Source organism: Mixophyes fleayi, chromosome 6 (genome assembly GCF_038048845.1).
Source record: "Mixophyes fleayi isolate aMixFle1 chromosome 6, aMixFle1.hap1, whole genome shotgun sequence".
Classification (NCBI taxonomy): domain Eukaryota; kingdom Metazoa; phylum Chordata; class Amphibia; order Anura; family Limnodynastidae; genus Mixophyes; species Mixophyes fleayi.
This window is the reverse complement of record NC_134407.1, coordinates 155,930,970-156,219,327: the sequence shown is the minus strand read 5'-3', so window position 1 is coordinate 156,219,327 and position 288,358 is coordinate 155,930,970. Positions and strand designations below refer to the sequence as shown.

The following is a 288,358-nucleotide window of genomic DNA, read 5'->3' as shown; positions in this document are numbered from 1 at the left end:
ATAATTGATATATGTTTTTCATATATACAGGCCTGGCTCTCAAGTTATTTATTCTGCAGTACATATTACTCACTCTTATAACTAATCACCATCTGTTTCTTTCTTATACCCAAGTTTGTATTTCCATCTTATTGATCACACTTGGCTTGTTACTAATATAGTGCATACTCAAACCTTCATCCCCTGGAGAACACCATTGATTCATTAATCTTTCACCTCCTCCTCCCAAAGAGTGAATCTCTCTCCCATCAGCCGTACTTTAGCTAACTCACAATTCTCACGTCCACAGTCCCCCGTGGCCCTATGTCTCTAGTCTCCCTGCATTTGTTGTCATGTTAAACACGCTTCCCGCTTGTTCTGCCATTTTCTGCTGTCACAATTCTATTTAATTTTTCCTTTCAAGTGAAACACTTTATTTCCTCCCAAGGTAAATGACTGTAAACTCCTGCAGAGCGGGGACAACGTGTGAACTAAATATGCTCATCCCATTAGTTACGGGGAAATCCAGAGATCATCTGTGCTCTTTATCCAAAATTCTGGAACATGAGCTAGGCTTGCCTGGGGCAACACAGCAATTATCCTCACTGAGTGTGATGATCTAAACCACACTATAACTTCTGTCAAACATTGCATACATAACCATAACATGACCATTGTTCACTACCAGATAATATTATACAGAAAGCCCCAAGTGGCGGACTTTGTTCAAAACTACATTTTAAAATACATATGGTAATACTTAAGAACATAATTAGGTTTTCTACACTGGGGTTTTTAGACTCTAGTATCAGTACAGTCAGGGCCAAGAAACTCTTTTGCAAATTAAAATAAACGTAATGCTGTTTATTGTATTAGTAGAAATTCTAAAAAATATCACTGGGTATGTAATATATTTCAAATTTATAGACATTATGTAGTAATGTCTAAACATTCATAAGCAAACATGGGGAATATGTATATACTTTGGGGATATAATGAGTATACATTTATTGGCAAAATGTTGTGTTAATAATCATATATAAGAATGAGAGGTTAATGATTAACCATTTCTCAACATTACTGAAGAAGTGGGTAATAGGCAAACATTTATAGCCATAAGTTGGCACTAGATAACTATTTGCATACATATTGGTACTGGCAACCCTCCATTGTACCGTGTGTCAATAGCGTTCACTTGGCAACGCTACCTAAGTATATTTGTGTGCTGTATCTTGTGTGAATTAATTCTGTGCATGCCTAGAAATGGACATTACGCTAATGAAAGCAATTGCATGCAACTCATGTCTGAAACTAACGACAGTCTATGAATTAAAGGGTGTAAGAGGGTGGGAAGGGCATAGGCAATGTACAGTGTGGGCATGTCGAGGGTATTCTGATGCAGATGTGGCCAGTTCAAGTCTTGGGTTTCCCTTAAGTACGCTTGTTTTGGCCATATCAATTACACCAGCTATAGGGCAGGTGTAAATGCTGACTGATAGTGATGAATGTCATGATATCATCTTTGCATTAAAAACTACACTATAAAAATATATTGTATATAGTGTATGTATTATGGACATCCTGATTCATGTATATAATGTACAAAAAATATTATTATTTTTAAATATTTTTAAATATTTTTATATTATTTTTTAACACATTTTTATTAATGATTAGATTATTATGAGCTGTTCCTTTGTTTTATAAAATATTTTGTATATTGTTCTGATGTGACTTTGCAGGATACCCACATGCATATGTGCAATGTACTCATATTTACTCCCAGATTCGAAACAAAACACATCTTGAGATCTGCTCTTATCTGAATATGGGCAGAGTTATGCTAAAGTTCCATACTGATTTTACAATAACAAGTTTCGAACTTGAATCAGGTTCTCTGTGTTTACAAATATTGATATGTTTGTTTACTTTTATCTTAAATTTGCACCTTCGTCTGTCCCGTGTATGCAATTTGTTTGTTATAGGATGGACCTATATCATGCAGTAAATACCAAAACACATTTTGATTTTCAAAGTATTTGCAGTACAGCTAGATTAACATCCATTACTGGGCTGGTGTAAATGGATAAAGATGACTGTAGTGGAACAGTCTTTGATTTAAAAAGTACACGTATGTGTGCCATTAGCTAGTATAAAACATCTGTATGCAAGTAAGATAAACTATAAAACTATAAAACTGCATTGTATTTACAGTACACATTGAAAGCATCTTAATGTAAATAATTTAAAAAGATATTTATTTATTTTTTTTAAATATTTATATTAATTATTATGCTGATAATAGTAGTTATTTTATTTAATGATCAAAAAATGTTTTTACGCGTTCTGATAAGTCCTTTTCTTGTACATACACTTGTGCGTATACTGCAATCTGTTCTTCTGCCTATGAAAGGGATGTACTGTTAAAGCAGATTGTACCCAGATTCCAATGGACATGTTTTAAAATGCAATTCATATGCGTTAAGTTTCATTCGGATTTGAATCAGGCCCTAAGGGATAGATTTATCAAGCTGCGAGTTTCTGGCGGTTTTGAAAAATGGAGATGTTGCCTATAGCAACCAATCAGATTCTAGCTGTTATTTTGCAGAATGTACTAAATTAATGATACATAGGGGGGTATTCAATTGTTTGTTTTAACGCGCTAAAACCAAAAAAAACGAGTGCTCTAAAAATATTACCGTTAATACGGTAATTACTCGCTAAATTTCATCTCGCAGCTCCCTGAGCAGCGAGCTGAAATTCAGCCCGCTGGCAGCGAGTAAGTACCGTATTAACTGTTTACGCGCGCAAAATTACCGTATAATATGAAGTTTTTTTAGAGCGCTCGTTTTTTTTGGTTTTAGCGCGTTAAAACAAACAATTGAATACCCCCCATAGAATCTGATTGGTTGCTATAGGCAACATCTCCACTTTTTCAAACCCGCAGTTTAGTAAATATATCCCCTTGTGTCACAAGAGGCTTCAGTGGCTTGTTAAGCCATACAAAACATCCTTAGATTCTAAGATACATCAAACTGACCTGTTCCTAACAAAGGTCTAAGATACCCTCCTCCTCACTCCACCTCTTGGCAACTATAAATATCTCATAATATGAGTTAGATATTTTACTCTTGACATTTATTACCTTCTGTACGTCCCACCATGCCCAGGGGAACTGAAGCAATCTTATCTTATACAATTACTTTAGAAAGGTCTAACGAGGAGAAGGTATGCACACACAATACCACATCATACTCTGATCTCAGTACTGTCATCTTACTACAGGCTCCCTTTTTGAGAAAGTTGAATGCAGCTGCTGGAAATGTGATGTTGTCACCCACATGACTTAATATATTACATTTAAAGTGGCTGAAAACAAAATAAGTCTGATGCGGAGTTGGCCGCAATTACGCCCCGTATGACAGCCATAAACTGCATTCTCTAAAAAAAGCTACAATTGCGAGCAAATACAAAGCTGCAAGATACTTTGCAGGTCTGCTCCAGTAGCATATTTTCCTGGTTTATGCCATGCATGCATATATTTACACCCATGTATACAATCATTTGTTTTGTTTGCAATATATGAATTCACCATAAACCATCAATAAGACTTCAAAAACCGACGTACACAAAAAAAATGCTTAAACTGCACACAAAAGCATAATATATGCATATGCAAAGAAGAAAGCATCTATCAGTCTCAGTGGAGCTCATGCTGGTGACCGTCATCATCATCGTCTGTTATTTGCACATGCCATTGACCACCCGCAAATAATATGGGTTGCTCAGGTGTGTATATGCCTGTGGTCTGATCTACATCTGTTCACAATTGCTCGAACACTCCTGTACAGCGCTAGCAGTGCAAACATTTGACTGACTTGTTGGAATCCTATCATCATCCAACCATTTATTTGTATAGCTCCATAAATTCTGCAGTGCTGTACAGAGAAAATTTGTTATTCACATCAGTCCCTGCCCCATTGCATTGGAGCTTACAGTCTAAATTCCCTAACACACATAGATAAACACACACACACACACCCTAACAAGAATTTTGTCAGCTGCCAATTAAACTACTAGTATATTTTTGGAGAAAACTGGAGCACACGGAGGAACCCATGCAAAGGCCCTGTCAGGAATTAAACTCAAGACCCCCGCGCTGTGAGGCAGAGGTACTAACCACTGAGCAACTGTGCTGCCCATAACAGTGGCATATTGGAGATCACTGAGTACTTCACTATAACCTATTCTACTGCTGATTTTTGACGGTATGCTGGATTTTATTCACCTGTTAACAATGAGTGTGACTGAAATAGCCAAACACACTAACAAGAAGGGGAGACCACATTTAAGCCTTGTAGTGTAACTTGCCAGAATTACGTACATCTGCATTGTGGCTCATGTGCACAACCATTATTGAGCACATGTGCAAAGCAATTTGACACTAGATAGGCTACACAAATTGGTTTCTTTCTCACTTTGCATCAGTCTCAATGTGATATCAGACAGAATAAACCGCCGAGTTTGTCCTTTTTCAACATGTCTCTCTATTTTATCCTCATATGGCTATCTTTAATTTGATTAATAGTGTGATAGCTTTACTAAATGTTTTTATTTTTCTTGCTTTCGTGCTTTACATGCTACAAACATGTAAGAGCAAACAGATTGTTCTATGAGGGACATCTGAATGTCATTTGAACAGGCCAAAAAAGTCTGCTGTCATTCAAGATCTGAGTATTTTCAAAAGTCTCTAGTGATTTGAATCTATCAGCCCAAATTCCATTGCATAATTGTTAGCAGCTAAGCATTTCAATGTTCCAACCTGTATGATTTTGGGCTTAAGCCATATTTATGCTCTTGCAACGAATGAAGTGTGACTAACTTTATTCATTCAATGAACATATAGACTAGCCATCATTTCAAGGCTGGCAATTTACTTTATCTGGCTGCATTGTAATGATGTTCAGAGGTCAAAGGAATAATCAGTAAAACTCACTGGGACTTCATCGTAGCAGACCTTGGAGTGGCTCTTTGGGTCATCAGTCAAGACTTATCTTATAGTCTTTCACATAATCCATTGTATATTATCTTCCTAGTCTCAGTACTCAAGTTATTGATGACAAACTTGACATAAAACTCTTGGGAGCAATTTTAAAAGTCTCCCGTAAATTGTTTATGCATAATTCAACCACCAATCCTGTACACATTACTATTTAACATTTCCTTATAGCAATCACATTTGTGAAGAATAATCTCATAAATGGCAGTACAGTGGAATTTTAGACTCTGACATAAATCTCTCTTCGTGTTCCCAACAGAATGTGTAAAAATAAATAAATGGTCAAAGGGAAACTTAGGAAATTTTATTTTCAAACACAGAGTACATAGAATACCTGTTATATGAATCATTATTTTTATTTTCTATATAGGTAAGAGCCACATACTGTGTTGTTGTCCATTTGATTGTACTCAAATAACAAACGTGAACCAGGGCAGAACCAATTGTACTTAAATAACACATGGTTCTGTTATATCACCATTTATTTTCTGGCTTGACTAAATACAGTTGCCAGGTTGCCATGGTGACTGGTCTACAGGGGGCACATGGCCATCCTGGTCCAGCTGCAGGCATTGCATGTATCCCAGGCCTGGTGCCTCACTTTGGAACTGGAGACACTGGTGAGACAGTCTGACAAACAGTCTGGCAGCAATTCAGAATAAATCAGTTGCGCTTTGAATAGCTGCTAGATTATCACTCACATACTCTACAGTGAGCTCTTAGTCTCATAAGAGAGACATGATTAAAGCATCATCTCCTGAGACTAAACTTAGTACAGCACAGCTAGTTAGCTTGTTCTGTTTAACGACAATCCTCCTCACTGCCACTACCTGGCCGACCCTGAAAGCAACATCAAGGCAGCTGCAGGTGGGTAATTTGTCTCTGTGAAAGTTTTATTTCTTAGAAATTGTTGGTTCATAAGTTTTGGCGACATTTGTTGAGTTCTGACCTATCTAAAATATTAAATGTATTTGTATTATTATTATTATTATTATTGATATGTAAATTGCAGATGCACAGTGCAGTGCAACACAATTGGGGTCAATATTGACTGATCATAAAAAATTCACACAGCCATAAAGAAGCGCATATTAGAAACAGGCTCCTTTTGAAAACGTCTCAATCACCGAAGGCCATTTATTCAAAACACAGGGCCCTTTCATACCTGAATCAATCTAAAGAAAAGGGATAAGGTTGATTTGAACCTACTGCCCTTCCTTGAGTTTGCAGGGATTAATAGAAAAATATCTTGATGTGTTTTTAGTGGAAACAGGTGTTGCTTTGAGGAACTTGACAACTTCAGCACCATGGACAGAGCTACTCTGAAGGAATGCAAAAGATGAAAAATAAAAATACAGTACTCTGAATCTACAGTATCTACTGAGAACTTACATTGAAGTAAAAGACAAGTCTACCTTTTAAAAAAAATTTGATATGATAGGGGTCTACTTTGTCAGTACAATTCTCTACCTTCTTTGCATCACTGGTAAGATGCACTGTTTAGCAAACTATATAAGCACTCTTTTTTCTTCTCTCTGTTAGAGCTAGTGGGTGTGGTTTAATTGCATAGTTGATACAGCTGGTTAGTGCAAGCTCTATTTAGGAGGTAGTAAGCGATTTCATTGAGCTTGTGATTTCACTGCTTTTTTGCTTAAAGTGTGGAGTTAGATCCAGTAAGGAGTTGAATCCAGGAAGGGGTTTAATCTGGTAAGTGGCTAGCAAAGGTTAGTACTCTCAAGTTCACTGTAGGCTATAAGAATTTAGGTTAGACATAATAAGATGAGTGGTAGCAGGCTTGATGATCTCACTCAATGCATATCTTGTCATATGTATGCACACTTGGAGCAAGAGTTCCAAGGTTTATACCTCTGTGAGAAATGTGAGCAATTGGACTCCTTGGAAGCCCAGGTAACTGATCTAAAGCAGACCATTGCAACATTGAGAGACATTGCCAACCTTGAGCAGAGTTTACAGCTCACTGTTGATGCATTAGCTGAGCAGGGTGGAGCAGAGACAGAGGAGGATGCACAGGTAGGCAGCTGGGTAACAGTTACTAGGGGTAACAGAGGGAGGAAGAGGCAGGCCAGTTCTGAGCTAAGCAATCCCAGCAGATTTGCCAGAATTGGTAGAGTTGGATAAGACTGCTTCCTCTAGCAACCAGGGGAATGGTCTCTTCAGCATAGAGGGGACCAAAGTTACTCAGGGACCCAGGCAGATTGTGGTGGTAGAGGATTCAATTATTAGGAAGGTAGATAGGGCAATCTGTTACCGGGACCGTGCATGCCGAACAGTGTGTTGTCTCCCGGGTGCTCGGGCTCGGTATATTGCGGATCAGGTGGACAGATTGTTGGGAGGGGCTGGGAATGACACAGCGGTTTTGGTGCATGTTGGCACCAATGACCGAGTTAGAGGAAGAAGGGGTGTCCTAAAGAATGATTTCTGGGACATAGGTTGCAAACTTAAGGCAAGAACATCTACGGTAGTATTTTCGGAAATACTACCTGTGCCACGCGCTAGTCCAGGGAGGCAGCGGTAGATTAGGGAGGTTAATGCGTGGCTAAAAGATTGGTGTAGGAAGGAGGGTTTTGGATTCTTAGAGCACTGGGCTGATTTCTCGGTCAGTTGCCATCTTTATTGTCATGATGGATTGCACCTGAATGAGGAAGGGGCTGCAGTGCTAGGGGAGAGGATGGTTAGAAGGTTGGAGGAGATTTTAAACTAGGCTCCGGGGGGAGGGGCAAGCAAGTATTTATGGGATAGACATTGAGAGTAGTAAGGAGGAATTTAACAAGAGTCAAGGGGGTGAAGAGGGGGGAAAAGGAAGCATAGCCGATAAGGAGAGGCCCTTTTTAAAGCAAAAAGAAATACCTAAGGGAGGCAATAGACTTAAGTGTATGCTTGCAAATGCAAGAAGCCTGACAGGTAAAATGGGGGAGTTAGAACTAGTAGCAATAAATGAGCAGTATGATATTATAGGTATTACGGAGACCTGGTGGGATGATACACATGACTAGGCAGTCAACTTGGAAGGCTATTCTCTCTTCAGGAGGGATAGGGTAAATAAAAGGGGAGGAGGAGTATGTCTTTATATTAAGCCAGAATTAAAACCAAGTATTCAGGAAGTTATATACGAGAATATTGGTGATAATATAGAGGCATTGTGGGTGGAAATATCCAGCGGAGGAAAAAGTTCAGAGAAGTTGCTGATACGGATATGCTATAAACCGCCAGATATTGAGATGAAAATGTGTGTATTTTCCCACTTTGTATTGTCCCTAATATGGCCACAAACTAAAAAATGTATTTGCAGGACTATGCTACAAGATGCCCTATCGGTCCAAAAAAAACAATAAAACATCTAACAACACATCCTAAAGATATGAAATTTAGTGAAGTAGAAAAGAAGTGGGAGTGGGGGGATTATTAAGGCATCCTTGGCTATGAAGGGGTCAAAGGTGATATTTAACTTTCCTGTAGATTCCACCCAGTGGTGTAGCAAAAGCACTGGAATGAGAAAAGTGGAAACAGCAGATATAGGGCCCAAGGCCAGCAGTGTTTTCTTTATGCTGCTGCTACTGAGGAATGCTTGTGACTGTGGAAGTACCATCACGGCCTGATTAGCAATAATGGGAGACTTTTTTAAGAAAGGAGGTACAGTTATTGTTTGGTGGATTTTATTCAGAATAGTGAAATCTTAGGGTGCCCTGTGATAATGCCCAGGGAGGTATGAATTTCCTTTTTCTCTACTGCTAGCTGATGTTCGCTCAGTATATTACTAAGTAGCACTTTGCTCCGCAAGATACTTATTTAGAAAAATAAGGGACCTGGTACCTAAGTTTGTGTCCATGATTCAGACGGAAGCCATGTAAAAATAACAACATTAATTATGACAGTAACTGCCTAACACACAATATTAAGCAAATGAAAGTCAGACTATGTGCATCAAGGGGCTCCTTTGTGACTAGTCAGTGGTATCAGGCACTTTTAATAAAGTCTACCTGAGGCCCCTTTTGTCAGTGGCACTTTCTTTGATGTTTCTTATATGTCACCATATGGCATTATTGTATTGTACATAGTGTTATATTGTAGAAATGTTGTAAGAAAGAGCCATAATTACCCTGAGAATGAAAAAGAGACACTGATTGCAACAGTGATAAATTCTGACTGATTCAACTCCAACAAACCAAAATTACTAAAAGGAGTTAAAACAGAGGTGAGAACACCATGTATCCTTATCAGCAAAGGATTAGGTCCTTTTGAATAATATGAATGCCTATTGTTTGTGCCCCTTATCTGTAGATGAGAAAAGGTGAGTTGTGTTCAGCAGTTCAGCAAGGAGTCCTAGAGGACATCAGACAGAGGAGTAGCCCTTAAAAAAAAAAAAACTAGGTAAGGGCCACCAATCTTTACAGTCAAGGAGATTTGTTTTAGCCAGACACCCAGCATTCAGCATTTTTGGAACTGACAGAGCCATGCGGGACTCCAATAGAAAAATAAAGGAAGGGGGGAAGAAGAGTCAGAAGCAGAGATGCTAAAAGAGCAGCCAGAGACGTAGGAGGCAAACAAGGAGAGAGCTGTTTTGCAGAAACCTAGGGAGTGATGGGTGGCAAAGAGAAGAGAATGATCAACGGTGTCAAAAGCAGCAGTGAGGGTGAGGAGTACAAGAAGGTTTCCTTTGGACTTAGCTGAGAATAAGTCGTTTGTTATCTTAGCAAGGGCAGTTTCAGTTGAGTGACTTTTGAGTATCAGAGTCTGCAAGGATAATTTTTACAAGACCAGGCATCACCTTCTTCCTGATTCCACAAACTGCTGGATTGCCTCCTTATTAACTAAGTGAAAAGCAGCTGAGGACTGTTCAAAAAAAAGAGTTATTCAGATATTTGCTGGGTGTGAAAATTCTCCAATGTTCACAGTCTAGGCAGGGCCGCCTTTCTCATTGGGCACACTGGGCAAGTACCTGGTGGCCCCAAGGGCATGGGGGCCCCAAAGGCAGAGCTCGTAAGTAGAAGTAATCCTGAAAAAAAAGCTAACTTTTTTTGCGGTCACACAGTGGTACAGCTCCCTCCCTCCCTGTTTCCCTCCTCCGTGCTGCGATTGCACTGAATGTCGGGCGTGACTTTATCACGCTCGACATTTTCAGTGAGGAGCTCAGCATTGAGGAGTCACGACGTGACGGAGAAGCAAGTGAGGATTCGTAGAAGAAAGAGAACATAAAAGAAGAAAGAAGAAGAGAAGAAGGGGGTGCAATCGGAGAAGAAGGCAATAGAAAGGTAATTCAAGGGGGGATTCGAATTCTTAGCTGTTGTACTTGCACTTCTCCAAAGAAGGGGTAGTTGATTAGGACCCTTAATACCCCACAAATATGCAATATGATTTTGATTGGTTATGTGGAAGGGCGCATAGGATTGGTAAGGGGTTGGGTAAGGGAAAATGTTCCTATTCTAAGCTATCTAGTTACTATGAAAATATTCTTGTTTTGTAAGTACACTAGAGTTGAGTAACAGATTTTATAGCCTATCCAAGGTGATGATTGCTTTGCAGTTGTAAATACCGATCAGATGGAAAAATGTATAAAATTTTACTAAAACTACTTTTGAGTGCACATATATGCTGAAAGGGGGAGCAATTGGAGAATAATAAAGGGCATATCATATCATAAGGGCACTTCATAAGGGCATATCTCAAATATAAGGGCAGATCTCATATAAGGGCATATCTCATATATAAGGGCATATCTCATATATAAGGGCATATCAAAAGGGCATATATAGGTGGAATAATCTCTGTAGTACAGCATTTTTTTTAATGTTTATAAACTGTTTTTGTTGCAGTTAACAATAAATATAAGCTTAATTGTATTGATAATTTTAATTTTTATTCTTGTGAGTAGTTGTGTAGGTAATAATGTTGTTAAGATGGCTCTAAGTCTAGGGATGGGTAATAGGTTTATAGTGTCCCATTAACCACTGACATGGTACAGGAGTAATTGCCAGTTAACTCCAGGTACATTTTCCACCAGTTGGTGCCTCAGTATTATGACAGTATCCTATTGATCCTCGGCTCCAGAGTTTCCTGACAAACAACAGTAACCAAGCCCAGGAGTCTTCCTGCTTTTTGGCAGGCTTACTCTGGTAAACTTAGTCTGTCTTAATACACTGCAATGTCTTTCTTAGCTCTTGCTATCTCTCGCTGGTCTGCCAGTAATCTGGATCCCCAGAATGCTGGCATATACCCAAAACTCCTGGAGTCAGACTTTTTAAATGGGGTCATTTTCCTATTCCACCTCTAGTGAATCTAGACTTATTGGGCTCTCTTATCACTAGGAAATAGCAATAGGTATCTTGTTCACCTTACCGCACCTGGGGCCCACTGCTGGCATTGGCTCAGCAAATTTTTAAACTTTTTGAACAAACGAGTGTAGAAACCGGGACAATGGAGCTATTAATGAGATAAAAGGGGCTGGACTGGGATAATCCCTTCTTTTAAACTTTTAGTGGAAACATAGCTCTCATCCTTAGTAATTAAATATTTTTTTCCTTTTGGGTGGGCTTAAGCAGGTGCATATTCAATTGTCCACGGTTTCCGCAGCGGAAAAACGATTACCAGTATTACGGTAATAGTAAGCTGAATTTCAGCTCGCAGCTCCCTGAGCCGCGAGCTGAAATCCAGCAAGAAAAGTACCGTAATACCGGTATTTACGCACATTATTACCATAATGACGGTAATAGTGCACACGCCGCTAGAATTTTGGCTATAACGCCAACAATTGAATATGCCCCTAAGATGGGGGTCTATCTCCTCCTTTCACTTCTAATGCAAATCGTGGTTCTCTGATTATTTAGTGCTTTGTCTGATAGCTTATCAGGCAAAACACCTCAGAGACAGTATATATTTCAAAGGCTTTCAAACACATAATGCTTTTGGAGGGGTTCACTGCACCTGAAGAAAAGGGAAGAGCTCCACAAAAATGTTGTGTTTCACAATGCTTATCTGGATCATAATAAACCAGGTCTAATGAGTCTTTTAAATAAATGCAGTTTTTAAGGTGCGTTGCCTAATAAGCTATCATATTTCATTATGAGGTTAAGCATTGACATGCATTGTACTGCTGAGGCATGGCATGATGTAAGCACTCTCCTATTAAGCAAGATACTCAAGCAACAACAGGGTGACTAAATTAAACATATGTACTTGAAGCTATTGATCTTTGTATGCTTTGTGTCTGGTGCCCAACTTTCACCATGACTCAAATTTTGCACCTGAGCCCAAAGACTTTTAACTACACTTGTAGATTGCCCAAAGTTGCATACTCTACAGCACTTCTAGGTCCTCTTGATAATACTGTTTATCAGTGTTTGTTTGTGCATGCTTTGCACACTCTCTATGTCATTGCATAGTTAAAGAAGCAGAGTGCACACAGCAAAGGGCATAAGCATGCTCTTCAAATTGACATATAGTCAGTCATGCAAAACTGACAACTGCTTATGTGTCAAGTACAAGGTTACATGATTAATGACAAAAAAATGACAAGTTATGATGCCAATATAGTAAATAGTTATCTGCATAAGAGAAACAGATTTTGGACTTTTTGCTTTTGTTTGGTGCTTTGCTGGGTTGGGTTAGGAGGGGAAGTTGTCCATAAGAAAATCTGAACATTTATGCTAAAAGCAAATGTATCTAATGGATCATGTTACCATTTTTTGTATTTTCTGGGAAACAAAAAATGCTAACTGGCTCTTTTTCTAATTACATATTTTCAAATCATTTTAGTTATGTGATTATAATTGAAACTACAAAATTGAATTTAAAAACAGTCAATACAATGGCATGTAGTAAACAGAGTCTTGTGACATTTGGTGGTTTGTATAGGTTAAAGGAGCCACTTCGTCATCATCATCATCACCATTTATTTATATAGTGTCACTGATTCCGCGGCGCTGTACAGAGAACTCATTCACACGCGTCCCGGTCCCATTGGGGCTTACAGTCTAAATTCACTAACATACACACACAGACAAACAGACAGACAGAGAGAGACTAGGGTCAATTTTTGATAGCAGCCAATTAACCTACTAGTATGTTTTTGGAGTGTGGGAGGAAACCGGAGCACCCGGAGAAAACTCACGCAAACACGGGTAGAACATACAAACTCCACACAGATAAGGCCATGGTCGGGAATTGAACTCATGACCCCAGTGCTGTGAGGCAGAAGTGCTAACCACTTAGCCACTATGCTGCCCACCTATGTCAGTGCAGCCATCTTTTACAGTGAAATTGTGACACTGTCCTGGAACAGAGATCACATATGCCGAGCCACCTTTCTGGTTTATTCTTGATATTATTGTAGCCTCTTCCTTGTAAGAAAACCGACACCACAGGTGACCATACAGTCTGTTTGCTGAATTTCCCTTGTATTGGCTCTTAAATTATAACATGTTTGTGGGGAACCGCGTGCTTCCTTGCATCTCCGGTATCTATCCTCATCTCACAACGTCCTACCCTTTCATTAAGCTTGGTACACACCTATACAATAATACCTCAGATGCAATGTCTCTAAGATTTCACCAACGATTGAAAGCCCAGATGAGTACACACCTACACAATTTGCCTTCAGATCTGTGATCTTCATCTCTCATAACCATCTGCTGAAATGATCGTGACTCTGTTCACTCTATAGATATCTGCCTGCACTGCTGGTCGTGAGTGCATACACACTTCCACATTTACCTGACTTCCATCGTTGATCGTGATTTTAAGGAAGTTTATAAAACCAAATCAACAGATGTGATTTGTTTTGGTATGATAAAACATGAACGTGGGAGAGTACACACTAATATTATCTGTAATATCTGATCAAACGGTCGTGAATCATGTGATCTGCATGATAATTGTATAGGTGTGTAATCAGCTTTACAGTCTTTGCAGACACTTCACTTCAGTCACAAAAGTGCAGCCATTTCTAGGGTAGGTAATCTCAAAGTTATCTGTATCACCTGTTTAAACTAGGAACACTTTAATAGACAACTTTTTTTCCCATTTCTGAGCTCCCATGTGATCCAGTTTTCAGTCCAAGATTGGCAATAAAATACTACAAAGCTGTTTATTGTTTTCCTAGATTTCTCATGTTCTGACCTTGAATATCACCTTTAGAACTGATTACCATTTAGATATATAATGTTATGATTAAATAATGAGCAGGATCCAGACATTTATGCAGCTACCCCCTGAGATGTACTGTGTTTCATATTTCCTGACTTCCATGTTATATATTTCACATTATCACATCTGCAGCATTTGGACTCATGATAAACAGAGATTCATTACAGCTCCCTGGCAACCTGCTTAGTTTTGCTAAAAATAAAGCGTTGGCCTGTGGATAAGAGGCTGTTCGCCTTTCATCTACTAATTAAAGAGGATGTAGTGGTGTGTATTACTCTGTTTATTTTATTGCGCAGATATTAGTATATTTGCTGTGACCACAACTAACTACCCTAAAAAGGAATAGACAAAGCACTCTGCCCTTATATGTACTTCTTCAGTAATATCATCAATATGGATCCATTTTAGCTCCTCACAACATAAATTACTATTAATGTCTTGTCATATATTAATGTATCCTAAACATATTACACCTATGGCTCCTTACCTCTTAAATTATTTCCCACTTTGGGTTAGTCATTAGACATACTCCATGGATGTAAGATCCCCATGTCTTCTGCGCTGCAATTTATGTATATCTATATTTTCACAATTAAGAAGGACACCGGGTAGCAACAACTTCTCAGTATCACTCTCTCAGTATCATGCACCAAACCACCATTTAAACCTACAAGAGAAAATATGCTGTGCCTCAATCTGACAAAAGGTAACATGCACTTACATGCCTATTTACATTTATGCAGGGTTAACGATAGAAAATCTTTTATCACCGCAATTTACTGAATTTTTTTGCCAGGGAACCTGAGCGATACTCAGATACCCAACAATACTGGTTGGCAGTAGGAAGTGGTGTATTACCGATTAGCCAGCCAGTCTGGTTGCATCTGCACAAACATGCCCCAGCTTTACAGTATACAATTGCGCAGTGGAACTGCATGACCTCACTTGGGCTTTCAGCTCCACTTGTAAGAAAATAAAAATTCAAAATAATTGGTATTTTGATAAAATTCCAAAATGAAAAAGTGCTTTAGTTAAAGAAATAAACATTTTTTCTGCAATGACCATCTGCTATCGCAATCCTAAGACATCATGGTGATAGCGAAAGGAGGACTGTGGCGGGCCTAATTCATCAAGGCACGTATTCTGAGCACAACCCGCATTTAGTATTATACGCACATATTTAGGCTTTGCGTACTCTTAAATTCATGAAGGCATGGATCTCAAGATACGTGTGCTTTTGCACAAAACGCTACAGTATATGTCCAATACCTATGTGAATTACAAATTCGCAAAAGAACGCACAGGAAAAAAACAAAATCTTCAATAAATGTCACTTGTTAGTAATAAAGGCATAAAACAGTTTTTAAAAAAGGTGTTTTTTATTTATTTTTTATGAAATACATTTAGGAGAATGTTGTTAATGTCTACTGAAAATAAAATAAATTTTTACAGTTTCTTGTGATTGCAAACACATGTTATAGCCAGGGCCGGATTAAGGGAATGCAGTCCCCCGGGCTAAGGGTACTGTGAGACCCCCCCCAGGCAAGCCCGGCACTCCCTTTAGGCAAGGTTAGGCACTTGCCTAGGGCGCCGGGCTCTGGAGGGCGCCACAGAATGGTAAATGACTTTAAAACTGTGCGGCGACCGCTGACCATACCTGTCACGGCCACCGCACAGCATTCAGATGCACGGGGAGGGGGGAAGAGGCTATTGCTCACCACCGCCGCCTCTCTGCTCCGTCTCCTCCCCTCCACTCACTAGTGTCAGTGAGTGGAGGGGAGGAGACGGAGCAGAGAGGCGGCGGTGGTGAGACAAGGTAAGGAAAGACGGGGTAAGGAGGGAGGAGGGCGACGATTTTTGCGGGGGGGGGGGGCGTGGCGACGATTTTTGCGGGGGGGCACCGATTTTGTAAAAATGCCTAGGGCGCCATGGACCCTAGCATCGGCCCTGCCCCCAGGACAACCCATAATTGTTTTGATGCAGACACTTGAAATGTTATTTGGAGCCTGTAGAATTTTTGCCAATAGCTGGTCAGCTTCTCCTGGGAACACTGTCTGGACAATAAGCACAAATGTATTAAATTACCTGTCCAGTTGGGTGGTCCTATACAACAAGACAGGTTCCTTTAGCTACACGCCTGGGAAGTACAGATATCAAGTATCCAAGTTATGGGATAAGTGAGCCATTAACACCCTAACAAATAGATATTGGAATTAAGAGAAAAAAATCTATCCAAGAAAAAAATCAGCATAGGAGTAATAACTGAAATCCCTACTGCTCAGGACTCAATGCAGCTGAAGGAAACCATTCGACTGGGCAGGTCATTTCACCCATGGGCCAGCATAGTAATAACATCCACATATATGAGTCAGTTATCTCATTAACAGCATATGCTACTCACAGAAAATAGATCTAATAAATTCTAGTTAGCTATTGACAAGATGAAAATACACAAAACAATCTGTTCATATGTATTCTTTTCATGTATAACCAGAAAACTCTACAGGTAGTGGATGTGAAAGAAAAGCACAACACAAAGACAACGAAAAGGACTCTCCTAGAAACTAAAGAAACAGTCACATACCCATAGTAATGACAATTTAAAAAAATCAACTTATGGCACTAATATTTAGGTAAATGAAAAAACCGAAGGCTTAACAGCCGAACCAGGAGGCTGTCAAACCTTCCTAAAAAGTGCAAACAATGTTTACAATATACACCTGTACACATAAAAGTAATGGACCAATATGAATACATACTGAGTTTCAATTATCAAGCCTAACTAAACCAATTTTCATAAGAGAGAACATAGTTGTAATTAAAAAGATACTTAACTGGGATCAACTGAGATTAGATCCCATACTTCCCAGTATATTAGAACTCCCAATACACCATAATGAAATTCAGCATAGCCAATTCCAAATAAGGGTTCTGACTATTTAAACCTACATGACCATAAAATGATATACAACAGAAAATATTACATCAGGTGAAGTTGAATTATGTTCCTATAGATGTCGCAATAGTCAGTTACTCTACTGCAGAAGATCTATCCATAATGTAGACTTAATCAGATATAATCAAAACCATCTAAGCTCCACCATAACCTTATAATTGTAATACAAAAAAGGGGATGTCAGTTTACTATTCACAATCAATCTGATCCTAAATATTGATCCTGAATAATATTGCTGAGATCTGTAACCATCTTAATCCATCTGGATGTAAAAATCCCAATTAATACATCCAGAAGGCTTGTCTACAAAGGTGTTGATGTTTCTCACCTCCCCATGTTACCCCTGTATCTACCCCATATCTACAATTCTTAAATCAGTAGGGTCACTGTTATGGCGTAATGCAAAATGTCACAGAACATTGCGGGTTTTGACTCTTTTTAAAAATATTCCATCTATATGTCAAAGGTCTGCTGGTTCCACCATTGTATTGTATATTACAATTACATTGTAATAGATATATGTGGAAACGTGCCTAAACATCTATGGAGTAAGACGTGCAATTCATAGCTCTCCTGCTACATCCGATCAATTATCCTGATATCCTACCTCTGTGGCCTCCGAATTCCAATATATTGTGAGCGAAGGTGTAGCGCTCAGCCTCTAGCTGTTTATTCCTGATATTGTCCACCATCTGGGGGGATGGATCTCCTCCCAAGTGGGGCAGCAAGGGAGAGACCTGCTCTGTATATGTGATCGATATATATAAGAGACCGGCGCCCTGTGTGTAACATCTCATTAACAGCTAAGTGTTCAGGCCCTGTATTTTGTCCCTCTGAGATTTTACAGAAGTAAATCAGTTGAGATTGAGGGAAGGGAAAAATTGAGACTGCATAATAACTGCCAATTGCAACCATTTTGAGTCCATACATATTTGTCTCCTACATCTGGCACAAGTTCTCCTGTAGACATCCCTATATGCCAACATCTACTCATTAACAGCTAAGTGTTGTTCACTTGAATTTTGTCCCTCTGAGACTTTACATCGTTAAATCATGTGAGATTGAGGGAAGAGAAAAGTGAGCCTGCATAATAACTGCCATGTGCCACCATTTTGAAGCCATACATATTTGTTTCCTTCATCTGGCACAAGTTCTTCTCAATGGTAGTCTATATCCCGACTGCAAACACACCAACAAAACACACCCCGACATAAACACAACGAATGCAATTCACTGACAGTGTTGAACTTCTGACAGTTTGAAAAACAGATCTTGAAGAACTGCGACCAATCAACATGCCATCTGTGAAGAATGATGTCACTGTCAAGTGCGGCGCTGTCATTCCACCTATGAAGGTGGTAATTTCAATAGGCGCCACTTGCACAGCGTATTTTTTACAAACCCTTGAACATTGTGCAGGCGGCGCCTATTGAAATTACTACCTTCATAGGCGGAGTGACAGCGCCGCACTTGACAGTGATGTCATTCTTCACAGACGGCATGTTGATTGTTTGCAGTTCTTCTAGATCTGTTTTTCAAGCTGTCAGAATTTTAACACTGTCGGTGAGTTTGCATTCGTTGTGTTTATGTCGGGGTGTATGTTGTCGCTCTTCTCTTCAGCGTACGAGTGTATAACACCTGTCCCTCTGTATACCTCTCTATATGACTCAACACCACAGTGACTTCCTCATCAACCTCTAAAATGATTAATCCCCTTTATTATTTGAATGCCTGTAACAGTGCTAAGTACTGTATTTGAGCTGTAGTGTTTACCTTATATATCTCCTGTGCATGTTAAAAATAGAGGTGACTCCACCTTGCAATTCTTTTACTACTGCACATCTATATTCAAAGGCACTCGATTACTCACACTTGTAACAAAATCATCTGTTCAAGACTATGGAGATACATCACTAACAATAAGGATACTTACTTGTTTCCTAGGATATACCTGATCTGCTGGAAGAAACATTTTCAGTTTACCAAATACGCATAAGTATCCCTTAATTGTGAAATACTATTGTATCAAGCACACAATACTAAATACAACACAGAGGCATGTAGCTTGGGACTCATTCTTGTGACAGGCCCAGGATATTATACATATAGAACAGGAGTCTATAAACTGGGATATACTCTGCTACCAAACACAATAATATATACTTATAGCACAGGGGTCTGTAAATTGGGACTTGTTCACAAATTTGTACCTACAGCACTGGGGTTTGTAGTCTGGGACTTATTGTTGTACACTGTTAGAGGAAGCCTGTAACACTGCAGTTGAGAATTAATAGGAAATGGTTTGGCACCACAGCGCAGCCTTGGTATTTGTAACATGGGCAAGCCAAACCACGCCACTGCAACAACAGCTACAATGGAGAAAAAGACTTGAAAACCAATTCAACTCAGAGCTCCAGGATAACTTCTTCACCACCCCTTGTCTCTCAGTCTTCCCCGCCTCCTGTGGAAGTAGATGCTGCAACGCAGACTGATTCTCCATTCCTCCAACAGGTCCTGTTCGCCATCACATCCTCAGAAAAGAGGGTTATGGACAAAATTGGTGAGGTCCAGGTCGACCTCTCATTAATACGTTATGACCTGCAAACGATGCGGGAGAGAGTGGGAGAGGTGGGACATAGACTCTCTAATCTTGAGGATTCTACTGCCACCCTTCTTGGGGAGATATCAGATCTGACTGCCCAGACTGGCCAATGCAGAATCAAGATGACAGATATGTGTCACGTCTGAGGATCTGTCTGTACCCGGGTTGGGTTGTGCCTCTGGAGCTGGACTGGTGACTACGTGGACAAAACTGGGTGGCCTGATAATGTTCCTCTGCATGTAGTGAAAGGACTGATGCTGATGGTGATTACACTAGCAGAGGAGAGCAAATAAGAACAGGATTACTGGACCGGACTGGAACCGGAATGCTGGACCGCACTGTAAACGGGATGCTGTAACCGGAATGCTGAAAGAGGATCGCTGTAACCGGACTAGACCCAGAATGCTGTAATCAGAATACTTTAACCGGAATGCTCGAAGTGTATATATGTAACCGGAATGCTGTAACCAGACTGAAACTGGAATGCAGTAACTGGAATGGAACCAGATGGATGGATGGAACCAGAGTGCTGGAATCGGAATGGAGCCAGAATGCGTACTGCACTGTCACTTTAAAGACCGAGATATGATCCTTTGGATTACCAGACAGCAAGCCCCCCAACGGTTTGGAAATCAAACGATAATGGTGTTTCCAGACTTTGCGGTGGAGTTTCAAAAAGCTCGCTCACAGTTCACCTCAATCAATAAAAAGCTGCGGGAACACAGCTTTCTTATGCTATGCTATTTCCTTCCAGGCTCAAGATTACAGCGGATGGCAAGTCCTAGTTCTTTACTACTCCGCAAGAGGCAGAGGACTGGCTTGAAAGACTTTTACCTGCCCGGCAAAAAGATCATTGAATTGTACCTAGTGATGGGTTTACATGTATATGGGATATTTATATATTTTGCTACTGAAGTGGGAGAAAATGTACTAGTGGAGTTAGGCTCTGTCTATTATTTATTTATAGTAGGGGTCTAGATTTTCTCTTGCTAGGATTTAGGAACATATTGATAGGATGTTTTGTTTTTTGAGGGGTTTTGAGGGATCTAAGTATGACTTAGTTAGAATGGGTATAGAGGGTGAGAAGGGAAAAGTTGTCATATTAGTTGTAGGTCGCTATATTGTGTGTTCTCCTCTACTTAATCAAGTTGAACTGTCTTTTTCTACATACTCCAGAATAATATGTTGCTGCTGTACTATACTGGTTGCTGCACAAGGCTGCTTGAAAGTGAATATCCCTGGTTCTGACTTTCCAGGGGTGTGGTCCTGCCATGCGTCCCATCCAGATGATAGACTTCTATGGCCACCCTAACTGTGGGTAAACCTGCCCAGGGCGGACTCTGTCTGCTCACCTGGATTGTTAGGGGGTTAAATGATAAAATTAAGCGTTCATTGGTGCTACGTCAGGTTAGGAAATCAAGTCCTGATGTGGTACGTCTCCTGGAAACCCACCTTACTGGTAACAAGGTTCTTTCCCTTAAGAGACCTTGGGGTAAATGTATGATCCTCCGGATTCTTCAACTCCGGCGAGTTCAGCGTCTTCAGCGCTTAAATTTAAAGCGGCGCTGCCTTGTAAAGGGAAGTTTCCCTTTACAAGGCAGCGCCGCTTTAAATTTAAGCGCTGAAGACGCTAAACTCGCTGGAGTTGAAGAATCCGGAGGATCATACATTTACCCCCTTGAGTGGGATGGGCCTATCATGCCACCCATTCTACCTACTCCAGAGGTGTTTCAGTGTTAATTAGAAAACAGCTTAATTTTGTATTAGACCAGATACAAATTGACCCAGAGGGCAGATATGTTTATCTTAGGGCCTCAATCAATTACACCCCATTGACTGTTTTGACTGTCTATATCCCCCCTTCATATAGTAATGACATTATGTGTAAGGGTGCCGCGTTTGTTGCCACAGCTCTGGAGATACCAGTGCTATATCTAGGAGACTTCAATAATGTAATAGATGTATCCAAAGATAGGTGGTGTGAAGACCCTCAGTCACTACCCAATGGGCCCACTGCCTTTGGTACACTTATTGATGATCTGGTGGATGTTTGGAGATTTAGAAACCCAAAGATTAGATATTTTTCTTGTCAATCCTGCATCCACCACTACTGAAGAATAGATATGGTCTTGACCTCACACACTCTGGTCCCCTTGGTATCTGGGGTAGACTACCTTCCTAGAGGCAGCTCTGACCACTGTCCTATCTTGGCTGTCTTTGATTTTAAGCCTGAACTAGGACTACAATTTTGGAAACTCAATCCGCATTGGTTATCCAGACTTTGTGGGGATACTGGCCTGACATGCTTCTAAGATTGGTAGTTTAAAGACAATGAGATAGGGGTCAACCAAGCTGCGCTATGGGACTCGTTTAAGGCCTTTATGAGGGCTACTTTTATAAGAGAGATAGCGAGTATTAAAAAACTTTACAAGCAAAAAGAGGAAGAGCTGGAGCAGAGATGCCAAGAACTTGAGGTCCTATACGTTAGGTCTTGTGCTGTTGAGGATAGACTGAACTGGCTTCAAGCACAGTCTAATTGGACTGAATTTCTATATGACAAACACAGTCAAAGGCTACTCTTCTCTAGACATAATCAATATTTCCAAGCTGACTTTGCAGGGAGCTACTTGGCTTGTCTAGCAAGAGATGAAATGTTCAATAGGTCAATCCCAGCTATCATAGAGAAATATAATGTTAAAAAACATACAGGGGCCAAAATCGCAGTAGTGTTCTATGAATACTATAGTAATCTATATTCTATATTCCACGCAAACTCGATACACGCCTACTCAACTTATAACCTACCTTAACGGTGTAAGACCCCCAAGGCTATTCCAAGAAGAGGTTGACATCTTAGATTCCTCCTTTACTGAGAAGGAAATTGCGGCAGCCATCTCTTCATTTCCCAACCATAAAGCTCCAGGCATTGATGGTATACCAATAGAAGTATACAAACAATACAAAGAATTCCTTGTCCCTAGGCTGTTAGAGACCTATAATCAATTGCTGGTGTATGGTTCACTTCCCCCTCTTTGTCTGAAGCCATAGTCATGTTTATATTGAAACCTGATCCAGGTTCATATCTCCCTGATTATCACAGGCTAAAATTCTATCCATAAGGCTTAATGGGCTCATTCACGAGATTGTCCACCCAGATCAGACAGGGTTTATGCCTGGCAAATCTACGCTTACTAATGTTAGAAGACTATTTACGCAGATTCAGAGGACCCAGTCCACTGGGGAGAGGGCAGTGGCTGTGTCCTTGGATGTGGCCAAGGCCTTTGACTTCGTTGAGTGGGACTGGCATCTCTGGCATGTGCTGGAGTGGTTTGGACCCAGGTTTATTAGTCTTGTTAGGCTACTATATTCTGCACCAGCAGCAAGAGTGAGTGTTATTGGATTCAGAACAGCCCCGTTTGGTCTGGGTCGGGGAACTCGACAGAGGTGCCCTCTATCCCCTGCCCTGTTTGCTTTAGCGATTGAGCCCCTGGTCTGTTTCATCCGCTCCCTTGAGCACATTAGAGGCATAAAAGTGGGAGGAGTCACTAACAGCATAGCACTTTACGTGGATAACATGTTGGTCTTCTTTGAGGAACCTGATACGTCTTTATCTCACCTTTTAAAGGTGGTTGAGGACTTTGGTTTATATTCAGGACTCAAGAATAACGGGGTGAAATCGGTTGTTTTTCCAATGGGGTGGCAACCTTTGCCAGGTGCTTTGTACTGTCAGTCACTTCTGTGGACCAACAGGTTTAAATATTTAGGTATCTGGATTACAGCCCATGCATCAGAATATGTTGTAAGCTTTCTCTCGCAGTCAATGGTAGGATCAACCTAATACAAATGGTGATCCAACCGAAGTACTTATACCCCTGCAGCACTCCCCGGTGTATCTACCATTGAAGGTTTTCCAAAACATTAATAAGCATCTAATTTCCTTGATCTGGAGTGGTAAGAGAGCTAGCGTTTGCTTTAACACATTATGTAGAACCAAAAATTCAGGAGGACTGGCCCTGCCCAATCTTAGAATTTAGTATCTTGCTACTCAGCTTACACATTTGGTCTCCTGGTTAAGCGATACAAAGAAAATCCCTCTCGGACACTTCTTGAGTGAGCTGACGGACTCCTCCCTTGGAGCTTTGCAGGTTTTGTTATCGAAGCACAGACCTAGTAAGGTGACCCCTATAATACGACAGGCATCAATTATTTAGGCAATATCATATGCTCTTATGGGAGGTGAAGGGTTAGACTCGGACATTCCCTTATGATTCAATACTGGTTTCAGGAAACTGGTTGAGTTGGAGGGTTCAGTGCTGCGGAAGGATGTGGGAATTCACACCATTGGTCAAATATATATAGACTGTTACGACTCTGCCTATTCTTTGTATCTAGCAGCAGTACCTCATACCACCAGAGGTGCTGCTGTTCTCTTCCTGAACTCTTCAACATGCCTGAAGGAGTTAATCTCCTTGCCTGAAGCCTAATTAGAACTGCACCTGTCGCACTGCTTCAAATACATGCCTCAAGCTGTGCTCTGTGCAGTTCATCCGTTTATTCCTGGCTGCTGCTGGTTTCCCCCTGTTCCTGTGTTTGCTTCATTGCTGCTTGATCTTCTGTTGTGACCCTCGGCTTGATTCCTGTACCCTGCTTGTTTGCCTGTTGCCTTGACCTTTGGCTTGACTTCTGGACTTTGCTTATTTGCTTGTAACCCTGATCTCTGCCTGGCTATTTGGATTATGTTAACCTGATCTCTGCTTGATCCCTGGACTCTGTCTGCTTCCCTGGACAGCCTCGTGCCTCCAGGACTGGGGTAATTTATACTACCTGTTCCTGCCGTTTAACTGTACAGTCACTATTTGGAATCTGTTCTTATCCGTGGATTTGAGTTATCCTTGTTTATGTATTTGCCTGAATAAAGACATTTTGCTTTATACTTCTGCTTGCTACTTGCTGCTTTGTGAATGCACTAGGATTCATAACAGACAATCAATTAGCTACAAATGAACAATTGAGAGAAACCTTCCCATTACCCAACAATTAGTTCTTCCGTTATCTGCAGCTGAGATGTGCACTGAATGCCCAGTTTCCTGACGGTTTGCTTCATATGGGAGTGCGCTCTCTTCAGAGTGCCCCAGCTGCAGTATCAATGAGGGCACTTTTTGGCATCTTTTATGGTCATTCACAGTTGTCCAGTCCTTCTGAAGCCAAATATGGGACTGCGTTTCCACCACACTACCTATGACCCCTTTGTTTTGCCCTAAGATCTGTCTGGCACTACACTAAAAGAAAATTTAAGTAACCCACTCTTCAAATATATATTTACCTTACCCTCCCTCCCTCCATAAAAATGGATGCAGAAAAAGGCAGAAAGAGTGCGAAGCGGGAGAGAGTTGTGGAGCAGAGGATGGCCGAAGCAGATGAAAGAATACAAGTACAAATAAGAGACAAGCGGAGGGGTGGAGAAAGAGAGATATATGGTTATACTGGTGCCTAGCTAGGGGATGTATGGCGACTGAACCACCTAGTGTACCTCACTGGATCAATCTAGTTACTGAAGTATGGAGGCATGAACGGTTCATGAATGAAAGTAGAAAAGCCATATATAAATACCATAAGATATGGCACCACTGGTATAAATCAAGTTATGTTATCCACCCTCATCAGGATGATATGATGGATTTGGGGAATCACCAGGTGGATTGTTAGCTCTCAGCCCTACTCAGCTTCAATAAATTTAGCCTGGAGTGCAATAAAAATACTATGATCGGCGTCATAGGTAGGGATAGATGTTTATTTAAATTTGATGTTAGATATGTTAATTATATGTTATAAATAAAAATCTAAATAAAAATACTTTATTGAAAGATATATGAGGAAACGTGTGTTGCCATTGATAAAACTATTAATCTTGCAGGTGCTCTTATAGGTAATCTCTGTGGTATTGCAGGTGATTTAAAATTTTATAGGTAATCTCTGTGATATTGCTCATGGCATATTTACAGGTGAGGCAAGATGTTTTGCCACATGTGTAAACCCCATGTGTCCTAACAAGAGTACAATGGGCTTCACCACTCTCTTCCTTCTGTATTTCACACAGCTTGTTCAGGTTTTTTTTAAAAAAAAAACTGGGGGCCATCATGTTTTTTAAATTAGTCCTCTTTTAAAAATCACTACCAGGACATCTAGATAACATGTTTCAAGAACTGCACCTTATTGTAGTTCATTTGGGGTGATAAGCTCGCGGAGAACCGATTCCTCTACATGAGATAGATTGATAACTTCTTTTTTGTGTGGAATGGGAATTATAATTTCACTTTTGTAGGTCACTCTAATACATCAACCATTGATTTTTTGGGAATATTACCCTTAACATTATTGATGAGCATATTAAAACTTCTACATTTCAAAAAAGAAGTTGATTCTAATAACTAATTCACTATCGCAGCAATCATCACAGGAGTTAGCTTAAAAATATTCCCTCAAGGGGTGCGGTGAACGGGGATCGTTCCTTCACATCTGGTGGTCCTGCCCAAAAATTGCTCTATTTTGGGCTGATGTGGCTGCTCTAATAAGTGAAGATACACAGATCCAAATTACCAAATGTCCCTGGTCCTTCCTTTTGAGCTCTCCACTAAAAGCTTTTGATAGATATGCAGAGAAACTATCCATACAAATTCTTAATGCAGCCAGATGCCTAGTGGCTAGGAACTGGAAAAAAAATCGTATCCCCCATCTAGACAACACCTCATCAATAAAATATGGTTCCTGGCATCAATGGAAAAAATTTCGGCATACCTAAATAATAAATCCCACAAATTCTCCCAAATCTAGTGCGATTGGTTTATATATAATAGTCCCTCCAGTTCGTATGACACCAGCGTTCTCCCTCAGGATACTTCAGCCCTCTTCTTATAGCCTGTCAAATTTGATGGTATATGTGGATTCTGTTTTCCTCAGATGGAGGAATGCTGGCCGCCGGGAGTCCCATGTCTTTTCTCAGTCAATCCCCCTCCTACGTCTCTCTCTCTCTCCCCCCCCTACAGAAAATAGACCACACACTCTGATATACCACTCAATGTTTTGGTATTTAATATTTTGATACAGTTCAGACCATACAATGGAACGTGTAATTTATCTGCCTTTTTTTGTTACCTATTTTGTATGTTCTTTTGTGTATGGACTGGGGCTGTCAAACCCTTCCCCCCCCCCCCCCCCAGCTGTATATACTGTTACCTATTTTGGCCTACTATGACTTCCTACATTGTATGTATGAGTTGTGTGTTGGTACCTTATAAATAAAGTTATTAAAAAAAATCCCTCGGGTCAACTAAAAAGATTACACAGAAACTTCTCTTATGACAATAAATTTAAGGAACAGGCTCTAACATTAAATAGAGGCTTTCAAAGAAGGGGAATATCCATTTCCATTATTAGCACATGCACTACAGAATTCATCATCTATAAAGAGAGAAGATTTATTGATTATAATAGAACCTAAGAAAATAAGGACTATGCCATTTGATCACTATCCATTATTTTTTTCCAGATTTAACAGAAGTTCCAATAAGATGAAAGACATCATTAATCGGAATCATGATTTTCTACATCTAGATTCACTACTGAGCTCTTCGTTAGATGTTCAAGCTAGAGTAGTTTTTAAAAAAAGCAAAAAATTTGGGCAATTTACATGCTCCAAGCCATTATTTAAAGCAGCATAAAATCTCTGATACTAATATCACTCCTGTTTGGTTACTGAATACTACAAAAATCTTAGGATGCTCTAAATGTGGAGCCAATAGAGTTATTACTTGTAATTTTATCAAAAAACTTCTTTGAACCTGCATCCACTAAAGAGAGATTTTGTATTAAATCGTATATCAATTTCAACACGGACTATGTTATATATATACTCTGCTGCCCATGTGGACAACAATATATTGGCCGTGCCTCTCGCAAATTAAAAATATAGTACTTGGAACATAGATGTAATATAGAAATACAACAGTATCCCTTGTCATTTCAGGGATTATCATAACGGCAACCCGATGGGCCTAAAATTGATTGGATTGGAACACAATCCTTCCAACTGCTAGAGGGGTTGACAGATTAAAACGTCTATGCTTGAGAGAAACTTTCTGGATTCACCAACACATTATGTCCTGCGAGACTTCATGAATGTACAGATTCAGACTTCAGTTGAATTTATGATCTTATTATAATTCAGTGTGTATTTATTAATATAATATTACAGTGATCTATAGCATTATTGTACTGTGGCTTTAGGTGAAATAATTTATAGGTTTAATTAAGAACAATATGATACAAAAATAAGTACTTGAACCATTTGGGGTTTGAGCTATGCACCTTTAGCACACTGAACCGTTACTCTACTATCTGAGATATGAAACAAGTAGATTTCAATAGCGATTTTCTTATATTCATAGCTGTTTTAGATATACGCTATTTAAACATTATACTAATGCATAAATTGACTAAATATATAATCTTTGAGTATATTTTTAGTCTGGTATATCTATATTTACTAAGAATGATATCATATGGACAATTAGAGATTGTAAAATGAGCCTCAGATTATTTTATGTTTTCTTTTGTTTTCAGAAGATGTTCGTTTACATACATATTTAATAAATATTTTAATTTCTTAGCGAGGTCCCTCAGATGCATTTTGTTATTACATTAATATTATAAACAAATAACTCATAAACAGTTAATGTCGCATTCCTGTTTTTTCTGATGTTAATTTGTATTTATACATAATTTGGGATTGCCATCTGTGTGTAGTTAATTACTATGTGCTGTGATTGGTCCCCCACCTGAATAAATAGAACGTGGGAGCTCACACTAAACTAATGTCCTTCTGACAAAAGTACTTCTACAGAAACGTGTTAAATCTTTTCACCTGTTTGATCTAACATTGGAATTGATATTATTACTGAATACCTAAGACAATATTGCTAGTCTCATATTTTGAAGCTGTGGAGGATCCTTCCTATATACTGAAATTATATTCATTGAGTCATGTGATCGGAACTCCTAACCATAAAGCTATATTGAAGTGATTTTTTTACTCCATAAAGAGGAACCGAGTGCAGGACACTGTATTAATCAAGCGTGGAGACATCTGTGAGTAGCAGATTATACAGTAATTCAAACAACGCTGTGCAGCATTCAAATCTACACTGCATTTATTTGGCTCTGGGAGTTTATCTCTACGGACTTTGACCTTTATAGTACCATTTTATTTAAAGGAGGATAAAGCTAGAAACTGCTTCAATTCTGACTACAGTATCTGACTATGATATATTGATTGCACGTTATTCCAGTGTTTCAATTAAGTATTTTGATTGAATGGTCTAATAATTTTGCTTTGCAGCATAAAAGTGTAGGCCTCAGAAAGTCTTGCTTTACTAAATGTGTCTTTGCCTAGGCCTAGGCAAAGTTTGCCAGTTGACAGGTGTCTGATATTATGGACCTTATAAGGGTCTGTTGTCAAGAAATCTCCAATATATATTGTCGCGTCACCATAGCCCCGCCCCCACTATAAAAAGCCGAAAATTCACGGCATTGAATGGAGGGTGGAACTTAATGATGCAATTAAGCCCCTACCCCTCCATTCGCTGCCGTGAATTTCAGCAAATGCGGGAGCTTTGCCTACTCTTCCGGGAGTCCGTGAGGACTCTCCAAAATTCGGGAGCCTTCCAGGAATTCCGGGAGAGTAAGCAAGTATGGGCTAATACTGTATTCAGAAGAAGATGAATCTTTGCACATAAAATGTGTTTGTTCTTTTTTTTCCCCACGGGTGGTGAACAAATACCACCCGTCCATCTGTTGATCCACAAAATCACAAAATCAACAAATATATATGTATAAAAAAAATGTTAAAATGTTGAAAAAAAATATTATTTTACGTCTGAGTAACAGTTACATTTTATTTTGTATTATATGTAATATAAATTTATTAGAAAATGTGTTTATAAAAAGTTATTTTTTTAAAAAAATGTGTGTGTATGCCTTTCACTTTTGTAAAGAAAATATCTTTGAGGTGTGCGGTATATACTTTTATCATATCATGCAATATCATACAAACAGCATACATACAGCTTCATACAAAGGTATGAGGTATGTTGTATATGCTTTTTTAATATCAAGCAATGTCAAACAAAGAGCATACATACAGCATTATACAAAGGTATGAGATATGTTGTATATGCTTTTTTCATATCAAGCAATATCATACAACCAGCATATATATAGCATCATACAAAGGGTTAATAAGCAGGGTTACTATGAAAATTATGTAATAAAGCATGAGTGTAAGTCGGCAATACAAATGCACATTGTACACAAATGTACGTCTGCCACTGAATTAGATAGATGAGCAAATAAAAATGCACTGCTATGTGCCCCAGCTTTTACGTCATGTAAGTGACTTAGTACAGTATTAATCAAGGAACATATTGCCTATATATACCCGACCCTGAATACAGATGTGCAAATGCCCAATGTAGGTGCGTTTTTGTTTTGTTTTTTAAAAAATGCACATTACATTTGTTTTGCGTTCCTTGATGAATCAAGCCCATAGTGATGTTATGTGAATTGTTTGTGAGATAACATACTGTATGTGGAGCAATATTGGAGTTTCTGATTGATAAATTGTACTTGGAGTAATGTTATGGAGACTGTGTTATTAGTGGTACTGTGCATTTGTAGTTGGAGTAGTTCGTGTACACAAGGAGTACTGTGGTGTTTGTGATGATACATATGCCTGCATAAGACTATTTGTCTTATACACAGAATGATGTTTGTGTTGCATGTATAGGGATGTATGTGTATATATGATGTTTGTGATGATGCATATATCATAATAAGGTGTTTAAATTTAGTGTGAGGATAGGAGAAGTATCACTGTGCGTCACAATGGACTTAGTTGTATACTGACAACAGTAATATTGTATTGAGCCAAGATATATTGGAGATCAGCAATATTGTATTGGGCTCAAATAGTGTAAGGAATCTACAATAGATCATTCTACTAGGATATTTCTGTAATATATATGAATGCTGAGCAAATGCTGTTAAATCTGACATACACACACACACGGGAACCAGCTTATATACATTTATAATTGTTACGAATCAATGTAGAAATACAGCTGAGGAGCCATGAATAAGGTGAAAAACATACAAGTTTATTGCTGAAGAGACTGAACAGATGATGTAATAATGGTCTTGTAGAAATTATCAGGTATACACAGTTGCAGGTAAACGGGAGGTGTGGAAAGATTCCAGGCAGCAAGTACAGGGAGATGCACAGGAAAGTACCAGGTTCACAGATGAAAACAGGTCAACAGAATGTATGTTGAGATCCCAATGCAGCATAATCACAGGAGCAAAGCAGGAGGAAGAAACCACAGGGTGTAACATCAATAACCAGCCCTGTGTGCTGGGAGTGACAGGTATATATAAGGGAAATGAGAACATACCCAGGTGCATGGGAAAATTGGAGAAAGTGTTAACCCCTAATGCAAACATGAAAGGCAAGATAGCAGCACCTCTGGTGATCAGAGGTACTGCTGCAAATACACACTGATAAAGTCAAAAGGCAGGAGCTGCCAGTCAAAGTAGCATGTAATGCATAACCTTGCAGGCAGATCCTGACAATAATATAGGCAAAGAATTCAGAGCAAAGGAAGCATGATGTATAATACTATCTGTCGTACACTGTTTTATATTTGTAAGGTTACTAATGATGATTCTTATGTTAACAAAAAAATATATAAAATCTCAAATGAATATACATCTGCATGCAATCTTTCCTGATATAAGTGGTCACCGTTGCATGTCTGATCTGTTACCAGTATTTCGTCTTATGAAGTGGCAGTGTATTGTATTAGTTTAGTTATGTGCAGGATGTCCACTGCTTCACTCTTAACTTGTTGACTAACAACAATAGTAGTGTCCTCTCATCCAACGCATTCGGCGCCTCATTGACTCATCTGGTTGCTATGTAAAGGGCAACCAGCATCTCTTCAGCTCTCAGTCTGGCAGCGTCAGCTGTGCAATCACTTGCTGCACTCATGCAGCTAATCATCCTGCAACATCCCATTGGTTGTGCTAGCTTTATAAACCCCTTCCTGTTACCATACCAAGACTGATGACAGTTCCTGTTTGATATAGAGTGTCTTGTATCCTGATCTGTTGTGTTCTCATTGTTTGACCCGGATTGTTTAAAGGATTCTTTATATTCTTCTGCTCCTGACCTTGGCTTGTTAAACGAATATTCATATATATTGCTACCTGCCTGACCCATAGTTTGTTAAAGGAACTTACTTGCTCCTGATCAACTACTACTACCCAAGTTTAAGTCCTGTGGGCAACTAAGAACTGTGAAACATATACAGTTCCTCGGAAAAGGAGGCTGCTAAAGGTGAACATCTCGCAAAGCAGTTCTAGTAGTTGAGGATAACATGCCATTTTGCACTTAACAGCAGGGCGGGTCTAGCCATTTCATTTACACCAGGGCAGATATAAGTGCCGACTGATAGTGATGACTGTCATGTCATTGTTTTTATTTTAAAAACTACACGTATGCATGCCATAAACAGAACAGGTCTATGCAAGTAAGAGAAGCAATAAAAACGGATTGTATGTACAGTACACATTAATAACATCCTGATTTATCTATTTAATGTAAAAATAACTTGATGCTTTTTTTTGCATTAACGATTATAGTATGATGAGTTGGTACTTCCTTTTAGAATTTTTTTGATGGGACTTGATATTGCACTTATGCATGTGCGTATCCGGCAGTCTGTTCTGTCTGTTAATATAAAAGTACTGTTTAGTAAGAGAATACTTATGCCCAGATTCAAATGGAAATGTATCTTGAGATCCTCTTGGATTTGAATATGAATGCCTGTAAGCTCAATTTCCATGCTCATTTTAAAAACACAACTTGCATGCAGGTTGGTTCATGATGAATCAGGCCCAGTGGGCCCCTAGCATTGCATTCCCCTTCATATCGCAGTCAGACACTGGTTACAGAACACACATCCTTGTGGATAAAGTTAAAACACATTGAAGAATGCACAGACCACAGTGTGGGTGCATATCTTAGAAACACATTTATGTGTACTTTGATATTTTAAACATGTGGGAGTAAGTGTTGCTACCGAAAAGTATAGCGACTAGGTAATATAAGTTTGAAAAAGATTTTCACTTTCTTATACATTTAATTCAAGAGTATTCTTTTTGTGAAAGCTTAATTTTACCATTTATTATTTTGAATATTTTTTCACTTTAACTCCTTATACTATATGATAGAATTACAGTGTTCTCAGAGATCCACTGACTGCTCTAATAGAAGCAGCGAAAAACTGTAAAGTGATGCAGAGAAATTCAGCTGCTGCACCCACTGAGTTCAACTGTCACTACTGTTTTGCCATCTCTGTTCCTCCTTTGGTGATCTCCACTGCCTAAATGGTAGCAGCAGCTGCCATTGAACATGCAGAACATAAATCCTGGCTCTGTTTCCAGTAGTGAGCATAATACTAAAGAAAAGCACCAAACTACACACAGTGTACAGAGAAAGTAGATTCAGCTGAGATCAATAGTGAAGAACAGTTATGGACAGTTATGGATGATAGCAACTGACTCTTAAGATTTCTACGGTGACAAGTTCATGTTTCGTGTTTCCACAGATAATAACAGCACACTATAGTATAGAACATTATCAGATGCTACCACAGTATTTATGTATTATAGCAGACAGGAGGGCTCATCAGGGCTGCAACCCTGAAATTCCGATAGAACAAAGTACTTCCTACATTTTGTAGGAAAACATCTGAGTTGTGGAAAATGATCATCTGGATAGATACTAAATTTCCCTATTTTTTAGGTACAGTCCCTGGAAATCTGAACATGTAACTGTTATATTTTACCAGTATAACTTCACATGTTCCAATATTTAAAAAAAAAAAAAATCAGCTGATGTTGTTATTCAGTTTGCTGTCTAAGCAAACATTAATTGAATAAGTATTTAAAACTGAACAAAAATGACGCATATTCAGTAGCCATGTTATTGTGAGGTGTGAGTACCAATATATTTGGATACACCATTTGCATAGTGCTTAAATGTACAACAAAGTGTTCTTGGAGATTGCAGAACTGAAGGTGAAGTGGGAGAAAAGACACAGATACAGGTATCAATCATTCTCCCAACCCCGAATACCCTGCTAGACATCAACCAGTGCTGACTGTCTATCATTATCCACCCACATACCGATATCCAAGGCATTTAATCGAACTTGAGATTCCTAGATGGATTATTGAATTAGGTCGTGGCTTTAAGAGTGGAACAAATCAAGAGATATATATATATATATATATATATATATATATATATATATATATATATATATATATATATATACAAAAACAGACATAGGTCCTCTGCACTCACCATGTACAGACTGGGGTGCAAGAGGGGGTTGCCCACATTGTATAGACAAGAAAACAGGGATACTCTGCACTCTCCAAACACATAATTAATGCTATATCAAGTACTATTCTATATTAAAAACAGGGAATGTTAGTTCCACATATTGCAATATATGTTTAAGCTGACCAACTGACGCCAAAGTCTTCCCATTCTGGTCACTGACCAGAATGGGAACCAGAATAATATGTTGTAGTTCTGAGAGAGGGACTTGCTCAATGTATTAGCTAGAAGCCAGTCGGCTAGGATTTTGTTTATATTTTGTTTTGTTTACAAGCTGGTGAATAAACTGGCTGTGGCTGTTATCCTGAAAACTTATATATATACACACACACACATACACACACATACATATATATGTGTGTGTATATATATATATATATATATATATATATATATATGCACACACACACATATGTTTTAACACTACCAATTCAAATCAGAGAAGTGAGTATATTAAGAGTGGGAGATAAGGGCTACTATAAGAAGCAAGAATCTTGAAGACAGTAAACTGAGTACTAATGTTGAAATTCAATACTTTACTGAAAGGGTAATGGGTCTATTGAATAAACGTCCAATATTATTAATGTTTAATAAAGTAAAACAATGCTTAGATTACATATTAGGCTTTATTAAAATTGATTACAATTTAAGTGTTATGTACATACACGCAAATAATTGGGTAGCTGGATCTGGTTTCGGATTTTATGCCATTCATTATCTTAAATTGTAAGAATATTTGGGCAGGGCCACCATTACCTTCTGTTTCATTACATGTATATTGTTTAACTTATGGTTCCCTTATTGTAGAGAGCTGAGTAATATGTTGGCATTTTAACAATAAAGGATAGTAATTCCTTTACTCTGAAATTCCAGCCCTCCCCAATAACCACTCACACCCGGTAAGTGTAACAGATTAAGCTGGATCTTAGTGCTTATCACGATTGACACTGGCTTACCAGAGGTGCGGAGTCTAACGAACTCCCAGTGTTCACCAAGAACCGCCACAAGGTGGGATGGGCTTAGCTGCCGGAACCCCTCAGGTCGTTGTCCACTGGTCTGCATCTAGATGTAGCACTAGCGGATGAGATGAGCAGGTAGGAACACGTAGTCAGACAACTGGAACTGGTACACTATCGGGCAGCACAGTAGAGAATGAGCAGGCAGCCTCAGCATGAGGGAAATTATAGGTTCGGTACACAGACAGCCGGCAGAGGTACAAGCAGGAGGCAGAAGCAACGTCAAACAAGCCGAGTCAGGAACACAGGATAACAGTAGTGTATAGTCAGCAAGCCGAGTCGGTACACAAACGCAGAGGAATCAGAATGGTCAAGCAGGCAGAACTGGTACACGGGAATCAGAGCAGGAACAGAGAAGTCACAGAGATCCACGAGGAATCAGGAGCCAGAAAGCATACAAGTTGCCGTGTGTCAGAGTGACGTTTAAATACCCAACAGTTCAAAATCCCCACCCCGAGCTTAGTGACCATGTGATCGCCGATATCCGGAAGTGACACTTCCGATTGCAGAGAGCGGACAGCGCTGGAGCGAGGACGGGTACGTTTATGACAGCAAGTCTGGCAAGTCATACTTCAATGATGGCAAGGGCTGATTGCATAACTAGACAAGAACTGCTTATGTTATTATGTCACAGCACACACACTTTTGGAAAACATATTACATTATTATATTATTTCAGGGATAATCATACCACTTTAAATCTATTCTTGAATTACTTACACTCTAGGATGAATTGATATGTTTTATGACAGAAGCCAAATGGGTTTAGAAGGACAGGACTTTCCATCAGCAACTTATGTTTGGAGCCATCAGCAACTTATTTAATGGAGAGAAAGCCATATGTGACACCAGTTTGACACATCTGTTACATGGAAGCAATGGACAGTGTGACCCTCAGGCACAAGTATTTTGTTTTAAGCTGCTTACACAGCTTTCAAGCAGCAAAAAAAGGAATCAAAATAAAGATATCTACAGTAAATATTCAGATATGGTTGTATTTGTCGTCTGAGAAACCCATAATATTGCATAGAGGACCTAGGAAGATTATGCATAGCCCTTATGTCTTCCGCAGCCTGGCTGCATATTGAGTCATACAAGAAAAAATGGAACTCTTAAGTCACTGAGATGAAAGCATTGTGCACGTATATTTCAGGGAGCTGCGTCAGACTGGTAAACATGTCATTAGTATGTTGTAGTGGGCTGGGAAATGTTTGAGATGAAGCAGATATCAGTATGTGGGTGGGTGGGAGAGCTTGAAGAGGCAGCAGACCTTTGAACATTTTGCTATCACCCAGCAAACATAATAATTAAAGACCATGAAACTTGAATCTACCAACCAAAAGAATCTGACCAAGTCAGATATGACAATAAATGAGCATTACAATAGTAGAGCGAAAATAAAAACAGCAGCTGTACCTATTCTCCCCTAGAAAGAATGGACCTCAAATGGATTCCCCTCACTCGGATTCTTCCCTTATCTATAGAGCACTGCACAGACAACAGAGCCTGGCAGAAATTGTCTAGCCTGGCACCCACATGTATGTGCGATGACAGGGAAAATGCCATAACACACTCTGTTGTGTTCTCAAAACAGCTCCAGCAATGTAGACACACTAATGCTCTTATACGCAGAAACATACAAAAAGACTGAATGGAATTTAAACACACAGACGTGCAACCCTGCACACAAAGATGCCAATGTGTCTGAACACACATGCTCCACACATTGATCAATGCATCCTCGGACATTCTCGCTTGAATACAAATAACTTCAACTATAGATAAATTACTATTTCTGTTGTAGTATTTTAAAGTAGGCACAAGCATAGCCACAGTACACATAGTGTAAACTTTAGAAAAATGCAAAGCCTATTTTATTGTTAATCACTGCAGTGGACTAATGAGCTGTCCAGCAATTAAACCATGATGTCACTAGTTCTTAGTTAATAGCAGTGCCTGAAGTGGAAATTTAGAAATGGTGGCATGAAAAATGTAATGGGAATGGAAGTTAATAGTTTTACAATGAAGGCAGTAGGAAAAGTGGCAGTATGACATACCACTGTATACACCCCTACTTTAACCATTGGCTAACAGTAATATGGCCACACAAAGGCAGATCCGGCCACTAGGCCTGAGCATAGAGTGACATGGTTACTGTCTAATAGAGGCACACAAATGGAATAAGCTGTTCTGCACGTGGGATGAAAAGATGGATCATTTTTGCTATGCATTGGGGCCTGCTAGTGTGGTTGGAAGATGATCACATGCACAAGGGGATAGAATGAAGCTAAATTCACAGGAAGGGTTAATGGCTGAAGTCTGTACTACAGCACGCAGAACAAACAGAACCCACAGCACTACCCATCATCAAATCATGTTTACCGATTTTGATTATAGTTGACTTTTTTGCATCTGCTAAATAAAAATTAACTTCTACTATGAAGCACATAGGCTAAGGATAAAATGTGAGAAATGATTAGTACATGCACAAAAGGGCATTTTATTGTGAAATTTTACTATACTATTTTATTCACTGTTGAAAATAAGGGATATTTCCAAAGGACTTGTCTTTGAAATCTGGGACTGCCCTTGGAACTTAGGGACAGTTGGTAACCAAACTTGAAGGTACCCCTTGCCTAAAAGCAACAAGCAAATAAAATCATCCAGTTTGCCCTTTGAAATAACCTTGAATGTTATAAATAGAAACATATTTAGTATCCCTCTACTCAGGAAAATTAAGTAATTACAATTTAGGCTAAATGCATGGGGTTGGTATTTTTGTGAAGGTATCCTTTATTTTACCTTTTAGCCTTTGTCTCTGTGTACACTGGCAATGAAAATATTTATTTCAATATGCTGTCAAAAGGACGTAAAATTTGTCCCTAATTATAATAAAAAGTAATCAGCTATTTCAGGTAAAAACCTGGAATACTTATTACTTTGGTACAGTGTTCCCTCTAAGCTGAGCAATCTGGAAAGGAAAGAGTTAAAAGGTCACTTAAATGAGGGCTCCACCCGAAAGGTTTGCATTCACAATCAGCAGGATGTTTCCTAGTAAGTTACACGTTTAACTCTATCATTTCCAGATTGCTCAGCTTAGAGGGAACACTGCTTTGGTATGTAAAAAGGTCTAAACCCTAACTGCTTGGCCGGCGCTAAATCTAGCGGGAGGTGACCACCCCTCTTCTTGCTTATCAACCATCAAGGATCTCTCCCACAAAAATGATCCAAAGTCACTTTACATCGAAAGGGGCAGTGCCTGAGGCCAATCAGCGATAGCGCGGTATTCATCAGCCGCTGTCTGCAGTGCCCTTCCTCCTCTGAGACGCAGAAAAAAGAGCATGGTTAAAACACATATACAACCTACCAAACCTTAATTTTAGTGCTAGTGGGTGGGATCTCGTGTCGATGACTGTACCCTCCCTACTTTCCGGGTGATATATATAAGGTGCCCCAGTCCTCCCACAACCCTTTTTATTGGTCAGTCTGGCCCTGAGGTATATTAACCCATTCAGGTAAAGTTGATGATAAGCACACAGGCCTGCTGCTTAAGTGCTTTCATCTTCAGGGACTCTCTTGTCATACTGGCTGGTCATTAAGGGGTCAAGGGTACAGGAAAAAGTAAAGGCCTTTAGTACTAGATACTAAACCATTTCCGTGATTTATTTTACTTTATTTTAAAATGACAATGTGTATACAACCATAATAAAAAAGAAAAACAAAATGTCCAAACACAATAACAATGTTTAATAGGCAAAAGTAAAAAGAACAATACCAGTATGCCATTTTGATCATTTATAAACTTAAATTGAGGGTTAGAAAAAGTAGGGGGAGGAAATGGAAAGGGGAAAACAGAGCTAGAAACACGTCTACAATGCTTACTTAATTGGCTTTTAGCTGCTGCATTATACAAAACCCTTTAACATAATTTGTGTGCAATGTAAAAACTGCTGATTCAGGGAGAAGATATAGAAAGGAGGAGGTGCCTAAAAGGCCAATTCCCAGAGGTGCTATATGAAAAAGTGAGGATAAATGTCAAGCAATTTCTATTCATAGAATATGGAGGGGGCACTCCTTTTCCTAATGCAGTGTGGTATGGAAAGAGATAGAATACAAAATTAATTGATAAAACTCAGTGAGCACAAACATATATGAAAAGCAACATATGTTAGAACTGAGGGATGGACTAAGCCCGAGGGAGATTTAAAGCTGAGGTTTTTGCACATACCTATTTTGCTCACTAAAGGTTAACAAAGCAAGGAAAGTGAGGTGATGTCTATGTAGGTGTCATAGAGGGGACAAGAGCAAGGGAACAGGTTATAAAAGAGCAGGGTGGAGTCATTCAGCTCTTTTGGTTCCAGAAAAGCATTCCCCCCTCCCATTCTCGACTCCTGGATCCGGTATTTGTTAGCTTGTTGCGGTGTATGACCTTCCTGCTGATGTGCCCTTTGGTGCGAGTGATACTTCCTGAGTCTTTGGATGGGTCACTTAGTGTGCATGCCGGGTTCTCTAGGTACGGTTAATGATACAGGCCAGGAGGTATGATGGGCCACTAGTTGCATGGGTTTGTGGGAGAGTACGGGTGTGCTGGTACAGTCCCAGTGATATGTTGGGCCACTTGGTGCGCAGGATATGAAATGGTATGGGTGTGCTGGTTCAGCCCCGAAGGTGTGATGTGCCACTTGGTGTACGGGCTCGATGCTGGACTTGGGTCCTGCGGCTGGTGCAGACGTTAGAGTTGCAAGTAAACACTGTACAGCAATAAGCAAGGTTGGTGAAGCGCACATTGATGGTAGTGAGGCATTTGGAACCCGTTCCCTTTAAAGAGTCGGCTTAGGTTTGGTGTAAGTACAATCCCTTTGGGCTGGCTTGTGGTGCGTTATGATTAGACCAAAAGGGTGGGTTCTGTAATGTCTGGGGATTATTGTCCCAACTTAAGAATAAACAACTATGGGTGCGCTTAGGTAATAGACAATGCTGAGTACAGTGTTGTCCCACAACCATATCAGTGAATGGATATTACAATTAAAGAACAGTTATTTGCCGATAAGTTGGTGTTGTGCCTTTTATTACACAGACTAATGTTAAGGTTAAGGCTAAAGATCTATGGTTATGTTATCAATCATTAAGAATTCTATTAGCTCAGAGAGCAGTCACATGATATGTTTATGCTGAACTTCCACTGAGAAATAGGATACAGGATACTGGTGCCTGATATTTATACTCTATCTATCGGGTCTATTTATTAATAGGAGATTATAGACTTATGCTTCTACCTATTTATCAAAGGCCAGACTGTTGACTTTTACTGACAGAAGCCTTCACTGGGGCCTCCTGCGAATCCTATTTACTATGTACAGCAGTGGTACATTGCCAGCCAGTATTGCCAGGGAGCTGAGCATCACTCAGCTATCCCTGGGGGCCTTTTAATGGTAAATTGGGCAATAGAATATTTTCTGTCTCTGCAATAAGCAGCAATAGAAAATCTTACATATTACCTATTAATGATAAATAGACCCCTATGTCTGTAGGATACATAGATTATCATTTCCTGCAATGTTGCTGACCCTTAATGCTGCAAAGCCACATTCTCAGGGTATTAGCAGTCAAATGCAGTAAGTATAGTGCCATTACTAGCAATGCACAATCACTTGCACTGGTGTAATTTGTAGATTTTGCCAGAGCAAATCTACAATGTTTGCTACACTCATATGGAGTCTGGATAAACAGCACATTGATGAATTCCCTAATTTCTGCACCTGGCATGAAGTGATGCCAATGTATGAATGAGTGTTGTTGAGGGCTTTGTAGGTGACTGAGTAATTTGAATTGGTTTCAGGGGGATATGGGAAGAGTGGATGGGGTACAAAATGAGGATGAGCAGAATTCCGACAAGAATTATAGCAACACTGAAATGGCGATCGCTACAATCCTGACATGTAGGAAATACAGACTTCCCAAAAAAGTGACAGACAACATAGGCCTGGTATAAATGCCGACAGATTCATATTTCAGGTAATAAGGGGGCAATGCGAGGGCCCGGCGGCTGTATAATGTAGAACCCTATGGTATTGGTGATGTGAGGCTTGCATGCAGCTGCTTGGCCATGGAAACCCATTTCATTACATTCCTGCTGCACAGTTTTTGTGCTTACATTAATGCCAGTAGAAGTACGTTACCTCTTCAGTTATGGAATCAGCAGAGAGTTAGCAACTTTTATGTATCATGCGCCTTAGCAGTCGCTAATCCTGCTCTGTGATTTTACGTGGTCTTTCGCCTTCATGGCTGAGTTGGTGTTACTCCTAAACGCTTCCACTTTCTAATACTATCACTTACAGTTGACTGTGTAATATCCAGCAGGGATGAAATTTCCCAAACCATCTTATTGCATCCTATCACAGTACTACGCTTGAAGTCACTAATCTCTTCAGAGCGACCCATTTAGAATCATACATTTTTGCAAATGGAGACTGCATGGCTAGGTGCTTGATTTTATACACCTCTGGCAACAGGTCTGATTGAAACACCTTAATTCAATAATTAACAGGCGTGTCCAATTACGTGTGTGTGTGTGTGTGTGTGTGTGTGTGTGTGTGTGTGTGTGTGTGTGTGTGTGTATATATATATATATATATATATATATATATATATATATATATATAGACATATACACAAATACACAAGCTATGTGTCCACAAGACTGTTGACTGTCTGCAAGATACATATACCTGCATACCTAAAGCAGTTGCAAGCCTGTATCCTGCATTATGGAAGTTACTTCACTGTATCCTGTTAAAATAAACCAACATTCCTAGATAAGTTACTAAGGTGTAGATTCACCTCCTTCTCACATTCCACTAACACCTATTACAGACTTCTGCCAATAAGAGGGTGTAAAAGAGAAAGGGAAAGGCTGACATGAAAAGTTATGCAGAGTGGACAGTGCTAAAAGCAGTGGCAGCGTCAGTTAGTAGTAGGAGAGAGACAGAGTTGAAAAAAACAGAGAGAGAGTAAAAAAGAGAAAAAGATAAAGGGCCTGATTCATCAAGGCAAGTATCTGCCGATTTTGAGCGTATCAAATGCAAAGTCAGTCTGCTCATGCCCAGAACCATCAGATACAGCCGTGAATGCAGACCTGTTCCGTGCGCTGGCGAGCTCAAGGGACACATACTACAGCCTAATAGATCGGGGAGTGACCTGAGTGGGGAAGTGGCATGTTGCCGTAGCCACGGTGGGATCCAGCTCTACAGCCATCAGAGTAACCTGTTTTTCTGCCATATCTCTTTCATCTGCTTTGGGGCTAGTCTAAGGACTGCAGATTCAGTCCTCCAAGAAGAGGAAGTTGCCCATCAGTGCTTTAATGGAACAGGGATACAGCCTCTATATTGATAAATAGGCTCCACCAGCAAGTTATCTCTGGTGGTTACCCTATTTATATATAGCACAAAGTGAAAACAAGCCTTTTGGTGGAAAAAAAACCTCCTGTTTTCTTCACTAAAAGGTATTTTTGCTGGTTTGATGAATCAGCCTGTTCTTTACTTAAAACCACCTTGTACAGAGGGACTGCTGTTTATGGGCCAGTGCAGTGTGCTTTCCCCCCAGGCTATAATTTGCCAGTCAGCCCCTGTTCTTTGATGAGAGTAAGATACTGTGCTTTACTCTTCCCAACATCCGTGTTGTAAGGTGACCAGGACAGCTGTTCAGGACATTCATATCAGCCTCACATAACATAATTAGCAGTGCTGGGACAGAAAGATGACTATTATGAGCTAAGATGAGATAAGCTATACAACATGGCCAATGTGGACTTGATTTTTCACTGCAAGCTCATAATAATTGAAATTCCATCCCAAGGCTGCCTGCATGCTATATGCTGGTTCTGTGCCATGCAAGGTGCTGGAGTGGCTGGTGGTGGTAAAGTTCCTTGCAGTATAACCCTAGGTAATGCCAGGACCTCTTCTAAGGCCAAACTCTTCAGTGCTATGTTGTTTGCCAATTCACCATATGGGAATGGCTAATGCAAGCTGGCAGCTACCATCACCCTGATCTGTCAGACAGGAAATAGTACAAATAGTTTCTTTGTCAACACTTAAATCAGCGCCAGTAGCTGCATACCAACCATGGCAGCTTTGTCCCAATTGGGATGGAAAGCTGGGAGGTTTGTCCAGTTGGCTGCTACTCTACTTTTCCCTTTTTTTCATTTGTTTGCTGCTTTGTCTCTACCCTATTTAGGGTACATAAGTTAACTGAATATTCACTTCCAATGGGCAGATTGCAAGGGCAGATTCAACTCTAAATACAGTTTGTTTTTTTTAAAAAACAGTAAAGAGGCATTAAGTCACAGAATAGCTCAAGTAAAAGCAATAGCAGACAGATAAAAGTATCATAGAGGCATAAGACAAGATTGATACAACAGCAAGTCTAACCTAAAAGCTTGTAAATAGTGTTGAAAAGATTAGTAAAGTTGCCAATTAATGGGGCAGATTGGTTTACAAGGGCAATTAATTTTACACGGGAGGAAATAGAAATAGTGAGATCAAGTTGCACCTAGCCTTTGCCTGGGTTGGCAATGGAATAGGCAGTTCACTCATCCCATTCACAAGTCAACTTTAACTCTTATATAAGTCTAATGTACAATAGAAAACATGAATATTGTAACTATCACCATAATTAGATCTACAATAAATGTAAAGTTAACCTTTTGAAGGAATAAAAACAATGTTTTTACTTTCCTACATTTTGCCTAATTATAGGCAATCCCCTGAGTGTAGGTGGTAAGAGAATAGAATTAAAGTGTGCGGTACAAATAGACAGGAGAAATTGGGATAGTATCAATGAAAGTTTCAATGCAGGTGGAGAAGAAGAGGAAAAGAAGAGCTCAGCAGAGCGAGGGATGTGCAGAATGAAGATGTACTGTATGTGTGATATATAATGTGTGTGGGAGAGAGAGGAAGAGGGAAATGGAATGCAGAAATAGGGGGGTGCTAGGTGAGGAGGGGAGAGAGATAAGAAGAGAGAAGCAATAGGTGCATTTATACAGCAAAGTGGAATTGAACGAACAGAAGAGCAGTTACAGGGAGGGGTGAGGAGAGTTGGACTGTATCCAGCAGGAATACGAGTGGGGGAAAGGAACTGCTCTGTTCATTTTGGAGGAGGTGAAGGGATTCCCTCATATGAGAAGTGGCCCCCCTTCGGGTTAGGAGAGCAAACAGCTGATGTCCTTGCCTTGCTGACTGTCACACTACTGCTTTCCCTCTGCAGTGCGGGGACGTTTGGCTGTGTAATCTCTGGAAGGGACGCCAGGGGCTATGAAGAAATTGTTGACAACCTGCAGATGAGCTGGGGGTAATTCACCCCGAAATACAGGACAAAACTGTCATCAAGAGGGTGAGATTTTAACACATTAAGGGGGGGAGCAATGCGCACATTCCAAATATCGGTCACTGTGCTCAAGACTGCTCTTTCTAAACACTGGGTATAAAAATAGGCAGCTATAAAACATGTCCAGTAACTCATTTTGTGTTATATACACAGTGTCTGTAAATGCTAGGTTTAAGGTAAACATGTCATTAATGCAGCATTATATTTGTCTTCATATGATTAAGAATTGAGCCCATAATCAGATTCCCACGAACCAAGCTCATCCCAACAATAACTTCTCTCTTTATATACGTAAAGATAAACTTGATTAAGGAAATGTTATCAAATGTATGGCAAGTTTCTACTATACGGACTTCAAATACAGACATGCTGTATATCAATAACTTGCATTAGCATGAAGAATGTCTGACGTAGGCAATCTTAGTCCAGTCAGGCACTCCTAGTCACAAATAATGTTTCTAACAACAAATCCTTAACACCAACACTTTTACGCAGATCAGAGGGGAGAAGTATCCAGTCTACTACAACCATTTTACTTCATTTTGATCTTCTCCACTAGTCAAGATTGGTCAATACATAGACAAGCATATGATGGACAGGCAGACAGACAAAAGGTTTTTACTGTCCTAGTCGGAGAAGCAGAAGTAACTGGAGAGAGACAGCTGGGCAGGCAATTAATTAGACAATAGCTATTACTGCTTGAAATCTAAGCTGTTAAACCCACATCCATTAAATCCAGCTGTTAGTCTAACAAGAGTCCAGGACAGGAATCACACTAAGCAATGGTCTTACCAGCAAGCTAAATGATTTGTCACAAGACCTTATGACACTGGGTGAAAGAGGAGCCAAGGACACAGCATATTTAAGAACACATACTACTACTCTGAATTCTAAAATTTTCCCCTTACCTTCCCAAATGGGACACACTGCAAGGCTCTCAAATGGAAACGGTAAAAGCCACAGAATGTGGTTACTTAGCCAAAATAATATTGCCTATAAAATTGAAGAGAGAGAGAGAAAAAAAAATCTTAACATTTGAACATCAATTGTTAATATTTTATTCTACTAATCTGTCTGTGGTAGCACAGGCAGTCAATTTTCATTTGAACCTAAACAATGCTGAGTCCAGTGTGGAATTATTTCAGTACAAGTTGTTTTTTTATTAATGGTTCTATTGCAGGAGAAGCCTACAATCTCTAGTGCACACATGCAGGCCACATGCGGTTTATATTCTCTTCTCAAGTGTCTTAAATTTGATCCAAACTCAATTAAGTTTCTTGGTAACTTATATAACAACATGACAGTCTCCCCACATTATTCTCCCCCTATCAGCTCTTGTGCTGCTAGATGTAAAATCAAAAGTTCAATGATTACCTGATATTATTAGGCGAACTTGACATTAGATAAGCAAAACTGTAACCATACATAGTTTGGTCTATTAAATACATACTCAATTGTGTATCCCCAATTGCATATACTTGGCATATTATACTAGTAAAAGTCCAAGGTGGCAACAAACACAAATGGTATAACATTTCTGGTCATATTGTGATACCTGCACTTAGAAAAGCAGGGTGGCCCCCCTAGCTTGCAGAAAGATTAAACAGGAATGTACTTATCTGCTAATAAATTAAAAAGCTATTAGAAGTTTTAGGAATGTATTTTTATTTCTAGGTTTTAATTTTGCACGGGATGAAGAGTTCTGCTCAAGCAGTGAATGAAGAGACGGCAAGAAGAGGGATGAACAGTGGGATCATACCTTGATAGAGAAGGAGGGAGGGAGAAGCAGGAAGAGAGGAGGGGGGAAAGGAAAGGAGTGCAGAGAGAAAGGCAGGGAAGGAAAAGGCAGAGGTAGAGAGATGCATGAAAGAAATGAGAAGAACAGATGAGGGAAGAGATACAGTAGATTCTAGTGAATGCAGCAGAGCAGTAGAAGCAAAAAAATAATAGAGCAGAGTAACGGTGGAAACAGAAAAGAGAGCAAAAGGGGAGGAATGGAAGAAAGGATTAAGGAGCACAGATAGAGCCTGAGAGAAAGCCAGGTAAAAAGAAAAAGGAATATTCAAAGACCAAATGTAGTTAATTGAGAGGAAGAAAAAGACAGAAGAGACACCTGTACTTTCAACAACTGACCTTCCAGCAATCAACTGTCCCCTTCTACTGCTTTTTCCACTTGCTTTCCAACTAGCCTTCTTCTTATATTGTGATCATTTCACCCTACTTCTTAAACCAGAATCCCTCCTCTGCCCCAGCCTCATCCACCTGCTTTCCTGCAGGCTCCTCTTATACTGTACAATCCTTTACTTGGGACTACACATCTTCCGTTCCTATGGGTGACAAGTACTTTCCTCTTACCTCTGTTTAACCCTTCCCATCGCAGCAGCCTGAATCTCACTGGCAGTGTTGATTGCACTTTTAACATTCAAAAAGGTTCCAGCATAGTGGAGGAGAACTTCCCTCATTTGACATTTGGGGTTACAGTTTGCTCAGCTGGCCATCCTCATTAATCTGTTAAAGACATGATGTTGCAAGCCAAAACGCCATCTCTCCTTTTGGTACAGGTAAGAATTATATTTACTTACATAATGTATTTATTTTAAAGCTATGCTTTTGTGTGAACTGGAGGGCAATATACATATGACAACACATTAATTCATAACTAAAGATAGTAAAAAGTGAAGACATTTGAGATTTAAGTGTTTACCAATAAAGACATACTGCTGTGTGCATTGTCTTCACAGACTGGATGTGGATATTTCTATACAGGTTAATCCCACAGGTCTAAGAACCCTAGCACTAAACTTTTGTGTTTTGCTTTTTGGGGACTAGTTTATATGAGATGTATTTGACATACAGTATATTGGTCAAATGGAAGTGTATGAATTAGCAACAAAAATAGGTAAAAAGAATGTGTATCTACACAGAACTAAGTTATTTATGTAATTATACATTGTGTTTCCTCCAACTCTATGAAATGTAAGCAAGACATGTAACTGTATTGATTACTCTCTATTATGTCTCCTTATAACCTCTCACCTTGTTGAGTCTCCCTATAACCTATTTGAATCTCCCTATAATGCTTCCTCCTGTTGCATCTCCCATATCCCTTCCTCTTGTTTCTTATTACATCTCCCTAAACCCTTCCTCCTCCCCATTTCCCTTCCTCCTGTTGTCTTCTTATAACCCTGCATCCTTTTACCTCTTTACATAAAACCCTCCTCCTGTCACTTCTCCCCATAACCCAACTTCCTGTCACTTTCCCCATAACCCAACGTCCTGTCACTTCTCCCCATAAGCCAACCGCCTGTCACTTCTCCCCATAAACCATCCTCCTGTCACTTCTCCCCATAACCCCACCTCCTGTCACTTCTCCCCATAACCCCACCTCCTGTCACTTCTCCCCATTAATCCCTCCTCTTGTCACTTCTCTCCATAACTGAACCTTCTGTCACTTCTCCCCAATAAGCCAACCTCATGTTACTGCTCCCCATAACCCAACCTCCTGTCACTTCTCTCCATAAAACCCTCCTCCTGTCACTTCTTCCCATAACCCAACATCCTGTTCCTTCTTCCCATAAACCATCCTCCTGTCACTTCTCCCCATAACTTAACCTTCTGTCACTTCTCCCCAATAAGCCAACCTCATGTTACTGCTCCCCATAACCCAACCTCCTGTCCCTTCTCCCCATAACCCAACCTCCTGTCCCTTCTCCCCATAAACCATCCTCCTGTCACTTCTTCCCATAAACCATCCTCCTTTCACTTCTTCCCATAAACCATCCTCCTTTCACTTCTTCCCATAAACCATCCTCCTGTCACTTCTCCCCATAGAGCCCTCCTCCTGTTAATTCTCCCTATAACACCACATGTTACTCTATAACTTTTGCCTACAAGTTCCCTTTAATTCTCATTACTCCACATAACTCCTTCTAATATTTAATACCTCTCTGACACTATGACAGCAGCACTCCACAACAGAGACTGGCAGTTGTGTTTTCCTGTTGATGGGACACGCTGCACAACAGAGAATTGTAGAGGTGTTTTCATGGTGATTGTTGTGCAGCGCTGCACAACAGAGACTGGTAGAGGTGTTTTCATGGTGATTGAGCAGCGCTGCACAACAGAGACTGGTAGAGGTGTTTTCATGGTGATTGAGGCTGCAGCGCTGCACAACAGAGACTGGCAGTGGTGTTTTCATGGTGATCGTGGAGTGTGAATAAAAATAAAAAATAAAAAAATATAAATGTTTACTTGTCCTCTAACCTGTCCCAAGCTACCTAATTGTCAAATAGCTGGTACTAAAACAGCTATTTTAAGGTTTTGTGAGGCAGAGTTATTTTAATAAAGGGACATTGAATACTTTCTGTGACTATATATTTTTACAGTATTGAATGTTTTGTATCCTTTAAGCTCTCTTCACTCAGCTAACTAGTTTATCTAACAGATCTGGGGGCATTGCCAGGTCACACATGTGCACTGCACTTAAAGCCCAGTCATGGTCTTCCAAGAGCAGAGATTTAAAGAAAACTAAAAAATTGTTTTTAAAAAATTGCAGTTATAAAACAACTTTAAAATGGAAAAACATGCTTTAGTTAATTAAATAAAGCTTGTTTTCCTCTATTGCTGCTGCTGTCCCATCCAGAGATGGTGACATCGATTGGTGGATTCAGTCGGTACAGGTACTGTCGCAATCCTTCTTAATAGGCTTCCCCATACTTTACACGGGAAAGCTATTGCAGGAGGTAGTTGGCAAAGGCAATCACCAGCAATACCCAGTTCCGGCTTCGGAGCTTGGTAAATGGAGAGAAGCCAAATCTCCAGCTAAACAACCCATGTAGTTCTCATTTCCACATGATAAGTTACATGACAGTTATACACCAAATGTAGTGATTATTGATAACATGGCTATGTATTGCTTGCCAGCACAGTTTAATTTATACTTGCCAACTCTCCCGGAATGTCCGGGAGACTCCCGAAATTCGGGTAGGTCTCCCGGGAGAGCAGGCAAATATCCCGCATCTGGCAACACGCTCCTCAAAATGACGCAATTCGCGGTGAATTGCGTCATTTTGGCCGCGCCCCCATCCCCCCCCCCCCCGCGGGAAAACGGCATTTTGTGGTGGGGGTGGAGCCAAAATGACGCGAATTGCCGCCCCCCGCCCTCCAACCACTCCCCCCTGCCTGGGATCTCCCGGAAATAGCTTGCCAAAGGTTGGCAAGTATGCTTTAATTGTGATGCTTAGGATTATAATATATTTACAAAAACTTAAGGGATCAACTCTTCTTTTAAGGCAATGTTTCCCACCACACAGTTTGTGCTTTTTCTCAAATATAAGACCCTGTTCTGCTCTGTGGCAAGATTTGCACTGGAATTTTAAACGTGGTGAGATTGGGTGCATGATGCTGTAGCAAGGGGAGGTCCAGTAGACTGTGCAGTCTATGGGAGGAGGTGATTTACCTAAGAAACAAGCACCAACATTTTACAGTTTAGGGGATCAAAAAGGAACTTTTGAGAAAATGCAGTTTAAAGAGGATCTCCACATTCAGACATCTTTATCTTCTAAGCAGGTTTGTTTATATTCAGATGTGAATATAAAACTGGTGTTTAAGTACATTATACCAACTTGAACTTATCTGTTGTCAAGTCCAGGGGTGACTAAAATATACAAAATATGCCTGTAAGATGGAATAATAATCTACCGCCATGATAATTGTTAAATAGGAAGACTATGCAAAGGAATCTTTGATGTATAAAGTGAAACAAACAAAAGCCCATCGCTATTGAAAACTCCCATTTTACCTGGCATTAGAGTTTTTCGTGAGTTGATATATCTGCCCCTCTGTCTTGTACTAAGGTGAAGAAAATAAACAACTTGGCCAAAGGACTTATGGAAAGATTCAATTGCCACTGATGTGGTATGCGGACATCACCGCCATGTCCGGATGTGCCAGCAATTACAGTAGGAATCTCCACTCATTTTTCCTCGCACCTCTATGGGAAAATGAGCAGAGATTCCAGCCATAACATCGGATCGCGGTGTCTCTGTGGAAGTTCCAAAGACACTTTGCGCCAATTTGAATCTCCCCTTTAAAGGAATAACTGAAAGGTAAATAAGTAAATTAGAAATAAACAACAAAGAATGTACTAAAAACATGCAAAAGAGTGTGTATAAGCAAACAAATTAAGGTCATGTAAAGGAAAACCCATTCAACCTCCCTCTAGATTACAGCAGTACTTATATTTACTAACCTTATCTAAATCTAAACCCTAAACCCCACCCCCTAGATAGTAAAAAGGCCAGAGTTTTAAATCTGCTGCAGTAGTCCAAAGAAATAGCACATTACGAACAAGAATAATTTTGTCTTGCTCATTGCTACGTGTCTACAGAATAGTGTTGCACCCCTAGAGCCTAAAATCAGAGCGAGCAGTCTGTAATCCCTTGCACGCATCAAGCCTGCCTCACTCCTCTCTGCATGAATAGAGTTAGTAGGTTATATTGACTATCTAATCCTTAGCTTATGTCTCCACATTAAGCACATGGAAACAGAGCATAGGCATAGAGCGTGCAAATGCATTAAAAATTTCCCAGCTGCTGGAAATTTTATACAAAACAACTCTCCATTAGGACCCCATACAGGTAACAAACATTCCAGACTTGTCATAAGAATTATGGAAAGCTGTTGGGAAGATATTTTGGCAGACAACATATTTCCAACTTTATTACAGAAAACACATGCTCCATGATGCTACTAACCCACAGTATACATAGCTTTGTAAGTTTCCTTTTCTTTAACACATCTACAAACAATTAGCACATACAATGAGGAGCCATAACATTAAAACCACTCACAAGCAAAAAGTGAATAACATTTATTATCTCATTACACTGACACCTGTCAAGGGCTGGAACTTTGACAAGGGCTAAATTGTGATGGCTTAGACGGTTGGGTCAGAGCATCTTCAAGACTGCAGATCTTGTAGGGTGTTCCCGGTGCCTACAACGGACATGTGAGCTCCAGAAACGGACCATGGATCAATGGATAATGGCAGCCTGGTCTGATGATTTACATTTTCTCTTACTTTATGTGGACGACTGGGTGTGTGTCCAAATTCCCCAGATGTCAATCTGATCGAGCATCTATAAGATGTGCTGGAGAAATAAATCCGAGCCATGGAGACCCCACCTCGCAACTTACGGGTCTTAAAGGATCTGCTGCCAACGCAGGGCACTTTCATAGGTCTTGTGATGTCCATGGCTCGATGGGTTAGAGCTGACTAGACGGCATGAGGTGGACATACACAATATTAGGCAGGTGGTTTTAAAGTTGTGGCTGATCAGTGTAGCATTGAAGTATTTAACAAAGAAACTTTATCCTATTTGAGGACCTTTTTCATCCAAGGTATTTGCCCCTCTTTTAGGAGCACAATCCGTTTTAACCTCAATATTACCTAATTTGCTCCCCAATTTTCAATCAGGCTTATAAAACACATTTGTGGTTTGTACATTTAAGATGGAGAGTAATTTACAAATATGCAAAAACATGAGCCTGTAGTGTAAATGCTGTTTTGTGATATTTCTGTAGAATTGACCCCTTCATGCAGGAAGCACACAGATAAGCTTGACAAAATGGAAAATGTGATGTAAATATTAGTGCTTTTGATGGATGGAACTGGTCAGATCAGGTCATTCTTTTTTCATTATGAGCACGAAGCAGGAATGTGCCTCACATTGTATCCACATAAAAACTATATAAGTTTTCAGAGTCTAGTTACTAATACATGTCAGTGTGGTTGGGTTTTATTCTAACGCCACCCAGTCGCCATGACTTATTTTTAAAATCTCGTTAAAGCAGATGAGCAATTTTGTACAGTAATACTGCCAAGGGGCGTAAGAGTTAACTTACCACTTCACTGGACCAATCTGGGGGAATCAGCGCATGAGTGACCTGGCTAGCAAAATGCATTTTATGAGGTATAACTTATTAAGACGTGCAGTTCTACCAATGGTATAAAAACAGTCCTAAGGTCCTCTTATTATCCAATGAGCGGTATTTTAGAATGCAAATTAATGGGGTGGACAAAAAGTGACACAAGGCAGGACTTTGAAGTGATGTTGACGCTGCTAGTAAATGACATTTACTGCTTGACTGCTATTACAAGTGAATTATTGTGAAATAAACTAATAATTTATATATGTAGTAGCATTAGCAAGGTCAGTTGAACTCTGGGAGGCACACATTCAATAAAATTGATTTCCTCACTTTGCCTGTATATCTACTATATAAATGCCTAGTGGTGTGTGTGAAAAAAAAAAAAACAAGCTGCAGCGCCACCTGCTGGGCAGAGTTATACACTGACCTATATATTTCTTGAAGGAGAAGTGACAGTTGGGAGTGGTTGGTGGTTGCCGGGGGTGACAGTGGGGAGTTTTTAACACCTTAAGTAGCTTGATGAAGGATGTGGCAATGAAGATGAAGGATGAGGTGATGGAGAAAAATGATGAGGTGGTGACATGTGGACAAAACCACGTTAAAAAAGGGCGCTTGCGTCGGGAAGTAACGCTCTTCCCCTGAGGAGGCCTGGGCTAGGCCCAAATGCATGACAAGAACCTTTTTAACACCTTAAGTAGCTTGATTTGACTAGAATGCATGAGTATCATGCATGGGTTAACTTGTATATATATATATATATATATATATATATATATATATATATATAAAATTACTTATCTGTCAAGTACAATAGTTTACGAAAATGGAATTTACAATGCATTTCTGCTCTTCCTCTTCAGTGCATGTCTGTGCGCTTTCACACACACATTTCCAGGGCAGATCGGTAACAACATTGTTACACAATGCTACTTTTAAAGCAGCAACTTGTGTGCTGATGTTTCAAAGATCTTAAAGCCCTACTGCTAGGGAAAACTAGTGTTATCTACAGTGATGGGGCTTTTTTCACTTCACCTTATGTACGATGGTCACAGTGAATAGTCACAGCCAGCAATAACGTCACTGGCGTTAGGTATCACCAGCTCACTCCTTTCTTGACAGCAAAGGGTCCCCTTTATTCCCCATGATTTTTGCATTGAAGACCCTTTTTATCAAGCATCACAGCATTAGCAGAGGGCAGACTGACAGTAAAAAAATAAATGATTGACTGTTAACATAACATATATCTACCGCTGTATATATAATCTTTTTCATAAAAGTAGATTTTCAGCTCAGTGCTAACTGTAATTTTAACAAATAGGCCCCTAAGCTAGTAGTACTGGATAGATCCCCCACTTGTCACCAGAACAGCCTGAATTATTCATGAATTCAGAAAGGTGCTAGAAAAAATATTTTATGTTCCTGGTCCATGTTGACAAAATAGCCTCACGCAGTTGCTGCATATGTGTTGGTTGCACAATGCAAATGTCCCATTCCATCGCATCCCAAAGGTTCTCTACTGGTGACTGTGGAGGCCAATGGAGTACACTGAACTCATTATCATGCTCCTGGAACCGGCTTGAGATGATGTGTGCTTTGTGACATGGCACATTATCCTGCTGGAAGTTGCTATTAGAAGATGGGTAGACTGTGGCCATAAAGGGTTGCACAATACCAAGGGAGGCTATGTCATTTAAACAATGCTTAATTGGTATTAAAGGACCTAATATGTGCATAGAAAACATTTGCCACACCACTACACCTCCACCACCAGCCTGCATCCTTGACAAAGACACAGGATGGATCAATGGATTTGTCAGACCAGGTGACATTTTTCCAATCTTCAACTGTGAAGTTTTGGCGAGCCTGTGCCCACCGTAGCCTCAATTTCCTATTCATCATGAACAGGAATGCAACCTGGTGTGGTCTTTTGTTGCTGTAGCCCATACACTATTCTCTGTAAACTCTAGAGACTGTTGTGGGTAAAAATCCCATGAGGTCAGCAGTTACTGAGGTACTCAAACCACCCCATCCGGCACCAACATTCATATCGCGATCAAAGTCACTTAGATCATATTTCTTACCCATTCTGATGTTTGGTCTGAACAACAACTGAACCTCTTGACATGTCTGCATGAATTTAGGCATTGAGTTTTTGCCACATAATTGGCTGATTAGATATTTGCAGTAACAAGCAGGTGTATCTAAAATAGTTTCCTCTGAATGTGTGTATATATATTTTAACAAAAGGAGCTGTTTGCCATAGGCTTCAAACGCATTTTGCTGGCCATCTGCAGAGAAAGGCTGCAAATAGAGATATACATTTGTACAGTAGTTAATTTAAAGAGATACAGGTGGAGGACATATGTGACAAAATAATAGTAAAGAGTCTGATATAACTTACATATTCTGAAGTTGTTTAAAAGGCATCCTTTTCACTAACAATCTGCAGGCTGATAGGGTGTGTCTGCAATTAAACAGAGCACCTGCAAAGAGCTCCCATTTAAAGGCAAGGTGGCAGTGTCATCAGGGCTTGCAAGAGGAATTCAGGGCCCCAGTACAACAACTTCATGGGGCCCCCCCTTATAGTTGAGCATGGTGAAAAAATTTGCGCGCCAAAGGGTGTGTGGTCATACTATTGTGGGCGTGGCTATGAATCATTGGAGCATGGCTAGCAGATGAAAAGCGCTGGGCCTTGAATTCGCCAGAGCGTGACCTATGTCCAAGACCTACTGACTTTCAGGACATCTAGCACCACAGTGTAGTAAATAAAGAGTTCACAGTCTTGGCCTGCACCTTACATTGGGCAGAACAGTCACAAAAAAATTGGGATTGTCCCACTAGAATCACAACATTTCACAGACTCTCCTGCTCTCTTCTACCTGTTCTTGTCACTTTCACCACCTGTAGCTGCAGGTTTCTTTAGTTGTAGCTTGTCTGGGTCCTGAAATGTTGGGGGCCCTATTTGGGGAAAAAAAACGGCTACATTTAGAAAACTACAACCAGCCCCGGCGTTAAATCAATAGCACCAACGATTAATAATTAGGCCTTCCTCCATCTTCAACATTAAAATAATAGTATTCCTATTTAATAAATAAACCTATTTCCCTCCCTCTAAACAGCCCCAGTAATAAATTAATAGTATTTACATCTCATAAATATACCTATTTCCAGCAACCATCACTGCCATTAAATAATTCATAGTCACATTTAATAAAGAGACCTAATTTTCCCCAAACTCACCCCCACATTCAATAGCCCCCAAACCACCCCATCTTAAATTAATAGTCACCACTATTACATTGCCCCACCATCACCCCAGAAACATAATAGCACCCATTAATTAGCCACCACCTACCTCATACACGCTACATTGCCAAAAGCTCCCTGTGCTATCACACACACATTACTGTGCCCCTTCATCATCACCATGCTGTGCCTCCTTATGATCACACTGCACCCTCCATGCTGCTTTGCCCCCCTTCACCTGGCCTCCCTTCATCACCCTGTGCATGTTGCTTTTCCCTCTCTTCACACTGTGTCATACTGCTTTTGCCCCTCTTCACACTCTGTGCCATGCAACTTTTTCCCCCCTTCACACTCTGTGCCATGCGGCTTTTGCCCCCCTTCACTCTGTGCCATGCTGCTCCTCTCTCTTCTTCATCACCCTGTGCCTTTCTCTCTCCCCCCTCTTCTTCATCACCCTATGCCTTTCTCCCCCCCTTCTTCATCACCATGTGCCGCTCTCCCCTCGCCGTCTTCTTCATCAGCATGTGCCTTTCTGCTTTCCTCCGTTCTTTTATTTACCATTGTATTGGCTTCTTTCATCTCTTTTTTTTTCTTCTCTCTTCTGTCTTCTCTATTGGTCCTCTCTGCGCCGCTCCTCACTGAATGTTGGGCCTGATGACATCACACCCGACATTCAGTGCAAACGGAGGAGGGAAGAGAGACACCAGACCCGCGATTATGTGAGTATTTGTATACTCACATGATCACGTGCAAAAGAAAAAAAGAAAGTAAAAAAAAAAAAGAAGAAAAACACCGTCGACAGTGAGGGCCCAGGCTCGGGTAATTAGTTTCCACTCGCCCCCCATCTCGGCGGCCCTGAGTGTCGTCTGTCCATCAAAATAAGGCTGCGGAAGAAGTGTAAGCTATTTAAACCTGTTTTTTATTCTATGCAATGTGACCAATGCTAGAGAGTGGCAAGTGTCTAGGGAGCTGATCTCTGTTATTTTAGCGCTTGGCTCACAAGAAAAGTGTGTTCAAACATTATATTATGCTATCCTGAGATTCTTAGTGTGTGTGGAAAAAAACATTCAGAAAGGGCTGAAATTTGGTATACTAAGATGTTTTTAATTTGTTCATTTAATTTGTTAATTGTTAAAAGTGTTTATAAAGATTTCAAAAAAATATATATATATTCCTTGAAGGAGAAGTGACAGTTGGGAGTGGTTTGTGGTTGCCGGGGGTGACAGTGGGGAGTGATTGGTGGTTGAGGCCTGGGCTATGGCCCAAATGCATGACAAGAACCTTTTTAACACCTTAAGTAGCTTGATTTGACCAGAATGCATGAGTATCATGCACGAGTTAACATATATATATATATATATATATATATATATATATATAAAAACATATATATAAACACACACACACACACACACACACACACACACATACATATATATATATATATATATATATATATATACACATATATATATATATATATATATATATATATATATATATATATATACACATATATATACACACACACATATATACAGGTTAACCCAAAACCCTTATTGCTCTAGATAGTTTTCAGCAAGTTATCACTTAGCATCCATGGCTAAAAATTAATGCAAAATCAAAGCAATAAGTATTTTTTTAATCAATAATAATAAGCGGCAATAAAATATTAGACTAATAACAGGAATAAGCCCCTCAGTGAGAAATATACCCAGAAGACACTGTAATTTTTCTACACTGTATAAAAGAAAATGGGGGTTTGTTTGTCTTTGGGTGGTTTCCTTCATCTAGGTAAATAAGAGAGGCTTTAGGTACTTGAAATTCTTGTCTGTGTATCTTTATTTTTTAACAGCAATGATTAAATATGCAAAAACATAATAATGTGAAGACTATGGGGTCTATGCATCAAGCTTATTTGCCACTTAAAAGATGCGGAAACAGCTTGCATCTTTTAAGTATGGTTGCTATGTATAACGTTCCTAACGGATGAGATATAGCAGAAATCTCCTCCCTTTAGGCAAATACCGTGCAGCATCGCAGTCCCCATAGATTAATATAGGGAATGCGATGTTCAGCAATTTATAAAGCTTTAATAAGCTTTGCACTGCGCAGACAGATAACACCATCTCAGGATGGCGTTATCAGTCTTTTCCTTTGGGATTCTGCTGAAGCCTCTCTGGCTTTGCAGAATCCAGTACATTGGAAATGCTGCGTACAGCACTTCCTCCATTCACCGGCAGCACTAAGCTGCTGGTAAGAAGGAAAAAAAGTTTGCAGCACAGGGCTCACTTCGCTCCCAGAGTAGCCCCGGCATGATGCATTCCAGCAGTGCATAAATATGTATCCCTGAGATTTGCAGCGATGCGTTTAGTTGCACCGCATCTTATTGATGCATAGATGCCTATAAATGGGGGGGAAGGTTGATTGTTATATCAGATCAAAGCATTTCAACTGCTATAGTGCATTTTGTCTGCACAGCAAATCACAAGCCATGTTAATATCCACACACTAACTGATACTATTAGCACTTAGCACTTGTGCCTTACAGCACTGGGGTCACAAGTTCAGTTCCCGACCATGGCCTTATCTGTGTGGAGTTTTCATATGTTTTCTCCGTGTTTGCGTGGGCTTCCTCTGAGTGGTCTGGTTTCCTCCCACACTCTAAAAACATACTGGTAATGTGTGTGTGTGTGTGTGTGTGTTAGGAACTTTAGACTGTAAGCTCCAATGGGGGTAGGGACTGATGTGAGCGAGTTCTTTGTACAGCGCTGCGGAATTAGTGATGCTATATAAAATAAATTTTGATGATGAAAGATACCAAAGCATTCCTTCTTTTAAGACTAAAATAGTTAAGAAATAGGAGCTGCAATACTTCAAAATGTTAAAAATAGAACTAGTTTTTTGCATGGTACCCATTGGTGTGTGGATTCCTTATTTTTTGTGCCTGCAAGAGTATAATCTTTAATATAATCAGATGTTGACATATAATTCGCTCATTTTAAGAGAGGTCGACATCATGGCCGTTCAAAGGCAGAAATAGGTTAACATTTTTAGGAATTATATAAATCAATTTTAAGCATCAGTCATGTTCAAAGTATTTTATTTTTTATATTTAAGTAGAAGGTAATAATACCTTTATATTAATATATGTTAAAGCTTGTAAATTAGTGAGCTAAATAATACACTTGAAGCTTCTTGTGTGGTTATGCTTTACAGAGTGCTTTACAGAGTGCTGTTTATGCTATCCATTGGAGAGAGCTGACCTTGCCTAGGAGGGTCATATTTTTCCTTCAGCCATGCAAAGTCAGTGCCTAAGAGGCTAGGAAGCTTTTGTGGTAATGGAAAAGGACTACCGGTACATACAAGGCCAAATAGGTGCAATTCCAGTGATGTCACAGCAAGCAGATATTATGCTTTGCCATTTCATCTTTTTATCTTCTGTTAGATCCACTTAAGAACGTGTCATAAATGTATGGATTATATCATTAGCTGTCAGGTAGGGTAGGGATTGCACAATTCAATTTTACAAAACACACGACAAAGAATAAAAGGCTTAAGAAGCAATCCTTCAAGGTGTATACCTCTTTAAATATGAAACTGAAGCCATATAATTTTTTTCTAAAGGGTCCTCCTATAACTCAGCATTCCCTTTACAAAAATCGATCTAAGGTGATTTATTTATATGGAGGCACTGGTTTCTACTTCAACATATGAGAGTAAAACCTGAGTGAGCGAGCTGTCAATTTAAGCAGCAAAAATATTATACTCATTCTTGTGTATAGGATCTTTCATGGAGCCAGGAAAGATGAAAATCCATTGATATCAACACAAATGGCTACCGCCGGCAGTAATTTTTTGCAGGCGCACTGACAACCTGACTCCTGGAACCTGTCCAGTCCTGTTCTAGGAGTATCAATTAACCACTATTATGGCCACTTGAACCAGCATATCAGCTCCATGTATCTTAAGGGACCATTTTTGTGACAAGGTCACTGCATTTTTGTAGCTACCATCAGGTTGCACATCTAGACTAGGCTTTAGTTTCTATGTAGAATGTTTCAGTGTATGCTGCAATTCTATAGGAAAGAATGCAGACAAGAAATGGGTTATCAGGATTGAGTTAAGAATTCTGTTATATATTTATACTTATAAAATGGAAACATGCTATAGGTTTAAGCAGGCTATGGCGTAGAAATAGAAGTATAGCATTAGTTTTAATCCTTGTCTCTGTACCAGCTTCAAACATCTTGAGTGTGACAAGCGCTGTCCAAGGTCTGAAGTGCTTTTATCAAGAACTACTGGACACTTTGTGCATAGATTTGCACAACATTACTTCAATCTATTGGTCCAGGCTAATAACAAAGCAGTCCCTCCCAGGGCATTCAATCACAGCAAGAACATACAGCTATCAGCAATATGCAAAAGGGTTACTCGACCAAGTGGAAGATGCAAGAGGATAACTTGGGGATGTTGGTAAAGAAAAATATATGCATATTTCTTGATAATGTATGTTTCTTCTACAGGATATTTTGCAATTCAGTGTTATTTTTAAAAAAGTTTGCTGCCATGCTATTTAGTACCACATGTGTTAAGTATTAATGTCCAAAGCACTCTAATCCAGGAGGGTGGTGGAACGAACAAAAAAAAAAAACTTTTTAGACATTTCCTCTGATCCTAAACTTTGCTAACCCAGCACTAGACATCCTGAAAACCATTCCGCATTATCCGAATCGCTGGAATGAAAGAAGTTTAAACCCTTATCATTCTTATTTATTAATAAAATAACTACTATCATATAGTGCAACTAGATGACCACTAGTGAGTGGTGCTCATATCCATTACTCTGCTTGCACTCATTTAAAAAAAATAAAAAGTACCAGTTTGAAAATAAAGAAAATGCAATGTAGAACATTTGATATATTTCTAGAATGAATTTGCAAAACTGGCATTGCTTGGTTTGGGACATATACTTCCCCCGGGTGTGGGAGAAATGTCATACCATGCCCATCTGCATCTCTGAACAAAACGGGGGAATGCTGACACTTTTTAATACATGTGGCATAGGGCTGTGCAATAAAAATTAGGGATGAGCGCGCTCGGATTTCTGAAATCCGAGCCCACCCGAACGTTGCGGATCCGAGTCGGATCCGAGACAGATCCGGGTATTGGCGCCAAATTCAAAAGTGAAACTGAGGCTCTGACTCATAATCCCGTTGTCGGATCTCGCGATACTCGGATCCTATAAATTCCCCGCTAGTCGCCGCCATCTTCACTCGGGCATTGATCAGGGTAGAGGGAGGGTGTGTTAGGTGGTCCTCTGTGCTGTTTAGTTCTGTGCTGTTTAGTTCTGTGCTGTTTAGTTCTGTGCTGTGCTGTGCTGTGCTGTGCTGTGCTGTGCTGTGTTCTGCAGTATCAGTCCAGTGGTGCTGTGTGCTGTGCTCTGTCCTTCTGAGGTCAGTGGTGCTGCTGGGTCCTGTGCTGTGTCCTGTTCAGTCCAGTGGTGCTGTGTCCTGTGCTCTGTGCTTCTAAGGGCATAGTTATTTCCCCAATATTCCCCTGTGTTTAAAAAAATAAAAAAAAGTTTTTTTAAAAAATACCAAAAACTACTTTAATATTTTTTAATTACCATAAAATTTTCACAACCAATCCTGCAGTATAAGCCCATTGGTACTGCAATATTACCAAGTTCACACATTCAGCAGTAAAAGTCCATTGGTACTGCAATATTACCAAGTTCACACATTCTGCAGTATCAGTCCAGTGGTGCTGTGTCCTGTGCTCTGTCCTGCTGAGTTCCGTAGTGCTGCTGGGTCCTGTGCCGTGTCCTGTTCAGTCCAATGGTGCTGTGTCCTGTGCTCTGTGCTTCTAAGGGCATAGTTATTTCCCCACTATTCCCAAGTTTTTTAAAAATAAAAAAAAAGTTAAAAAAAATAAAAAATTTAAAAAAAAAAAAATATATAATAATTATAACCAAATTTGCAAAACCAATCCAGCAGTATAAGTCCATTGGTACTGCAATATTACCAAGTTCACACATTCTGCAGTATCTTGTGCTACATATAATGGAGACCAAAAATTTGGAGGATAAAGTAGGGAAAGATCAAGACCCACTTCCTCCTAATGCTGAAGCTGCTGCCACTAGTCATGACATAGACGATGAAATGCCATCAACGTCGTCTTCCAAGCCCGATGCCCAATCTCGTAGTACCGGGCATGTAAAATCCAAAAAGCCCAAGTTAAGAAAAAGTAGCAAAAAGAGAAACTTAAAATCATCTGAGGAGAAACGTAAAGTTGCCAATATGCCATTTACGACACGGAGTGGCAAGGAACGGCTTAGGCCCTGGCCCGTGTTCATGACTAGTGGTTCAGCTTCACCCACGGATCTTAGCCCTCCTCCTCCTCCCCCCCCCTACAAAAAATTGAAGAGAGTTATGCTGTCAGCAACAAAACAGCAAACAACTCTGCCTTCTAAAGAGAAATTATCACAAATCCCCAAGGCGAGTCCAAGGGTGTTGGTGGTTGTCAAGCCTGACCTTCCCATCACTGTACGGGAAGAGGTGGCTCGGGAGGAGGCTATTGATGATGTAGCTGGCGCTGTGGAGGAACTTGATGATGAGGATGGTGATGTGGTTATTGTAAATGAGGCACCAGGGGGGGAAACAGCTGATGTCCATGGGATGAAAAAGCCCATCGTCATGCCTGGTCAGAAGACCAAAAAATGCACCTCTTCGGTCTGGAGTTATTTTTATCCAAATCCAGACAACCAATGTATGGCAATATGTAGCTTATGTAAAGCTCAAATAAGCAGGGGTAAGGATCTTGCCCACCTAGGAACATCCTCCCTTATACGTCACCTGAATAACCTTCATAGTTCAGTGGTTAGTTCAGGAACTGGGGCTAGGACCCTCATCGGTACAGGGACACCTAAATCCCGTGGTCCAGTTGGATACACACCAGCAACACCCTCCTCGTCAACTTCCTCCACAATCTCCATCAGATTCAGTCCTGCAGCCCAAGTCAGCAGCCAGACTGAGTCCTCCTCAATACGGGATTCATCCGAGGAATCCTGCAGCGGTACGCCTACTACTGCCACTGCTGCTGTTGCTGCTGTTAGTCGGTCATCTTCCCAGAGGGGAAGTCGTAAGACCGCTAAGTCTTTCACCAAACAATTGACCGTCCAACAGTCGTTTGCCATGACCACCAAATACGATAGTAGTCACCCTATTGCAAAGCGTATAACTGCGGCTGTAACTGCAATGTTGGTGTTAGACGTGCGCCCGGTGTCCGCCATCAGTGGAGTGGGATTTAGAGGGTTGATGGAGGTATTGTGTCCCCGGTACCAAATCCCCTCGAGATTCCACTTCACTAGGCAGGCGATACCAAAAATGTACAGAGAAGTACGATCAAGTGTCCTCAGTGCTCTTAAAAATGCGGTTGTACCCACTGTCCACTTAACCACGGACATGTGGACAAGTGGTTCTGGGCAAACGAAGGACTATATGACTGTGACAGCCCACTGGGTAGATGCATCCCCTTCCGCAGCAACAGCAACAGCTGCATCAGTAGCAGCATCTACAAAATGGCTGCTCATGCAAAGGCAGGCAACATTGTGCATTACAGGCTTTAATAAGAGGCACAACGCTGACAACATATTAGAGAAAATGAGGGAAATTATCTCCCAGTGGCTTACCCCACTTAGACTCTCATGGGGATTTGTGGTGTCAGACAATGCCAGTAACATTGTGCGGGCATTAAATATGGGCAATTTCCAGCACGTCCCATGTTTTGCCCACACCATTAATTTGGTGGTGCAGCATTACCTCAAGAGTGACAGGGGTGTGCAGGAGATGCTTGCGGTGGCCCGCAAAATTGCTGGACACTTTCGGCATTCAGCCAGTGCCTACCGCAGACTAGAGGCACATCAAAAAAGCTTGAACCTGCCCTGCCATCACCTCAAACAAGAGGTTGTGACGCGCTGGAACTCCACCCTCTATATGCTGCAGAGGATGGAGGAGCAGCAAAAGGCCATTCAGGCCTACACAGCCACCTACGACATAGGCAAAGGAGTGGGGATGCGCCTGAGTCAAGCGCAGTGGAGACTGATTTCCGTGTTGTGCAAGGTTCTGCAGCCATTTGAACTTGCCACACGAGAAGTCAGTTCCGACACTGCCAGCTTGAGTCAGGTCATTCCCCTGATCAGGCTGTTGCAGAAGCAGCTGGAGAAAGTGAGGGAGGAGCTGGTAAGCCATTGCGATTACACCAAGCATGTAGCTCTTGTGGATGTAGCCCTTCGTACGCTTTGCCAGGATCCGAGGGTGGTCACTCTTTTAAAGTCAGAGGAATACATTCTGGCCACCGTGCTCGATCCTCGGTTTAAAGCGTATGTTGTGTCTCTGTTTCCGGCGGACACAAATCTACAGCGGTGCAAAGACCTGCTGGTCAGGAGATTGTCCTCTGAAGAGGACCGTGACATGCCAACAGCTCCACCCTCATTTTCTTCCACATCTATGGCTGCGAGGAAAAAGCTCAGTTTTCCCAAAAGAGGCACTGGCGGGGATGCTGATAACATCTGGTCCGGACTGAAGGACCTGCCAACCATTGCAGACATGTCTACTCTCGCTGCATTGGATGCTGTGACAATAGAAAAAATTGTGGATGATTACTTTGCTGACACCATCCAAGTAGACATGTCAGACAGTCCATATTGTTACTGGCAGGAAAAAAAGGCAGTTTGGAAGCCCCTGTACAAACTGGCTCTATTTTACCTGAGTTGTCCCCCCTCCAGTGTGTACTCGGAAAGAGTTTTTAGTGCAGCGGGGAACCTGGTCAGTGAGCGGCGAAGGAGGTTGCTTCCTCACAACGTTGAAAAAATGATGTTTATAAAAATGAATAATCAATTCCTCAATGAAGTACAGCACTGCCCTCCAGATACTACAGAGGGACCTGTGGTTGTGGAGTCCAGCGGGGACGAATTGATAATGTGTGATGAGGAGGAAGTACACACTGTAGGGGGAGAGGAATCAGAGGTTGAGGATGAGGACGACATCTTGCCTCAGTAGAGCCTGTTTAGTCTGTACAGGGAGAGATGAATAGCTTTTTTGGTGTGGGGGCCCAAACAAACCAATCATTTCAGTCAAAGTTGTTTGGTAGGCCCTGTCGCTGAAATGATTGGTTTGTTAAAGTGTGCATGTCCTATTTCAACAACAGACCTCTCAACTGCAGCTCATCCCTCCTCTGCGGGGATAATGTCTCCTGTGCTCTGACACGTCACTCTGTGTACTCTCAGCCTTAGGATCTGACACTACAGCTACCATGCCTCTTGTAGCAGCCCTCACTCCAGGGCCTCTTCCATGTGCAGTGTCCCCCTCTCTCTTGGGTTCACTATAGTGGCATGGAGTTCTCCCCCTCATCCAGGGCACACATTCCTTGCCCTGGCTCAGTCACCACGCTCAGACTTCCAGGCAATGCTGGGGGAGCCTGGGAGTTTCCACCCCAGGTCCCCAGCTACAACTCTCCTCTCCTGTGTCTTCTCTCTCTTTCTGACACTTTAAAGATCGTGCCTTTAAATGAAAAAGTCAGTCTTCATTGCACGACTATGTGCAAGTGCAACAGGGACATTTTTTTGGGTTTACAAAGTCAAACAATAACACTACGACCCTGTCTGTCTGGGGTCTGTCAATGACGAATTGTCTGTAGCATGTTTGGAGGAGGTATTGTGGCCCCGGTATCAAATTGGGTACCGGGGCCACCCCACTATGCAGTCCAGATACTTGTTTGGTGGAATTCCGACACGTGGAGGGTTTTTAAATTATATTGTGGCCTCGGTACCAAATTGTGTACCGGGGCCACCACACTACGCAGTCAAGATACTTGTTTGGTGGAATTCAGACCAGTTGAGGGTTTTATTATTATATTGTGTGGACCACTCTATCTATACCACACTACAACTCTATACCACTCTATTTCCAACTTTAATTCTATTTAATTCTATTTCCTACTTTAATTCTATTACTAATTAATTACCATAAAGAGGAACAAAAAAAACCAATTTTACCAAAAGTATAATATGACTTAGACTTACAAACACTACACTTGAAAGATCGTGCCTTTAAATGAAAAAGTCAGTCTTCATTGCACGACTATGTGCAACAGGGACAGTTTTTTTGTTTACAAAGTCAACTAATAACACTTGGACCCTGTCTGTCTTTAACATACTTGATGGGATCTCAATGACGAATTGTCTGTAGCATGTTTGGAGGAGGTATTGTGGCCCCGGTATCAAATTGGGTACCGGGGCCACCCCACTACGCAGTCCAGATACTTGTTTGGTGGAATTCTGACACGTGGAGGGTGTATTTATTTTATTGTGGCCCCGGTATCAAATTGGGTACCGGGGCCACCCCACTACGCAGTCCAGATACTTGTTTGGTGGAATTCTGACACGTGGAGGGTGTATTTATTTTATTGTGGCCCCGGTATCAAATTGGGTACCGGGGCCACCCCACTACGCAGTCCAGATACTTGTTTGGTGGAATTCTGACACGTGGAGGGTGTATTTATTTTATTGTGGCCCCGGTATCAAATTGGGTACCGGGGCCTCCCCACTACGCAGTCCAGATACTTGTTTGGTGGAATTCTGACACGTGGAGGGTTTTTTAATTATATTGTGGCCTCGGTACCAAATTGTGTACCGGGGCCACCACACTACGCAGTCAAGATAGATAGATGCGTATCATAGATAAAGTACATTCAGTGGTGTGGGGCAAATTGAAAAATATTCAAAATGCACTGACATTATCAAAAACAAGAGGTTGTCACACGCTAAAACTCCAACATGTATATGATGGAGAGGATGGAGGAGCAGCCGTATGTGTAGTGTAACGCAGACCTGTTGAAGGTTTTTTATATATTTTATTGTGGTGCCCAGTGCCCACTCCTCTAGGCAGTCCAGGTACATTTATTGGTGCGATTCATAAAAGTTCAGGGTTTTTAATATATTGTGGTGACCCACTCCTCTACGCAGTCCAGGTACAATTATTGGTGCGAATCATAAAAGTTCAGGGTTTTTAATATATTGTGGTGACCCACTCCTCTACGCAGTCCAGGTACATTTATTGGTGCGATTCATAAAAGTTCAGGGTTTTTAATATATTGTGGTGACCCACTCCTCTACGCAGTCCAGGTACAATTATTGGTGCGAATCATAAAAGTTCAGGGTTTTTAAGATATTGTGGTGACCCACTCCTCTACGCAGTCCAGGTACAATTATTGGTGCGAATCATAAAAGTTCAGGGTTTTTAAGATATTGTGGTGACCCACTCCTCTACGCAGTCCAGGTACAATTATTGGTGCGAATCATAAAAGTTCAGGGTTTTTAAGATATTGTGGTGACCCACTCCTCTACGCAGTCCAGGTACAATTATTGGTGCGAATCATAAAAGTTCAGGGTTTTTAAGATATTGTGGTGACCCACTCCTCTACGCAGTCCAGGTACAATTATTGGTGCGAATCATAAAAGTTCAGGGTTTTTAATATATATTGTGGTGACCCACTCCTCTACGCAGTCCAGAAAGATACCTTTTTGCAACGTTTTGGACTAATAACTATATTGTGAGGTGTTCAGAATACACTGTAAATTAGTGGAAATGCTTGTTATTGAATGTTATTGAGGTTAATAATAGCCTAGGAGTGAAAATAAGCCCAAAAACTTGATTTTTAAACTTTTTATGTTTTTTTCAAAAAAAATCCGAATCCAATACCTTAAATCCGAACCGAGACCTTTCGTCAAGTGTTTTGCGAGACAAATCCGAACCTCAAAAATAACGAAAATCCGGATCCAAAACACAAAACACGAGACCTCAAAAGTCGCCGGTGCACATCCCTAATAAAAATACATATGCACAGTTAGCAGCTCCTTTCATAAAAATAGCACCGGAGTGGGGGCGATTTGTAAAAACTTATAATAGGGCTTTTTTTCTTTTTTTTTTTTTAACAAAAGTAAATGTTTTGGTTCCTATAGTATCCATTCCCAGTTACCTGTATATCAGTTTTCAGAAGTATCTCCTCTGCTGCCATTACCACTTTCACATTCTGCATTTTTCTATTATTTGAAATAGATGGAGTTCAGGTGAATACTTAAAAACTCACCTCTAAAAAGACATTTGCTTGTGGAAACTTCAATGAAATGTCTCAAAATGTGAAGGTATAACTAGATCCTTCAATGAGGTAGGATAGAGACAGTAATGGAGGAAACAATTTGTGGACACACTGCGGACATATATAGACAGGGACCTGCATGTAAGTCCTGCAAAGAGGTCCTATTGATGGACGTTGTCAGAGTGAGCTAGACTTAGACACACCTAGGTAAGAAGAGATCCTATTAACAGACACTACAAAATGTAGGCATTTCATATTGGCTCTTTAAACAGCAAGATGCATCACCTTTGTCATCTAGCAGAAGATGACATTCAGTCCAATAGCATTCGTACACAAGCAGGGTATAAAGTAGCTTCAATGGAGGAAGGGAGGAGGGGAGAAAGGGAGGAAGGAAAGCTCTATGCTGTATGGGGGATGCTGTAGGACTTTAATGAAATCAAATCTATTAATAGGAGGTGCAAAACACAGAGGATCTTATGTACTGCAAGCAAACAATATTAAATGCCCAGAAGAAATATGCTTTAATTACACTCAAATATAATACATCAGATTAAGACCTCACACTGTTCCTCCAAATAAGCACCATCTCAATGTCCATTTTATTTTATGACCCTACAAAAATTAGAATTCAGACCCATGTCTCACCCAGTCTGTCTTTTTCATCTTGGCTGGAAAATGAGTGAGCCTATTGCACCTGCATTCAGACTTCTTAACTGCATTTTATTTTCTAAGCGGAAATTTCTAAATCAAAGAAGAGGTTAAATGTACAACCAGGTATTTCTCAGCCCTCACTGCCTCCTCCCACCCTTGGCTTATCTATCCTGACTCAGAACCTCTAAGGAATATTCTACAGAGTGATGGATTTGCTGCCTAATAAAAAAGGAATGCCTTCCCCTAATTAGCTGCCCCGGTAAATGAGAAAACAGGGAGACAAGTCTTCTTCTCTATTTCTTGAGCATTTGGCCATGAAATCTCTGCTTCCCAGTCTTGCCAAAGAGGTATGTATAGTGATTACCTCCAAATTCCCAATAATTTTGTAATGGATATTGCCATACAGATAATATCTAGATTATGTCCAAAATCCTATATAAACCAGGCACTTAAATGCTGTGGAAAGGATTAGATTTATCATTACTTCTGCAGAAGAGTGTAACGGTGGACATATATAAAAAAAACAGGGCCTGTAAAATGATTTGGTAAAACAATTGCACAACAATGACAAAGAAGTGTGTGACATTTATAATTCAATACACTATTATTTTCTCATTGTCAGCTGTGTTCCTGATTTTAGTCGTAAACGTGGTTTAAACTTCATTTTGAAAATTGTAAAACATTTTCAAAAGCAATCTTACTGATGAGATTTTAAAAGGTACGCAATAAGAGCAGAAAATATCAGCAGCGAGGAGCAGCTGTTGGACAAATGTAGCATCCAAATACAGATTCATTTTTTCGGCACAGATCTGTTTGCACATTTACAATTACTTTTCAAAGCTTAGAACTGACTAAAGCATAACAGAACAGCAAAATAAGATCAACTGATAGTATTTTGATAGATATGTGCAAATTGGGGCACCTGCTCTTTAAGATTGTGGCTTAGTGATGCACAAACTTCTATAAGTCTCACATCATTATTGCTCACAGAAAGTAAATATATTTAGATATTTAGGGGTTCTTTCAAAAACATCCCACAAATACAGCAACCAAGGGTAGCACTGTTATGTGACGCAAAGCCGTACTTACCTGGGGCAGATTTTAATACTAGGACAATCACATATATAGCAGCCACAGACTGTCCATTGAAACTGCGCAGCACTCCTGCAGTCCTGCGGCACAAGAGGCGTGCTTTTTGAGTGATTTCATGTTCCCTGTTTATTTCCAATATCTCATTTTATAAGAATCTTTTATTCAGCTTGAAAGAAGAAAATTCAGTTATGTTTAGATAAATTCTTACTTTTTTATTAATCACAAAAGTCATTATTGGGGATAAGTGGTTAGCACTTCTGCCTTACAGCACTGGGGTCATGAGTTCAATTCCCAACCATGGCCTTATCTGTGAGGAGTTTGTATGTTCTCCCCGTGTTTGCGTGGGTTTCCTCCAGGTGCTCCGGTTTCCTCCCACACTCCAAAAACATACTGGTAGGTTAATTGGCTGCTAACAAATTGACCCTAGTCTGTGTGTCTGTCTGTCTCTGTCTGTCTGTGTGTGTATGTTAGGGAATTTAGACTGTAAGACCAAATGGGGCAGGGACTGATGTGAGTGAGTTCTCTGTACAGCGTGTCGAAGTCAGCAAATTGGATAAAGTCATTTCAATTAAAATCGAGCAAACTTGGTTGTCTTTGTTTGAAAAGATGCGTACAGTATGCAACGGCGTGAAAGGGCACACTACGGCGTGGAAGGGCGTACGCAGCTGCAACACGTGGTAACAACAGTATTTAGTCTTTTACATACATTCGCACAAACAGGCACACTTGTAAAATAGTACACATTAATGGTAGTTGCAACACAGTCATTTATGTCGAAATATAGTAGTATTAATATGTAATATTAAAGTTATAGGCATATCAGTAAAACATATGGTACACGTTGAAGGAATCTAGTCATGTGTGGTATCATAATAATCCTCTTCGCATTTGCAACTGTCCGGTTCACTCTGCGAAGGAATCGCATAGTGCATACGCAAGTTATTAATGTTAAGGAATTATGGACTATTATGATGAGTAATCTTGGCGGGAAGATCAGAGCTCATCCCCTGGAGAGATGACCCCCTCCTTTGGATTCCTGAGCTTAAACTAGCCTATGATCTGCAACCCCCTGGACCCTCCTGATGCCTGGACCAATAGAAGCAAGCCACACCTTTGCATTGTTTTACTGTATCTCTGTTTGCATATAAGCAGCAGCTCCTCATCCAGAGTTCAGTCATCTAGACCACAGACTTCAGGACTGAATGACTGTTCACTGGACCCAGAGCGCCTGCGATAAGTAATGGCTGTACTTATTATTATTTCGCTTAGATATATATACTGCTACTTTTTGAGAATAAATCTTTGTGCGTTGGAAACACAAATCGAGATTCGACAATCGTTTATTGGATAGCGACAAAACGCTCTTAACAATTGCTGCAGAATTAGTGGCACTATATAAATAGTAATAATAATAATAATTATTGGGGGGGCGGTAAGAATCATTATGTATCACAATTATGCATAAAGAAGTACTATCTACTGCTATTTACCATGCCAGAGACCCCCTTGCTGGGCAAAGACTTTTTCTTATTCCCCAGTAACCAAACATGTGAAAGGGCAGGGGCGAACGCAGGATTTAGAAGGGGGGGTTTCCGCCCCCCCGAAAAAATAAATAAATATTGGGAGCAGCTCCATTTCGGCACGTTTGAATTCTACAGCAGCCGTGGCACTGTCAAGCAGCATCTGCAGCAGTGCTGTATTATACTACAATACAGCACTGCCGCGGACGCTTCTTTGACAGCGCCGCGGCTGCTGTACAGTACCGTTGGTTTGCGGAGGGGAGGGGTTTCTGGAGAACCATAAACCCCCCCCTGCGTGCGCCACTGAAAGGGGGAACTGCTATAGCACTTTGACCAGCTAGGGATCCAGCGAAGATAGAGATGCTTCAGCTGGATCCTATATTAAATGCAAGTAACGCCATCCCGAGATGACTTTGCTTTTCGCAACTTCATAAATTGCCTGATACTGTAGATAAATAATAAATAGGTTGAGGCCAGAGTTAAATAATGAACAGCGCTGAAATAGCCCTTTGACTGCTTTTCCGTAGGCATTTGGCTCTTCACCACTTGTTAAATAGACCTCTTAGTTTGGTGTTGCGCTAAAATGGGAGTGTCTTAGGTATTATAAGTGGCTTAGCAAGTTTGTTGTCAGGGTTAAGATAGAGAGCATCATCTTCTACAATGAGATACGATATATAAATACATTCTATGTCCCTCCCATGGCCGTATGCACGGTTTTACCAGGGTGGTGAGTAGAGCTTCAAAAAAGGATCCTTATTACCTATGCAGAATGTTGGACTTTTTGAAGGTTAGTAGGATGAACCATGAACAGATAGAAATAGTGCAAGTAGTGCTAATGTTCTCATCATTAATTGTCCTGCATTACATTACAAGGGGTAAATTTATCAAGCTGCAAGTTTCCGGCGGGTTGGAAAAGTAGAGATATTGCCTATAGCAACCAATCAGATTCTAGTTATCATTTATTTAGTACATTCTACAAAATGATAGCTAGAATCCAATTGGTTGCTATATGCAACATCTCTACTTTTCAAACCCGCCGGCAGCTCACAGTTTGATAAATTTATCCCCAAGTGTCCAAAGATATATTATAGCAAAACACAGATAGTTCACAAGCCAAGGACCTGGAATTTGTTAAGTATACACTAGTAAAAATATACTGCTATTATGCGTAAATAAGCTATATAAAAGAAAGATCGGTAATTGAATAGTTTATATGCCAAAAGCTTCCTGTCCAGGGTAGTAAATTAGATACAGAAAATTTCTACATGTGGTAAATAAGAGGGTTGAAAATATGAATGAGATACACGAGGATGGGCAATCTTGTTGGCCTTATTGCTTAAGTTTAAATAGCACCACATCACCTCATAGCACATCATTTGCGATTGCTGCATTAAGCAAATTTCATACCAATCTCAATTCTAAGATGTAGCTGAGAGCAACCAGAGATAAGCAGTCTAGTCTAGTCAAGACTATTGAAACTTGACATGTGATTGGTTGTTATAGGTTAAATCACATTATTGCTCTTTTCTCCATGATATGAAATAAGATTATTTGTGTTCATTCTTCAGTCTGCCGCTTGACCTTATTGGAGCAGCAGCAACCTGTACCCACAGACTTGGGAGCAAACCTTATATTCCATAGAGATTTGATCAAACCACAAGTGATTTTTAACAGCCATCAGTCAGTCTGTTGGTTAGGGATATATTGTCTATTTATATAACACCTCTCCGCGCCTATTATCATCATCATCATTTATTTATATAGCGCCAACATATTCCGTAGCGCTTTACAATTGGGGACAAACGTAATAAACTAATAAACAAACTGGGTAAAACAGACAAAGAGGTGAGAAGGCCCTGCTCGCAAGCTTACAATCTATGGTCTTAAAATACAAAACAAAATTAGACTGAGATATTACATTTAGATATGTAAAATACAATAAGTTTAGGATAATTAAATTTTTTACATATGGTTTAAAAATCCTGCTAAAAGCAAAAGTTCTCACTTTGTAGTGAAATCAGACTGTTTGTCCTACCCACACAGATTGGCAAACCAAATCATATTAAGGCTTGTTACTCAAATCCATTGCATTTGCATCAAAAACCACATGGGAAACTGCATGTGAAAACGCTTATAATAAACTCAATGCAGTATATCCGTGGATATGTGCTGGGCTTGTTCACATGTGTCTGCTATGCTTCCACAATGGGTTTGTGCATGCACTACATGTATAAATGCTACTGAAATGACTGTGATAAGATCCTTATATTAGGCAGCATACCCAAACTCCACATTCCTCAACCAGCTCCAGCATTGGACAGGCCTGATTCATTAAGGAAATTTAAAAAAATGAGTAAGTTTGCCCCTGGACAAAACCACTGTTAGGCGCTGTCTCCGCACTGTCCATGCGTGCAATGGACGGACGTCTGCCTCCTGTGACGAGTCGCGTCCCGTTGCATAGCAACAGGATGCACTTCCGCACTTCCAATTTATAATTTTGCACATAAGGAAAATACTGGCTTTTTTTCAGGTAGCACACAAATACTTGATAGCTTTACTTTTACACTTACATTTGAAGTTGATCTAGGATATGTCCTACCCCAATTATAAATCTGTCCCCATATTTTAAATTTACCTCCCCCTCCAATGCAACATGGTTTTGCCCAGGTGAAAAGTTACTCCTTTTTTTTGCTTTACTTTCCTTAATGAATCAGGCCTTTCCTATTTAGTAGGGGCCCTTGGAACATTGAACTTGCTGCAAGACAACTTATTTATTCTACGTCCTCAAAGATGGTTTAAACCAAACATCAGCCTCTATACTTTCAATGACACGCTTTCTGCTAATACCAAGTGCACTTTATATATGAAAACACATTTCTAGGCACATTTCAACCAATGTAAAAAAAAGTTTCAGCACACAAGTGACACGTATGGTACAGACATTCTGAAAGTCTCATGATTAATCTAAGTCTAACTACGACTAAGCAAGCAATATTTTAGAAGAAAACTTAAAATGAATCAGTGGGTGAAGTGATAGACAGATAGGCTTTGAAGTGATGTTGTCAATGTTTGTACCCTGCTTATTTACAGTTGAATCTGCAATGTCATAAAAGTTGGAATAGGTTGATTTCCAGGGGGACGCTAACAAAACCAAAATTAGGGCGTGCACCTATAATTGCACTAGATGGACAAAAAACATCCTTTACGCAAATTGAAAAATGCTGAATGCCTGGATGTTTTGTTCACAATCCAAAACCTTTAAAACGTTCATACCAAAGTCTTCAAAAATAGGTTCTAAAAAGTGTTCTGGAATTATAGATGCTATATCAGTTATTTGTCTTGTCATTGAAGAACTAGTTTCAGTTCTGAAAATCCTTAATGATTTCTAAAGAAACCATTATGTTCTATATTGTCAATTTTGTTGGGTGGGAAAAAATCCATAGTCTTGGCAGAAGGGAATTGATTTCCATTAAGCACCAATACCTAATAGAACTAAAATTTAAAATAAATAAGTAAATAAATGACCATAAATAATGCTTTATCAGCAAGGGAAAATTAGTGTTTTCAGCATTGGAAAAAACAAATATGCATGTGACTAATTTACAGAAAAAGGTGGGCTCATTTTTAGAAAGGCCTGGAGCAACAGCTAAATATAACAAGCACCTCCAGCCATCTGCATAAAAAATGCATTAATCAATACTGTAGCTTATCCACAAATAAATATAAACTTAAAGTGCAAATCCAAGTTCAGAAATTGTTGAGCAGCAATGAAAAAATGTCCCAAAAATCCTGAATGTGAAACCCAGCAAATGTTATTGCCAGTGGGGGATGCCTTCAGTGATAAGAACATCATCACCAGTAGTAACCCCTCGGTAGATAGGATGAAGCTCCTTCAACAGCAAAATCACCCATTTCTGCCAGTATTAGGGCTTTTTGCCATTTCATAATTAGTCCTTTTAATATCTGATCTTATTTTGCATGAAAATGCAACTGCAAAATACCACTTCTCCTGTTGTGTAAGTTGGTATAATATAGATATGTTCAATATATTATATGTTCACTGACCCTGGATTTGGTTTTGGTTTGGGATCTGGATTAACTTCGTGTTTTTGTTTTGGTTTGGCAAAACCGCCCTCGTGCATTTTGGTTTTGGTTTCGGATCTGTATTTTTTAGAAAAATTTCTAGAATATGCTAAAATCACATAATTTTGCTTTTTTTGTTCCTACATTATTTTTATTTTTTTTATTTTTGCAAGGTCAGATAACATTATAACCAACATGCAAAGAAAACAAGCATATACATGAGTAGAGAGTATGAAATACGAACAGCGTATTATCATAGTTAATCAATGCAGAGGAGTCAAGTTACATATAGTGAGGTTCACCAAGATTTTTTTAAGAAGTGAGAGAGAGAGAAGAAAGCCATGATAGAGAGAAGTGAAACAGGGAGTAAAGAAGAGAAACTAGATCATAGTAGAGTAGGGAAGAAATTCCTACATTATTATTATTATCCTCAATAACACTAATTTCCAGTCATTTGCAGTCAAATTTGACCACCTCACAGGTCACAATATTATTTTCATATTTTCGGACAAATACTGCAGCGACCTGGCTGGATGCTAAGCGACAAAGCAAAGACTCAAACACACATCAGTTCTTAGCACATCTAGGAAACATTGGCACACAGCAGTGGCAGAAAAGAAAAGTGGTGTAAGATGGAATTGTCCTTGGATCATGAAATCAGTTATGGTTCATTTGATCGCTCCACCCGATTCTTGGATAACTGTGGTAATTCTACAGCTAATACATAGCAACGAGCACTGACCCCCCTTCCCCCGGGATGCGTGCTTTTATCAGACCCAGATCAATCCAGGGTGCCAGACAATGCACTACAAGTACATCACTGAGCTTCAAATCAGCCCCAATTCCCACAATATTATAATATAGTTAGGTACCTTTGATGTAAAGTGCAGATTACAAACACTTGATGAAACAGCAGCAAAGTGGAAGGTAATACATATACACGTCTATTTAGACATCCATGCTTACATTACTTCTACAAGCAACATTGTTCTTTGTTAATAAACCTGTTATTTTTATACCGTTAAAAAAAATTAAAAATAATCCTCGACCTTTCTTAATATGTTGATAGTTACAGGTCTTTTTTTCTTGAAGAAGGTAAAAGGTGTTTTTATACATTTTTGTTTCCCTGACTTAAAAACACTATGCACTTTAACATAGGCTTTAGCAGATGACATAGAGGGATTACTATCATCATGACTGGTGCCAGCAGCTGCTTGGGGCTCCTTGTCTTCTGTGTACTGCTGTGAATCCATTTTGATAACACAGTACAATGTGACTACAGATTAAGATCAACACTGCCATTATCTTTACTTCAGCAATGACAATTAGCAATGGAGCTCTCTTCTTTGTGTGCAACCTATATAACACAGTACAATTTGGCTACAAATCCAGAAGACCAAGCCTACCAGCCCTAGTATTTCTATTTAAGCAATAACATGTATCAATGGATCAATGGAGCTCTCTTCTTTGTGTGTTACTTATATAACATAGTACAATGTGACTGCAGATTTACACCAAGCCTGCCAGCTCTAGAATTTGTATTTCACCAATGACAATTAGCAATGGAGCAATGAAGCTCTCCTGAATGCCACTGTAGACTACCCCTCCTCCTTCTATTCTACCTATGACGCTGCCCAACTGCTCTACAGACTACCAAGAACTGTGCTAACCCTTCTGTGTCCCTCCGTGAAATGGCGCTCGATCGCCGTGGAGGGCGGTACTTATAGAATCCAAAAATTGTGAGATCCGAGATCCGACGACGTAACAATGACGTTTTGCCTCGTTTTCAGTTCCGAGGGCGCGCGAAAGTATCGAGTTGGCTTGGCCCGGTACTCGGATCTGCTAAGATCGGGTGTGTTCGGTTCTCGGGGAACAAAGCTTGAGCATCTCTAGTACAATAGCATACTAGCATATGTCCTTTATATGTAATCTGTATAAATTGAAATATAGATGCCAATTTAAAGTATCATAAAAAAGGGGATTTTCTGCTTTTGATTCTATTCACCATTTACTGCATCTAAAACCATCTACCCAATTTCACCTATTTGAAAAGGGATCTAAAGTATTTTCCGTGCCAATTAAAATAGTTTGCACACTTTTTTACTTCCTCAATAGTATTAAGCAGGGCTGGGGGACAAACACAAGCAAGTGGCCAAGGCTTTTCTACAAGCGTGACACAAAGGTAACATGGGTGCCAGAGTGCTATAAATTAAATATAACGCCTCTTTTTAATAAAGAACACATTCCCATGGCCACTAGTCAATATACAGTGCATACTTGTGACTACTAGTCAATACTAGCCCTGTTATGGAGACCACTATAAATGCTGACCCCAAAATCTCTGATTGGCTTTACAGTGCAAGCCATAAGCATATGGTAGCTTTACATTACAGACCCCCAAACTATTGTGATTTTATATTGCAGCCCCCTCTCAATCTCTGTTTGTGACAAAATGCAGGCAACAGGCCTACATTGTCTTTATTATAATATAGACCCCAGACCTATGGTGGATTTATAACACAGCCCCACACGGTGACCCAGATTTCTGGGTGCTTACAATGCTACTGAGGTCCCACCTTTTCTCTCAGCATGCTGGAGAAGTAGGACAGCTTCCCACAGTCTGGTGACTGTAACTATTCACCTATTGTGCATACCTCACGCCACTCTTATTGGTGAATGGGCAGTGACATCCACCAATCAGCATGGTAGAAGTCGTTAACTGGATATTGCAGAAACCTGTCCTACCCAGTACAGATACAACTACACTATGCGTAGCTGATCCTGCTGTCTAAGAGACAGGAAGAGGATGCTTCCCAGCTATGCCAAATGTGTCTAAAACACCATCAGTGAGACTAGGGAGCACTCTTTCCCTGGCAAAAAGCAGGGCCATTCACTGTGCAGCTGCAGGAAGTCCAGCATCAAAAGATCAAACTGTAATTGCAGATGGCCCCTGCTCTTGGACCAGTCCACCATTATTTTACAAAAAATGAAACCCCAGAAAAGAGCAATGATAAACGTGTTACATCTGATTGGAACCTTTTTCAGGGGGAGGGCCGGCTAAGTCACTTACATGGCAGGACAAACAGCACATCACTATTTATTAAATAGAACAATAAAAGATGAAGCAGATATGTAGACATGATAGGTCCATTAGTATCAGCATCCTGAATACTGATACCACTTCTGAAAGATTATTTTATTTGGTCAATAGTGTTTTTGAAATTAACAACACCAAAATTGTGTTTATACAAGTAAAGCTGGACCAATTGAGGTCCAGTGTTGCCATAATCCTGGGCATCACTCAGATGCCCTGGTGACATTTATTTTATATATTACAGTGAATGAATATTTTCTATTGCTGCGATAAGTAGCGATAGAAAATCTTCATAATGGTGGAGTCTTGATAAATAGACATCTTAGGGCTAGATTTACTAAATGGCGGGTTTGAAAAAGTGGAGATGTTGCCTATGGCAACCAATCAGATGCTAGCTTTTTATTTATTTACTGCATTCTACAAAATGACAGCTAGAATCTGATTGGTTGCCATAGGCAACATCTCCACTTTTTCAAAACCGCAGTTTAGTAAATAAACCCTTTAGTCTCTCTTCCATTTTCCAGTCAAGAAACGGTACTGTATGAAGATAAATAAAAACAAGCATATGAACAGGGCCTTAATTTGTAAAGCATCTCTTCAAATCATATTAATACTCACAAAGTATATAGAAAGGAATGGACTTCACTCAGATTTGTTGCCAGACTGTGTAATACAGAGGAGCCTAGTGTTGTGAGAGAGTTTAGGTATTATTGCCTGGGAGCCTAGGAAGACAAAGTGAACACCCTTGCAACCACCCCCAGCAGACTCCAGCTGGTGTGGAAATACAAGACCCAGCAAGACTAATATGCTGGGACTTGTAATTCCCCAGCACCTGGAGTCTGCTGTTGGGGTTGGTGAGTGTGGAGTTTTCATTTGAAACATGAAGATCTGCAAGTGTAAGGTTAAAAGGTGAAAGGGAATTCCACGGTAAAGGCATTTTAGCAGGACCATTAAAGGAGGGGGGGCACAAACATCTAATTTAGGATGCATTTCTCCCTCTTTCCTGCACTTTGACTCCTGATCGCTTCCACGCATGCCTACCTGTTGATTCCTGTGACACCTGTATCATCATCGTGATCCATGGCTGTATTGCTGGTACATCGCGTCTTACTATTGGTCTTGTTCCTAGGCTATAAGCCTCATGGGGATCTCAGTGCCTCTGTCCTGTGCAGTACATTGCCCTCCTGGTTCTAAACGGTGTCACCCGTTCCAAAATCAGATCAGTGGAATATCAGAATATCGCAGTGCCTCGTGCCCTACCATCGGTCCTGTCTATAGGCTATCCAGCCCGCAGGGATCTCAGTGATCATTCATCTTCTACTTATCGTGTTCTCGTTGCTCATACCTAATCTATTCAAGGCCAGTGATTATACTGCTGAGTATAATGTCTCATCATTGATCCTGCTTTGGGCTATTCTGCCCACAGTGATCTCAGCGCACAGTTCTCTACAGTTTATCACACTCACTACTGTTCCTGTGTCATCTGTTCCTCAGTACATGTTCATGTTAAGCCAAGCATTATATCGCACCTCATCATTGATCCTGAATCAGTCCTTCGTTACCCATCTGGAACCACAGTGCTCTTACCTGCTGTAGAGTGTTCCACAGTTTACCTGTAGGGTTACTTCAAGGAATTGGGCATCATCATAGATCCTGTCCTCGGTAACTGGCTCTTAAGGATCTCAGCTCTCTTGTATATTGCTGCCTAGCAAAGACACCGGAGAGAGTTGTGGATGGTCTGCTGACTATAGGTCACCTGCTTCTCTCAGCGTATAGTTCCTGTCGTATTCTCCTGACTCACCTGCCTCGCTCCAAGACCTGGATACTTACCCTCCTGCAGTTCGGCATAACTGCTCGTCTCCATTGTCTCCGGGTTCCTTCTTAGTCTGCTCTGCGCACCCTAGAAGACCGCGACCTGTGGTTAGAGAGTGTTAAGGCTCGTGCCTCAGGTATCAACTCCTAGAACCGCTTCAGAGGTCTTCGCCTTTAGCAGCCGCCTTTCCCGTAGAGCTAGATGCGCTCACAGGTACTCGGAGGCCCCCAGGTCTTGTTCTCTAGTAGTAGGAGCTGATAACCTGAGATCGTAGCGCAGGTGGTTACAAAGAGGAGGAATAAAGTATCCAGGCAAAGGTTTCAGGGTCACAGGCAAATCAGCGGAGTCAGTATTCAAGCAAGGGGTCAGGGTCACAGGCAAATCAGCAACGTCAGTATCCGAGCAAGGGGTCAGGGTCACAGGCAAATCAGCAACGTCAAAATTCAGGCCAGGGGTCAGCAACAGTAATACGGAAAAACCAGCAGGAACACAACAGCAGGAGAAGTTTGCTTGGAAGCAGGGACTAAAACTGGCAGGGAGGCTTGCCCCTTCCTGCCTAATATACAGGTAGCATCCAATCAAAATCGTTGAGGCACAGCAGGAATCATCAGCCACAGGGGGCTGATGATAATTAGTTATTTACGCACGCGCCCGGCTCCCGGGATGCAGCATTTCTAGCAAAAGAGCATCCGACCGTTGCCTTTGCAACGGCCGGAACAATCCAGAAGTGACGCCTCAGTCATCATGACGATGGCCGGGATGCTGGGCCAGAGGAGAGAGTGAGTAGCGGTAGTGACCAGAGCCGCCGTGGCTCGTGACAGAGAGTAGCCAAGTCCATATCTCCTTGTGGGGATCCCTGATGAATACCTCTACTTCCATTAGACTCCAGACCTCTTGGGGGGTAGGCATTGCATAGCAGGCTTTTAGGCCCATCCTGAACCTGAACAACTTGATAGTACGTGACATGGGGTCTATTTACCATCAAGTGACAATTGGAAACCTTTTGTCACCACTATTTACTTGAGATACTCGGTTTTCCAAAAACTAACATTGCCAAATCGAGTCTTGGTACTTTCCCGCTTCCTCGGATCTGATTTGAGGCAAAACATCATCATTGCATCGTCAGATCTCGCAGGTTTTGGATTCCATAAGTACCTCTCTCCCCAGCAGATCCAGCGCCAGGGGTACCAGTGTTTTTGTCACTCTCCATTCTCCAGTGACATTGCTCAGTGCCATTGCTCATACTCAAACAAGAAAGGTAGCAGTGTTCTTGTCACTTGACAAAAAGTTTATGGAAATGCCTTGAAATTGATGTTATTGCGGTCAATATTAATGTAGGAGCAAAAAAAAAGGCGAATTATGTGATTTTAGTATATTTTAGCAATTATTTTTTAAAAAAAAAAAAAAATACAGATCCAAAAGCAAAACCACAACCAAAACACGTGAAGGCGGTTTTACCAAAATCAAAACACAAAGTTAATGCAGATCCAAAACCAAAACGGGGGTCAGTCAACATCTCTACTATTTACTAAGAAAAGTTGCCAAGGCAGCTGAGAGATAATCCCCGGTGATACTGGCGGGCAGCGTAAAGAGAACTCTTACTACTTCGCCAGCCAGGCCGGGATGCCCCTGCACATGTGTAACGGACATTGACGGGTTCTTTGAGTTCCACTTTTGACAAAAAAAAAAAAAACATGTAAAAAAAAAAGAGAGAAAGAAAATAGGTAAAAAAATAGAGCAAAAATAATAATTTTAATGTTTTAATAAAAGGAAAAAATACCTTATTTAAATAATAAAGCATGTTTTACAGTGAGGACACTGCTTTTATCATCTTATCCCTGTTAAATAAGCTTTCATCAGAGACCCCAGCAAAAGCTATCCTGAGCCATAGTCTTCACCGAGCGAGGGGCTTTGTTAAATAGGGAGAAGCCATTTTCTCCCTTTTTCAAATAGACTCCTTAATTCAGCCCGAGACAGAAAACTTAAAGTACAAATGTTTTAAGGTTATTGTTCATCTTTTAGAAGCAACACATTAAAAGCCTAGTGCATACTTCTTAAGGCTCTGGAAGAAACAACAGTGCATTGAAGTTTCCTTTGATGCTATAATCACAAATTACGTTATGTAGGTTAAATAGATGTTACACAAACAGTTTCTGTCTAAAATCTTACACCTCTTAAGAAATTAAAATGTGATAGCTATGCTTGGACTTATATTCCATAGTAACGTTTGAAACATTAACTCTGCTCATGAGGTCGAGCAGTATACTTTAAACCTCTGCAGGTAGCAATTCAGGGCAATTAAATATGTGGAAATTAGAACCTCTGCCAAGGAGACAAAAAATGATTTAAAACCATTCAAAAAAGTACAAACATAAAAACAGCAGGCCTCTAAATATTACATTCCAGCTCACTATAACTCATATCTTCGCACAAACAAATATGAGCTGTAGGGAAAATAATATTGTTTATGTACAGCTTGCAAAACAATTTACAAAACACATTACAAAAATATACAATTAAACAGTACAAAGACATAAGTAGACTATGTATTCATAGACCACAACATGCAGGTATTTTGGCACTATGGTAGAAATGTTCTTTTGTTAATTAGGTGAAGCAGGTATAGTACCTTTGCTAATACAGATAATACTTTTTATTAACAATTGTATTACTAGCAAGAACAGTGCAGCTCTCCTTAATCAGCATAAGAAAATATTTACTTAAAGCAGCAAACCTATGAACAATTGGGGTGTGTTTAACATTAATCACTGTGACAGGTTAAAATAAGAAGATTGGTTTTATCATTTTTCCTACCATTTCAGCTGCTATTAATTTATAATTCTGCACAGTGTCATGGACTACCATGGCAACCACAGTCACGTGGTACATGATGTAGTGAGCAGAAAGCATTTGGGATGCCCCACTCAGCTCTGTCTGCTCAGTGTACTCTAACATCTCCCCTTCCTCCTCCTCATCTACCTTCACATGACATGTTGAGAATCTCTGTCTATGTAACTGGCAACCATATTTCCAATCTCCAGAGAGATTTTAAAACGTTGATAATTATTTGTGGAAGGACAGCTAGTAAAATTGACTATTGGATGCTGTGGCTAGATCACTTATAAATAGATTAGTTGTGGCTGGATCGTAGAAATAACTTATTGTAGATATTTATTTTAATTAGAAATATAATGCACCTCTCTATATCATTGCAAATGTACTTATATTTTTATATTGGTATGTGTGGAAATATATTGACTCCTGAGACAGTATGTCATGTTTGGGTTTTGCCACTGTCTAGAGACAGGTAATCTCATGTTAATTAGACTTTTCATCCCTGAGTGACCAAAACGTCTGTTGAGCCTGAAAGACAGGAGGAGGTAATTATACTTGCTGGTAGACTCCATATGCAAGTGATCACAGATGAATGTGAATTTTGCAAGTTAAATTGCATTCAAAGCTAGATTAGTGAAATATTATATCTTAATGGTAAACATTCAAAAGAAAACCTCAGATGTAGTGGGGCAGCTAGCAGCCATGTAAAAAGTTGTTAAACCCCTCCAGGCTGATTTATGGACAGACTGCATGGATAGGTTAGAAGGACATAAGGCTGGAATTCCTTCTGCCAGGGTATCTGTGTAAATCTGTATAAAAAGCACACTGTTTGACCATGTATCAGTATTATTCCATCTGTAATTTCTGGATATCACTAGTACCTCAAACTAGTGTGTAACTGTTCTTTTTAGGACTTACTCAGCTAATAAACATTACTGCTTAAGGAACCTGCTTTGACGCCTACTTACATGCTGTAATTCCCAATCTAATCCGTTATCTGGCTGTTCTAAGGTTGAGACCCAGTATTCCAGTACCAACACTCTGTCTGCTACCCTGCAGCTCTGGCCAGTGTGATAGGACAGGGGGAACCATCCACAGCATCCCAGATCTGAAGGCAAGAGGTCGGGTGTTCCAGCCCAGGTGTACCAGCAAGGGGTATACTAGCAGCGAGCGTTACCCCGAAGTACGCGGTTCTAAGTGCCGTTAATGAGCCTAGTGGTGGCACTGGCAAAAGCCCCTCCTACTGCGGTTAGAGGGCGCATTTGGGAGAAAGAAAGGGGATGGTGGCAAGGATAGCCCAGCCAGGATAGAAACTATGTCCGCATCTGGGCTGCCAGGCACATCTATGTAGTTTATGCTGGGATGCTCCTCTAGACCAACACCTGGGTGTGGCCTGATTTAGTGCGGTTGTAGTTTCATACTTCATCCACTTCTGTACAATGGACTGCACTGATGTTCAAGGCTTCATCATCATCATCATCATCATTATTTATTTATATAGTGCCAGCAGATTCAGTAGTGCTTTACAATTGGGAACAAACAGTAATAAAACAATACTGGGTAATGCAGACAGAGAGGTAAGAAGACCCTGCTCGAAAGCTTACAATCTATGGGACAAGTAGTCTTGAGATGTTCTAGATTTGGCTCTCACTATAATCAGATCTGGTTTGTTCTTTTTTAAAAGTCTCTACCATTTTGTAGAATTGATGGTTGCAGAAGAACTCCGAACAGATTACACTTATCTCTTGCACAAATGAGTCAAAGAGCAAATTATGTGACACATTGTATGAGGTAGACTACTGCACCTGCTCAAATTTCAGCTTGTAATTGCAAATGAGGTATGACAATTTTTTAAATTGGATCATTTTTGCTTTTTTCTTTCTAAAATCTGTGGAATGATTTTGGAATGTTTATTTTGATTTGTCTCAATACTTTATCACAACCAAAAAATCCCACTTCATTTATATTTTGAATTCAGTATCTGCGGTCACAAAATAAATACAAATGTGTTGCGGTCACTGTAGGTAAAAAATAGGATATATATCATATTACTTAGCGGCAAAACGCTAAGTTCATGTTTTATTGAATGAAGGCGAGATATATACTTGAAAGCTAATTAAGGATTGTATCCATAAAGACATTTGCATAATAAGCTAACAATAGGAAGATAGGGAATAAAAATAGCAACAGGAAATTTGGAGCTTAAGAAAGTTGGCTGGCAAGTCTGCAGCCATATAATAACAAATTATGCTTTAGTGATAAATTGATCAGAATGCCTGCGATCTGCTATGTCAACATTTCCAGTGCGCTTGGGTTCCCAGCAGACATATGGCATGAAATGTTCATGCTTCCTCTATATATTTCTCATTCCAAACTAGTACGGGTGCACAGATTCTCATTGGATGATGATTACATATTACACAAAAATGTTTATATAGGTTTCCTTTTAACATAATGTTCACCAAGCCAAGAATAAACACACTAAAAGGAAAGCTTCCAATAGTGCTATTTGTTCCACAGGAAATAACACAATCTACACTTCTGTCAATATACAGAGATAAGTATATCTTAAGTGTAAATATTTGATAATGAAGAGAAGATTTGTTAATGACGCATCTCATATCCATTGCTTCCTGCACTGACTAATTACCTTGAAGCTACTCACCAATATAATGCATCATGTTACGTCAACAACTTTAAAAACTAAAGTTATAAAGTGAAATATTCATACAATAAACAAAATATGGCGGTAAGTGCATGGCTGAAATCTCCTTTGGCTTTCTATCACAGCTCTCTTGGTATAGAGCTATATTTACCATTAACAATAACTATGACTTTCAATTGCCGCTTATTGGCGCTATAGAAAATCTTGTATCTCCGCTATCCATTTAGAAAATGACACCGGGGCAGCTGTTTGATACGCAACGGTGATACTGGCAGGCAGCTGTAAGAGGAGTCTTAGCGCTTAGCCAGCCAGTCCTGCATGCATGAGCACAAGCGTGACCCAGCTTTACTAGTTTAGACATGTGTAGTAGAAGTCCTGTCTTGTGCTTTCAGTTCCACTTTCAAGAACAACAAAAAAATATGTAAAAATGTTTAAGAACACTAAAAAAATGGTAAACTAATGCTGGGATTGTTTTATGAAAAAAAGCATTTTTTTCAGTCAATATCCTGTTCTAGCGCAGATTGTGGCAGTACATATTCCACCACAATCCTTCTTAAATTGGCTTCTCCATGCTTTGCTCTATGCTGTTCGCCAGAGGGGCCACCAGATGGTAACTCCTTGAAGCTCTATCTTAAGCAAAAACATCCATTTTTACTGGAGAAATGGGTTTTCTCCCTATAATAAAGAGACCTCATAGCGCTAGTGAATATCGGGGTTTCGTCCTCCCCATCACAGGAAAGCTTGCTTAATTCTGCTATTATTATTCACAGTCAGATTTGCCTCTAATCTCCCCATTCATATCTCTGTGTTGGATTCCAATAATCTTACTAGAAGACTTTAAAAGCCAATCAATTAAAATCAGTAGTTTAATCTTCTATGCAGCATGTGCTTATTTTTCCCTATTTCAGAGTGATGTAAGAGAGTATTTATCATACCTGCTTTCAGAAAACCTGTTTAACAGATTAAAATTCATAATTTGGTAACATTTTCCACAGTACCATACAATACAATGGCATCTCACAATTAATTAAATACAAACAAAATGGCAGAGAGAACTAAAATATACAGTTTACAAAGACAAATAAGACACAAATAGAATAAAAACTTTACTCTTACCTGGGCTTTCAGTTCCTCTAATTAAAAAAATAGCAAATAGATTAGAGTACTTAGTATTTAAAAAAAACTGTTTAAAATATATTTTTAAAAAATATAATCCATTGAAAAAATGCTTTACTTAAAATATTTATTTAATTCAAGGTCTACTGTTACCATTATCCTGAGATGACTATAACAGTAGAAGGTTTGCAGTGGAACCAGAAGAAACTTCCACTAGTGAGAACTGGCAAATCTTACCACCGGAGTGGGATGCAACTGGTAATAGTACTGTCGTAGCTGGAGGTGACCCCTTGATGTATAGGGCAAATCCCTATATCTCAGGGGTGGGCAAACCTGTCCACAAGGGCCATATCCAGTTCATGTTTTTAGGATTTCTGTCTGTAGAAACAGGTGGGATTATTACTGACCCAGCCAAATAGATTAACTCAGCTGTACATGATTAAAGAAATCCTAAAAACATGAACTGGATATGGCCCTTGAGGACAGGTTTGCCCACCCCTGCTATATCTGACTTTTTGTTTTATAGTAAAAAGACAGCTTAAACCAGGGTTTCCCAAACCCAGTCCTCAGGGCTCCCCAACATTGCAGGTTTACCATATCTCCTTGCTGGAGCACAGGTGTATTCATTACTGACTGACACATTGTTACAGATCCACAGGTGGTCCTAATTATGTCACATGTGATCCGGAAAACCTGCACTGTTAGGGAGCCCTGAGGACTGGGTTTGGGAAACGCTGGCTTAAACCAAAAGTACTGCTACTCAATCCTCAAGAGCTACCAACAGATCATGATTTCAGGATTACTTTAATCATGCACAGGTGAGTTAATCTATGTTTATTGGTCAGAAATTATCTCACCTGTTTCTACAGACAGAAATCCTGAAAACTCCTGTTTGTGGCTCTTGAAGACTGGGTTTGATCACTTCTGCCTTGGACTGCTAAGAATACAACCCCATCTCCATATGTCACTCCACTGAAAAGATTAACAAATCCAATGGTTTGCTTTAATACTCTCAGTGGCCAGTGATACCATATCTCCTGCTAGTACTTTCATGTTTCCTGTTAGATGGTGTATAATCACTGAACCAAGAGCACAGCACAGAAATAAGCTTTGGCCTTGTGACACTCACTATTGCTATCTGTTGTACATGAAAACCTCAATATCTCAGCAACACTCAATCCACAAAGATACCAAAGTATGTCTAGCGTGTAAATATTTGTTAGCAATGTAAATATTTGCTTGCCAGATTCTGCTTCAGCTTAATCTTCAGTATTCAGGGAACCTGATATAAATCCTGATTTCTTAGTCATTTTAATGAGCTGGACAGAGTGTATTCCAAAGCAAACAATAAAGATACAATTTGCAAATTATTTAACCCCTTCATGGCTAAGGCATTCTTTCACCCCTGTGCAAAGCCTATTTTGGTACTTTTGGGCTCATCACATTCGGATTTCAACATTGGTAATATTTCTCTGCAGTATGGACACATACCATACCTTCTTTTGTCTTAGCTTTTTTTTCATATGACTTTGCATTTTCAGAATATAGCATTGGTTTCTTTACAAACCAAGACTAAAATGCACAGTACTTTCTGGAAAGTGGCACAATAGTGAATATATTAAAATAGAAAATAATATATTATACTATAACATTATAATAAATATAATAATAATAAATTATTGCCCAAAGCATGATCACTACATATTGGGTCACATAGCACAAAATTGGAAGTCTCAGGCTCCCCCTACCACTGCTCGTATCATCTCAAAGATACAGTACAGCTTTGAGATGGAAACAACAGACACGCCCTATGCCTCATCTGCATCAGCTCCCATCATGAAGTGGTTTAGGTGGCATGTGTACATTACGGACGGCCCTGGGTCTCCTCAGGATATTTCTGGTTTCCCAGCAGCTCACTCTCCAGCGGCTCTTATAGAACCCCCCCTGCCAGTTGATCAGCCCGCATCCCCTGTTAGTCCATTTATGGTGGAAACGCCTCCAGAATGCTAAAATGTAGGCTGAGATGCCTTGCTACATTTTTCTATTTTAAAATGTATACTGTTAATACTGTGTGCCTCATTTTAATTTAGTGATTCTTCTCCCCCTGCGCGGGGATTCCCTATGTGTTTTTCCTTATGTCTGTATTTCCTTTCCCCTCCTTTATTTTTTCTGTACCCCATATACCTTTGGAAAAATTTAATAAAAATATTGATGCAAAAAAAAAAAAAAAAAAAAATTATTGCAAAAAAAAAGACTAGGGCAAATAGTTAAAAATTAGGGATTGGAAAGATTGTCATAGCTTCCTGAATAGCTGCAAGTCTCCAAAAAAGAATGGTATCCCAGTTGTCTAGGTTGATTTAGCCACAAACACACACTCAAAAAAAAAAAGGTAGGGAAGACTTACCATTTAGGAAACTAGACAACCTAACGCATCTTTATAACCCAAAACTGGAATGCATCTCCTGTTTTCCAGGAGTTTGCACAAAAGAAAATAGCCCTGAAGATGGTGCTGAAAAATTTGAAATGATAAATAGAGCTGCCACAATAAAGTACAGATATATACTTATCCACAACAAAAAAACAATATGGTCTTGACTATTGATGCAGTAAAAACTAAACTAATATACAAGGATAAACTCAGCAAAATATATATGAAGGGCAAGATCCCTTATAGCACGCAGAATGAATGCAAGTTGCAATTTTTTTTTCAAAACACACAGAAATATGCACATCCGTATCCAACAAGGAGCAGACCTGACAAAATGTCTCTTGTTGAATATGGGTCTAGGTACGCCCTACTCTGACAGACACAATAGACTACAGGATACGTCCAATACATATGTAGACTCTAAAACCCCAAAAGCACACAAAAAAAAATATTCAAGTAATGGGCAGATCAATTCTTAAATTATCCACACAAGGTGTCTCTGGAACGTCCGCCAGATATGTGGCGCAGATATTTTGCGCCCTATAGAGGTGCTAGCAAAAATGAGAGTTACTTTTTTTACCGTAATATCGGTTAAAAAATGCACATCTACGTTGTTCTTAGGAACATCGTGGACAATTGACCGTACCCCAATGTCACCTGTTAATAATATAGGGCCTGATTCATTAAGGATCTTAACTTGAGAAACTTCTTATTTCAGTCTCCTGGACAAAACCATGTTACGATGCAAGGGGTGCAAATTAGTATTCTGTTTTGCACATAAGTTAAATACTGTCTGTTTTTTCATGTAGCACACAAATATCAACTTTAAATTTCAGTGTACAAATAAGCTATTAAGTATTTGTGTGCTACATGTAACATGGGGCCTGATTCATTAAGGATCTTAACTTAAGAAACTTCTTATTTCAGTCTCCTGGACAAAACCATGTAACGATGCAAGGGGTGCAAATTAGTATTCTGTTTTGCACATAAGTTAAATACTGACTGTTTTTTCATGCAGCACACAAATATCAACTTTAAATTTCAGTGTACAAATAAGCTATCAAGTATTTGTGTGCTACATGAAAAAACAGTCAGTATTTAACTTATGTGCAAAACAGAATACTATTTTGCACCCCTTGCATTGTAACATAGTTTTGTCCAGGAGACTGAAATAAGAAGTTTCTCAAGTTAAGATCCTTAAAGAATCAGGCCCATAGTCATTAATGAGAAAACATTAAAAAAAAAAAAAGCATTTTGTTTTCTTCAACTCACCCATAAAATACATGTGTCATGATGTTATTAATGTCTGCTGTACATAAAATGCATTTTAACAGTTGCTCCTGATTGTAAACAAATGTTCTAGCATGAATACGTGACCGTTATCACTAGTAATCGGCACTTACACCAGACCTGTAGCTGGTGCAAATGATGCGACAGAAAAACACATACCTTTGAGATGCCCAAAGCTTGAATCGGACATTGTTGTGTGCGTTTTGAGCTTGGCACCCTCTTATTGTACATTGACTACGTGCATATGCCCAGTCCCCTCCACGTTCCTCCCATGAAATTGTAAGTTATCATAAGGGTCCTTATCCTAAGATGATTTGAATGTTGCTGTATTTACTAGCATATGGTTCGGTTCTGGGCATACACAGAGCGATTTTTAAATTTACCTCCCTTGTATTTACATAAAAATTGCATGATGTTGGGAAATCACTATTATTCACCAGATAGGAAACAAATAGGAGCCACTAGTTTGAAGGAGGAGATTAAACTAAAACTGTCCCCCCATTCAAAAATTTGAAAATGAGAGTGCTCCTGAAATATTACACCCCTCTCTTCCCCTATCTACTGTACATTGTGATATGCTTGTACACTTGATGCTGCAGTACTAAGGAAACCCAATGATCACGGTGGGCGGTGATCAGTGGACTTACTTGCAGGGAGAGCGAGACTTGAACTTCCCGATTTTGAGTTGCATCTAAAGGGCTGTTACATGTCCTTAACAGCCATGGGGTTAAATGTTTCCATATGCAAATTTGTGTTCTGCTTTGGCTCAGTCTGAAGATTCTTTTCTAAAAGGATTTGATATTCAAACAAATCCGAATATAGGAGTGTTCACTATGGGGCCTGGCGATGTACTGTTGTACATCACCAGGCCCTCCGGGCCTTGTCTTGTTTGCTCAGATTTGTGATAATTACATCTTGCACTGGTGATCAATGTCATTCTTGAGTACTTAGGTCTTTACTATTGTAGCAGAAGTCGTCAATACCAGTTGTCGAAGTTGAGAAATAGAAGTGGAGGTATGTAAAATGTAATGAAAATATAAGTGAATAGTATTTGATAGTTTTACAATCAAAATAGTAGGAGAAGTGGCATTGTGGCATATCACCGTATACCAGATAACTTCGACCACTTGTCAGTTCAGTTTGAATTGTAATTATTTTTAAATGAATCACCTGCCTTCCACCCGTAGTTTGATTACTCAGACTAGTCCTATGGAAAGGGATTCCTGACAATTAGTGATGAGTGCAAACAGCTGAAATCCAGCTCACTAAATATGCACTTTTAAAAGCTATTAAGCACAGTTTTCATAACAAAGGTTCCTTTGTGCAATTCTGTGTAAAATTAATATGACAGACTAATATAGCAAGATATAATTGGTAAGAAAAGTAGTATTTTCCTGTTGAAAAGTAGGTGGTGTGATATAGGATGGAACCATGCCTTGCATGGAATCACAGGCCAGTGTAGGGAAACTCATATTCATTAGAGCAAGCCTTACATTGCTTCACAAGTCTGTTTTTGATTTGTACCAGATTAACATGGCAAAAACCTAATTAAGTAAGCCTGAAAGTCATGCATGTGAAAGCAGCCTAATGGGCAGCAAAGGAATATGACATACCGAATACCATGTTCCATCTCTGCACAGGATGCTTCTACAATAGCTTTATTGAAAACACTACATTAAGAGGCACAATTAAAATGTTTTACAATACTGCCAACCCAATTAATTAAAGGCTTTAGCAACATTGTGCCACAGAGCTCCTTTCTGTCCCATGACCCTACACGTGATAACTAGATTTTATTACAGTCTACAAATATTCATCATTGTTCACTTTCTGGGAATAAATCCAGCCTAGACTCAGTACACAATGGTGACAACTAACCTATTTAGTGTAAAAGACAAAAGCCCTAGCTAAAATCTGCTCTTCCAGCTTCAGACAAGAACGGAACTGGCACACAATGCACAGGCTTTTCAACACATTTCATTTACAGAACTACATAAGAAGTAGATACATAGAAACATACACTGTACAAATATGTTTAAGTATGCTTTTCTTTTTCAATAAATAAGACTATGCCTACTGCTCATCCATAAGACCCAATTTTACTATATTTTCCTGTGAATGGCCAATAAAAATGTGAAATTGTCATGTAAGTAAGTACAAGATACTGCAGATATAAGTGCCACAGTAATGGTTTTAGGACCGTCAACATTGTAACCCCCTTTCTTGCCTGTCTTGATCCACCCCTTTCCTTGATATACTATCACCTTTTTCACTTTTGGTCTAATAATAGGTCAGTAAAAACTGCTGTCCGTCAGTTAATTTTTATAATATTGTCAGCAAAACGTATTAACAAAGGTTTGACAACCCTGCACCTTCTAAATTAATTAAGATTTTATCCATCCCTTGTATTATTATACTTTTACGCATTTGTGCTCGATTGTGTTTCTTAATTTCTGCAATGTCAACTGTCCCGGGTTCCCAGGCAAAGTCTCAGTTCTTTAATATTCTTACTTGGCATGTATTTATTTTTTAAATCTTTCTGTCTTTGGATAGACAATTATGCTCAGTATTTGCTCCTGTTCTGTATGCATGGATAATTGCTCAGTATCATTTCTATTTTTATATATTTTAAATGTATTTGAAAATGCATTTATCTATTTACTCTTAAGCTGCCCACACATAGAACCATTTTGATCGGTCACTTTGCTGGACCAGATTAATAAACTAATGTACCACATGTGGGCTTGCCATAACTATCAAAATCTGATCATATTGGATAGGATATGTTATGGTGAAATCCATTGCCTGTTTAGAAGAGAGAGATTGCTTGTTCGGTATTAACTCTTTAAAATCGAGAGTATAAAAGGTTAACTGTTTAGCTACCAGAGCAGCCTTTTAGGTGGCAGTTGGCGGGGAGGTGTGGAAGCGGGTGTCTGTGTTGGGAAAGGGATCAGTAAATCTGTAGCCTTAGTGAAAGAGGTGAGTGTGAGATTTGGGCTGGAATCCTGTGTGCAAACTTACTGTGTTACAGTAAACTTCCAAGTCACGAGTGCCCAGAGGGCGGTTTGTGACAGATAAAGTGGTTCAGGAGCTGTTTCCTGACAAAAAAGAGGTGATATATTGTTTGACTGTTGGAATATATTATAAGATATTAAATCAGGGAGTAGCTAGAGGGGCTTATCCCTGACAACAGCCATGAAATGTTATTGGATTATCTACAACAGCAAATTTGCCTCTACCGATTCACTTTCAATCACTGCTGACAGCGTTTTCACCTAGCGGATAAAATACTGCCATGAAATTGCAGCTATATTACAATCCATGGTATCTTGCACATAGTAACTGTGCTGTTAAGCAATGATTTTAGGTAGCTTTTTTTTACTTGCTGGACAAATATCAAAATCACCTGATAAACGCTCAATATTTAAAGTAGCCATTTGCTGCAGCAGAATGTCACTGCTGAAAATCACTATAAAAAACCATGGCTGAAAAATCGCCAGTGTACTGGCAATTTTTCTGTAGCAATTATTTCCGTAAAAATCTCATCTGAAAATCACTGCAAATCTCTTCCTATTTATCCATTAATTGTTATTGGAGAGGGTAACAATAGTGATTTTCCGTCAGTTACCCATTGCCAATAGCTGCTGTCAGTGCTTTGGGCCAGAGAATAAAAAGCAGGTTTATTTAGATCAATCAGAAAATTATTTGGGCCACAAAACCTATTCATGCTGTTAAATTCCGATTTTTAGAAGGTTTTCTTATTTTGAATGAAAAACCCCAAAAATCACCAGGGAAATGTTCGATATTTACAGTAGCAATTTTCAGCAGTCGTTGGGAGCAGCAGAAAATTGCTGCAGGGAAAAGAAATTCTTCTGCAATCACTAATATTGCAGATATTGCCAGTGTGACTAATTTCTCAATGTTTTACTGGTGGAATAATTGTCCCAATAGGGTAATGGCATCACAATGGAAATAAACACTGCATTTTTGGAGCATATTTGATGCTTCAGAAATGTTCCTAATATGCTCCTAAAATGTTTTTCCATTAATTTGCAAGATCTTTCATTTTGATTTTTTTTTTTTATAAAATCTCCTATCTGGACATGTCTATCACTATAAATTTTTATCAATGGTTTGTCACTTTTCACTGTGCTGCAAAACAATATTTTGACCATAACGTCGGTGGCCTGAGCCAAGGTAATTAGAAATATCGCCATGTGAGTGACTGATATCTTTGCTCATGCAAAGACACAGTGGATACACACAGCAATTAAAAATCAATAAGAGAGACAAATAATAAAACCATTAACTTGACATTTATTTTTTATCACTGGTTACAAGGCAACAGCCCCTATTTACATGGCAGCATATACCAGTTGGTTAAAGGGACAGGCCTCTTGCAAAGCTTTACAAGATAACATCTCTCTTTTTGCTCCCCCTGTTACATATTTTAGGAAGGTATGTGTTACTTACAAATACATATTAAACCTGCAGCCTGAAACCTAAACACGCCATTCAGCCTATTAATTAATAAAGATATATAAAAGTGCTCATGTTGCCGCTCTCAGTAGAACTTTATGTGGTGTAGAATAGGCTAAAACAATCTTTACACGTGGTGTTGCGAAAGAGACCAATGGATAAATTTATCAAGCTGCGGATTCGAAAAAGTGGAGATTTTGCCAATAGCAACCAGAGTATAGCTGTCATTTTGTAGAATGTACTAAATAAATGATAACTAGAATCTGATTAGTTGCTAAAGGCAACATCTTCACTTTTTCAAACCCAGAGTTTAGTAAATAGACCCCCAGGTAACCATTCACAAGGAATTGTTTCCTTGATGCACCGTCAGGATTTTGACACAGTATAGCCCTAATTTTCTTTGCTGTAACAAAAGAGATTCACATTTTGTGTACCATTTCTCTGAAAATATATACCATTAAATATCCAACTATATCAAACTTGTCCTTGTTCTGAAGCATAGAAAGTAAAGATTATAGTATAGCGTCCTAGCTACCATAAAACCGTAGAAATTATCTAGGAATAAATTACCTCTTGGTCTGGATAAGAAATCAGATAAGGTTCAGAAATTTAAAGAGCTCAGATCTCACACTCCTCCTGGATGTTAAACAAAATTAATTTTAAGGAAAAGTACAGTAGATTAAAAAAAATTACTCTGAAATGGTCCTAGCGTAATCATTTATCTCATGTGCTAGTAACCCTTATCTGATGTGCTTCACAAGAAGAATGGACAACTTCACAAGTAACTATTCTGCCCAAGTGACTTCAGTTAAGAACAAAGACTTGGCATAAAATGATTGGAAGAGTGAAACCACTGCTATTGTTATGGATGCAGATAGTGGACCGACAATTTATCAAATACTGGCTTAACTGGAACACAGACCTTTTGGGTGTCCGGTCTTTGCCAGGGACACCCACAAGTTGAAGGTCACTGTATGCAAGTTGAGCCCATTTAGCCCATAGAACAAGACTCAGATGTTGTCAGAGACAGGTCTAGTGTCTAAGGACGATCAACACTGGTTTGGGGATGGTATACAAGTCAAAGGTAGCATATCAAGCAAACTGGGGTGATCACAAACAGTAAAAGATGTTAGTTAGCAATTAGACGGCAGCCAAAGAGGAGGTCAGGAACAAAGCAAGTCAACAGGTATTCATATCAGCTTCAATAAAGTACTGCAGCAATGACAAAGAAACATTTTGCTTAAGCACAGTAAGTGCTTTTAAAATCAGAGCCTGCTGACGGCAGAAGACAAGAACCTAAATTATGGCCCTACTTCTGGTCAAGTATAAGCAGAAATAGGTAATACCCATTGAGGTAGAATGTTACAGTTAAATGCTGTTTGAATGAACTTTGTTCTTGGATTAGTGGATGAAAATAGCATCCTAATCCTGGAAAATAGTCATGAAAATCTGTCATAACTATTGTGTTATTTTGCCTGAAGCCTTCAAAGTCTAAATCATACATTGCAAAAACTCATTTTTACCTAGGTTTTCAACAATATAATAGGGGCTAAACAACAATCTGAGTATAATGCACTGGAGGGCTGGACAAGTACCAGTTACAAGGGTGACTCATAAAGGCTTTCTGGCAACCAGAACCGAGGTGAGGCGCAGATGTGCGTGCACTCCAATAAAAACACTGGTTCTGATACATGACCGGTAGCCACTCATATCTTGTCCCTACTCCCTAAGAAAGTCAGCACCAGCTAGTCATATAGAAAATGTTAGCACAACAATACTACAACATGCTGTGAAAAGGAGGAAAGGTGGAGCAAAACACTGTGAAGGGGACGACAACAGCAAGACATGGCCTGCTGCACTATGAAGTGGTGGAGCAACATACCTGTTGCTACACTGTTGGGGGTGGGTGGAGCAAGACACCAGCTACTACATCATAAAGACACTGTGAAGGATTGGAGTGGGAAACCAACTGCTAGGGGAGATGGAGGAAGTTACCAGCTGCTATATTGTTGGGAGGGTGGAGCAAGACATAGGTTGATGCACCATGAAGAGATGGGGGTACACCACACTAGCTGCTACAGTGCGAAGGCAAGTGGTGCACATTATTGGATGCTACAACCTGTAAAATTGGGGTGCACGACATTGGATGCTGTAGCATGAAGGGTATACAGTTAGCTACTCTATTGTGGGTGCAATAGTGCTAGCATGGATATACCATATAGACACATGGATACAATACACCAGAGATAAATCTAAGGAGCCCCCAAGTGCCAGGAATATGGTGGTGTGTACAATGCAGAAAAGAAAAATCAAATCAATGTCAAACCAAAAAATATTGTATTAGAACACCAGTCTCTATATTTTTCAGACTGATGTCCAACATGAACAATGTATTCAGACAGTGTAAGTGAATGAACTAATAAGTAATACCTCAAAGGCAATGCACCTATCAGAAATTAATGGTAAAAATGGCGAAATTAAATAGAAAAAATGTATCAAGTCCACAAAACACAAGTCCCTAGTGTCCCATAATATAGGTCTAACAGATCATGATGACCCAAATCCGCAACAGGTCAAAATAGGATAGAATATGTAACATAGTCCAGAATGTCTCCCATATGAAATGAAAAGAGTGATCAAAAATAGAAACAAAAACAAAAATGTTTATAAATCGCAGGGTCTCGATCTAATCCTGCTAAATACTTCATGCATGAAGAAAAAGAAAAAGCAATTAAATCAATGCGTCTCCACATACAAGTCCAAACTGATGAAAAGTCACTTACCTCGCTCCCGGGGATCCAGTTGTAAACCAAGGCTTCACACGCTGCTTCCTATACCACATCCGCCCTGCATCCAGATCAAAACAAACACTAGCAGTCTCTGTGTAGTGGCGCATGCGCCACCATGCAGAGACTAATACAACATTTTTTGGTTTGACATTGATTTTTCTTTTCTGCACCACCATATTTCTGGCGCCTGGGGGCTCCTTAGATTTATTTCTGGTGTATTGTATCTATTTCTCTGGAGGGTGGGACCCCCTCCTCACACATTTCCCCCTGTTTGGCAGCCATCATACATCCACTTGAGAAGCGCAGATACTCATACCCCATTTGTATATAGACACATGTATTTTACATAGCTACCTACTGTCACACTTCAGGTGGGTTAGTCCGAAGTCACTGTCGGGAGGTACTATAAATGGGTGTGTCACTATGCAGAACACAAAGGCATAAACTTTCAAGTGTAATTTAATATGGAAAATAAATATACAATTCTTTAGATGAAAAGCAATTAACAAAAATGACATACAATGTTAATTCTAAATAGTTTCTTAAAAAATAAAAGGGGGAAAACAACAGAACAATAATAAACTAATGAATGATGAGAATTCTGTCTGCTGGGAGAGAATGAAGACTGGAACACTTCTGAATATAAAAACTTACTCTCAAAAGTGAACAAAAATTCATAGATTTACAGGACATTTTAAACATGCTTCAGGTGCCCACATCCCCCTTCCACTAGAAAGTCTGTGTAAATGCAAATTACTTATTATGACATTCAAACACTTTTTAAATCAGGGCTTCTTTACACTGGCCTAACGTTTTACCACAATGTCCTACAAAGATGATATTACCTCCACACAACAGGTCATATGTTTTTCTTGATTTACATACCGTTCGATATTTGAGAAAATATGATGCTTTCCTGAGTCCTTATTATCCCAGCTGCTCAGCCTTCTTCCACCCAGTTTAGATGTTCTGAGTTATCACAGAACCACAAAATGTGATGGTTCTGTATTTGGATATTATTGAGAATGTAACCTTAAAGAGAGGTTCCAAGAGGTTTTAACTTTTTATGACCTGTGCCATAAATTGGTATTGGCCAGTTATATGTAGCTATACCTTTGGATATCCTATCTATAAATACCTCAAAAGTAGAGCAGAAGAGTTTAGAGACAATCAAAGAGATAGCAATGTAATTGTCAGGGCACGAATAAGTAGTAGGTGCCTACTTGCTGAGATGGACACTGCTGCACCTAGAGGTGCAGAGTCTAAAGCACCCCTGGTCTTCGCCAGGGACCCCCGCAAGGGAGTTTGGGTTTTTCCACAAGGGATGCGCAGGTCGCTGTTATCCAGGGCAGCTCCCAGTGAAGTAGAGGAAGCGTAGGTGATAAACAGTCCTAGATCAATTTGAGCCGGGCAGGAAAGTACCAAGGGAGTTCCAGAAGGAAAGTCAAATTAAGTTGAGATCAAAGCAAAACTAGACAGTGGAGTGCAAGGGAGGATCCAAAGGGAATTCAGGCTAAGCCAAGATCAGAGCCATAACAGAGGGATGTCTAGAAGATCAGTCAGAGAACCGGGTCCAAAAACCAAAAGGAACACCTGGAAATGCAGGAAGTGCTGGAGAACAGGGAGGACCAAATAGTATTGCACCCTAATGGTGCCAGAGTCCAGTTTATATAGAGGGAGGGCTGGAAAGATTGACCGTGATGTTGACATCACACGCCGCTGCAGAGTGAAAACTAGCATCACATTGTATAGCAGTGGAGGCTCGATTGAGCCCTGCTGCCATAAGCCCGACCGAAATTGATGCGTCTGGTTGCTCAGCAAGACATGCTTGTTTGCCAGACATGAGCCCCACAGCAACAACTTAGTTGACGGAACCCGAAGCCTAAGGTTACGAGTAGATAGCCAAACCTTAACTCCTACATGAACAGCAGGGAAGATCCTATGGCGACGATCAGCATATTGCTTGTAATAGATAGACGCCTCTGAAAGCTTAATCTTGGTCTGGGTCCAAATTTGGGCAAAAAGTCGCACAAGGGTGTCAGCCACAGGGACAGAAGAAATGGGGTTGGTAGAAAAATTGGGAAGGATGTGGTCTTTGCCAAAAACAATGAAAAAAGGGGAAGAGCCCATGGAGACATGTAAATGAATATTGTGAGAGAATTCCGCCCAAGGAAGAAAGTCGCTCGAGTTTGACTGATTTTCAGAGGAGTAACAATGGAGAAAGTCCTGATTCACTTGTTCCGTCTGACCGTTGGTTTGTGGATGGTAATCGGATGAGAATCTCAACTCGATGCCTAAATTCTTGCAAACGGCTCTCCAGAAGCAAGATATGAACTGGACTCCATGACCCGAAATAATATCCCAACAAAATATTTCTTTGATAAAGATGATCGCCAACTCAGAAGCGGAGGAGAAACTCTTCAAAGGAGTAAAATGAGCCATTTTCGAAAATTGATCTACCACTACCCAGATGACAGTGTATCCATGGCTAGAAGGAAGATCCGTAATAAAATCCATGGAAATGCTAGACCAAGGATGGTCTGTAACAGGCAGAGGAAGTAGTAGATCAGGAGGAGGCTGCAAGCGAAGACAAAACTGCGAACATCCTGGAGACGGATATTCCACCAAAATCAACGAAGGAGGAAGGTCGAGGTCTTCCTACCACCATTATGACCTGACAACTTGGAACTGTGGGCCCAGTGGAGAGCTTTAATGCACAGATGAGGTTCCCAGAAGGAACAGTAGACTGGAGGAGTTTTGGGAGAAATCTGGGTTAATGTTAAAATTTTGACAAAATCAAAATCGGGAAAGGAAGAATGACCACCTAGCCTGGTTAAGACACTGAGCAGATTTAATGGAAATTAGATTTTTCTGATCGGTATAAATAGTAATAGGATGCCAGGCTCCTTCCAATAGGTGATGCCATTCTTCTAAGGTGGCATTGATGACAAGAAGTTCGTTATCACCTATTCCGTAATTTCTCTCACAAGGAGAAAATTTTCTGGAGAAAAATCCAAAGGAATGACTCTCCCCAGAGGGAAATACTTTGGAAGGTAAGGCTCCAACTCCAATAGCAGAAGCATCGACTGGTTTGAGCTGATTAGGTTGCTTCAATACTGTGGCAGAAGAGAAACCCTGTTTCAGTAAGGAGAATGCAGTAACCAGCTCAGGTGACCAGGATCTAGAATCAGCAGACCTCCGAGTAAGATCAGTGATAGGAGCGATAAAGAGTACAACAATTCTTGATAAATTATCTAGTAATTAGCAAAGCCAATGAATCGTTGGATCGCCTTCAGGCCCTGTGGCTATGGCCAATTGATGATAGCATTAACTTTCTCAGGGTTCATCTGTAAACCCAAACCAGACACCAAATACCAGACAAATGATACCGGAATATAATCAAAGAATCTCCAGTTTACAATATAAGTGATGTTGCCGTTGGCATCCTAGGACCTTTTTAACATGAACATGATGAGAGACTAGATCCGGAGAGAATATCAGTATATCATCCAGATATACAACTACAAATTAGTAGAGAAAGTCACGGAAAATATAATTGACAAAGGCTTAGAATACAGCCGGGGCGTTGCATAAGCCAAAAGGCATTACAAGATACTCATAATGCCCATCACGGGTTATAAAGGCCATCTTCAATTGGTCACATTGCTGTATCTGAACGAGATGTTAGGCTCCTCGCAGGTCAAGCGAAGTGAACACCTTAGAACCATTGATTTGATCAAAAAGTTCAGTGATGAGTGGTAACTGGCAACCAATTTGTACTTGTTATGGTGTTCAATTGCCAGTAATCGATACATGGCCGTAAGGATCCATCCTTCTTTTTAGCGAAAAATTCAGCTCCAGCAGGGGAGAATGACTTCTGGTTACAGCCTCATTCAAGGTTTTCTGAGATATGAGCTCTGTCTCTGGGAGAGATAAGAAATAGTTCCTACCCCTTGGAATTTGCTTCCCAAATAAGAGATTTTTGGGACAATGCCAAGTGCTGTTCGAAGGAAGAGACTCTGAGGCAGCGTTTCTATAAACATCTTGAAAGGAGGCATAAATTTTGGGTAAGACAGGTTCAGTAGCCAAAATAATCAAGGAAAAAAGGTGACCGACATCAGGAAATCTAATGACCTAAAGGAACAGAGAGAAGAACCTGAAACTCCTATTGCAACCTCTCTGAAACCGCCTAGGAGGGAGTGTTTCCTGGCCTCTTGGGACAAGTGGTCAGTAAGTGTCCGGAGTCACCGCAGCACAAACAGAGATGGTTTCTGAACCTTCTTTCACGCTCCTCAGGAGAAAGGCATGAGTGACCAATCTGCATCGGTTCCTCAGGTACAGAGATTTGGTTCTGAAATCATCAGGTGAGAAGAAGCGCAAGTCTACCCAAATACACAAGGAGATGAGTCTGTCAAAGTCTGAAGACAGTTTTCTGGAGACCAATTCATCATTGATGCAGTCATTAAGAGCCTGCCAGAAGGAAGCAGCAAGAGCCTTGTTGTTTAATTTTAACTCGGAAGCAAACATATGAAATTGCACCACAAGTTGCTCAACTGGAATTGAATCCTGGCGAAGATTCAAGAGACTGGTTGAAGCAGAAATGACTTGCCCAGGATCATTGAAAATTTGACGAAAGGTGTCAATGAAGGTAGTGGAGTTGTACAATATGCTCCCACAGAAGGCAGGCCCAAGCAAGCGCCTGTCCAGAAATAAGCAAAATGATAAATTCCACCTTGGCTCTCTCTGAAGCAAAGTTCTCAGGATTCCATTCAAACTGAATGGCACAATCTTTGAGGAAACCTCTACATTTATTTGGGTCACCATTATATTTCTCAGGTGGAGGAATGCGAAGATTTCTGGACAGGGCTGGGGTTGAGAGAGAGGAAGAAGGAGAAGTCATAACAGGTGGTGTATGTGAGGTTGCCAGGGAGCTCTGTAGTGAATCCAGACACGATACCACAGACTGCACACATTGTAATAATCAAACGTGTTCAGTTACTTGTTGTTCAACCCGTCAGGCCAGATGTAGTAGTAAATCCTGGGTCAAAGTATTCCCTGCACCATCCCTAATGGTACCAGAGTCCAGTTTATATAGACTGGAAAGATTGGCCAGCAGCGGTGATGTCACACCCCGCCACCGAGTGAAAACTAGCTTCCCGTTGCCTAGTAACAGAGAAGCGATTGGGACCTGCAGCCGGAAGCAGGCATTGAATTGTGACATATCTTTTATTGTGACGTGATACATAATTGCAAAACAAAGCCAAACATTGTGAGGAATAATGTAAGTCCTATAAAAAAATTTAGCATAATACCCCTACGCAGTTGTCTGCACACTTTGCTTAGCTTAGAAATTTCTGGCTTCCAAATTTTCTCCCTCATTCGCTTTCACAGGAATGTTTCTAGGCCTACTGTACTGGTCCTGTAAAGTTTCTTCACTAGAACAAGTTTGCTTGGGGGACAAAGGAACATGTGGTAATTTGAGGGGACCAGGATTCAACAAGGAAGGATAATTGCAATATCTGCTTGATCTTCATTTATCTTATTGGCGCTCTTCCTACAGGAATATTAAAGGATGAAGCTCCAGCTTACAGAGACAATCATTGCTCACGCTTTAAATTCTGAAAACTTGAACAAAGAGTCCTGCCTGTTAACTTTTTAGTCATCAGGGCATATAGCTGAAATTCCAGCTACGTCCTGGAGATTGTGGGAGAACTCCTGATCCAGATAACACTCTATAATGAACTTTGATTCTGCTGAGCAACCAGCCATATGTTTCAGATGTCAGCAAATTAGGTTATCAATGTTTGAACTTCAAGCATTACACAATAATATATATATATATATATATATATATATATATATATATATATATATATATATATATATATATATATATATAGTTATGACAGTAGAGTGTTGTTCAAAATCCTCTGTTTGGAGATAAATCATCCATCCAAGTACAAAACTGCTAGGGAAATACTGCAGCACAGAGGTTACGACAAGAGAATTTCCTCACAATGTGTTCCATTGAAACTTGTTAGAAAAAAAAATATATATTAATGTTAATATTCCACAGAAAGGTCCTTAGGCATAAATACAGATGCTTCTGTTTGAAGTTTCAGAAAGTAATATATTCCATCAAACAAAAGGACAAGATTAGATGAACTTATGCTTCAGGGACACAGTTATAAGTATTTACTCAGAGCACCCTGCATAGTAAGGTAAAAAAATACACACTTAATATATGTAATGGGATGAAAAAGAATATACTTATTTTGATACAAAAGAATATTAGCATTCATCAAGCTAAAAAGGATAAACTACAGCATAAGTCACACCTGCCAACAATTCCAATTTTGCCTGAGATTCCGGAATTCCTATTTTGCAGCAGGCAAAAGGTAAGGGTCCTCATAAAAATGGGCATGGTATGGGCAGATTAATGTTTTGACAAACCAAGGTTATGGCATATTTTGTTGTATTACAATGAGAAATGATGGGAGGTATGATATAGTATAATAAATTATTTTATAACAAAAAAATAAATAATGTCCATAGCAGCCCAACTGTAGATTATATACATCCCAATATCTAACTCAAACCACCGTGTAGCCACTCAATGCCAACTGTCATTAAAGTCTAGATATGTCTAAGAAAGCTTTATTCAATTTTTCAGCATTTTTTGCATGCTGCTATTTTATCCATAAATTCAAATACTGAAAATAAGCACAAAAACACAATAATTAGGGCAGATTTCTATTAAAAAAAACCAAATATTAATGGTACATGCAAGGCTTCCATCAGAAATTGCTCATTAGCTAAAACATTGAATTTCTCAGTAATTGGTACCACTTACTGTGACTATTTAGCATATACCATATCAAATGTTTTGTGCTATGATGCTATAACAGCAATATTGGAAATAACAGGTTCCAAAATAAGCAATATTGGGGGTAATATAATTTTTTGACTGATGATACACAATGAAGCCTGATTCTGTGCCAATTTTTTTTCACATACTGTATTTAAATAACCAATTCACAATCACTGCTTACACTTATACATCTCTCGGCATATACTACTGGCAGCTTAGACTCACTTTTTTTTTTTAAAAGTTCTGGTCTTCTTACAGTCTTGTATCCAAAACTAGTGCCTCAGACACCTTTAATAATCCATAACTTCTAACAAGAGCGCACCGTTCGAAACTGAATCTACGGTATGCGTTCCACAGTGGAACGGACCCCAACTTCTTGGTTCACAGGATCTTCCAGTGTTGTGAGCATCTGATCCAACAACAGCATAAAGGTGGCGGGTCCCGGAGATGGGGCCAGCGACAGGAATCATACAACAGGGCCCTGAGCCAAAAGAAGGGGGAAGGTTCCAGGCAATGCATCCTGTGCAGCACAGACATTTTTATGAATAACTGACAGGTCCCGTACTAAGTCCGGGCCCCTTACAAATGTACCCCTGTACCCCCCTGATGGCGGCCCTGGGTACATACACTGCAATATGATATTGCCCCTCATGAGCATTGCTTCTCCATTTTCTGTGTGTAGAAACCACACAGAAAGCCAATGTGAAGGTGGGATAAGGTCCTCTAAATTCCTCTCACACTCCAAAAATACACTGGTAGGTTAATTGGCTTCTAACAAAACTTAACCCTAGTCTGTGCGTGTTGGTGTGATAGAGAATTTAGACTATAAACTCAGATGAGGCATTATACTCTAAATAATGGATAATAAATAATTGTGAAGTTTTTCTCTATTGTAGCAAACTATGTTTTATAGGATGTTTGGATAAAGGCAACCCTACCATGCCAATATTGCTTTTATACTTTGTGTAAAATTAAATGTTTATTTAGAACAAATGTGTCCTAGTGACATTTTTGTAGTGAAAAGGAAAATATGGTATAACCCATAGCATCCTGACTAGTTGCTATTATCATTATCCTATATTTATATAGAATCAACATTTTACAGCATTGTACATTAAGATCCTGATGCAAATGAATAATATACCAGAATATAAAACAGATGGTAAAGATGACCCCGCTGAAATGAGCTTACAGTCTATGAGGTGTGGAGAACACTTGAAACATAAGGTAGTGGAACAACAATTGTAGCTGTTGTTGGGCTGGGGGAGCAACCATAAGGCAGAAGAATCTGCATGTTTTATATTATGGCGACTGGCATCTATGTGCAACTACCGATGATGTTACACGGTTGTAATAAAGAAAGACAATGGATGGTGGAAACATGAGAAATTAACTAGTCATTGTAGAAATTTTCAGCCACTTGCTGGCAAACATATTGGTCCTTCACCATTTATCTACACTGAGCTCACCTCTTCCAGTTCTGGAGATGGCTCTTGCGCTGCATAGTTATTTGCCAGATCTCTGCAGCTGTGTGCAACCCAGTATATTTCCTTGGCACCATGTCTGCTGCTGGACACTCTTTCCCACTCATTTGTAGAAGCTATGGAAGCAGCTGCTGTCACCAAGAAATCCACAGAGATCACCAAAGGAACAGAAATGGCAACAGTAATGGCAGCTGATTTCAATAGGTCTAGCACCAAAGTCTTCTGGTGCACTGATTTTCATATATGCCCCAGCGTACATTTATTCTAAAGAAATAAACAATTAATGTGTTGTGCTGTCAGAGTCCTCTGCTGTGATATGTTGCTACATAGCGAAAGCCTGTTAGTCACTGACTACTATAGCTAACATGCACTCTGCACAATATAAAGCAGCACTGCTCAATGTATTATAAAAATATGCACTAGAACAATAGAAGCATAAAATAAAAATAATTATAAAATGTTATTTAAAATAAATCACAGTTTATAACATTAAATTATAAAACAAATTTAATTTTATCCACATAGAATAAAATAAAAAAAAATTCTGGTCCCTATAAATATTATTGTATTTATTTGTTGCACATTTCCCATTGGTCACAATTATGTATATTGGTATACTTCTCATGAACTAATTGTCTTCTTTTGTGCATGTATAATCCTCTCAATAATATAAAAAAAATTGCGTCAGTATACCGTATCTGGTAAACTAGCACATCTTTGGGGTTTATAAGACTGGAGCTTACTCTGATGGAAGTTCCTCAGGTCATTACCATGGCTGATGTGCTGAATTCACTTGTGTCAGATTATTAGAGTGTTTCTGCCGCCTGTTGATTTTGTGGCTTGTTTCAGTCACATCATCGGTTCTCACACATAACTGTAAAATTCACATGCCTAGTTTTCCCTGTTGTGGAACTACATTAAGCTCAGCATGCAGATTTTTATTTGTAACGTAGCTGGAGATTTTTGTTTTAATAGGCGTATTCTAAACTCTTCTGTATGGAACTGATATGCTTACTAATGGTAATTTGAATGGAAGCAGCCATTGTAAAATTTTGATTCATCTTGTATGTTTGTGTGTGTGACAATGTCAGCCTTTTATCATTTGCTGCATCAATTTCTAGTCACCTTATGCGCTATTTTTTTGTCCCAGAGGCATTTTAAAAGGATATTATTATTTTATATTTTTTATATCTACTAAAGTAAGTATGAGTACTGCAATAGGGCAGAGTATATGACCAAATCAACAACTGTTTTTTTTTAATACTATGACTAATATAAACTATATGCATGTTCACACATTTCTTGCCAAGCATTCTCTGTATGCATTAAGATATAGGTCTGGTTTATTAATGGGCATCAAATCCCAATTGCAGGCGAAATGTGAGTTTATCATCAGCTATGAGTCTTTTTTGTTTCTAATGCAACAAAAGGTTAGCATAGGCAATACCAGCGCCATAAATAGAGCATGGGACAAAATAGAACACGGCATACAGGGCAGTATGAAACAAAGTTTCAATAAATACAAACTGAATTGAGAACAGGTGCACAGGGCAAAAGGGTAAAAGTGAATTCCAGAAGAAAGAGAAAATGGAAAGGGATGGAGGGAGGTGGGGAGTGAACTAACGGAGGCAGACCCTGTGCGGAGCAGTGTGGGCACCACTAAGAGGATTAAAGCAGTGATGGACTAGCAAAGGCAAGGGAGAAGAGGAGAGAGAGGAATGGAGTGTCAAAGTTTAGAAAAGAGTGTCACAGTGTAGAAAAGAGGCTGGGGAGCCGAAGGCAAAGGTAAACAGGAGGAAAAGAACATGAGGATAAGAGGGCCCTGCTCAAGGGAGCTTACAATCTAGAAGGGAGGGGGAAACTGACAGCAGACACAGAGGGCCGAGATAGGGTGATGGGATTAGAACTCTAAAGATAGAGATAAACAAGAGTAAGTAGGAGCAGAGTAAAATTGAGGGTATGGTATAGTACGGTTAGTGAAGAAGGATCGTGAAGAGGGGAAGAGGAGGCCAGGAGAGATGTCAGACAGTGGAAGGTTAGGGTTTCCTGAACATATTGTTTTTAAGGGAGCATTTGACGATTTACAGGCTAGGGGATAGCTTTGTAGAACGAGGGAGATCAAGAAGGGGGTAGCACAGGAGAAATCCTGAATGCGGGAGTTAGACGTGGCAACCAGGTGGAAGGCGAGGCGGCAGTTTTTAGCTGGCCAGGAGGGCGAGACAGAGTATGAATAGAGATGAGGTTGGAGAGGTAAGGAGCAGTCGAGTTAGAGAGGGCATTATAAGGGAAATTGAGGCGTTTGAAGAGGATACTGTAACGGAGGTGGAGCCAGTTTAGAGCTTGACAGAGAGGGGTGGCAGATGAAGACCGACGAGAGAGGAACAATGAGTATGGACTGAAGAGGAGTGAGATGGTTGCACGAGAGGCCAGCAAGGTGGAGATTGCAGTAATCAAGGTGGGAGATGATCAGAGAGTGGATGAGAGTTGTGGTGGCATCAATGGAGAGGAAGGGTCTAATCCAGGTTATATTGTGGAGATGGAAGTGCATGATTGGTCAAGAGAAAGTATTGGGGGTGAAGGAGAGAGAGAAGGCATCGAACTTGGGAAGAAGAGGAGGTGTTTGTAGTACCAATAGTGATGGAGAGGGTGAGAGGGGAGGAGTCTCTTGAGGGAAGAAAGACTATAAATTTAAATTTGATGATATTGAGTTTGAGGAAATTTTGGGACATCCAGAAGGGAATGGCAGAGAGGCAACAGGATACCGCAGTGAGTATGGAAGGGGAGACGACTGGAGAAGAGAGGTAGATTTGGGTATCACCAGCATAGAGGTGGTACTGGAGGCTAAAGGAACTCATAAGATCACCCAGTGAAGAGGTATGCAAAGGAAAGAGAAGAGGGCCAAGGATGGTATACTGAGGGCAGGGCCGGCGCTTCCATTAGGCAAGCTTAGGCAGCTGCCTAGGGCGCTGTGCTCTGGAGGGCGCCACTGACTCAAGGCATAAATGTTAATAATGTCTGATAATGTTAGCGGCAACCGCTGGCATAATTAAGCTCATCGCCGCACATCTTTGAATTAACCAGTAGTTTAGCCAATCACAGCAGGGAAGCAAGGCGCCCTTCTGTCTCACTTCCGCACACCTATTCCCCACCCACGGAAGTGTTCATGAAGAAATAATGCCGCCTATAGCCTCACTATAGGATCATGGATAGACACTGTCACTCACCGGACTGTAAGTGCTACTTCTAAGGTAGCTAGGAACCGTGTCCGTCCATTATTATGAGGTACTGCGCATGTGCAGTCCCTTTTAACCTTCAGTTCTGTTCCTTTAACTTAATTGGCTGATCAGGCAACACTCCCTATATTAAGCACCTGTGGTCAATACCACGTTGCCTGATCTTGGAGTCTCATTCCTCATGAGTCTCTGAAGGTGTTCCAGTGCCTGCTCGTGTGTTCAGCTGATGCTGATTCCTGTTTGCCGTTTGTGGTTTCCAGACCACTTCTATTCCTCGTGTTCCTAGTGTCTTCAGCAGCTGATTCCTATCCGCTGCCTCCGTGTATCTACAGTTACAGATTACTGCAAACTCTCCTGTGTTTCATCGTGACTCCAGCAGCTGATTCCTATCCGCTGCCTCCGTGTATCTACAGCTACAGATTACTGCAAACTCTCCTGTGTTTCATCGTGACTCCAGCAGCTGATTCCTATCCGCTGCCTCCGTGTATCTACAGCTACAGATTACTGCAAACTCTCCTGTGTTTCATCGTGACTCCAGCAGCTGATTCCTATCCGCTGCCTCCGTGTATCTACAGTTACAGATTACTGCAAACTCTCCTGTGTTACATCGCTACTGTTCCAGCTGATTCCTGTTCGCTACTTCAGCGTGTCTACAGAGTCTGCTCGTCTCAGCGCTCCAGTCTGCATTCTACCTGCCGTCAGCTGACCCGCTGCCTACTGCTTCTACAGTGTGTCCATTTGTGTCTACTTGCCTGTTGCATCGAGTCTACGTTCCTCGGCTTCCAGCTTTGCTACATCGCTTCAACTCTCCCGTGGTCTCCTGCTGTTCTATTCAATATACTACTGCTTCCTGAGTATTTGTCATCCTTGCTGGCCTACCTACAGTGCGCTGCACCTACCTGCTGCTTCCATTCTGCAAGGACTTTGCATCTCGTCTGTTCCCGGCCGCTCAGGTATCCCTGCAGCTATCTCTAACAGCCTGCTCATCTGAACCACGGTATGCATACTTCTCATTGACTGTGCTGGTGTATTGCATATCCATCTGGACTGAGTTGTTCTCCTCCGGAGCTTCCATCCTCTGAGACTATTGCTATTATTGACTGTGTTTCCTTTTTCTGGACTATTTGAGTGACTTTGTTTATCTGTGCAGTGCTGTTCATTCATTATTATCATTGTGTGCAGTTCAACGTGGGATCAAGTTCAGTGTACCCGTGTAGACTCTGCATAGCATTTATCTCCTCGTGTCCTTCCTCACATATATATTCAGTGGTACAACTTGCTAGAGGCAGACCACTGATTCCTGTTTCCCTGTGTCACCAGTTGCATATATCCTCTCACATAAGCAGTGGTACAACTTGCTACTCGCAGACCACTGACTTCCCCGTTACCTTCACCTGGATTCCATTCCTTCACTACAGACAGCGGTACAACTTGCTATACGCAGACCGCTGACTTCCACCTCCTTATTACTCCTGGACATTCTTCTCACTATAGCAGTGGTACAACTTGCCGTGCGCAGACCACTGACTACCCTCACGTGTCCTTGTCCATCCAGATCCTCGTGTTCAGTTATCTATTGTTTACCAGTGCTGCTAGTCATAGACTTTCTGAGCATTCTCTAACCATCTGCTGTTTCCAGTTCCATTATCACCCTGCCATCAGAGTATCATATACCAACTCTACTGCTCTGATAAGACCATCAGCGGGTGATACTGGGTAAAGACTCCTAGTGCCCGTGACAGACACTCACAGTCAGGTGAATGTTCTCCTGGTGTCAGTGGCAGCGCGACTCCCCGTCTATTAATCTTTAATCTGTGAGAGTGGGGGAAGTTAGGGGGGGGGGAGATTCTGTAAAGTTGTAGGCATGTTTAGAAGCAGTTTCTGGAGGAAGCACGATTGTGTGTACATTCAAAGCACCTAATGAATTTCCGGAGTTGCTACATTCAGCTGCAGCCTGAAGGCAGCCCAGGAAGCTGAAGTCCGGCAGGGGAGGTGCTGTGGTAGCTGCACTGCTCAGAATTACTGTGAAAGAGGAGCAACTCTGTTCCTGCCCTTGGACCACAGAAATGGAGAAACTTGGAATCTAAGGTAAGGAGATTTTCATGCAGAATGACAACACCATGACACCCACAGGTGCCTGTCTTCCCCTGCCCATGTGTGCCTGTCCTCCCCCTGCTCATGTGTGCCTGTCCTCCCCCTGCCCATGTGTGCCTGTCCTCCCCATGTGTGCCTGTTCCCCCCCCTGCCCATGTGTGCCTGTCCTTCCCCTGCCCATATCTCCTCCTGCCCATGCGTGCCTGTCTCCTCCTGCCCATGTCTCCTCCTGCCCATGTCTCCTCCTGCCCATGCGTGCCTGTCTCCTCCTGCCAATGTCTCCTCCTGCCCATGTGTGCCTGCCCCCCCTGCCCATGTGTGCCTGTTCCCTCCTGCCCATTTGTGGCACCCCCCCCCCCCCCCTCTTTGAATGTATTCCACTCTTACTAGGCAATAGGAACCCCCCACCTGTCTGAGTGTGCTTTGGGCTCCCTAAAGACTTAAGTCAGCTCTGAAGATGCCTATGTAATGTAGCCCTTGAACAGCAGCAGTTGAGATATCAGCTTTGGGACAACCTCACAGGCAGTATACATCAATTTTTAGGTAATACACTGACTTTAGTCTTTAAATAAACAATCATAAACAAAAACCTATACTCATATACTATACTCATGTCCACTTATACTCAATGTACTCAGAAATGTAGAAATTATATAGAAGGATGTTCTACTCCCAATAAGTTCACACTTAAATAAATACCTTTATTATATTTGAAGCTTTCAGTTCTCTTTTTGATGAGTTTATGAATGTGGATCGAGGGTATTTGGGGGGGGCGGTAGGCTGAATCTTTGCCTAGAGTGTCCAGAAACCTACCACCGGCCCTGACTGAGGGACTCCTATGGGAAGTAGAGAAGATGGGGAGGAGGAGCCAGAGGTAGAGAAGGAACTTTTAGAGAGATCGGAGGTGAGCCAAGAGAGGACAGTGTCAGAAAGGCCCATGGAGCAAAGGGTGTGCAGCAGGAGAGGGTGATCGACTGTATTGAAGACTGCAGGTAGGTCCAAGAGGATGAGAAGGGAGTAGTGGCCTTTAGATTTGGCAGATAAAAGATTGGTAGTGACTTTAGCTAAGGAAGTTTCTGTGGAGTGGTGCGGGCAAAAAAACTGATTTGAGAGGCTCAGGGAGGGAGTTGTCAGAGAGGTGGTTAGTGAGATGACTGTAAACTAGCTGTTTGAGCAATTTAGAGACAAAAGGAGAAATTTAGAGCAATTTAAAAATGCTTTATTGAGTAAAGCATGTATAAAAGTGTAAAGTATTAAAAATATTTTTACAATTTTAAAAAATTATTTTTAATCTTTTTTTTTTATTTATATTTTTTATTACACATGCACAGTTCCACTGCACATATAAGAGCCGGCTACCCAGCTAACGCATGCACGTACCTTCAGAGACCAGTCCAGTGAAGCAGTAAGTTAACCCTTATCTCTGCAGGCCATTATTGTCAAGTATCACTCAGCTGCCGGGCGATACTTTTTGGTAAATTATGTCAAAAAAACACAGCCTTGACATGAACAAAGATATTATTGAAAAATAGGCCCATAGTTAGATAATTAACTAAATTAAACAAAAAAACAAAAACAAGCACAGATAGATCCTATCTAATAAATACCACCATAGATTTAAAATAATAATAATACAATGTATTTGTACAACCATTAATACATATATAAAGCAAAAAAATAAAAAGAAAAGAAAATATCAAAATATACTCCACCAAACCCTTAATCCAGACGAATTTTTGGTCTTAAATTTTGCTGAAATCACCTATAGTGCACATATAGGGAAAAAAAAGAAAAAAGGTCTCATAGACAACTATTCATTGCATAATTAGGAATTTTTGATAATAAGAAATCACTGGATTAGCTCACAGTACAAGACACGATTGTATCATATGAATGATCGTGACTGAAAAAGGAATTGTGATCCACATAATAGTGTGGTTCATATCATACCACAAATGTGCGGAATTTAATAGATACAATCATGTCTTGTACTATGGGCTAATCCAGTGATCTCTTATTATCAAAAATTCTGGATCCTAAAAAATCCATGCTGGGAACTGCAGTGTAAATAAAAGGCACAAATAAGTATAAAAATAATTTTATTTGAAATAAAAACACCTCAACACATCCCTCATTCACCCTCTTTGTTACTCACCTAGATCCAGACTTGTCATCTGTAATAAAGCCAGGGATTCCTGACTTGGCAAAATAAAAAACGATGCAATATTAGCTACTAAGAGCCCCTGTCGTAAATGTTTATTGTAAAAAAAATTTTTTACTGCAGCAAGGTCCGACTCTACATGAGGCCCATAGACTGCAAGACTAATGGTATTCTATGTTTCAAATTAGCTGGGACATTTCAGTTTCTAAAAGGAAGAGGCTGCATTATTTCTATTCACATCTTCACTTGGATACTGTGATATGATAATACCTCTGATCCAGGACAGATATACTCATTCCAGTTTATTTATTTTGTCTTGTTAATTCCGAAAAAAAGAAGAAATACTACAACAACATTTATTAATAATGTCCCATTCGTCACACAGTATAATTCTGAATATAGGAAGATAGAAAAGATTGTTAAAAAATACTATCTGGTGTGAACCAGAGACTTAAGCTTAAAAGGAATTATTTCAGATACCCGACAGTTCACATATAGAAGAGCGCCAAATATAAAGAACCTTTTGGTCTGAAGATATATTTCTAAACCTTTGATTAGGAACATCTTCATCCAAAGGCTTCTATAGATGCGGAGTCTGCATTATGTGCAGAGATATTAAAAGTACTGTCACCAAGTTTCAAGAGATTAAAGCCACCTAAACCAACTATGCATATTGAATAAATTATTTTATAATATTTAACTCTAAGAATTGTATTTATGTTATAGAATGTATCTGTAAAAAAACGTATATATAGGCAGGACTTCTATAAGTTTGTAGAGCAAACTGCTGCATCTGATAGGTGCGCAGGTGAATTTGGACACTTTTTTGTTTGCTACCTAAAAGGAAGAGACTGCTTTATCTGTATTCACGGTTGCTTGGATCCTGTAATCTGATAATACCCCTGATTGGGGACAGATAGACGCATTCCAGATTATTTATTGGTCTTTCCATTATAAAAGTAATATTTGATAGATGCTAGGTATAGATATTTATATTATATAATTGTTAAGAAAAAAAAAAATTTTTTTATTTCTGTGATCAATTTTGGATTATTTGCCATTTATATTCATGACTATTAATGATTCATATTTTGGGCCAACCCTAGCGCTACATCCTGTAATATTATTTTATAAAACCATATCTTGACCAGTCCTCTCTCCAACTACCGCTCGATTTCTGTCCTCGTCTTTGCTTCGAAATTACATAAGCGACATGTGTATAATCCACTTATCTCATTTTCTCCTCTCACTACATTCTTGAGCCTCTGCAATCAGGCTTCCTCCTCCAATATCCTACTGCAACTACACTCACCAAGGTGATTAATGATATACTTACAGCATAGTCTACATACTCCTGGACCCCTCTACTCCTTTCAGCACTGTTGATCAGCCTTTTCTCCTGCACACCTTTCACACCATTGGCATTCCTAATGCTCTTTTCTTGTTGATTTCTTTCCTATCTCTGGCACATAATCACCTCCACTTTCTCTTTCTATGTGGGTCCCTCAGGGATTTGTTCTTGGCCCTCTGCTTTTGGGGACTAATTTGCAGATTTGGCCTCCAGTACTACCTCTACATTGAAAACACCTAAATTTACATCTTCTCCCCTGACCTCTGCCCTTTTGTACTATCTTGTGTAACAAACTATCTCTCTGTTATCTCCATATGGATGTAGCAACATTACCTTAAGTTCAACATTTCAAAAACATAGCTTACTATCTTCCCTCCTCCTAGAGTCATTGTCTCCCCTCAAATCTCCCTCACATCGGTAACATCACAATTTCCTAAGTCTCCCAAGCCCGCTGCCTTGGTGTCTCATTTGTTTCCAGCCTTTCTAGTTCCTCATATCCATTCATTCTCCCAGTGCTCTAACATCCACCTTAGAAATATTGGCATAATACACTCTTTTCTTGGTCAAGATAGTACTAAGGGCTAGATTTACTAAGCTGCGGGTTTGAAAAAGTGGGGATGTTGCATATAGCAACCAATCAGATTCTAGCTTTCATTTATTTAGTACCTTCTACAAAATGATAGCTAGAATCTGATTGGTTGCTATAGGCAACATCCCCACTTTTTCAAACCCGCAGCTTAGTAAATCTAACCCTAAAACTCTTATCCACTCTCGCATCATCTCCAACCTTGACTACTGCAACCTCCTCCTATCTGGCATGTCCCTCACCCATCTATCTCCATTTCAATCCATTTAAAATGTTGCAGCAAGACTAATTTTCTTCTCTCAAAGCTCCACATATGCCTCACCACATTGCAAATCCCAGCACTGACTTCCAGTGTCCTCCAGAATCTTATTCAAATTACTCACCTTACCTACAAGAGCCTCAAAAACTTCCCCCTTAACCGCATCTCAAAATACTCTCCATCTCACCCTCTTTGATTGACTTCAACCTTGCTTCATCTCTGGTAACCACCTTTTACTCCCGGCTACATGAAAACACTCACGTGCCATTACCTATTTATGGAATTCCCTACCACTCTTCATCAGGTTCTCCCACAGCCTTCAAATCTTGAAACGCTCTCTGAAAACCCATCTATTTAATAGACCTTACCCTACTCTTAACTATACTACCCAACCTAAAGGGCCATGACAATTGTTGCAATCTTCACTCTGAGCCACACTCATTCATTGATTCAGTTGTGCTCTCTTCTAATTAAAATATAATTCATGAGTCATGAGCAGGACCCTAGCTACATTTCTTTACATGTCTGCATTTATTTTTTCTATGTTGTATGCCCCAGTTTACCCCTCTGTCGGAGCAGAGTTGTGACTTTATTAGTAATAAAAATAATATTTGTGTTTTCTCCTTTTTAGGGGCTGCAGACTCACGGAAGCAAGTTTTACCCAATAACATATTTTCTATTTTAATTTTATATTTTTATATTTATTATTATCACCAATTTGCTTGTTTAGTCCCTCTTGATTACAAGCCCATATGGCTTTTTTCAGAGCATGATGAGGTTTTTGTGGGATACATCTCCTGAACTGAGTTAGCATTTATGCTCTAGTGCAGGGGTCCTCAAACTTTTTAAACAGGGGGCCAGTTCACTGTCCCACAGACCGTTGGAGGGCCGGACTATAGTAAAAACAAAAACTATGAACAAATTCCTATGCACACTGCATATATCTTGTTTGGAAGTGAAGAAACAAAACGGGAACAAATACAATATTTAAAATGAAGTAAAATTAAATCAACAAATTTACCATGGGAACTATGGGCCTGCTTTTGGCTAATGAGATGGTCAATGTCTGGTTCCATATTTGTCACTGCTAGTCGTAACAAGTTATGCAAGTGTGCATCAATTAGTCTTGATCTGGTTGTAGATTTCAAATGTTTCATTCTAGAAAAAGTCTGTTCACAGACATAAGTGTTGCCAAAGATGGTTGCCATTTTGAGTGCATGGTTCCTGAGATGAGGATATGTCTCAGAGGGGAGAGATGCATAGAAATTATGAAGACTGCTTGACTTGAATGCGTCTTTCAGAGAGTCACAATTCTGCAGTTCAGCCAGTTCCATTTGGTAAATTGTATCCACATTTTTAATGTCAATAGAAAATGGGTTACGGAAAGCTGTATGTCCTGTTCATGGAGATGAAGCTCTTTAAATCTAAATTGGAACTCCTTTTGCAATTTTTCCAGTGAACCCACACATGTTTTGTTTGGGAATGCAATCAATGTTTTTTCCGCTAACAGATTTTGAGTTGTGGGGAGATGGCAGAAGTTTTCCTCCTTCACTTGTTTGATGAGGAGGCCTAATTTTACTTCAAATGCTTTGACATGTGATTAGATATCACAGATGAGCTTCCCCTTTCCTTGAAGTTGCATATTGAAATTGTTGAGTAGCTCTGTTACATCTGTCAGAAAGGCAAGGTGCCATTTCCATTCTACATCATTGAGCTCTGGTATTTCTTTGTTTTTTGAAAGCAGAAAAGTTGTAATCTGTGGAAGTAAGTCATAGAAACGTTTCAAAACTCTCCCTCGACTCAGCCAACGGACTTCTGTGTGATACAGAACATCTTCATAGTTAACATTTAGCTCAGACAGAAATTCCTGAAATTGTCTGTGGTTTAGTGCATGAGCTCTAATGAAGTTAACACAAGATACCACAATTTTCATAACAGAGTCCCACTTCAGTGATTCACTACACAGCGCTTGTTGGTGGATGAGGCAGTGTATGGCTATTGGATGAGAATGGTCCAGCGCTTCAGCCGGCCAGCCAATCGGCGGCGGCCACCGCCCCCTCTCCCTCTTCCACCAACGACCGTCCTTCTCATGTAAAAAAAATGACAGACAGGCAGCGGCGGCATAAACACCCGGCGGGCCATATAAATGTCCTCAGCGGGCCACATGTGGCCCGCGGGTCGTAGTTTGAGGACCCCTGCTCTAGAGCAACCTTTATGCGAGCATCACAAAATGTGTGATTTATAAGATGCTGCGTTTTATAATATTCCTTCATCACCGCATAAGTTCTTCCTTCCACCACTCTCGCTTATCCTTTACTTTCATATTTATGATCTTGGAGCACGTTCTTAATTGTTAGAATTAATATATAATTAAACATGATGCTTAACCTCCATGTCTATCTTCTTATTGCATATGTCTCACTTGCTGTGGCTGTCAATGAAGCCAGTAAATCCAGCAAAAGCATTCATGACACCAATCGGTTGTTTATTAATACTTGTACTAAAGTCATGATCATCAGCTCCTGTTGAACTACAACTCCCAGCATGCTCCTCAATTTTGTAAATTTTTTGTCCAGAGGGAACAGTACACAGTGGGCCTGATTCAAATCAGAACGCAACTTGCACGGAAATTGTGGTTAAAAAAAGAGCACAGAACTTGATTGAATCCGGCTGTAAGTACACTCTGCCTACAGAGTACTTGCCGTATGTTAACAGACAGAACAGAGTGCAGTATATGCACAAGCGCATGTGCACTATAAAGTAACATCAGAATGCAAACAGCAAAATTGTATTGTAAAATAAATGAACAACTCTAAACAGTATAATCATTAATAAAATTATTGTTGGTTTAAAAAAATAGATTTGTATCATTTATTATAAAAACAAATACATAAATCAAGATGTTCTTAAAGCAAAGTGTACAATCAATGCATTTTTATGGTCAATCTTACTTGCATACACATGTTCGGTGCTAGCTACTGGCACGCATACATATAGTTTTCTAAACAAAGACAATGCCGTGTCACTCATCACTATCATTCGGCGCTTACACCTGCCCTGTCGCTGGTGCAAATGATAAGTCTGAAAACAAGTGTACTTGAGAGAAAAATGTAGGACTTGAATTGGCCCCATCTGCGTCAGCACATTGCCTACGTCCGTACGCCCTTCCCAGCCCCATTCCACCCTTCAGGTCTTAGGCAGTTGTGTCGTTTGCCTTGGGAGGTGAATTGCATGCAATTGTGCTCATTGGTATAAGGTATATTGTTGGTGCACGGAGCGGTTTCACGCAAGTTACAACATGCAAACGGACATACGTCCGAATGTGAATCAGTCCCAGTATGTGCAAATCCTGCTTATTTCTTTTACTTGAACAGTTTCTTTAGAATCAGAATCCCTAATGATTTGACCTAAGTATTCCAAGTTCCATGATTACTTGTTAATTCAGTGCTAAATAAGGAACTTTTAGCAAAAGCTGTCAGAAGGTAAAGGGGTTAATTACTTTGCTTCTATAAATAACACTAATAATAGAGAGATATGATATGTCAGTGGGGTTTCATATCCATGAGCTGTACACTTGGGAGGCCCTCGCTGCAGCTGCCCGACGCAAATTCACATTATTCCTCTTAATCGTTTGAACATCTGCTGCTTTCACAATTTCTATCAAAGCCCTAATCTCTAGAGCCACCTCTTGTTAACCCCGCTGCTCACAGAGCTATTTTATTAATAAATGAATGGATGGAAAAGTGATAAAAACTGACCTGAGTCTTTCAAGGATGTAAGGATCTAGTACACAATATGTATCATTTTGCTTGTGTATTAGGAGGTGAGAGGTCCTGACATTAGAAAGAAATCAGAAGTACATGTCTGTTTTGTATATTTGTAATGTGGCAATATATCTTTGTCTTGATATCTGTATATTAGGAGAATGAGTAAGATGTGTGGCTTCTGTGTATTAGGTGGAGGTGACAGGCGAATGTCCTTTTGCTTGTGTATTAGGAAGTGAGAGCTATAGTTACATATGTCTGTTTAATTTAAATAAATGTGATCTCTATCATAACTGTAGCAATAGACAAGGTAAGCCCGATTCACCAATACACTTATCTGACAATTTTGAGCTCATCGTCCTTAAAAATCACTCTGCGTGTTCCCAGAACCAGGAAATTTGTCCATGAACGCAAAAGCAAAGGACACTTACCACAGCCAACAATTTCAGGGAGGGAACTATGCAAAGTACAGTAGGGGCGTGCCAAAATCAAGCACATGCAGCCACGTCGGAATCCAGCTCTGGGCATCTCAAAAGGTACTTTATTTCTGCCGTATTGCTTGCTCCAGCTACAGGGCTACTCTAAGTCCTGATCAGTAGTGTTGACAGTCTCGTATACATGCTATAATGTGTTTGCACTCACAAGCAACTGTAAAAATGTATTTTATGTTCAGTAAACATTAACTACATTCTAATTAATGTATATTTTACCTATTTTATCATTAATGGCTTTATTACTAAACGATGACATTCATTCAATTTTTTTTTTTATTTACGTTATTTTGCAAATTTATAATCCACATTAGGTATTGGACGTATCCTGCAGTGTCTTGTGTAGTGGAGCACAGCAGACCTGCCTCCAATTTCAAAGGCACACATACCTAGAGATCTGTGCCTTAATGTATTCGGGAGTATGCAAAGTCTAATTATGTGTGTATACTACTAAACGTGGGTTGCGCTCAGAATACATGCCTGGATGAATCAGGCTCGGTTTGGGCAGACTGGACAAGGCTTACATGTCCTTATGCCTGTTTATTAGAAGGAGGTGAGAGGTATATCTGCTGATGTCTGTGGTTTTAGAGCAGATGAAAGGTACATGTCCTGGGGGTATATTTACTAAACTGGGGGTTTGAAAAAGTGGAGATGTTGCCTATAGCAACCAATCAGATTATAGTTATAATTTATTTAGTACATTCTACAAAATGACAGCTAAAATCTGATTGGTTGCTATAGGCACCATCTCCACTTTTTCAAAAATGCAATATACCCCCTGATGTCTGTGCATTAGTTAGAGGTAAAAGGTTCATACCCTGGTTTCTGTATATGAAGAGTAATATGTTCATCATTTTTGGAAAAGTACCAGCTTTAATATACATGCTACTTTCTTATGCCTGGGAATGTACCTATTTCTCAGTGTTGATCAATTCCACAGCTCAACCCTTGTTGTTCTGCAGATTGAGTGCAATTCTCCTTATCTAGTTATATTATCTGAACTTTACAATTTAATATTTTTTAATTAGTATTTCAAATGTAAAAAATTTATTATGATAATGTATGATAAGCATATATTAATTGGGACTATGGTACAGCAATAATGGGGGCTATGTAGACAGAACTGCGTGTGACATGTTTGAACACAAGTAAAGTATCCATGAAATTATGGGAGTAGGTGAGAGATGTGCCCCTTGATGCCTAAATATTAGACATAGACTGTTGTCTTTGTAGTAGAAGGTGGTGAAATCTCCCAATGTTCCAAAGATTTGTTATTTTCATAGACACTAACAACACAGATCTCGGCAGACTTTCCTAGGAAGTATATCTTCCTTTTCTAACCTAAACTTTTTTCTCAACGCGATTCTATTGCTTTTTTTTTCTTTTCTGCCCATTTATAGGAAATTTAAGTTTGCTTATTTAAAATGAGCATTTGTCTGCTAATTTAGAACCCATGTTGAAAAAAACTACCATACCTGCAATGTTTTTGTATTAGAACTATGTGTTAGCAGAACAAAAGTTTAGAATTAAAGTACTTTGTTGTTACATCCCCTATCACAATAACACTTAGAAATGAAAAGACCCAAGCTACAAATTTCAAAAGTTGTAGCAATTTGGAACACAACCTGGAGGAAATGTCCCTTCCATGGTTCCTTTCTGAGTCTGTGATGAAAATTGAATATGTATTCTGTGCAAACAATGGGGATTAATTAGGAAAGTAGTGCCAGTAAAAAAATCTATATACATGACTGGAGTACCCTTAAGAACGGCAGATGACATAATAAATCACATTTTAGAACTATTCCAGGTTTCCAGGTGAAATTGTACAATATAACCAATGTTTTCACTTTGAAATTCCAGATATCCCTGTCGCAACCAGATTTTTCCTGGTTTTTTCTGGTCCAAATCTCAAAATTCCCATATTTTCCCGTCAATTTTTTTAGTTAAGACACTGCTGTACATACTTCCAAAGCTACATTTAACCTCAAAACTTACAAAATGAAGATCTCTCTGATATTTCCTTTCTTTTTGCAAATAAATTAGAGGGAAACTGCCGTATGCACTGTCCAACTACTACATCCCCCTTCCCACTCCATCTACCCCTTCTCTCTAGTCTCCATCCCCTCTCCTTACTGAGGATCAGATGCTGTTGTGCAGTCGTTTTTCGATCTACTCTAAATGCCCACAGACCTACCCTCTTGAAATGTCATACTGAAGTGAATTTAAGATCAGGTAATGCAGAATTTAATTCAACTGATTTTTATTTTTAAACTAGTGTTGATCTCTATTTACTCTGATGCCAGTTAGGGCCAATATTAAGCTGCCCACACCTGCTGCCAACCCTTATTAACTTGCCTGAGTACCTCACACTCACACACATCTGACTCTGAAACAGGTTCAAACTATGTGCCACAGCAAGAAACATAGAATGCTTACTAATTCTGAGCTCCTCTTTAGTTACTTTGATGTCAGCCAGTGCCAGTGTAAAGCTGCCCACACTTGTTGTCAACCCTTAGCCACCAACACTTGTTAACTTGCCTGAGTGCCACATAACACTATATCTGAGTCTGAAACAGATTTAAACTATGCGCCACAGCAAGAAGCACAGAATGATGCTGATCTCCTCTTTAGTTACTAAGATGCATACCAGTAACAGTATTTAACTGTCTAAACCTGCTGCCAACTCTTAACCAACAACACTTTTTGCCTTGCCTGAGTCAGTGCCAGACAGCATCTAGCACACACACACAACACTTGAGTCTGAAATAGGTCCAGAATATGGACCACAGCAAACCACACCCCCCAATTATGCTTACTGAGACTGCTGCTTGCTAGTGGTTCTCCTGAATAACCTCCTCTCGCAGTCTACTCTGGTCAACTCCGCTCTCTGTCTGCTTTAGTTGGTTTAAGGCTTATTGTTAAGCAACTAGTGGTAAACAATATCACTACAGGAAAAAATATATATCATTGTCAGCTGTACTTGCTTTATTATACAGCGATATAGAGAATACCTGGCTTCTCCGTTATAACAAATAACAAATGCAGTCTGTGCTTGTTTTATGATCCTAGTTGTTAAATAATGATGTCCTAGTGAGAATAGGAAAGATATTGAAAAAATAAAATAATAATTGACTTGTATGTCTGGTTCTCCCACAGTGATTTAACAGTGAAGGAACACAGCACTGAGTTTAAGTTCTCACAACAGTGATATCAGATTAAATTGTCACTTTACCTTTACAGATGCAAAATAGGTGATCTTAACTGGCTAATTACTTTGCATTTGTCATATCCTTTAATTATGTTTTAATAATTTCCATTGAATGTATCTTTATATTAATTGTTTTAATTCTTGCATGCACTAGCTACACTGATAGCATATATAAATAACACTTATGTGCTGGTTAATACACATTAACCCTAAACTTTATAAGGGAAGACCATGTTTAGCTTTTTTTTTTTTTTAAATGTCTGCCATGGTCTCTTGAGCTGCCAACAGTTCCCAATGTGGTATACTTAGCCTAGTATTTCTTCCAGCACTTGATAACAAGCAGGAGTTAGCACAACAACCATAAGGTAACACAAAGCACTTTATAGTACAATAACTGTAAGAGCATATATAAACAACATCTTCTCCTGATAAACAAAAGCACTTGATATATTTATTGCTGATTCATTTGATGTCTATCTAGTCCACCTTTTTTGATGTATGCAGTCCAACTACCTGTGTAGCTGTGGCTAGCAAGGACTTTCTACTTATAACATACCTCTCAACATTTAAGTACACAAGATGGGATAGGGGTGTGGCCACATCATGTTGGGTCATGGTCATGTCACAATGGTGGTGTGGCCACTCCACCAGAGGGCTACCTAGTGCTGTGAAGCACTAGGCTACCCTTTAGAAACCTCCATTTTCCTCCAAACACTGCAGCACGCACAGTAGCTGGTGTGCGGCACCCTTCAAGCTGCTGTGATATGCAGATACCTCCAAACATTCCCACCCACAGGATATACATGTCCATGGGTGCTAAATCTATATAAAACAATCTGAAACCCTTCAAGCACCGTTAAATGTCTTTACAGATTTCATAAAACATTAAATTATACTTATATTGCTTGTGTCGATACTCTTCTCAAATATCATATATATATATATATAAGAGAAAAATCACAATAGTGCAATAGTGTTGAATATACAGTATATAATTACATATGTTTATAAAAAAATCCCACATATAGTTCTTATGCTTGAAACATTCACAAATCTCTTCTTAGGTTACCGCCCCCTAATGTAGGGCTACTCACTAGAACTTTGTTGAAAATAGGAACATCAACATAGAATTCTTTTGTTCTCTCTATTGTCTTCTTCCACATAAATCCAAATATATCATGAAGAGCTCACCATCATTTCATAAAATAAAAGAAGAAATTAAGTGCATCTAGTGTGATATCATTTGATAAAATATAAACTCTTTTTATTCACACAAAATGATACACTCACATTTTGCAATAAATGCAAGCGTAAAATCCAATAAAAAATGGTCATACACTCCTACCAGATAAATGAGGGTGTCTTGGCAGTTGGTAAATTTCAAAGAGTGTCCAGGATAACAGTGTTGTAAAAGCCAAAGAAAACCCTGTTCAGCGGAAGAAGTGCAGACTGTATACAGCAGGATAAAATTAGGGATGTGCACCGGCGACTTTTGGTGTCTCGTGTTTTGTGTCTTGGATTCGGATTTGCTTGAGGTTTTGGGTTCGGATTTGTCTCGCAAAACACCTGCCGAAAGGTTTTGGTTCGGATTTAAGGTTTTGGATTCGAATTTTTTTTTTTAAAAAAAGCATAAAAAGTTCAAAAATCAAGTTTTTGGGCTTATTTTCACTCCTACCCTATTATTAACCTCAATAACATTCAATAACAATCATTTCCACTAATTTACAGTGTATTCTGAACACCTCACAATATTTTTATCAGTCCAAAACGTTGCAACGAGGTATCTTTCTGGACTGCGTAGTGGAGTGGTCCCCACAATATAATAAGAAAACCATCAACTGGTCTTAATCGCACCAAAAAATGTACCTGGACTGCGTAGAGGAGTGGTCACCACAATATAATTTAAAAACCCTGAACTTGTATGAATCACACCAAATAATGTACCTGGACTGCGTAGAGGAGTGGTCACCACAATATAATAAGAAAACCATCAACTGGTCTGAATCGCACCAAAAAATGTATCTGGACTGCGTAGAGGAGTGGTCACCACAATATAATTAATAAAAAACCCTCCACGGGTCTGAGTTCCCCAAAAAAAAATTCTGGACTGCGTAGTGGGGTGGCCCCGGTACTAAATTTGGTACCGGGGCCACAATACCTCCTCCAAGTTCCAAGTGTAGTGTTTATAACATATTAACACTACACTAATTCTAGCACGTCAATACCTCTTGTTTTAAATAATGACAGGGCATTTAACTTTTGATTTAATTTTTTGAATTTGTTGACATTTTGTTTTACTTTTTGAACATGGCAAACGACTGTTGAATGGTCACATAATGCCAAAAAAAGAGTTGCAAGATGGAATTGTCCTTGGGCCCTCCCACCCACCCTTATGTTGTTGAAATAGGACATGCACACTTTAACAAACCAATCATTTCAGCGACAGGGCCTACCAAACAACTGTGGCTGAAATGATTGGTTTGTTTGGGTCCCCACACCAAAAAAACAATTCATCTCTCCCTGTACAAACTAAACAGGCTCTACTGAGGAAAGATGTCGTCCTCATCCTCAACCTCTGATTCCTCTCCACCTACAGTGTGTACTTCCTCCTCCTCACACATTATCAATTCGTCCCCACTGGACTCCACAACCACAGGTCCCTCTGTACTATCTGGAGGGCAGTGCTGTACTTCATTGAGGAATTGATTATTCATTTTTATAAACATCATTTTTTCAACGTTGTGAGGAAGCAACCTCCTTCGCCGCTCACTGACCAGGTTCCCCGCTGCACTAAAAACTCTTTCCGAGTACACACTGAAGGGGCTTCCAAACTGCCTTTTTTTCCTGCCAGTAACAATATGGACTGTCTGACATGTCTATTTGGATGGTGTCAGCAAAATAATCCTCCACCATTTTTTCAATTGTGACAGCATCCAATGCAGCAACAGTAGACATGTCTGCAATGATTGGCAGGTCCTTCAGTCCGGACCAGATGTTATCAGCATCCCCGCCAGCGGGTCTTTTAGGGAAACTGAGCTTTTTCCTCGCAGCTTTATCCTCCAAATTTTTGTTTTCCATTATATGTAGCATAAGAGAGTGTACCCCTAAGCCACACACACTCGGCAAAGCCTTTAAAAATTATATGCGGCACAGGAAAGTACCACTGGACTTATACTGCAGAATCAGTGAACTTTGTAATATTGCAGTACCACTGGACTTATACTGCAGAATCAGTGAACTTTGTAATATTGCAGTACCACTGGACTTATACTGCAGAATCAGTGAACTTTGTAATATTGCAGTACCACTGGTGGACTTATACTACAGAATCAGTGAACTTTGTAATATTGCAGTACCAATGGACTTATACTGCAGGATTGTTTTTGGATATTTTTTTTTAATTTCTTTTATAACTTTTTTTTACATTTTTTTATAACTTGGGAATAATGGGGAAATAACAATGCCCTTAGAAGGACAGAGCACAGGACACAGCACCACTGGACTGAACAGGACACAGCACAGGACCCAGCAGCACCACTGAACTCAGAAGGACAGAGCACAGGACACAGCACCACTGGACTGAGCACAGCACAGCACAGCACAGGATATAGCAGGGCAGAGGACCACCTAACACAACCTCCCTCTACCCTGATCAATGCCTGAGTGAAGATGGTGGCGGCCAGCGGGGAATTTATAGAATCCGAGTATCGAGAGATCCGACAACGGGATTATGACTCGGAGCCTCGCTTTCAGTTTTGCAATTGGCGGGAATACCCTGATCTGTCTCGGATCCGGCTCGGATCGGCAAGGTTCGGGTGGGCTCGGATTTCAGATATCCGAGCTCGCTAATCCCTAGATAAAATCACAATCAGCTTTCATGCTCCAACATGTTTCGACATTCATCGTCATTCTCAAGGTGCATGTCAGCGGATTGATACAGTGTCTCTTTTATACGTGGCTTAACCTATTAACCTATCAAAAAAGTCTTCAGTTTATGAGAACTTTATACAGTGAGTTAATGCGAAAAAATTTCCATAGATATTCAAATATACATGTACATAGTCAAATTAACATCTTTAGGCTACTTTAAACATCTGAAAGATTATTTATATCATATAACACGCAGAATGGAACGCAAAATCACTTTCGATTTTTACAAATGGAACGCATGGTAGTCATAAAACGGAACTTCCGGTTTTCAGAAAATATGACGTCACTTACGGTTTTGCGGATCAAGCCTCATGTTAAGGTCCGTTATTCTGATTTTTAAAGAAGAACTGTATTATAATCTAATCAAATCACAATGACATATCTTAAATGTAACATTATTTTAGCCACATAGGGGTTTACATTGAATAACTATTATAATGGACAAATTATTCATAAATTTACAAAAAGTCCTGGGGGTAAATATATCAACTGCCGATTTTGTCAACTCCGTGGTATTCAGCGAATTTGCAGTGTAAATTTAAAGCGGCAATGGCTTTAAAAGCAAAACAATGCCTTTAAAGCCATTTCCGCTTTAAATTTTCACTGCAAATTCGCTGAATACCGCGGAGTTGACAAAATCGGCAGTTGATATATTTACCCCCAGGACTCTTCCTTTTTATCGTTTTCATTCATAGCAGTTTACACATAAAACACTTCAAAAGGAACAATGAGAGGCATTATAAAAAATTATATCTGAAAGAGACACTATATTGGATATAATTATATTAAAAAGCATTTTAATTCTAAGTCTTTCTTTAAACCCATAGGAATAAGGCTATTTAATCTATAGATCCACGCCATCTCTGTACTAGCAAGTATATTGTCCACATCTCTAATTTTCCAATTGCTCTGTATTAAATCTATTCCCATAAAATACACTAAATCAGTGGCTAATCAATTATGTTTTTCTTTAAAATGTGAGGACACCGAATGGGATAACAGTCTTTTTTAAATGTTTCTCAAACGTTCACTGATCCGTGTCTTAAGAGGTCTAGATGTTCTTCCAACATATGTTAGGTCACATCTACATCCTAACAAGTATATAACATTCTTCGAATTACAGGTGATGAAGTGATCTATAGAATACTCTTGTTCTTTTACTATGAATTTTTCTATTTTGTTATTCTTACTTTTTATTGTTCTATACCCTTGACATACTCCAAATCTATAAAATCCTTTACTTCTAACATGACCTGTTAGAAATCAGGACAGTTGGGAGATATTTTATAAAAGAATCTGCACAACTTAGAACCAATAAAGAAAATTCTACTGAAAATAAAAAGAACAATTTTTACTGGACTATTTTTATATATTATCGCTAGTGCTGACTGTATCCACTTCTGGCAAGGTTTATTGTAAGGGATGGAGTTCAGTCAATACTACAGCATTGTGGCCTGGAGATTTTTTTTTTAATATTATTATTATTATTATTTTTGACACCTTTATTATTTTTTTTCCTTTGCTTCCTCTCCTACCTGTCAAAATGACTGTTGATGGGAAAAGAGAGCAGCCTTGCAACACACCAGCATGATTTAATATGATGTGTGTACACCAACTGGCTTCTAATTTACACTACTATGAGCCTCCCTGACCAATAACTGTTAATGGGCGTCTTACTGGCATTACTACTACTGAGTATCTTATTGAACATTACTACTGATGGGTTCATGCCTATGTCAAGAATAGTCTAGGAATCGCTGGTATAGGTGATTAGCATTATCACTAGTAAACTATATATTTACACATTATTATGAGCATATCTTAATGGGCATTAGCAATGCCATATAAGATCTTGATGGTCATTATCACTGGCATATTACATTTTGAATGCTGGGCTTTTTCACTGGCATATTTGAGCATGCTGGGCATTAGCTACCACTTGTTAGAACTCCATGGATAATTTTTAGTGCCATATTTACCATTGATCCGGATGTTTGCCATGATATATACAGTTGTGCTGTAATGATTTTATTTACAGAGTCTCAATAGCAACTCTGCCTGGGCACTGCCATAAGGCCAAATAGATCTTGGCTGCCAATAAAAAATATATAGACACAAGCCAATGTAACTACTGTATGTGGAGCAATGTTGGTATAATATGCTGATACTACATTAAGCATGTCAACAGGTAAAAGACAGGTATGTGTATATAAAGGGTTGGTGAGCTGGAAGGACCTTCATATTTCTGCATAGGGGCGTTAATGGTTTGGCCCACCACTGTCTATAACTGAGTAAATTTAGAATCTGTGCTATAAAACACAAATGTCACTTCTCAATTGCATATAGTTACTACTAATTACCATAGTACTGTTTTGGTTATTTTGATACATAGTTATAAACTAACCTTTAATATCTATCTGGGCTACATATATTCCAGTGCAAAGTAACAAAAACAACTGCATAGCTATTTTCAATTACAAATTTTATTATGAAATCTACGTGTAGAATCCTGCTTTTTTGGAAAGGTGGAACGATGCCACAAACCAGAACCACAAAATATTGTTTGGTGGTCCTTCGAAAAACAAAATAAACACATTTGTAATTTAGTCCACTTTCTTACAATTTCAAATTAAATAAACACTTTTGTGGCCAGTTTTGGTAGATTTTCCTTGCCATGTCAGGAGTTATAAACAAACTGATGGTATATACTAAAAATTCAAAGTCTTCTGGAAAAAAGGTATAATTCAATTTGTGTGGGTGACCATCCCAAAAAGTGCCAATATAGTCAGCGGTGAAGGGGTTAATCATAATGATCTTACAAATAAAATGAACAGTGGAAATAAATAATTAAAAAGAAGATGGTACAGTATCTAGATTTTAGCGAACGTTTCAAAACTGTTTTGTGGAATTTTGACATCATTTCTTATTTGGCTGCTGAATTTTGTATGTTTCTCTAGTGGAATTTGACTGTATGTGTTCAGTGCGTAATTTCCCCAGTCATTTTTGTTCAGTCCACCCCCAACCAAACCACAGAGCTGAATGAATCTACATTGTTGTCGCCCCAGGTCCAGGAAATGCAAAATTTACAGATACAGTGCTGAGCACCATTCCAAAGTAAAATGCCAATTCTGCCACAAAATATGATTTGCACAAAACTGAGTGGTAAATTCTCACATATTAAATGACATTCCAACAATGTTTCACAGATAAATGTACATTGGTGTATATGTAATAACATATACACCGAACAGACACGGCATTAAAACCAACTGTCTAATAATGTGTAGGTCCCCCTCTTGCCGCTAAAACAGCTGTGACCTGTAAAGGCATAGACTCCACAAGACCTCTGAAGGTGTCCTGTGCTATCTGGCACCAAGACTATAGTAACAGATCCTTTAAGACCTGTAAATTGCATGGTGGGATCTCCATGGCTTGGACTAGTTTTTCCAGCACATCCCTCATATGCTCGAACGGATTGAGATCTGGGGAATTTGGAGGTCATGTTAACACCTTGAACTCTTTGTCATGTTTCTCAAACAATTCCATAGCAATTTTTGCAGTGTAGCAGGATGCAATATCCTTCTGAAACAGGCCACTGCCAACAGGGAATACCGTTGCCATGGAGGGGTGTACTTGGTCTGCAACAATGTTTAGGTAGTTGGTACTTGTCAAAGTAACATCCACATAAATCCCAAGGTTTCCAGCAGGACATTGCTCAGAGCAGCCCACTGCCATCGACAGCTTGCCTTCTTCCCATAGTGCATCTTGGTGCAATCTCCTCCCCAGGTAAACTACGCACACATGCACCCGGCTGTCCACATGATGTAAAAGAAAATGTGATTCATCAGACCAGGTCACCTTCTTCCCTTGCTTCATGGTCTAGTTCTGGCACTCATGTGTCCATTGTAGTGCTTTTGGCGGTATACAGGAGTTAGATTGGGCACTGTGGTATGTATCTATGCAGCAAGCTGCAATGCACTGTGTGTTCTGACACATTTCTATCATAGCCAGCATTAACTTTTTCAGCAATTTATGCTACAGTTTCTCTTTTGTGGAATTGGACCAGAAGGGCTAGCCTTCGCCCCACTCCCCCAACATATCAATGTACCTTGGGTGCCAATGACCCTGTCATCGGGCCAGTGGTTGTGCTTCCATGGACCACTTTTAATAGGTACTAACCACTGCATACCAAGAACACCCCACAAAACCTGCCGTTTTGGTGATGCTTTGACCCAGTCGTCTAGCCATCACAATGTGGCCCTTGTCAAAGTTGCTCGCGCTTCTTTATTTTTCCTGCTTCCAACACATCAACTTCAAAAACTAACTGTTCATTTAATGCCCCTTGACAAGTGCCATTGTAACGGGATAATCAATGTTATGATCAATGTAAATACTTCTAAATAAACTGACACCCAAAGCACATACGTGAGCCTAATTTGAATGCTTTAATATATTCTAGATAAAATGAAGGAAACAGGCGCTCATGGTAAAGTATTTTTAGATACCATAAATCATAATCAGATTGAAAGCAGCATACATTTTTAATAGAAATATTATGTTTATCTGTAAATTATTTCTTTGATGCTGATCCTACTCTGTAGAATCGAATTGTTTCATTTATTCTAGTTTATTATTTATTAATAATAACAAAGTAAATAATTAAATTACATTTAAACTCTTTTAAATAAATCAGATAGGGTCTGCAGAACCGTACACAATATATAGGCACGGGATCTCTTCCCATATATTGTGTTTAGTTCTGCATTTCACCAGTAAAATAAATGTGCATTCAAACAAGGATGTGAATTAGTGGAACTGACCCCAGAGACACTGACAGTTGAGCACTCTTAAATACCCAGTAGCACATGATTATATGAGATACAGACACAGGAGTAAACCATTGCCCAGAGCATAATTGGTAGAGGCAGAGGTGGAACTGTGGGCCCCAGTGCAGGGAAGTGGGGAGGATGGAACCAAGGGCCACAGCTTGCTTGTTCCCCGAGCAGCAGGCCCCATTATCACCATGGGCCCTGGTGCACTGCACTAGCTGCATCAATAGTAGTTCTGCCACTAGGTAGGTCTTCACACTCCACAGCCTGCTTCTGGATAATCTAGGTATAAGCAACTTAACTGAAAGCAAGAGGAGATTGATAAGGAGATCTCTAACCTTATACTTCGGGGACAATGAGCATCCAAAATATAATGCTGTAAGGAGGAATTCAACTAGATCTGAGGTAGCACTCTCAGTAGGACTCCTACACACTTCAGGCAATATTGTGAAACATTTTGTATGTTATATTTTTCAGTGTGTCCTACCTAATCTAATTCATGTGTGCTCCATAAATGGAAGGGATTGAGTTCTTGTGTTAACATTTTTCATTTTAATCATAAAGTATACACTAAAAGAAATATATAAATCACTGTACAGCCCTGATCAAATAAATACAAATAGCAAATTTAGAAAATAAACAAATTTTCCAGACAATGAGTGTCGACCTCAACAAATGTATGCAGCACAGACACACAAATTGGAGGGTGCTGGATGAAGGAGACTCCAAAAGATCAAGTGAATTTAACAATTCCTTTACATCTATACGCATGTAACACATGAGCAGATCACAACATGTATAGCATTTTTAGAAAAGAGATTATAAACCACCACACTCAATACAAGAACCAATCAATCAGGAAGGCACAAGATTACCATTATAATACATTTGGAGATGAAGGATCTCTTATCCAGGGTATTGTAAGAAGTACAATGGTCTTGAAAATATTTTGGAGTACAAAATATTCACGTGATCGTCAGATTACAAGTATTTAGTAATACATAATAAATGAAACAAACAGTGTTGAGAAAATTATAATCAATATTAATGTGAATTATACATGAATGTATGTGCTAGTGAAATACCTACACAAAAGTATATGTTAAAATTAACATGGCAGTGGCCAGTTGCTACATGTAGTAAATCTATAATATCTACATTTGTTGTAGTCAATAATAGAACATGCAAAATTAAATGACAAAAATAAGATCAAATTATATATACACATATTATATTTATGTGATTTCACAAATGTACTAATTATTACATACACAGGGCTTGATGCTGGAGTTGAACATATGCCAGTTTGTGTAAATTGTGTGCTTTCACTCTGTGCACGCCCACAAACGCATATGCAGATACAACTAGGGGATGGTCCAAATACACTCTGATAATGGTGATGACTATCAGCACTAACCACTTCTGATTGGCTGATTGCTATTTCACCCCTGAGAATGCGGAGTGCTTTTTTAAATGATCGTGCATATATTACAGCACATTATAATATTTTGTGTGTTTGTAAAAAAAAATCTTACTATCATTCGTATGTGAAAAGGAAGATTATATCTTGTGTACTACATGAAGCCTAATGACAAATGCATTTTCTCCCTATGAAAATAAATGTTTACAAAGTTTGCTCATAGAACCTAGTTCTGTGTATTTGGGTGTAACTACACCTGCTGTAGTCCTGGAACATGTGCTACACCCATCTGCCATGCAGTGGGACCCATTATCTCCAAGGGCCCTGGTGCACTGCACCTGCTGCACCAATGGTAGTTCCACTACTGATTATGACATTGACTTGTGCGCATGTTTATGCTAATAAGCATGAAAATGAATTCAGCATGCACAGAATACCCAGCGATCCAGCAATTATAATACACTCCACCACACCCTTGTCTTGTCTTCTGCAGTTCTGGGATATTAGTAGTGGACAAGCCCATTCATCTACAATGACTATATGTATTAAGGCTAGTGGGTGCAAACAACCAGGTATTGAACTTGTTCAAGCAACAGATTATAAAATAAGCCATTCTATGGTTTGTGCGCAGCCACAGTTTTTTTTTATCCCAGTCAGTTGACATAGTTAGTGATTGAGCCTCCTAGTTGTTTCTTTGCTTTCTGCTCTGCCTACACATTCATTTCTGTTCCTCCCCTCCTGTCATCCCCTTTGTATTCCTTTCTTTCTCTCTGTGCCCCCCTCACTCATTTGCGCAACTTATCTCCTACACTTTCACTCTGCTACCCTGAAATATGATATTATCGTGCCCTTTACAATGCAGCCAAAATTAGCTGGTGAAAATCATCCGATTGAGATCAGTACTGGATGGCTGTCTGTATTCAAAATAATGAGGCCCGATCTTGAGAACACGTTAAGTGTTTGCTAAAGATTGTTATTTCTGTGTGAGGGCGGCATTATAACAAGACCACTAAGGTTTATTTAATTATACTCTATACCTGGTCGCTCTGCTGCTTTGCTCTATTAGTTGATGGAATCCATCGTAAGTGCTTTCTGCAGAGATAACAATATATTGCAATATGTGCCATGAACAAAACAAATTTCAGACCTAGGGATTTGTACTTAGAAAATAGACGAGTCTTCACTTGCTGAACCTTTTTTTTTTTTGCAAATTAGAAAGTTCTGAAACAATAAGAAATGTACATCTCAGTCCAAAGAAATCAAATTTCCACTTTAAAATGCAACATTAATTCCATGTGAGGATTGAATTAGGCACTGTGCTTATTAAAATGACTCTTTCATTACCGTTTTATGATGTTCTAAAAGATTTCAGGGCCCTAGTGCAATACTAGGGAATATTGGAGAAGTGAGGAATTTTGCTGAGATTAGAACTAAATATGAAAAATGGACACAACTCCCAAACTCCCAAAAGATGGTGTTCCTGGGTGGAAGACGTAAAGGGGAGAATGTTGAGAGTAACTTAATTTGCTGATGATATTTAATCCATTTGGGTTACCTACGAAGTTTACATATACAGAAAGATATGTCTTAGGGTGTAGGAGATCTATAAATATAAAAAAAAATATTACGGAATTAAAGTAAGTACGGATAGAGGTTTTGTATATTTGAAGGAGTGTCTGACTTCACGGGACACTAAAAAGCTTCTCAGACCTGGAAATTGGCCTGGAAAACCCATTACTAATAAGGTTGTGTAAGACCCGATTTTAACCAGAAGTATAAAAAATAAGTATATGCATAAAAATCACGCAGTGCCTATATCTGTCATATGAAATAAAGGGAATGTCCTCATTTTCATAAGTTATATTATATCAATAAGTGTGAAACAGAATTTTATGAGAAAAATTTGGTGGGAGTTGCCTAATATTATGCCAGAGGAGATTAATATACACAAAACTGTAATTAGACATACTTGTACAATTAAAAATATCCTCCGTCATGTAATTGACTTTTAGCAAATGTGTCTAATAATTTTAAATATTTTGTGGGTATTTATTATTTTGGTGTGAGGATGCAAGTATGAGTGGCAGGGTTGAGGTTGGAAGCTAAATTATTTGTGCCTTTGGATTTCTGAAAAATCCCCCAAAAGAGCGTACAATTAAAACCTATAATACTAATTATTTAAAAAAATCACTATTTGTTTAGTTTGTAAGTTTTAGATATGAAATATTCAGTGGGGGAATAATGCTCTTTAGGATCTACTTATAAAAGGTTAAGAGCCCTATTGCCTATATTGCCAGTGGAAAGATTAATTATCTTTCGCCTGTGAAGACTGCCTATGTAATAAATAAAGCCCTGATATCTTCCTTGAAAAAAAACATTTATTTAATGCATTAATGTTTAAAAATATTTACTTAATTTATTAAAGAAATAAAATGTGCATTTTTACTTTATTGAATATTTTAACATTAGTGGAACTGAAAATCCAATTCTTGTATGCACACAACTGCAGAGACTGACCCGCCAAAGCCGTAACTTAACTTTTAAGTTCCGAGCCAGCATCAGTAATAATTCTCTCACAAATGCATGAAATAAGTGATTTATCGCTACAATAAAAAAAAAAAAAACATACTTATCGCCACAATGGGAGCACTGGCAACTAAGGGCCCCATATTTGCTCATTACCACCCACACCAACAAATGTATAATAGAGGATAGAACAGCACACCACCTCAAATTAATTAAAAAAGGTTTTATTGTAATGGCCAAAATTACAGAAATCTGTGAAATTTACTGCAAAGTTCCACACGAAAACTGGTTATTTAATATCCAAGTGGATGTCTTTCCATGTTAATATAGTTACAACTCAATTTAGGATCTAAGTCTTTGGAGTACAATTCACTAAAATTTGGGTAGTCAGCTACTTATTATTTTTTCTTATATCTCATGTGTTACAAAATTTCTATATCAATTTAATCATTTTTGACCTGACTATCTTAAAGAATCAAAATCTGATCTGACTAGATTGGATTTTATCTGGGGGGATGCAAAAGTAGGTCAGCTAGTGACCCCTATGGACACATATAAAAGGCTGACCTAGGAGTTGTGGGCCCAATGCCTGCAAATTGAATGTTCAGTTGTCAGAATAAATGACTGGATCAGAATGTGAGCTAGCTTAATGTGACATATTTTTATGTCCGCCAATGACCACATATAAGTTCAACCAGATTCGAATGGATCAAATTATGATAATTTACGAGGGGACTAAACTGTCCAATGTTCATCCAATTAGTTAAAACTCCAAATTGACTAATCAAATATGCACTTGTGTGGCCAGCATATGACTAAGTCTATTGATTGACAGTTTAATTAACTAGGGAATCTGACATCTACTGTAAAAAGAAAAATTATTGTAATAAAATAATATATCAAATAAAAACTATGTAACTATGTATTATTTTAAGTAAATAAATTCTAACCATATTAAGGAGAATATTCCTTTGGGAAATTCCACCTATAAACCGGTGCATTTTACCTGCTCTACCTGTTGCTGTATATGACACTCTTCCATTCTGGTTTAGATTTTTTTTGTATGCTGTGAATAGTTCATGTTCAACCTGTTCAACCTGGTCAGTGGAGATCTCACCTTTATGTAACAACCAGTCATGAATGACAGGTGGGTGTGAAAGGGTTAATCAAATCAAAACCACATAGTCTGTTTAAAAGGACTTAAATCCCTCTAAATTATATCTCACACTCACTATTAAATGCAAATTTCTGTCACCACCAAGATTTAGTTCAAGAACTGACATTGTCAGGAAGTCTTCAGCTACTCAATGACTTATCTCAAGCTGCAATTGCAATTTAATTTATACAGATATATTGTAAACCAAACAAATACCTGCATAAATGAAACTTTATAAAAATCAAGCCTATCTGACACATGGGGCTAGATATACTAAGCTGCGGGTTTGAAAAAGTGGGGATATTGCCTATAGCAACCAATCAGATTCTAGCTGTCCTTTATTTAGTACATTCTACAAAATGACAGCTAGAATCTGATTGGTTGCTATAGGCAACATCCCCACTTTTTCAAACCCGCGACTTAGTAAATCTAGCCCATAGGTTCTTTAAGAACACAAAGACGGAACATTATCGGCTCCTTTCTAGCCCCCAAAAAATCCCAATCCTTTAGTACCTATGGGCTGAGGCAATAAACATATGGTTGACTGGCCCTCTGTGACACCAGGCATATCTGAATAAATTCAAAACTAAGTAATAAAATGCATATATCAACATACAGTAAGCACTTGTTCAATTACACACAGTGATTTGCTGAAAGCAAATATTATTTTACTAATTAACCTGATTAGGCTATAATCTTGACACCTCCCAACATTGTTCCTATACAAATTGGCATGTAATTTGTTGGTGCGTGTAAGAAAAGGCAGTATAGTCAAACCATGTTGAGGTATTGTCGTGTCATGATGGGGTGTGTCATGGTTCCTGTGAAGCTGCCAAGGGCTTCAGAAGCTCTTGTTCACTCCCACGCCTCCTCCAAAAAATCTCTTTATTGCTGCTCAACACCCGCACACCATAGTGAATGGGACACCTCTTCCAAAGTTCCAGAGGTCAGCACAAAAGGACAGCATTGAGGTAAAAACATCTGTGATAACTAGAAGGAAGAAGTGCTAACTGGGGCTCCTGCTAAATGAAATGATGACCTCTGCCTTGTCCTCCAATGCATTGGTCCTACCTGGGATCCTCAGGAACCAAACTGTAGCCTTCACAACAGAGTGGACCTAGATAGTTTTGCTGGGGGAGGGGGAATTTAATGCCCCGTAACCTTTTTTGACAGCCGCACAATGCTTTCATATGCCTGTCGGCAGAGACCAGGCAGAGTATGCTGCCCAGCCGCTTAGATTGTGTTGAAAAGAGGGGCCGGGCAGGATCTCTGCCGACAGGCACATGAAAGCATTGTACAGTTGTCAAAAAAAGGGGACGAGGCCCTCATCAGCACACACCTGCTAGGTGGGGGCAATCTCCCCGACCACCCACCCCTCATCCCCAAAGATCCACCAGTGCTTCACAATACATTATTATATATGAAAGGGTGGTGCATTACCGAGCTGAGAAATATACATCAACTAATTAGATTGTTTTTGCTTAAAACAGCATTTGTAGCTAATGGAGATATTTTAAATAATCTGTTCCTTCCCCTTAGTGGAGCGTTGGGAACTGCATGCTGAAACAGTTTTTCCTTTGGCTCCTCCATTTCTGTGGAATTACCCTGGTAAATCTTTTCCATTCAATACTTTAAAATAGCTGCAGAGAGGCATGGGAGTTGTAAGGCCAATACAAAGTTGCAATCTCCATAAACTTCTTCTGTCGGACAAAGCGGCAAAGACCCTGATGTGTCTCAAGCAAAAATATTACAAGAAGTGGGACAAGGCGGAATCCCACTAAGCTAACAAGCCCAACTTAGAATAAACTCCATTAGAACTAGACAAGATAAGACTCTGTGGTTCTCCTTGATTTTGACAGTACCAGCTTAGGCTGGCAGCACTGATTTTTTTGGGGGGACACTTTTTTTTCAGTTTATTTATCTGCCTTATGGGTCGTTTTGCGTTTTCTTCCTTACCCCCTATTATTTAGAACTGTTTTATATTTTATTTACGACAAGTGTGAAAAATGGAACAAAAGAATTATAAGAGAGGGCAATCTCTGTGATTATAGAACCTTATTGGCCTCCACAGCACAACAAAGCCCCCCATTTTCTTCAAGGGCATGTGTGACAAATGATACTGCTCCTGGAAAAATTACTCCATTGAGTGTCATCTCTGTATGAGGATGAATTGACCCTTACATAAAATAAAGCAGTGCTACGTTAGTTTTTATACCTGTTCTATATACCACACAACACTAATACCAATGTCTGCTTCAAAGGTCAATTACCTGAATTTTTACATTCTCCAAAACAGTATTATTAGTGCCATCATACTGGGGCACCAATAGGTTATTTGCTTGCACTAACCTGCGAAGAGTGTCCCTCGATTTATCTGGCAAACATTAGCACACCAGGACAGCACATTACTAAGCTACCATGCACAGTTGTAATAAAACATACAGGGAATACAATAAAATGCAATGCTGGTCTCCTTATAGCTAACCCTAGGGTATCTGCTTCAGGCCCAATCCGCTATTAGGAAGGCTCCTCTCCCATCGCTGCCAACATGGCAGCAGTGCAATATCACAGGTCTACATAACATTCAGGGAACAAGGACAAAGGAAAAAGAATGATGACCCTCACCATTCTTTGCTGTAATCTCTGCTTCTTTGTCAATTCAGGAGCTGTAACCCCTCAGCAGTCCTGATATCCAGATTCTAGTATATGACCTTTGAACCATCGAGTGTCCAGTCTGGTCTCCAGGCACAGTCTTTTAACCTGGCTATGGTTTAAATGCTTGTGGCTTCTGAGAGCTAACACTCCTGACTACCCGATTAGCAGCCTTTAATTCCCGGGACTGGATATGGACTGACAGTTGCCCATGTCACTTTTGGAACCCCTGCCAGTGCTAGCTCCCTAAAGTCTGTAGATAACAGGCAAAATAATTATCAACAAAAAAGCCTAGTCAATGATGATTAACTTAGTTCTGGCAACCTCCCTGAATTAACCCCTTCCAGTCTTTTACTGAGATCCTGAGCTCCAGATTTATTAGCACTGCATGTGGGTGTTAGCTGGCCCTCTGCATTCATAGTCCTGCTACTAGCAATTGCAAGTGTCGAAGCAGCCATATCTATGGACCAAGCTGTGCTCGGAACAGTCTTTGCAGGATTGGTCTTTCACAGTGGTTGAATTTCCATGGGTGCATGGAGTGCAGCAACTACAGGGCCCCAAGGGGAAGGGGCTGGCAATGTCAGGTTCCACCCTAAAAGTTGCCCGCAGCCACACCAGACCTTCTCAGCACTCCTCAATGCCCCCTCTTTGCTCTGAAAATAGTAGAGCAGAATCTAATCTTCTGAGCATGTTCAGTAGTTTTTCAGAGCAGAGAGGGGAGAGACTGCGGTGGCATCGCTGGACCTCTGCCCTTTTTTTGCTAAATGATCCAGTGATGCACTGCTCCACTCCTTCCCTCAGTGTGGCTACAGCATAATTACAGATATTGACATTTATTAACATCAAGTGAGAAGGCTGATTTTCAAAATCACCCATTGCAGCAATTTATCGATACAATCATGCCAAGGCAACATGTGCGATAATATATATATATCTATATATTGTACAGTTGCTCCTGATTGCAAACACATGTCCTAGCATATATACTCAGCTGTCATCATGTCACGAGCCGCGGCGGTACGCCTCATCCTGGCGTGATGTAGCAGCCAAGCACGTGCATTAGTTAAAATGCACTGTTATCTTTGTGGCATAGAGTCGGAGAGTGTAGGGATATTCTCCAACTCCAGGGGGAGCTCTCGCATGATTCTAATTTGTTAATTTATTTATTTATACATGTTCCTGGTTTATGATATGACCTATGCTAGTTCTAAGCTAGTAATTAATAGCAGCCTCCTAAGGCTGATTGTCAGCCCTGTCCTCCTCCTTTATGATTTGCCCATCAAAGTATTTAAGGCAGTGAGGATTGGGCCTCACTGCCGGTTAAAGGGTTCTGTTCCCAGTATTGCTGCCTGCTTCTGTGCTGTGTTGGTGTTAAACTTCAGATTGGTTTTTCGTGTATGACCTCTGCCTGTCCCTGGATTCTGAATATTTGCCTGTGACCCTGATCTTCTGCCTATACCCGGATTCTAAAATATTTGCCTGTGACCCTGATCTTCTGCCTGTACCCGGATTCTAAATATTTGCCTATGACCCTGATCTTCTGCCCTTACCCGGATTCTGAATATTTTCCTGTGGCCCTTATCCAGCTAGCACCTGTCATCTCCACCTGTGTTCGGGCACACCGCAGATCTCCGGCCGGTCCCTACTCTGTGTATTACCTCCTGTTCCTGTGCGTTGACGTGTGGACGTAAACTTGTTCTACACTGAGTGTAAGTCCTGGGGGCATCCGAGTATCTGTGAGCATAACAAGTCTCTACGGGAAAGGCGGCTGCTATAGGTGAAGACCTCTTCCGCTAGTTCTACAGGTTTATGATGCTCTGGTGGCCATAGCACATCACTAATAATCGCTGAGTGCACTTGAGTTTGGCACTCTCATACTGTACATTGACTACGGGCATCTGGCCCTTTACCTCTCTGATCCCTCCCTGATATCATAGGCTGTAGTAAGTGTCCTTTGCGCTCAATGATGAATTGAACATGGCTGTGTTCTGTGACGTGTAGTCCAGTTCTGGGCATGCGCACAGTAATTGTGCAGAATATACACAAAAAAATGCCGATTACACGTTTCCTGGCGGGCTTAATCTTTATTTAAACATACATGTTACCTAACTCTTCTTGAACCTGGGGAACATAAAGGGGTAAAAAGTACTCTGACCATATCTGTGCCAATCCAAGCACACTAACCTCTAATTTCTCAAAGATAGATTGTACATATTACCCATATTTTTGATGTTTTCCATAGCAGAATGCAAGAAATTTTTTTTTATTTTTTTTTATTACTAGCGAAATTATGAAGTATGGTGATGCCAGAGGACTTTGAATAAACCATATTTGCTTTGTTAATTTTATCAGCAATAAAAGAAGGGAGATGTCAATCTCTGGTCATTTTTAATCCAGAGCCGACCAGAGCATGTCCTCGAGCAGAGCTGGGAATGAACGTTTCTAAAAATAGGGAGAAAACTGATGTTATAATAAAAAAAGATATGAATAAATCATGTTATAACAGAGAGTGAATTGTTCATATATAACATGAATACTTGTGCTGCCTGTCACAGCTGAATGCACAATTGCACTGAAAAGTCAAAATTACTGTCCCTTTTATTTAGGCCTGTTTACAAAATGTAATTGTAAATGTTGTCTTGTGTGGATGACATGTGACATTGTGTGGTCAGCTGGGGTTTACCTTGGTCATACTTGCCGACTTTCCCTGAATGGCCGGTAGACTCCTTAAATTTCAGCGTTTGCAGATAGGGCCTGAGCCATTAACGAGAGCAAAGTATAAAAGAAAGGAGTAATTTTGCACTTGTGCAAAACCAGGTTTCGTTGGAGGGGGAGGTAAATATAAAATGTGGGGACAGATTTATAGTTTTGGTTGGTCCTAGATCAACTTTATATTTCATTGTAGAAATAAAACTATGAAGTATTTGTGTGCTAGATGAAAAAACAGACAGTATTTAACTTAAGTGCAAAATAATAAATTGATTTTCACCCCTTGCATTTTAACATGGTTTGTAATAGTAAGAGGGTATTTATAAATTCACAAAGCTAAGTATAACATGAACTGTAACTATAGCTCTGGGGAGGTGTCTGTGTTTCTATGGTTTTATACAGTATATGGTGACATTGCATGTGTATACCTCTCACACCCCTCTGATTCATGTGCATGTGTATACCTCTCCACCCCTCTGATTCTGCTATTCCCTGTATGAATTCATCACATTCTGGATTTCTATCCCTCCCCTCCTGCGTTCCTCTCTTTCTCCTCTGCACCAGACAGTATCACATGTATCTTCCCTTATCTCAGACTCTTCTCTTTACCTGACTTTATCTACCCAATCTCCTGTCCATGTGTCACCCATGCCATACCACTAATTTTTTCTTTCTTATCGTATCCTTGTTTTCCTATTTCTGTCGCCCTCCCTTTCCCCTCTCCAGCACCGCACATGTCCTGCTCTCTCGCTATCTATCTGTATTGCACAGATGACAGAACTATCACTCAGCCTGTGCAGGAAGAAGAGAAATGTATTCATTACTAGTCCCTGTGTTTGCAAGTTAAAGAGATTTGGAAAGGTCCATCATTCATCCCGACACTGTATTGTCAGATTACCCAACGGGTTGTATCACGGGGGTTGTGCATAACCATTCTGCTGCCTGAGATAGCAACTGAAACAGCTACCTTCTCATCCTTGACACAAACTAATCAACATGTGCATTAGTGGGGTGTATATTTACAAATAGCAAATATTGACATTTTAATTGTTATTTGATCTACCATCAATGTAGAAAGCCCACATTTTGGCTGTGACAGCAATATAATGTACATTTTAAATTTGATTTGCTGCTCTATGTGATCCTCCAAATTGCTGCCTGAGCAGCCATCTTATTCTGCATGTCTATAGGACCACAGCTGTGTTTTGCCAAGAAGCAAAACGTGGGTTTTTCTGTCTGCAGCCTTATGCTTTTGGTCACAGAACTCCTTGGTGACTTCTAATATCCTTATATTTTACTTTACAGTCAAGATTGCATTATCACATGTAATATAGGACTAATTTAATATCCAGGAATTACAAAGAGCATACTTGCCTACTTCCCCGGAATTTCCAGGAGGCTCCTGAATTTCAGAGAGTTCTCCCGAAATTCCCTGAAGAGTAGGCAGACTTCCCTGATCCTTGCCCTACTATAAAATGCAGAAAATCACAGCACTGAATAGGGGGCAGGGCTTAATGACGCAATCACACCATCACGCCCTCTGATGACGTGAATTTATAGTGGGTGCAGGGCTATGGTGACCACACATCCCCCTTCCCAGAGGACAGATTTTTGAATGCCAAATTATACTAAATCATTTTAATTTGCGTTCTTTGTCACCATTATTTTGTATGTGGACAGTTTTCAGGTCTGCTGCCCATGTATCGAACATATCTCTATCCTCACTCTGACACAGTGACATCTGCTTCATTAGGGTTCTATAGATCATCTGATGTTTGAAGCCTGGCAGATTGCCAAATGCATTCCCTGAGTTCATTAAAACCTATGTCTATTTGTAATTCACCAAATGAATGAAACAGATGGCTGAGAATATGGAACAATAGTCTTGTGTTAGCTGGTTAAGTGTATACCTATTCTGTTAAATGGCAGACTGGCATAGTTTATACGGCATGTGGATTTTGCCAGCACTGCATGCGCTGCTTAGAGATTGCTGTCCATGCATTTCCTTCACTGATTTAAATGATTAGGACACATACATGCTGTTGTCCCTGCCTGGGCCTAATTAGAGCAACAAATGAGGCTTAATGGAGGCATAGAGATGCATGTCACAACCATGTAATGCAGTGATGACTTGAATCCCACATACCAGGCCTCCTAACCACTCACTGTCATAAAAGCCTGGAACAGATTGCACTGTAACATTTTAACTCAGAAAAACATAATGTGGGAGGCAATATAATGACATATAGTCAGTTAGACAGAATAATGTATAAATGTGCAGACATACATAGAAATTGTCATCATATTGCCAAAGTGTTGAGAATTACAAGGGAATCTAAATTCCATGTGGCGCAATAAACCATGCACCTCATTGTGAATACAGAAAATTTGCCTTAGCGCTCTCTCCCCCCTCTCTCTCTCTATGGGGCACATTTATCAATCTTATCATGAAGTGAAAAATAGTTTTCAATCCTTATCGCATTGATAAGGATTGAACTATTTCTCAAATTTATGAAGAACGCAAAACAGAAACAGCAGTTCCGATAAACTACTGTTTCTGTGATTAAAAAAAAAAATCACACTTACTCCCCTCTTCGGAACGCAATGTCTCCGGATCTCCTCCTGGCCCTCTTCATTTTTCTTCACACTGGTATTGTGCATGTGCAGTTCGAAGAACTGGACATGCGCACAGACATCTCCGCTCTGTCTATGAAACTAGTTGCAGAGAGAGAGCGGTGAGTGACAGGGAGAGAGATCATGTGATCCCTCCACACATGCGCTGTCAGTTCTGCTCTTCGGTGCAGAGCTGACAGTACTGAAATCTTTCAATTATGATAATGTACGCCAGCTTCAGTTACCACAAAAACCTTTTTTTCGGAACTTGTTAGATTGCGGCTGGGAATGGCATACTGTACGGTATACTGTAGAATGGTGACTGCTCCCAAAAACGAAAAGGAATGTAAAGCAGCAGATATCAACGATATCTGCTGCGGTGCACCCTTCTTAAATATGCGGGACACACAGAGGGACTTTTTTTAACGGTAAGTGCACGATAGTGCACTATCATTATTTGTTAAATGTGCCCCTATCTCTCTTTCTCTGTATTTTGCATTCTCTCTCCTTCTCCCTCTCTCTCATGTACTCATGCATTTCTTCACAGATTGTTCAAGCTTTCAAATGGCATTTACATATATTAAAGCACAGGTATTCCGGAATATGGGGTGGGTGGGGTTAGTTAGAAAGGCATGTGTTCTCCCCAAACCAAGAAACATTGCTAAGACAGGTGGTGTCGCCAAACTCATCAATCCAAACTGTAAATTGTTCCTGGGGCTTGTAGTTCCACAGGCTACAAGCTGTTTATTTCTGTTCTAAACTGAAAATTATTTCATTATATATCATATACTGTCAGACATCATCACAGTATATCTTCTCTGTCTCCTCTTAAAGGTCATCACAGCTGGGGTCACTCTTGCTCTAACCTCTATCCAAGACCAGTGTGAAATTCTCCAGAATAATTCAAACATTACAGGTGAGTCATAAGAAAGTGAATAGAGATGAATTATATCTGGGGGTGACCAGTATTATTACATTTTTTCATTAATGCAGAGCTAGACCTAAGTGTCAAACAGTGCTGGTGATGGATGACAAAGCATCTAGTCAGGGTGGTAACATTTGTAGTGGAAGTAAAAGCTAAGAAACACCTATAAAGCTCTATACAAAAGACATCTAAAGTATTAAATGGATGTTATACTTTGCAGTATTTTACCACTACGAGAAGGAAAAATACTATGTTAAAAGAAAAATATAACTTGCAATGGTACAATGGCAAAAGTGTGAAATCAGGGAAGACAGCAGCAGAAATGCACCTTTGAAATTCCCATAAAGCCCCAAAACATGAATTAATTGCCAAAACTCTCATTTGCCCTACATTTTGAAAAACACACAAATTATGATTCTGGGTGATTTAAAATAAAAGGGATTTACTCTCTAAATACTCGAGCTGCTCCACTTTCATTTCACTACATGTAAAAACCTCATTGCAACTAATGGGCCCATTAAAACGAATGGAGCACCACATCATTCCTAATGATATTTACCCACATCAATACAGATTCAATTAGCAGTCCCAAGGACTCACTTTATCGTCAGCCAATCACAGGTGGCCAGAGTGAGAAACTGCTTGTGATCAGCTGGCACTGAGGGGAGTCTGTTATATACTAAACACAGAAGCAATCTGTGATTTCAGTGGTTGTACGATGTCTGGTGATTTTTTCATTTTAAGTTTGAAAAACTAGTGACTTCTATGGCAATTTCCCTTTAATAGCGCTTTAAATCATTAGTTATGAAAATCGTTCTTTATTAGATTCCCCTCAAGTACACACACAATGTTAACATCTACCATCTACCCCCTACACACAATTTGAAAAAAGGAGGATGAGCCACTTATAGACTATTGATGGACAATGCTGTTTCCTTCATCCAAAAAATCAAAATATAAAATTGATGCTGCCTCCCCACCCTTAAACAAATGTAGCTATACTACACATATATCTTGCCTATATAGTAAACACATCCCTATTTGTACAACAATGTTTACAGGCTTTAAAATGTCACAATGGAATTGTTTCCTTACTTTGTCCAGATTCATGAAATATGCAATGTGAATTCCAGGACCAGAAAAGCAATCTGTGTGCCTGAAAGAATGGCCTCCTTAGCCTTAGGCAGCTTCCCAGCCATGCTTGCAATAGTCTCCTCTGCACGCATTGCACTCGGACTCCACTACTGTATACAATGACAAAAGATAGACACAGTCAAAAACCACGAATCAATGATAAGGAAGAATATTTTCTGCTTTGTGAACAAACACAAATGTTTTCTGGCATACTTTGTTTTCCATAGCTGCTTTTTTGTTTTTGTTTCAGTCTGGCCCTGACTACTTCTGGATGTGTGATATCATTTATTTGTTCTTATATTTGTTACCATTTATTGAAAGGGCTTAAAAATACAATATAATTACATGTGAACCAGTGTTCCCTCTAAGCTGAGCAACCTGCAAATGATAGAGTTAAACCTGTATCTTACTAGTAAACATCCTGCAGATTGTGAATGCAAACCTTTCGGGTGGAGCCCTCATTAGAGTGAACTTTTAACTCTTTCCAGATTGCTCAGCTTAGAGGGAACACTGATTGGAACCATGTTTAGTGGTCATGTCATGTTGAGGGTTAGTCCGCATATAACTCCCACACCATCAACTATGATGCTATTTGATGTGAATTCGTATTAACAAAGATTCCCTGAAATTTTAAATGTTGTTAACTATGCACAACATGCTACCTGAGTTATGGGGATTTAATCTTCAGTGCACACAGTTTTGAAATAGAAGCCTGACAGTTATCTTTGGTGTGAGTTGTTAAAAAGAAACAAGACACCTCTGTGCTGGAATCCCTGCAAAAATAAAGAGATTGCAGGTGGGAGTTGAACAGTAATGCATTCACAGTTGGGCTAGATTTTTGACATCAGTGTATGTAGCTCTAGAGTTCACAGTTAGTGTAGCTGCAGCTAGTGCAGACGTGGAACTTAACTTACCCTATCTTTGCTATGAAAAGCCGATTCTGTTCAACCCTCTCTTGGCCATTTTTTCTGTGAGCTAGCATCCTATGTTAAGAACAGATATTTTATGCCTGCTGCCATTATACACAGCCATCTTTAGAATTAGTTGCAGAAATGTTTATATTTTAAAGTTTTCAATGATATCTAGGTTGTAACTACCATTGCTTCTCTACAGGTCTTGCCTGCAATGTCTCCATTGATATGATTGGGACGTGCTGGCCTCGCACACCAGCTGGGCAACTGGTGGCCAGAGCTTGCCCTGAGTACTTCCAGGGTGTACAGTACAATACAACAGGTAAAACGTTACACACATTATCCTGTGACATAAAACTATATTCTTCTCTGAGTAATCAGATATATAACATGGAGCAAAACTGGAGAATGAACAGGAAAAATGAAATGATAGTACTCAAAGTCCTAGAAAGTTATTAAGTAGCATACACGTAGGTTAGATATGTAATTATCTACTGTTGTTTTATACAATACCCCAAATGGTTTCAACAGTTTAATATCTATTCATCGGATTTAAGTAAAAACACCTTCCACTTGTCTACTGCAAACAATGATTTCAAATGAATCATTTCACTTTTAACATGATCAAGACTAGGTCAATCTTAGATTTATACAGTAGATAGACATACTATACTTATTCATAAATGTACACATAAGATGCAGTGGTCACCTCTCAGTCTAAGTGTACATTATGAGGGAGGTTCAATTGGCTGTGATGTGCCGCCAGACATCACAACAATATCTGGCTGCACACATTGTCGGCTATTACGGTAAGGAATCTCCGCTCATCTTTCCTTGCAACTTTATGGGGTGAAAGGAAATATGAACAGAGATTTCAGCCTCAACATCAGCATGATGTGTCTCCATGGACTGTTCCACTCTCCCCCTATGTGTACACTTTTCATTATGTTATTCTCCAGCCATCTCTGAAGCTAGTCACACACATTGTAAGTGGAAAAACATAAGGCCACTATTTTGTGAGTTAAACCAATATTCAACTTCACTAGGTACTAGTGTCATCACAAAATATTGCTAGTGTCATATCAAGACTCAATAAGGCCAGAACTGGCTAAGAGCCTTCTGTCCTTAAGTTGAAAAATATGCCTATTCTGAGTACTGGACAAGTTTGTGTGGTCTCATTCTTATTATTAATAATTAATGTATTTCCTTAAGAATATGTTAGTTAACCATCTAGCAGTAATGTCCATAGAGATTCATCCACGTTCCTGTCTCTATTCTGTGAGGAGGTCCAAGAATCTCATCTCCCTCATATGCCTTAGGAAATGGTACAATTTGTGTACCCAGGTCACTTTATTTCCAATGCTAATCATAACAGTTACTTGAAAGTCTGCATGTATTTTACTATTGGATATCTGTGCATAAGTGTTGGGCATTTAGCCAATGACATCAAAATTTGTAACCATATTTTAATGACAGTGGAGCTGACAATTTCATACAATTAATCAGTACTTTCATAGACCGAAGAATGAATAATGAAATAAATAAAAGCAGCATTCTTAACTTTTTCAACCTTTTCAACTGCTACACATGTTATGTCTGTGAATCGACTTCAGGAACCATGGCTACACTTTTAATTTACGGTTGTGTACAAAAGATTGTTAATAGATATCAGTAAAAGCAAACTTGGTGCTAGTACAAATTTGTTTATTGGTTGGTACACCGCATCTATTTACAAAATGAGCATTACTATCATAGCTCTCCATGGTCCTAAACCCCACTAGATCCCAAATGAAGTAGTTGGCCTTACTTATGACCATGGTTTATTGTCTATAGTATGAAACCAATAAATAAATTATATACAATATAAAAATAAATAAATAAAAACAATGACGTGCAAAATAAACACTTTACCTTTGCTTCCTTGTGCTCCAGTCTGTGTCTTTGGTGACTAATGTTTTGGTTACCTACCTATGGGTAAGAAGCCTACCTAGCAAGAAGAACAAGAAACCAAATCATTCTATGTTGGATCTGGGTGTCCAAACGCATGTAGGCAATTCCCTAAGCTGCTTTGCATCAATATATTAGTAATGACTATTTATAAGGCACCACAAAAGTCTGCAGCACCTACATGGCAGTAGTGCAAACAAGGTAGACGTAGTTCACATAAATACAAACATTCACATTATTTTACAAATCATGAATAGCACTGAAAATCAAGGATAACAAATACAAGTATTAATGCAAAAAAGGTAACATAATGGAAGTCATATTCCTGTATTAAAAGGATGGCAAGGGTAGCCAAAGGCAGATAGTGAGATGGGAGGGGTAGAAAGCAAGTGAGGAAGATGGGGGGAGAAAAAAAGAGGCAGGAGGGCCCTACTAGTAAGAGCTTACAATCTAATTTTAGGACTGTCAGGGTAGCAACTTCCACAGACTGGAAGGGAGATGCCCACATATCTAGTATGCAGGTATCTTGTACCTGTTGCAGCCCCTTTTCCACTGCCAAGTGTGAACCTTAGCAATGTGATAGAGGAACAGTCCCTAGAATAGAAGTATTCACTAGCAGACTATCTGGAATTGAATGACACAAAATCAATACGTAAGCTAACAGAGGGCTGGTATTGGCCCAAAGGCCTATAAGCACCAAGGTTGTTTGTGATCCTGCATGGGGGGCCTTGCAAGATTTAATGTTTTACCCTGTGTATAGTTGTGAGGTGTTGTCCAATTAGAAGAGGTTCCAGGAGATGGTCTGAGATAAGGGATGGTTATAAAAACTAAAGCCTAGGTGGTGTTTCATCCACTTGTCAGAGTAAGTGAAGGTCAAAGTAAAGCCCAGATATTAGGCATAAGGCACAGAACACACTGTGGACATGGCAGAAATCCCATTCTGCTTTGTCTCTCTTTAAACTAAATTATCAATAATGTTACATGTAAAGAAATGGGCATGGTGTATGGAGCAATATTACAACCGCTTATTCTAATCCATATGCGGACTGCACCTTTTAACCCTGTTGTTATCAGAAAGTATCAGTGATGGAACTGTAACCTCTCCTTGGAAAAGTACTTCAGGGGTTAAATTCCACCTCCACAGTGAACACTCAGGAGTTGAGTGAATTAAGTTACCATTGTTATTTCTGTTTGCTCCCTATTGTCCACTAGTGAGCTCTACAGACAGAAAGGAGTCAGACCCAGCAGGGATCTCCAGAGGGAAGACAACTGGGAGAGGTAGGGGAGGGGGCTGGATAGCGTGAGAAGCCCACCAATCGAGACCTTTTGCAACTCCCCTGGGAGGTAGTTCCCAATGTGGGATTATGAGGTGATAAAAGAGGCTTACGTGGGAACTGAGAGTGACTTTGGCCAAGAGGTGATGCTTTGCCAGAGATTCGCTATGGAATATATCTCACTGGATTTATTTGAACTGCTTTCCTCACTTGTTGGACCTGCTATTGTTAAGGGGGTCGTGCTGTATTTAATCCTGTTCTGCAGAATGAATCATCCTTTTATTTATCCTCTAATACCATGACTGAGAAATTTGGGAACCACATATCTTCACATTTGGTGGCAAGCAGTTGGATCACTCAGTGACAAGCACGGAATTGGAAAGGTACAGCAGAATGGAGGCAGCAGCACAAAAATACAGAAACACCAAGAAAGGAGTCCTGCAGGAACTTTGTCAGGCAAGAAAAAATTGACATGAACTCAACAGATACCAGTAGTCCCTAATCGAAAAATTGGATCAGTGTGAATTCGAAAACCCTGGTGAGGAGGAAGAAGAGGAGGACACGGTTCAGGGCCCCGATGGGGAACCCAGTAATGGAAACAAGGGGATGACAACCCGGGCAGCTGTAATAACCATCGGCAACATGGAACAGCTGCAGATTTGGTTAGATGTACTTAGACCAGGAGCTGCAGCACCTGAGAGGGCAGCAGTATTGGGAGCAGCGCTGGGTAGACCGGTCGTGATACCTGCAGTGGCATGAATGTCAGTATTGGAAGAAAGACAGACGCTGCGATGGGGATATCACGATGTTCAACGCTTTGTGGAATCGGCTACGGACATTGACACTCACCTTCATTTATTTGAGACAATGATGACAATGCATGATATACCTGTGGCAGAATGGTCAAAATATTTGATACCTTGTTTGATGATCCAAACGCAGGAGGCATACCATGCCCTGAGCCCAGAAGATTTGGAAAGTATTGTTGTCTCGATATGCAGTCATCCCTAAAACCTACCGCACTAAGTTCAGAACCATTGCAAGAAGCATTGACTCTTCTTATACGGAATTTAACAGTTTATTGCGAAGAAACTGTAACTGGCTAGAAGAGAAGAAAACCACAACTGTAATGAACATTTAAAACATCTTTATATTGGAGCAGCTAATGAATAAAATGGGTCCAGAAATGAGAGTGGGTGGTGGACAGAAATACCATTACCCCAGACAATGTAGCAGCATCAGCCGATGAATTTCTGGCAAAATGTCCCCGATGGAGGGGACATAGCGGAGGTGAATGGACGACTATTTGAAGGACCCCGCCCGATCAAAATACACCACCAGCTACATCACGCCCCATGTCACCACGTACCCCAGCTGCGCACTCTAGTGCACCCAGACATCGTGGTGCAGCAGTATCCGACCCTTGGAGGTGCTACACTTGCCAACAACCAGGACACATACAAAGAAATTGCCCACATGGAGGAAGACCGTTTTCTGGATTGAGAATAGCTGTGCTCAGATTTTCAGTGTGCCAAGGAACATCAATTGAGGGTGGGGAGGGGTACTACAATCCTGATGCACCAGAGGCGGAGGAAGTAGTCTATCAGGTGGAGGTGGTAGCGACAATCGGGAAGGCTACCCCTACAAATATGAAGGGACACCTGCAGCCTGTAAAAGTTAATGGCCAGGAACTGCAGGGTCTCTAGATCTCGGCGGCTTCTATTACTCTGATACGGCCCAGTTTATTCTCACCTAACCAATGGCTAAAGGACCGAAAAATCTAAATTTGATGGTGGGAAACCAGATTACAGTTATCCCCATGGCCAGGGTTTATTTGGATTGGGGCCAACATTTGGGGGAGGTGAATATGGGACTTTGGATGGATTACCTATCCACGTTATTCTGGGAAATGATCTGGGAAATGATCTGAGAAGCCTGGAGTCGAACACAGGCTTTGGAGACAGCACCCAAGGACCTACGCAGCACCAGATGTCTCTGTTGGATCAGCTGCCACACCACCTGAACCGCTGTATGTGAGTAACGCTGTACCAGACATACCTGACATTGATGGGAATCTTGTGGTGGTAGATAGGACTGCATTTTGGGAAGCCTAACGGACTGACCTGCCCTTAGATGGTCTCCGCAGTGCAGCAGCAAGGACAGATTGGGCACCTCGGGTGGATAGGATCATGTGGGAAGAAGGAAAGTTTCACAGGGTGCTCACCAAGGCTGACCCTCTAGAGCCAGGAGTATCTAGAAAACAGCTGATTGTTCCGTAGCAGTACCGTCGTCGGTTACTAGCACTAGCTCATGACATCCCCATAGCTGACGACTTAGGGGTTCGTAAAACCCGTGCCCAGTTGCTACGAAATTTCTTCTTGCCTGGAGTTAACCAGGAGGTCAAACACTATAGATCCTCATGCGATGTGTACTAACGCCTCAGGGGACCCCCACATATATGATCCCCCTACAGTCCATGTCCATCATAGGTGAGCCATTTAGGAGTGTAGCCATGGACATTGTGGGACCTTTTAAGAAAACGAACCGAACAGGAAAGAATTACATCCTGACTGTAGTTGACTACGCGACTAGATATCCCAATGCAGTTGCAGTAGCATCCATAGATGCTAAACATATTTCCCAGGCTCTCATGGATATCTTTAGCCATGTAGGATTCCCTCAAGAAGCAGTCACCGACCAGGGGATTCAATTTCAAGGGGACTTGCTGCAGACAGTATGGGACAAATTTGGGGTCCTTCCCTTCTGCACAACCTCCTACCATCCCCAGACTAACGGTCTTTGCAAAAGATTTAATGGGACCCTTAAGCAGTTGCTGCGGGCATATGCTGAGTCGGCGGGGGAAAACTGGAAGAATTAATTGCAGCAGCTATTATTCGCGTACTGCAAAGTGCCGCATGATTCTACCGGGTTCTCTCCTTTTAAATTATTATTTGCTCAATGGGTACGGGGACCTCTAGACCTAGTCCGGGAAATCTGGGAGGGTCAGTCCAGGAACCTGAGGCTCCCATCTTGGAATATGTGGTACAAATGAGGGATAGACTGCAGAGGTTTATGCAGCTCGCTTATGACCATACGTTGGGGGCGCAGGAACAGTGGTGTCATTATTATAACCAGGTGGCTAGAGAAAGGGAGCTAGAAGCTGGACAGAAAGTGATGGTGCTAGTACCTGTCAGAAAGCACAAGTTATAATCGACAAGGGCAAGCCCCTATACCGTAGTAGACAGACAGGGCCAGGTAGGTTACGTTATTGCACTTTATTGAACCGGGAAGCGGGTGAGTTCCTATCACATTAATAGGTTAACGGAGTACATCCCCAGGGAAATTAAGGCCGTGGAAATCTTCAGCCCACCTATGGATGACCTTAGACTGACCCCATTCCCGGGTGAAGGCGGTGCCCATAGGCCAGCAGCTAACAGGAGCCCAGACTCAACAGATGAAGGGAGTATTGGAGGTAGAGCGGTCGCAGTTCACCAGCAGGCATGGGCGCACTCATAGCCCATCATGTTGACTCCGGGGAGGCTCGGCCTATTTGACAACCCGCATATCGAGTGGGTCCTGAGGTGCTTGACATGATCAAAAAAGAGGTAAATGAAATGCTTGCACTGGGTGTCATTATACCATCCAATAGTCCCTGGGCAGCCAGTGTGGTGTTAGTGCGCAAGAAAGACAGGAGTACAAGCTTCTGTGTGGATTATAGGAAACTGAACGAAGTGATGGTGACAGACGCGTATCCCATGCCCCGGCTAGATTAGCTGTTAGACAGGCTGGGGGCGGCTCACCATGTGTCCATGCTGGACCTTAATAAGGGGTACTGGCAGATACCCCTTACCAGGGAGGCCGCATTCACCACTCTGTTTCGCCTATTTGAGCTTACTGCCATGCCCTTCGGAATGAAGAATGTCCTGGCCAATTTTCACTGTACAGTAGACAGTTTGCTGACAGGGTGTGAGGAGTACACCCAGGCATACCTGGACGATATAGCTATTTTTAGTGAGATTTGGGAGGATCACCTGCAACATGTGGCCCAAGTGTTAGTCTGGATTAGCAGGGTTAACGATCAAACCAGACAAATGTCAGATGGGGATAGCAAAGGTGTTGTACCTCGGGCACATGGTTGGTGGAGGAAGTATTCGACCAAATCCAGCAAAAATTGATGCCTTCTTGAATTGGTCTCACCATATCAACCAAAAACAGGTAAATGCCTTCCTTGGGACTGCAGGATACTATCGCAAGTTTGTGCCCCAGTACAACACCATTGCCAAGCCACTGACTGATTTGACAACCAAAATGTACTCCTGACAAATTGACTGGACCTCTGATTGTGAGCGGGCCTTTTCCCAGCATAAGGATATCTTGTCCCGGTCCCCAGTATTAGCAGCACCGGACTTCCAATGGCGGTCTGGTTCATTTTGCAAACAGATGCCTCATGCTGTGGTATAGGAGCTGTCTTGAGTCAAGTAGGGGAGGATGGTTGTGAACACCTAGTGGCCTATACGCCACAATTGAAAAGGAGTGTCTGGCCATAGTTTGGGCCCTCAAAAAGTTGTAGCCGTACTTATATGGGCGTGAGTTTTTGGTGGTCACAGATCATAATCCCCTTAGTTGGCTACAACACACCGCAGGAGACAATGAACGGTGACTGATATGGAGCTTGGCCCTACAACTGTATAACTTTTCCATCTTCCACAAAAAGGGTAAAGATAGCAGGAATGCAGATGGCCTTTCCCATCAGCAGGAACCAGACTACAAGCCTCGACGCACCCCTGGAGCTGTCTGGCCAACTTCTCTCACCACGTAGTACACAGACTAAAAAGTGTGGGGAGGAATGTAAAGAAACGGGCATGGTGTATGGATCCAGTGTTACATCCCCATATTCTAATCCATACCCGGACTGCACTTTTATCCCTGTTGTTATCAGGAAGTATTAGTAATGGAACTGTAAGTCCGATCCCCTTCTCCTTTTTTCCGCGCCTCTAAGTCTCTTCTGTGCTCTTCTGCGCTGTGCTCGCAGTGAATGCTGGGCGTGACATCACACCCAGCAATCACTGCGAGCACGGAAGAGGGTACCAGGGAGGGAGCCGGATCGCTGCTGACGTGACCGCAAGGTAAGTATTTTCATTTTTATTTTTTTCAGGATTTTTTTTTACAGCGCTGCCTCGGACGTGCCCCCTTGCCCGCAGAGCCCCCGGGCACCTGCCCATTGTGCCCAATGGAAGATACTGCCCTGACTTCAGGGGTTAAATTCCACCTCCACAGTGAACATTCAGGAGTTGAGTGAATTAAGTTACTATTGTTATTTCTGTTTGCTAGCCTGGGAAGTGGGAGCGAGTGACTGAATTTGGCCAATAGGTGATGCTCTGCCAGAGATTCACAGTGAAACATCTCTCACTGGATTTATTTGAACTGATTTCCTCACTTGTTGGACCTGTTATTATTAAGGGGGTCATGCTGTATTTAATCCTGTTCTGCAGAATAAATCATCCTTCTATTTTTCCGCTAATACTGTGTCTGAGTGATTTGGGAACCATATATCTTCACATTATGTAATATAACAAGGCTAGCACAATAAAAATTATCGTGGATTGTGTCTTTTCTTTTTCTAATTAAGTTCTAATTTAACAGTGGTTTATTAGTACACTGACTTCTGGTAATGAAACACGTCATCACCTCTCTCAACACTTTTACTAACACTTTGAATACCGTCAATATCACCAGAGCTCAATCTGTAAAAGCTAGGATTTGTGTATAATTTAAAACTAGGGTTTGGGAGAATGGGTTTCTATAAACTGGGAAAGAAACACGCCTACCTTTCTGGCACCTGTTGTTGCTTATAAATTGATTGATTATGTTCCACTTTGTGTGTCCGTATACTGGGTGCACAAAGTATTAGGAAACTCATCCTCACATTTCCAAAGGTCGATGGTTAGACATTAATTTGGACGACATTCAGAAAGTACACAACATTACATAGACAATTCAAATGTTGCCAGTGTTATTAGGTCTACACTCAAATGTAGACAGTATTATATGGATAGGGATAGGGTTAGGGATAAGGTTATGGATATTATTGTCAACCTAAAAATACTGTCTACAGTACATTTGAATTGTCGACCTAATAATACTGTCTACATTTGAGTTGTCGACCTAAGAATACCATCTACATTAAAAATGGCAATCTATTAATCCGGTCTACATTTCACTTGTAGACCTAATAATACTGTTAATGTCATTATTGCTGACTTTCCAACCCTGTCTATATTATGGTGTTGACCATATAAATGTCAATCATGTAACTGTTGAACATATATACCACACCCAGCAAGTAATACTGCGGTGGAATTCTAGACTTTATATACTTTACATTTTTCTCAAACCATTTCAGTTGGCAGTTGTGAAGAGATCATTAGAAAATAGACTGCAAATGACTATAAATGAATGGTAATGCTATAAATACTATTGTAGAAACAAAAGCTGCTCAAAATTATATGACTTTACCCATTTTTAACATTTTTAATTGAATCCAGATCCAAAAACAAAGCACATGAAGATTTTTTGCCAAAAACAAAACACAACAATGGTTTTAGAATCAAAACCAAAACATGGGGGTCTGAGCACATCTCTAATTTGAATGTGATCCAAGCTATGTGTAAGTCAGAGCCAGTGTTGTTTCTGTCAAATACGGTATATTAAAGATAGCGGAAAGGGGCTTTCGTTCAGTAAAATGACTCTTAAGATGTATTCTAAGGGTCTTAACATGTTTTATGTCAGTGTTTACAGGATACTAACTACATTTCAAAGCATACAACACAAAACAAATTTCTAGGATAGTAACTGAATGTTATGATTGTGGAAAAATGCAGAATGCCATTTCTTCTTCTGTAGTGAAGTCATGCTTCTATTTCAGCACATTTGCACCTCTTTGCAAGAGTACATTTATGGCTTACTACATCAAGATGGTGGCAACATTTTAGCTCCTTCTGATGGGAAGAGCCAGGCAAATCAGGGACTTCCTTGAACAAATTCTGGTTAACTGCAGTAATGTATCTGATTGGCAGCCAAATCAAAAATGAAATGTATTTAAATGAGGTAAGATATTATAATGAGCTTCAAGGGGCAGATACTTCACAGTGCAGCAGGTGTTTGCAGAGACTTTTTGGAAGCACAAAACAAATAGATTTTTACACGTTCTGAAATTGCAGTGATTGGGAGCCATCCAATAATTTTCCTCCATCCAGGTGCCACTTGATACAGGAAAGCATACTTGAGAGCTATTTAAAACTGAAATTAGGCTCCAACTTGCATTATCTTGGGAGAAAAAAATGCAAATCTTGTAATTAAAGCAGAACTTCAGAGTGACACTTTTACATTTGCCAACACTGTTATGAGGAATCCCAATTCTGCAAATAGTGGCACAAAGCCCTGTAAAACATGGGTTAGAGGAAAGCACAGTGTCCCTGTCTATATAATTGTCAGACAAATAGGTTCATTTTTGCAAAAACTTTGCCGCGTCTGTATTTTTGCAAATAGTCCTCAGTGTCTCTTTAATGTTTTGTTTATGAACAATTGTACTTACAGTTTAGGCGTCCTCTAACTCCCATTGATATACAGCACTTAAATGGTTTCTGAAATGTACCAATGCATTAGCTACTGACTTGTACAAGTGTAACATAGAACAATAAATGTATAAGTAAAACACATATTTGACAAATGAAATTTGTTAATTATGTACAATGCCCAAATGTATTTTCGCTATAGATAATATGTAGTGTTTCTCCATCTGTCTCTATAATAAGAAATTATACAGATGGATCTTATTATCAGTAACAATACAGTTTTGCCTGACCAAGCTTTTGATTTTTCTACAGCATTATTTATCTTTATTACTGTGGCCTGTTAGTCACCGGCGCAGTCTTTGATGCCTGCAGCAATCTTCGTTCATTCTGATGGCTCTGTGATTTGTGATGTGCCGGCAACAGCTCACTTATCTGAAGCCTGATGGGCTGGTGGGCGGTGGATTATTCCTCTCCACTGTATGGTGTCAGTGGCTGCAGCTGGGCTGCACCTGAAGTAGAGTGAATGTGAGCTGCATCCAGACAGGCAACTGACAGTGGGATATTGTTCTGCAGTATCAGCATCATATACAAAAGAAGCCAACTTCTAAAATGGTCATTGAGATAAAATAAGCCACTGTTAAAAAAAAATGGTTAAAAAAAATGATAGCAACGGGCCACCTGCTTTATATTTTGGGCTCTAGCAACTGTAAGGCATAAGCACAGTTTCCTACAGTGTATAGAAGACAGAAATAATGATTTACAAAGAGATATATGGACGCAAGTAAGTTTTAGTGTTCACTATATAGAAAACATTATTGCATATAAGCTTGCACTAAATAGCTGCAGTAGACAGAAGGTGGTGAGAATAGGTCTGTTTTATAGATGTACTTATTATAAGGTTTACATAGAAAATGGTAACTGTACACAGTGTCGGACTGAGGCATGAAGGGCCCACCAAAGGAGGTGTGGCCCTCCATCATAGAGGCGAGACCGGACACTAAAGGGGGAGTGGTCAGCCCACGAAGGACAGCTAGCACCATAGTGTAGTATATAAAGAATGCAGTGTGAATATAAAGAGTACACAGTCTTGACCTGCCCCTTAGATTGGGGAGAAAACTCACCAAAAATCGGGATTGTCCCACTAGAATCAGAACATTTGACACACTGTCCTACTTGTTCTTGTCATTTTCACCACCTGTGGCTGCTGGTTTCTTTATTTGCGGCTTGTCTGGATCCTGGAATGTTGGTGGTCGTATTTGGAAAAAAAAATGGGTACATTTAGTAAATCCCAACAAGCCAAGGCGTAAAATCAATAGGACCCACAATTAATACTTAGGCCTTCCTCCAGCCCTAACATTAAAGTAGTAGTATTCCCATTTATTAAATAAACATATTTCCCTCCCTTAAAACAGCCCCATCAATAGATTAATAGCATTTACGTATAATAAATGTACCTATTTCCTGCAACCTTCACTGCCATTAGATAATTCATATTCACATTTATTAGACCTCATGCTCCTCAAACTCAGCCCCACATTCAATTAGTAGCCCCCAAAACCACCCCATCTTAAATTAATAGTCCCCACTATAAAATTAAATTGCCCCACCATCACCCCACAAACAAAATAGCATCCATTAGTTAGCCACCACCTACCACACACACACATTACATTGCCACAAGCCCGCTGTGCCATCCACACATTACTGTGCCCATTCATCACAACCACGCTAAGCCCCCTTATGATCACACTGCGCACTCCATGCCGCTTTTCCCCCTTCACCTGACCCCCCTTTATCACCCTGTGCCATGCTGCTTTTGCTGCCCCCTTCTCCTGGCCTCCCTTCATCACCCTGTGTCATGCTGATTTGCCCCCCCCCTTCACACTCTGCCATGCTGCTTTGGCCTCCCTTCACACTCTGCCATGCTGCTTTTGCTCCCCCTTCACTCGCTGCCATGCTGCCTTTGCTCCCCCTTCACTCGCTGCCATGCTGTCTTTGCTCCCCTCTTCACATTCTGCCATGCTATCTTTGCCCCTCCCTTCACACTGTGCTATGCTGCCTATGCTGTGTTTGCTCCCCCCTTGCTTCCGTTCATTTTCTTTTGGCTTCTTTCTTCTCTTTATTCTCTTCTTCTGTCTTCTTTCTTCTTGCGACTCCTCTCTGTGCCGCTCTTCACTGAAAGTCGGGCAATGTTCTGTGCGGACAGAGCAGAGAGGAGGGAGGAGGGGCGCCGGTGCCGCGATCACGTGAGTATGGGTTTTTTTTTTCTTTTAAAGTGTGCATTCTTTCCCCCACTAAAAAAGAGGGGAGTGATCAGGGTCGGGGCCTACCGAGGGATAGCCCAGCTCCCTGGCGGGCCAGTCCGACCTTGACTGTCCATGGTGGTTGTTCAAATGAGCAAAATGTTTGTCACGGGGAAAAAAAGTATCAATCAAGCTTTAGTTTCAGTCTCCTTGTGTAGAATGCAAAACTTATGTCTCATTGGTTTTTCAGTCTTACAATTATGGCACTCATTTTACACATACCTCCCAACATTGTCATAGAGATAAGTGGGACAATGTGAGCAGCGTGCACACAAAACTAGAGGACCACATTGTATGGCCATGTCTTCTCGGTGCAAAGTGCTCGGCTGACCCCAATCTCTCTCCCTGACCCAAAAAGCTTTGAATTGCCATGGTAAGCCCCAATTTCAATGAAGTCATGCCAATTGGTGGGAAGCGACAGTGTCCTCAAATGTAGACTGTCCTGCCTAAATGTGGACAGTTCGGGGTATGATTTTATTTTTTTATCTCCTTTATTTAATGTTATCTATTATATCCCAGAAAAGAAGAATTGTGACAAATTGCATTTAATATGCAGACTGTTATGTTGCATTTGGTCATTACAGTAAACAAAGTCCGCTGGGCTGCTCCTCTTCATTGGTGGGGGGAGCAGGGGAGCAAAAAAATAGATAAATAGAGATTTACTCACCTGATCGCGGCCGCGCCGGCGTCCCTCCTTCCTCTCTGCACTGTTAACACCGAATGACAGGCGTGACGTCATCAAGTCACGCCTGTCATTCAGTGAGGAGCAGCGCGGAGAGGAAGCAAGAAGACAGAAGACTGAAGAGAGGAGAAGAAAAGAAAAGCTAATAGAAAGGTAAGTGAAAAAAGGGAATTAAGCAGAAAGGCAAACTATGAGGAAAAAGGAGATGAGAAAGGCACAGTAAGGAATAAGGGGAGAGAGGCACAGTAAGGAATAAGGGGGGAGAGGCACAGTAAGGAATAAGGGGGGAGAGGCACAGTAAGGAATAAGGGGGGAGACGTACAGTAAGGAATAAGGAGAGAGGCACAGTAAGGAAAAAGGGGAGAGAGGCACAGTAAGGAATAAGGAGAGAGGCACAGTAAGGAAAAAGGGGAGAGAGGCACAGTAAGGAATAAGGAGAGAGGCACAGTAAGGAATAAAGGGAGAGAGGCACAGTAAGGAATAAGGGGAGAGAGGCACAGTAAAGAATAAGGCAAGAGAGGCACAGTAAGGAAAAAGTGGCGAGAGGCACAGTAAGGAAAAAGTGACGAGAGGCACAGTAAGGAAAAAGGGGAGAGAGGCACAGTAAGGAATAAGGAGAGAGGCACAGTAAGGAATAAGGAAAGAGGCACAGTGAGGAATAAGGGGAGAGAGGCACAGTAAGGAAAAAGGGGAGAGAGGCACAGTAAGGAATAAGGAGAGAGGCACAGTAAGGAATAAAGGGAGAGAGGCACAGTAAGGAATAAGGGGAGAGAGGCACAGTAAGGAATAAGGGGAGAGAGGCACAGTAAGGAAAAAGGGGAGAGAGGCACAGTAAGGAAAAAGGGGAGAGAGGCACAGTAATGAATAAGGGGAGAGAGGCACAGTAAGGAATAAGGGGAGAGAGGCACAGTAAGGAATAAGGGGAGAGAGGCACAGTAAGGACTAAGGGGAGAGAGGCACAGTAAGGAATAAGGAGAGAGGCACAGTAAGGAAAAAGGGGAGAGAGGCACAGTAAGGAATAAAGGGAGAGAGGCACAGTAAGGAATAAGGGGAGAGAGGCACAGTAAGGAATAAGGGGAGAGAGGCACAGTAGGGAAAAAGTGGAGAGAGGCACAGTAAGGAAAAAGGGGAGAGAGGCACAGTAAGGAAAAAGGAGAGAGAGGCACAGTAAGGAAAAAGGAGAGAGAGGCACAGTAAGGAAAAAGGAGAGAGGCACAGCAATGAATAAGGAGAGAGGCACAGTGAGGAATAAGGGGAGAGAGGCACAGTAAGGAAAAAGGGGAGAGAGGCACAGTAAGGAATAAGGGGAGAGAGGCACAATAAGGAATAAGGGGAGAGAGGCACAGTAAGGAATAAGGGGAGAGGCACAGTAAGGAATAAGGGGAGAGGCACAGTAAGGAATAAGGGGAGAGAGGCACCGTAAGGAATAAGGGGAGAGAGGCACAGTAAGGAATAAGGGGGAGAGAGGCACAGCATAAGAAAAAAGGGAGGAGAGGCACAGATTGAGGAAAAATGGGGAGACAGGCACAGTATGAGGGAAAAGTGCGGGAGAGAGGCACAGTATAAGGAAAAGGTGCGGGAGAGAGGCACAATAGTGGGGACTATTAATTTAAGATGGAGTGGTTTGGGGAGAATGAGGTCTCTATTAAATGTGCTTATGAATTATTTAATGGCAGTGACAGGTTCGGGAAATAGGTATATTTCGGAAATGCAAATATTATTAATTTATTACTGGACCTAATTGTAGGGAGGGAAATAGGTTTATTTATTAAAAATGAATACTAATATTTTAATGTTGGGGCTGGAGGAAGGCCTAATTATTAATCGTGGGTGGTATTGATTTAACGCCGGGGCTGGCTGTAATTTTCTAAATGTACCCTTTTTTTCCCCAAATAGGTCCTCCAACATTCCAGGATCCAGACAAGCCGCAACTAAAGAAACCTGCAGCACAGGTGGTGAAAGTGAGAAGAACAGGTAGGAGAGAGCAGCAGAGTCTGTGAAATGTTGTGATTCTAGCGGGACAATCCTAATTTTTGGTGACCGTTCAATGGTGTACAAAACAGTGCAGGTTTTTTTGTCTGTAGGTGGGTGCATCAACAGGCCCATTAGCAATTTTGAATAAATATTGAATAAAATTGTAGTATATATATATATATATATATATATATATATATATATATATATATATATATAATGTCAAATTTATGTTAATTTTAGTGTGCTGTATCATTGCTAGTTTTAGTGTGCAGTATAGTTGTATTTTTAATGTGTGGTGTCAATGCCCATTTTAATGTGGGGGTTTTGATGATTGTTTTAATGTGAAGTATTTTAGTTTGTGGAAGTAATGACTTTTCTTGTGCAGACAAGCTAGACGAGCCCTCTGGGAGAGCTGTAAATGTCGTACTGCGGGCTATAGGTGTCGTAATGCAGGATGTGTCAATGCTTACAGCCTTATACCCAATGAAGACACTATGCTCTTAATTTTAGATTTTAGGGCCCCCCCTGTCTTAAGTGCCCCGGGCCCCCCAAAGCCTTAATCCAGCTGTGTGTGTGTGTGTGTGTGTGTGTGTGTGTGTGTGTGTGTGTGTGTTAGGAAATTTAGATTATAAGCTCCAATGGGGCTGGGACTTAAGTGAATGACAAATATTCTCAGTGCAGCGCTGCAGAATTGGTGGCGCTATATAAATAAATGGTGATGATGAAGTATATTCCTGTTTGCCAAATGCAAACTAAAAACAATTAAGGTGCTTTACACTAGAGATGCTCATTGACCCCCGTGTTTTGGTTTTGGTTTTGGATCTGGATTACCATTGTGTTTTGGTTTTGGTTTTGTTTGGTTTAAAAATCAATGTTTTTGGGCATAAAATAACCGAATTTAGTGCTCCACCTGTTTCTTGAATAAGTAATGTACTTGTAAAGCTATATGATTATGAAAAAAACAGTTTAATTCCTGGTAGGCCGTCATTAATTCTACAAACAAACCAGATTTTCTTCCTCTCCATCTATGCATATTGGCAATGCAGCCATCGTCTTTGGGTGTATAGTACACCCTACACTTATAGCTAAATATCTAAAGAAATGGACAAAGGCAGTTTGGTTTCTGTCTCTATAGGCCTCACTCCACTTGTAGAAAATACTAAAAAATTCAGCCGTTATAGACTGTACAATATAAATTGAAATGGACAAAGCCAGTTTGGGGTCAGTCTGCTTATGACACCCTACCCTTATTGAGAAATTGCCAAAACAGCAGCCTTTCAAGATGGTACGTGATATAGAAATGCCCCAAGTCCCTTTCCTATTTGGGGGTAGATTGCACCCTACATTTATACTTATAAGTATACTTATTTTTTTTTGGGTGTGTTTTTTTCCCTGATTTCAAAAGACTATATAATTTTACATAGGCTTTACCAGATGAGGTACTGGGAACACTACCATCAGGACTGGTGCCAGCACCTGCTTGCTGAATCTGCTCATATGTGGACTGCTTTGAATCCATTTTAATGAGCCCAAACCACTTGTAGTGCAAAATATTGAATGAGTTAGATACTGCTGACAAATATGACTTTTGACAGCCAGAAAAATTTGTGTTTCACACTGGGTAATATGGGACACCCCAAAGCACTTGTAGTGCAAAATATTGTATTAGATAGATACTGCTGACAAATATGACTTGACAGCCAGAAAAATTAGTGTTTCACACTGGGGAATATGGAACACCCCAAAGCACTTGTAGTGCAAAAAATTGAAAATAAAAAAAAGCCTCCTCTATCCTCCTCTCTTCCTGCTCTAACAATTGCTAATATCATTGGAATTAATAATATAATTGAATAGATTAGAAATGAAATAATGATACAAAGAATAAGGTGTACAATTATTGCTCTGTCCCTGCTCTAATACAGCCTGTGACCTAACCCTGCTCTCTCCCTCTGTCAAATGGCGATGGATTGCTGTGGAGGCGGATATTTATGCTTTTCAAATCTTGCGAGAACCGAGCTCTGAAATACGAATACGTCACGATGACGTTTTGCCTCGATTCCGATACTGAACGGACGGGAGAGTACCGAGCCTGCTCAGCTCGGTACTCGGATATTCGAAGTTCGGGTGGGTCCGGATCTCGGGGAACCGAGCCCACCCATCTCTACTTTACACATTCCTTTCAATATCCTTTTTGTATGAAACAGTACTCCGTCTCCCACCAGCAGGGCCGGATTAACCATAGGGCTAACTGGGCTACAGCCCAGGGGCCTATGGCATCCAGGGGGCCCTTGAAAGTGCTCAGCAGCAGTATTGATTGGTCGGGGGCGGGGACGCCCCCGGGCCGATCAGTACTGCTGAGCACTTTCACTGCAGTACTTCCCCGGCGCGCTGTATTCTCCTTACTGAGGAGATCTCGCGAGTCTCACTCTCACGAGATCTCCTCAGTAAAGAGTGTACAGCGCGCCGGGGAAGGAGGAGAAGGAGGCAAGTGCTGGGGGAGGGGCGGCTCGGATCACCGGGGAGGGGAGGGGCGGCTCGGATCACCGGGGGAGGGGGCGGGGGGCCCTCACAGGGGAATGGAGGCCCCCTTAGCCCAGGGCCTCCATTCCCTTAATCCGGCCCTGCCCCAGTGCTAATAATTACATTTACTTCAAGACGTTTACAGATAAACACAATGGGCCTGAGTCATTAAGGAGAGTAAATCACAAAAAAGGAGCAACTTTGCACCTGGGCAAAACCATGTTGCATTGGAGGGGGAGGTAAATGTATAATGTGGAGACAGATTTATTGTTGGGATAGGGAATGTTCTTGATCAACTATAAATTGCAGTGTAAATATAAATCTATCTAGTATTTCTGTGCTAGATAAAAAGCCAGTATTTAACTTATTTGCAAATTAATAAACTCATTTGCACCCCTTGCATTGTAACATGGTTTGTCCAGGAGAACATTTACTCCTTTATTTGCCTTACTTTCTTTAATGACTCAGGCACAAAGAGTTGCCCATAAGGCATATGAACCCAGAAAAGCTCCTAACCCCTGTGTGAATAGTTTTCAGTGTATTTATTCATGCAGGGGAAACATATGCAGTTGGTGTAACTCACTATTCTTACAGTTGTGCACAATCTGGTCTGTCACGTTCTAATGGCAGTTCCTCTAATTTGCATTTGCAATCACGTTAATTGTGCCTCATGTGCTCAGACTTTAAAGTTTGTCACAGCTTTAAGTTGTTAAAAGACATATCTACCATTTTTTTCTTTTCTTTTTTAAATAACAACACTATCTCATCTGGCTAGCAAAATTCCATGGTCCAGATTCTGATTAAGAAATAATGGGGCACTAGGCAAGATAATGGTTTAAGCTCCCTTTCCCCTCAGTTGTTAAAAAAAAATGTACATAAAAGTAGGCCCTAGTAGGAGCTTAGGCTTCCTAATGAATGATTAATTACTAACAGGGCCCTTACTCTCCTATACTGTTTTGAAGATGCAAACCCTTCAATGGGACCTTTTCACCAGAGTACAAAAAGCACTTCATCCAAATTTCCCACTGTGGGGCATATTTATCAAAGGACGAACAGCGCTAAAGCCAATGAAAATACCCAGTTTAGGGCTTTTTATCACTTTGCCTATGAATCAAGGGTTAAAAAACCTTAAGATAACATTGAAAAAATGCTGCATTATTTGAAGAAGGCATTTCTTTAATGTTGAAAGGTTTTTACATATTTTTTATTAATTGATGTATATGCCTTGATTGTTTTAAACTACACTTCCAAGAATGCTTGAAGAGTGAGGACCAAGAAATTTTTATCACAGCAGCAGAGTAGCTTGGTACCAAAGAAAATTATTAAAAAGCACCCATCATTAAATAACTAGCTCAGTCCCACAGTCCGCTATTAAATTAATAGGCTACCTCCCACCCATATTATATTAGAAACTCAACAACCCCGGCAATAAATAAATAGGTATATTTATTACACGTAAATGCTATATCTCGCAACCACCACTGTCATTAAATAATTCATATTCACATTTAATAAGTGTTAGGAACTCCAGCAGACAATACCACAAAACCCGGAGTCTGCTCCGAAAGTCTGGTGTTCACTGTTGCCCCTAGTGGTGGGGACAGACTTGGCTGCAGTCTAACGGAGGGTCGTGAGAGGGCTACCGGCTGCGGAGAACCCAGGAATGAAGAGTAATGGCAGACAGCGAATCCAGTAAACTAGCCGAGGTCAGAGGTCACTTGCAAGCAGGAATAGTCGGTAAACACGCCAAAGGTCGGGGTCACAGGCACGGTAGCAAGTTCCAAGGTACAGGCTGAAAGGTCAAGGGTCACTGGCAAACAGGCAGAGTCAAAAGTCCAGGCAGGGATCATACACAAGAAATCAATCCACAGGTTGTCACCAACACGATACAGGAGCAGGTTAGCTGACAGGCAAACTGGATGCTATAACCGACAGGGAGGCTAAGCCCTCCCTGCTTATATACAGACTTTGGCCAATCAGGTTTAGGCTAATTGATTACTTTACCGACATTAATTAGCCCGCAGGCTATCCTAGCGCATGCGCCCGGCTGCATCACTTGCCGGAGCGCACCGCTTGCTACACTCGGCGTCCGGCCGTTGCCTTGGCAATGGTCGGGCCTGAGTAACCGAAAGTGACGCCCCGGTCGTCATGGTGAAGGCCGGGACGTTCACCCAAGCAGGAAGTGAGTCGCGGCGGTGCCCGAGACCGCCGCTGCTCCTGACAATAAGTAGACCTAATTTTCCCCAAACAGCTCACATTAAGTTAATAGCTCCCAAACCACCCTAACATTAAATTAAATGTCCAATCACCCCATCATAAATTGATAGGCCCCACTATTAAATTAAATTGTCCCACCATAACCCAACAAATAAAATAGCTCCCATTAAATAATTAGCCTCCCCCTTCACTCCACCATTAAATAGCCAGCTCCAACACTATATTAAGACCTCCCCTTCTCTCACAAGTTATATTATATTACCATATTCTCCCCCTCACACACACATTATATTAACATAACCTTCCCACACACACACACAAACACTTCCTTTGTTCCATCCGTGTGTGCTGTGTGGCCTTGCTGCTCTTCAGACATAGGGCGGCACCTCTCACGTGGCGTGCGTCCCACGTGACACCCGGTCTCTCGTAGATAGACTACACATATAGGAAGGAGGGGGGGGCAGATCGGAAGGATCTACCGTCAATGATGGAAGGTGGCTGGTCCTGGAGGAGGGGAGAGCCACCAGGTCATAGACATCGGCCAGTCCCTGCACCGGCCCAAAATAGTCTTTTTTTTGCTTCCCCAGCCCAGCCCACCCCTGGCTGAAAACAAGCGTATTACGACAAAAACAGTACTTGAATCAGCAGCATCTGCATCAGAATGCCTTTAGTTTCAAGTCCTAGGGAATTGTAAATACCATTTGCCTTCAGACATGAATTGCATGCAGTTGTGTTCATTGGCATAATGTCCATTTCTGGGCATCTGCAGAGCTATTTTGCGAAAGATTCGCTGCGCAAATGGACGTACATGCAAAAATGAATAAGACCCAATTTGTGTGTTTTTGTGAAATTATTTTCAAATGGATGTACCTTAAATTATAGAGCTTTGTATGCCCAGGTCCAACACCGGATCATCTTATCAAAATATGGGGCTTCCATAGCTCACAAAACTATAAAAATAATAGCTAAGGAAGAGGTGGTGTGTGTATGTGGGGGTGCAGCTAAATGAATTCAAGAAATACCTTTTTACATTTTGTGGTTTATTTTTGTATATGCCACTTCTAGGATTATAATTATAGTTAAAAATAACGGAGAAGTGTAAAATACAACATTCACTGACTCAGTGACTCATCAGGAAGTGGTAAAGTGTAGGTCTAATATCAATAGACCAACAGAAGGAAATTAAACAACTAAAAAACTGAAGAACATTTGATTATATCCGATATTTAGACAGTTAACACTAAACTTTGGAGGAAACTATCTGAGGCAGGAATCTGGAAGGTAACCATCCAGGAGAATGCATACCCCCTGGAGTTCATAATGCCAGAAATCTGGATTCATAACTCCAGTTATGATTGGCACTGGCTAACGTAGGGGCGATGAAAAAGATGTGAGGGTAACAATAGCTCAGTTTTTCTCTCTCTATACCCTTAATTTTAGACCATAGGGGCACCTTGTCTTAGGTCCTCCAAAGCCTTCATCCAGCCCTGTTGTATGGAACAGTGGGTGAAATGATTATACATTGGTTACATGCTTGGTGTGGTCAATTTAGATCATGTTTCTCTTTTGCGAGTCCGTTGGATTGTCCTGAGCAATGTGGTGGGGGTGGACTCAGAGATCCAGTTGTGATGGGTGAAGTCAATGGTGTCAAGAGAACTGAAAGTGCAAAACTAAAACCATAGAGTAAAGGCAGGTGTGTATGTAAGGAGAGAATGGGGGTACATGTGAGAGAAATGGAGTTGGCTAGAGTAAAGACTTTGCTAGTGAAGTACAAAGTTGGCACTCTAATACACCTCATTCTGTACAGCAGTGCATAAACAGTGTTACATTTTGTTGAGCGAGATTAGTTTAATGCGATAAAGGGGGGTGGGAGAGTTTTTGGAGTGTTTCCTACTGTGCAAAGGGACACATGACCATTTTCACCCTTGCACCAGAGCTGGTGGTCTTCAGATCTTGTCCTGTACTTTTAATGGGACCGGTTTTGCATCTCCATGTTGTACTTTGGCAGAGATGAGCATAGTCCTGATGTTCCTTCACTCTCCTTATTAATGCAAGCCACATATGAGCCTAAACCAAAAAGTATTTTAGATGAAATATGGAAAAGTTTATTTTACTGAAAGGGGTCCTACTAAAGTGATAGGAGGCTGGACTTTGATATAACATTTCAAGTTTTGCACAGTGCATGTCTTCAGAATTTTTCATTATTTGAATTCACAATTATTTGAACACTCCTAGAGGTGGTGTTTCCCAAGTGGAGGGTAGGCTACCACCTTAAAAAACACTGGATGGACCATAGAGACAGAGATGTGTAAAAGCAAGGTATTTTGTAGTGATTATCAATGTGATAGGAGTATCACCTCAGTCTATTTACATATACAAAGCAAGCACTATATATTGCTGTGTATGATACATACCTCCCAACTTTCCCACTCGTGGGACAAAGCTGCTCCAATCCGAATGGCGGGACGTAGCCTTCTAAATCGAGACGGTTGGGAAATATGTAAAAGTAATACAGCCAACTCTATGTACAATAAAGTGTAAATAAGATTCATGTTACCGTCCACTGGTGTTTAAGTATAGATACAGCTATATGAAGAAGCCAGTTGAGAACAGATATACAAGGGTATAGGTTTGTATGCGTTATACTTGATCAACATTTAAGGAGACTTTGGGATATATTTACTAAACTGTAGGTTTGAAAAGGTGGAGATGTTTCCTATAGCAACCAATCAGATTCTAGTTATCATTTACTTAGCACATTCTACAAAATGACAGCTAGAATCTGATTGGTTGCTATAGGCAACGTCTCCACTTTTTCAAACCTGCAGTTTAGTAAATATACCCCTTCATGTCATTTTTTTCATGTCTAGTCTCCTGTTCTCTCCTAACTATACAAATGTGTGATTGTTTCAGAATGTTATCCATTATGTTTTAAGAAACCCCTCACTCCAAGAAAATGAGACACAATATTCACTTCATTCGGAATCCCAATTTCCAAACTATAAACAGAATACATTTGTCTGCACGTAATGAGAAACCAAGGCTTGCTGAAAACCAATTATGTGCTTATATATACACCACTGCAGTGTATTAAATATATCTCGCACAGTATGCAACACGAAAAAGTTTTCTGCATATAAAGGAGATAACCATGCAAGTGAAATACAAATCAGCTCTGTGATATACTGATTGTTAATCTATCCTGCATAGGATTCTAAGACATTCTCATGGAGACAGAATTTATTATGCTGTTGTTACAAGTGCATTGTTAAGTATTTGGGGGGAGGGGGGCATCTCTGTCGAGAGTCCTCAAAGCGTTGCATACAACCTAAGTAGCTCCCTCCACACAACCCATAACCTAGCACCTTATTAATGCAGCCTGCAAAATACTGAAGCCAGCGTGGGCAGTGGGAATGTCACAACATCAATCTTCTACCTTCTACATGAACTTGCAGGTCCTTGGCTGCACAAGGTGACAAGAACAAGGGTGACAGCTTACTTGAGGGAAGAACAAGACCTGCATTGAAAGTAAAGTCACTTTGTGTTATTATGATCTGGCAGTTACCACTTCTCTGCCAGAGTAACACAGACCAAAATAAGCTGGGAGACAATAGCAGAGATATACTGCTGCACCTGCAATGGCTAATGAGTAAAACAACACGTAGTTCCTTGCAACACTGAAGTAGTTTAAAATCTATTGCTAATGATAAGAGATGCTCAGGCCCGGTTTTCTGAAAGCCAAGCCCACCCGAACTTAGGGAATCTGAGTAGGCTTGTGAGCCGGCTCATTACTTTTGCTTGTCCTCGGATCTGAATCGAGCCAAAACGTCATTGTTGCGATGTCGGATCTCGCGGGTTTTGGATTCCATAAGTACTTCCCTCCCCAGGAGATCCAGCGCCATTGCTCACACAGACACAGGGTAGCAGTGTTCTTGTCACTCTCCAGTCTCCAGTGACATTGCTCAGTGCCATTACTCACACAGAAACAGGGTAGCAGTGTTCTTATCACTCTCCAGTCTCCAGTGACATTGCTCAGTGCCATTACTCACACAGAAACAGGGTAGCAGTGTTCTTATCACTCTCCAGTCTCCAGTGACATTGCTCAGTGCCATTACTCACACAGAAACAGGAGGAGTAGCAGTGTTCTTGTCACTTGACAAAAATTGACTGGAAATAATTGGAAATTAATGTTATTAAGGTTAATAATAATGCAAGGATTAAAAAAAGAACCGAATTATGTGATTTTAGCAAAAAAAAAATAGGGATTTTAGAAGAAAATCAGGTCCAAAACCAAAACACACAAGGCCGGTTTTGCCACAACCAAAACCAAAACACAACGTAAATCAAATTCCAAAACCAAAACCAAGACACAGGGGTCAGTGAACATTTCTACTAATGATCCTCGATGCTGCTGCATTAGTGGCACCAAATATCTGCAGTGTCTGGCTGAACTGGCTTTACTGTATATAGTTATGGATGCTACCACTGAATGCAAAATATGTTTCTTATGTCTCTGCCTCACTAACACAGATTGACATTTTACTGGTCAGGTTGGTAAAATGTCAGCCAGGTGGTAATCCTATGTACAGTAGCTGCAGCTGATAAAGTGACATGAAATACTGACTTATGAGAGGGGTGGTGGAATATATTAAGGTCAAATAGGGTTAATGTTTTTGTCCTTGTCTTTACACACGAGGTGAATATCATCTGTAAAACCTCATCAGTGTGCCAAGGTGAGTGTGAGTAATCTAGCATAGAACATGCTAAATTATTTTGGGGTTCATGATTTGATTGCTGACAAGGGCCCAGAGTAGCCTAAATCCACCACTGAAAGAGAAAACTGTTTCTTTCACTGATGTCGAAGCTCTCCTATCAATCTCAGAGCATCAAACATTTCCTTCAGGCATCTTCTGGTAATTGAAGTTTGTTCCATCCACAACCATTAGTGACAATCTTCACGTTAACACTGTAGTCTTACACTCTTAAAAAATCGCTAGACAGAAACAAGGTGCTTGGCTCCCAAGACAAAAATGCCATACTGTACCCATTCTAATAGGCCTCAGTTGCTTCAACGTTGTTGTAGGCGGTGACATTTCCAGGGCCCCTGCTGTCAGTTTGCGTAAGCGTAGTGAAGCCCTTCTGGACCTTAACTACACATGCACCGCTCCTCCACACCAGAGCACCTATTCTGATCCCTGCTTTGTTCAGAGCGGGGACTCAGAGATTAAGGGAGAATGTGACAGTGCTGAAAAAAATATATTCTTGGACGAGGTGGTAGGGCGCCCTGGTACGTGCAGCGCCCTCCTATCGGGCATACAGCGTTCCACCAGCACCGGCTATAGGGCTTTCATTTTCTCCTTCACTGTGTACCGATGACTTTAAATCATCATCACCATCATCATCACCATTTATTTATATAGCGCCACTGATTCCGCAGCGCTGTACAGAGAACTCATTCACATCAGTCCCTGCCCCATTGGAGCTTACAGTCTAAATTCCCTAACATACACACACACAAACAGACAGACAGAGACAAACTAGGGTCAATTTTGATAGCAGCCAATTAACCTACTAGTATGTTTTTGGAGTGTGGGAGGAAACCGGAGCACCCGGAAGAAACCCACGCAAACACGGGAAGAACATGCAAACTCCACATAGATAAGGCCATGGTCAGGAATTGAACTCATGACCCCCAGCGCTGTGAAGCAGAAGTGCTAACCACTTAGCCACCGTGCTTTAAATTAATATAAAAAGGTATGGAAAACCAGATAATCATCCTTGGCGTCAGGTTCGGACTACACATTGCAGAAACAGTTCTCCTGTTGATATTTCAAAATAGGAAATACATGAATTGTATTAACTGGAAGAACAACACTTGTTGTGACAAAGGAAGCTGTCTCTCCCATGTACCCCTTCCCTGGCCCTGATTGAATCTGCTTGATATTTAATACAATTTAGAATATAATATGGAGTTTATTTGCAAATACTTTTTTATAAATGATGTAGTTGTGCAACATTTACTTTATATTATGCAAGAAAGTTCAAAATTCCAATGGTTTAAAGCAGTTTTGAAAAGTGGAATTTGTCAGAATACATAAGCTGATGTCTGGAATTGATATACAGCTATAGAAAACGTCTGGTTGAAGTCATTGCTGTTAAATGAGGTGTCACCAGTTTCTAAGTCTAAAGGTTCACATATTTTTTCCCCAACAAAGACAGTGAGTGTTCAATCATTGTGTTTAGTAAAGACATGAATAAGTGTGTGTGTGATATGATTCTCTTTATCAACAATATCTATATAATGCACATATTTCAAATTACTGTCTTGGTGCCTCGGTGATACACAAAGACGGGCTGCAAAATAAGGAATCTAAAAAAAATTATGGCATTTGTCCTACTGATATCAGCAAGAACTGCTCTCTTGGACGTCTGTTGGAAAAATAGCAGGACAATTACTTGTAAGGAGTCATAAACATTTGTTTCTCCTTAAGATGAAATGCACCAATGCTCGTGTAACCAGATTTGGGGATAAACGTATTAAAGTGCGGATTTTGCAAATCTACGATATTCGGCAACTTTGTAGGGGAAATTTAAAACGGCAATGGCTTTAAAGGCAAGTTTAAAGCCTTTAAAGCCATTGTCATTTTTAAATTTCTCCTGCAAAGTCGAGTTGCAAAATCCACACTTTAATACAAATTGGGGCTCTGGGCAGAAATCATGTGAATACTGGACAAGCAGGTATGTGAAATTTGACATGCCTCATTGACAGCTAAAATATATTGTTGAACCCTATTACCAGCTATATTATATAGTGCCAAATGCAGATACGAAGCATAATAGTAAATATGTGTTTACAATCTGGAGAAACTGTAAACATGTATTTTATATTCAGTAGACTTTCAGATCCTCCTAATAAATGTATTTTGTGAAAATAAAAAATATATATATATTTTTTAACTATTTTGTCATTATAACTGTCGTTTGTCATTTTGTCATTTAATTATTTGTCATTCCGTCTCCCGGAATGTCAGGGAGACTTCAGAATTTTGGGAGTTCTCCCAGGCTCCCAAGAGAACAGGGCAACCTTCCGCATCCTGACTTCTTCGTTAGTGAAGTAGGTGGAGGCGTGGCTAAACACCTCATCCTAAAGACGCTATTTGCGTTGCCACAGCCCCATGACGGAGGCCCCTTCCGGAGATCTTGCTGCCAAAGTTGGCAAGTATGATTAACAGGTGACATTAATTCAATAGATTTTTTTTTCTGTGCTTTTGCGAAAGTATATTCCACATAGGCAGTGTACATATCCTGCATTGTCTTGTAGTAGACCACAGCAGACCTAAACCCAACTTCATCAGCGCACATATCTTCAGATCTGTGTCTTGTTCGGGAGTATGCAGAGCCAATTTACATGCATACACGTTTTTAAACAAATGCACGTTGCGCTTCCTATGCGTGCGTTGATGAATCAGACCCAGTGATCGCAGTCAAGGAGCCCAGCTGTCATTTCGACACCTTAAGTCTTTAGGGAGAAGTCTTCTGGACACCATCAATGCAATCTGGTCCCAATGTGAGGCTGGCAATTTCTTTGGTTAACTCATTCTTATATAGAAGTTATCTGAACAATGACTTCCTATACTGTGAATATATAAGGTAATAATGCAAATGTACAGATCTGATTCCGCTAGCACAGCATGGTTACATAATTCGAGTAGAAATAGTAGCTTATAGTATACATGGCACTGAAGGTATATAGCCACATAAAAAGCACATTTCTGTTTATGCCCTTACAATCCACTCTTGATTTTTTTTTTGAGTATTTACCATTATAATAATATAAGGTGCAATCAGCATATGATTCCACTATTTTAAATAGAGATGGGCGGGCTCGGTTCCCCGAGATCCGAATTCATCTGAATTTAGCCTATCCGAGTACTGAGCCGAGCATGCTCGGTACTCTCCCGTCCATTCGGAATCGAAATCGAGGCAAAACGTCATCGTGACGTATTCGTATTTCTGAGCTCGGTTCTCGCGAGATTTGAAAAGCATAAATACCAGCCTCCACAGCAATCCATCGCCATTTGACAGAGGGAGAGAGCAGGGTTAGGTCACAGCCTATATCAGTGCAGGAACAGAGCAGTAATTGGACACATTATTGTTTCTATTCAATACAATTCTAATCTTAATAAAAAATTGTTACAGCAGTAAGAGGAGGATAGAGGAGGGTTTTTTTCAATTTCTGGCACTCCAAGTGCTTTTGGGGTGTCCCTTATTCCTCATTCTTTTGCAGTAATTTTTCTGGCTGTCAAAAGCCATATTTGTCAGCAGTATTTAAAACAACTTTTAGCACTACAAGCAGCGTCGGACTGGCCTGCTGGTGAGCCGGACTATCCACTGGTAGGCCCCGCTGCTGGTAAGCCACGCCCCCACCTGGTCCGCTGTTCCGAGTGCCAGGTTCCAGGTCAGCTGATTGAAATTGCAGAGAGCCAAGATGCGACTGCGGCTCTCTGCACATGCGCGTGATGTCATCGGTAGACGACTCATGTGGGAGGAAGAACCAACCATGTAGGAGGTGCTGGAGATGTCCTGCCGCCCAGAGTAGCAACATGAACAATACAGGAGCCATTGCTGAGGTTAGTACATCGCACAGCGCCGCAGCAGCCTGTCATTCTGCATTGTATAATTTTTTTTGAGGAGGGTTTTTTAATTGCTCTTTTTTTTATAACTGGGTGATGTTTTTATCACCCAGTATATGAATACAATGTATTTCTGTGTACGTGGGTGTTAGATCTTCCAATTTATAAACAAATAAAATTGTTTCATGTTTGGACAATTTAAAATACAGCAAGAACCAGCACCATTAGTAATTTAATAAACGGGGTGCCTGAGAGGAGCGCGCTACCCAAGGGGGTATATAAAGAGAGAGCATTCCTTTTAAACTCTTGGAAAGGCTTTTGCAATATCCATAGAGTAATACACATAAATACATGAATATCTAATCATTCATAAGGTCTAATTATAATATAATATATTAAGTTTGGTGCAGCATCATAAGTGCCCTTAAACGTAACATTTTCATATATCAGCAATCCTAAATTCACAGCAATCCATCCGTATTGAGTTATAATGCCAGAACGCCTCATAGAGAAGTCTGTGTGGCTACCAAATTCACCAAAACTATATCCCTGTATGTATTATTGTGAGTTTGTGTTTGTTGTTTGTGGCTGTGTATGTTTAGAGTGTGTGTTTTATGTTAGTTGGTAGCTGAAAGGTGTTAGTGAGTGACTTTGGGGTATATTTACTAATCTGCAGTTGGAGATGTTACCTATAGCAACCAATCAGATTCTAGCTGTCATTTTGTAGAATGTACTTAATAAATGACAGCTAGAATCTGATTGGTTGCTATAGGCGACATCTCCACATTTTCAAACCCACAATTTTTGCTACTACTATTTGTACTTTTTTTTTTATGTATTCATTTTACAACCTGTTGAGCCACAGTTTTTCACATATTCTAATGTCTCAGCATTCTTCATTGCAGAAAATTACTGTTAAGTGAGCCTGTTTTAGAAAGTCTCACATTTTGTTACCAGTGGAAAAAGTCAAATATTATGCCAATAAGCCTCATTTTATAAGGGAATACAAGTGCAGTGATATGGATAAATAAGGACATTGGATAGGGGAAAGAAAGAAATGTGGCATGAGAGATAAGGAAATAAGGGCATGTGAGATGAGGCACAGTGTGAAGGGGGAGCAAAAGCAGCATGTCAGAGTGTGATGAAGGGGGGCCAATGTAGCATGTCAGAGTGTGATGAAGGGGGGCCAAAGCAGCATGGCACAGGGTGATGAAGGGGGGCCAGGAGAAGGGGGGAGCAAAAGCAGCATGGAGGGCGCAGTGTGATCATAAGGATTCACAGCATGGTGATGAAGGGTCACAACGGGCTTGTGGTAATGTAATGTGTGTGTGGTAGGTTGTGGCTAACTAATGGGTGCTATTTTGTTTGTGGGGTGATGGTGGGGCAATTTAATTTTATAGTGGGGACTATTAATTTAAGATGGGGTGGTTTGGGGGCTAATAATTGAATACGGGGCTGAGTTTGAGGAGCATGAGTTCTATTAAATGTAAATATGAATTATTTAATGGCAGTGAAAATAGGTATATTTTGCGGGAAATAAGTATATTTATTATACGTAAATGGTATTAATTTATTGCTGGGGCTGTCTGGTGGGAGGGAAACAGGCTTATTTATTAAATGGGAATACTATTACTTTAATGTTGGGGCTGAAGGAAGGCCTAAGTATTAATTGAGGGTCATATTGATTTAACGCGGGGGCTGGTTAGAATTTTCTAAATGTACACATTTTTTTTCCAAATAGGGCCCCCAACATTCCAGGATCCAGATAAGCCGCAACTAAAGAAACCAGCAGCCACATGTGGTGACAAGAACAGGTAGGACAGTCTGTCAAATGTTCTGAGTCTAGTGGGACAATCCTGATTTTTGGTAACTGTTCTGCCCAATCTAAGGGGCAGGTCAAGACTGTGTACTCTTTATATACACAGTGCATTCTTTATATACTACACTATGGTGCTAGCTGTCCTTCGTGGGCTGACCACTCCCCCTCAAGTGTCTGATCTCACCTCTATGATGGCTGGCCACACCCCCTCTGGTGGGCCCCTAGTGTTGCAGTCCCCCGGTGGGCCTTTCATGCCCCAGTCCGACACTGACTACAAGTGCTTTTGGGGTGTCCCATATTCCCCAGTGTTTTACTGTAATTTTTCTGGCTGTCAAAAGTCATATTTGTCAGCAGTATCTAAAACAATATTTAGCACTACAAGTGCTTTGGCCTCATTAAAATGGATTCAAAGCAGTCTACATATGAGCAGAATCAGCAACCAGGTTCTGTCACCAGTCCTGATGGTAGTGTTCCCAGTACGTCATCTGGGAAAGGCGATGTCAGGCTACATAGTCTTTTGAAATCAGGCTGAATTTGTGTTGAAGCGAAAAAGGAGTGTAACTGAGGAAAAGTTAAGTGTCGATAAAAAAAAATTACCAATATGCCATTCTACACACGCAGTGGCAAAGAGAGAATGAGGCCTTCACCTTTCTCTATTAGTGGCAGATCCAAAAATGTTACCGAGCCTTCTTCTTGTACAGTCACTCGTGACCAAGCAAGACCAAGTAATTTGGAGTCTACAAGTGGTGCACAACTACTGTTACGCATCAAAGCAGAGCTGAAAAATAACAGTAAGACATTAGAGGATAATGTATGCTCTGAATCAGAAATTACACCAATCCCTGTAGAGAGTCCATCCAACAGTGGGATGTCTAATCGTGAGCATTCTGTTACTGTACCCATAAAGATGGGGCCTTTCAGCAGTGCTGCTGATGTGTGCCTGAACAGCCCGAGTGTAGCCGGTGATGCACAAATTGAGGATTCCACTTTAGAATTAGAGGAGGATGAGGGGGAGATTTGTGTAGGCGTCAAGGGCACTATTGAGGATGTTGATGAGGTTGTTTGTGTAAGTCCTGCATCAGTGGCAGCAGTTCTGGCACGTGACAAGAAAAAGGCCATTGTCATGCCTGGCCATAAAACAAAAAAATCCACTTCTTATGTATGGAATTATTTCTACCCCAATCCAGACAACAATTGTATAGCCATTTGTAGTGTATGTCAAGCCACAGTCAGTCGAGGGAGGGACCTTAACCATCTTGGAACCTCGTCTATGTTACACCATTTGACGAGAGTTCATGGCAAAGTGTTGGGAAAAGCTGAAAGTTCTTCCAAAAAAATTACAAGCACTCCATCATCAGCTAGAACCCTCCGCTAACAGACATCCCGGCGGCTACAAAATACACCCACCACACCATCCTCATCAATATCCTAAGTAGCGCTCGGAGTTAGCCCTGCATCCCACTTATTAAGGCTGGACAACTCCTGCACTATTATTGATTCCTCTGAAGAAAGCGTTAGTCCCACTGCTGCTGCTGTTGCTACTGCTGAGAGTGAATCGTCAGCCCAGAGGAAGGCCTAGAAAAAGAGCGGTCCTACATTTCAACAATTAACTGTGAAACAATTGTTTGCTAGGGGAAGCAAATATGACAGCAGTCACCCAGTTGCCAAGAGAATCACAGACGCCATGGCTGCCATGTTAGTGTTAGATCTGCGTCCAATATCCACAATAAACGCAGCTGGTATTTCACAGTTAATTGAGGTTTTGTGTCCGCATTACAGAATTCCATCGCGACACCATTTTTCCCCGTAAAGCTATTCCACAACTATACCAAAAAGTGTGTACAAATGTAGAGATTGCGCTGAAAAATGCCATTCTGCCCACTGTCCACTTAACCACAGATATGTGGACAAGTGGAAGTGGTCAAACCAAAGACTATATGACTGTGACAGCCCACTGGGTTGGTCATTCACCTTCACCAGCAGGAACAGCAGCAGCATGTACACCACTACGTAACATTTGTCACAGGCAGGCCACTCTTTGTATCACCGGCTTCACTAACAGGCATACAGCTGACAATTTGTTACGCAAACTAAGAGATGTGATTGATACATGGCTTATACCACTTGGACTCTCCCCAGGATATGTCATTTCTGATAACGCTAACAATATAGTGCGAGCATTACAGCTGAGTGATTTCCAATAAATTCCCTGTTTTGCTCACACTATCAACTTGGTGGTGCAGAGCTTCCTTCGAAATAACCATGAGCTGCAGGAGAAGCTTTTGGTTGCCCGTAAAATTTCAGGCTATTTCAGGCATTTTGCCACAGCATGTAAGAGATTGCAGCAGCTCCAAGAGCAGTTTAACTTGCCCTGCCACCAACTTAAGCAAGAGGTGGTAACTAGGTGGAATTCCACCCTGTACATGCTTCAGAGGATGGAGGAACAGCACAAAGCCATCCAAGCATATTGCACAAGCCATGACATTGGGAAAGGAGGGGGCATGTATTTCACTCTTGCACAGTTTTGAATCCTTTCAGTGCTGTGCAAGGTGCTGAAACTATTTAAAGTTGTGACGTGTGAACTGAGTGCAGATTCTGCTAGTTTGAGCCAAGTCATTCCTTTAATTAGACTATTGGAAAAGCAGCTTGAGAAACTGAAGTGGGAGATGAAAGCAAGCAATTCAGCAAAGTATGTTGGCCTTGTAGATCAAGTATTTAATTCGCTTCACAATGATCCTCGAGTTATTAAGATCTTGAACTCGGATCAGTACGTTTTGGCCACTGTGCTTGATCCAAGGTTTAAGACCTACATTGAGTCTTTGCTTCAAAATGAACGAGATGTGAACTTTTGCAAGGAGCTATTGCTCAGCAAGTTGTCCGCTGAACTGGTCCTTGGCTTGATGACGTGTCCTCCTTCAGTTTCTCAAGCAGCTGCTGCTCGTAAAATATTGAATTTTCAAAAAAGAAGCAGGGAAGACGCAGAGGGCAGACCAGAACAGTTTAACATCTGGGTTGGTTTGAAGGATTTTTCTAAAAAATGTGTGACCTTGCCCATAACTCTATCCAATATGAGTATTAACATGCAAAGGATGGTGGAGGATTATTTTCAAGAGGTAATTGATATGGAAATGTCAGACAGTCCCTTTCCTTACTGGGAAGAAAAGCAGGCCATTTGGAAACCCATGTACAAACTTGCTTTGCAATACTTAAGCTGCCCACCCTCCAGTGTGTACTCCGAACGAGTGTTCAGCACAGCAGGGAACTTAGTCAGTGATCGCCGTAGAAGGTTACTTCCCAAAAATGTGGAGAAAATGATGTTTATAAAAATTAACTGCATCTTACACGAGGAAGGCGTTCACCATCCAAGACATCCAAGCACTGACTGTTCTCTAATGGCGGATTCAAGCAGCGATGAATTGATAGTCTGTGATGATGACGTACACACTGATGAGGGTGAGGATGAAGCTAAAGATGATGACGATAACATCTTTTTAAAACTTTATTTTTAAGTGTAGGGTGCAATCTACCCCCAAAGAGGAAAGGAACTTGGGGCATTTCCATATCACGTACCGTCTTGAAAGGCTACTGTTTGGATAATTTCTCCTTAAGGGTAGGGTGTCATACACAGAGTGACCACAAACTGGCTTTGTCCATTTAAATTAATATTGTACAGTCTATAACGGCTGAATTTTTTGGTATTTTATACAAGTGGAGGGGGGCCTAGAGAGACAGAAAACAAACTGGCTTTCTCCATTTCAATTAATATTGTACAGTCTATAACGGCTGAATTTTTGAGTATTTTCTACAATTGGAGGGGGGCCTAGAGAGACAGAAACCAAACTGCCTTTGTCCATTTCTTTACATATTTAACTATAAGTGTAGGGTGTAATATACATCCAAAGACGATGGTTACATTGCCAATATGCATAGATGGAGAGGAAGACAATCTGGTTTGTGTGTAGAATTAATGAAGGCCTACCAGGAATTAAACTGTTTTTTTGATAATTTATTAGCTTTACAACTACATTACTTTTCCAAGAAACAGGTGGAGCACTAAATTTGGTTCTTTTAACAAAATAGCAAAACAAAACCAAACAAAACCAAAACCAAAACACGGGGGTCAGTGAGTATCTCTAATTTTAAATGACAACACCTCTGTGATACAAGATTTATCAAGAATACAAAATATCAATTTTCCAGATTGCAAAAATGCTGTAATATATCAAATACTGTGTAAGGGTCCCCCTAACCATCCTTTCCATCCAATGAACCAACTGGAAGGACTTAACCAGCTGACCAACTACCATCTAGATCTTGTTCAGGCTGATTAAATTTCTTGTTAAATTCTTATTTTAATTGTTTAACTTTGAGTACATGTCCTACAATTAAATTAATACAATTATCAGAGATATAGCTAAAGCAGACAGAGCCTATTATTTGACAAAAAACCCTTGTGCTGCTGTTAGGTTATTCAACACCAATCTTTACTAGTTTAACACTTTAGCATGAAATTGCAAAGTGTCACCTAAAACCTGTGTGATGTCCAATATGTCAATAGTTATATTATTAAATAACCTAGCAAAAGCTAATTGGTGCATATTTTACCCAATACCCCCAAATATGGACGAAGAGTGTCCCAGCTTGCTATACCAAGGCTGATAAATGAAATCTTGACTGTGTTGTATGTTAATAGCTATTTTCTGCATCATATGGTGTGGCATAGCTTTTATATCAATGTAGTCTCGTATCCAAGTAGCAGTGGACAGTCGAGCTAGTACAAGTACCTGTACTTCCTTTAGGTAAAACTTTGTATGCTTGATGAACTTTGGGTTGCTTATGTTGTCCTCATTTACTATATCTTGCGCATACCATAGTGACCTCAAAACATTCCTGGTGGGACATCAGTCTACTACTGCACTTCCTTGTGATACTGTTGTATTAGCGCCACACCATGTGCCATTATCATTTAAAGCTGTTTAATTAAACAACTGTTGCCAATATGATTGTGTGGCTTTATACCGCAAAGATGATTTAGTTGTTTTATTTTGATAAATGGTACAATTGACAATTTCTACAACAATAAATAACTCCTTATCAATTCTATGGACTTGTTTACAAGTAGTGTTGGAAGACGCTGAACTGCATTTCTGCACTGGGTAATTATTCATCTTCCCTCTCCTCACTTTCCACCAAGTTACAGGTGTAGCTATATAAGGTAAAGTTCCTGCAGATATTTATGAATGTGTGCAGATCCATCAATCGGTTAAGTTAATATCTTCCATCAGCTGACGATGTATGCGGACAAATGGATTATCCCTCTTTAGGGGGTAAATGTATTAAGCTGTGAGTTTCCAGCGGGTTTGAAAAGTGGAGATGCTATCTATAGCAGCCAATCAGATTCAAGCTATAATTTTGTAGAATGTACTAAATAAGTAAATTTGCCTTTCATGCAATGTCATATTCTCTCTGATGAACACTGGTAAACTGTGTTTATCTGCCCTACTTAGTAATGTGATTGCATGTGTTGGTCTAGGTGCAGAGAGCTGTAGCAACCGCTGAAAGGGAGTCCAATGACCAATCACACGTTCATTGATATTTTACACAGCATCCTTACAGACTCTATCGTATCCCTTCAATGTGTGCGTGGGCATTCTCTTCCTAAATTGTTCCTTTAACAAGTCATTCATTCTTTCAATTAACCCTGCTGCTTAATGCTTGAGGAAGATAGGGAATTTGGTACACCCAGTATACCTGTTTGTCTTTGGTCCACTATCTGATTCTGGCACCAGTGAAATGAGATCTATTGTCTGTATTTCAGAAGGTGTGCCATAATGTGTGCAAATGTCCTCCAGCATCTTTAGAGTGACATCTTGGTTGGCAGGAGCAGTGGGTAACACCAGCAGTACTCCAGAGTGGGTATCTACTGCTGTACAGCAATACTGCACCTTGCCTGTCTCTGTAGGTAATGGCCCTATAAAGTTGGTCTGTCCTACTTGTCCAGCTTGTTTTCCATTGGCAATAAACCCCATATTTCCAGTCAAAGCTTTTTGGTGATTCGGTTGTTGGCACAATATCTCTAGCCATGGTTTGTGTGAGAGGGATTTCCTTTGCTTTAGCCCAGTAATAGGTTCCTTCAGCCCCTCAATGCCCCAATTGTGCATGGGCCCACTCTCCAAGATTGTATAACTGTGTCTCATCTTTTGGGGAAAGTTTTAAAACTTTCACTTGTCTACAATATGATTTTGCTCACAGCCTGTGTGAGCATTTACATCTCCAATGCTGACTGATCGTGTGTTACTTTGGTTCCATAGCTTAGTCCATATATCAAGCCCTCCTAATTTTGCTTCCAGGTAGGCTGCCGAACTGACAGTGTGGATAACAACAGAACTAGTTGTTTCTTCAAGGCACATGTTGTCTGCTATTCTGCGTACTGGCTGGATCCACCTTTCTCTACTCTCATGTAGTATAATTTGATGTATAGGTTGATATGCTGCAGCTGTCCAACTTTGATCATTTTGTGTCAAGATCGCTGAACCATCAGTACACCATACCAAATGCCTCTGTTCTTCAATCAAAGAAGAGTAAGGCTTGGCTACTGCTGCAAGTCCACCTCCAATATGTAAAGTGGGTAACTCCTGCCCTGCATGTAATCATGCCAGCCAGTTGTGTGCTAATTGTAGAGGGTTCTTCTGAGGATAATCCACCTCTTTCTGACAGGTACCATTTTCAATTCTGTAGAGTGGGCTTATGTGCAACTGCTGTTCTGGATTTAAGTTCTTCTTATCTGAACCATCCAGAAATTGGCAAATCAGTTCTTATGGTCACTGGCTGATGCTTTATGGTTTACTCCACATGCTATAGGGCTGTGTCTTCAACCAATAGCTGCTTCTCTAGAGGAGAGTATCTTTTTTTGGTTAGAGAGAACTGTTTAGCCCAAAATCAAATTAGAGTTTTTCTATCTCCTTGAGTTGTGAATTTCTGTCAGAGACCCCTTTTCCTTGTTAAGCCACAGTAATGTCTAGAAAGAAAGGCTGATCTGGGTGTAGTGGGCCTAAAGCATATAAATGAGCCTGAGAGTCCAAGATGTAGGACAATGCTTTCCAGTAGCTCATTGTTCCAAGAATATGATGTGTTTCTTTCATAGTAGTTGGAGGCTTCAACTGCTGAATAGTTTCCAATACTGGCTGAGGTATTGTATGCTGTGGTCCTGACCATATCATCCCTAGAAATTTTACAGTCTCTATTGGACCTTGTACTTTGCCAGGATTAATCTACCAGCTTCAACTTAACATAAAGTCAGTAAGAGTATTTAAATCCTGTGCCACCCGCTCCTTTGATTCACCTGACAACATAATGTCACTGATGTAATGATACACTTGGCAAGTAACCTGTGGTGTAACATTGGCAAGGTCATGTGCAACCAGTCCATGACAAATGGTAGGTCTGTGAAGGTAGCCCAGAGGATAAACAGTATGAGTATATTGTCTTCCATACCATATAAAGGCAAATTGATCCTGAGATTCAGGTGCCACGGGGATTGAGAAGAAAGCATTGGCAAGATCACGTACTGCATGATGCCTTATTGATAAGTCACAGGAAATCACTGATGTACTTTTGTATTGTGTACTCTTATCTAAGGATGTATGAAAAGAAATATGCTTTTATAACAACAACACAAGCTCCCTTTGTAGTGAATATCAGATTGTTGTTGGATGTTCAAAACAGTTTTGTTTGCTGTAAGTGAAACCTTTTTTATCTCACACTTCCTTTATCTCAATGGATTAAAAGTGTTCAGTATTGTGTTTCGTCTGTGTCACATTTGATGCAAGGACAAACATACGCTCTGTTGCAGGGACACGGTGAGGAAATGTGTAACAGAATATTTATACTGTCCGATTTATATAATAAGCAGTACTGCACCCTACGTAAGGGGTGTTAATTGATGATACATTAACACAAGTCCACCATTTGTTATTAAATAGTACCATTGTTATTTATTTTTGTGCAGTGTTATAGTTAAAGATTATCTACAAGTTATTATCAATTGGGATATGTTAATTTTTTTAAAAAATACTTTGTGTCAATTCACAAGCAACCTGTGACATTACAGGCAATTTCACAACCAATATTCCTATTAAATTAATAAGCTGAATTCCCCAAAAAAAGCTTTTGTGTGTATGCCGCAAGTGCTCATTAAAATATTCTCCTCCATTACATTTAACACAAATTTATTGTTAAATAAAATTGCATATTGTAAACTAAGACGCATGTGTTTTATTTCTTAAAATGCAAAGTAAAAGTGAAAAATCGTCGATATTTTATGTCTTAATCAGTAACAATTCAAAAGCCTAGACAGAATGGGAGACATTTACAATGCACACTTGGGGCCTGATTTATAGTTGGACACAAGTCCTTCTGTTCAGCGCAAAAAGCACTTTTGGCCAAAGATCCGTCTCAGTTTGCACTCCGACTGAGACGGCTCTCCCCGTTGCTCCTCTCTGCGATTAGAGAGGGGGAACGGGGGAGGTAGTGGGGGAGCCTAGCAATGTGTTTACGCTCTTTACATGCTATTTTGAGTTGAAAGCAACCACAGATAGGTCTCTAGGAGATGTATTTTTTGCGGAAGCTTTCAGTTGTTGCAAGAGACCTTGATGTATTAAAAACAAAGCAAAAAAGAATTAAATTTAAAAAAAAGGTGTCCCTTCCTAAACACATGACTAACCCTTGTGTTGTTTGGGGGAGGGGGAGAACAATTTTTGTTTATTTTTCAACATTTTAAAGAGGCGTGTTTGTGCAATTTGCACGGTAGTCTAAGTCGCACGGATCTAAAGATCCGCGCCATTCTAAATACTGCGTAAATTGCGGGGTGCAATTTGCACTTACGGTTTCAGTGTAAATTGCGTCTGACTCTAAATGAGGTCCTTGAAGTCGATATTGTGCTCTCAGGGAGATGCCATGGCAAACTTGTCCTGTAATTAGGTGTGTGCTCAGAAATAATCTGAGAGGCGCATTGTGCTCATTAAAGTCCAACCTCCTGCCACTTTAGAACCTCTCCCTTCATTAAATAAAAGTTGCGTTTTTCTCCTAAAATACTTTTAGTTTCAGCCTCATTTATGTCTTAAATCAATCAGGAGAGTGAGGGGATATTAGGTGTGTCTTTATTACATGTGGTACTTTAGTGTGCTTGAAGCCTTGTTTTATATTGGGCAATGTGAGCATAGAAATGGGCTTCTGCACTTAACAAGAAGCAGCAATATGTGTTCCATTAAAGGACTCAGCTCAAAGCTAGGGCAAAAACCTTTTAGGAGTGAAAATCACTGTGCACCGCTCCACACACAAAGGAATTTCCCATAAAAAGACAAACTCCCCAATTTTTTATTATAATAATCTTGCACCACAAAATTAAAACTCATTTTTGCAGTGCTCCACCAAAGTAGGCAGACTAGTGCACTTACTCCTTCTTTGCAATGGATGCTCCTATTCCACCCAACTCCTACCATCAGCTAGTGAAAACTTGTACTCCTCCCTAAACACCATCTTGCTACGTAAACCTATGCTATCTGGTCTAGGTACACTTGCTCAAATCAATGCACACTACTTCGCCAAAGAGGGCAAGAGAGGCATTTACGATTTATGGGCTGCATTCTCATGAATATTAGTTCAGGGTATTACATGGCTGCCTCTATTGTGTGTAGGTGATGGTTTGATTTTAAGGCTTGCTTTAGCTCATACATTATCAGACCTTTGAGTGAACAATTTTTGCAGAATATATTTTGTTGTACTGATTTCAACAGTTGCAATATATTCAGGACAGAAATGTCTTTTTTTAAGTGTTTTCCTATAATTTTAATTTACCTTCTACAGAATTATCTATTCTACTCCATCCAATTCTATAATTGTCCAGCCACTGTCACAGGTTTTTTTTAACAAGAGCTTGGTTAACAAGGACGTTTTCTGGTTCTCTGTTTAGGTAATGTCTACAGAGAATGTCACATCAATGGCAGTTGGGCAGGAAGAGGAGATTACACTCAATGTCAGGAAATCCTGAAACAAGAGGTAAGACAGACCCACTATGATTACGATGCATGGTCTTCGATCTGTTGCTATATATACGTAAAACATACCTCCTGAAATTCTAAATGAAAAAAATTGGCCCAGATTTGACTAGACCACCCCCACCTTCCCCTGTAGAACACAGTTTCGGAAAAAAATTATAATGCTCTCTCCTTTTCATCAATGGAAAATGGGGCAGTTGGTGATATTTCTACAAGAAACAACCCTGAACATTTATTAATACTTGACAAAGTGGTGTGATCTTCTGTGATCCCATCACCGAGTGACTGCTTAGGAGTGCCCACACCTTTTCCTGTGTGTACTGTTCATGCTATTGCATGTTGGCTTGGCACATGCTGAGGTCAGAAGGTGCTGGATTTAAAAGTATGCTCAGCTGCATTACCGTGTATGAGTAAAAGATCATTTTGATTTTCTGTGCTGCTGTAAATGTGCTTGTCTTATAACCTGCTACTGATTAGGCTTGTTCCTGTCCTCGTCCATGCTGTCTGTTTGCACTTGTTACTGATCATTTCTATGTGCTCTTAACACCAATCTTCATTTTGTATTCTCACTTGGAATACAAACTTGGCCTGACCCTTGGTCTGCCTATGACCACTTCTTTATCTCCTCCTATTATAATTTTGTTGCATGCACTGAAGCAGACCTACAGCCTAGTGTGGCTTGCCTGGGGGACATGTCCTATTGGTGACTCACAACAAAGCCCAATACCTCTTAGCAGGGGCTGTTGCTGAAGACCATCAGCCATTGAACTACACACCCCAATTGAGCCAGTGTCAACCACTAGTGGCACATTGGTCCCACACCAGCACTCTGTGACACATGGTTTGGGAAGATATGCAGTGGTTCTGGACTGATTGGGGAGGGGTCTGTTTCATCCCAAATTTCCAAATGGGGATGTGGGCAGGTATACCAATGTATGGTTATTAACACATCCTGGAAAAGTTAGATATGAAATGAGCCTCTCCCACTCTGACTTGAACTTTCTGATATAATGCCTTAAGCATGATTCAAATTGGCTATCGCGCTATGACTATTATCATGTGATCATTCAGAGCCAATGTGTGGAAAGCTGAAAACAGGTTACAGTTTGACAGTCACGTTTCTCAGAAGCACAATGTACATAGTACTGCAAGTACATGGTATATTCACTATCTCATTAATACTTACACCTGCCCATATAATGCTACCTTCAAACTAGCATGTAAAAAGGTAAGTAAAAAAGAAAAGTGAAATAATGTATGTTTAATTACATGATGTCTGTTCAGATACCAATATGATATTTAATTGTGTAGGTGACAGGTATGCTTTAACGGGCTATTTTCTTAATGCTGAAAGAGATATTACTCTGTCATTGAAATAAGAACCTGCAGCTTTAATGGATGCATTTATATTTTCTAGCTGGCGTCCTCTGCTAAAATGGGTATTTATGTCTGATTTATTGCACTGATGGTTTTTACCTCAGGAAAGAAGACCAGCTATGTGTGTTATAGATGTCTCCAAGCATTTATTTCATCCATAAATGCTCCTTCATCAAAGCATAAGAGCACCGAAAATCCTGAAATGCCATATACAGATTATATCACCTAATAAACCGAAATATGGGTCAGAAGACAGATTTTCACAATCTGCCCCAGCCAGTACAGACCAGACATTGGCATTCAGGAATTGTTCATTCTTCTTGTACATAAATTATACTGCTCTCATCTCTAAATAAAAATCTATTTTACAATGCATAACCTAATTAATTGGTTCTCCTATATTGTTCTCATTCAGGAAAGAACATTTTTATAGATCCACTGATTAGAGTATTGTTATTGATCTTGGGCCAAGTTCTGTACTGTATATCTGTTACCTACACTCAGCAGATTAGTCTCAGTACTGTAAATTGTGGAAAAAAATCAAGAAAACTTACATAACTATTTATTTATAATATGGCTCTTATATAAGCTCAAAGCATTCAAGCACTCAGTGCCGTTTTGATAATGGATGTGAATACATTGTATTGATGATCTTTCTCCTTTTTAGAAAAAGAGCAAGGTTCATTACCACATTGCCATTGTAATTAATTTCCTGGGACACTCCATCTCTTTGTGCGCTCTTCTGGTGGCTTTCACTCTCTTCTTAAGATTGAGGTACGTTTTCGAAGGGAGGGAGCAAGTGCTTTGGATTTCAGATAGCTTTGTATTTTGATATAGAATACTGTATGTTTTTCTAATTGTGCACCCTCCAATAAATCAATAAATACACTTGACTCAATATAAGTTGTTTTGTTGCATAATAAATATGTCTCTATATTTGTTAGCATGATATATATATATATATATATATATATATATATATATATATATATATATATATCCATGTGATCTGATGGATTAGTTTGTGTATGCCTCTGATATGGCATACATCAACCTTTCAAATTTCGCAAGACCTGATGACTGTCAAATACAGGGGCCAGGCATGCTACTAGAAGGGTGGAGAATTGCCTTAGCTTCTTTCCATGGTGCATTGCCTTACACTTCCCTCACTGTGGAAAGAAGAACACTGTTTGAGCGACTGTTGAAATATGGAACAATTGATCACTATGAAAAATGCAGTTAAATATTCACAGCAATTTCAATAAATGCCAAGTAAGTCATGAATGCAAGCTTCTGTCTGTGGAAATTGTTATATTGCAACAGTATCATCGTTATCATCATCATTTATTTATATATATATATATATATATATATATATATATATATATATATCGCCACTAATTCTGCAGCGCTGTACAGAGAACTCACTCACATCAGTCCCTGCCCCAATGGAGCTTTCAGTCTAAATTCCTTTAAACACACACACAGACTAGGGTCAATTTAATAGCAGCCAATTAACCTACCAGTATGTTTTTGGAGTGTGGGAGGAAACCCACGCAAACACAGGGCGAACATACAAACTCCACACAGATAAGGCCATGATCGGGAATCAAACTCATGACCCCAGTGCTGTAAGGCAGAAGTGCTAGCCACTAAGCCAACATGCTGCCCATACACTATTTGTCATCTTGATCAGATGATAACTACTTTAATAAGCACCGATGCTGCATTCCTCCTTATGAGTGGCTGTCAAAATGTTTGCGAGTACTGTCCTTATGGGCAGCTGTCAAAATATTTGTGAGTACTGTACCCTAAAGGATTGAATGGGTTAAATTGAGCATATCAAATTCAGATGACTTTCAGATGGATTGAAGGGCTAAACTAACTGGGTAAAAAATCTAATGGAATCTGTACACTCTGGGAAGATGTGCCACTTTTAAACTGCCCTTTCCTCAATTTGGGAACCCCACCATTATCTACACCCAGTTCCCTGTTCCCTGTAGTGGACAGACCCTGTCATAGCTATTCAAGCAACTGGGACAAGATGTGAACAGAATATTGACACCTGACTGTATTGGCCACAACCCCTGTCCAAAAAGGTGCCATGTAAGCTAACCCCTAAAATGTGTGAAATTTTTTCTTACTGATTAGTAATAGTCACAGTGATATTTTTCTGCCCATCCTGCTGTCAGCATGGTTAGATCAACAGCGAATCACAGATAAAAGTTGGAGACCTGTTAGGAACCCCACTGAATGGCTATATGGAAAGATAGCTTACCTAATTAGTCGTGTGTGCAAAACCTCTTCACTCTTGAGTTTATTACAGACTAATGTATATATCATTTTCTATTCATCACAAGATGTGTTAATTCTCATGTTCAGCTCACAAAATGATTGTCTCCACTACATGTTACAGGGGCACTATAATCACTGCATGAATAATATGGATAAAACTAAAAAACAACTAGAAAGTCACCAGAAAACAAAAGTCAACTGCTAAATAATATAATATACATGTAAAACAAATTTTATAGAACAGTTTATGAGGTAAGCGACTATAATTAATTCAGAAGTCAGAAATGAGCACAAACTAGGATGCAAGGGGCCAAACTTCCTTTCTCAACATCTCATCACCTCATAATCAAATCTCCTCCCAGTCAGTCCAAAACCACCGTGATTCTCATAAATCAAGTATCACCGGAAGTGAAAACTGTTACCTCCTGAAAGTGTAGGCAGCCAACAACGATGCATTGTAGACTATCAATATAATCATTAAACCTCCATAATTATGTTCACATGGTAGACAACGGGAGGTAGGAGTGTGAGTCTGTTTATGTTTTCTTTATGACCTTTTTAAATGGCAGACTAACCTCACAGTGACACTGTCACATCTCCTGAGTCAGAAAGTGGAGAAGAGGAGGGCTTCCTACCTGCCTATAAAATGTAGTAGCCTATCTTCTAGCAATTAGAAGTTAATTCACTCTCAGCCCATTAGCTCGCAGTAGACATGATTTAGAATATCCTCTAATCACAGAGAATCCTGTTCTAAATCAACAGCATACTGTAACAGGAGTATTCGGGGTAGAAGCTTGTGACGCACCTAGGAAAGCCCTATCAAACTCATTCAGCCTTAGTGGTCCAATCCTGACTTTGCCAAGTAGTAGATGAGCTTGGGCTGATAGTGTTTCATTGGGTGAGAATGATCAAGAGACAATTATTTTAATTTTTTAATCTGTCATCTGAGCATAAGAACTTACCATCTTTTCTATTCAGGAGTATCCGTTGCCTGCGCAACATAATTCACTGGAACCTCATAACAGCATTTATTCTTCGAAATGTCACCTGGTTTGTAATGCAACTGACGCTCAGCCATGAGGCCCATGACAGTAATGTGGTACGTAACCCTGTCCTTCATTATCTAACACCCGTCCAAATTTGATATTTTTAGGGGGAGATTAAATTCGATCCAAGGTGTCTCTAAAACGTCTACAGAGATGTGATAATTGATGAGAGGAGATTCCTACTGTGATGGCTGGCAATAGGCGCGAATGGAATCTCCCCCTTACTGTACTGTAGTGATAGGAATGCACTCCGTTCTCTTCTCACACAGAATTCTCAGTTTACTGTGTGGATGTTTTATATGCTAATGTAACAACTGCTAATAACCTAACCTTGCATGTTTTATTCACACTGGTGCAGTCTGGCAGAGCAATGTCATTGTAATTTCCAGTGATCCTTGCATCTGAGTCAGCAATTTTCAGTGTGTACTGTATATCAATTTTGTGCAAAGGTGGCAGGAGCAGGATCTCTTTGCCAGCATTTCAGTATGAACAACCTGCAGAGTCACAGAATGCCAGCAGCTGCAGTATGGTGCAGTGTTTGCTTATTGTCTGGCTGTGGGTAGCATTAACACATAATAGAAATATTTGTCACTAAGTGGAAGTTGACACAGGAACACAAGACTTGTCAGCTACTCAAACTTGAGTAGTTCTCTTGGCTCCCCGGAGAGCATGCCTTTCTCCCAGATCCCACCCACTTATTTGTGAAGCGGATGGGACTGGGGCCTCAATGACAAGATTCGTGTGAATTTGGCCTGCCCTCCGTGGCACAATGACACAATGATGATTTTGTTGTGGGGACGGAGGCAAAAATTACATGATTTTCATCCACTCTCCCCTGTGAACTTTTCCCTTGTTCTCCCCTCCAGAGGGGAGGTTTTTACAGTAGGCAAGTATGCAGCTACTAGAGGGCAACACAATAACACTGAGAAGCTGAACTGTATAAACTTTACAGGCAAACTAGGTCTATGCCAAGGATGACACTGTTCAGGGGGCAGCATGATAAGGATTTTAAAAGGATTTCTTCAAATCCTAGATAATACTAATGATTCCTAGTGAAATCGATTTTCAGCTACATGGGTCTCCTGGCTCATTCCGCTTTAACTCTGGCTCACCATTTTAGTAGTCCAACATGTGTTTTTTCACAGGGCACTAACCCTGGATTTGTCCCATTAAGCTATCCTCCTAAACCATTCACAAATCAACCCTGTGGGTCTCGCACCTGTGGTCCCTAATCCCCCTACTCCACTGCTCCCCCTCTTTCCTGCCTTGCTCTACCTCTTCCCTCCCTCTTTATTATCTCACTTGCAATTATATTTAGGCAATGCTCTTACTATTTCTTTCTGATCCAAGCAATAGATCGTATGCATTTAGAATTCCAATTACACTGCCTAATATTTTATGTTTTTATAAATTCTATATTTGCCCTCACGTTGTCAAATGATATCAATAAAAAAGGAATACAGGTGTTTTATGCTGTTTTCATATACTTTTAACCTTTTACTTTCTGCCTGTTTTTCCAAATAAAAATAATGGAGGGCAGGCTTTGATTGGAGGCCAATGAGAGGTACTCATTTACTGTGTTAAGGGTATATTCACTCACAATGCCTTCAGCAGAATCTGCTTTGAATACAGCCTTGGTGAGATGTTGGCGTAAACAACTAGTGAGATAGAGACAGACAGAAGTGGTCATTTTAATTCACCAAGGGCAACATATTGGTGACCTGCTATTTCATTTCTTCTTGTGATCATTTGTCTTTTCATTCCTCTTCCCTCAGGTTTGGTGCCGTTTGGTCACTATAGCTCATAATTATTTTTATGTCACCAATTTTTTCTGGATGTTCGGTGAGGGCTGCTATCTGCACACAGCTATTGTCCTAACATATTCCACAGACAAACTACGCAAGTGGATGTTCATCTGTATTGGCTGGTGTAAGTTACTACATTACCCATGGGATTGAAAGTGTTATCTACACACAGTGGAGCCAGCCATTCTGTGGGCTGACCAAATGTTCATGAGAATGCAATTCACTGCTAACTAGTGATATCACAGAGCACGAGGCACTTTGTGCCTTTTTGATATAACTAGATGTTAGTGAATTAATATGCTTGACCTTAGACAGGGACGTTATCTGTTCCTCTGTCCCATAAATTTTCAACATAATAATATTTATAATAATGACACAACTCTAAGCAGTGGACAGGATATGGCTAAAGTCTTCTGTTTACGTATTTCACCATACAGTTAAGCGGAGGGGCATTCCAGGTAAGTGCCCCCAAGGGCCACAAAACTATGCCCACTAACCAAACCAAGGGTCATGTATGACATGCCCATCTAACCACTTTTGGCAAAGAACAGGTGCAGATGCCCATGTACGTTGTGTTGCTTAAAGATGTCCCAATAGGTGATAGGCCATCTCCTGATCCTCTGGCCAAAAGGGTGGCTGCCTGAGACTATGTGCCTCCAATGCTGTCTGAGCTGGGGGGTGTCTGAAATTGCACAGGGGAATGGGGACACAACAAGCACATAGTTTGGCACTTTGCACTTCATTTTTTAGGCAGCACTATCCTTCCTTTGCCATAGCCCTTTTTCATTATATCAGATGAAAGGCTGTGGTGTTAACTGGCACTATTTATTTTATTCATTTTTAAACATGCACTTACACATCCCACTTTTTCACATTTTTTTAATGTGTGTGTCACATTTTGTTTGGAGTGGTTTGGGTGTGACCCTTATGTGCAGCCCACTCCCCCAGTTGTGGGGGTGCTGAAGTTTTAGTCCCCAGAGGGAAGCTTCAGCCGAACTCAATGAGCAAGAGGCCTACCAAAGCTTTGTGGGGGACATGGGTCTGATGGCTCCAGGGGAGGGGGAGGAATGGGGCCATTTGCCTTTTGAGAAAGGTTCAAAGACCTCGACCCCAGCATAGTCTGCACTGCACTGGGTGATTTGGAGCACATGTCTCAGGCTTCAATTTAAAAAAAGCCCATCCAACCTGACTTCTGTCCCGGTCACAAACATAAAATGTAGTAACCCATTCTGTGGGATGAGAACCCATTAGGACTGATGCTCAGCCAGTTCCTGGAGTTACCCCAAAAACATAACCATACAGTACCGCTTTCTCTGAGAGACAACCAATAAGCCCCCTCCCCTTCACCGCAACTCCGGCTGTGACAAATTCAACTTGACAACAACAGATAATAACATCTCCACTCATTTAGATTCATACATATATTTCCATTTCTTTTCCTTTTTTTTTTTTTAAATATTCATTTTGTTATCTTTCTTTTTCTTTTCTTTTAAATAAAATATAACAAAGTTCACATTACATCAACTAATTGAACAATTAGCACAATTTAAACATTCATTTCTTGTAATACTTTTAATCCTAAGTGGGTGGGTTGGATGGAGTTGCCTTCATGTGTTATGCCGGAAAGAGTGGAAAGTGAGTGTGTCTTCTGACTTTATATGACACTGGATCCTGGATATGACACTGCTCACCACCCGCTCTTCCCCTTAATTCCCCTATCCATAAATGCAGGACTTCTAATATCTGCCTTATCTCCTTCATGTTCCTCTTACTAACCAACAAGATTTGCCCCTACACACAGGGGCAACAGAGAACCATGACAGGCTCCCAGCTGGGGTCATAACCTGACTCCTATTGGATGCTTAATGTTGATTTAATATGAAAAGATGACTTACCTCCGCTGTTTGTTGGCAACAGTTACTCAATGAGTAGCATGGATAAATTCCATAGTGTATTATATTAGAAAGACAACATAAAGCACCATGATATTTTCTGATTGCATATCTGGCAAGGGACCCTTAAATTGATTTGTGTTATCTTTACAATATACACTAGGGGGCATGACTTGTAACAGTAGTCCTAATAAATCCTAAAAATAAATTCATACCAATGTTCTATCATAACTGATTACAACTCAACTACTAATTATAATAACATTTACTGAAAATGGTCAAGGTTTAAGCTTGCTCTGGTATTATACTTACATTGTGCCAGTATCACCGTAAATATCATACCATAAATGAGATATGTCTGCATGGGCGAGCTAGTGTTAATAGGACTATGCATTGTAAAGTGAGCCTGAACATGTGCTATTATCCTGTTTTTCCTATACTGTTTATTATAGACACGCCTGTCCTTTGTGAGTGATAGTTTTACCTTTGTCTTTGCAGGTATTCCATTCCCCATCATTGTGGCCTGGGTCTTTGGCAAGCTTTACTATGACAATGAGAAGTAAGAAACAGTGATTGGAAAGGGTGTAGTGGGAAGGGGTAGTGAAGTTTACACTACAGAGATAAAGAAAAGTGAGTGGGGCAGTATGTTACAGAGCCGTAACTTAGAACTCAAGCCCCTGGGGCGAGAAAGACAAATGCCGCCCCCCCAGCCCTCAATTTTAACCAAATGAACCTAAAATAATCCTAAAATGCGTCCCCCTTCAGTGTTGCGCCCTATAGGGGTGGTCACCTCTGTCGCACAGCCCTAGTTACGGCCCTGGTATGTTAGACAGTGGGGCACATGGAGGAAAACAGAGGCGCTAAAGCCAAACAAAGGGGATGGAATTGGGAACATAGCAAGATATTGATACAGTATATTTGTAACTGAATCAGTACTGAGGACATAGAATACATGTAATCGGGGGAGCGCAGGTCATTCATGTGTTCTTACTGTACAATTCCAGGTGCTGGTTTGGGAAGAAGGCAGGAGTGTACACGGATTTTATCTATCAAGGTCCTGTCATCCTTGTACTGCTGGTAGGTGCTATTATTTCTGAATTGAAATAGACAAACAGCTATTTGTTACTCGTATCTAGCATACAGTTTTAATGCAATTAAAGGAATAAATAGAAATTACAGAGCCCCATAGAAATATTTTTAAGGGATCGTCCGTTCAAGACAATTCCCTGTATACAGTTCCTTTGTTTAATTCACACTAAGCCACCACATTCTGCTTCATCCCTAGTGTACATCCAATACTGTGGTGCACTATTCACTCCAATCACATCCATATACACGTCTTTTATCCTTAAAAGCCGACGAGTCCTATTGCTTCCCGAATGAACTATGGTAATATGCACCATACTGATAGTGGCCTTTAGACAGATGTTCTTCTCAGCGGCCACACTTCATAAAAAGCTGTCACTGTAAAATATATGTAACAGCAATAATTCTCTGGCACTGTCCTCCTGATTCAGAGACAAATGATACATCACAGATATTCAGGGACTTACACTTGGGGGCATATTTAACAAATAATAAGTGCACTATCGTGAACTTACCGTGAAATTCAGGTCCCTCTGTGTGTCCCGCATATTTAAGAAGGGTGCATCGCAGCAGATATCGTGGATATCTGCTGCTTTGCATTCCTTATCTGAAGCTGGCGTACATTATCATAATTGAAAGCTTTCAGAGCTGTCAGCTCTGCTCCGAAGAGCAGAGCTGGACAGCCAGGCCCGGCGCTCCCATTAGGCAACCTTAGGCAGTTGCCTAGGGCGTCGGGACCTGCAGGGCGCCGCTGACAAGATTTTAAAATCTAGTCAGCGGCTTGGGAGAAAAGTGCAGCGGCGGCGGGGTGCTGTTTTTTTACTGTCCGCCATCCTCTTCATTCCTATGTGCCCGGGCTGACCGGCGCATCTCACACATGATCACTGATGTCAGTCAGTGATCTCTACCCGGCGGCGCCTGTGTGCAGTTTCACACTGTCTGTCAGTGACAGACAGTGTGAATAAAGTTCCTATCCAATGCCCCCCTCCCTTCCCAGCATGCACCTCTCTGCTCGGCTGCTCCACTCCTCTCCTTTGTTGTAATGAAGCTGAGGAGCGGTGGGCAGCCATTAAAGAAGAGCCTCCCTGCATCTGCTGACCAGCCTCAAAAACGGTGAGTATATATAATTTTTATTTTTTGGGTATTATTCTTTTTTTTTTTTAAAAAAAGGGGTACCCAATGGCCAATCTATAAAGTGTGGAGGCAAAAAAAATGTTGGGGGTGGGAATTGATTATTATTTTGCACATTATGCTCTATCTTAGATTTAAAAACTATGGTGGAAAAAATAATTATTTTATTGCACCTCATGCTCTATATTTGACTTGCTGCAAGTCAAAAATAGAGCATGACATGCCAAATAATAGTAATTTTTCTCCCACATAGCTTGAAAATCAAATATAGAGCATGAGGTGGCAAATAGTAATTTTTCTATGGTCTAAAAATGACTATTTGTCACGTCATACTCTATATTTGATTTGCAAACTATGCAAATTTTTGTGTGAGAACCTCGGGTGGGTGGGCTGAAAGCTTGCCTAGGGCGCCTACCGACCTTGCACCGGCCCTGTGGACAGCGCATGTGTGGAGGGATCACATGATCCCTCCCTGTCACTCACCGCTCGCTCTCTGCAACTATAGTTGCAGAGACAGAGCGGAGATGTCTGTTCAAAGAAAAATTAGGATGACCAGGAGGAGATCCGTAGACATCGTGTTCCGAAGAGGCGAGGTAAGTGTGATTTATTTATCACAGAAACAGCAGTTTATCGGAACTGCTGTTTCGGTGATGCGTTTTTCATAAATGTGAGAAATAGTTCAATCCTTATCAATGCAATAAGGATTGAAAACTATTTTTCACTTTATGATAAGATTGATAAATTTGCCCCTTGGCGAGGTAGAGTGGGGGAGTGAAGGGGTGTGCAAACACAGTCTGAGCACAGTAAAGACTTGTTTGCTTAATTGTGAACTGAGGAAGATGTACAGATATGTCTGTCAGTACCTGGATCATTTATGGGTGCCACATACTGATGATGATGGTAGTCTCTTAAAATTGGATTGTGGATTAGACTCTGCAGATTTCTTCATACCTATATTCTACGGGTTTATGGGTGTATTGTAAAATACTTTTTTTTTTCACTAGTTTCATTCATATATGAGAAAGAAGATTACACTGGCTGTATTATAGAGGTTATTTTTATTTAAATTTAACCTCATAGTGAATGTGTTTTCCCTATCAAAACAAATATTCCGAAAACTTTTCTTCTGCTCACGATGATGATGTAAATCTGGCACATATGCTACTGGTGCAGAGCTGGAATCATCTTGTGATCATCATAATCATCATCATCATTTATTTATTTATATAGCGCCACTAATTCCGGCTCAATAAATCAGCTTAAATACACTATTTTATGTTTGTGTTTTTAAAGGTTTTTTTTTAACAAATATCCATCAGCCTTTCAGTGTGTAACATCTGCAAATGTATTTTCTTTTATAGATAAACTTTATATTTTTATTTAACATTGTGAGAATTCTGATGACAAAGCTCCGTGCCTCCACTACTTCAGAGACCATCCAGTACAGGTAAATTAATCTTATTTTTTCCATCTTCTGTGTCATTCATCCTCCTCTTATTTATTCACACCTCCAGTGTCCTCCCCAAGCCAGTGTTTCCCTGATTTCTTCTCTCTCACTCCCCTCCAGGAAAGCAGTTAAGGCAACTCTCGTTCTTCTGCCTCTTCTGGGAATCACCTACATGCTTTTCTTTGTGACTCCAGGAGAGGATGAAATTTCAAGAATTGTGTTTATCTATTTTAATTCTTTCTTGCAATCTTTCCAGGTAAGGAAGAGAGTAGAATAGAAATGCATGCCCTAGTAATTATTTTATTTAGATTTTAAAATGTTAATAAGAGGAAGGTACCAGCCAGAGACATTCACTCATTACCACCTGGAATATATTCAGCTATAAGTGCAGCCACTACTGGAATACATTCAGCTATTATTGCAGTAATTTCTAGTACACATTCGGGTATTAGTGCAGTGATTTCTGGCTAGAGATGGGTGGGCTCGGTTCCCCGACAACCGAACCCACCCGAACTTCGCCTATCCGAGTACCGAGCCGAGCAGGCTTGGTACTCTCCCGCCCATTCGGAATCGAAATCGAGGCAAAAAGTCATCATGACGTAGCTCGGTTCTTTCGATATTTGAAAAGCATAAATACCAGCCTCCACAGCAATCCATCGCCATTTGACAGAGGGAGAGAGCAGGGTTAGGTCACAGGCTGTATTAGAGCAGGGACAGAGTAATAATTGTATACCTTATTCTTTGTATTATTATTTCAATTCTAATCTATTCAATTCTATTATTAATTCCAATTCTATTAGCAATTGTTAGATCAGAAAAAGAGGAGGATAGAGGAGGCTTTTGTTCAATATTTTGCACTACAAGTGCTTTGGGGTGTCCCATATTCCCCAGTGTGAGACAATAATTTTTCTGGCTGTCAAAAGTGATATTTATTAGCAGTATTTATACAATATTTTGCACTACAAGTGCTTTGGGGTGTCCCATATTCCCCAGTGTGAGACAAGAATTTTTCTGGCTGTCAAAAGTGATATTTATCAGCAGTATTTATACAATATTTTGCACTACAAGTGCTTTGGGGTGTCCCATATTCCCCAGTGTGAGACAATAATTTTTCTGGCTGCCAAAAGTCATATTTAGCAGCAGTATCATTCTATACAATATTTTGCACTACAAGTGGTTTGGGCTCATTAAAATGGACTCAAAGCAGTCCACATATGAGCAGGATCAGCAAGCAGGTGCTGGCACCAGTCCTGATGGTAGTGTTCCCAGAACGTCATGTGATAAAGCCTCTGAAAAAGTACACAGTCTTTATAAATCAGGGAAAAATAACACCCCCCAAAAAAATAAGTATACATATAAGTACAAGCATAAGTGTAGGGTGCAATCTACCCCCAAATAGTAAAGGGACTTGGGGCATTTCTATATCACGTACAGTCTTGAAAGGCTGCTGTTTTGGCAATTTCTCAATAAAGGTAGGGTGTCATAGACAAACTGACCCCAAACTAGCTTTGTCCATTTCAATTTATATTGTACAGTCTATAATGGCTGAATTTTTTACTATTTTTAACAAGTGGAGGGGGGCCTATAGAGACAGAAACCAAACTGCCTTTGTCCATTTCTTTAGATAGTTAACTATAAGTGTAGGGTGTAATATACACCCAAAGACGATGGCTGCATTGCCAATATGCATAGATGCAGAGGAAGACAATCTGGTTTGTGTGTAGAATTAATGACGGCCTACCAGGAATTAAACAGTTTTTTTGATAATTTATTAGCTTTACAATTACATTACTTATCCAAGAAACAGGTGGAGCACTAAATTTGGTTATTTTATGCCCAAAAACATTGATTTTTAAACAAAATTGCAAAACAGGGGGTCAGTGAGCATCTCTACTTCTGTTAGACATTCCGCTATTAGTGCAGTTACCTCTTTTAGACATTCAGCTATTCGTGCAGTCTCTCCTGTTACACATTCGGCTATTAGTGCAGTTCATTTTCGTAGACATTCAGCTATTAGTGCAGTCCCTTCTGGTAGATATTCAGGTATTCGTGCAGCCACATTTGGTAGACATTCAGCTATTAATGCAGTCTCTTCTGGTAGACATTCAACTATTAGTGCAGTCACTTCTGGTAGACATTCAGCTATTAGTGCAGTCCCTTCTGGTAGACATTCGGCTATTAGTGCATTCCCTTCTGGTAGACATTCAGCTATTAGTGCCATCACTTCTGGTAGACATTCTGCTATTAATGCAGTCACTCCTAGTAGACATTCAGCTATTAGTGCAGCTACTTCTGGTAGACATTCAGCTATTAGTGCAGTCACTTCTCGTAGACATTCAGGTATTAGTGCAGTCCCTTCTGGTAGACATTTAGCTATTAGTGCAGTCACTTCTGTTAAACATTCGGCTATTAGTGCAGTTCATTTTCGCAGATCATTCAGCTATTAGTGCAGTCCCTTCTGGTAGACATTCAGGTATTCGTGCAGCCACATTTGGTAGACATTCAGCTATTAATGCAGTCTCTTCTGGTAGACATTCAGCTATTAGTGCAGTCCCTTCTGGTAGACATTCAGCTATTAATGCAGTCACTCCTAGTAGACATTCAGCTATTAGTGCAGCTACTTCTGGTAGACATTCAGCTATTAGTGCAGTCACTTCTCGTAGACCTTCAGGTATTAGTGCAGTCACTTCTGTTAAGCATTCGGCTATTAGTGCAGTCCATTCTGATAGACATTCAGCTATTAGTGCAGTCCCTTCTGGTAGACATTCAGCTATTAGTGCAGTCCCTTCTGGTAGACATTCAGCTATTATTGCAGTCCCTTCTGGTAGACATTCAGCTATTAGTACAGTCCCTTCTGGTAGACATTCAGCTATTAGTGCAGTCCCTTCTGGTAGACATTCAGCTATTAGAGCAGTACCTACTGGTAAACATTCAGCTATTAGTGCAGTCCCTTCTGGTAGACATTCCGTTATTAATGCAGTCACTCTTAGTAGACATTCAGCTATTAGTGCAGCTACTTCTGGTAGTCATTCAGCTATTAGTGCAGTCACTTCTGGTAGATAGTCAGCTATTAGTGCAGTCACTTCTGGTAGAAATTCAGGTATTAGTGCAGCTACCTCTGCTAGCCATCCAGCTATTAGTGCAGTCACTTCTGGTAGACAATCCGCTATTAGTGCAGTCCCTTCTGGTAGACATTCAGCTATTAGTTCAGTCCCTTCTGGTAGACATTCAGCTATTAGTTCAGTCCCTTCTAGTAGACATTCAGCTTTTAGTGCTGTCACTTCTGGTAGACATTCAGCTATTGGTGCAGCCCCTTCTGGTAGATATTCAGCTATTAGTGCAGCCACTCCTGGAAGACATTTAGCTATTAATTCTGTCACTTCTATTAGACATTCAGCTATTAGTGCAGTCCCTTCTGGTAGTCATTCAGCTATTAGTGCAGTCACTTCTGGTAGATAGTCAGCTATTAGTGCAGTCACTTCTGGTAGAAATTCAGGTATTAGTGCAGCTACCTCTGCTAGCCATCCAGCTATTAGTGCAGTCACTTCTGGTAGACAATCCGCTATTAGTGCAGTCCCTTCTGGTAGACATTCAGCTATTAGTTCAGTCCCTTCTGGTAGACATTCAGCTATTAGTTCAGTCCCTTCTAGTAGACATTCAGCTTTTAGTGCTGTCACTTCTGGTAGACATTCAGCTATTGGTGCAGCCCCTTCTGGTAGATATTCAGCTATTAGTGCAGCCACTCCTGGAAGACATTTAGCTATTAATTCTGTCACTTCTATTAGACATTCAGCTATTAGTGCAGTCCCTTCTGGTAGACATTCAGCTATTGGTGCAGTCCATTCTCGTAGACATTCAGCTATTAGTGCAGTGAATTCTGGTAGACATTCAGCTATTAGTGCAGTTATCTCTGGTAGACATTCAGCTATTAGTGTGGAATGTAACAGAGACATTCAGTTAAACACCTTAGAGATTTTTAAACACATATCTGGGTGGTGTTGAGGGTGGTATTTTTGTTGTTTTCAATGTTGCATCTCTAATTCTGTTTTCGTTTGCTGTTTCTTCAGGGATTTTTTGTTTCAGTCTTCTACTGCTTCCTAAACAGCGAGGTGGGTATATCTCACATTGCAAGATGTGTTAGCCGATTTTTAACCACATTTTTTTAGAACAAATCTAAGATATCAATATGGCATTAAGTTTGCAGTCAGTAAATGTCACTGTTTTATAAAGAATAAAATCTGTTTTCTTTTGGTTTTCAAGCACAGTTATAAGTGTCTATTGCCATTAATAATTCCTGTAAATCCAGGTGTATCAAGTTTCTGGATTCTAGAAAAGTAAGCATTGTCTCAAAAATTTCCTGTGACAGCGAATGGAACTGTCCATGAAAGAAAACACTCTCAGAGCCCTCAGACAAATGTCTTTTGGGATGGTGATAGGGTTTAATTGCATGTTTAACAGCCTGGTGGTATATTTACTAAACTTCAGGTTTGAAAAAGTGGAGATGTTGCTCATAGCAACCAGATTCTAGTTATCATTTATTTGGTACATTCTATGAAATGACAGCTGGAATCTGATTGGTTGCTATCTCCACTTTTTCAAACTCACAGTTTAGTAAATATACCCCTGGTCTTTGCAAACCACACATTTTGTTGGATTGGTTGGCAGTGGTGAAATGGCTGCATGATAGTCTTACATGTCTCCCCTGGTTTTTCAAAAGGCAACACATCACTATTATTTTTCCCTATATTGGTGGACATCTTCTAAACACCCCAATATCTAACATCCCCATATCTCTCATTTCATACCAGATCAGCACCTCTACTGCCCAGATCTCCTCACTAACTATACTCATCCTCAATGTCGCTTCTTCTTTTCCTACTGACCCATTGGCTCCATTCTTCAAATTCCAGCTCATCACACGTCCACCCTTTATCTACTTCATCTCATACTTCCATTACTTTTTAGGTATATTTATCAAACTTTCGAAAAATGAAAAGTGGAGTTGTTGGCCATAGCAGCCAGTCAGATTCTAGCTATCATTTTCTACAATGTACAAGATAAATGACATCTAAAATCTGATATCTAAGATCTGGTTGTTTTGGGCAACACCATCACTTTCCCTATTTAGAATGATTGATCCATTATTTACCCCTAAATGAGAACTCACAGTACACAAGCTGAAAAATCAGACACTAGCTGCACTCAGAAAGTGGTGCTCAATATTAGTCAGCATGCTCTAACTTTATTTCAAAGATAGGTGCTGAACATGAACAAAATAAATTATCTGCCACACCTTCCGGATGGTGAGATTCCCCAGGTCACAGATAATATTGTTTTTTGCCAAAAACTCTAAGCATGGCTCTGAAGACCCTTCCCATGTATAATTGGACTAAGATCAGGCTACATGCTGTTGTTAATTTATATTCCTAGTTCAGTATGTTTTTAAGCATTGAATTCAGTGGGTGAAATTGGCTGGTATATGGTGGTATGCCATACCACCACTTCTATGTTCATTGTAAACCTATCAAATTCCATTAATTTACATTTTTCCATTCTGCCACTTCTAAATTTCCACTTCAACCACTGGTGAGATTATCAAATGTCATGTATGGTAGTTTGTCATCATTTACTACTAATTTTATGTTGGCTTTAAATAAAAATGTAAATAATAATTACTGCAAAATGAATGTGATAAGAGAATAGTCAGATAGCTGTATGTGACTCTAGATGTTGTCCAAGTTATACCTGGTAACTCTTTTTGCAGGTGCGTTCTGCTGTCAGAAAGCGGTGGCATCGCTGGCAGGACAAGCACTCAATCCGCGCCCGTGTAGCTCGAGCAATGTCCATCCCTACATCACCCACGCGGGTCAGTTTCCACAGCATCAAGCAATCTTCTGCCATCTAACCCACATCTTGGAGAATGGCGCAGTCTGCCCACCTACATCTTTCCAACCCTGGAACAAGAAGCTGCAGAGGGTTGAGCCTCCTGCATGGTCATAAACTGAACAGAACCCAAAAGGCCACTTTTCTTGTGTCCTACAAGTCGTACCTTGACAATCAAAAGGGGGTGGAAGGGAGTAAAGAGGACCCACACCCTTGGCGCGATATTGGTACTGCTAGGTATGAAAGAACTGGCAAAGAGCCAGCCAATAATCTACTTAAGCAGAGAAACCAATAGACCAAACATTGCACATAGCACAATCCATAAACTGCACTGATATATCACCAGCCACAACCAAATGATTGCTGTGAAATTTGTTCAGGCCGTACAGCCGATGCTCTGTGCCTCGCAGTGGAAAAAGACCAGTACCAGGCTTAACCATTGCACAAAAGAAAAGATGATTCTGATGTTTCTTGACATATACTGTACCAACTCTCTGCAATGTATAAGCACAAATTATAATCAATTAGTGTGCTGTGCAGAAGAGGACACGTATTCCCTTTCAGGCCATATACACCTCAGCAGAAGATATTGTGCCATGTAATTATGTATCATGAGGACCAAATACATCAATGGAGTCAAGGAACAGCCTTCCAGCAAAAATTGATGAGGGGGAATCAGGAGAATAATCCAACTTGTTTGGAATACACAAACCTGAGAAATGTTGAGGGTTTTTTCCTGACACGGGAAAACAGTGCAGAGGGTAAAACGAGAATGATTTATCCACTGATAATTGTCTTATATTTTATAATATAAAAGTAACTTGAAAAATATTGTTGCATATAGTTATCCACTTTCATTGAGTTTTTTTTTTCTAAGGGTTATAGGAGTTTAGGCCAAAGGTCTATTTTGCATCTATAACCCCTATCCCAGGTTTACCCATGTTCTATATATACTCAATAGTAGAGTGTAAATAGCATATACCTGTTTGGAATGTCTAGCCATCTTGGGAGGGCTGGATGTCGGGAGAACTCTGTCCATGTCAGGCCTATTCCATGGCATCATCTTGCCAATGTCATCAGATTTGACTATATAAGCACGAAAATCTGTTTAAGCTATTCAGTTCAAATCTGCTGTTGGGTGCATGACACGAAGGAGGGGTCAGTTATAGACAGAGGATACACAATGGCTGACTCCACACACACATATATATATATATATATATATATATATATATATATATATATATATATATATATTTATACACATACATATATACACACACATATATATATATATATATATATATATATATATATATATATATATATATAACATACTCTACTATATTGTAGAGAGTGTATATAGAATATGGTTGAAGATCCAACAGGAAAACTCCACTTACATATCCATAAAACATATTCGCAAATGTGGGGATAACATTTAAAGACATTGTGGAAAGATATAAAGTGGCAGAGTCTGTCGACCTGTTTGTACTCTGCTTTGTTGTCTAGTTACAATTCGCAGGGAGACTGTGGGATGGCTGGGTGTAACAGTGCATTATTTAAAAGTCACATACCAATTTCAAAATGTGTGTTGGTATAGATTTCAAATCAGAATGTTGAAAAAACAGAATTCTGTGTCATTTGCAACTTTGTACAAATAGATTCTACAAGTGAATGTTTTAATGTTGGACATAAAATGCCTGACTGGGTCAGAGGAAAAAGTGCCACTGTGGACTGGTTCTGCAATCTAAACTGCTACCCTCTATATGGATTTTTTTTTACTGCACATGTATAAAAGTGGTATAATGTTGCACTACAATCAAGAATGTCTTAAAATAAAGTCACAGTACTCAAATAAATCCTTAAAATTGTAATGATACTTGTCCACTTTGTGTGGCAAAGTTGCGGACACAGCTCCTTCTCAAATATGAAGTGTGTAAAGCAGAAGTAATGGTGTCAGGCTACTATAACGTATAAAAAAACTATTTTACTGACAGATGCTTGATGTGTTTCATTTTTCTATTACCAAGTATAAGTATTATGTTTATTTCCAACATATGCATACAGAAGTATAAGTCCCTACTCCACTTCTTCATCTCTGTCCATACAGGTGCTTTGTGTAACATTCTGCAGTCTGTTATTGGAATGTGCATGTCAGGAATAGTAAAATTATTACCTCAAAGCACTGTTTGCTATCACTTTTGGCTCAGGCTCTTAATTATTTTCCTGACATTTCCCTAAAAATAACTGCTTGTTGGAGCCTAATTTCTGTTTTAAATAAGTCAAGGGAGTATGAGGACATCAGGGGATAAATGTATCAAGCTGAGAGTTTTCCGGCGAGTTTGAAAAGTGGAGATGTTGCCTATAGCAACCAATCAGATTATAGCTATCATTTTGTATAATGTACTAAATAAATGATAGCTAGATTCTGATTGGTTTTTCAAACCCGCCAGTAAACTCTCAGCTTGATACATTTACCCCAGATCTGTATTTATTTCTAGTGTCATCATTGGATATGTTGATGTTTTATTTACAGTGGCATATATGCATGTCTCTATAAAAGTCACACCTAAATGGTGTGAAAGGTATTGCATTGGAATTAGTGGCTGAGCCCTGATGGCTGTTTAACTCCATGGTTGTTTAAAATCCAAGTAGTTTTGAGGGAGAATAAGTCACTGTGGACACGAGCTTTAATGAGAACATTCCCCCAAATGTGCATTCACCACTTGAGGAACATTAAAATATCATATTTTGGCATATATGTGCAGAATCATATACAATATTTCAGTTATCCCTCAATCTCTATGGAACACCCCAAGCCATCTATTTTTAGTAAACTTCACCCATCAAAATTTGCTACTGACCCAATAATGCCATCTTAATGCACTATATACTATGCTCATGCCAGTAAACAGAAATGCAAATGTGTACAAATCAGGATTCAACACCAGGAAATATCTGCACATTGTTCCTTGTTTGTACATAGCATACCTCCCAACATTGTCCTGCTGCAAATTAAGACTTTGCGACAGCGCGCTCACCCAAAAAGTGGTCTTGTCAAGGTGAGGGTGTTGTCATACCAAAAGGGGGCATGTCACATCCTCCACTTTCAAAGGGCTAGACTATTCCCAACCCACTCCAGACCCTCACGACGCACAATGAGTTAAGTTTCAGTGAGACCGGCTAGTTAATAACTGGGCAGCCAATCAGCAGCTGTCTTTTACAACTCTCAGCCAATCACAGTATAGCTGTATAGGGATTTTCTGGAACGTTGTAGAGTGATTGAGGGGATCATATATAATCACATATGCTACTTATTTTTATTGTGGCCGTTTTCATCATCTGTGGACTGTATAATATGAGTGAAAATGTATGAACTAAAATTATTTCTTTTTAGTTGAATCTTGATCTTTTGCAGGGGTGGATTCAATGTCCTTGGGCTAAATGAAGTGTAATAGCAGCAATATTGCTAAGGACAGAAGACTGAAATCTCGACTTGTAGTGCCACCAGATGGCACTAATTGTTATGTCACATGCAGCACCTTTACCCTATCGTCAAAAAATTACTCCTAAAAATTTGATTTTTGCTTAATCGGTTTGTTATTTTCCTTTTTTTTAGCTTTTACTTACAAAAGCACTTTTAAAAGAACTACCCGATATGCACTGAATTATCGGTTCATAACTGTAGTACTAAAACATAAAGAAGGCATTAAAAAGTTCTTAAATATAAAGCAGTGCAAATGAAATAGTTGAAAAAACGTAAACTCTGGTCTTGAACACAGTAGTTTTGGCCTTTGATGGCTCTTCTCTGTATAGCATATTTAGTGGCTACACAAGTCCTTTTGTACTTTGTCATGTTGTCACTTTTGTGTAGTCAGGACAGACCTGATATGACAAAAGTGTCACTTGCATGAATCATTCGTTCTGTAAGCAAGCAGCCCAGCTCTCACATTACTAAATGGGTAGAAAGCCTTATCCTTCACCCCTAATTCCATCATCATTGTATCTAAGCAACCAGTCCACAAGTGACCTTCAAAAGGAAAATGGTGGTTCACGCAGGGCCCAATTACTGCCCACCTGGGCTGCAAATATCATCTGAGCTGGGTAAAAAATGTGTATACTTCCTTTCAGAACTTACAATAATCGCCCCATCATCAGAGATGATGCAGAGTAGAGATACAGCTGTAAAATCAGCACAGGAAGGGAGGGTAATGACTCTAATGTGGAGTTAAAATCACAAGGTCAGCACAGAACACCCTGCAGGGGACTCAAGAGAGAAGTAACGTCATCCTGACCTTACAATCCCAACTCCAGATTCAGACAGCAGTATTAAATACTCATCTGAAAAAAATAATTTAAAGCAACTCACTAGTTCAAAATTTAAAATGTATGGTATTAATTAATAAAATGTTGGCAAAAAAATATCTTAGGACATGTTTGATGGAACAAGGCTCAAGACAAGACAAAAATTCCATGAATTCCTTGCAAAAAAAAGTATTACATACATTTCCTGTACATCAGTCCTGCTTCCATTATACACATCACAACCCCTAACAGAACACACCAACAATTGCTCCCACTTTTATTTCCAAAACACAAAACTTTGGCATCTTTTATATTGTTCATCTGCATATCTTACAGCTTTAGATATAGCTAAAGAATACTAAAGAATACATGGTCTAACGAGCTTGGATGCTTAGAATACCGACTGCCAGAGTATAATATATATACAGATATATAGATTTAGGAGGGGGTAAGAACATACATTGGAATCGCTACATTATTATAAATACAGTAGGCAACTCCACTGTCTGGTATTGGTAGTGCTGCACTCATATGTTATCGTTTCTGGAAACTCTGGTATGAGACTCCATTGGATGGAGGAGTGAATTTGTGGCTCAATTTTATCTGGCACCTGGCAGTGGGCAGAGGTCCGTATTATGGCTTTGTTGGGCCTCAGTCATCCCTGGGTCCATGCAACCAGTACTACTATGAGCACTTGGCACTCCAGGTTATCTCTGTGTACTTTAGTTTTGGGTGGTAGCAGATTTGATTATTAGACTTTGAAATCATTCTGTGATGTGTCCACTATTGGAGCCTGCCAGACCACAACCCCAGCACTAATATATTCTTTTACCAGAATTTTTTCTCCTTCCTCTAGCACTTTTGAAGTCACCAGACTCTCCCTCTCTCCCAGCAGTTATAAGCAGAGTTTGGTATGTTTACATAATAGAACACATCACTTGCACTATTAAAACATTTAAAACATCTGATAAAACGTGGCATCCATGGATAAATTATTACAACGCTGAAATAATTTATCATCATGTAAACTGTTGGCTGACCCTCCTCACTTTTTTTTTCATTTACATGTATATGAATTATAACAGTATGCAGCCATTTGCTACCTTACTTTCTGGTGATATTGTACAAAATGTATTTGATAATTGGCTATATCATTTATGTAATGTTTAGCCTGTGCTGTCAACTAATAAAAATCATTATAAAAAAAAAAAAAGATCAGCTGAGAGGAGTAAATTAGTAAGGAATCACATAATAATTGTGCACAAAGATGCATGAAAGATTCACATGAAAAGAAAGAGAAATAGACGGACATATTTTGGACATAGTGAATTATGTACAAATGATGCAGTAAAGATGTATGAATAAATGGTATATTTTGTATGTATTTATTTAATGTGTTTTTATGTGCCTTACATCAGTCTTTATGGTAGGTCAATGACGCTTACTCACACGCCTTCCTGTAGCTTTTACTAAATGCTTAGCTTCATAGCCCTGGACTCCTTCTGCACTGTTCAGCCATATCTTTATATCAATTAACTGAGCTGTTTATTTTCATTGACCCGCTTTCCGGTACATCTATGTCCACTGCAGAGAGCACAGCAGAATTGGGTCATATCCACACACCTTCACTGTAAATGACTGTAAGCTAGCCAGAAAGACAAAGCAGTGTATTTAGTAAAGGTAGTAGAAACACATGTATAAGGCAATGCATTAAAGTCATCTAAGGGTGGAAAACCCCCTTGTAATAAAAATAAGGACATAACAGGATAGGGGATATAGTGAATTAAATCTTTCAATATCATATGAATTACCTTGCTACAGATCAGGCCCCAGTAGGTAAAGGGTTAATTATGGGAAGTGAGGTGTTATAGGTGGGTGGCCAGTGTGGCTGATTAAACAGCAATTAGCTGGCTAAGTGTCCCCATTCATTTCCCATTTCTAGTAATGAGGATGTCACGGTTTTCATGATTTACAGCATAAACCTTGTTAGCCTGTAAAGGACAGCTCTGCTCAGTGTCAATTAGTCAGATTACATTACACATTTACATGGTGAGGTGCGGAGGCTTCAGCCATGCACCGGGCAGTTACTGAGCGCTGTCTAAGGGGGGGGTTTGTGGGTGAAAAACTTCCCAGTATTACACTGTTTTGTACATAGGCTTTTACTGATTTTATACATATTTAATACTGCATTTGTAAAGCTTAATATAAAGAAAGAAAAACTATATTCATATTGAGCCAAGCCAGTCTGATTATTATTTGGTCCTGATTTCTATGGGATTTTTAATTGTTGTGAATGTCTACAGTATATGACTCCTGCTGCGAGAAGAATTGCTACCCCAAACAATTTTAATATGCTCCTTAATTGAAATCTGTTTTGTATGTATATTTATATTGGAAGGGGTTACCAATATGTATCTTCAGGGAGTATAATCCACATTCGGTGCAGCTGTTACTCCAAATCAGGATCACACAGATCCAGCCCACCAGTGCAACATCGGTGTATCCACGAAATTCAATAATTTATGGAGAGTGCTGGAATAGATGGAGATGACCACCATTAGGTCAATTGCAAATTTAACACTGCATGAAGATCAGTATAGTATATGATCTTACACTTTTGTAGTACAAAAGGGCATTATAACAATCCCTGTTGTACCACAATGAAGAAAAGCTGGTCAGACCACTGTTATATGGAGACCGCTGGAATAAAGGAGGGAACCTTCAATATTATTATTATTTATTTATAAAGTGACACAAATGCTCTGCAGCACTGTACATCAGGGTGAACAGAATAGACAAATACAGTATTACACAATAAACAAATAGCTATGAGCAATGCATTCTCTAGCTATACTTTGAAGTGATGTTTGTATTTTGTCTGAAATGAGCATACCCAGCAGGTCTTGAAATCGTGGAAATGGTCGCACAAAGCATTTACATGGGAATGCTTTCAAAAATAGCAGAAACTAAGCAAGCTTTCTGCAAAATATTACAAATATAAAAACAATTCTGTTTGGGCGCTCCAATAAGGTATGCAGCTGTATATAATAGAGGAATATCCACCAATATTCAAATAATATACATATATATTGTTTCAGTATTAATAACTTTCTTCAAGAGCACTGTTCTGAATGACCACAGTTCTTTAAATATCCTAAAGGTCACCAATGCACAGTAATCAACCATATGAAGCAGCAACAGCTGAGCTCAGCAACCCACCTGCTGGCAACTAAGAAACTATGAACATTAGGCTGATAGAGAAAAATGCACAGTAACCAAGTAACACAGGCTGCTGAAGTTATGGTTCATTAAACAATGAAAACAATGAAAATAAAATCATAAGATATATAGTTACATAACGCTGAACATATATAACATACTGTCTACTAAATAATTGTGCGGACATGTGTAATAAAGCAATCCTCAATATCACAATTACATGTAACCCACTCACTGGGCTAGAAAGCACAATAAGCTGTCCATATAGTTAGCAAAGTTAGTAAACGGTCAGCACATCCATTGTATAAAATACCATCATCCAGCTGATAACCGTAGAAGACGAATCCCTGCTGTAAATGATGAGAGCAGGGTCAAACCGCAACATAGTATTGCTAATATATACACCGGTCAGCAACAACATTGAAACCACTGCTTAATATTGTAGGTCCCCCTCGTGCCATCAAAACAGTTCTGACCCATCAAGGCATGGACTCCACGAGACCTCTGAAAATGTCCTGTGGTATATGGCACATATGCTCGATTGGATTGAGATCAGGGGAATTTGGTGGCCAAGTCAACAACTTGAACTCTTTCTCATGTTCCGCAAACCATTCCTGAACAATTTTTGCAGTGTGGCAGGGTGCATTATTCTGCTGAAACAGGTCACTGCCATCAGGGAATATTGTTGCTATGATGGGGTGTACTTGGTTTGCAGCAAAGTTTAGGTAGGTAGTACGTGTCAGCTTCGGCAATCTGAGCGGTTTATCGCTACACGACCCCATACACAGTGAGCCACTGATGCACTGTGTGTTCTGACACCTTTCTATTATAGCCAACATTTACTCCAATAGACAAATAAGTCTTGATAAAGGGCTATGTGAAGCCCGAAATGTATTGGTTCAGTGCAAATGTGTGGATAAATGCATTCTTGGTAAATAACCATTTATAGTATGAGAAACTGTTGCATATGATTAGATCCCAATTTAACTCTCTAACTGCAGCTACATATTAGATGTTCCTCCATAGGGAATATATGAGAATGTCACCCCTACTTCTACTGCAGCCCCCCTCCTACTCTCTTATACCTAATGGTAAAACCTGAAATCTGTAACCCCTACGGTTTACGTGCTACAGAAATTTCATTTTCTGTCATCCTGTTATTTTGATGCTTTCATCCAAATTATACTCATCTCCTGCACTGAGGGGCATTGGCTGCATCTCTGTGACAAGAACATTGTGAAAGTACATCTGTTAAAGTCATCCAAAGTCAGGCGCCCTACAGTATACAAACAGCAGTCTGTCTTTATCATAATTCACTGTGTCTTATTATATATATTTCATGCTTCTTTAGGTGACAAGAAATAATATGATCAGAATGCGCTTGAAAATTCACATGATATGTCATTTAAAGTTTTTAGATATTTTTAAAACAATACTAAGGGGATAAGATGTAACACCCCATGGGGTGCCTCTCTGCCTGAGAGTTATTGATCAATTTTGTGGGTTGAAAAGTCCCATAGTAAACTAAATAATTAACATAGATGTTTCATTATTTTTTATCTGTACGTGTATTAAAGTATCACAGAGCAAAATATTGAGATGCTGGCTGAATGTATAAAATGTGATTGGATTGATGGTGCAGTCAGCCTAAGCAGCATAAGAGACTGTGCAAAGATGTTCTGACAGGCAGGAGCCGGCCTGTGTGTGTTAAGCAAGTTGTACGAGGGTAGTGAGACTCCAGCCAGACCAGTCAGTTAACGCCACTGTAAAAAAAACCTCCACCCCATACAGACAAGTGGCTGAAATCAGCTCTGAGCAGATTAGATCAAAACAGACGATTGCATGGGAAGTAGCTGCAGCCAGAGCCACAGACACAGGCAGCTAAGAGACAACCAATAAGGGGAGGAAAGACAGCAAAAAAATAGAGATAGAACTGAAGTGGCGCAGTACAGAAAAAGAGGGAGTTAAGGAGAAAAGGAAAAAACTGATAAAATGGAAGATTAAGGAGACATAGGAAAGAGGTTGGACAGAGGGAATTAGGGAAATAGAAATTAAGAAAATATTTGGCCAGTTAAGGGGAACGATAAGAAGGCACCACAATCAGAGAATTGGATTAGGAAAAGAAAAGAGACAACAGCTCTCTGCCAATGTGATCCCACCCTACATTATCCAATAGAGGATACCAAGTAAATAACGTTCTCATATAAAGATACGTTTCAATTAGCTCAGGGCCATCTTTTCCATTGGGCACTATGGGCAGCTGCCCGGGGGCCCCACGGGCAAAGGGGCCCTATAGGCACGGCTCTTTGTGAGAATAAATAATCCTGCAAAAGAAAAAACCTGTAAAAAAAACCTTCAAGGGTCACTGAGCAAGTACATCTATCTATCTCTATCTGTATATATCTATATCTGTATATATCTATATATCTATATCTATATCTAGGGGCCCCAGTGCACTGCTTTGCCCGGGGGCCCATAATGTTGTTAAGATGGCCCTGAATTAGCTGATATTAAGGCCCTGACAATTGAGCATTTTTTTCTCCTGTGCCTGTAATTTTTTTTATATCTTGTAATAGGGGAACCAGGTCTGGTAGTATTTGTGTTTTGGTGCATAAACTAAAGGTCTCCCAATGGCAAACTCAGACTTTCAATATAAATGAGCTTTTCATTTGCAGCAAAAGTACCCTCTCACAGAAAAGATAAGCCCCCCCTCAGCCAGTAAATTGACCGTCAAGCCATCTCCTCAGACTTAATGCAGCTTGTAGGACACACACAGAGGCCAGCTCCTCTCCTGAGCTCTATCCTCGGCTGCTTACCTCCTACAGGTCACACACCAGCGATAAGTGTGGTAACACCTATTTTTAATATTGTGGGGGAGGATCCTATGTTCCACAGTCTGAACAAGTAGCCAGCTTGTCTGTTATCATCATATTATTAAAAAATGACCCAAAAAAGCAGGTAATTTTTTTTTATGAGATATGCATTGTCAATACATATGGATTTATTTGTTTTGCCCAGTTTTAAAAACACAGCTTGCTGCATTTTTAACTAGGGATGTGCACCGGCGACTTTTGAGGTCTCGTGTTTTGTGTTTTGGATCCGGATTTTCGTTATTTTTGAGGTTCGGATTTGTCTCGCAAAACACTTGACGAAAGGTCTCGGTTCGGATTTAAGGTTTTGGATTCGGATTTTTTTTTAAAAAAACATAAAAAGTTTAAAAATCAAGTTTTTGGGCTTATTTTCACTCCTAGGCTATTATTAACCTCAATAACATTCAATAACAAGCATTTCCACTAATTTACAGTGTATTCTGAACACCTCACAATATAGTTATTAGTCCAAAACGTTGCAACAAGGTATCTTTCTGGACTGCGTAGAGGAGTGGGTCACCACAATATATATTAAAAACCCTGAACTTTTATGATTCGCACCAATAAATGTACCTGGACTGCGTAGAGGAGTGGGTCACCACAATATATATTAAAAACCCTGAACTTTTATGATTCGCACCAATAAATGTACCTGGACTGCGTAGAGGAGTGGGTCACCACAATATCTTAAAAACCCCGAACTTTTATGAATCGCACCAATAAATGTACCTGGACTGCGTAGAGGAGTGGGTCACCACAATATCTTAAAAACCCTGAACTTTTATGAATCGCACCAATAAATGTACCTGGACTGCGTAGAGGAGTGGGTCACCACAATATCTTAAAAACCCCGAACTTTTATGAATCGCACCAATAATTGTACCTGGACTGCGTAGAGGAGTGGGTCACCACAATATATTAAAAACCCTGAACTTTTATGATTCGCACCAATAAATGTACCTGGACTGCGTAGAGGAGTGGGTCACCACAATATATATTAAAAACCCTGAACTTTTATGATTCGCACCAATAAATGTACCTGGACTGCGTAGAGGAGTGGGTCACCACAATATATTAAAAACCCTGAACTTTTATGATTCGCACCAATAAATGTACCTGGACTGCGTAGAGGAGTGGGTCACCACAATATCTTAAAAACCCTGAACTTTTATGAATCGCACCAATAAATGTACCTGGACTGCGTAGAGGAGTGGGTCACCACAATATCTTAAAAACCCCGAACTTTTATGAATCGCACCAATAATTGTACCTGGACTGCGTAGAGGAGTGGGTCACCACAATATATTAAAAACCCTGAACTTTTATGATTCGCACCAATAAATGTACCTGGACTGCGTAGAGGAGTGGGTCACCACAATATATATTAAAAACCCTGAACTTTTATGATTCGCACCAATAAATGTACCTGGACTGCGTAGAGGAGTGGGTCACCACAATATATTAAAAACCCTGAACTTTTATGATTCGCACCAATAATTGTACCTGGACTGCGTAGAGGAGTGGGTCACCACAATATATTAAAAACCCTGAACTTTTATGATTCGCACCAATAAATGTACCTGGACTGCGTAGAGGAGTGGGTCACCACAATATCTTAAAAACCCTGAACTTTTATGATTCGCACCAATAAATGTACCTGGACTGCATAGAGGAGTGGGTCACCACAATATATATTAAAAACCCTGAACTTTTATGATTCGCACCAATAAATGTACCTGGACTGCGTAGAGGAGTGGGTCACCACAATATATTAAAAACCCTGAAATTTTATGATTCACACCAATAATTGTACCTGGACTGCGTAGAGGAGTGGGTCACCACAATATATTAAAAACCCTGAACTTTTAGGATTCGCACCAATAAATGTACCTGGACTGCGTAGAGGAGTGGGCACTGGGCACCACAATAAAATATATAAAAAACCTTCAACAGATCTGCATTACACTACACATACGGCTGCTCCTCCATCCTCTCCATCATATACATGTTGGAGTTTTAGCGTGTGACAACCTCTTGTTTTTGATAATGTCAGTGCATTTTGAATATTTTTCAATTTGCCCCACACCACTGAATGTACTTTATCTATGATACGCAATACGCATCTATCTATCTTGACTGCGTAGTGTGGTGGCCCCGGTACACAATTTGGTACCGAGGCCACAATATAATTAAAAAACCCTCCACGTGTCAGAATTCCACCAAACAAGTATCTGGACTGCATAGTGGGGTGGCCCCGGTACCCAATTTTATACCGGGGCCACAATACCTCCTCCAAACATGGTACAGACAATTCGTCATTGAGATCCCAGACAGACAGGGTCAAAGTGTTATTGTTTGACTTTGTAAACCCAAAAAACTGTCCCTGTTGCACATAGTCGTGCAATGAAGACTGACTTTTTCATTTAAAGGCACGATCTTTCAAGTGTAGTGTTTGTAAGTCTAAGTCATATTATACTTTTGGTAAAATTGGTTTATTTTGTTCCTCTTTATGGTAATTAGTAATAGAATTAAAGTATGAAATAGAATTAAAGTATGAAATAGAATTAAAGTATGAAATAGAATTAAAGTATGAAATAGAATTAAAGTATGAAATAGAGTGGTATAGAGTTGTAGTGTGGTATAGATAGAGTGGTCCACACAATATAATAATAAAACCCTCAACTGGTCTGAATTCCACCAAACAAGTATCTGGACTGCGTAGTGTGGTGGCCCCGGTACACAATTTGGTACCGAGGCCACAATATAATTAAAAAATTGGGCATCAACTGTCACTGTTGTTTAATATCTGATACACCTAAATATGGACTGCACAGTGGAGTGGCCCCGGTAGTAAATTTGGTGCCGGGGCCACAATACCTCCTCCAACTTCCAAGTGTAGTGTTTATAAAGACAGACAGCGTCGAAGTGTTATTAGTTGACTTTCTTAACCCTAAAATTGTCCCTGTTGCAAATATTCGTGCAATGGACAGTTACTTTTTTATTGAAAGACTCAAGCTGTCAAGTGTAGTGTTTATAAAATATAAACAACAATACAGTAGTTTTAGAGCACGTCAATACCTCTTGTTTTAAATTATGACACGGCATTTTACTTTTGGTTTAATTTCTTGTATTTTTTTAAATTTGGTTTTACTTTTTGAACATGGCAAACGACTGTTGATTGGTCATATAATGCAAAAAAAAAAGATCCAAGATGGAATTGTCCTTGGGCCCTCACACCCACCCTTATGTTGTTGAAATAGGACATGCACACTTTAACAAACCAATCATTTCAGCGACAGGGCCTACCAAACAACTTTGGCTGAAATGATTGGTTTGTTTGGGCCCCCACACCAAAAAAGCTATTCATCTCTCCCTGTACAGACTAAACAGGCTCTACTGAGGCAAGATGTCGTCCTCATCCTCAACCTCTGATTCCTCTCCCCCTACAGTGTGTACTTCCTCCTCATCACACATTATCAATTCGTCCCCGCTGGACTCCACAACCACAGGTCCCTCTGTAGTATCTGGAGGGCAGTGCTGTACTTCATTGAGGAATTGATTATTCATTTTTATAAACATCATTTTTTCAACGTTATGAGGAAGCAACCTCCTTCGCCGCTCACTGACCAGGTTCCCCGCTGCACTAAAAACTCTTTCCGAGTACACACTGGAGGGAGGACAACTCAGGTAAAATAGAGCCAGTTTGTACAGGGGCTTCCAAACTGCCTTTTTTTCCTGCCAGTAACAATATGGACTGTCTGACATGTCTACTTGGATGGTGTCAGCAAAGTAATCATCCACAATTTTTTCTATTGTGACAGCATCCAATGCAGCGAGAGTAGACATGTCTGCAATGGTTGGCAGGTCCTTCAGTCCGGACCAGATGTTATCAGCATCCCCGCCAGTGCCTCTTTTGGGAAAACTGAGCTTTTTCCTCGCAGCCATAGATGTGGAAGAAAATGAGGGTGGAGCTGTTGGCATGTCACGGTCCTCTTCAGAGGACAATCTCCTGACCAGCAGGTCTTTGCACCGCTGTAGACTTGTGTCCGCCGGAAACAGAGACACAACATACGCTTTAAACCGAGGATCGAGCACGGTGGCCAGAATGTATTCCTCTGACTTTAAAAGAGTGACCACCCTCGGATCCTGGCAAAGCGTACGAAGGGCTACATCCACAAGAGCTACATGCTTGGTGTAATCGCAATGGCTTACCAGCTCCTCCCTCACTTTCTCCAGCTGCTTCTGCAACAGCCTGATCAGGGGAATGACCTGACTCAAGCTGGCAGTGTCGGAACTGACTTCTCGTGTGGCAAGTTCAAATGGCTGCAGAACCTTGCACAACACGGAAATCAGTCTCCACTGCGCTTGACTGAGGCGCATCCCCACTCCTTTGCCTATGTCGTAGGTGGCTGTGTAGGCCTGAATGGCCTTTTGCTGCTCCTCCATCCTCTGCAGCATATAGAGGGTGGAGTTCCAGCGCGTCACAACCTCTTGTTTGAGGTGATGGCAGGGCAGGTTCATGCTTTTTTGATGTGCCTCTAGTCTGCGGTAGGCACTGGCTGAATGCCGAAAGTGTCCAGCAATTTTGCGCGCCACCGCAAGCATCTCCTGCACACCCCTGTCACTCTTGAGGTAATGCTGCACCACCAAATTAATGGTGTGGGCAAAACATGGGACGTGCTGGAAATTGCCCATATTTAATGCCCGCACAATGTTACTGGCATTGTCTGACACCACAAATCCCCATGAGAGTCTAAGTGGGGTAAGCCACTGGGAGATAATTTCCCTCATTTTCTCTAATATGTTGTCAGCGTTGTGCCTCTTATTAAAGCCTGTAATGCACAATGTTGCCTGCCTTTGCATGAGCAGCCATTTTGTAGATGCTGCTACTGATGCAGCTGTTGCTGTTGCTGCGGAAGGGGATGCATCTACCCAGTGGGCTGTCACAGTCATATAGTCCTTCGTTTGCCCAGAACCACTTGTCCACATGTCCGTGGTTAAGTGGACAGTGGGTACAACCGCATTTTTAAGAGCACTGAGGACACTTGATCGTACTTCTCTGTACATTTTTGGTATCGCCTGCCTAGTGAAGTGGAATCTCGAGGGGATTTGGTACCGGGGACACAATACCTCCATCAACCCTCTAAATCCCACTCCACTGATGGCGGACACCGGGCGCACGTCTAACACCAACATTGCAGTTACAGCCGCAGTTATACGCTTTGCAATAGGGTGACTACTATCGTATTTTGTGGTCATGGCAAACGACTGTTGGACGGTCAATTGTTTTGTGAAAGACTTAGCGGTCTTACGACTTCCCCTCTGGGAAGATGACCGACTAACAGCAGCAACAGCAGCAGTGGCAGTAGTAGGCGTACCGCTGCAGGATTCCTCGGATGAATCCCGTATTGAGGAGGACTCAGTCTGGCTGCTGACTTGGGCTGCAGGACTGAATCTGATGGAGATTGTGGAAGAAGTTGACGAGGAGGGTGTTGCTGGTGTGTATCCAACTGGACCACGGGATTTAGGTGTCCCTGTACCGATGAGGGTCCTAGCCCCAGTTCCTGAACTAACCACTGAACTATGAAGGTTATTCAGGTGACGTATAAGGGAGGATGTTCCTAGGTGGGCAAGATCCTTACCCCTGCTTATTTGAGCTTTACATAAGCTACATATGGCCATACATTGGTTGTCTGGATTTGGATAAAAATAGCTCCAGACCGAAGAGGTGCATTTTTTGGTCTTCTGACCAGGCATGACGATGGGCTTTTTCATCCCATGGACATCAGCTGTTTCCCCCCCTGGTGCCTCATTTACAATAACCACATCACCATCCTCATCATTAAGTTCCTCCACAGCGCCAGCTACATCATCAATAGCCTCCTCCCGAGCCACCTCTTCCCGTACAGTGATGGGAAGGTCAGGCTTGACAACCACCAACACCCTTGGACTCGCCTTGGGGATTTGTGATAATTTCTCTTTAGAAGGCAGAGTTGTTTGCTGTTTTGTTGCTGACAGCATAACTCTCTTCAATTTTTTGTAGGGGGGGGGAGGAGGAGGAGGGCTAAGATCCGTGGGTGAAGCTGAACCACTAGTCATGAACACGGGCCAGGGCCTAAGCCGTTCCTTGCCACTCCGTGTCGTAAATGGCATATTGGCAACTTTACGTTTCTCCTCAGATGATTTAAAGTTTCTCTTTTTGCTACTTTTTCTTAACTTGGGCTTTTTGGATTTTACATGCCCGGTACTACGAGATTGGGCATCGGGCTTGGAAGACGACGTTGATGGCATTTCATCGTCTATGTCATGACTAGTGGCAGCAGCTTCAGCATTAGGAGGAAGTGGGTCTTGATCTTTCCCTACTTTATCCTCCAAATTTTTGGTCTCCATTATATGTAGCACAAGATACTGCAGAATGTGTGAACTTGGTAATATTGCAGTACCAATGGACTTATACTGCTGGATTGGTTTTGCAAATTTGGTTATAATTATTATATTTTTATTTTTTTTAAAATTTTTTATTTTTTTTTACTTTTTTTTTATTTTTAAAAAACTTGGGAATAGTGGGGAAAAAACTATGCCCTTAGAAGCACAGAGCACAGGACACAGCACCACTGGACTGAACAGGACACGGCACAGGACCCAGCAGCACTACGGAACTCAGCAGGACAGAGCACAGGACACAGCACCACTGGACTGATACTGCAGAATGTGTGAACATGGTAATATTGCAGTACCAATGGACTTATGCTGCTGGATTGGTTTTGCAAATTTGGTTATAATTATTATATTTATTTATTTTTTTTTAAATTTTTTATTTTTTTTTACTTTTTTTTTATTTTTTAAAAACTTGGGAATAATGGGGAAATAACTATGCCCTTAGAAGCACAGAGCACAGGACACAGCACCACTGGACTGAACAGGACACGGCACAGGACCCAGCAGCACTACGGAACTCAGCAGGACAGAGCACAGGACACAGCACCACTGGACTGATACTGCAGAATGTGTGAACTTGGTAATATTGCAGTACCAATGGACTTATACTGCTGGATTGGTTTTGCAAATTTGGTTATAATTATTATATATATTTTTTTTTTTTTAAATTTTTTATTTTTTTTTACTTTTTTTTTATTTTTTAAAAACTTGGGAATAATGGGGAAATAACTATGCCCTTAGAAGCACAGAGCACAGGACACAGCACCACTGGACTGAACAGGACACAGCACAGGACCCAGCAGCACCACTGACCTCAGAAGGACAGAGCACAGCACACAGCACCACTGGACTGATACTGCAGAACACAGCACAGCACAGCACAGCACAGCACTGCACAGCACAGCACTAAACAGCACAGAACTAAACAGCACAGAACTAAACAGCACAGAACTAAACAGCACAGAGGACCACCTAACACACCCTCCCTCTACCCTGATCAATGCCCGAGTGAAGATGGCGGCGACTAGCGGGGAATTTATAGGATCCGAGTATCGCGAGATCCGACAACGGGATTATGAGTCAGAGCCTCAGTTTCACTTTTGAATTTGGCGCCAATACCCGGATCTGTCTCGGATCCGACTCGGATCCGCAACGTTCGGGTGGGCTCGGATTTCATAAATCCAAATGCGCTCATCCCTATTTTTAACATGTGGTAAACATGTGGTTTACATGCTAGAATACATTAAAACAGGGTTAAGGACCACTGCTGTTAATAGTGCTCTTACTAGTACTCGTGTTCACTGCAAATCAGTCAATAGAGTGTCCGCTATAAAACCCCAAATGCAAGGGCTGGTTACCACCATATGTGTGTTCTAGATAAACAGCCTTAAGAATACAAGTAAAGTGCATTAAGATGCAGATGCAATAAGATTCTACTTTTTAAAAATAAAATGTATAGTAAATAGATCTAAGAAAAAATAGATTCGACATGCTTCATGGTAAAAAAAAAATCAGTGTGCCCAAACCCAAATAGAAATTATTTACAGTGACTAATATCCCAGATCCCACAAATGTTTCCATCTAATACACGTCTGTGTATATATATATATATATATATATATATATATATATATATATATATATATATATATTGGCTTGTGTGCTGTATATTAGAAAGAGTGGTTGTGTGCATATTCATTGAGCTTTTTCAATATTTCTTGCGGAATTAGATTTTTGGAGAATAAAAACAGCTACAATGTCCCTAGTTGGCAGTAGAAAGTCCCAGTGGGGTATAGTGAATTGACTTCCACTTGAGTTTAAGGAAGGTTCTTTAAGCTCAGAGGTGGTATTTTTACACTCATAGACACTTTGCTGAATCATCTCATAAAGTCTATGTGAATTACAAATGACTGACATTTCCAAACTATAGGATTATTTCTGCTTGGCTAAAAATTGTGCACCTGGTAAATTATTTATGTAAGTCTATTCGAGCTGAGACAGAATTTGATCTAATGTAAACATGGCTGCTCTCAGGGATGCAATATGAAAGGTTCTGTTTGTCTTGTAATCAATACTCACTGTCTATAAGTTTACTACCACATAAGTGGCAGAACATTTATATTTGCCATTTTAAAATGACTCTCCCCCCTCCCATTACCGTCTCACAGTCCCAGTTTTCAGCCAAGACTGTTAGATAAACCTTATAAGCAGCACACTACATGCGGGAGAAACACAATGATCTGCAGGGAGTGCCAGGCTTAGTTGATCTAAGTTGTGGGCTTGATTGCAGGACCATTACTGAAGGTAAATCATACATGCCCACTTTTAAGATTTCTCCCCCGGGAGATCTGGGGGAGAAGTCATGTGGCATGGTAAAAAGCCCCCACCATTCACTTTCGTGAATTTCGCCAAATTTCGGGAGTTTTGCCTACTCTTCCGGTAGTCCGTGAGGACTCCCCGAATTTCGGGAGTCTTCCAAGAATTCCAGGAGAGTAGGCAGGTATGAGGTCAATTAAGATTAAGGCTTATTCATTTTACCTTAGCCTATGATCAAGCTAGATTCTGCCCTGCTATTGGTTTCCCTGGTTTTAAACCTTCTTTGACCTGGACTTCATTGTTTGCCGCCTGCTATAGATACATGATAGGTAATGCTAACCAGAATGAATAATACTAAAAGAGATTTAATTAAAAACACAGTATAACTAAATTCCTTTACTTTTGGACAGCTTCATTTATTAAGTCACTTATAGTTAGTTTTTTCCCTCTCACATGGGCATGGTATAAATTTCCTTTAAAGAGCATGTGAAAGTCATATAATTGGATGAAGTAAACGAAATTAATTAATATTGTTTTACCGTGCGATTGTGATTAGTACGTAACGTGTTTTGACGCAATCGCACGGATTAATAACACACACATTTACATTCGCACTTACACTTGTAAATAATATACATTTATTAAGGTTCCAATCCACGTTTATTTATTAGTAAAATGTATTAGAGATTATGTATACATAAATGATAATATATTAAAGGCATCTAAGGCTCAGGATATAGGAAATGTATCATGCTTAGTGTCATTTTGATCTGCACATTACCATCTGGAATCCGCTACTATCAGCGAAGCGATCACTTCCTGCGATCGCTAGTTATGGAAGATAAAGGATTAATGATGAAAATTATATTGTGTTTTAAATGCAAATAGGTGGGTAAAACTGAGGTACAACATGTGCTCAGCAGTAGGAGTGATCTGGCCACACCTTATCAAAGGAATCCTTTGTTCTGACCTATGACCAGCAGACAACTGGAACATCATTAACCCTGGACCAATGAAGACCTCTCTAAGTGTTATCTGATTACATAGTGACATCATCAGTGTTTTTTTTTAAATTGAAGCTACATATAAGCAAGCTACGCTTCCCCATTGCTCTCTCTTCCTGACAACAGACAACATGACTGTATCTGAACCCTGGGCCCAGGACACTGGTGGATACAGGTATGGGCGATCAGGGTAATCGCCCTCCCTAGCAGGGGCTTGCTGCATGCGGCTGCACACTTTGTGCAGGTCTGTTTGGCAGAGACAGGCAGGGAGAGAGTCCAAGCCGGCTGCTCTGATGTTTTAAACACAATCAAAGTGGCCGGGTAGCATACCCTCCCTGCCTGTCTCTGCCGAACAGACCTACACATAGTGTGCAGCCGCAGGCAGCCTTAGCTGTCAAAAAGGTGGCAAGGACTAAATCGCCCCACTTAAAATAATATTCTAGATCCGCCCCTGGCCCAGGGGAAGCAAATATGTAATGTATTCAGGTTTTTATACTTTCCTGCTTTACTGTAATATCTTTTATGTGTTATGATGGCATGCTGTAAATCCTGCTATATTTTGCAATTAAATATCTTTGTGCGTTGGAACCACAATAATTGCATTGGATAATGTTTATTGGTAAACGATAAAATGAACTTAATAAGTACCTGTCACTTACTCAAAGTAGAGGCAACTATTTTGGGCGCTGAATTAAAATCCACGAGAATGCAGCCTATTAATTTAGTTATGTCTATGTGGCATACCTCCCAACTGTCTCCATATAGCCAGGACAGTTCCACATATAGGCAGGACTGTTCCACATATAGGCAAGACTGCTTACTGCCCCAATTGTCAGGACTTTCGGAAGATGTGAACTGTTTACAGTGGTGAGTGGATGCAGCCAACCCTTTCACTGGCACTTACGGCAAAGTCTGTTTAGGGGAGGGAAGGGATGGAAGCAGTCTGGCACCCAAACACCCTTAGATGTGCACTGTTATGATTTGCTCCTATTGGATCAGCCCAGAAATGTCTTTATCCTCTGTGTGTAGGTCACAGGTACACTTTAAATGTAATGAATGTATTATATTCTATTCTGTAATGAATATATTCTATTCTATTCTATTCTAAGCACCGGCTATACATAATATTACCAATAAGAAATATTTTAAGCACACATCTAAAGTTGTGTATACCTTTATTAACCTTACGTTTATTATTTGTATTATATTAAATTGGAATGATAATTTTGCATATCCATATGGAATGCAGATGATTATTTGGATTCTGTGTGACTGAGTTGTGACGTTCAAAAAACCCATGCCCCTCAGTTGCCTCTTTAATTCCCTCATTGTACGACACATGACATGCTGAGTAAAAATAGCTGCCTTGTAACACGCAGTTTATTGTTTGTCCACTAAATATTTCATAGTCAATTCACGTATTAAACTAATTTCCATCTCCCTCAAGCTGGGATTGTGGCAGTATCTCCACACATTGTTTGATGAATAAAAATCAAACATTTGCTGGCAATTTTTTATACCATGTATTTTCAGCTAACATCATTTTTCTTTCACCACCACACCCCCCCCCCCCCCCACCCCCAAAATAGTCTGAAGATCTGAATTTAATAAATTGCCAAGAAAACCTATAAGACGAAGTGTCAGCATCTAATGATGAAATGGAGACACTATGTAGCATTTGTTGGAAAAATAATTACAAATAGTGTCAGTGTTTTCTTATAGAAAAGACAGATCTCTCTTCTCAGACTGCATGGGGAAGAATGTCTGCAGTTAGAATGGGAATCACAATGGAACTGTTATCTCCATTTTTATTAGATTTAACTTTTCCTGTGAGGGAAAAGTGACATGGAGGAATCATTTGTACATTAATGGAGATCATAAATTGGAAGAATGTATTGTAGAGAGAAACCAGGGACATATTTATTAACATGTCCCCAATCCTGAGTATTATTTTTTATTACCGGCATTTGTAAAAAAAAAACTAAATCATCAAGGCAATACTATCCTGGGGTGGTAAGAGTGAACTTACCGCTTAGCCGGACCTGTTTCTATGCACAGTAGTTGTGCACACGCGTCAGCCGATTTATGAGATTTGGCCTTCAGTTCCACTATTTAATAATAAATATATAACTTAAAAAAATAAAATTAGTTTCAAAATAGGTCTGATTTAAAAAAAATAAAAATTACAAAAATAGTGTTAAACAGTACTTGTTTAAAAAAAGGATTCTAGGAAAAATAATTCTAATGTTTTTCGTCTGTTATTATAATTCTGATTTGGAGACAGCAGAGCAGGAATTGCGACAGTATAAATATCAACGCAATATTTGTTAAATGGGCTTCCCCAGGCAAAAGAGACAAATCATACTACCAACAAGGTTATCACCAGTGGTAATTTTTTGCTGTGGGTGAAGCAATAAAAAGCATTATTGCCTTTTGCCAGCAATAGGGCTTTTCACAGAATATTATAAGAACAGGAGATAGTGAATGATTGGGAAGTCTGAGGTAATAATACAATCTTGAAGGGATCACACCCAAAGCTGCCTAAAGCTGCCTAATGGTGGTGCCGGCCACTGGGGGTAGCAGTGTGGCAGAGTAGGCAATAATGTCGAATGAGACATTATTGTTTAAATGAATGCGAGCTGCGCAATCGCCCAGGACAGATATGACAAGATAAGAACAGGAAAGGAAAATATGTGAAAGATGTCCTCCCCTATCTCCTCTTGTCCCATATGCTCCCCACCATTCTCCCCATTGTTACGTGTGCTCCCCTACAAGTTTCTACTTGCTGTGATATACTATGGAAGTCGGCTCTGATCTCACAGCAGTGGTCCTACTTCACTGTCACTCTGCTTTTGGCAGTCACACAGATCCACAAGACCTGCAGAGACCCTGAGGAAAAAGACTTGCCTTCCTCACAGTCCTTCAGAAGTACTTTGATTTTCCAGTCAGTTTAGCATGAGTCATAACACCGCACTAGTCCTGACATCCAGCTTACAAACACCCAGCATTACAGATGTACAGATGTACAGATATGCCTAGTGTGTACCTCTGTGTAGTGACTCAGATTGGGCATTGGACCTTGCTTCTCTCTGCTACACCTGACCTTGGATCGTTTACTGGATGCTGTTTCTACACACTGACTGCCTCTAACCTGGATAGTTTTAGTTATATCAGGTATCTGTTCTGGTTTTCCTATTGCCTCCAACTGTGTTCTGTCCATCTTTAACCACCACAATACCCAGAGATAATAAACCACTGCTACTTTGAGCCAAGTCCTCGGGTCAACCGAGTATTCACGAGCATATTGTGCTCAACAAGAAAGGTGGCTGCTTCCACAGTTATTGTCCTAACAACACCCGTTACACAGGTGCTTAAAGATGATAAGAAAGCTCACTCACATGAAGGGGAGGAAAGGGAAGAAGCATAGCAGAAGGGAACAGAAGGGGAGCCAGCCAATCCATCACAGAGGAGCAGTTCAACCCTCTGTTCTTACTGGCTGTGCAACCAGCCAGCCCTGGCACCCTGCCCTAGGCCGACAAATGGAGAGCTGAGCAAATCAGGACAGGGAGCTGATCCCCCACTGATAGAAGCATATCATTTCATAATCTGGTGGTCGCTGATACCTGAAGAGTTGCCAGCCACCCTGAAGGACCCTAATGCCAGGACCGGCCCCATAATCACGGCCAAGGTCGGGCTATCCCCCAGTAGGCCCTGACCCTGATCACTCCCCTTTTCATTGGTGGGGGGACAGGGTTACTTTAAAAAAAAAATTGACGGCGGCGCTCCCCATCTCCTCTCTGCTCTGTTTGCACTCCGTTCGTCATCACGCCCAACGTTCAGTGAGAAGTGGCGCAGAGAAAAGTCAGCAAGAAGAGAGAAGACAGAAGACAGAAGAAGCGAAGAAAGAAGCTCATAGAAAAGGTAAGTGCAAGAACGGAAGCAAAGGGGAGTAAACACAGCATGGCAGCGAGTGAAGGGGCAAAGTCAGCATGGCAGAGAGTGAGAAGGGGCAAGGCAGCATGGCAGAGAGTGAGAAGGGGCAAAGGCAGCATGGCAGAGAGTGAAAAGGGGCCAAAGTAGCATGGCAGAGAGTGAAGGGGGGCCAAAGCAGCATGACAAAGTGTGAAGGAGGACCAAAGCAGCATGGCAGAGTGTGAAGGGGGGCCAAAGCAGCATGGCAGAGTGTAAAGAGGGGCTAAAGCCGCATGGCACAGGGTGATGAAGGGGTGCCCGGAAAAGGGGGGAGCAAAAGCAGCATGGCACAGTGTGATAAAGGGGGACCAGGAGAAGCGTGGAGCAAAAGCAGCATGGAGGGCGCAGTGTGATCATAAGGGGGCACAGCATGGTGAAGAAAGGGCACAGTAATATGTGTGCGATGGCACAGCATACTTGTGGCAATGTAATGTGTTTCTGGTAGGTGGTGGCTAACTAATGGGTGCTATTTTGTTTGTGGGGTGATGGTGGGGCAATTTAATTTATAATGGGGACTATTAATTTAAGATGTAGTGGTTTGGGTGCTATTAATTAAATGTGGGGCTGAGTTTTAGGAGCATGAGGTCTATTTATTAAAGATGAATATGAATTATTTAATGGCAGTGACGGTTGCGGGAAATAGGTATATTTATTATACATAAATGTTATTAATTTATTGCTGGGGCTGTCTGGAGGGAGGGAAATAGGTTTATTTATTAAATGGGAATACTATTACTTTAATGTTGGGGCTGGAGGAAGGCCCAAGTATTAATTGTGGGTCCTATTGATTTAACGCCGGGGCTGGTTGAAATTTTCTAAATGTACCTATTTCTTTTTCCAAATAGGGCCCCTAAAATTCCAGGATCCAGACAAGCGGCAACTAAAGAAACCAGCATACACAGATGGTGAAAGTGACAAGAACAGGTAGGACAGTCTGTCAAATGTTCTGAGTCTAGTGGGACAATCCTGATATTGGGTAATTGTTCTGCCCAATCTAAGGGGCAGGTCAAGACTGTGTATTCTTTATATACACACTGCATTCTTTATATACTACACTATGGTGCTAGCTGTCCTTCGTGGGCTGACCACTCCCCCCTCTAGTGTCTGGTCTCGCCTCTTTGATGGCTAGCCACACACCCACTGCTGGACCCTAGCTTTGCGGTCCCCCAGTGGGCCCTTCATGCCCTAGTCTGACATTGATCACAGCTGGCCAGACCAGGGTACCAGGTACCTCATCCCCCATGACTGTCAAAAAAAGAAAAAGAAAAACACAAAAGAAATAAAATTACATTTTCCTCATTCAGTGTGAACAACTCTGGCTGCAGAGTTGCCTCATATATTGGGGCAGAGAAAGGCCCCATTGCCTCATGGGTCTGCATGCACTGTACACCCTGCACCCATGGTGGATATGCCACTGTTTGATGGCTATAGATGCCCTGAATGAATATCTTCAGTCCATTGCTTTATACTGTATATGTATATATCAGTCCCACCTTCTGGAACAGACACCAAGCCGCTGATTTAGACCAGATGTAAAATTTGCAGCCGAGCAAACTATGATGCACAGCACAATATGGTGCCATTACGCTAAATCAGGTTGTGCATTTCAAATAACCCACAAACACACCCACAGCACAAAATAGTTTTTCCAATGCAAATTTTGCAGCCAGTAGCTGGATTTGCCCCTAACTAGAGATGCTCAGGCTCGGTTGTCTGAAAACTGAGCCCACCCGAACTTAGGGGATCCGAGTAGGCTCGTGAGCCGGCTCGTTACTTTTGCGCGCCCTCAGATCAGAATCGAGGCAAAACGTCATTGTTGTAACTTCCTCGTAGAAACTAATTAGATTAGTTTGACATGACCTATCCCTCACAAATCCATGTTGATTCCCACTAATAATTTTATTGCGTACCAAGTAATCCTGAATACTGTCCCTTAAAATACCTTCCAGTAGTTTCCCCACTATTGATGTCAGGCTTACAGGTCTATAATTCTCTGGTTGTGATCTCGTCCCCTTTTTAAACAACGGCACCACATCTGCTATTCGCCAATCCCTTGGTACTGAGCCTGATGAGATTGAATCTCTGAAAATTAAGAATAGCGGTCTAGCTATTTCCGAGTTTAACTCCATAAGGACCCTTGGGTGTATGCCATCTGGACCTGGAGCTTTATTTATCTTAATATTCTTCAGTCGCCTTTGGACTTCTTCCTCTGACAACCAAGTATTAATTAATGGCATGGTTTCATTTCCATTTTTATGTATTACTCCTGCCATTTGTTCCTCTCTGGTAAATACTGAAAAAAAGAACGTGTTTAATATCTCTGCTTTTTCCTTAGTATCATTTATCAATTCACCCATCTCACTTCTTAGGGGTCCTATATTATCTTTTTTAATCCTTTTGCCATTTATATACTTAAAAAACTTTTTGGGGTTTGTCTTACTTTCTTTTGCAACGTGCCTTTCATTTTCTAATTTAGCCAATCTAATTTCCTTTTTGCATGTTTTATTACATTCCTTGTACCTATGGAAGGACTCCTCTGACCCTTCAGACTTAAACAATTTGAATGCACACTTCTTCCTTTGCATTTCTTCCCTTACCTTTTTATTTAGCCACATTGGTTTAGACTTAATTCTTTTACATTTATTTCCCATAGGAATGAACTTATACGTGTATGTTTCCAACAACATTTTAAAGACAGCCCACATTTCTTCCGTATTTTTTCCTTCAAAGGCTTTGTCCCAGTCTATGCTCTTTATAGACTCCTTTAGCATATTAAAATTTGCCTTTTTAAAGTTTAAAGTCCTAGTTGATCCCTTATACTGTTGTTTCTGGAAACTAATTTCAAATGAGACCATATTATGATTAGGGATGTGCACCGGCGACTTTTGAGGTCTCGTGTTTTGTGTTTTGGATCCGGATTTTCGTTATTTTTGAGGTTCGGATTTGTCTCGCAAAACACTTGACGAAAGGTCTCGGTTCGGATTTAAGGTATTGGATTCGGATTTTTTTTGAAAAAAACATAAAAAGTTTAAAAATCAAGTTTTTGGGCTTATTTTCACTCCTAGGCTATTATTAACCTCAATAACATTCAATAACAAGCATTTCCACTAATTTACAGTGTATTCTGAACACCTCACAATATAGTTATTAGTCCAAAACGTTGCAACAAGGTATCTTTCTGGACTGCGTAGAGGAGTGGGTCACCACAATATATATTAAAAACCCTGAACTTTTATGATTCGCACCAATAAATGTACCTGGACTGCGTAGAGGAGTGGGTCACCACAATATATATTAAAAACCCTGAACTTTTATGAATCGCACCAATAAATGTACCTGGACTGCGTAGAGGAGTGGGTCACCACAATATATATTAAAAACCCTGAACTTTTATGATTCGCACCAATAATTGTACCTGGACTGCGTAGAGGAGTGGGTCACCACAATATCTTAAAAACCCTGAACTTTTATGATTCGCACCAATAATTGTACCTGGACTGCGTAGAGGAGTGGGTCACCACAATATATTAAAAACCCTGAACTTTTATGATTCGCACCAATAATTGTACCTGGACTGCGTAGAGGAGTGGGTCACCACAATATCTTAAAAACCCTGAACTTTTATGATTCGCACCAATAATTGTACCTGGACTGCGTAGAGGAGTGGGTCACCACAATATATTAAAAACCCTGAACTTTTATGATTCGCACCAATAATTGTACCTGGTCTGCGTAGAGGAGTGGGTCACCACAATATATATTAAAAACCCTGAACTTTTATGAATCGCACCAATAAATGTACCTGGACTGCGTAGAGGAGTGGGTCACCACAATATATTAAAAACCCTGAACTTTTATGATTCGCACCAATAATTGTACCTGGACTGCGTAGAGGAGTGGGTCACCACAATATATTAAAAACCCTGAACTTTTATGATTCGCACCAATAATTGTACCTGGACTGCGTAGAGGAGTGGGTCACCACAATATCTTAAAAACCCTGAACTTTTATGATTTGCACCAATAATTGTACCTGGACTGCGTAGAGGAGTGGGTCACCACAATATCTTAAAAACCCTGAACTTTTATGATTCGCACCAATAATTGTACCTGGACTGCGTAGAGGAGTGGGTCACCACAATATATTAAAAACCCTGAACTTTTATGATTCGCACCAATAATTGTACCTGGACTGCGTAGAGGAGTGGGTCACAACAATATCTTAAAAACCCTGAACTTTTATGATTCGCACCAATAATTGTACCTGGACTGCGTAGAGGAGTGGGTCACCACAATATATTAAAAACCCTGAACTTTTATGATTCGCACCAATAATTGTACCTGGACTGCGTAGAGGAGTGGGTCACCACAATATCTTAAAAACCCTGAACTTTTATGATTCGCACCAATAATTGTACCTGGACTGCGTAGAGGAGTGGGCACTGGGCACCACAATAAAATATATAAAAAACCTTCAACAGATCTGCATTACACTACACATACGGCTGCTCCTCCATCCTCTCCATCATATACATGTTGGAGTTTTAGCGTGTGACAACCTCTTGTTTTTGATAATGTCAGTGCATTTTGAATATTTTTCAATTTGCCCCACACCACTGAATGTACTTTATCTATGATACGCAATACGCATCTATCTATCTTGACTGCGTAGTGTGGTGGCCCCGGTACACAATTTGGTACCGAGGCCACAATATAATTAAAAAACCCTCCACGTGTCTGAATTCCACCAAACAAGTATCTGGACTGCATAGTGGGGTGGCCCCGGTACCCAATTTGATACCGGGGCCACAATACCTCCTCCAAACATGGTACAGACAATTCGTCATTGAGATCCCAGACAGACAGGGTCAAAGTGTTATTGTTTGACTTTGTAAACCCAAAAAACTGTCCCTGTTGCACATAGTCGTGCAATGAAGACTGACTTTTTCATTTAAAGGCACGATCTTTCAAGTGTAGTGTTTGTAAGTCTAAGTCATATTATACTTTTGGTAAAATTGGTTTATTTTGTTCCTCTTTATGGTAATTAATTAGTAATAGAATTAAAGTAGGAAATAGAATTAAAGTAGGAAATAGAATTAAAGTATGAAATAGAGTGGTATAGAGTTGTAGTGTGGTATAGATAGAGTGGTCCACACAATATAATAATAAAACCCTCAACTGGTCTGAATTCCACCAAACAAGTATCTGGACTGCGTAGTGTGGTGGCCCCGGTACACAATTTGGTACCGAGGCCACAATATAATTAAAAAATTGGGCATCAACTGTCACCGTTGTTTAATATCTGATACACCTAAATATGGACTGCACAGTGGAGTGGCCCCGGTAGTAAATTTGGTGCCGGGGCCACAATACCTCCTCCAACTTCCAAGTGTCGTGTTTATAAAGACAGACAGCGTCGAAGTGTTATTAGTTGACTTTCTTAACCCTAAAATTGTCCCTGTTGCAAATATTCGTGCAATGGACAGTTACTTTTCTATTGAAAGACTCAAGCTTTCAAGTGTAGTGTTTATAAAATATAAACAACAATACAGTAGTTTTAGAGCACGTCAATACCTCTTGTTTTAAATTATGACACGGCATTTTACTTTTGGTTTAATTTCTTGAATTTTTTTACATTTGGTTTTACTTTTTGAACATGGCAAACGACTGTTGCTTGGTCATATAATGCAAAAAAAAAAGTTCCAAGATGGAATTGTCCTTGGGCCCTCACACCCACCCTTATGTTGTTGAAATAGGACATGCACACTTTAACAAACCAATCATTTCAGCCACAGGGCCTACCAAACAACTTTGGCTGAAATGATTGGTTTGTTTGGGCCCCCACACCAAAAAAGCTATTCATCTCTCCCTGTACAGACTAAACAGGCTCTACTGAGGCAAGATGTCGTCCTCATCCTCAACCTCTGATTCCTCTCCCCCTACAGTGTGTTAGGAACCCCTCCAGCCGGCACAACACAACCCGGAGTCTACTCTGCCAGTCAGGTGTTCACTGGAGCCCCTGATGGTGGGGACAGACTGGGCTGCAGACTGACAGAGGGTCGTGAAGTGTGTACCGGCTGGGGAGAACCCAGGCAAGAAGAGTCAGGTCCACGCAGAGGTCAAAGGCCGGCAGCAGGTAACAGTAATGATGAACAAGCTGAGGTCAGAGGTCACAGGCAAAGTAGCAGAACGGGTAAACAAGCCAAGGATCAGGGTCACAGGAAACACAAGCCAAGTCCAATACGAAGCCAAGGGTCATACACGGGAAGTCAAACGTAGATACAGGATACAGGAACTGGAACAAGCAGGTCAGCAGACTGGAGCACAGAAGCTATAACCGGCAATGAGGCAGCAGACCTCATTGCCTTAAATACCCAGCTGAACCAATCACAGGTAAAACACACTCCTGCAGGTTAATAGAGCAGTCACTAATAGAGCCAATCAGGGCTTGCCCCTGGCCTGCACAGTTGCAGGCTAATGCCTGTAATTGCCTCCTATAATCTGCCCATATTAATTAGCCCACAGGCTGTAGAACGCTGCGCCCGGCTTCCTCCTATTGCCGGGACGCAGCTCTGAAGCGTCTGCTGGTTGCCCCGGCAACGGCCGGGTTATGGCCGGAAATGACGTCCTGGTCGCCATGGCGACGGACGCGGGTGAGTGAGTCGCGGCGGCTGGGCACCGCTGCGGCTCGTAACAGTACCCCCCCCTTGAGGAGGGGTCGAGGGACCCCGACATCCTGGTTTTCTAGGGAATTTTTTGAAGAACTCCTTCAGTTTCTTTGGGGCATGGAGTTGTCTCCGCGGAACCCAAGATCGCTCTTCTAATCCGCGATTCCTCCATTGTATAAGGAAATGCACCTGTCCTTGAACATTTTTAGAATCAAGGACCTTTTGAATCACAAATTTTTTTGGCCCACTGGAACCTCTCCCAGGCACACTTGAAGACTGGGTTTGACCAGGATAAAGCACTGGCTTCAATAGAGAACAATGAAAGGTGTTTGGAATTCTTAACGAGCCTGGAATTTTTAACCTAAATGCGACGGAGTTCACCTGCTTGATGATAAGAAACGGCCCGATGAACTTAGGGCCCAATTTCTTGCAAGGTTGTCTGAGCCTGATATTTTTTGTAGACAGCCAGACTTTCTGGCCAACCTTAAGGGAGCAGGGGGTACGGTGTCGGTCCGAAATTTTTTTTGCAACAAGTGAGGCTTGTTTTAAAGATGAATGTACTTTCTTCCAGACAACTCTGAGATCCCTGGCAGTGGAACGGATCTCCTGAATACCAACGGACTGGAGTGAATACAAAGAGTTAGATCTGGGGTGGAAACCATAATTGCAAAAGAACGGAGAGGTTTTCGTGGATGAGTGACAGGAGTTGTTACAGGCAAATTCTGCCCAGGGCAACAAGGAGGACCAGTTGTCATGGAACTCCGATATGTAGCATCGCAAGAACTTCTCCAAGGACTGGTTAACCCTTTCAGTCTGCCCATTTGACTGAGGGTGGTATGCAGATGATAAACTGACCTTGATTCCCAGGAGGGTACAGAATGATCTCCAGAACTGCACTATGAACTGGGAACCCCGATCGGAGACGATGTCTGTAGGGAGTCCATGGAGGCGGAAAATGTGTTGAATGAACAAGATTGCCAAATCTCGAGCAGTAGGAAGCCTAGTGAGTGGAATGAAATGCGCCATCTTGCTGAACCGGTCTACCACGACCCAAATGGTATTGTGTCCCGCAGAGGGTGGCAGATCGACTATAAAGTCCATGGACAGATGTGTCCAAGGTTTACCAGGGGCGGCCAACGGAACTAACTGACCTACCGGGCGAGTCCTGGGAACTTTGTTCCTGGCACAAACTTCACAGGACCGGACGTGACTCTTGACGTCAGCAGACAGAGACGGCCACCATACAGTACGGGAAAGGATTTCCAGTGTTTTGTAGACTCCAGGATGCCCAGCAGTCCGACTGTTGTGTGCCTCAGCAAGGACTGTCTTCCTTAGATGAACTGGGACAAACAAACATCCTGCCGGAGTGTTATCAGGAGCCAACCTCTGGAACCTTTGTAAGGTACAGCTCAAATCTTGAGTTAATCCGGCATGAATCATAGACACAGGAACAATAGGCTCTGGGCAGGTGACCGGAGCATGATGTGCCAGGAAACTTCTAGACAGGGCGTCCGCTTGAATATTTTTGGAACCAGGACGATAGGTGATAATAAAGTTGAACCGAGTGAAGAACAGCGACCACCGAGCCTGTCGGGGGTTCAGACGTTTGGCTGACTGTATATACTGTAAGTTTTTATGATCCGTTATAACGGAGATCTGGTGTGCAGCGCCTTCCAACCAGTGCCGCCATTCCTCAAAGGCCCATTTAATTGCCAGCAATTCTCGGTTTCCCACGTCATAGTTGGTTTCCGCTGATGAGAACTGACGGGAAAAAAAGGCACATGGATGTAAGCGGTGGGTCTGGGGGTCTTTTTGTGACAAGACGGCCCCAGCACCGACGTCAGACGCATCTACCTCAAGAACAAACGGTACCCTAGGATCCGGATGTCTGAGAACCTGAGCAGACACAAAAGCTTTTTTCAGGGTTTTGAATGCATTTATTGCCTGTTGTGACCAAACAGTTGGATCACCTCCTTTGCGGGTCAAGGTGACGATAGGAGCCACGATATCAGCAAAGCCGCCAATAAACCTCCTGTAGTAATTGGCGAATCCCAGGAATCTCTGGACCGCCTTGAGGTTATTCGGTTGTATCCAATCCAGAATTGCTTGGACCTTGGTTGGGTCCATGGAGAAACCTTCTGAGGAGATTAGATAACCGAGGAAGGATACCTTCTGGACCTCGAACTCGCATTTCTCGAGTTTAGCGTAGAGGTGATGTTCCCGCAATTTCTGTAGGATTTGTCTGACATGACCCTGGTGCACAGACAACGATTTTGAATATATGAGGATGTCATCTAAGTAAACAACAACAAAGTGTCCCAGGAACTCACGTAACACCTCATTAATCAAGTCCTGAAATACGGCAGGAGCATTACTAAGGCCAAACGGCATGACCAGGTATTCGTAATGGCCCGAGAGCGTGTTGAAAGCCGTCTTCCACTCATCACCTGCTCTAATACGTATGAGATTATAGGCCCCACGAAGATCAATTTTTGTGAAGATAGTGGCTCCTTTTAATTGATCAAAAAGAACGGAGATGAGGGGAAGGGGGTAGGTGTTCTTAACCGTAATAAGGTTCAGCCCTCGATAATCGATACAGGGTCTGAGTCCACCGTCCTTCTTGGGTACAAAGAAACACCCCGCTCCTACTGGGGACTTGGATGGCCTGATAAAGCCCTTCTCCAAGTTTTCGTCAATATACTCCTGCATGGATTTGGTCTCTGGACCAGAGAGAGGATACAAGCGTCCCTTGGGTAATTTAGAGCCCGGAATGAGCTCAATGGCACAGTCGAAATTGCGGTGCGGTGGTAGTGTGTCAGCAGCCTTTTTGGAGAAAACATCCCAATAGTCATGATACTGAGAAGGGAGCTGCTCCGGAATAGACTGAATAATACGTAGAGGTAGTGTCAAGCAAGACTGTGTACAATGGGGGCTCCACTGGACAATTTCTCCTTTTGCCCAATCCATGACGGGGTTATGGCAGAATAGCCAAAGGTGGCCCAGAATTAAAGGAACCGAAGGACATTCGATAAGACGTAAGACTATGGATTCCGAATGGAGAGCGCCAATGTTCAACTGTAATGGTGGGGTCTCCCAAGTAATCTTGCCGCCTGGCAACGGACTACCATCTAAGCCACATACCGTAATGGCAGATTGGAGTTTAATCCGCGGAATCCCAGCAGAGCGGGCAAACTCGATGTCAAGGAAGTTGCCAGCAGCTCCACTGTCAATGAAGGCTGATAGTTTCGTAGAACGAGCACTGAACGTGAGCTGTGCAGGGACCAATAGTGCATTTTTCTGGGAGACAATTTGTAGACCTAAGTGAACTCTCCCCTCGTTCCTTAGGCATGCTCGTTTCCCGACTTGTTTGGGCAAGAATGGGAGAAGTGGCCTCTTGCGCCACAATATAAACATAAGCCTTGTGACCGTCTCCTGTCTCTCTCCTCAGAGGAAAGACGGTATGCTCCCAATTGCATTGGTTCCTCACCATCCTGGGAGATAGGAACGAAGGCGGATGGAGGTGATGACGTTTCCTTTTCAGTTTTCCGCTCTTTATATCTCCTGTCAATTTTAATGGAGAGGTGCATCAGATCCTCCAGAGAGCTAGGAGACGGGTATTGCACCAGCGAATCTTTAATCTGTTCAGATAGGCCGACACGGAACTGACTACGTAAGGCAGGGTCGTTCCATCCACTGTCAGGTGACCATCTACGGAATTCCGCGCAGTATTCTTCTGCCGACCGTCTGCCTTGTTTCAAGGACCGTAGGTGAGCTTCCGCGGAGGCCACTCGATCCGGGTCATCATACAGTAAACCCAATGCCTCAAAGAAGGAGTCTACGGACTGCATGGCCGGACTGGTCTGTGGCAAAGAAAACGCCCAGGACTGGGGGTCACCCTGTAGAAGGGAAATAATAATCCCAACTCGTTGCTGCTCTGAACCGGAGGAGCGGGGTCTCATCCGAAAATAGAGCTTGCAGCTCTCCCTGAAGTTCCGAAACAAGGTTCTATTTCCGGAGAACCGATCCGGTAAATTCATTTTGGGCTCACAGATGGGATCTGGAGGAGATTGTGAAGCTTTTGTGGCTTCTTCTTGAACAGACATACGCTCAGCCAATCCCTGCATCATCTGATACAAAGACTCAACATGGCCTGCTAGGGTTTGTGCCGGAGACGGTGTGGATCCACTTGCATCCATCCTAATCTTGTCTCCGTGAGTGGGCCGGTTATAATGTTAGGAACCCCTCCAGCCGGCACAACACAACCCGGAGTCTACTCTGCCAGTCAGGTGTTCACTGGAGCCCCTGATGGTGGGGACAGACTGGGCTGCAGACTGACAGAGGGTCGTGAAGTGTGTACCGGCTGGGGAGAACCCAGGCAAGAAGAGTCAGGTCCACGCAGAGGTCAAAGGCCGGCAGCAGGTAACAGTAATGATGAACAAGCTGAGGTCAGAGGTCACAGGCAAAGTAGCAGAACGGGTAAACAAGCCAAGGATCAGGGTCACAGGAAACACAAGCCAAGTCCAATACGAAGCCAAGGGTCATACACGGGAAGTCAAACGTAGATACAGGATACAGGAACTGGAACAAGCAGGTCAGCAGACTGGAGCACAGAAGCTATAACCGGCAATGAGGCAGCAGACCTCATTGCCTTAAATACCCAGCTGAACCAATCACAGGTAAAACACACTCCTGCAGGTTAATAGAGCAGTCACTAATAGAGCCAATCAGGGCTTGCCCCTGGCCTGCACAGTTGCAGGCTAATGCCTGTAATTGCCTCCTATAATCTGCCCATATTAATTAGCCCACAGGCTGTAGAACGCTGCGCCCGGCTTCCTCCTATTGCCGGGACGCAGCTCTGAAGCGTCTGCTGGTTGCCCCGGCAACGGCCGGGTTATGGCCGGAAATGACGTCCTGGTCGCCATGGCGACGGCCGGGACGCGGGTGAGTGAGTCGCGGCGGCTGGGCACCGCTGCGGCTCGTAACACAGTGTGTACTTCCTCCTCATCACACATTATCAATTCGTCCCCGCTGGACTCCACAACCACAGGTCCCTCTGTAGTATCTGGAGGGCAGTGCTGTACTTCATTGAGGAATTGATTATTCATTTTTATAAACATCATTTTTTCAACGTTGTGAGGAAGCAACCTCCTTCGCCGCTCACTGACCAGGTTCCCCGCTGCACTAAAAACTCTTTCCGAGTACACACTGGAGGGGGGACAACTCAGGTAAAATAGAGCCAGTTTGTACAGGGGCTTCCAAACTGCCTTTTTTTCCTGCCAGTAACAATATGGACTGTCTGACATGTCTACTTGGATGGTGTCAGCAAAGTAATCATCCACAATTTTTTCTATTGTGACAGCATCCAATGCAGCGAGAGTAGACATGTCTGCAATGGTTGGCAGGTCCTTCAGTCCGGACCAGATGTTATCAGCATCCCCGCCAGTGCCTCTTTTGGGAAAACTGAGCTTTTTCCTCGCAGCCATAGATGTGGAAGAAAATGAGGGTGGAGCTGTTGGCATGTCACGGTCCTCTTCAGAGGACAATCTCCTGACCAGCAGGTCTTTGCACCGCTGTAGACTTGTGTCCGCCGGAAACAGAGACACAACATACGCTTTAAACCGAGGATCGAGCACGGTGGCCAGAATGTATTCCTCTGACTTTAAAAGAGTGACCACCCTCGGATCCTGGCAAAGCGTACGAAGGGCTACATCCACAAGAGCTACATGCTTGGTGTAATCGCAATGGCTTACCAGCTCCTCCCTCACTTTCTCCAGCTGCTTCTGCAACAGCCTGATCAGGGGAATGACCTGACTCAAGCTGGCAGTGTCGGAACTGACTTCTCGTGTGGCAAGTTCAAATGGCTGCAGAACCTTGCACAACACGGAAATCAGTCTCCACTGCGCTTGACTGAGGCGCATCCCCACTCCTTTGCCTATGTCGTAGGTGGCTGTGTAGGCCTGAATGGCCTTTTGCTGCTCCTCCATCCTCTGCAGCATATAGAGGGTGGAGTTCCAGCGCGTCACAACCTCTTGTTTGAGGTGATGGCAGGGCAGGTTCAAGCTTTTTTGATGTGCCTCTAGTCTGCGGTAGGCACTGGCTGAATGCCGAAAGTGTCCAGCAATTTTGCGGGCCACCGCAAGCATCTCCTGCACACCCCTGTCACTCTTGAGGTAATGCTGCACCACCAAATTAATGGTGTGGGCAAAACATGGGACGTGCTGGAAATTGCCCATATTTAATGCCCGCACAATGTTACTGGCATTGTCTGACACCACAAATCCCCATGAGAGTCTAAGTGGGGTAAGCCACTGGGAGATAATTTCCCTCATTTTCTCTAATATGTTGTCAGCGTTGTGCCTCTTATTAAAGCCTGTAATGCACAATGTTGCCTGCCTTTGCATGAGCAGCCATTTTGTAGATGCTGCTACTGATGCAGCTGTTGCTGTTGCTGCAGAAGGGGATGCATCTACCCAGTGGGCTGTCACAGTCATATAGTGCTTCGTTTGCCCAGAACCACTTGTCCACATGTCCGTGGTTAAGTGGACAGTGGGTACAACCGCATTTTTAAGAGCACTGAGGACACTTGATCGTACTTCTCTGTACATTTTTGGTATCGCCTGCCTAGTGAAGTGGAATCTCGAGGGGATTTGGTACCGGGGACACAATACCTCCATCAACCCTCTAAATCCCACTCCACTGATGGCGGACACCGGGCGCACGTCTAACACCAACATTGCAGTTACAGCCGCAGTTATACGCTTTGCAATAGGGTGACTACTATCGTATTTGGTGGTCATGGCAAACGACTGTTGGACGGTCAATTGTTTTGTGAAAGACTTAGCGGTCTTACGACTTCCCCTCTGGGAAGATGACCGACTAACAGCAGCAACAGCAGCAGTGGCAGTAGTAGGCGTACCGCTGCAGGATTCCTCGGATGAATCCCGTATTGAGGAAGACTCAGTCTGGCTGCTGACTTGGGCTGCAGGACTGAATCTGATGGAGATTGTGGAGGAAGTTGACGAGGAGGGTGTTGCTGGTGTGTATCCAACTGGACCACGGGATTTAGGTGTCCCTGTACCGATGAGGGTCCTAGCCCCAGTTCCTGAACTAACCACTGAACTATGAAGGTTATTCAGGTGACGTATAAGGGAGGATGTTCCTAGGTGGGCAAGATCCTTACCCCTGCTTATTTGAGCTTTACATAAGCTACATATGGCCATACATTGGTTGTCTGGATTTGGATAAAAATAACTCCAGACCGAAGAGGTGCATTTTTTGGTCTTCTGACCAGGCATGACGATGGGCTTTTTCATCCCATGGACATCAGCTGTTTCCCCCCCTGGTGCCTCATTTACAATAACCACATCACCATCCTCATCATCAAGTTCCTCCACAGCGCCAGCTACATCATCAATAGCCTCCTCCCGAGCCACCTCTTCCCGTACAGTGATGGGAAGGTCAGGCTTGACAACCACCAACACCCTTGGACTCGCCTTGGGGATTTGTGATAATTTCTCTTTAGAAGGCAGAGTTGTTTGCTGTTTTGTTGCTGACAGCATAACTCTCTTCAATTTTTTGTAGGGGGGGGGAGGAGGAGGAGGGCTAAGATCCGTGGGTGAAGCTGAACCACTAGTCATGAACACGGGCCAGGGCCTAAGCCGTTCCTTGCCACTCCGTGTCGTAAATGGCATATTGGCAACTTTACGTTTCTCCTCAGATGATTTTAAGTTTCTCTTTTTGCTACTTTTTCTTAACTTGGGCTTTTTGGATTTTACATGCCCGGTACTACGAGATTGGGCATCGGGCTTGGAAGACGACGTTGATGGCATTTCATCGTCTATGTCATGACTAGTGGCAGCAGCTTCAGCATTAGGAGGAAGTGGGTCTTGATCTTTCCCTACTTTATCCTCCAAATTTTTGGTCTCCATTATATGTAGCACAAGATACTGCAGAATGTGTGAACTTGGTAATATTGCAGTACCAATGGACTTATACTGCTGGATTGGTTTTGCAAATTTGGTTATAATTATTATATATTTTTTTTTTTTTTAATTTTTTATTTTTTTTTACTTTTTTTTTATTTTTAAAAAACTTGGGAATAGTGGGGAAATAACTATGCCCTTAGAAGCACAGAGCACAGGACACAGCACCACTGGACTGAACAGGACACGGCACAGGACCCAGCAGCACTACGGAACTCAGCAGGACAGAGCACAGGACACAGCACCACTGGACTGATACTGCAGAATGTGTGAACTTGGTAATATTGCAGTACCAATGGACTTATACTGCTGGATTGGTTTTGCAAATTTGGTTATAATTATTATATATTTTTTTTTTTTTAATTTTTTATTTTTTTTTACTTTTTTTTTATTTTTAAAAAACTTGGGAATAGTGGGGAAATAACTATGCCCTTAGAAGCACAGAGCACAGGACACAGCACCACTAGACTGAACAGGACACGGCACAGGACCCAGCAGCACTACGGAACTCAGCAGGACAGAGCACAGGACACAGCACCACTGGACTGATACTGCAGAATGTGTGAACTTGGTAATATTGCAGTACCAATGGACTTATAATGCTGGATTGGTTTTGCAAATTTGGTTATAATTATTATATATTTTTTTTTTTTTTAAATTTTTATTTTTTTTTACTTTTTTTTTATTTTTTAAAAACTTGGGAATAATGGGGAAATAACTATGCCCTTAGAAGCACAGAGCACAGGACACAGCACCACTGGACTGAACAGGACACGGCACAGGACCCAGCAGCACTACGGAACTCAGCAGGACAGAGCACAGGACACAGCACCACTGGACTGATACTGCAGAATGTGTAAACTTTGTAATATTGCAGTACCACTGGACTTTTACTGCTGAATGTGTGAACTTGGTAATATTGCAGTACCAATGGGCTTATACTGCAGGATTGGTTGTGCAAATTTTGTGGTAATTAAAAAAAATTAAAGTAGTTTTTGGTATTTTTTAAAAAAACTTTTTTTTATTTTTTTAAACACAGGGGAATATTGGGGAAATAACTATGCCCTTAGAAGCACAGAGCACAGGACACAGCACCACTGGACTGAACAGGACACAGCACAGGACCCAGCAGCACCACTGACCTCAGAAGGACAGAGCACAGCACACAGCACCACTGGACTGATACTGCAGAACACAGCACAGCACAGCACAGCACAGCACAGCACAGCACTAAACAGCACAGAACTAAACAGCACAGAACTAAACAGCACAGAACTAAACAGCACAGAACTAAACAGCACAGAGGACCACCTAACACACCCTCCCTCTACCCTGATCAATGCCCGAGTGAAGATGGCGGCGACTAGCGGGGAATTTATAGGATCCGAGTATCGCGAGATCCGACAACGGGATTATGAGTCAGAGCCTCAGTTTCACTTTTGAATTTGGCGCCAATACCCGGATCTGTCTCGGATCCGACTCGGATCCGCAACGTTCGGGTGGGCTCGGATTTCATAAATCCGAGTGCGCTCATCCCTAATTATGATCACTGTTTCCCAAGTGTTCCTTTACTTGAATATTTGATATTACGTCTACATTGTTTGTTATTACTAGGTCCAGTATAGTCCGGTTCCTAGTTGGTTCCTCAATTAATTGGGACATGTAATGGTCTTTTAGCGTGCTCAGAAACCTATTTCCCCTAGCTGTACCGCAGGTCTCAGTACTCCAATCAATGTCCGGATAATTAAAATCCCCCATAATTAAAATTTGACCTAGTTGTGTAGCCTTTTCAATTTGCTGTAGCAGTTGGGCTTCCTCAATCGTACTAATATCTGGCGGTTTATAGCATATCCCTATCAGAAACTTCTCTGAACTTTTTCCTCCGCTGGATATTTCCACCCACAATGCCTCTATATTATCACCAATATTCTCGTATATAACTTCCTGAATACTTGGTTTTAATTCTGGCTTAATATAAAGACATACTCCTCCTCCCCTTTTATTTGCCCTATCCCTCCTGAAGAGAGAATAGCCTTCCAAGTTGACTGCCCAGTCATGTGTATCATCCCACCAGGTCTCAGTAATACCTATAATATCATACTGCTCATTCATTGCTACTAGTTCTAACTCCCCCATTTTACCTGTCAGGCTTCTTGCATTTGCAAGCATACACTTAAGTCTATTGCCTCCCTTAGGTATTTCTTTTTGCTTTAAAAAGGGCCGCTCCTTATTGGCTATGCTTCCCTTTCCCCCCTCTCCACCCCCTTTACTCTTGTTAAATTCCTCCTTACTACTCTCAAGGTCTATCCCATAAATACTTGCTTGCCCCTCCCCCCCGGAGCCTAGTTTAAAATCTCCTCCAACCTTCTAACCATCCTCTCCCCAAGCACTGCAGCCCCCTCCTCATTCAGGTGCAATCCATCACGACAATAAAGATGGCAACTGACCGAGAAATCAGCCCAGTGCTCTAAGAATCCAAAACCGTCCTTCCTACACCAATCTTTTAGCCACGCATTAACCTCCCTAATCTCCCGTTGCCTCCCTGGACTAGCGCGTGGCACAGGTAGTATTTCCGAAAATACTACCTTGGATGTCCTTGCCTTAAGTTTGCGACCTATGTCCCTGAAATCATTCTTTAGGACACCCCTTCTTCCTCTAACTCGGTCATTGGTGCCAACATGCACCAAAACCGCTGGGTCATTCCCAGCCCCTCCCAACAATCTGTCCACCCGATCCGCAATATGCCGAGCCCGAGCACCCGGGAGACAACACACTGTTCAGCATGCACGGTCCCGGTAACAGATTGCCCTATCTACCTTCCTAATAATTGAATCCCCTACCACCACAATCTGCCTGGGTCCCTGAGTAACTTTGGTCCCCTCTGTGCTGGAGAGACCATTCCCCTGGTTGCTAGAGGAAGCAGTGTCATCCAACTCTACCAATTCTGAACTGCCTTCCACAGTATCTTCATCCAATCTGGCAAATCTGCTGGGATTGCCTAGCTCAGAACTGGCCTGCCTCTTCCTCAATCTGTGCTAATGTAGGCTGAATACAGTAAGGTTCTGTATGCACAAATGCATGTGAGCCAGACCAGCACGGAGACACATATACCCCTTTTGTGAACCGTATATTTTGCACCAGCTACAGGGCAGGTACAAATAGACACTGATGATGATGATGATGATGATGATGATGATGGTTGCCAACACTAGGTAGCCTCTTCTGACTGAGTGATTGCAAATTGACCTCTGAAGCCGATTTGTGCTTCCTTCATTGATCCTGCATATATTATAGGATTTTGTGAACGTATTTTAAAAATATTTTTATGCTAACATATGTCACCATAAAAGAATCAAAAAAAACATTTACAATCAAAGTGGGATTCAAACATTTATAGTTTGTCTGCAAATATTATAGCAGAAGATAATTCCAAATAAATGGAGTAATATAAGCAAAGACTCTTTAGCCACATTGAGTTTTTATAAAAGTAATGTTTACAGTGATGCTGTGACCTATGCCTTGTAAAACAGCTTCAACACATTACAAGTTTTAAAGAACCCGAGAGGTAACATTTGTAAATTTGGGAACATAATAAAAAAGTAGTAAATCTAATAACCAATGGATTTCTTTCCGAACCTTACAAATATGACTTGATTTGGGGTAATTTAAATTAGATTTATCAATCAGCTGAAGTAGAGCTGATATCTTAGAAAGCACCGTTGCACACATAGGGTAAATTTATCTAGCTGCGAGTTTCCAGCGCATTTGAAGAGTGGAGATGCTGCCTATAGCAACCAATCAGATTCTAGCTATTATTTTGTAGAATGCACTAAATAAATGATAACTAGAATCTGATCTGGTTACTATAGGCAACATCTCCACTTTTCAAACCGTCCAGAAACTCGACGGAAATTTACCCCTTAGTGTCAGTTATGGTAACAGCATAATTTATAGTAGGAACTAAATTATATTTAGAAAATGCTAACTTAGACTCCAAAATAGGAAATGATTAAATTCTATATTAAGGAGCCATTCTACCTGAAAAGAGGTTCATAACTTAAAATTGGATCTAATAATATCCCAAGATACTGAAATGTGTCTACTAGGTCAAATGATGATCCATCTAAATGTATGAAGCTGCGGTTTTACAAAGTCAAGGATGTTAATTTTGCCAGTGGGATTTAAAAGAGCAATTTTATTAAAGGCAAAACCCGGCTTGTTGGGTTTGAAAAATGTATATAATATATATTGCCTTTAATAAAAGTGCTGCTTTAAATCTTGCCAGAAAAATTGCAGAAAATTGTCGATTTTACAAAAACACAGCTTGATAAATCTACCCCCTAGAGCTTTAACCACCAGACGATTACTCACAGGTCTTACAGATCTAATATAGCCGACGTTCCAAAACCCATCATTTTTGTTTTTAATTTATTTCAGCTTATTTTAAAAGCCAACACAAAAAGCAAAAGATTTCCTAATGACGCACTCTATGTCTCTATAATTATCACAGTTTAAACTAATTCCTAGAATTCAAAGAAAAAACACAGTGCTGAGGATGGGCAAACGTTTAAATATTAATATACCAACACAGTGAAAATAGAATAAATATACACTTTATTATCAATACTATATATATATAGTAACAACCACTTTTTGCCTGTTTGCAATATCATTAGAATTCCATGAACTTTTACCATTTGAAAGGGCGGGGCATGGAGTTTTAAATAACTACCATTAGATGCCTCTCCAAGTGCACCAACAGCCCCTAGCCTCAGTCGTTTACAAGGTGGCTAGCACCCAATTATTTCAGTCTAGATACTAGCAACTGGCGATCTACTAGGTTGAATGTTTTTGTCAAATTCACAGACTTGGTACTGGTCAAACAACCTTTATCCACACAGTCCATTATCATGTTTGTGAACCAACACAGTGTCAGTACTTTTTTTAGAATCATGCAGAAAATCCAGAACCCATTACTGGACTTTAGCCTTCTGATGTGAACATACTTAAAAATGGAAGTCAGCAATGAATGTTTCAAAACATGTTCAATAGAATACCTCTCAGAAGGATAACAGAGGGATGGAATTAGCCCAAACTAACATAAACGCTGAGGGTGCATGTAAGAGAAAAGTATTGGGTATAGCAAGAGTTAATTTAGCTGTGTGGAATGGGACAAGAGTCAGCCAATCAGTGGTGAGCAAAGGGGGAAGGATTATATCCGGGAAGGATTATAAGGTATAGGAAGAGCAGTTAACTTCCTCTTGCCGTCTGGAGAGTTTCTGGTAAGTATATCCCGCTCTGCTGATCTGGTGAGAATGAGAATAGATTGTGCAAGTGTTTTTTCTATTGTTTGTACTTTAATTTGCTGTTATTCTTTTTCCTCTGTGGTTCTTTCCTGTTTGCTACTTCTCTTTCATATTTCCCTCCGATATTGTCTTTCTTTTCACCCCTTTTTTATTTCTTTCCCCATCCCTCTTACACCCCTTTTTCCCTCTTCCATCTCTAGCAAACCCCAACCCACCCCCTCTTCACAATGCTTCGGGCAAAGAGGGTGTGGGTCCCCCCCCCCCCTACACCTCTTAGAAGCCTCTCATCAAACCCCAGCCACTTCTAAGCAGCAAGTCCAGGTTCAGGACTCGCCGCTGGAAGGGTCCTCCGCCCCCCTTGCTTGTTGGGTATCGGTCAAGCGAGGGGAATCTGCAGCAGCCTCGGCGGCTAAAAAGGTCTCTGCGCATGCACAGCTGGATGCTGGTATAGCGGCGGCCATTTTAGGTGCAATTTTCCCAGCTGCCACCAATGATTCGGGGACTCCTATTACCTCCCCTCAACCCCAAATGCCAGTCAGTAAACGTGGGTGGGGTGCGAGAAGCATTAAATAAAAGGGGTACTGTTTCCACCTCAGTATCCTCCCTGCCCCTTCTTAACCCCCTTTGGCTTCTCATGGGTCACAGCCTGTGCCTGTTGAGTTAAGGGCACAAGACATTATGTCAGGTAATCTCCCCAGTGTTATTTCCCAGGTGTCCTGTAGTCCTGTAATCTCCCACCCTTGCTCCAATATTCCCAGGTCTTCCCAGGCCATCTATAACACTTCCCCCTACAGCAACAGTTTTCTTCTCCCCTTCCCTGCACTTCTGGTCCATCTTTTGTGTCCCCCCCTCTTTTTCCTCCTTTCCCTCCACCCCTACCCTGTTTTTCAATCTCCCTTTCCTCCTCTTTATTGCCTCCTCCATCGCCTCAACGGCTAATGCCCCCCCCCCCGGGCAACTTGGCCCCTTGCTCTGTAGGTCCCAACCCTCTACACCACATGGTGTCCACATTCCCCTCCCCCTCTGGTCTTCCACCGGCGATAGGCAGTGACTCTGCCATACGGTACGCCGCCAAATTTGCTCCAGGTCACCCAGTCATGTCTTGCCCCTGACGTGATTCAGTCTCTTCTTCCTCTGAAAGTGAGGTTCGGAAGTGGGGCGCAAGTTTGTTATTACTGCTGGAGAGGAAGTTAGGCAGTACCCACCTTTGGGCCGGGGTTGCAAATGACAGCTCTCTGGGCAGAGTGCCGGATGATGATTTGGTGCGCTGTTCTAATACAGCCGTCCTGAGGGACAATAGAGGTAAGTTTTCTTCAATGGTGTATTGTTGCTGGGTCGGGGCATCAGGGTGTGGCTCACTACCTGGATGATTTCTTGTCATTGGGCCAAGTGGTTCCATGGTATCCCAGGATTTGTTGTTTTCCTCTCAGTCATTGTTTAGAGTCATGGGAGTTCCAGTGGCGGCGGACAAGTCGGAATGGTCTGACGGAGAAATTGTCATGCCTGGGTATTGAAATTGACACTAGAGTAGAGTGTTGTAGGCTTCCTATGGAGAAAGTTAAAAAGTGTGATTGACTCGTTTCAGGGTGAGTCTAAGGTGCAGTTAAAGCAAGCTCAATCACTGCTTGGTCTGCTTAATTTTGGTTTGGTTTGGGGACTTCGCCTGCCGCCAATAATGTTGAGCTTCAACTGTTTACGGATGCGGCTGCCTCTTCTGGGTTGGTGCTTACCTGGACAGGGAGTTGTGTGCGGCATCGTGGCCCCTTTCTTGGTGGCAGGCGGGTCTCACAAGGGATCTCTTGTTGTTGGAATTGTTCCCAATTATTATAGCAATGGAATTGTGGTGTAATCGCCTTAGGAACAGAAGCATCACTTTCTAGTGTAATAATATGGGAGTTGTGCATGCTATCAATAATCAAAAGGCTACCCTCAGGTTTTGAGGTTATTGAGACATTTGGTTGATAAATGCTTAACGTTTAACATTATTTTTAGGACAAGGCATGTGCCTGGATCTGCTAATGGGATTGCAGATGCTTTGTCTAGATTTCATTGGTAGAAGTTTTGTTCGCTAGCCCCTCATGCTAAGGATGTTGGTGTTTCATGCCATGATTTTGTCTGGTAAATTATAAGGATGGTATAGAGGAGCTTGCAAAACATTCTGTGGTGCCGGGCACCTTGAAGAAATATCAGGAGGCTTGGTCATTCTGGGAAGGATTTTGTTCATCAAGGGAGGCTGGAGGTAAGACTGATCAGCAGCGCATCCTCTATTTTGTGTGGTATTGTTTTCAGGCAGGTAAATCGAAGCCATATATGGTACCGGCTCTGTCAGGCATTTCCTTTTTTCTGCAGCTTAACGGTAGTTGGGATGTTACTAAGCATGTTTTGCTGCATGAAGCCTTAACGGGATGGGCTATGCTTTCCCCTGTGATGGAAGATAGACGTAGGCATATTGATAAGGGATTGTTAGCTGGTCTCTAAATATAATTTAGTTAGTTGCTAACGATGCGCTTGTGCAATGTCCATTTTCGGAGCATTCAGAATAAGTGAGTCGTGGTTTATTTGAAATTTGCAATTGGGTCTGGGTTACTTCATGAGAATGTCATGGTTAAGAACGATAGTATAGCTTGTAAGATTTGTAGATCAAAGACTGACCCATTTGGTAGAGGGAGGTGGAATAGCTTGCATTGCAATCAGGATATTGCAGTTTGCGCAGTTGAGCTAACAAGGTTGTATAGAGATATGGTCCCTGCCCCTGGTGGAATTGGCTTAGGCACCGTGATGGGTACCCATTGACGAAGTTCAAGTTTACTGCTGTGCTTAAGAATTGTGTTGCTAGGCTCGGCCTGAATAAGGCAGATTATGGGACTCTTTCTTTTAGAATAGAAGCGGCTACAGTAGCAACTGAGGAGGGTGTTTCGGAGCTGATTATTATGGCTTTGGGTAGGTAGAGGTCAAAGTGTTTTAAAAAGGTATGTTCGGCCATCTATAGCGCTCTAGGCTTAATTGATGCAAATTGGTAAGGGTTAAAAGGAGGCGCGGAGGGATTTTCCATTTCTTTTCCTCGGGGGCCTGATTGGCTTGTGACACCCCGGGGTTTATGGTTTTACCTCTGCATGGGTGACCCTGTGTTGCGCTCGACTGTAGTGGTGTTCTTTCTTATCTATTATGTGTTCTGTCATAGTTTTTGTTTTATGTGCATTTCACACAGTGTTGCAGGTTCACAGCAGGATGGCAACAATATTTGGTCAGTTGGCCATTCATTTGTTTTTGGGCCAGTAAAAGTGGCCCTGCTCATAACTTGGAACTCATTGATAGTATCAAATCGGATGTTGGAGCAATTAAATTACATTGGCCAGCAGTTCACCTCATTTGGTCAGACATCATCCCTAGAATTAATTGGAGGGGGGCGGATAGACCGGCTCGTATTGAAAAGGCCCACGGGAAGGTTAACAGGGCAGTGTGGAAAATATTCTTGGACGTAAGGGGTTAGTTTATCAGCTATCCGGCAATCAAAACCCATTTTACGCAGTTCTATAAATCAGATGGGGTACACTTTTCAGAGACTGGGATGTCCTATTTTGTGGAGCAGATTTTTAGTTCTCTTGTTTGGCTATGAGAGGTCAGTTGGTGGCTGGCTTAGGTTCCTAGTTTCGGGAACCTAGCTGTGGCGGTACGCAGCCCAATCAGCGGTCAATTTGGTCACATTTGCGGCGTGGTAGGCACTCTCCCCTAAAGGGATTGGGCAATTAGTGTGAATAACCCTTCGGGGTTATGGGGCTCCGCTTAGGCGGGCGGGCCTCAGCTAATGAGCCAAATGGGGTAGATTGGCATTTAACGCCTCGATGTGTCCATAATTGGAACAGAGATTACAATTTATGGGTGTGGCCTGGGGGCTGATTGGTCTGCTTATATTTACCACCTCTTCTCAATATATTTATCCTTCAATACATTTCTGACCTTTCATTTTGCCAAAACAAGTCTATGTGCAGTTTAAATTAAAATCATCCAAATAATATAAACTGTCCAAAGCGCCCTGTTATTTAAATTATCTACATGTTCCAGAAAAACGATTTTACTATTATCAGGTAGACATACACATATTGTAGTTTCTGGGAGATATGCACCGATTGTTAGTGGTAAAATGTTCACAATAATCCAAAATATCATTGAAACAGATGACTATTTCTTTATATAAATCAAACCTTTTCTTATCTACCAATAGTAGGAACTTTTCATACTTTATAAGAAGAGATACATATTTCTAGAGTCTAAAGCAGTAGAGTTTAACCAAGTCTCAATCAGTGCTAAAATATCTGGAGCATGTAATCTAATCCAAAACGCAACATTATAAAAATCAGGTAATAGACTTTGAACATTAAGGTGCATGTTTTTAAGACTTTGAGAAAACTGCATGAAATAGTCACTGCCATATAATTTACAAGCATTTAGTTCAACATTACCAGGCTTAATTAGTAAACTAATGGGTGATACCAAATATTTATACAAGTATACAAGACACGCATTGTTATATTTGTTTTTTTTATAAAAGCTAATCCACAAGTTATAATTTATGTATGTACCTATCGCTCCAAACTTTGTGTAAAATAAATAAAAGATAAAATCAAGCTACAGTTTCTCCAACACAAATTTCTATCAGTTCTAAGCTCATCAACTAGAACATTGTACAATAGGCCATCAGTGCATAGAATACAATAGGATAAATGGCAAAGTTTGGAGACTATGTGGCCTGGTCAGTGCCTGGATTGGCTCAGGTCATTTTCCTCACTCCAGTTAACGTCTGACAATGAATAAGTGCAGGCTTATAATAATTGTATTCACCGCTCCTCCACGTTATAAGTTGCAGCAAGTTCTTAGCTTCAGAAGGTGTTATCTGCTAGAGAACTTCGCAAAACAATCAAACATTCACACACAGAGCTTCATTTATGGATTATATTAATTATGAGATTGTGGAGACATGGGCATTGTCTTTAGTACACGTGGCAATTTCTTTAGGTAAAAAGCATTACAATTATATTGCTTGTAGTGCACTTGTAAAGCATTTCCCTCTTGAAGGGCTACAAGGAGGCGCTAAACGGGTCCTATTTGAAGTATGGGATGGGAGACCTCGGCCAGCTCTTTATAACATCTTAGTAACTTCGATCCACAAAATAAAATGTTGTTTCTGTACTGCTCTGAGAAATGAGGAGCACCACTGTACTTTGCTAAGAACTTCTTCACTCTCAACTCCACCCCTCTGTCTGTGCAAATTGCTGCTCTTCCCCAATTGCTCCATAAACTTGGGTGCCCTGGCTGAAATATGTACACTTGTGCAATTCACAGCACACATCGGGTACAAAGTTGCTTTTAAGCTGTTTTCGCTTCAGAAATAATTTCTACTGCGTGCCCCAACATGAAACTCACCCAACAACTCTGGTGCAAGAAATTTGCTGTCCATGGTGCTGAAACCTAAGTGAAACTTTCAAACTCCAAACAAGGGTGACAATTTAAAATAGATCTAAATCTACAAAATGAAAACCTTTGTTTTTAAAATTAATTTTGTATGTATACTAGTAAATATGGTAAATAGATATTTTATATATATACAGTCTCTTACTACATATTAGTTTCATATTACTATCTCACTTCATGTTTCAAACTACTGCACTGCTTTATATACTAAGGACAAATCGAATCCCATGATAATGGAAATATTCAAGTCAATTCCCAGCATTCAATTACATTTAGTACGGTAATTTTAACACAGACTTTTGCTCACAGAGCTGCCAGCAAAAGTCAGCATTGGAATTACCGTACTAACGGTAATAATGCGCATCTATTACCATAGTAACGGTAAAAGTGCATGGCCCGAGTTGTTCTAAAGAGTGGAATTCACCCCTAATTGTCAGATTAAGCAATTCAGACTCTCTTACGTGACCTTTTCCACCCAGTAATAAATGCTTTGCACTTAATTTAATATTGCAATTACCAGGGTTGAATGATTTAACTCATAACAATTAATTAATTTGGCATAGGTATCTGATGTAGCTAAAAGTTCAGGAGTATCATCATCACATCACCTTTTATTTTATATAGTGCCACTAATTCCGCAGCGCTGTACAGAGAACTCACTCACATCAGTCCCTGCCCCATTGGGGCTTACAGTCTAAATTCCCTAACACACACACACAGACACACAGACACAGACTAGGGTCAAATTGTTAGCAGCCAATTAACCTACCAGTATGTTTTTGGAGTGTGGGAGGAAACCGGAGCACCTGGAGGAAACCCATGCAAACACGGGGAGAACATACAAACTAATCACAGATAAGGACATGGTTGGGAATTGAACAAATGACCCCAGTGCTGTAGGGCAGAAGTGCTAACCACTATGCCACCGTGCTGCCCAGGAGTAGAGTATTACTGTTATGTACTGGGTTGAAGAGTCATTTTGGAGGATCTGGAATTTTCAGATATAAATAGGTAATGCACCTAATATCTCTCAGGGATAGCCTCCACCTCCCCAATTGTACATGCCAAGGGATGGATTGCCAGCAATATTGCTGTCTCTAGAATTCATATTATGAGCATACACTTTGAATTTAATTCTAAAATCTTCTGTTTGGGGCACTTGCTATGTTAATCTCTGTCGATGTAGAGTATGATGAGTGCAAAGAAGATTATGACAATGACAATGCTTTGCCATTATTTTTAAACATTTTGCCATTTTCAAAAAAATGTCCCTATTACTTCACATACAGTAGATTTGCTGAAAAGACATTAAAATACTCAGCCCAAGTCAATAGGACTCACTTGCTAACATTGCATTTAGGTGCCATAGCAACCAGATACAGGCTTTCATCACCTAACTTGAACTTAACTGATAAAAGCTAATTGCTAATTGGTTGCTGTGGCTTGGTGCAAATTGTGCACCTACAGTACGTGCAATGTTAGTAAATGAGCCATTCTGTCTTTGATAGGTTCCACTCATTTAGAGAACCTGAATGGTAACATTCTTTAGCAGGGAGGCAAAACTAATACATTTCCTTACAACACAGAGTTCTCTGTTCTTTATATAGTCTTTATTATATTTTTCGGACATGTTATATAATCACTTTTGAAACTTCTGCAAACATGTCAATAGCATCATTACAGGCTGCAGATAATCTTTTAATAGACTGACACACTATCAAAAATCCAAGGAGGTTTGATGATTTGAACACAGCTGAACTTTTCAGAAACAAATTGAAGCTTGCGTTCCTCACAAAGGCATTCTTTGCTATGCATGACTAATCCATTATCAGATATTTACTTAGTTTGAATTAGCACCTTATCAGCTTTTAGGTAGGACATTGTCCCAACCCGAGCAAGAAAACTTGACAGGTAGTTGGCAATTAATTCTAAATGAATGTTTATTTATCCTTTTTATTTAACCTGCTTAACAACTAAGCTATGCCACAGCTCTGATTATCTAACTGCACCCTGTGGATACTATTTGCTTATGCGAACAGTATTATGATAGGAAAACCAAGCAATACTAGCTGTGTTATGATTTAAACAGCTAACAACTTGTCATGTCAGATGGATCTGAAACCAAACGACTATAATTAACCAGTGTGACTGACATCTAGCAGCAGCAGTTTGCTTAAACGATATCAGAAAAGGATTATAATCGATTTGAACCTCCTTTTTATTAGCTTTTAGTAGAATAGTATTCCAACCCCAAGCAAGAATACTTAACGGGTAGTTAGCAATTAACTCCCTGTCACTGAATGTTTATTTATCCTTCTGAAGGGAGATTCAGGCTTTTGTTCTTTTGTCTCAGCAACTTACTTAAGAACTAAGCTATGCCACAGCTCTGATTATCTTACTGCACCCTGTGGATACTATCTGTTTATTCTGCACAGTATTATGATAGGAGAACTAAGCAATAGTAGCTTTCTAATTCTATGATTTAAACAGCTAACAACTTGTCATGTCAGATGGATCTGAAACTAAACGACTATAATTAACCATTGTGACTCACATTGTGCTGTAGGAGTTGCTTAAACAATATGAGAAAAGGATTATAATTAATTTGAACCAATATATATTTTCCAGCAAATACTGATATGGGACCATATTACTGGAATATCAAGATATTTATGTAAATTATTGCTTATTTGGAGGTTGACTCTCACTAAGCTGATTATTTAAGATAAGGTATTCTATTATTATATATAAGTAAGGAATAAGAGTCATGCACACTGATTTTTAAAACACTTTATTCTCACTTTTTCACATTTATATTTCACTGATTTTTAGAATCAAACTTTTTATTTATTGTTGTTTATACTTAGAGGGTTAAGTAATTTTATTGACCAATGGTTGGGTTGTCTCATTGAAGTAATTATCTAGAAGAGGGAAACACCAGAAATTTTGCAGTGATCTATGGAGGGCTGTTCAACTCTGAAGTCTGTCTTTCCATGAATAACCAGGGGCCCAAACTAAAGTGAAAGTGGTTCTTTATCATGTAGATGATAGGTGATCTTTTCCATGCAAGTTATGAACCATATAAAGGTTATAAGAGGGCGACTGTTTCTTCGATTTGGCAATCAGGCATATTCTCGTTTTGTTTCAGTGTCTTGAAGGGGGTAACAAAGAAGGAAGGTTCAGGGGTTGTTAGGTAGAGAGCTGCAGAGAAGTGAGATTAGGAGATTTGGCGCTTTTTTTCCAGTAGGGGACTATTTTTAGGCAGGTCCACCAGATGCGGAGGAAGGTGTCTCTGTGTCCCCATCAGTCAGAATTGTAGAAGTTGTACTTTATTTCTATTTATTCTCAAAATTCCTCATAGTCATCTTCTAAAAAATGTTAAGCTCCTTCTAGTGTGACTGTACATAATTTTGAATAAGGGACACCAAATCTGACAATCATTTTCAGTGTGTCTTTTTTACCAGAAAGAAGTTTGAAAGTAAACTGAGACCATTGAAGAGTTGACAATGGAGCCAGTTGTACAGCTGATCTGAATGTCCAATCAGCTGCTTCAACAACCTTACACATGTGTCAGTTTGAAACTTCTCTTGCATGGGCAATGTGTCATGTATTGTGTTGTTCATTATCTATAAAATTACAGGAGTTGTATTTTTCATGGGTCAATCTTGATTTGCCATTTGAATGTATTGGGACATGACATAAAATATCAATGGAGTGGACCGGGGCAGTGTCTTCAGTTAAATATTGCTTAGTAATTTCCTAATGTTCCTCATGGAAAACCCCACACCAGCTGCATTATATAAATGCCTTTGGATTCAAAGTTCCTTATTCCCTTCTGAGTCTTACCTGTATACACTGTGCCATTAATGTATATAGTGCCAACATATTACACAGTGTTTTTAAAGAGAGTGTTCAAGCACATCAGTCCCTACCCCCTGGTGGAGTTTACAGTCACTAGAATTAGCACTTTCTATTGCTTAGCCCTGTACATGAAGGGGTTACTGCTGGTGATAGCTTCCGCATGCCTTTGCATGAGGAAGCCTATTTAACAAGTATACCATATGTATACTTACACTGGTGCCCATGTGCATGCTGGTGCTTGTAGCTCTACAGGTGCCAGCATGCAAGAACAGTCATAGGCTGTCAGTGCATGCTGCCATTTTTAATATCATACTTTCATGCACTACAGTTTAACATTATTTCTCTAGGACCCAACAACCAGGAATACCAGGAGGGGCCCGGTGTTATTCAGAAAGCTTTGGACCAATCAGCTCTATGTGCGGGGGCCCGAGCATTGTTTCAGTGGCCCCCTTTCCTAGTGGACTGATCTTTGTGCTGACTGGTAAGATAGCGTAAACAGCATGAACTGAGCTATCTCACCTATCAGAACAAGGTTTAAAAAAGCTGTCATTTTCTGGTGCTTTGAAGTGCGGCTTCAGAAATCGCAGTTTATATACCTACCATGTAAAAAATACCAGGATGCTATTTTCGTAATAACATAAAATTGCACCTTAGTAAATTTACCCAGTGGTCTCCTTATATTCTTACCAACACTTTGTGTCCCTGCCTGATCTCAGGCAGCTTTGCATACTCTACAGTTCTCAGCTTCATTGCTTCATTCCGTACACCCTGAAGGCCCCCTACCCCTTGCACATTTTCTGCATCAGTGCTCAGTAGGACTTAATGAGCAATAACTAAAACCCTCCCAAGGAAGCTTCCAGCTGACCTTTAAATGTCTCTGTGTCACTTCACTGAATATCTGTGTCCTCAGAGGGAGGAGTGGGCTGACAGCCATAACAAGGGCAGTGACTGGTGTCCTTTTGACACTGCCACGCAGGATTCAGATTTACCCTTTGCCACACTTTTCAATGCCTGAATACTGTGTGACAAATGTAAGGAACAAGACAGTAAGTTGCACTTTATAATATTTACAAATCTTCGCTGTGAGAAAGGTCAACTGTTTGGATTATGACAATGTTCTCATAAGGAAGAACACTCCGCTAATAGAACTACTTTTGCTAGATCTTACCACATACAAAAACAACAATCCATTATTTATTTCTTATTTATTTTTTTGTTATTTACGTACTGTTTTTGTAAACTGATACCTGCATGTCCTGGGTGGGGGGAGACGGATGCTAGCAGGTGTAGGTATGTCTAACCTATTCTCCTGCCCAACTCCAGCAAAATAGTTAGTGACTATTAATTGAGGCACACACTTAAACTATGCGGCAAGCGATCTGGCACATTTATTAGTAGACAATAATATTGAAGGCCAGTGACTCAATGAAGAGATTTGTAGGAAATTAATACTGGTCCCCAAGTGGCTAAGGGAGGAAAGGATAACATTTTGACAGTAAATGTTTTAAGTTTTAACATTCACACCAAGTGGCAAAGATACTGGTTTGCACATATTAGTAGTGTCAGGAATACTAAAGGCCTTTGCAAACAACTGTAGCGTAGTAAGAACTCACTTGAACCTTATCAATGTGAGGTTACACCATAATAACAAATCATGGTTCAATATCCAGTAGTTTAATCAATGGTGATTGTTACGAGCCGCGGCCGTAGGCACCGCCGCAACTCAATTCCTTCAGTCTCCTGTATCCTGGACATCTCCTTGACAACCGGGATGTCACTTCCAGCCTGACCGTTGCTAGGGCAAAGGTCAGACGCTGGTGCATTAGTTCGCCGTGTCCCGGCAATTCAGAGCAGCCGGGCTCGTGCGCACCTGTCAAAATAACCTGTGTGTTAATTTATCCTAATGAGATTAATTATACTATGCCTGAGGAGCGGCTGTCATATGACCCTACTCCTGCTTCTGATTGGCTGCATTTAGTATTTAAGGCCGGGAGGGCTTAGTCTCCCTGCCGGTTATAATGTGGATTTTGTCTGTTGCTGACCTGCTCCTGTCCTGTTCCTGGCTTGTTCCAGTGTTCCTGTGGATACTCTGTTTCTCTGTTACTGGACCTCCTGTTGTTGACCCTTTGCTCTGTTTCTGAATTCTGCTTTCGTGCTGTTGACTCTGACCTTTTGGCGTGTTATTTGACTACTCAGCTTGCTTCGAACCCTTGACCGCGGCTTACGTCTGACCATCTGTTACCATCTGAACTGCCTCCTCTGGCCCTGCCGCTACAGTGTTGTTAATAAACTTACACTACAATAAGAGTTAAGTCCTGGGGGCATCCGAGTACGTGTGACCACATCAAGCTGTACAGGAAAGGCAGCTGCTATAGGCGAAGACCTCTACCGCTAGTTCTGTACGTTTATTACGAAACCAGCAGTCTAACAGTTTATAATATTTATATTTATAATTTCAAGATAAGGGACCCTCACACATCTTAATACATGCTCCGCACAGTACCTATAACTTTGGATTTAGACAAGTTTTTACTTGAACTTGAAGTACAACAGAGATGTCCAGCCAGGTGGTAATCACGTTTGCTACAACAATAATCCCAAGGACCCAGCGGGTGTCTACTGTCCAGCCCTTCCTAAAACACATTACACATCTGCCGGGTCCTCGCATTGCCCCCTTAATAGCAGAAAAGTAACAGTCGCGGTTCCAAGTGACGTGAATATCACTGTTGCTATGTTTTAATGCCAGAATTGTTCAGTCAGTTTTTCAGCAAGTCGGAACTGACTGCAGGTCTGAAATACAACATTCTGAATATTACTGTCGCTGTAAGTGCTGCCGGGATTGTCGTCATCGCAAACACCTAGCCCACCCACCCAGTTAAATGAAATTGAGACGTATGCACTCAATGTTCGTAGTTCCAATCACTTGTAGATCGGTAGCTACTATAGTTATATAGATGTCCACCATCTGAACATTAGTATTAGAAAAGGTATTAAACCAAGCACTACACCTTATGGTCTCAGAGTAATATGTGGGTGGTCAGGATGTGTTGTGTACTTATAGGTCTTGATCTTATGTGTGAGAGGTGATGTAAATGTCCAGCCAAATGACTGAAGCTGCAAGGGATAGGGAAAGTTGTGAGTGGACAAGAATGAAATGTAATGACGTGTTAGAGGGTACCAGCTGCTAAAGAATGATACATAAAAACTATAATGGAACACTGATCATGGGCCCATTCCAGATTCTGGGCCTTATTAATTCCATAACTGCTGTAATGACTGTAGTTTCCACCAGTTTGATTTGCTTTATTGCTAATTCTATTAACTAATATCCAAAATAACTGTTATTTATGTTCATACACTATGAACCATAGTCCAAACCATTTTAAAGGTGCCAATGTTACTTCTTCTAAAAAACTTAAAATGTATGTTTGGCTCAATTCGACGTCCTTTAATGCTTCAATGTGAAGTGTGAAATATTTATTTACATTTTCTCTAGAGTTTTCTGAAATTGTTTCAAGAAGTCTTTAGATTGTAGTATTTGCATAAATAGGAAGTAAATAGCAAGCCTATTTTTAAATGAAGCATGCATTTATGTTATGGTGGTGGCCCTAGTGAGAAGAATGTATGTTTACCTTTTGTTCAGGTGAGAGCTCTGCTTTTCTTGCATTTGAGTTCATATACACGGATGTTTACGGTCCATTACTTTGTATCTGTCATGTCTGAGTAAGGCTAAAATGCACTGCATGCACTATTTTTCTGTGTTTATAATTAACCCTGTATTTGTATTGAATGAACATGTGTTCCAACTGGCGTATATTCACAAAAACAATGTTCACTATTTTAAAGAGTAATTTAGTAGTGCATAAATGTTCCACACACATCAAAAGATGTGCACGTAATAAGCAACTGTGGACGTGCACCTATAGGGCCCTTACCCACTGGGGTTACCGGTTGGTGAATCAATTTTCTATTATCCACACCCATATTACACTTTGTGTAGACCAGAAGTAATCACTCTGCTCGATCATAATCCTATTCGCTGACAAGAGCACATTTGGTGGTATATGCAAAAATTGGCTGATCACAAAGCATGGGCACTCTGGCAATCCAGTCATTCCCCCTGATCACTGAACAATTACATCTGAACCATCTGGCATTACATATGAGTAGCCAAACTGGGTCAAAGGATTGAAAGTGTAGCATGTCTGGCCACCATTAAATGGCAGTTGGGCATTTTGGTATGTTGACTTGTGTACATGTGTGGACTTGAACTCAAAGTGGAATGAATGCTTAGAAAATGTGTGTCCTGGCTCTGTGTCCAGCAGTGAGCATGATGCCAAAAAAATAAAAATGAAAAATTATCATAGCTACTCAGAAGTGGCAGATAACCAAAAGAGATTTCTACCATGACAAGTTGATCATGTCTATATCTTCTGCTGTCTCTCCTGATTCCAACCATACAACACCACCAGAAGTTGCAAAAAATGACTGTCATGAATGGCTGATTTAATATTGGTGGCTGATAGTGCTTCTGCCTCACAGTAGACACAAGCACTTTCCCATACTTGCCTACTCTCCTGGGAATGTCTGGGAGGCTCACAAATTTTGGTGAATCCTCCAGGCGCTCTTCCAGATCTTAAGAGGGGTGGAGCTTAATGCCACAAATTTCAATCAGGGGTGGTGCTTCGATGAGGGGATGGTGCCACAATGCCCCCTCTCACACTTGCCAGCCAACCTCCACTCTGGCGAGATCCATGATGGGAGACAGCAAAAATCGGCAAGTTTGCACTATCCTCACCACCAGCTAAATGTTATTTTGTTCTGCAGACCTCTTAGATTGGAAGCTTGTTTGGTCAGCGCCATCTTTACCTTCTATCTCATGGCATTTAGGCTATGTTTTTGTATAATGACTTCCTCAACGTACAGTGCTGCATTATAACTTGGTGCATTATAAAAAGGATAATAATACTAAAATACCAATGAGTGACTGTAGCAAGTTGTTTCACAATCAGTATTGTGTATGGTTTAGATAAAATGTTGCAGAACTAATGAGAGCTGCAGAACTTGCCAGTGAAAAAGGTGATATAATGCATTTCAAGTATATTTCACAAGCATTGACCTTTGGAAATGTGATAAATTCCTTTTAAAACGGGTGAACATTTGACTCTTGTGCGCTCATCACAGAGTTATCACACCAGTTAATTAATTTTCTAAACAAATATAATTGATAGGAAAGCTTTATTTTGACAAATGGCACCTCGTATTGCCAGTCCTTTTTAGCCTTGTTACAATCATGTCGGAGGTGCAGCAGCCTGTCACCAGGAATGAATGTCATCACAGTCACATGGAAAGTAGATGTAAAGTGTCATAAATAAAGCTATCTAATTGGAGAGAACAGTCATCATGGTTTTTCTGTTGCAGCGAATTCAGTTGACTGAACATAGTTTTGCTCTTTCACATACAATCACTGTCTGATACTTTGCACACAACTTTTCTGCTTTTCTCATTCACTGGTGTCCCCAGAGCAATTCTTCCACAAGAGGACACAAGGGGTATATTTATCAAGGGGCGGTTCCGAAAAAAACTTTGTTTCTCGGCCATAATTGTTAGGAATCAGTGTGCTCTGTTATCTGTGTGTAGGTTGCACTTCTATGACGTTTATCACCGTCTAACTGACATATCTTCTCCAAATGTGTGAAGCTCCATTGTCCCTCTGTGTAATAAATAAACCTCATGGTTAATCCGTTTGTATGCTGAGCTCTGTGTATTCACATAGCACCACTCACCAAAGGTCACAGTGTTATCATCATCTCTGCCATAAATCCTCTACTAACAATATTTTTGTCCAACCGACTACCACTTTAGGCCCTACCCCTTTTTTTATTTCAACGTTTATGTTTTTTTCCTAAACACTGCTTGGTTTACATTTATTAGTTAAATTAATCAGGAAAGTAAGGGGACATTGGGAATATCTTTATTACACGGGCAACATTTTTGTGCATGAAGCATTATTATTACATGGTCAAAGTCTAGAAATGTGCTTTTCACTGCAGACGTACCAAATGGAAGTGGAAAATTGCATCCCCTTAGAAGTATAGGACTAGGCCCAATCTCCAGGACCTCAGAGGTTGTAGAGAGATCAGTTCCTTTAGCATGGAGGACAAAGCAGGGAACACCACTCTCCACCACTTGACATCATTTAAAGAATTTATCCCACAAAAGGAATTTGTTTTTACAGTTGAGTGCAAATGTAGGATAGCTCCTGTCAAAGAAAACACCTGCCCTTCTAACTCCTCTCATTGGCTGGTGAAAACATCCACGCATATGCCACCCTTTTGACCCATAAATCTTTGCATGTCCCTATAAAATTAGGTGCTATAAATGCAATCACATGGCATCACAAAAGAGCACTTGTGTGGTTCATAAATGACTAAGCCCCCTATTTAACAATATTGGTTGGTATTGAAGATTTTCTATTGCTGCTTATTGCATTCCCCAATTTAACAAGAAAAGGTCACAAGGACATCTGAGCTCCATGGAGATGCTGACTGGTTGCGGTTCCTTGCTTGTCAGCTAGCGCATGTGCACTGGACTGAAAGCATGGACTTGAGTTTCCAGCTATCACTGGCAGAGAGGGATTCCTAAATAGAGAACAGCCCTGAATCTGGCAAAAATTCCCCTTTAGCTGGATTTAGGGCTTTTCTCTATTTGATAAATAGTCCTCCCAGTCTCTTAAGTTCCTGTGACTGACTGAATTTCTCACTGCATCAATCTCTCAGGTGGAGCAAAAGTTATTTTGCATTGTGGAAATAATTGTGTGTGCCCCTCTAAACAGAAAGGGACACCCCTAAAATGTGACCCTCTCCTCATCTGTTATCTTATGTAATCAATCTTGCTTTCTAAAGAAAACCACATGCCTGCCCTGCTCTGCAAATCTAGAGTGCACTGGTTTGCCTACACCATTCTTTGTTAGTAGCATCCTCATTCCCAACTTCTCATTTCATACTTTGCAAACTTCTGCTCCTCTGCAAAGCTGACATCTTGCTCCACAAATCCCTGCACCTTTGTGGAAATCTAGACCCGTTTGTGCAAATTAAGATCCATGGCATGCAAAGTTGGATGTGCATTGCACTGCAGCAGACATTTTGCACCCCATAAAGTACCTCTGCAGGAGGCAGCCATTTCAGACACATGTACGACTGTGTAAAATTGCAAATCTAATGTCTGTCACTATTTTTGCACAAGTGTGCTCTATTTTATGAAAATTTGCATTGATGTAAGGTGTCTGTGACGGTGCACAATCTTGTACTTGCTGATGAAAGGAGCTGGATAGTTCACAGAGTACTTTGCTAAATAAGGATTTAACCCATGAATACCCCTATTTTTGCCCCCAAAGTGGAAACACTTGATTTGTTGTGGATGGGCTACATGCATGCCCCAAGTTTTTGACTTAGCATTTCAAAATCTCCAGGGATTTTTTGTATGTGTCATTAAGCTGTCTACTCCAATATGTTCAGCTCAAGTAAGAGCTGGTTTAATGGGCCTTGAAGTGAATAGAATGAGAGGACAGGCCTCCATTCCTTGAGACCAATTCAGATCTTCTGTGCGCCTAACACAACAAGATGATTAGCAGACCTCAGCTGCAAGCCAATACTGAAAGAGCCACCAAGCTAAGTCTCACTATCTGGGAAGAAAGCAGGAAAGCTAATTCTGCAACAGGGTTTTTCTTTTTAATTTTCTTTTCTTTCTTCTTCTTTCCTTCCTCCTTCACTGTAAGTTAGCAAAAAGGTGTTGTTTGCAATATGTGTGTGTAGACTATTTATTTATTTCCATTTATGTAGATAGTGCTACAATATTACGCCGTGCTGCACAGAGTGTATTTTAATCATTCATTGAAAGTCCCAGTGAGCATGCAGATTCATGTGTACACACCTACACAATTTGCCTTCAGATCTGTGCTGTTCATTTCTCATAACCATCTGCTGATAAGATTATGACTCTGTATGGTCTATAGATATCTGCCTACACTGCTAGTCATGTGTGCATACACATTTCCACATTTGCCCAACATCACTAATCATGATGTTTAGGAAGTTTAGAAAACCAAGCCAACTGATGCAATGTGTTTTATTATGATAAAACATGATCGTGGGAGCGTACACACTAATGTAATATCTGAACAAACGGTCATTTATTGTGTGGAAGTGGGCACTCCCTAGTGAAGTGGGCAGATCCGGGAGATTGCCACACTCTCCCGGGAGTCCGTGAGACTCTCGCAAAATGCGGGAGTCTCCCGGACATTCCGGGAGAGTTGTTAAGTATGATATATCTCTATATATATATATATATATATATATATATATATATATATATATATATATATGTAAAAAGAGAGAGAGAGCGTACGCTTACATCACTTTCCTGTATACTACTAAGTACATGACATATTGATTTGCAGTACATCAGTTTAAACTCCAGCCACAGTTTCTCTGCAATAACAATATATATGTGTATATATATATATATATATATATATATATATATACGTGTGTGTGTATATTTATATTTTTTGCGCCCAGCTTCGCCAATTTATTCATGGGAAGCTGGGAACATGAATATATATATAAGCCCAATCCCTTTTCCCACTGCATTAAGATCTACAAGAGATACATAGATGATATCCTTATGATTTGGGAGGGTGATGAGGACTCCATTAATTCATTCCTTGCACATATTGGTACCAATAATTATAATCTTTAATTCACAGCCAATTTGAATACTACCAGCATTGAGTATTTAGATTTAGTACTTACAGGATCTAACAACAGGGTCGAAACGAAGAACTTTGTTAAAACGGTCGATACCAATAGCTATCTCCACTTTAAAAACGGTCATGTAAGAAAATGGAAATCAAACATCCCATACTCCCAATTCTATAGGATAAAAAGAAATTTCAGTAATGACTCCCAATGTAGGGAACAACTACATATGTACGCACAACGTTTTCAGGAAAGAGGCTACCCAGATAAACTCATTTCAGAAGCGCTTTCAAAAATTGAAGGGGTTAACAGGACTGACCTATTACAATACAAAGTCAGGGACAATCAAAAGGAACGCATCCCCTTTATTACCAATTATAATTCCTGCAAATACAGAATAAGGTCCACTATCTCCAAACATTGGGAGATTTTACGTATGGACCCCATTTTAGATACCATTCTCCCTACAAGACCTGACATTATCTTCCGCAAAAATAGAAACTTGAAAGATGTTCTTGCACCTAGCATGATACCTGACACTCACACTAACACTTTCAACACATTCCTAACGGTTAAGGGTTTCAACAAGTGCAGTCATTGCAATATTTGCAGGTTTGCGAGCTCTGATAAGAAAATATTCTACAACCATGACAATAGCCAGAAAATCAATATAAAAGAATTTATGAATTGCCAGACATCCTCCGTTATATATCTATTAGAGTGTTCCTGTGGTCTTAAATACATAGGCAAAACAAAAAGACCATTAAAACTAAGAATCCAAGAGCATGTCCGAAATATTAAAAACAAAATCGAATCTCACTCTGTCTCCAGACATTTTAATAAAATACATAACTCTGATCCAAACCACCTTAAGTTTAAGGGAATAGAGAATGTGTGCCTGGGACGTCGAGGCGGGGATCTCCAATCCAAACTCTCCAAAAGGGAGATGTTCTGGATTTTCCAGTTGAACACCCTTACCCCTGCTGGTCTCAATGAAGGCTATGAAATTGCACCTTTTTTATAGTAATTGTGTCTTATTACATTTTAGACTATTTATATGACATATTCTACTAATAACTTTGGCTGATGGTTATTTTTGTTTAAAATGGCCACATACTCATGGTATTCGGGATGCATAAGACGATACCTGAGAATATATATTTATATTTTAGCTTATGTCCTCTTAAATGCAGTTTTATGAATTGTTTTGACACATAGTTTTTTACATGGTTATTTGTGTGTTTAATCCATGTTTTATTTGCCAGGTTTTATTGTATTATTATTATATTATAATGTATTATTTTATTGCATTTATTATCTCCAAATACTGTATTAATATTTTATCTTGCATGTATGCATATTATATGTCCCTTACCTAAGATGGCCACTGTAGACTTCACATGATATTAATTTATGCTGGGTGCCCTTATCCAAGATGGCCGCCGCACTCGTTTTTATTGCCACTGGCCATAGGCCTTGTAAACACAAATCAGGCACTGGACATGTCTTACTAGTGTCCAGTGATATAGACTAGTATACTCCTAGCATATTTCACTGTATCCCTTATTCTGTAACACCCGCGCGATCGTGGGAGGTTCGCGCATGTGCGGTAGCGCCCGCGCCCTGCGCATGCGCAAAATGGCCACCATATACACTATTTAAACAAGCCCTTCTCATGGGTTACTTGTTTTTCCTCCTGAAGAAGTCTATTAAGACGAAACGCGTTGAGGCCCTACTACTGCTGTATATGCTAAGCAGGTCACACTACCATCCTGGACATATAGAGTATATACCCTGATACTTCTGTGTGGAGATGGTTGGTAATACCTGTAGAACCCTCCAGGGATCCATACTGGTACAAGTTGACCCATTGCCTAATACAGATAAGCTTTTATTTACCTTGCATAATGTGAGTTTGCATTTTATATGATTGCTCAATAAAAAATTTTGTATATAAATTACTACACTATATGGCTCCTCTATCTCTACTATTTTGGCTGATTGGAGTTTGATAGCGGTGATTGCATGGGGACGGCTGCCCGAGGCTAAGAATTCCCTATACTGCATTTGCTGTTTTGCCTGTTCCTGACATACTAGGCGGAGTCGTGATTCCCTCTTGGAGACCCTGATACAGATAAGCTGGTTTTATATTATTTTCTGGTACGCTCCCATCTATTTGATTGTTATCTGGAGAACTGCACTACTCTATTTACCTCCTGCTTTTCTCTGTCCTTTTCTGACATATGATTGAAAAGTTTGCTAGCTGTGGTACACTGGTCCAGCAAGCTTTATATGAGTAGCAATTGCATCTTTCTACTGGGACATCAGAATTGATTCTCTACACTTCAGTATCTGATACGTTTGGTCACTCTGTCTAGCATTTGGATTTGAGACTGGACTAATTACATATATTGTTGGATACCAACCCAGAGACTTGTACTATATCCTTATGTCTATTTAATTTATGTTTGCACCCACCTTGTACAGTATTATCTGTCATCATCGCCAATGCGCCCTCCTTCCGTTGTACCTATTATATCCATTACCGGCCTTATCAGCTAGAACTTGAAGGAAGGCTGCCTCCTCACATGGAAGAGGTGTATATGTGGGCTTGAATTCCAATACTCTATATATACAATACTGCATTGAGCACCATTGTTTACATCTGGTTGTATACATACATATATATATATGTGTGTGTGTGTGTGTGTGTGTGTGTGTGTGTGTGTGTGTGTGTGTATATATATATATATATATATATATATATATATATATATATATATATGTGTGTGTGTAAAAAATAGAGAGAGAGAGAGAGAACATACGCTCACATCACATTCCTGTATACTATTAAGTACATGACATATTGATTTGCAGTACATCAGTTTAAACTCCAGCCACAGTTTCTCTGCAATAACAGTTTATGAGGCTGGCTGGCGCTGCTCACACATCAGGACTGAACGTGACCCACTCTCCAGGCAGGGGTCAGCTTTGCTTTTAAAGGGTGATCCTGCCACCCACTGTGTTTATCAACTAGTTTCAGTGGACGTGCTGTGCATTTAGAAAGCACCTCTCTCACAAGCTTTATTTTGCACAAATCACAGACAGGCACAGAGAGACCCTAAAATAATGGAAAAAAGACTGAGACAAATTGTGGCTCTCCAGCTATTGTATGACTGTAATTCCCATCAAACCATGTTGAACTTTGAAGCGACCAGGGCTGGTGCTTGGCTACTAGGTAAAGCTTCAGTCTATTCCACATCCTCATGCCACTGGAGGGGGTGAGACAATTACATGGAATGGTGGTCCACCGTCCATGGGGGTTATGTGTTTTAATGTATATTGTTACTCAGTTTTTAAATGTTGCCAGACTGCACCACTTTAACATGTTCCCTAAAGGAGCTACTATCACTTCATGGGCTTGTTTTTCTACAATAAATCACTGCTCTGGCTATAATAAATCCTAACAAAGGACACTGTACCCTTTTTGTGATATCCCTGTAGTACTGAAAACTTTTTTGCAGTATTCCTATAAACCATTGGAATCATATGACAAACAACTGTTAACTTTTTAAAGTTTGTTGTTGGCAATTATGGTACCAAAGAGTGGGTCATTTTCAATCTTATTCCACAGTACATCCCTTTAATACATCTAAAAGGTAATTTTACCCAACAACTGCCTAGGTCATGTCTGTATTCCAACTGTCAGGTATGGTATCCTTCCTGTCTTTACATCAACCTCTAAACCGAGCAGTGGGTGTGGGTTAATTGTACCAAAAATAGAAATAATTAATAATTTTGTCTGTGGTGCACTACAGGTCCCAGTATGCCCAGGCTGCCATTAAGTGGTTGGGCATACTGTTGTTTGTAGCACTACAAGTGCCAGTATACAAATGCTAGCATGCTCCTTTACCCAGGTTCTAGTAGGGCACCAGAGAAAAAAATTAAAATAAAACACAAATGTTTCGCTCAAAAATAAAAGGCAAATTCCTCCAGAGTTCACTAAGACCCGTGGTAGATATGTTTATTCATCTAGATTTGGCTTTCAAATGATGTTACAATTGTGTCCCATATGCGTAAGAAGAATAAGGTTTTTTTGCTTATCATTTTCATCAACATTTATTTATATAGCACCAGCAAATTCCATAGCGCTTTACCATTGGGGACAAACACAATAAATAAACAATACTGGGTAAAAGAGACAAAGAGGTAAGAGGGCCCTGCTCACAAGCTTACAATTTATGTCAAGTCTACACCATGATGAAAAAAATTGACAAGTTAACCGGAGAAAAGAAGAAACGGGAAATTAATACATTTTAGAACTTGACAAAAGGCGGAGTAGATATTGCAGAGAAGCTTTGTTCAACATATGATGTAAGTCGTAATTTGAGAAATTGGCTCCTGATTATGTTTTATGCCATTCTAAATATGGCTGGAATCAATGCAATCACAATATATCGGTGTAATTAAAATAGTGTGTCACAAAAACAACGTAAATTCATCAAAAGTCTTGCTCTCCTAAATGAACACTTGAGCATCCGCAAAGATGTATTTCGTTTACCAAGAGAAATGCACAAAAGAATTAGAGATTTCACAATCTTCAGAGAAGCCAGCAGCAAATGTACCAGGAGTTCTAAAAAAAGATGTTAAGTGTGACCCGCTAAAAAAGATCATAAGACCGCTCATACATGCCAAGCTTGTTACAAATTTATACGCCCGGAACACTTGATTTCATATTGCAGTGATTGTAGTCATAAGCTGGGTGAAACTGATTAGTTGTAAGACTGATTTTGTTTTGTATTGTTTTAATTTTCAAAGATCTCATACTTATGTCAACGAAAAAGTTTTATTTTAGATGAAAGGGTTTTTTTTGTTAAGATATTAGCAATAACACAGAAGACAATTTTGCTGATTTTTCTGAAGACTACGTAGAAATAAAAAAAGTTCCTTCTCTCTTCTCTATGACTTTTTTTTATTAAAATACCTCACTCAATAGTTCATTATTCCAAATATAATAATAATCTTCTAAAATCAATGTTAACATTTCAAAATCAGCCATAAAATATACCCAAGTCATAATGACCCACCTCAACATCTGTGTAACCAGGGCCATCTTAACAACATTATGGGCCCCCGGGCAAAGCAGTGCACCGGGGCCCCTAGATATAGATATAGATATATAGATGTATACAGATACAGATATAGATATAGATATATAGAAATAGAGATAGATAGATGTACTTGCTCAGTGACCCTTGTAGGTTTTTTTGCAGGTTTTTTTCTTTTGCTGGATAATTTATTCTCATTAAGAGCCGTGCCTATGGGGCCCCCTTGCCCGTGGGGCCCCCGGGCAGCTGCCCATTGTGCCCAATGGAAAAGATGGCCCTGTGTGTAACAACTTTCCACCGCAATGACTATGGGTTAAACATGTATACTCTCAATTAAACAGACAAAAGTAGGAATAAAGGAACAATTAAAAAAATCAGTAATATAGTAATACTGCCATGAACATAGAGAACTTACAGTTATTTATAAGGGTTAACCCATCACATAATTGTGGGGAATAAGGGATAAATCATAACTGCAGTGTAAATATGTTATATCAAATGAATCCCTTGATAAGTTCAGCTACTAAAGTGTAAAATGTGAAGACAGAAAGTCTGTTGTCTGCGTATTTGCACATTCCAGTGTGAAAATATAGGAGTGTCACCTATGGCAGCTTCAAAGAACTGCTGTGAGATATATCCTGGCCTGGAATTGAGTTGTGACACCTGAATAGACTTTTAGGAACCACACAGCGTGTTGTCTGGCTCAAAGAGCCCATGTGCTGATGTAGGCTATGTGTGGTATAGACAAAAAGAATTCAGTTTAAAATATGCCACTTAAAATCAATAAAAGTAGTGATCAACCACATATTCCTCAATTGTATGATGAAGGGCAGCTCATATGTCAAGTTAAGAATTCTGCTCCACAGAGAAGTTAAGGAAATGAGTGTAAGCTCTGTGAATACACTGTATTTAGGCATGTTTCGTATCAGAAGATGAACATAGTCAAAGGGAGTTTATTAATAATAAAATTGGGTTTGGGTGACGTTCCACAGAAAAGTTAGGTCACATAGTAGAATTGAGTAGTAAATCAGACAACATGCAAATGGTGATTGAAAAAGTGTCACAGGCCACAACCCCCTGGGGGTAGAAAGATAGAAAGAGGTGTGGAAGTGTCTTTAAAAGGCTGAGACCAGGTACAGCAAATTGTCAGACTTTCGGGAAATCAATTGACATTGATAAGGTGTCAATCTTCCCAGCCAATTTCCCTTGGCCAGAATATATCACTTATCTGTAAGTTATGCTCTGAATTCAATTCCTTTTATTTGAAACTGTTTTCGCTTGTTATGTCAAACTATTAATTGTTTATTCATTATTTGGTTATATCTATATGCCCTGTACTTTTGTATATTAAATCTATAATTTAATATGTTGTGTCCTTGATACGGTCAAGTTAACCCTTTGAATACCAGTGTGTAATTTGTTGATACATTTGATTAACAAGCTGTGTGTGCTTGACTTTACATTTGTGTAACAGTCTGGAGGTGTGAAGAGTTAACCCTTTGCTTGCTGGGGTGGGTCTTGCTAGTCTGTGGATAGCTAGAAGCCTTGTGTGCCAGTGTGGGACAGTATATTGGGGTCCTATTGCCTGTATTCAATAGGTGGTGGCAAACCTGAAGTGTGTGGGGGTGTGAGCGCTGTTTGGGGTGATTCAGTAGGTCTATAACCTGTGTGATAGGTAAAGAGAGACTGCGGGCTGGAATCGTGAGACCTCATATAGCAAACACCACAAAGTCACGGCAGCTGGGAGAGTGTTCATGACAAATACAAATCTTTAGGCTATGTACAGAAACATTCCCAGTTTAGGAATTAAACTTCGAGAACTAATGGCCATAATAAAAAAGGATAATCTAGACCAGCCATACTCAACTACTGGTCTGCGGTCTGCATCTGGACTGTTGCAGTCTGCTGACTCATTGCTCCCCTTTGCTGCTTTCTCTCCTTTACACAAAAGGTGGTGTGTGAGTGTCATGATCCAGCACTTACATGAGCGTGACATGTGAGTGACATAGGGTTTCTCAAAAACAATTACCTGGTATGTTTAAAAATGATTAAAACTCTTCCTGTTTGTCCCACACAATAACTTTGCCTTATTAATTATGCTACCACCAAGGTTTTTTTGTGAAGAACTGATACTCTTACTCAGAAAGCCTTCGGTTCTCCCTTTAAACTAATCTATCACAACTTACTTTGATCATTGAGTTATTATAAACCAAATGATCTCCCCTGACCCAGAATTATGTGTTCTAGAACCAATCTAAATCTGTTATGTGAATGCATATGAATACAGATGAATACAAATGCTTAAGATGAAAACAATTAACTAAATGACAAACAAAGATATAATTCAATAGCTTCTGGTAAAATAATAAGGAATAAACAACAGAAAATGGTAAACTCACAAATGAACAAGTTTTCTGCTTGCTAGGAGAACAGGAATATTAGGACACTTCTTAATATGAAATTAACTCCCAGAAGTGAACAAATCTGTTAGATTTACATGACATTTTAAACATGCTGCAGGTACCCACAGTTCCATTTCCTGTGATGTCAGACCTTGAAAGTCTGTGTAAATGCAAATTAGTTTTTTATGACCCCTTTTCAAACACTTTTCAAGTCAAGGTTTTTTTACACTGGCCAAACCTTTTACCAGAATATCCAACTATGATGATATTATCTCCACACAACAGTTCTTAAGTTTTCCTTCATTTGTATATCAAACATGATTCCTGTCAGTATAATGTTTGAGAAAATATGACATTTGCTTTTGGCCTTATTCCCTTTCTTCAAACTTATCCCGGCTGCTCAGTCATCCAGTTGAGATACTGAGATATCACAGAATCACCAAGAATGTGAAGGGTCTGTTTTTGGATATGAATGATATCTATATAACCTTAGAAAGAGATTTCAGGGGCTATAGCTTTTACATGCCATAAATTTGCATTGTGTATTCATCTTGAAATACATTTCAGGAACTCTCTATCCATAAATACCTCATGGGTAGAGTAGTAGAGTTTAGAAACCAAATCAAAGAGATTAAGTAAATTAGTCTCCCTCACTTGGTTTTAACCCATGGCTGGACACAGAGTTCATCTGAGCCACACCAAGCTAATAATATAAACTAATAGATTCACAAACACATATTTGCAGTTTGATATGACTACCGTAGTAATTAGCTTGCATATGACAGCATCTAACTGATAGCCCAGAATACTGTGTGCATGGTCCAGCTTCGGGAAACACTAAATTAATACTTGTCTACGTGGAAACTGATCACTTCCTCTCTGATCAACCAACAGTGGGCACTGGACTTATCAGGATGACACAGTTAATGAGCAAGTAAGATGATGATGAAAGGGGGTTAGTGGTAAATCATAAGGATAATTAAAAGGTAATGATGAAGGAATTTGCTGGCGTTATATAAATAAATGATGATGAGGAGGAGAAGGGGCTAATGACTGACGAATGGACGAGTAAACGCCTTTTATAAAAGAATTCTTATGTGGTACACATGCTGGGAATACCTGTGGTTGATAAGTAAATCCTCTGCCCACAGGCAGGGCCACACATCCTAAAATTTCCCAGGGAAGACTAAAAGGACCTTAATACGTATAGTTTGTAGCAGAAAAATAAAAGGGGGAAATTTTAACATACATCAATGTTTTTAACAAGGTAAAGAAGAAGAGGTGGCGGTCGGTGGTAGTCAGCATATCGATGCTGACTACCTCTACAAGACTTACCACAACATGATCAGACTACTGTGGAAAGCGTCTTGAAGCAATGACGAAGAAATAAGAAGCCAGTTGATCTTCATGATGTCAGTCACCGCGGCGACGGGATTATCAGGGCTGTTAATGGTGTAATGTAAGTATGCGCCTATTTATAATGTAGTTTACAAAGGCTTCTACATTGTACATAGACGCATACTTACATTACACCATTAACAGCACCGATAATCCCATCGCTATGGTGATTGATGTTATGAAGAGCAGCCGGCTTCTTACTTCTTCGTTGTTGCTTTCAACAGTAGTCGGCATTGGCGAGCGTCAATAAGGAGCCCTACAGAATCATCATGTCGTTGTAAGTCTTGTCGTGGGATTCGGCATCGATATGCCATACCCCATGCATGGCAGTAGCCGCTAATACAGTAGGAAAATTTAAGCATGCTTCAAATAGCCACAATGCTATGTAAAATCTGAAAAAAATTAAGGTTCAAATTAGGTCTCAGATTTTCAGGAATAAAAATTGACATACTAGATAGGCCATGGGGATAATATCTGCAGACAGATTATATGTTTCTATAGTCTTCTTTTAATCAATAAGATCAGTGAACTGCAAAAAAATTAGCCTTGACTGGATTAATTAACTGGAATGCATGTTCGTTGTTTTGTTTTACCTTGTTTATTTACCTCAATGTTGTTATGTAGATTTGAATGTCATTAGTGTATTATGAATATTTTTATATCACAGGGTAGTGCAATTTTTAAAGTGCATTGTTAAATAGCTATGTTTAGACATATTGTTAGAAGATGTTATACTGGTTGTTCAATACATTGTGTTGCTCTGCATGGTTCTTGCACTGCCTTTTTCTGCTGAGATCTTCATTCTTCTCTGTTCTCTGAGGGAGCTCAAATTATGTGTTTTCAGCCCAAAATAACTTGCATCAAAATGCCACTACATTACCAGCAGCCTCAGAGGGAGATAATCAATCAAGGATAATCAGGGCTATGTAGCTCCCCCTTTCACCAACACCATTCCTTCCCAACCCCTCCCAGCCATCTCTACTCCTCATACAGCAGCTCCTACATCTGACACACTATGCAAAATGTTTCTCATATTGGCCTGGAACCAATATTAAGCCTGAGAATAAACTTCATCATTCAATTTCAGATTTAAAATGCATTTCATTTCAAATGAGACTCCTCACCAATGTACAATGGAGACAATCATTTTGTGCACCTATAATATTTGCAGCCACTTTGTGCTTGATGTCTAAGTGATGCCATTAGTTAATGTTGAATATTGGCCTTGCAAACAAAATGTCTGCCTCCATTGTGACTAGGTGACACTTAGCTTAGTGTTGGCAAAAAGTTTATATCCTTATTTTTTAAGGTTAACCCCTGAGAAGTTAGTATTTTGTAAAAGACAAATATCATATTTTAGACCTACCTCAAAAAAAGCATGAAGTCTGACTTTTGGATGTATAAACTTTGTTCCATATAGTGTTCCCTGGCGCTAAAGAGTATATTTAGTAGCACAGGGTTGGACTGGCCCGCCAGGGAACCGGGGTATTCCCCGATGGGCCCTGACGCCTGATGGCTCTGCCCTCTTCGTTGGTGGGGGGAGCAGGGTACTTTAAAAAAAAAATACTCACATGATCACAGCACCGGCGCCCCTCTTTCCTCTTCCATGCTCCGTTCGCACTGAATGTCAGGAGTGACATCATCACGTCACACCCGAAATTTAGTGAGGAGCGGTGCAGAGGGGAGCCAGTAAGAAGACAGAAGACAAGAAGACAAGAAAAGAGAAAAACAGAAAGAAGCCAATAGAAAGGTAAGTAAAGGAACAGAGGCATGGGTAGGAAAGCAGGATGGCACATAGTGATGAAGGGAGAGGTGGAAGTAGGATGGCACATAGTGATGAAGGGAGGAGAGAGGAAAGCAGGATGGCACATAATGGTGAAAGGGGGGAGCAGGATGGCACAGGCTGATGAAGGGCGGAGGAAAGCAGGATGGCACAGAGTGATGAAGGGGGGGAGCAGGATGGCACAGAGTGATGAAGGAGGAAGCAGGATGGCACAAAGCGATGGAGGGGGGAAGCAGGATTGCACAGAGTGATGAAGGGGGAAGCAGGATGGCACAGAGTGATGGAGGGGGGCAGGATGCCACAGAGTGATGAAATGGGGGGCAGGATAACACAGAGTGATGAAGGGGGGAAGCAGGATGGCACAGAGTGATGAAGGGGGGAGCAGCATGGCACAGAGTGATGAAAGGGGGGAAGCAGGAAAATCGCAGAGTGATGAAGGGGAGGGCAGGATGGCACAGAGTGATGAAGGGGGGAGAAAGCAGGATGGCACAGAGTGATGATGGGGCAGGGGAAGCAGAATGGCACAGAGTGATGAAGGGGGGCAAGCTGGATGGCACAGAGTAATGAAGGGGGGAGCAGAATGGCACAGAGTGATGAAGGGGACAAGTGAAGGGGGAATCATAAGCAAGGAGGGCGCAGTGTGATCATAAGGGGGCACAGTATGGTGATGAAGGGGCACAGTAATGTGTGTGTGTGTGTGTGTGTGTGTGTGTGTGTGTGTGTGCTTGTGGAGATGTGTCCCACAGATCCCGCTGCTGTGACCGTGAATAGGGTGAAGAAAGAAGGAAAAGTTTACTCACCGTTCCTGGGTTCCAGCGCCAGAGAGTATCTCTCTGCTTTTTCCTTCCCCATAGGTCCGGTCAGCACAGTGAGAATGAGCTAATCAGGGCTCACCTTCCCCTGCTGGCCAATCGGCGGCTGGCTCACCTCCGGCCGTTTCAATTATTGGCGCGGCAACGATCCAATGAGCGCTCGCAGCGGCACGAGATGATGACATCACGCCAGCTGTTATTTAAGCCACCGGGCGGCGCCATCTTGCCAGAAGTTTGCCGGCGGAGAGAAGAGAGGACGTCATGGGACGTCCGGAGTAAAGAAGTAAAAGGACGCCAGCGGAAGCGGCCGGGAGCCCTTGTAAGGACTAAGACTTTCCCACCCAGAGAGCCGCCGGAAGCCCCGCGACGAACAGGAGAAGATGCACCGCCGGCTGGAGGGTCTGGAAGACCCGGAAAAGAAGACGTCGGGTGCAAGTTGAATATCCAGGTAGTATACTCTGCGGTAGGTCGGGCACAAGGCCCGTGGGCACTGTTGGACACTAGACCCGTGGTTGCAGTTAGGGGCACAAGGCCCAGGGAATTGGGCTCAAGGCCCATATAGGTAGGGATTAAAAAGGGCACAAGGCCCTAGTTAGACGGGCTCAGAGCCCATAGTCAGGAAGGCCACTGTCACGGGCACTAGGAGTCTTTACCCAGGGATCACCAGGTGATAGGCTTACCAGAGCAGTATAGGTGGTAATATGGTACTCTGGTAGCAGGGTGATCACGGAACAGGAAATAGCAGATGATGAGATGCTCAGGAAAGTCTATGACTAGCAGCACTGGCAATATGGAGGTAGTAATACACGAGGAACTGTATGGACAAAGGACACGTGAAGGTAGTCAGTGGTCTGCGGTAGCAAGTTGTACCACTGCTATAGTGAGGAGGAATGTCCAACAGAAACGAGGAGGTGATGAGAGTCAGCGGTCTGCGGATAGCAAGTTGTACCGCTGTCTGAGTGAAGGAATGGAATCCAAGTGGAGATATCCGGGGAGTCAGTGGTCTGCGACTAGCAAGTTGTACTACTGAATATATATGTGAGGAGGTGCACGGGGAGAGACTGCAACACAATATATACACGGGCACCTTGACTTTGATCCACAGTAATATGCACAATATAAATGTATAAATGACTGAACAATACTGCCAATATAGAAAGTCTCTTGAAGTAGTCCAGCATAAGATAACACAGTCAATGATGGCAATAGACTCAGCGGATAGCACACTCCAGAGGAGAACCAACACAGTCCAGCAAGGTATGCAATACACAGCACAGTCAATGAGAAGTATGCATACCGTGGTTCAGGAGGCAGTCAGACAGGAGTGCAGAGATACCTGAACGGCAGGAGGCCGGCAGGATGCGAAGTCCCTGGATGGGTGAAGCGGTGGTCTAGTAGGTGCAGCGCACGGGAAGGTAGACCAGCAGGGAACACAGGAAAGCGTGGAGAGCGGATCAGCAGTAGATGGATGAGTAGTGCTGAGGAGTAGCAGCAGCGGGTCTCTGCGGGAACACGGAGGTAGCCAATAGCAACCAGCAGGTGCAGTAACGATGGGACACGGGAGAGCAGAGTTGAACAGGCACTGTTGATCACGGAGAATAGCGGGTAGCAATAGTGGAGGCAGACTCAAGGAAACACGGGAGCGTTGACAAGGACTGAAGACTGAAGCGCACAGAGGCAGCGGATAGGAATCAGCCAAACAGTCACGATGAAACACAAACGGGTTGCAGGTTGAAGACTGTAGTGCACGGAGGCAGCGGATAGGAATCAGCTAGCAGTCACGATGATGAAACACAGACGAGTTGCAGGTTGAAGACTGTAGTGCACGGAGGCAGCGGATAGGAATCAGCTAGCAGTCACGATGATGAAACACAGACGAGTTGCAGGTTGAAGCCTGTAGTGCACGGAGGCAGCGGATAGGAATCAGCTGGCAGTCACAATCATGAACAGGTGAGTGGATATGGTTGAAGCCTGTAATGCACGGAGGCAGCGGATAGGCATCAGCTAACAGTCCCAATGATACATGGTAGAGTTGAAGTGATTAGAAGACTGTAGTGCACGGAGGCAGCGGATAGGAATCAGCTCACAGTCACGATGATTCAGTAGATGGTAGAAGTGGTATGGGAACCACAGTAGCAGAAGTGGTTTGGAAACCACAGAGGTAGAAGTGGTTTGGAAACCACAGGAATCAGCAGGGCTGAATAAACAAGGAAACACAGGAACACCTTCAGAGACTCATGGGGAATGAGACTCCAAGATCAGGCAACGTGGTGTTGACCACAGGTGCTTAATATAGGGAGGTTGCCTGATCTGCCAATTAAGTTAAAGGAACATACACTGAAGGTTTGGAAAGGGCTGCGCATGCGCAGTCCCTCAGGATAGAGGACGTCCACGGTTCCTAATAGTCCGGGAAGAAGCACTCACAGTCCGGTGAGTGACAGTACCCCCCCTTTTAAAGGTGGGCACAGAACGCCTGGAACCGGGCTTGTCCGGATTTTTGGAATAAAACTTCTTCAGAAGGGCAGGAGCATTAAGATCTTCAGCTTTGATCCATGAACGCTCTTCAGGACCAAAGCCCTTCCAATGAACGAGGAAACGGAGGACTCCTCGCGAAATTTTTGCATCCAATACCTCAGTAATCTCGAAATCCTCCTCCTGATGAACTTGAACTGGCTGCGGTGCTGAGGAAGGAGTCGAGAAACGGTTGATGATGAGAGGTTTGAGCAAGGACACATGGAAGGCATTGGAGATCCGAAGATTCTTAGGAAGAAGAAGTTTAACACATACTGGATTGATAACTTGAATGATCCTATATGGACCAATAAAACGAGGGGCGAATTTCATAGATGGAACCTTCAAACGAATATTTTTGGTAGATAACCAGACACGATCTCCAATTTTTAGTGGTGGAATAGCCCGCCTCTTCTTATCTGCGAAAGACTTATATTTGTTAGATGTCTTCTTTAAACAGGTTTTGACCTGAGACCAGATATTTTTGAAGGTCTGACAAGCAGTCTCCACAGCAGGAACTTGGGTGGGCGGGAGGGCAGGAAATTCCGGAAAAGACGGATGGTGACCGTAGACCACAAAGAATGGAGTTTTGGATGATGACTCATGGTACATGTTGTTATGGGCGAATTCAGCCCAAGGGAGCAATTCTACCCAGTTGTCTTGGTTGGCTGAAGAGAACATCCTAATAAAAGTCTCAAGATCTTGATTGACTCGTTCCGTTTGTCCGTTAGATTGCGGATGGTAAGACGATGAGAGTGCTAATCGTATGCCCAAGGTTTTACAAAGGGCCCGCCAGAATCTGGAAACGAATTGTACTCCTCTATCTGACACAATCTCAGACGGACATCCATGGATGCGGAAGATTTCTTTAATGAAATGTTCAGCCAGAGTAGACGAGGAAGGTAAACCGGACAGAGGGACGAAATGAGCCATCTTCGAAAATCTGTCTACCACTACCCAAATAGTATTGTGATTCTTACTTGGTGGCAAATCAGTAACGAAATCCATACTAATATGGGTCCAAGGCTTGGACGGAATGGGTAGTGGTCGCAGCAACCCTGCTGGAGTTCTGCGGGAGGATTTGAACTGAGAACATAAATCACAGGAAGCAATAAACTCTTTGACGTCTCTCCTCATTGAAGGCCACCAGTAACTACGAGAGAGAATCTCAAAGGTCTTATGTTCACCGGCGTGTCCAGAAAAACGAGAGGCATGGAACCACGAAAGGATTTTCCTCCTCAGAGTAGGAGGCACGAGGGCCTTCCCAAATGGTAGCATTTTGGTGGATGAAGCAGCCAGAGAAATACATTTGGGGTCTAGAATAGCATGGTTGGGAACCTCTTCTACATCAGAGGACGTCACAAAAGCTCGAGATAGAGCGTCAGCTTTCTTGTTCTTAGCAGCTGGTTTGAAGGTTATAATTAATTCAAAACGGGAAAAGAAAAGAGACCATCTTGCTTGACGAGGGTTCAAGCATTGAGCAGATTGCAAATATGACAAGTTCTTATGATCCGTGAAGATCGTCACCGGATGGCGAGCTCCTTCCAACAAGTATCTCCATTCCTCTAATGCAGCTTTGATGGCCAGCAACTCCTTGTCCCCGATAGTATAGTTTTTCTCTGCGGGCAGAAGACCCCGAGAGTAGAAGGCACAAGGATGTAATTTTTGTTGCTCCGAGCGTTGGGAGAGAATAGCTCCTAAGCCCACATTAGAGGCATCTACTTCTAGGAAGAAGGGGAGTGTCACATCAGGTTGTCGCAGAATGGGAGCAGACGAGAAGGACTCTTTGAGGATTTGAAAGGCTTGGAGAGCCTCAGATGACCATTGCTTAGTATTAGCCCCTTTCCGAGTTAAGGCCACAATGGGAGATGCAATGGATGAGAAGTCTTGAATGAAGCGTCTATAGTAATTGGCAAAACCTAAAAAACGCTGGATGGCACGAAGAGTAGTTGGCTGAGGCCAATGTAGTACAGCATTTACTTTGTCTGGATCCATCTTCAGGCCAACTCCGGAAACTATATACCCCAAGAATGGAATCTGGGGTAACTCGAATGAACATTTTTCCAATTTACAGAACAATGAGTTTTTCCGTAGTCTGGAGAGGACCTCTGCCACATGTTGGTGATGAGAAGGCAGGTCCTGTGAGAAGATCAATATGTCGTCCAGGTAGACAACGACACATACATATAATAAGTCCCGAAAGATCTCATTGATGAAACCCTGGAAAACCGCGGGGGCATTACACAGCCCGAAGGGCATTACTAAATATTCGTAATGCCCATCTCTGGTGTTAAACGCGGTCTTCCATTCGTCACCGGAACGGATTCTAATTAAATTGTAGGCACCACGAAGATCCAACTTAGTAAATATCCGAGCTCCCTTGATGCGATCAAATAGCTCAGTGATCAGCGGAATGGGATACCGATTCTTGATAGTAATGGCGTTGAGTCCACGAAAATCTATACAAGGGCGTAATGATCCATCCTTCTTTTTGACGAAGAAGAACCCAGCTCCAGCGGGAGAGGTGGAAGGTCGAATGAACCCACGCTGGAGATTCTCCTGTATGTACTCAGATGTGGCTTGAGTTTCAGGTAACGAGAGAGGATAGACCCGACCCCTGGGAGGAGTCTTGCCAGGTAGAAGGTCGATCGGACAATCCCAAGAACGATGAGGAGGAAGACGTTCAGACTGAGCTTTATCAAACACATCGGCAAATGAAGCATACTGAGGAGGGAGTCCCGGGGAGGAAGATGAGATGGAAGATTGCTGTACTTTAAGAGGAATAACTTGAGAGAGACAACGATGGTGACATTCAGGCCCCCAAGACGTAACTTGAGGGGTGCGCCAGTCAATCTGGGGAGAGTGACATTGAAGCCATGGAAGGCCTAAGACAATCGGACTTGTCGTAACAGGAAGAATTAAAAACGAAATTTCTTCATGGTGTAGTACACCAATCTGAAGGGTTACTGGAGACGTACTCTGGGTGATGAGACCATTGATGAGACGTGATCCATCTATAGCCGTCACAGTAATGGGTGTTTTTAAAGTGATCACTGGTAGGGACCATTGATTCACTAGTGATTTAGAAATGAAATTTCCTGCTGCTCCGGAATCAATCAATGCCTGTGACTCAAAGGATTTAGTAGCAAAGGAAATCGTAACATCGAAAGCGCAGACTTTAGATTTCATAGACAATGGAGAGGACTCCAGGGACCCTAACTTCACCTCTCCAGAACTAGTTAGGGCCTGGCATTTCCCGATTTCTTAGGGCAAGAACTGAGCATATGTGTGGAATCAGCACAATAGATACAGAGTCTATTCTTTACTCTTCGTTTCCTCTCTTCTAAAGATAATTTGGAACGTCCTATCTCCATGGGAATCACAGAAGGTGAAACTGGACGAAATTGAGGGTTTAAACGAAGAGGTGCTTTAGCAGAAGTTGTTTTCTCAGATTCTCTTTCACGAAATCTCATGTCTACACGATGGCAAAGAGAGATCAAATCTTCTAGTGACGAAGGAAGCTCTTGGGTAGTCAGTGCATCTTTAATTTTATCGGAGAGCCCCTGCCAGAAGGCGGCAACTAATGCTTCAGTGTTCCACTGAAGTTCAGAGGCTAAGATCCTAAATTGAATGACATACTGTCCTACTGTATGGGAGCCTTGTCGCAAACGAAGAATGCTGGAAGCAGCGGAGGTCACACGACCTGGTTCATCGAACACACTTCGGAACGTGGAAATGAATTTGGCACTATCTTGTAGAATTGGATCGTTTCTTTCCCACAGAGGGGAGGCCCAAGCCAGGGCTTGTCCAGAAAACAATGAGATAAGATAGGCCACTCTGGAACGATGGGTAGAAAAATTTTGAGGTTGGAGTTCAAAATGGACTGAACATTGGTTAAGGAAACCTCTACAAGTTTTGGGGTCCCCGTCATATTTTGACGGAGTAGGCAGGTGAAGCGTAGGAGCTGTAGACACCTGGGATGGCACTGGGGAAACGGAGGAAAGCACAGGAGCTTCAATACTAGCTGTAACAGTCTGTCCAGATGTTCCTTGGGAGGTTAACGATTGGTAACATTGAAGTAACAGCTGTTGGCGAGCATCCTGTTGCTCCACACGACTGACCAGATGCTGCAGCATCTCTTTAGCAGTAGGTTCCGTATCTGGGTCTGTCATGGCCTGATCTTACTGTCACGGGCACTAGGAGTCTTTACCCAGGGATCACCAGGTGATAGGCTTACCAGAGCAGTATAGGTGGTAATATGGTACTCTGGTAGCAGGGTGATCACGGAACAGGAAATAGCAGATGATGAGATGCTCAGGAAAGTCTATGACTAGCAGCACTGGCAATATGGAGGTAGTAATACACGAGGAACTGTATGGACAAAGGACACGTGAAGGTAGTCAGTGGTCTGCGGTAGCAAGTTGTACCACTGCTATAGTGAGGAGGAATGTCCAACAGAAACGAGGAGGTGATGAGAGTCAGCGGTCTGCGGATAGCAAGTTGTACCGCTGTCTGAGTGAAGGAATGGAATCCAAGTGGAGATATCCGGGGAGTCAGTGGTCTGCGACTAGCAAGTTGTACTACTGAATATATATGTGAGGAGGTGCACGGGGAGAGACTGCAACACAATATATACACGGGCACCTTGACTTTGATCCACAGTAATATGCACAATATAAATGTATAAATGACTGAACAATACTGCCAATATAGAAAGTCTCTTGAAGTAGTCCAGCATAAGATAACACAGTCAATGATGGCAATAGACTCAGCGGATAGCACACTCCAGAGGAGAACCAACACAGTCCAGCAAGGTATGCAATACACAGCACAGTCAATGAGAAGTATGCATACCGTGGTTCAGGAGGCAGTCAGACAGGAGTGCAGAGATACCTGAACGGCAGGAGGCCGGCAGGATGCGAAGTCCCTGGATGGGTGAAGCGGTGGTCTAGTAGGTGCAGCGCACGGGAAGGTAGACCAGCAGGGAACACAGGAAAGCGTGGAGAGCGGATCAGCAGTAGATGGATGAGTAGTGCT

General features: G+C 40.7%; 1 protein-coding gene across 1 annotated transcript; it reads left to right on the top strand.

Moving 5' to 3' along the window:
• Window positions 1-46,966: 46,966 nt before the first annotated feature.
• CRHR1 (corticotropin releasing hormone receptor 1) lies at window positions 46,967-209,134 on the top strand. Its single transcript, XM_075176871.1, has 13 exons — window positions 46,967-47,234; window positions 146,037-146,118; window positions 148,375-148,494; window positions 189,089-189,174; window positions 191,218-191,324; window positions 193,824-193,944; window positions 195,667-195,820; window positions 198,087-198,147; window positions 198,593-198,665; window positions 201,167-201,252; window positions 201,373-201,508; window positions 205,320-205,361; window positions 207,017-209,134. Exons 1-13 carry the CDS (start codon window positions 47,193-47,195, stop codon window positions 207,155-207,157), a joined length of 1,251 nt encoding a protein of 416 aa, XP_075032972.1. The 5' UTR covers window positions 46,967-47,192; the 3' UTR covers window positions 207,158-209,134.
• The last annotated feature ends 79,224 nt before the right edge of the window (window positions 209,135-288,358 follow it).

Bases quoted from the DNA above. Each gene is read 5' to 3' on its own strand.
- CRHR1 (XM_075176871.1), top strand. From the start codon at position 47,193: ATGATGTTGCAAGCCAAAACGCCATCTCTCCTTTTGGTACAG. The intron at 201,253-201,372 runs GTAAATTAATCT...ACTCCCCTCCAG, and splicing joins TCAGAGACCATCCAGTACAG to GAAAGCAGTTAAGGCAACTC. The intron at 201,509-205,319 runs GTAAGGAAGAGA...CTGTTTCTTCAG, and splicing joins CTTTCTTGCAATCTTTCCAG to GGATTTTTTGTTTCAGTCTT.